This window comes from Arachis stenosperma, chromosome 9, assembly GCF_014773155.1.
Source record: "Arachis stenosperma cultivar V10309 chromosome 9, arast.V10309.gnm1.PFL2, whole genome shotgun sequence".
Classification (NCBI taxonomy): domain Eukaryota; kingdom Viridiplantae; phylum Streptophyta; class Magnoliopsida; order Fabales; family Fabaceae; genus Arachis; species Arachis stenosperma.
Window position 1 is genome coordinate 152492658 of NC_080385.1, and position 280914 is coordinate 152773571.

The 280914-nt window shown below is 35.3% G+C and overlaps 36 protein-coding genes and 1 non-coding gene across 54 annotated transcripts; 18 read left to right on the forward strand and 19 right to left on the reverse strand.

Moving 5' to 3' along the window:
- Window positions 1–5973: 5973 nt before the first annotated feature.
- Window positions 5974–7704, reverse strand: LOC130947323 (cytokinin hydroxylase-like). The gene is made up of 3 exons (XM_057875992.1): window positions 7428–7704; window positions 6478–7313; window positions 5974–6399 (listed from the first exon to the last, which is right to left on the reverse strand). Exons 1-3 carry the CDS (start codon window positions 7702–7704, stop codon window positions 5974–5976), a joined length of 1539 nt encoding a protein of 512 aa, XP_057731975.1.
- Window positions 7705–16775: 9071 nt separating this feature from the next.
- On the reverse strand, window positions 16776–19518 carry LOC130948126 (cytokinin hydroxylase-like). Its single transcript, XM_057876839.1, has 4 exons — window positions 19215–19518; window positions 18902–19131; window positions 17872–18465; window positions 16776–17541 (listed from the first exon to the last, which is right to left on the reverse strand). Exons 1-4 carry the CDS (start codon window positions 19486–19488, stop codon window positions 17116–17118), a joined length of 1524 nt encoding a protein of 507 aa, XP_057732822.1. The 5' UTR covers window positions 19489–19518; the 3' UTR covers window positions 16776–17115.
- Window positions 19519–28970: 9452 nt separating this feature from the next.
- LOC130951856 (uncharacterized) lies at window positions 28971–32682 on the reverse strand. Of its 2 annotated transcripts, XM_057880598.1 has the most exons (11): window positions 32565–32682; window positions 32383–32446; window positions 31937–32089; window positions 31116–31272; window positions 30913–30986; window positions 30611–30722; window positions 30161–30298; window positions 29972–30009; window positions 29791–29883; window positions 29373–29456; window positions 28971–29266 (listed from the first exon to the last, which is right to left on the reverse strand). In XM_057880598.1, the coding sequence occupies exons 3-11, from the start codon at window positions 31976–31978 to the stop codon at window positions 29087–29089; spliced, it is 918 nt and encodes a 305-aa protein (XP_057736581.1). In that variant the 5' UTR covers window positions 31979–32089; window positions 32383–32446; window positions 32565–32682; the 3' UTR covers window positions 28971–29086. The 2 variants fall into 2 exon arrangements, 1 of the variants encoding a protein (XP_057736581.1); XR_009074128.1 differs by lacking the exons at window positions 31937–32089; window positions 32383–32446; window positions 32565–32682 and adding an exon at window positions 31607–31762 and having other exon boundaries at window positions 29114–29266; window positions 29373–30298.
- Window positions 32683–59487: 26805 nt separating this feature from the next.
- On the reverse strand, window positions 59488–61642 carry LOC130948646 (tubulin beta-1 chain). The gene is made up of 3 exons (XM_057877476.1): window positions 61177–61642; window positions 60513–60782; window positions 59488–60410 (listed from the first exon to the last, which is right to left on the reverse strand). Exons 1-3 carry the CDS (start codon window positions 61568–61570, stop codon window positions 59731–59733), a joined length of 1344 nt encoding a protein of 447 aa, XP_057733459.1. The 5' UTR covers window positions 61571–61642; the 3' UTR covers window positions 59488–59730.
- A 3024-nt stretch (window positions 61643–64666) lies between these two features.
- On the forward strand, window positions 64667–66358 carry LOC130950125 (serine/threonine-protein phosphatase 7 long form homolog). The gene is made up of 4 exons (XM_057878670.1): window positions 64667–64675; window positions 65345–66060; window positions 66154–66244; window positions 66350–66358. Exons 1-4 carry the CDS (start codon window positions 64667–64669, stop codon window positions 66356–66358), a joined length of 825 nt encoding a protein of 274 aa, XP_057734653.1.
- Window positions 66359–66568: 210 nt separating this feature from the next.
- LOC130950126 (uncharacterized) lies at window positions 66569–69231 on the reverse strand. Its single transcript, XM_057878671.1, has 3 exons — window positions 68643–69231; window positions 67476–68468; window positions 66569–67389 (listed from the first exon to the last, which is right to left on the reverse strand). Exons 1-3 carry the CDS (start codon window positions 69229–69231, stop codon window positions 66569–66571), a joined length of 2403 nt encoding a protein of 800 aa, XP_057734654.1.
- A 1431-nt stretch (window positions 69232–70662) lies between these two features.
- LOC130947735 (actin-depolymerizing factor 7) lies at window positions 70663–77954 on the forward strand. 3 transcript variants are annotated; one of them, XM_057876439.1, is made up of 7 exons: window positions 70663–71095; window positions 71231–71372; window positions 71687–71778; window positions 71885–71968; window positions 74145–74165; window positions 77277–77536; window positions 77724–77954. In XM_057876439.1, exons 1-7 carry the CDS (start codon window positions 70766–70768, stop codon window positions 77872–77874), a joined length of 1080 nt encoding a protein of 359 aa, XP_057732422.1. In that variant the 5' UTR covers window positions 70663–70765; the 3' UTR covers window positions 77875–77954. The 3 variants fall into 3 exon arrangements, with proteins under 3 accessions (XP_057732422.1, XP_057732420.1, XP_057732421.1); XM_057876437.1 differs by lacking the exons at window positions 74145–74165; window positions 77277–77536; window positions 77724–77954 and adding an exon at window positions 72624–73278 and having other exon boundaries at window positions 71885–71987; XM_057876438.1 differs by lacking the exons at window positions 70663–71095; window positions 71231–71372; window positions 71687–71778; window positions 71885–71968; window positions 74145–74165 and adding an exon at window positions 76530–76983.
- Window positions 77955–78849: 895 nt separating this feature from the next.
- Window positions 78850–79841, forward strand: LOC130947736 (heavy metal-associated isoprenylated plant protein 39). 2 transcript variants are annotated; one of them, XM_057876440.1, is made up of 3 exons: window positions 78850–79048; window positions 79187–79265; window positions 79360–79841. In XM_057876440.1, the coding sequence occupies exons 1-3, from the start codon at window positions 79040–79042 to the stop codon at window positions 79566–79568; spliced, it is 297 nt and encodes a 98-aa protein (XP_057732423.1). In that variant the 5' UTR covers window positions 78850–79039; the 3' UTR covers window positions 79569–79841. The 2 variants fall into 2 exon arrangements, with proteins under 2 accessions (XP_057732423.1, XP_057732424.1); XM_057876441.1 differs by having other exon boundaries at window positions 78947–79048; window positions 79190–79265.
- LOC130947733 (pentatricopeptide repeat-containing protein At1g55630-like) lies at window positions 79841–83186 on the reverse strand. The gene is made up of 2 exons (XM_057876436.1): window positions 81232–83186; window positions 79841–80635 (listed from the first exon to the last, which is right to left on the reverse strand). The coding sequence occupies exon 1, from the start codon at window positions 82807–82809 to the stop codon at window positions 81370–81372; it is 1440 nt and encodes a 479-aa protein (XP_057732419.1). The 5' UTR covers window positions 82810–83186; the 3' UTR covers window positions 79841–80635; window positions 81232–81369.
- Window positions 83187–84017: 831 nt separating this feature from the next.
- On the reverse strand, window positions 84018–87070 carry LOC130950718 (low-temperature-induced 65 kDa protein-like). The gene is made up of 6 exons (XM_057879278.1): window positions 86889–87070; window positions 86594–86797; window positions 86152–86448; window positions 85650–86024; window positions 84392–85399; window positions 84018–84318 (listed from the first exon to the last, which is right to left on the reverse strand). Exons 1-6 carry the CDS (start codon window positions 86974–86976, stop codon window positions 84245–84247), a joined length of 2046 nt encoding a protein of 681 aa, XP_057735261.1. The 5' UTR covers window positions 86977–87070; the 3' UTR covers window positions 84018–84244.
- Window positions 87071–87978: 908 nt separating this feature from the next.
- Window positions 87979–92581, reverse strand: LOC130951466 (uncharacterized). Of its 4 annotated transcripts, none has more exons than XM_057880116.1 (8): window positions 92500–92581; window positions 92043–92403; window positions 91608–91808; window positions 91397–91519; window positions 91171–91208; window positions 90947–91046; window positions 88844–90757; window positions 87979–88560 (listed from the first exon to the last, which is right to left on the reverse strand). In XM_057880116.1, the coding sequence occupies exons 2-8, from the start codon at window positions 92109–92111 to the stop codon at window positions 88330–88332; spliced, it is 2676 nt and encodes an 891-aa protein (XP_057736099.1). In that variant the 5' UTR covers window positions 92112–92403; window positions 92500–92581; the 3' UTR covers window positions 87979–88329. The 4 variants fall into 4 exon arrangements, with proteins under 4 accessions (XP_057736099.1, XP_057736101.1, XP_057736102.1 ...); XM_057880118.1 differs by having other exon boundaries at window positions 92043–92381; window positions 92456–92543; XM_057880119.1 differs by having other exon boundaries at window positions 92043–92373; window positions 92456–92528.
- Window positions 92582–96122: 3541 nt separating this feature from the next.
- Window positions 96123–98841, forward strand: LOC130951825 (transmembrane ascorbate ferrireductase 1). The gene is made up of 4 exons (XM_057880561.1): window positions 96123–96363; window positions 97702–97750; window positions 97870–98069; window positions 98266–98841. The coding sequence occupies exons 1-4, from the start codon at window positions 96220–96222 to the stop codon at window positions 98560–98562; spliced, it is 690 nt and encodes a 229-aa protein (XP_057736544.1). The 5' UTR covers window positions 96123–96219; the 3' UTR covers window positions 98563–98841.
- Window positions 98842–99623: 782 nt separating this feature from the next.
- Window positions 99624–100896, reverse strand: LOC130950127 (uncharacterized mitochondrial protein AtMg00810-like). Its single transcript, XM_057878672.1, has 3 exons — window positions 100033–100896; window positions 99761–99949; window positions 99624–99647 (listed from the first exon to the last, which is right to left on the reverse strand). The coding sequence occupies exons 1-3, from the start codon at window positions 100894–100896 to the stop codon at window positions 99624–99626; spliced, it is 1077 nt and encodes a 358-aa protein (XP_057734655.1).
- A 3245-nt stretch (window positions 100897–104141) lies between these two features.
- Window positions 104142–105492, forward strand: LOC130950776 (remorin-like). The gene is made up of 5 exons (XM_057879357.1): window positions 104142–104544; window positions 104626–104676; window positions 104744–104831; window positions 104911–104992; window positions 105140–105492. Exons 1-5 carry the CDS (start codon window positions 104430–104432, stop codon window positions 105332–105334), a joined length of 531 nt encoding a protein of 176 aa, XP_057735340.1. The 5' UTR covers window positions 104142–104429; the 3' UTR covers window positions 105335–105492.
- A 549-nt stretch (window positions 105493–106041) lies between these two features.
- On the reverse strand, window positions 106042–107465 carry LOC130950128 (transcription factor MYB17-like). Its single transcript, XM_057878673.1, has 3 exons — window positions 107333–107465; window positions 106820–106949; window positions 106042–106684 (listed from the first exon to the last, which is right to left on the reverse strand). The coding sequence occupies exons 1-3, from the start codon at window positions 107463–107465 to the stop codon at window positions 106042–106044; spliced, it is 906 nt and encodes a 301-aa protein (XP_057734656.1).
- Window positions 107466–108696: 1231 nt separating this feature from the next.
- LOC130950129 (25.3 kDa vesicle transport protein SEC22-1) lies at window positions 108697–110566 on the forward strand. The gene is made up of 5 exons (XM_057878674.1): window positions 108697–108964; window positions 109321–109481; window positions 109728–109871; window positions 110119–110186; window positions 110443–110566. Exons 1-5 carry the CDS (start codon window positions 108774–108776, stop codon window positions 110548–110550), a joined length of 672 nt encoding a protein of 223 aa, XP_057734657.1. The 5' UTR covers window positions 108697–108773; the 3' UTR covers window positions 110551–110566.
- A 708-nt stretch (window positions 110567–111274) lies between these two features.
- LOC130951394 (transcription factor LAF1-like) lies at window positions 111275–113009 on the reverse strand. The gene is made up of 3 exons (XM_057880041.1): window positions 112821–113009; window positions 112450–112579; window positions 111275–112042 (listed from the first exon to the last, which is right to left on the reverse strand). The coding sequence occupies exons 1-3, from the start codon at window positions 112954–112956 to the stop codon at window positions 111409–111411; spliced, it is 900 nt and encodes a 299-aa protein (XP_057736024.1). The 5' UTR covers window positions 112957–113009; the 3' UTR covers window positions 111275–111408.
- Window positions 113010–117739: 4730 nt separating this feature from the next.
- LOC130948839 (pre-mRNA cleavage factor Im 25 kDa subunit 2) lies at window positions 117740–119963 on the reverse strand. Its single transcript, XM_057877714.1, has 7 exons — window positions 119728–119963; window positions 119600–119645; window positions 119320–119413; window positions 119171–119244; window positions 119005–119091; window positions 118799–118909; window positions 117740–118134 (listed from the first exon to the last, which is right to left on the reverse strand). The coding sequence occupies exons 1-7, from the start codon at window positions 119856–119858 to the stop codon at window positions 118063–118065; spliced, it is 615 nt and encodes a 204-aa protein (XP_057733697.1). The 5' UTR covers window positions 119859–119963; the 3' UTR covers window positions 117740–118062.
- A 129-nt stretch (window positions 119964–120092) lies between these two features.
- LOC130948837 (DNA mismatch repair protein MSH3) lies at window positions 120093–126664 on the forward strand. 2 transcript variants are annotated; one of them, XM_057877713.1, is made up of 13 exons: window positions 120093–121160; window positions 121600–121785; window positions 122095–122259; window positions 122699–122797; window positions 122903–123145; window positions 123433–123669; window positions 123763–123894; window positions 124148–124408; window positions 124490–124561; window positions 124846–124995; window positions 125308–125778; window positions 125952–126217; window positions 126386–126664. In XM_057877713.1, the coding sequence occupies exons 1-13, from the start codon at window positions 120192–120194 to the stop codon at window positions 126390–126392; spliced, it is 3258 nt and encodes a 1085-aa protein (XP_057733696.1). In that variant the 5' UTR covers window positions 120093–120191; the 3' UTR covers window positions 126393–126664. The 2 variants fall into 2 exon arrangements, with proteins under 2 accessions (XP_057733696.1, XP_057733695.1); XM_057877712.1 differs by having other exon boundaries at window positions 126382–126663.
- An 11701-nt stretch (window positions 126665–138365) lies between these two features.
- LOC130947345 (uncharacterized) lies at window positions 138366–141764 on the forward strand. The gene is made up of 2 exons (XM_057876022.1): window positions 138366–138498; window positions 138929–141764. Exon 2 carries the CDS (start codon window positions 139003–139005, stop codon window positions 141298–141300), a length of 2298 nt encoding a protein of 765 aa, XP_057732005.1. The 5' UTR covers window positions 138366–138498; window positions 138929–139002; the 3' UTR covers window positions 141301–141764.
- A 2842-nt stretch (window positions 141765–144606) lies between these two features.
- LOC130947677 (F-box/LRR-repeat protein At3g48880) lies at window positions 144607–147634 on the forward strand. Its single transcript, XM_057876379.1, has 3 exons — window positions 144607–144789; window positions 146045–146439; window positions 146853–147634. Exons 2-3 carry the CDS (start codon window positions 146081–146083, stop codon window positions 147409–147411), a joined length of 918 nt encoding a protein of 305 aa, XP_057732362.1. The 5' UTR covers window positions 144607–144789; window positions 146045–146080; the 3' UTR covers window positions 147412–147634.
- A 4046-nt stretch (window positions 147635–151680) lies between these two features.
- Window positions 151681–152783, forward strand: LOC130951145 (membrane steroid-binding protein 2-like). Its single transcript, XM_057879773.1, has 2 exons — window positions 151681–152078; window positions 152201–152783. Exons 1-2 carry the CDS (start codon window positions 151756–151758, stop codon window positions 152484–152486), a joined length of 609 nt encoding a protein of 202 aa, XP_057735756.1. The 5' UTR covers window positions 151681–151755; the 3' UTR covers window positions 152487–152783.
- A 2732-nt stretch (window positions 152784–155515) lies between these two features.
- LOC130950130 (ethylene-responsive transcription factor ABR1-like) lies at window positions 155516–158623 on the reverse strand. Its single transcript, XM_057878676.1, has 3 exons — window positions 158450–158623; window positions 155653–155835; window positions 155516–155533 (listed from the first exon to the last, which is right to left on the reverse strand). Exons 1-3 carry the CDS (start codon window positions 158621–158623, stop codon window positions 155516–155518), a joined length of 375 nt encoding a protein of 124 aa, XP_057734659.1.
- On the reverse strand, window positions 158366–160371 carry LOC130948724 (E3 ubiquitin-protein ligase ATL6-like). The gene is made up of 2 exons (XM_057877578.1): window positions 159224–160371; window positions 158366–158665 (listed from the first exon to the last, which is right to left on the reverse strand). Exon 1 carries the CDS (start codon window positions 160309–160311, stop codon window positions 159277–159279), a length of 1035 nt encoding a protein of 344 aa, XP_057733561.1. The 5' UTR covers window positions 160312–160371; the 3' UTR covers window positions 158366–158665; window positions 159224–159276.
- A 402-nt stretch (window positions 160372–160773) lies between these two features.
- LOC130948727 (protein phosphatase inhibitor 2-like) lies at window positions 160774–164207 on the forward strand. Of its 3 annotated transcripts, none has more exons than XM_057877582.1 (5): window positions 160774–160888; window positions 162361–162424; window positions 162603–162715; window positions 163049–163225; window positions 163745–164207. In XM_057877582.1, the coding sequence occupies exons 2-5, from the start codon at window positions 162420–162422 to the stop codon at window positions 163915–163917; spliced, it is 468 nt and encodes a 155-aa protein (XP_057733565.1). In that variant the 5' UTR covers window positions 160774–160888; window positions 162361–162419; the 3' UTR covers window positions 163918–164207. The 3 variants fall into 3 exon arrangements, with proteins under 3 accessions (XP_057733565.1, XP_057733563.1, XP_057733564.1); XM_057877580.1 differs by having other exon boundaries at window positions 160876–161064; XM_057877581.1 differs by having other exon boundaries at window positions 160876–161059.
- A 194-nt stretch (window positions 164208–164401) lies between these two features.
- On the forward strand, window positions 164402–165446 carry LOC130948725 (uncharacterized). Its single transcript, XM_057877579.1, has one exon. It carries the CDS (start codon window positions 164678–164680, stop codon window positions 165284–165286), a length of 609 nt encoding a protein of 202 aa, XP_057733562.1. The 5' UTR covers window positions 164402–164677; the 3' UTR covers window positions 165287–165446.
- Window positions 165447–167415: 1969 nt separating this feature from the next.
- Window positions 167416–168919, forward strand: LOC130950961 (uncharacterized). 2 transcript variants are annotated; one of them, XM_057879568.1, is made up of 3 exons: window positions 167416–167838; window positions 168111–168196; window positions 168616–168919. In XM_057879568.1, exons 1-3 carry the CDS (start codon window positions 167583–167585, stop codon window positions 168682–168684), a joined length of 411 nt encoding a protein of 136 aa, XP_057735551.1. In that variant the 5' UTR covers window positions 167416–167582; the 3' UTR covers window positions 168685–168919. The 2 variants fall into 2 exon arrangements, with proteins under 2 accessions (XP_057735551.1, XP_057735550.1); XM_057879567.1 differs by having other exon boundaries at window positions 167427–167838; window positions 168096–168196.
- A 2473-nt stretch (window positions 168920–171392) lies between these two features.
- Window positions 171393–173918, forward strand: LOC130948102 (uncharacterized). 2 transcript variants are annotated; one of them, XM_057876814.1, is made up of 2 exons: window positions 171393–172650; window positions 173369–173918. In XM_057876814.1, exons 1-2 carry the CDS (start codon window positions 171397–171399, stop codon window positions 173375–173377), a joined length of 1263 nt encoding a protein of 420 aa, XP_057732797.1. In that variant the 5' UTR covers window positions 171393–171396; the 3' UTR covers window positions 173378–173918. The 2 variants fall into 2 exon arrangements, with proteins under 2 accessions (XP_057732797.1, XP_057732796.1); XM_057876813.1 differs by lacking the exon at window positions 173369–173918 and having other exon boundaries at window positions 171397–173348.
- A 3184-nt stretch (window positions 173919–177102) lies between these two features.
- LOC130950132 (leucine-rich repeat receptor protein kinase EMS1) lies at window positions 177103–181070 on the reverse strand. Its single transcript, XM_057878677.1, has one exon. The coding sequence runs from the start codon at window positions 181068–181070 to the stop codon at window positions 177252–177254; it is 3819 nt and encodes a 1272-aa protein (XP_057734660.1). The 3' UTR covers window positions 177103–177251.
- Window positions 181071–201015: 19945 nt separating this feature from the next.
- LOC130950910 (E3 ubiquitin-protein ligase XBAT33-like) lies at window positions 201016–205463 on the reverse strand. The gene is made up of 9 exons (XM_057879508.1): window positions 205192–205463; window positions 205046–205105; window positions 204574–204645; window positions 204174–204358; window positions 203588–203748; window positions 203451–203509; window positions 203179–203369; window positions 202415–202506; window positions 201016–202108 (listed from the first exon to the last, which is right to left on the reverse strand). Exons 1-9 carry the CDS (start codon window positions 205366–205368, stop codon window positions 201567–201569), a joined length of 1539 nt encoding a protein of 512 aa, XP_057735491.1. The 5' UTR covers window positions 205369–205463; the 3' UTR covers window positions 201016–201566.
- A 25915-nt stretch (window positions 205464–231378) lies between these two features.
- Window positions 231379–237340, reverse strand: LOC130951112 (homeobox-leucine zipper protein ANTHOCYANINLESS 2-like). Of its 6 annotated transcripts, XM_057879728.1 has the most exons (10): window positions 237063–237340; window positions 236860–236910; window positions 235358–235572; window positions 235143–235260; window positions 234354–235043; window positions 233940–234041; window positions 233638–233850; window positions 232646–232820; window positions 232200–232567; window positions 231379–232123 (listed from the first exon to the last, which is right to left on the reverse strand). In XM_057879728.1, the coding sequence occupies exons 3-10, from the start codon at window positions 235564–235566 to the stop codon at window positions 231743–231745; spliced, it is 2256 nt and encodes a 751-aa protein (XP_057735711.1). In that variant the 5' UTR covers window positions 235567–235572; window positions 236860–236910; window positions 237063–237340; the 3' UTR covers window positions 231379–231742. The 6 variants fall into 6 exon arrangements, with proteins under 6 accessions (XP_057735711.1, XP_057735710.1, XP_057735713.1 ...); XM_057879727.1 differs by lacking the exon at window positions 236860–236910 and having other exon boundaries at window positions 235358–235575; XM_057879730.1 differs by lacking the exons at window positions 236860–236910; window positions 237063–237340 and adding an exon at window positions 236637–236755.
- Window positions 237341–242804: 5464 nt separating this feature from the next.
- Window positions 242805–243239, forward strand: LOC130950133 (uncharacterized). Its single transcript, XM_057878678.1, has one exon. The coding sequence runs from the start codon at window positions 242805–242807 to the stop codon at window positions 243237–243239; it is 435 nt and encodes a 144-aa protein (XP_057734661.1).
- Window positions 243240–248019: 4780 nt separating this feature from the next.
- LOC130951888 (RHOMBOID-like protein 3) lies at window positions 248020–250142 on the forward strand. Its single transcript, XM_057880637.1, has 5 exons — window positions 248020–248397; window positions 248987–249150; window positions 249231–249394; window positions 249485–249735; window positions 249818–250142. The coding sequence occupies exons 1-5, from the start codon at window positions 248090–248092 to the stop codon at window positions 249930–249932; spliced, it is 1002 nt and encodes a 333-aa protein (XP_057736620.1). The 5' UTR covers window positions 248020–248089; the 3' UTR covers window positions 249933–250142.
- Window positions 250143–250478: 336 nt separating this feature from the next.
- On the reverse strand, window positions 250479–250552 carry TRNAV-AAC (transfer RNA valine (anticodon AAC)). The gene has a single exon. It is a non-coding gene; the product is annotated as a tRNA-Val (tRNA).
- Window positions 250553–250803: 251 nt separating this feature from the next.
- On the forward strand, window positions 250804–251160 carry LOC130950134 (putative non-specific lipid-transfer protein 14). The gene has a single exon (XM_057878679.1). It carries the CDS (start codon window positions 250804–250806, stop codon window positions 251158–251160), a length of 357 nt encoding a protein of 118 aa, XP_057734662.1.
- A 1532-nt stretch (window positions 251161–252692) lies between these two features.
- Window positions 252693–255525, reverse strand: LOC130948010 (protein IQ-DOMAIN 23-like). The gene is made up of 4 exons (XM_057876723.1): window positions 255043–255525; window positions 253649–253855; window positions 253503–253550; window positions 252693–253416 (listed from the first exon to the last, which is right to left on the reverse strand). The coding sequence occupies exons 1-4, from the start codon at window positions 255403–255405 to the stop codon at window positions 252919–252921; spliced, it is 1116 nt and encodes a 371-aa protein (XP_057732706.1). The 5' UTR covers window positions 255406–255525; the 3' UTR covers window positions 252693–252918.
- A 4605-nt stretch (window positions 255526–260130) lies between these two features.
- On the forward strand, window positions 260131–263348 carry LOC130947840 (F-box protein PP2-A13-like). Its single transcript, XM_057876560.1, has 3 exons — window positions 260131–260700; window positions 260800–260918; window positions 262747–263348. Exons 1-3 carry the CDS (start codon window positions 260161–260163, stop codon window positions 263165–263167), a joined length of 1080 nt encoding a protein of 359 aa, XP_057732543.1. The 5' UTR covers window positions 260131–260160; the 3' UTR covers window positions 263168–263348.
- Window positions 263349–280914: the final 17566 nt, after the last annotated feature.

Consider the following 280914-nt stretch of genomic DNA (forward strand, 5'->3'; position numbering starts at 1 on the left):
CATTCAACAACATCAACAATTCAATGCCTAACTTAGGGCCTCTAGCCTAAGTATTTCCTACCACATTACATATTAGATACGGGAAACCGAAACCATACCTTAGCCGAATTTCCCAAGCTCCACCGGAGCACTTCCAAATCACTTATCCACAAGCTCTCAAGGCCTCAACACCTCCAAGAACAGATTTTTCACCACCAAACCTTTTCCAAGCTTTTCAAAGTCGCCAATCAAGCTCCAATATCCACACATACACAACCTAAGCCACAACCATCATACCCATACACAACATCTCAAAACCCAAACATCATAAAATCACAAATTACACTAGGGTTGAGAGTCTTACCACACCCAAGGTCCAAGGAGACAAGATTAACCTTCTCCTTCAAGAGAGTTGGGTCCTATAACATCAAAGAACCCAAAATCTCAACATTTTACCCATGAAACTCGAAATTAAGGGCTGGAATTTCGAACAGAAACACGTGGCTTACCTCAAGATTAATTGTATGGGTTTTGTAGAGCTCTTCGCGGTGAACGCGTGGCCGCAAACGGAGCGGCAATCGGAGCTCTAGATCAAAAGTTATGGTGGTTTGAAGATCAAGTGAGAGAAAGAAGTTGAGAGAGAGTTCTTCCTCCCCTCTCTTCAATTTCAGCGTGTGTGTGTGTAACAAATGAGGAGAGAGAGTGCTGAAAACTAGGGTTTTGGTTTAGTTATGTTGGGCCAAGGGCCCACTTTGGGTCCGGTTGGCCCAGTTTGGCCCGTTCGGTCCAATCTTGGTCCGAATTCTATAAAATTGGTACCGAAATTCTCGTCTCAGTCTCCTCTATCACATTTAGCCATAAAAATCACATTTTAGGCTTTCTAGAATAAATTCTCATTTATGGGTTAATTAGCCATTAATTAACTGGGTTTTACAAGAAGAGCAGCAGTGGCGGCGGCAAAAACGGCGGCGGCGACGGCGAGTACCCTTCCCCCTCTTCTTTCCAAACCCTCTCCCCCCTTCTCCCTTCGCATAACCCCTTTCTCCTTTTTCCTTTACTTTACGCATAAAACCCCTCCCCTCTTCTTCCTCAACACCCCTCCCTCCCCCTTCTTCCCTTTCCTCCCCCCTTCTCCCGTTTCTCTTCGCATAACCCCCTTCTTTCTCTCTCCCGATCCAACAATATTCCAAATTCAAGCCAAATTCAGTAACAACAATATTTCACAAAAAAAAATAGAAATTCTACAAAAAAATCTAATTCACAGAAGAAGAAGAAGAAGAAGAAGAAGCAGCGGGTGGTGAGGGCGAGGAGAAAGAGCAGTGGCGAAGAAGAAGAAGCGGCCGGTGAGGGTGAGGAGGAGGAGCAGTGGCGGATCACATGCGGCAGGACGGCGGTGTGGTGATTCGGGGTATGGCAGTGTGGCGGTGCGGCTTTCCTTCCCTCCCCCCTCCCCCTCCCCTTTCTCGAGCCCCAACTCCCCCTTTCTTTCTCTGTATCTCTTTCTTTGCTTTTCTTTTTTATTTTTTTATATTTATTTTATTTTATAATTTTTTAATGAGGGGTAGTTTAGTAATAAAAGAAATAAAATTGGTAAAAAGGACAATTTTAAAATAAACTGAAACTTTAGGGACCATTTTGTAGCAAAAAAAAAGTTAGGGACGATTCCAATTTTCAACCCCTACGTTGGGGACCAAAATCGAACTTAACCCTAAAAGTAATTAATTATGACATTGGTTAAGATAATTAAAGTCACTATTTCATTAAATTTTTAATTTAAAGAAAAATCCTAGTTAATTTTGATATAGAAATTTCGAATTTGAAAACATTGATAAAAATTATGTTGAATTTTGATTTATTTGATTTTCATTTAAATTAATCACTGCATAAGTTAAAGTTCTATTTTGAAGTTATATTCGAGCTTTAATCTGATTTTTAACTTAAGGTATTCGTGACTCATATTAAGGTTTTAAGTGTTTAGTTGAAAAAAATAAGGTAAAAAAAATTAATTGTCACATCAAACAGTCGCTAGAATGTATAATGTAATAGTCGTTAGTCCATCTCAGCATGTCGTTAACGATTTTGTGAGACAGTGACAAAAATAAGATTAGGAACCAATGTGAGCCATAACTATTAAGTTGGGAGACTAAATTGAGTAAATCGAAATTTTTGAAATTAGATTGAAACATAGTTGTTAGAATCGAACCAGTGATCGAACAAGTCAAACTACTGGTTCACTGGTTTATTGGTTCAACCGATAAATCACTGGTTGAACTGATAAAACCGATCTCACGTAAATATAAAATATAAAGTAGTTAAAAACTTAAAATTAAAATTTGAAATACATATCTTCACTAACATTTTATGAAGAATCAAGTTTCAACTTCTAAAAATAACTGATAAAAAAATCATAAACTTTTAATACTATAATAGTATTTTATTTTGACACAATAAAAAAATAATTAATTTACAAAGCCTATCATCTAACTAAAATATCAGTAGATTTTAACACTAACATCAAAATAAATTAAATAACCTTAATCACAATACTAGCAATAAAATACATCAAGTAAATTAATAAATTTTTAGTAAAATTTATATTTATATTAATAATGGTATATAATTAAAATATAATTAATTTTAAAAATAGAAAAAATAAAAATTAAATTAAATTAGATATTTAGTATACTATATAATTAGTATTTGTCAAATATAATACTTAGAAGTGCAATGGCTAAGTGAAAAGTAGAGGTTATTTTGTTCGAAGGTTCTTAGTTCGAGACCTTGTAGAGACATTTTAAAAATTTTTTCAAACAGACCAGTTCGGTTAGACCGGTTCTTACCGGTTCACACCGTTTTTATTCCTTAAACGGTCTAAGAAGTAAACCGAACCGAACCCTCCGATTCACTAGTTTTTCGGTCGAATCAGCCGATCCAGTTCGATTTTTACAATTATGGATTCAAATACGAACATAATTTCAGAGACCAATAAGTATTATCTCTTTGTTGACAATTAAGTTGTTTTAATGGTAATTAAGATCTAATAATGGTTTATAATAAAATAAGCATTCTTTTGCAACAATGAACCTATAGTAGTAGTTAGGGGTGTTCATAGATTAGATCATATCCATATAAATTCACAGTATTTATCCGTATCTGATATGTAATTTGAGGATATGATCTGATCTGTAAGATCATTGGATTGGATCGAATCGGATCCACACTCTAATAAGATAGAAGTAAATATATATGTTTACAAAAGTAAACAAAAAAATTATTGACTTTTTTTGTAAAATAAAATTTTTTATTATTTTTTATTTTATGGATATATTTGATATCTGATCCAAATATAAAAAGTGCGAATATCGAATTTGATCTAATGAGTTTAGTGCGAATTGGATCAAAATTTCAACCATATCCCATTTGTAAACACCCCTAGCAATAATAACTAAAAAATTATAATGATTATATTTTTAACTAAGAGAAAGTGCAAAAAAAGTACTAAATACAAGAATATTTAATCAAATATTAAAAGAAAATTTTACTTTAAAACAGTTGGACTTTTTTGCTCATATATATATATATATATATATATATATATATATATAATAATAATAATAATAATAATAATAATATATAATATGATAATTGTTTTATATATCACACAAATATAAACGTTTTTTTATGATCCTAAGAAAGGTTTTGTAAGTTTCTAACCTTGTTATCGATTTTTGTAGTGTTAGCCCTCATATTATCAATTTGATTCATATATAATTCGGATGATAAATTATTTGGTGACATGCTTCCTTTTTTACTGTGATATACTTGTTTTATTATTATTATTATTATTATTATTATTATTATTATTATTATTATTATTGTTATTATTATTATTATTATTATTATGTACATTAAAAAATAACAGGCCAAATTATTACCATAATATAATAGAAGTATGGAAGTTTATCATTCTTCTCTAATGGAGGAAACAAAATTCTTTTCAATAGTTTATTTAACGTTTAGTAGAATAAAAATAAATTTTATTAGAATAAATTTTAGTACGAGTTTAATATTTTTATTCATCATAAAATATTTATAGAATTACTCGTAGATAAATTTTGGAAAAAAGAAAAAAAACATAATTTTTAATTTTATTTTTAAATAAACTTTATTTTTAATTTTAAAATAAATTTTATTTTTATTTTTTAATAATATTAATTTTTTACCGTATATAATTATTCAATTATTTTTAATCATATATAAATAAATTACTCTTAATAAGACTTTTTTGTGTTATTCAATTATCTTTTTTTAAAAAATAATTAATTATTAAAATAATTAAACTTTTTACAACAAAAATAATAAAAAAAATTATGAACGAAAAAAATTAACTATCCTGATAATTTTTTGTATTTTTATTCATATTTTAATTATAAACATAAATATAATTTAATTATATTATTTATGAAATGTGACTATAGATGTGGATAAAATTTAGTTATATTACTTACATATAGTTTTATTGTATTGTATTACTTATAACGTTAGATTATAATTATGATAATAGAATTGTTCTTGTATTTTTATATGTGTGACTAATTGGTGGTGTTAAAATATTACTCTTAATTATAAATAAGATTTATAATTTAAAAAATTAAAGACTCAATTAAAAAGATACGAAAAAATGATGTTAAAATATTCTAACTCTTTAAAATAAAAATATTCAAAATTTAATTAAAAATTATTTAAAATTTAAACTCAATAAAAATTTATATTCAATGTATTTTATATTAAATATATTTAATAACCTATTATATCATATTGGTTGAAATTAGTTTTTATAATATTAATTTTTTAATAACACTTTATTAAAAAAAATAATTTTTTTAGAATTTTTTAAAAACTAATTAATATTATATATATTTTGTTACACTACATTTAGTTATAAAAATTTTATTTATTTCTAATGCTTATATTAAAAATAAAAAAAATTAAATTAATGAATCTTAATATATAATATAATAATAATATAGTAATTATTTTATATATTGTACGAATATAAATTAATTATTTTTTATTTATAAAAATTTTAAGAGAACTTGTTTTATATATATATATATATATTTTGATGAATGTAATATTTTTTTATGTAAATAATATTTTAGAAAAATCTAATAGTTAATTTATTATTTTTTTATTTTAATTCAGATTAAATATTTTTTATTGTTTTTGAAAATTTTTTTTTGAATAATTTAATAATATATGATGAAAAATACCGAATAAATTATACAAAAATCAATTAAAACACAATATAAAAATATCTTTAAAAAATATTTTAAATATTTTTATCCGAATGGTCTCTTTTGACTAAAAGAGGGGTTTGGTCCGTACGTATTATTGGTATGATTAGGTGTATGATGATGATATTGGAGAAGAGTGTCAGAATGTCGGAATGATAATTGCATTGAAAAATGAAAACGAAGAGATCTAAATCTACATACGGCGCATATGTATTGCCTGTCAACGTCGTCAGTGCATCATTCTCTCAGTCTTAGGTTATATATGCATGCAATGGATATTATTGTTTATATTTATATAAACAAAACAATTTTTATTAGTTACTTTTAATACTAAAAATAAAATGTATAAAAAAGTTATGTAAAAAGCACATTTAGAAATAAGAGGAGTACTATAGATTAGTATATTTTGTAATTTATAACTATTAAATAATTATTATTAATAATTTTAATGATATAAAATTACAGTATAAAATTATTTTTTTTTTATTAGTTAAATCTAAGTGTTGACTCCTTAAATTTTTTTTTAAAATAAACGCTTAACTAATAGTGCAGCATGTAGAATATACCATACACACTAATGCATAATTTGATTCCATTATTCATTAAGAAGAAAAATTTACTAGGGGGCCGGGTGCAATGTTCCAATTATTGTAGAAGCACACAGATATGGCAGGGTACTTAGTAGAAGTAATAAAACCTAAAGGGATTGAACTATGAGTGGGAGTCCATGGGTGGGCCTTAGAGAGAGCATGATAGATGGTGAGTGATGGTAAGTTGGAGAAATGTTGAAAGAGAAGTTAGAGAGAAGTAGGGTTAACACAATCTTGTACTCCATGAATGTCAAGTTCCTACCAACACACATTCTCCCTCCAAATCCAAATGGCAAGTAACCCATCTTGTGTTTGCACCCACCATTCACATCCTCCATGAACCTCTCTGGCTTGAACTCATTAGCATCGTGTCCCCATAGCTCCGGGTCATGGTGCATGGCCACCACATCGATCCACATGTTGGTTCCTTTAGGCACTGTTAAACCATCCATTTGAATGTCGTCTCTTGCTTGCCTTTGCACATTTGGTGATGGAGGGTACAGCCTTAGAGCTTCATTCATCACCCACTTCATCTGATGCATAATCTTTAATTTATTAATTAAGCTATAATTTAATTAAAGAAAGAAAATGATGTGTATAAATATACGTACCTTGGTTAAACCAGAAAGCATGGCGAGATCAATAACGTGGTTGTGGCGAGCAAGAAGGTGTTGAATCTCATCTCTCAGTTGGTTCTGCCAATCCTGATGCATAGCCAGAAGCAGCAATGTCCAGGTGATAGAAAGCGCCGTGGTTTCATGTCCGCCAAAGAAGAATGTCTTGCATTCGTCAACAAGCTCCCTCATTGTTAGCGAATCACCGTTTTCTTGAAGCAGCAAACCCAACAAGTCGCTCTTAGATTTGGATGATCTGTGACGACTCATGCGAGCTTGAATGATAGACAACAAGAGCTCATCAATTTCTTTGCCTAACTTGTAGGCCTCTAGGGTTTTCTTAACGTTGAAGTACTTGCCGAATGGAACCCCAACATAGCGGTTGGTGTTGAAGAGAGTCATTTGAAGAGTTCGCAACTTTCGGAAGACCTGTGTGGCGTTGTGGTCATCATCATCCAAGCCGAGAATGGTTCTTGCTATGATGTCTCCGGCGGTGGCTACAATGTCCCTCTCAACGACGATTGTGGCGGAAGCGGAGTTTAGTTGAGAGAGCCATGCTTGTACCATTTTGTTTGTTGATGCAAGCATGATGGTGAGCATGGCCTTGAGATGAATGGGATTGAATGCGGGTGCAACAATGTGGCGATGGCGAACCCAATCATTGCCTTCAACCATGACCAACCCACTCCCAAACATGGCCTCTCTGTCATCTCTAAACACACTTGGCTTTCCCCATCTCTTAGCTTCTACCTCCTTCGACATCTTCTTCAAGAATTCTGCGTCCGCAATGTACAAGAATGGCTCTGTGCCCAGCCAATACACGAACACTTTCCCTACATACATTATTAGTCATAATCAAATTATTCAAATTATTTAAATTATTTAACGACTTTCAACTATCAATTTCACGTTAAGTTGACTGGACGTTAATAAGAAAACTTAATTACCAAAAGATTTCTGCCAAGAGGAAAAGTAGGGGAAAACGTGAGAGTGTATATCATGGGTGAGAGTGATGAGATCATTATTATTGTTAATAATATTTTTCATGTGTTGGATGTTTCCAAGTGGGAAGCATGGGGTTGGGCCTCCAAAGCCACATCTCTTAAGCTTATTATGTGTTTGGATTGGGGAAATCCACCATGCATATGTTACTATCAAGACCAATAACATGAAAAATGATGCCAACGCAGCAACAACAATACCACATAGCCCTGAAACCTCCATGATGGTGAACTACTCTCTTATCTAATAACTACGATTTAATTTGCTTGTGTTGCCGAAAACCAAGTGTTATGGATTGCTATTTATAATAAGAAGCTGAGGTGGTGTATGTTCAAACGATAGAATACATACATTTCATGTCAACCTTGTATATATTGCATTTCATCTCATTATTATTATATCGTTAAAGTACTTTTTCGGTTTTTCACCCTTGCATTCACTTTCAACACCTTTTTATACCATAAAAAATAATACATTTAACATTATTTTCTTATACAAATATTCATTATCAAAAGTGCTCTTATAAAATAACTATTCTTTTACACTAATTACTGTGGCTTTTCTTGAGGGCAAAATTTCTATATCCTTAAACACTTTTTATTAAAGAATATGTTTGTTAATTAAACAAGTTTTAGTTCTATATTTATTATAGAAAAGTATTAAAAGAATATCAAAATTTATTATTTTTATTTATCAATTTTAGCTATTAATTTAATTTTTTTAGTTTAATAATCTAACAACATACTTTAATTCATATTTTTTAATTGACGCAATGTTTCTCTTGAAACTTGATAGTAGTGTCATTTTCATAATTTTCACTTAAATACACCTCTTTTTCTCCAATTTTAAAACTATAATTCTTCTCAAATCCAATCACCATTTTCAATCAATTAGGTTAGGATTTTGAACTTGTTCATATGCTTTCAATCTCCCATTTCAACAAGTACATCTATTAATTTTTCAACTCTCTCCTTCCTAAGATTTTCTTCTTAGTCTTTTTTTTTTAAATTCAGTAGGATCAACAATAATACTCTTCTTCAGATAACCAACCCTCACAACTTTGTATAACTATATAACAAACACAAATCAAAATATTAGTTAGTCATAAAAACAATGAGTCAATAATTACCATTTTAGGATTTTTATTATTTGAATAATGATTGAAAAATAATTTAAGAGCAATTAAAGAGAAAAAATAAAAAATAAAATACTTTGATGTCTTCTTTCACGCACCAATTACCATCATTTTTAATTAATATATCACAAATTTCTATCAGTTTTTTAGCTCTCTCGTTTTTAGAATTTTCTGGCGATCGTATTAGAAATAACAATTAGATTTGACGATCTTATTCGAACTTTGGAACTTTGGTTGAAAGATAATTTATCAATAATCACTGTATATGCTACAAGGGATAATTTATCCTTTATTTTAGAGAGGACATAGTAGAGTTCACCAATTAAAAATTATAAATTCATCAAGTTTTATATATATATATATATATATATGATTAAATGGATCCTTGGCACAGACACTTTATCAATAAATAAATAGCCTTTGACTGGGTAAAAGGTAGAGAGAATAAAATTTGTTAAAAAGCTGAAAGTTATAAGTGTCTCTTAACATGCTTTATAAAATTTCACACAATAACGCATGTCTAATTAAAATAATGAATGTGTGGGTGTGTTTGGAAGATGGCAAATTGCGGCGGAGGATGAAGGGAGAAAAAGAGGTACGAAATGAAAATGAAAGGTATACTCTATCCTAAGCTAAGAGAGAAGGTGGTTGACCACTACATGACGTCGTCAACGCAATATCATTTGACAGAGAAAGATCAAACTCCACTTTGTTTTGCTCAAACAGAAAATAAAAAAAAAGAACAAAATTGTGTACTTCGTGCAATCTCAAAACGCGGAGTGTATACGGGATCATCTCGCTTTACAAATCTTACAAACAGATACATCACATTAATTACAAAATAAATACAAAACAAACACAACATTATTATATATGAATAGGCCATGTGTAGCGAGAGCTTTCTTTAAGTTCTATTACGATGTGGTAAATTTGTGGCTTATAAATTCAGTTATTTTGTATTTCTCTTATTAATTAGATAGTTTTAGTTTGATAATGGAAATACTAATCTTGTTGTAGCTTAAAATCTCTCTAATATATTTCAATCATATGAATGTCGTGTTATGCGTGTAGGAACCTTTTTCGTCTAATAACCATAATTGGCGAAGTGAACTCATGATATATATAAGGCTGATAATATTGTTGCCACTGTCATATTTCCCGAAAACTTATAAAAATAATAAAAAAAATTAAATAAAATCATTACCAGCTAATAGGGCAATATCTAGTCCCATGTAAACAAATAATTTGGTCGGCCAGTAACCTATTACCTACTTTAATTTATTTCCGGAATAGCAAAGAAACGTTTTCGGTAATGGGACTTATCTTTGTTGAGTGCCTATATAGCTACACATATATGACAGTATTACAAAACATTACAAACGTGCCTCTTCTGCTTCTTCACAAGTAAATGTTGGCCGAAAAATAATCATATGATGCTCTTCTAGTTTTCTGAAGTGGTGCTCCTCATGAGTAGATCATAATGTTTAATTTGGCTCTTAGCTTTATCACAAGTAGTAAATCAAATACAAAATATTTGAAATGGCTAAGAATATAGATACGTTAAAAAACAGAATTTGATATTTTATAAATCAAATTACAGTATATTAACAAAGATATCTAACTTATAATCAAATAGTACACTCTAAAAAATTATGGGTGTGTGAACATATCAAACTCTTGAAGATGAAGAACAAGAATGAAAGAAGAGCGAAAAAGAGATCAAGAGAGAGAAAAAGAGAGAGAAGGGGGAGAATTTTCTAAAAAATGAATTGTATTAACTGAACTGGCTAGTTTATTACAGTGCATTGGTACTTATAGTGAGTGAGTTCTAACTACTTCTAATTAGATGTAATTGACTCAGTTTTTTTTCAACTGATTTCTCTAACAAACTCTAATATGTTGCACGTGTCTTGTCATATAGCATCTCAATACTCTTAACATCAATCCTGCTATTTGAGTTTTTAATACCTGTGCTTTGTTCCTTTTTGTCTATTGTACTTTCTGAATTGTTAACATCAACTTTGTTGTCTAGGCTTTCAATTATCCTGCTGCCATTACATCTTCTGTCAGCAATTCTCAATCTCAATTTGAACTTTTGAAAGGTAGGACTTGACAGAAGTTTTGTTAAGCAATCTGCTATCTGCTCTTAGGTTGGAATATGGATCACATGTAGTCTCTTCTCGGTCACATAGTCTCTAACGAAGTGGAGATTGAGTTCAAAGTGCTTGCTCTTATTGTGTAGGATTGGATTGGCTGAAAGTAGTAGAACACTCTTACTATCACAGTATAGATTTGGTTTGGTGGTGCAAGATATCCTCATTTCATTCAACAAGCTCTACAACCAAATGACTTCAGCAAGTCCAGCAACTGTCCCTCTATATTCAGCTTCGGTGGAACTTCTTGATACAACATGTTGCTTTCGACTGGACCAAGAGACAAGATTTGTCCATAAAAGACACAAAATTCACTTGTTGACTTTCTGTCATCTACATCACTTCCCCAATCTAAGTCCGTGAATGCATAAATTCTACTCTCATCAAACTTTTGAAACTTTAATCCATGCTGAAATGTCCCTGCTAAATACCTGAGAATTTACTTTACCGCTTTCCAGTGGCTGTCTAATGGTTGGTGCATGAATTGCAATACTTTGTTTACTGCATAAGAGATTTTTGGCCTTGTGATTGTTGCATATTGGAGTCCTCCAACAACTGATCTATATTGTGCTGGGTTTTGAAACAATTCTCCAACTTGCGCTGAGACTTTCAGACTAGATGCCATTGGAGTAGGTATTGCTTTGGCTTCTTGCATCCTTGCTTTAACTAAGAGTTCTTTGATATACTTTGTTTGGCATAGGGTCATTACCTGGTCGCTATTCTTTACTGCCTCAATTCCCAAAAAGTAGTTCATTTTTCCCAAGTCATTTAGTGAAAATACTGCATATAACTGGTTGATTAAGACTGTGATTTTTGCTTGAGAGTTTCCTGTGTCTAGAATGTCATCTACGTATACGAGAACATAAGTCGCTGATGCAGGTGTGAATTTGGTAAAGAGTGACGTGTTTGATCTGGTGTTGTCGAAGTCAAACTTGTTGAGAGTGAGTTTTAGCTTGGTGAACCAGGCTTTAGGGGCCTGTTTCAGCCCATATAATGATCTTTGGAGCTTGCAAACATGGTGAGGAGTGTGGGTGGAGATGAAGCCTCTTTGAGCACTGCTACATAATTTTTCGACTTGAAGATGCCTGACTTGCTCCTTGTTTACATGGGATGGTGATTTATAGAAGCTGCTGATAGTGCAGGGAGAACTATCTTAGTTGGGTCCTGCTCGGGCACATCTGCAGCTAAGGGAGTTTCAAGGAAAAAAAATTAGCAGCAGTGACATCAGAATCATGATTAATAGACAAAAAAAAAGATGAAGTAGATAATGGTTCAGATATATAATTGAGCATATTGGAAGTGTCATTCAATATATGCAATGTATGATGGTGTGGTTGAGGAGAAGATGTGGGGTAAAGGGTTAGTGTCACTTGGAGTGCTACTGCAGTAGGAGTGGAGGTGTTGCCTCGAATTGAAGATTCTGATGTTGAATGGGTGGTTGAGACATTGTAATGACTAGAAGTGCTTGCTGCTGAGGTGAGAAATTATGCTGGAAGACTTGCTGATGACCTTGATGAGAAAAATGGGGTGGGCTGGTTGGGCAAGATGGTGGCTAAAGGTGGGAGAATATTGGGTTTAAGAGTGGAATTGAAGTTAGTTTCAGGTAGAAGATTTGGCAAGGAAGGTGTGAAGGTGGAAGGTGAGGTGTGAGGGAGGGATTGGATTGGTTAATTCCTAAAGAATTGGTTATAAGAAAATTCATACTCATTGAAGAGGAAATTTCTTGAAATGATTTCTTTTTCACTTAGCAGGAGGCATTTGAAACCTCTGTGGTTGGGGGCATAACCTATGAAAATGAATTTTTGGGATCTATGATCAAACTTGTGTGCATTGTAAGGTTTGAAAAGCGGATAACATGTGCATCCAAAAGGGTTGTAGGATATTGTAATTTAGTTGTGTTGGTGAGGACTTCAAAAGGTGTTTTGTTGTTAAGAGTTTGTGTGGGTAATCTATTAATGAGGTAAGTGGCAGTGAGGGTTGATTCATCCCAAAAGTTTAAAGGAAGGTTAGTTTAGGCTAGCAATGTGAGTGAGATTTCTATGATATGCTTGTGTTTTCTTTCCACTAAGCCATTTTGCTGATGGGTATAGAGACATGTAAGTTTGTGTTGGATGCCATTTGTTACCAAAAACTGCTTGAATGGTGTGGACAAATACTCTTCACCATTTTCTGTTTGTAAGGCTTTTATTTTTAGTCCAGTATTGAGTTCAATTGTTGACTTGTATTGCTGAAATGCTTCAAATGCTTGGCTTTTGGTCTTGAGTAGGTATGTGTAAGTATACTTTGTGTTTGCATCAATAAAATAGATATAGTACCTACAACCTGATCTACTGTATATGGGTGCTGGCCCCCAAGTGTCAGAAAATATAAGGTCTAAAGGTGCATAGTTAGAATGAGATTCAAGATGAGGTAGTTGATGAATTTTACTAATATATCAAGCATTGCATAATGAGGGATCATAACTAATTTTATTCATTGAATTATCAGAACTTGAAGCATTACATTGATTCATCACTAAAGTTACCACCTTATCAGATGGATGTCCTAATTTTCTATGCCATAATTAGATTGTATCACCAACCCTTTTACAAGTGACATGGGCTTCTGCATTTGAAACAGGACTTACTAAGGTATTTATAGACAATTGAGAGGCAGAATTACAAATTGAAATTGGACTTGTAACAAATTTATTTGCCGTTGAATTAAAATTCAGTTTGGCTAGGTGAGAAGGTGCATAAGCTCTCTCTTTATTATTCAATGCTAAACTTGCATTGGCAGTGGCTTGCATATACTCATTTTCAGATTCAACATATGTGTTTTTGGAGTTTTCAACAATATTTGCAGTGAAACAAGTAGGATTAACAGGTACAGACTTTGTTCTTGGGCCAATTTCGATCCCTTCAAACTTGTAAAGCCCTTCTTTAAGCAATCCTTAAAGGAGGATCTTCTTGGAGATCTGACATTTAACATTACAAAGATAAGGCCAAAACTAAAAAAACACACTATTGTCTAAGGTAAATTTGGCTACACTCACTAAATTTTTGGATTATTAGGTACATGTAATAGGTTTTGCAATTTAAAAGGTCTGTTAGATAAAGATGCATGCATGAATGAACTTCCAATGTGTTTAATATCCATACCTTGGCCATTACCTCCAAACACTTGTTCAGTGCCATCATAATCAGATCCTGTGATGAGGTTCATTTTGTCAAACGCGATGTGATGAGATGCACCCGAATCAGGGTACCAAGCTGTGTCTGAGAGAGCTGAAGGCAGTGTAAGGAATGTTTGAGGATTGAGTGGTGCGGGAGGCTAGATCTTCACTTCTTGAAATCTTTGTTGAGAGTTTTGAGAACTTGTACCATTGTGGAATGCTACTGAAGGTGGATGTGCTGCATTGAGGGGCTGCATTTGTGGATTCATGAAGTCTTGGTTAAACCTATGAAAATAATGCACTACTGTATGGTCAAGTTTCCCACAAAATTGGCATTGCAGTCTACTGCCTTGCCACCATGATGACCTTCTTGTGCCTCTGAAATAGCTTTTGCCTCTTGAGCCTCGAAAACCTCTTCTATAGTTGTTGAACTCTTTTTCTTGAAATCTTTCTGGAGTATCTTCTCTTTGATCAATGTTTGCCTGAATTGGTCTTAGCTCCGTCCTTCTAAATCTGTCAACTAATTCTTCTTAAGCGAGCAATTGAGATTCAAACTCGCTTTCTGACGTCTCTTCAATCCTTGTTGTTGCCACGGTGATGAAAACATTGTATTCTTCGCCAAGCCCTCCCAGTGCAACTTCAATATACTCGTCCTTGGTTAGTGGAGCTCCAAGTGCATTAAGTACATTACCAACTTGATTGATCTTCACCATGTATTCGGTTATTGGAGAACCGTGCTTTTTGAGTATCTTTAACTGAGTCTTGAGCTGTTTAATCCTCGATTTGACTCTAGACTCAAAATATTGAAGAACCGTACTTTTTGAGTATCTTTAATTGAGTCTTGAGCTGCTTAATCCTCGATTTGACTCTAGACTCAAAATATTCACCCAATACATTCCAGATCTAGTATGCATAATCGTACTCAATTACACGGTTGACAAAGTTAGACTCTATTGTTGCTGTTAACCAAGCCACAAGGCACTGATCTTGCACTTCCCAGTCTGTGTAGCTTTGAGCTTCGATTCCTTCATGTCTGTCTGATTCTGAGCTAAACCTAGTAGGTACCATCCTTGGATCAAGATAACTTTAAAGCTTGTTCACCTTTATGCATACTAGTACTTGCTTTTTTCATGCTTTGTAGTTGTTCTCGTTGAGTTTAATGGCTGAAAACACAGTGAACGTGTTCTAATTGAGGAAGCTCATTGGAGCTTTTGGTGTTGGCGCAGTGTTCTTCATGGATCATTGAGCTCTGATACCATGTAAAAGTATCAGACTTTTGAAGATGAAGAATAAGAATGAAAGAAGAGAGAGAAAGAGAAAGAGAGAGAGAAAGAGAGAGAAGGAGGAAAATTTTCTAGAAAATGAATTGTATTAGCTGAATTGACTAGTTTATTACAGTGCATTGGTACTTACAGTGAATGAGCTCTAACTACTTTTTATTAAATGTAACCGACTCGGCTTTTTTTAAATTGATTTCTCTAACAAACTCTAATATGTTATACGTGTCTTATTATGTGGCATCTCAATATATGGCATCTCAATATTCTTAACAGTGTGTATGTTCTAGAAGAACTTAATTTCTATTTTGATATCTTTTGAAACATGTCATGTTGAATAGTGAATTTCACTCTTATCGCAGACAAATAGACAATTGAATATATAGAATTATGTTATGTGTACACTAAAATCAGCTATCAAAGTTAGTTAGTATAAAATATATATTAAAATACAAATAAACATTAAAAATAAATTAAATCACATATGTATTTATACACAAATATATTAATGGTTGATTTTAGTAGCTGATTTTAGTATATAAATAATATTTTTAGAATATATAATGTAATTAGTTGTTGTATGTATGTAATAATATAATATCTTATGGCGTCATCTATGTGTTTAGACATTGTTAATTGATTTGCATTTACTATCTAATAAGCTCCCAACATACATATAGTTACCTACCTTAATCTATGTAAGACTAAATGAGGTTACACCAATGACTAACTATAAATTAATTTGTCGTTTCTGCCAGACATGCCAACACACTTTATTCTATAAGCTAATGCGTGATTTCCATAATAAACATGCCAATTTTTCATGAAACCAAAGAGGTTTAAATTTGATGAGTTCTCATCATATATATGCACAAATAATTTTTTATTTCGTTATAACAATTTTGATAATTTATTAAAAATAACGGTAATAGCTACATATCCCAATAATTTTTAGGTGAAATAGTCATTTTACTATTTAAATCAATCTATCTAGTCAGCAGGTAATTCTTTTTTAAACCTAACGAATTTCCATACAAATACCAAAATAACTACTATTCGAGTCCATTAATTAAAGAGAGACATAAAGTAGTGTTTGATTGATGGCTTAACAAATATATATATATATATATTTTATTCAAATCGGACGGTCCGATTTGTTTGAAGAGAAAAATAAATTACAAATCGGAGGGTCCGATTTGTTTGGAGAAAAAAATAAACTACAAATCGAAGGGTCCGTTTTGTATTTTTTATTTTTTTTTATTTTTTAAAATAAAAATCGGACGGTCCGATTTCAACATTAAAAATTTTTTTTTTCGAATTCACAAATCGGACCGTCCGATTTGTGATTGTTTGTTTGAAAAAAAAAAATAAAACAAACAAATTGGTGCATCCGATTTATACATCCCATACCAATGTGAAACACACTTCTGTTCACAGCTTCTTGTTATACACTTCTCTCTCCCACATAAAAAATATCAAGCGAATACATTAAGGATGCTTCTATTGATGAGGAGCCTAATACTTGTTTTTTGATCAAGCGATATGTCACTAGAGAAGTATATGAAAGAGAAATATAAAGAATGATATTAAATTTTGATCAATACATACATGATACACAGAGCAGGCTCATTCAACATACAAATACATACCGGATGCATAATTAAATCCCAAACAAACAAATGTATCCCCCAAAAACTTGGCTACTCTAGTTAGCTAACAATTAATCCAGAACTAACAGTGGGGAAAATACATACTAATTAGTCCTGTATAAACTACATATACTTGTATATAATTGAGTTCATTCTGAAGACATCAGGGGACCATGCCAACTAAAACTGTATTAGAAATAATTAATTAAAAGCATCTGCTCTATATATATATACTTTTTAAAAATGAGTGGTCTAAATGAATGGTCTAAAGGGGCTGAACTATGAGTGGGACTCCATGGGTAGGCCTTAGAGAGAGCATGATAGTTGGTGAGTGACGGTAAGTTGGAGAAATGTTGAAACTAAACTTGGAGAGAAGTAGAGTTAACACAATCTTGTACTCCATGAATGCCAAGTTCCTACCAACACACATTCTCCCTCCAAATCCAAATGGCAAGTAACCCATCTTGTGTTTGCACCCACCATTCACATCCTCCATGAACCTCTCTGGCTTGAACTCATTAGCATCGTGTCCCCATAGCTCCGGGTCATGGTGCATGGCCACCACATCGATCCACATGTTGGTTCCTTTAGGCACTGTTAAACCATCCATTTGAATGTCGTCTCTTGCTTGCCTTTGCACATTTGGTGATGGAGGGTACAGCCTTAGAGCTTCATTCATCACCCACTTCATCTGCATATGTATCAAAGTATAAATTAATAATGTGATCTTTTTCAAGTTATTTAGTAATTCTAATGATCGAATAATGTTAATAAGTTGCTTTTTAGTTATAAGATGCAGCATGATGTCAGGTAAGCAATTGATAGAGTAAATTAAAAAGTAGAAAGAAAGTGACACTTAATTTTATAATATTTTTATAAAGTATGCTAGTAAAGTAGTGCTTAGTGGGACACATTCTCTCAATTTAGATGACAAAGTGGGTCAGTATGTTCCCCAATAATTCAGCAATTAAATCACATGCTTCAATTGCACACGCGCTTGAAGTAATTAGTAATTAATTACCTTGGTTAAGCTAGAGAGCATGGCGAGATCAATAACGTGATTGTGTTGAGCAAGAAGTTGTTGAATCTCATGTCTCAATTGGTTCTGCCAATCTTGATGCATAGCGAGCAGCAGCAAAGTCCAGGTGAGAGAAAGCGCAGTGGTTTCATGGCCGCCGAAAAAGAACGTCTTGCATTCATCAACAAGCTCCCTCGTCGTGAGCTTATTTTCTTGGAGCAGCAAACACAGCAAATCGTTCTGAGAACCCTTGGGCTTGGGCGAGGCCTTGCGAGCTTCAATGATAGACAACAAGAGCTGGTCGATTTCTTCGCCTAATTTCTTGGCCTTTAGGGTTTTCTTGACCTTGAAGTACTTGCCGAATGGAACCCCGACGTAGCGATTGGTGTTGAAGAGAGTCATTTGAAGGGCGCTGAGCCTGTTGAAAATGCCTCTAGCGCTCTCGTCTTTCAAGCCGAAGATAGTTCGGGCGATGATCTCTCCGGCGAGGGTTATGACCTCACTCTCCACGTTGATTTCGTGTTTTCCAATCTTAATTTGGCTGCTCCATCGAGATATCATTTCATTTGTCGACTCACTCATCACGCTTGCCATCGCCTATTCAATTAAAACAAAATGTTTAGTTTCTTCGTAACTTCCTAATTAGGAAATTCTATCCTTGATTTGTTCAATTCAATTTGCTAGTTAAAATATACCAACTATGTGTGTGGCAAACCAATAGAAAAAGAGTCGCAGCTACTTTGTAAAAGTGCATGCGTACTTTTCAAGATGGACGTGCACGCACACGCGCACTATGTGTGTAGATAAATAATAAAAAAATGCTATTTGTACATTAAAATCAACTACTAAAATTAGCCACAAATATATTTGTGTATAAATACATATGTAATTTAATTTATTTTCAATATGTATTTATATTTCAATATATATTTTATACTAATAATTGACTTTGATAACTAATTTTAATGTACACGTAGTATAACCCTAAATAATATAATAAAGTGCAACTTGCAGAGAGGAAAAAGTATGATACCTTGAGATTAATGGGATTGAATGCGGGTGCAACAATGTGGCGATGACGAACCCAATCGTTGCCTTCAACCATGACCAAGCCACTCCCAAACATGGGGTCTCTGTCATTTCTAAACACACTTGGCTTCCCCCATCTCTTGGCCATGACCTCCGTGGAAATTCTCTTCAACAACTCTGGCTCAGCAATGTACAAGAATGGCTCCGTCCCTAGCCAATAAACAAATACCTTACCTACATATACATAAACATCATTATATATATAGGTGGTCCATCATACATTATTTATTATTTAATTATTTATTATTTTTGCTTACCATAAGATTTCTGCCAGCAAGAGAAGTAGGGAAAAACTTGTGAGTGTATATCATGGGTTGATGATGAGGAAGATTTAATATTCTTATTGTTTTTCATCTCTTTGATGTTTCCAAGTGGGAAACTTGGGTTTGGCCCTCCAAATCCACATCTTTTAAGCTTGTTATATGTTAGAAATGGGGAAACCCACCATGCATATGTTAGTGTCAAGATCAACAGGAAGCAAAATGATGCCAATAGGGCAACAAGAATCGCAGTTAACCCTAAAAATTCCATGTATGTATGTAATCTAATTAATGGAGTTGGTTGTTGTATGTGATGTGTTGTGGAGAGGAAGTAAGGTGGTATTTATAGGACGAGGAACGCGTTGCTTTTGACTACAAAAGGTGACACCGTACCTGATTTTGAATATATATTTCAGTGTCGATAATCTCATGTTGAACCTTTTGACCCTCGTGATTTTTACTTATTAGCCCTTTGAATCTTTTTCCTTCTGGGTCCAACCCTATGTTTTTTCTTCTTTCAAATGCTCGCTTTCCTTTTTCAAATATTTTTTTTATTTTTTATTACAATAAAATCGTGTGGTTGGGAGGTTTTATCTTTAAAGCACGTCAAAAAAAAAAGATATCATTCATATACTTTTAAGTGATATGAGAATTTTAATAAAATATAAAGAAATTTTTTACATACAAGCGTTTTTCTATACAAGTTATACAAGTTATTTTTTTTTCTTTTTTTATGTCTCCTCTTTTTTTCTCTTTTTTCTTCTGTGTCTCTTCGTTTTTTAAGTGTTTCATCTTCATCGTCGTGTTTCTCCTTATTTTTCTTTTGATTTTGCAACATTATGTATTTTTTTTCTTTGTTTGATTTTTTCCTCCCAAAAGAAATTATGAGAATATGAAGTAAGAAAATGAAGAAAAAGAAGAAGAAGCAACAGAAGATGAGGAGGAGAAAGAAGAAGAGTTCTGAATTATGCATAAGGTGCACTTCAACGAATTTTGTGTGTATTTTTTAAATCCTTTGGGTGTATTTTTGTAATTCTTTGGGTGTATTTCTGTAACCGTTTGGGTATATTTCTGTAATCGTTTGGGTGTATTTCTAAAGTTTCATTATCTTTAAAACGATTTCAAAACTTGATTTCAAAAACCATAAAAATCGAAAAAAACGAAGCAAGAATACCAATGATAAACACAGATAAAACAACGAATTAATGAAAAGGCAAAAAGAGAACGCACTAAGGATATCGAACAAATTTGGCAAGAAACTCGTTTTCATGGAGGAAGAAAAAGAAGAGTCGTAGGAGAAGAAGAAGGAGAAGAAGAAGGAAGAGGAGGAGGAGAAGGAGGAACGCGAAGCACGCCATGGAAATCGTATATGGGCCAGCGTGTTTTTTGTTAAGTTTCTTCCAACTTGTATGGCTTGTAAACCAAATAACTTGTATATGTAGCACTCCTCTAAAATATATAGATAATTAGTTTTTAATTAATTAATATTACTTATTTTTTTAGAATTCATAAATTAAGTTAAATAAATAATCTTAAAAAATTAACTACTATTAATTAAAAAAAATAATTTTCTAATATTGTTCAAAAATATATATTGTTTCACTTAAATAATTTGAAATAAAAAACATAAAATTAATTATTAAAATCATTATTGAATATCTATTATTGGCTGGTGATGATTATTTAATTAAATAATAATGCGAAATAAATTTTAATATATTGTACTAAAATTTAGTGATCCAATTTCAAAAGTTAACTACAAGAGAAAGGAATTTCTGACAATTATAAAGTCTTACCATTTGGTATTTTGTTGTCAAGAACATAAAAATTATCATACGGCCTTTATTTTCATAAAAATACTGTGTATTTTAAATTAGTCATTAAAATTAACTATTATATATTTGCATATAATTATTTGTATTATTTAATTCATATTTAATTTTTTATAATTATATATCTTTTATCATTTTATTTTTTTAAAATTTTGTATAAAAAAATAAAATAAAATTTTTTATTATTTATTTTATCTTATATTAAATTTTTTATCAAACAAAATATAAAAATAATTTTTTATATTTTTATTTTTAATTTTAATATCTTATTCTCAAAATCAAACATAATGTTATACATGGTTAAAGTAGTAGATATAAAATAAAAATATTATTTATATTTTATACGTTAAAATTAACCATTAAAATCAACTACTAATGTATTTATTTATAAATACATGTATAGTTTAATTTATTTTTAATATATATTTTATTTCAGCATATATTTTATATTAATAACTGATTTTAGTGGCTAATTTTAGTGTACACGTAGTATATAACTCGATACAAAATATATACATTATATTATTATAATTAAGTTATTAAATTTTAATTGATAACTTCGAAATAGGATATGTGTAATAATTATAGAGTATATATCGTAATTATTGGTTCCATGCAAAGTGATGAGTACTTCATTATTTAGAAGTGGCCGGCTAGCTTATTGCATGCGGCTAAACTAGAAATAAATAAATAAATAAATCTGGTTGTTGACCGTTTTGTTGATATCATTGACCTTAGCTTGTTTGCCTCAAATTAAATTGAAAGAAAAATTAATGGAATAAAAGTGTACGTATTACTTGCTGCATGCTGATATGAACACGCGGATTACACACAGATACGAAAAGCGGCACCACACAACTCTGATCTTTGTTAGATCGTGCGGTTTATTTGATATATCAAATTATTTAATATAATATATGTATATATTTTAATTATATTTTTATATAAAAACATAAAAATATTTTATATATATATAAATAACTACATATATTCAAATTAAAAAATTTAGTTAATAACCAATAAGTTATAGCTCAAATGATATAATTGTCACATATTTATTTAAAAGATTGTAATTTTGAATCTCTTTATTTTCGATAAAAAAAATTAGTTAATATATATTTTAAGAATATGAAAAATTGTTTAGTGTCATAAAATTCAAGTCGAATTTGTCCAAATATAACCCACTTATATATGATATCGAAAATATATATTGAATGACCAACTTTTTATATTTAACTTCGGCACTTGGGTTGTTGATAACAAATGCCTAACAATTTTAAGGGGTACATGGATAGGGTGAAATCGAGTTTGTCTTAATTTAGATTTAATTTTAAATAAATATTGAGTCTATTTTTTAGATTTTAATTTGATTTTAGATTTGATGAAACATAAATATTTTCGGATCATAATTATACCGAGTTTAAATTGAGTGAAAATCGGACCTTTAAAATTTTAACAATAATTTATAAAAAAATTATTTATGATGCACTTATTTATAAAGAAGAAACTTGTTATTGAGAAATTGATATTTATATTTGAATTTGAATTTATTCATAAATTTTAATTTGATACTTTTTTATTTATTTTCTAATTTAACAAGTGTGATTGAAAATAAAACAATAAATTTGTAATTAATATACTATAATATTAAAATTAATTTGAAATATATATATCTTTTTTAGTTTCCTTTAGGATGCACATGGACCGGGTAAAACCAGGTTCGTCTTGATCCGAATCCGACCCTAAATAATGATCGCGTCTATTTTTAAAACTTTTACTTAATCCTAAACCCGATAAAATCACACTAAATTAGTCCTTAAAATATTCGAATTCGAGTCGGATATTCGGATCAGGCTGGACATATATACCTACCTCTGGTGACAATGTATGTTAAAGTTAATTTATTATTAGTAATAAATTTTAAATTTTTTACTTTAGTAAATACTGAATAAATATATTAAAAATTTGAATTTATATTTTTTAATTATTTTTTTAATTAATAATGTTAAACATGTATCTTTAATTAAGACACATATTACCTACATCTAATTAAATACTCGAGGGTTTTGCTTAAGAATAAAAAACTATAATAGACTATAATAGTTTTATTGAAAAAGGAAAAAAGTTTAAAATTTTCAATAATATAATATATATTTAAGGCATGTAAATTTATTTTATTTTTCTTTATAAAAATTCTTCCACTTTCATATTTATAACATGAATTTAATTTAATACACTAATAGTATAAAACATTTTGTACAATCGTATAATTATAATTATTATTTTAAATGATTATTCACAGTCAATATATATAAAAGATCATTATTTTTATTAATATAAAATTATATAATTAAAAACACGTATATATTAATAGTATATTAAAGTTAAATTATTATAATATTTATTTTTCATTTCTTAAATTAGATACACATGGAACATAAATTCTGTATGATCATTGAATATCTGCCCTACTTAGAAATGGGCTATTGTTTTAGTGCGCCAGATACACTAATACATACACAAGTTTCATGTGGGTATTTCTCGCCCCCACAGGTCACACGCTCCCCTTGGATCTGTCTCTGCATATATATACTATCAAGAAAGTCTCGTAACTCTTGTAAATATGAGGTAATTCTTATTTTTTAACAGGCATGTTATACATATAAATCTTTTTAGTTTATAAATTTTATAAGTTAGACCAAACTCAATAAAAGTTACACTCATCCATAAAAATATGCTAACATATGTATTACGTTTTCAAAACATTTCTTTAATATTAAGAATAACTCTTTTTTTTTTTCAATAAAAATTATAACCGTCACTTTTTCTTCGCACTTCTTCTGCTCTTCCTCTTTTTTCTTTTTTTTCTTCTTTTTTTTTGTGTTTCTCTTTCTTTTTTTTGCGTGTTTCATCTTTATCATCGTGTTTTTCCTCTTTTTTTTTTAATTTTACAACATTATGTATTTTTTTCTTTGTTTAATTTTTTTTCCAAAAAGAATTATGAAAATATGAAATAAGAAGATGAAGAAGAACAACAGAAGATGAAGAGTTCTAAATTATGCAGAATTTATCAGAATAAAAATACGTTTTACGCTCAAATTTGCTGCAAATACAGAAATGAGTTATGCTACGTGTACACTAAAATTAGCCACCAAGTCAGTCACCAGTATAAAATACATACTGGAATATAAATATACATTGAAAATAAATTAAATCACACATGTATTTATACACAAATACATTGGTGGTTGATTTTAGTAGCTGATTTTAGTGTACAAATAGCATTTTTGTACAAAAAAATATTTCCTCTAATGTTACATTTTTTTCTTCTGAATTGAACCACACCTCAGCCACTTGATTGGATTCAAAACAATAAAAGGAGAAGAAGACTTGTACGAAAAAAACGCTTGTATGTAGAGAACAAACTGCTCATCAATGCCATAGAGGGGCTGCAAAATACACAAAAAATACACCATATTAAAACAAGCATAAACTATAAAATGCAAATAGAATTATAAAACTATCATAAAAAATAACAAAAATCAGATTCATGAATCATCATTAAACAGAAACTAAAATAATTCAACTAAAAGAATAAGACAATTCACTCTAAGTGAGATGAAAAGTCATAAACTATAAATACACCTAAACTTTTCTAAAATACACCCAAGTATTCCTGATTTACACCCGAACGTCTGATATAAAATGCAGAAAATTCATCAGAACTAGTACATTAGATTCAATTCAAATAAGGAATAATGAACAACAAATTTCATAGACAAGGTTCACGCATTATTCAACTACACAATTATAAAATACTAACTGGATTCAAATCCAAATTCAATTATTAACTGGAATTAAACCACACCTTGGAAACTTAATTGGATTCAAATTCAAAATCCACTTCGCTCTGGTTCAGCTGATAATCTGAAGTTGAATCATCCATTATTTTCAAAACGATTTCAGAGTTTAATTTCAAAAACAATGGAAAACGAGAAAAACGAAGAAAAAGAACAGAGAGAAACTTACGAAAACGGCGAAGGAGAAGAGAGAGAGAAATGCACGAAAGAGATCGAAGAGAGAAGACAAGAAAATGCAGAAGAAATTCAAAAAAAAAATGAAATCCTTTCGAAAAAAGAAGTCATATATTTACGTGTTGATTGATTGAAAAATCTGTTAAGGATGCGCGTGAAACATACATGCCATAAGAGGCGCGTTTTAGAAATTAAGGATTTTTAGGACTTGTATAACTTTATAGTGAAAAGGCTTGTATATGGAGATTAATCCATTTTTTAAACTAATTTTTTTATTTAAGTTAGGTTTATTTAACTTTTGATATGATATTAGAATTAGATTAAAAATTATTATTGGATTATTTTCACATTATACAAAAATTAAAGTCCTCTTCAAATTTTATATTCTAAATTTTAATTTTGTTCGATCTTAAATATAAAGAAATATGTATTAAAATTTACATTATCTAAAATTAAAATTTAATAGTGTTTATAAATAATAAGTGTAAGATAATTCTTATTTTTTGAACTAACTTTAAAGTAAGTTAAGCCACTTAATTTCTCATGAATATATTAATATATAGTGTTTATAATATAAAAGATGATTCTCTCATGGTAAATATGCTTGATACTTTTTTCTATAAAGGCACAATTTTATCATTTTAAATTTATATAGTTTTATAATAAAAGTGGACCCTATGTTATTATTACTAATTTCATTCCATATGTATGTGTTAGCTTTCTACCTATTTCAAAATGAACAAATGATAAAAATGAAAATGAATCCTTCAGCTTCACGAGCGAGATTATTAATTTATTATCTGCGCAAACATAATAGAAAGAAAATGTCTCAATTACCTTTTTTTATGAGCGATGTTAGAAATCTATTTTTTTTCGTTAATATCAATTAATTATTTTAAGATTATTTTATTTATTTTAAATTTCGGATCCTAAATTATAATTTTTTAACTCTAAATTCTAAATTATAAACTTTTAAATTTTAAATACTTTACAAAATGAAAAATTTTAGAAAAAAAATTAACTAATATTAACTTATTAAAAATAAGTTTTTATATTTTTTATATTATTATGAAAATAATATAACAAAAAAGTGTGCAAATAATACTAATGACAAAAGAAATTCGAGCAGCACAACATATAAGAATTTGTTGTAGCTAACTTTGAACACGCAAACGGCTTGACCGTAATGATACCGTATATTAAGTTATTAACCAACGAACTTGGTTTCATGGAATTCAAAGGACACTACTACTTTTGAGAATAAGCAAGAAAAAACGAAAGGAAAAGAGTGCTATTATATATTGTATGCGACTGAATCAATAAAAGATTTGTCATTTTTATTGTTTTTTTTTTTATTTTACCAAAGTAAGATCACTCGAAATCGCAACCTCTAAATAAGTATGGGAGACTATACTGTTTAAGTTATAATTCGTTGGCTGTTTATTTTTATTGTTAATAAATATTATTTATGTAATATCACAAGATTAACAGTGTGAAAAAATATTTTACTAATATAATAAATCAGCTACTAAATCAATAATTATAGATTCATGTAAATCTGTATTTCACATTTTTTTAATCAAACTAAAATAATCAACTACTAAAATAGTTAATTTATTCACACAAAAAAATGAATGTTTTCATAATATGGGTTTAATTTTAATTTGATCCACTGATAGTGTAATACAATTATAATTATTTATACAATTAATGTAAATAATAGTTATTTTTATTAATATAACATTACTTAATTAAACATACTTATAAAGTTATTTTATAATAACAATGCATCAAAATTAAATAATCAAACTTTTTAAAAACACAAAAAATTAGTCACATAATAAGCTCCGGGTCATGGTGCATGGCATGGCCACCACGTCGATCCACATATTGGTTCCTTTTAGGCACCGTTAGTTAAACCGTTGACTTGAATGTCTTCCCTTGCTTGCCTTTTGCTGAATATAGTCTTAGGGCTTCATTCATTACCCATTTCATCTGCACTATTTAAATTTTTATACACAGATTAGATAAAATAAAGTTATATGTCTATATATTTGAATGATTTCTTCTAGCTATCTCGCACAATATTATACATAATTAACAATAAACATTTTTTCAGGCAATATAAAAGAGAGGGAAGAAGATTAATTAAAAAAACAAGAAAAAAATGATGATGACAGAATATATAGTTGATCAATTATTAGAATTTAGGATTTGAAATTTTTTAATTTTTTAATTTTTTAATTTTTTAATTTTTTTTTCATATACAAAATGCTATACAAGTGATAAATACTCTGAATCAATTATATAGGAGTACAATTTTAATTTTAGATGTTGAATCAACAATAATAACTATAATATCAAATGGAAACTATACAGGGAAAAAAAAAAAAAAGAAAATTGGCACTTTTGTAAACCAATTCAAACTTTTTTTGTCTAAATTGCGCGCCATATTATACCTAGTCAAATTCCAATAGTTTTACCCTTCCAGACAATTTTATATTTAATTAGGCTGCCAAAAGCACAGTAATTGACATAGTATAGATAGCCATTAACTTGTTTTTTCTTAGGTCAAGATAAAGAAAAACAAATATAAACATGAAAGTCAACCCGCTAACTAAAATCCAAGAGTTTAAAATTTTAATATAGTGATTCTTAGATTCCCACTTGTACTTGTTTTAAGGTACAAGTACAGGTGTAACTTGCTGCTTCCTTTTCCCCGCGCGGCATACATGGTAATTAATTAATAACATGTATTGCCGCTTTCACACCATCATTTTTATATATCTTTATTTAAAAGTCAAGAGGAAGAAAGTAATTAGGCTGGAGAATGTTTCTTAAATTCTTCAATCAAGTTGCTTTCAATTTAAAAAAATCGTAAAATTTTTCACTTATATTTATACATAATTTTGACCCCATTATTATTGGAGTATGACTTGGTTTAGCAATATGCCTGAGAGGAAAAGAGGTATTTGGCATATACCCCTGAAAACAACAAAACATTTGAAAGTAGGTCCATTCTAGTAGTTGATTTTATATGCACATGCACAGTAAGTATAACAGTTCCTAAACTGTTATTGTTATTCTATTTGCTGTTTCTTCTGTCAACTATTGAATTTTATAATCATATTATTACATGTATAACAAGATCATAAATGATTAAAAATATTGCTTAACCTAGCAGAGATCGGAATTAATGGTTATCTTGTGTTACATTATTACATAGGAACATTTTATGTACAAACATTGGTCGGTTATTATTTGATTTGATTTGTTGGGTTCACTTTGATAATGTTGAAGAACGAATGAATGCTTTTACACTATTATGCGAGTGGTTGAGTCATTTATTGCATTTAACACCATGAAAGTGATATTGACACTTTTTAATTTATATATGGAAACAAAAGTGGTGTTGGACTCAAACATGGGAAATACAGGTGTTTCACAGCCATGTGGTGTTAGTGGAATAGAACTCGGACCATGCGAGTTCTTCATCAGTAAAAAAATTGAAAACAACAAACAAGTCGGAGGGTCCGTTTTCTAGCTTCCGAAATTCATATTTGCCCAACCACAAGTCGGACCATGCGATTTCTTAAGCAAAATTTTAAAATCAAACAACTCGCATGGTCCGATTTGTGAACTCTGAGTATTTTAATTTTTTTTAACACAAATCGGACCTTCCGATTTGTGTACTCTGAATTTTTTCAACTTTTTAAACACAAATCGGAGGGTCCGATTTGTATATTCCCACAATTTTAAAAAACACCAAAAATTACCATATTAAAGCATATCACTCATTTTATTTCCATATCAAAATTTTTTAGCCGTGATATTGATGCACATTTCTGGACTGCTCTTAGTTGGTAGAAGCACCACTCTCTGTTCCCTTTTTAGCTTTTATCACTATAAAATTTTGGTATATCTTTATAGCAATGTATTTGTTACTAAATTTCACAATGATGGATTAAAAAAAATGGGTATAACTCAATTGACTGGTAAATTTTTAAACAAACTTGTAGAGTGAGTAACTCACATCTTCATCCTTTTCCTGCTTAAAAGCCAATCTTAAGCTCAAATTTAAGGCAGCATGGTACATCTCGTCCAGCACAATTTCCCAAAGCAGAGGCTTATTAACTTTCCACAACATAAATCTCGATTGCTTAGCTGCAGTTACAACTAATTTCTGGAAGCAAGATTAGATTGCAGGAACATTAGATATTTTATTAAGTTCCTAACCACAAAATAGACTGTTTCACAAAGTGCGTGTGTAAATATTATCAGATTGTCACCTCCATATGCAAGTAGTTATCCTTCCATAACTTGTATAGTAATCTAGGAGCTTCCTTTTTATCAACAAGAGCAGACTCTGCTATCTGCAAAGAAAAGAGATTAGGTATAAGGTTATAAGAGGATTACAGTAAAGGACAATTCATCAATCTCTTTAATTGGGCTTTGGCACATCATACCTTGTTATGCTTCCATAAAAACCATCTTTTGAAAGCTAAAATGGGATTATAAAATACTTCAATGCATTTCAATAAACCATAAAGAACTAAAGATTCCTTTCATACAACCTCATTTATTTTCATAAATAGTACCATATCATAGATATACAGGGCTTTGAATTTTCTTTTCGCATAGAAATAAAAATTCGGACAATATTTTTCATTTTCTAAATTTTTGCTTTTACCAATAAGAGTTAATAACCTTATCTGTCTCAAGAAAACAGTTAGACTTTGACAGGAGCCTAAATATTCTGTACGCATCACTTCCAAATCTTTTCAACACAATTGACTCAACCTGCAACATAACGCAAGAAACAAGAGTTCTACATGTAGAAACATAAATACTCATATATAATTGACTTGGAAAGGACAGATATAAAAACCTCCTCATTTCTAGCCATTTCAACAACGGTTCTCAAATCTGTAAAGGAACTTCAAACTATAAAAAAGAGTTAACAAACGAGAATTCCATTGGCATAAACAAATGGAGAAAAAATAAATAAATAAAACAAAAGGAGAATGTTTATATTGCACAAAATAGCCTAACATGAGGAAAAGATATGTCACAGTACCAATACTATATGAATCATCAAAGTTCCTCTGTGGACAACCCAACTGTATTAGAGAAGCTCTAACACAATCTATGGTCATAGTACGACCGTGTTCAGTTTTCGTCGCTTCAGTAAAAATGGACTCCAGTGATAGGGGAACTGAAACGTATATAGGATAACATTCTGTTAGCCAACCAAGTGCAAAAGATAACAGTTGTGCAGTTTTTTCTTCTTATTTTTCGTAAAAGGAAAAATCGATTCGACAAAGACAAAGACAAAGACAGGCAAAGAGAAGAGGAGGACTAGGAACCCTTGTTAATGAAAAGAACCAATACAAAAGAGAAAACCACTGGAGCAAACATCCAATATTAGGTTTCCAAATTCTGAGTGGTGCTATGGGCAAATGGCAATAGTTAAATCAAAGCCACAACAGTAATATCATAGGTCTATGAAGTAAGGAATCTGGTTAACCTGATTTCTCTATTTTTACTTTTTCCTCAACAGTTTTAGTCACATCCAATATGGCACTTAAGGTAGTTGCAGCTCCATCATCCAGTCGCTTTCTTTCATTCTCGACCAATAACTGTAATTTGCATGGAATATTTCAAGTGTATTCATCCAATAATAATAGACAGAATGCTAAGGGAAGATGGAGAAGAAGAAGTCACCAAATACATATAAACAGCACCTTATGGCATGAGATCCATAAATATATCAACCAGATCATTAGAAAGAAAAAACAAAAAAAGCAGGAAACTTATAAAAAAACCAACCTTATGCCTAAGATGCCGTATAAATTCCTCAAAATTTGCACGCCAAAGTATTGACACTTCTTTTGCAATACCACCTTGAATCCAAGTAAAAAAGTAAGGAAAAGAAGTATCATACTACTGATATGACTTATGAGTGCAGTAAATTTTGGTAACCGACTAACCTTAAATAATTAGTGATTCACATAAGATGACAATAAACTTACCACTATTATCTCCAACATTTACGATGGAGGAATCATCTGATTTTGCTTCTCTATCAGCATTACCCAGTGTATATGCTGTAACAGCAAATCTGATTGCCTCCCCAGGCACAGCAGCTTCTAGAATGCGTTGCTCTATGGTCTCTGGTGCTTCAAATTTCTGCAAACATGGATTATCAAAACTCTTCTTTTCCATCTTAATAAAGTTCTTTGTTTATCAATAAAAAGAAAAAACATTGAGGTAATACATATTTAGGTTACAATAGTGAACACTATGCTGCTGCAACTTCAATCAAAATGATGATATTGAATGGTGATCAAATATCCAATTTTTTTTCAGCACTCATGTATTTTCCATATATATCATATTATCATTGCTGAATTAGAACTTTTAAAGTATTAAGCAAACAAATCAGAAAGTACTAAATAGAGGGTCATTAGTGCAATACAAAAGCCAAACATTAACGACTAAATTGAACTCAATGTTGCATTACCTTAATATTACTTTCTAATCAATGCTGCCATACATCAGAAGTCTAAACCAAACAGGTTGCAGCTCAAATTTGTTTGCATGAATCTCCATAATTTCAGTGATTGACATCTTTACCAATCTCAACAGATGGGTTGTGCTAGTTCCAATTATTCAATTTCCTACCCAACACATACCCAGACATCTAAATCTGATTGTAAGACAAATCATTACTTTCATAACACTACAAACTGACAGAGAAATGGGGACTGCTACACAAAAAAGCTGGCTATAAATCCGGGTCCTGTATAAAAATTAACCCAGCTGTCTGTAGAAATTGAAAAGAACCAATTACCTTGGCCATCTTAACCCCGCTTTCTAGGAGCAGATTCTGCATTAATGAGTGTAGAAACAACTGGCTCCAATGCAGGGCAGCGTTGAATATAGTGTGCCTTCAAAAGTTTATGAAAGCTCTCTCGAACAACAGCTTCTATAGCACCAGGATTTTCTGAAAGAGAAAAGAAGATGTCTAATTTTAGAGGATTCAGTGTTACTATTTAGCAGCGTATAAGAGAGCTGAACCACAATTTGGAATTTAAACTTGCAACGATTTATAGAGAGCCACACTTTTAACTATATTTGAGTAGAAAGGTACTAATATACCTCTCTTAGAAAACCAACTAAGCCGTCTAAACATGTATCGAAATTTGAGCCAGATGAAGCAACTAATCAGTTTAAATAGTAACAAAAGAACATATTTTTCTTTCACAATTAATAGAAGCAAAGCAAAATAATACCTGCCTTTTCCTTGGACGGCGAGGATAAGGCTACCATCGCGAAGCAAACCGTCAAGAACCTTCTCACACTGCAATACAACAGAGGACCACAAAAATATACATAAATTAAAACAACCTTTGCAGCATTCAATTGGGAAACCTCAAACATTAAGTAAACTGGAATACTGGATTCAAATTGGAAACCACCTCCATCATCACCACTGCTAAACTCACAAGGTCGGGAATAGTGGTACCACCTCCATCATCATCATTGCACCATTCTAATTAACAAGTCACAAGATGCTTAGTTTTTATTACAATATGGATGTCCATTTAGTGTCTATTCAGCATTGTCTATTCTTCTTTTCAAGTACTAGTGGGAAGTACAAACATTAAAAAATAAACGGTGCATGTTTTCTAACATTTGAAAAAGTGGAGCCTTGCACGTATATAAATAGGAGCATTGGGTGAGGCTTTTGATACAACAATAATAACAACTTTCTCTCTCTTTTATATTCTCTCTCTTTTTTGATTGAGTAAAGTATCGTTTTTGTCTCTAACGTTTTGGGTAAGTCTTATTTGTGTCCCTAACGTTTAAATCGTCATATTTATATCCCTAACGTTTATAAAAGTGATTGAATGTTATCCTACTATCAATTATACTAACAAATCAGATTATATTTTTCAATTATTCTCACTTTGATGTATTCATTCTCAATTAGGTCTCACTTGGATGTGTTCGATTTTAATATTATACCCACTATTTGTGTTTAAATTCAATTATGTTCCTAGAAAAGTGAATTATGTAAATGTTGTAGAAATTAGTTTCAACTTTTGATGAGCTATTTTTCGGAGTGGATCATCGATTCTATCCCTGACATTTGTATTCTAACTTCAAGAAGAGATTTTTAAAACTCAAACTAAAGCGTTCATGATGTGTAATTAACGGCAGGATAACATTGAATAATTTTTACAAACGTTAGGGATACAAATAGGACGATTTAAACGTTAGGGACACAAATAGGATTTACCCCAAACCTTGGGGGCAAAAACGATACTTTACTCTTTTTTATTTTACAAGTATTTTAAATACTCCTCTCTCTTATTCTTTATATATAATATTAGTAAATATATTAATAATCTCTATTATATTGAGATAGTAATTGTGGTTAATATTCTCATCTAATTATATTTCCTTATTTTATATTACCTCTTCCTTATTTATTTATTTATTTTACAACACGTTATCAGCACGAAGCTCTAACGATATTTTAGGAAGACTTCAGATAACAAATTTTTATTATGTCGAATCTCTTTCATCTTAAATATAATGCTTTTGATATATCTGAAAATAATTATTTATCATGTGTTCGGTTAGTCGGGTACCGAACGGTTCACGGGAGATCCTTCTGCTGGTAATGTGAGGTTTTTGCCTAATCCAGGGTCGCGGGGGTGAAGGTGGAGCTGAGGCTGCCGTCTTCCCGAGTTCCTTGCGCGTGAAGGAGGGGTGTCACCTGCAAAGACACTCCAATGCCAAAGTCAGGGTGGTGTACAGATGATAGGGGAGAAAAGTTGTGACGTACCTTGCGGGAGGGGTAGGTCCCTCCCCATTTATACCTTGTCAGGAGCGGGTCCCGCAAGGACAGACCCACCTTCCTTGAAGTTTCCCAATACAGCTGTAGTGATGAGCTGTAAGGGGACGCATGTTTGGGCCGATTTCTGGGCGCCTCACGCCCGTTTATTGGACCATCCGGGTCAGGTGGTCCGTGAACCGGATCGGCCCGCGTGTCGTTTGTGCTGGGCCGTAATATCATGGATACTAGATGTTAAAATCCATCTTAATTCAATGGATCTTGGAGATACCATTAAGGGTGAAAATAATACATCCAAGAAGGATTTAGCCAAAGCCATAATTTTCCTTCGTTGTCATATTGACGTATGATTGAAAAATGAATATCACATTAAAAGATCCTGCAGATCTGTGGAAAGACCTTGAAGAAAGGTACAATCATCAAAAGACGGTGATACTTCCTCAAGCCCGATATGTTAGAGAAAACTTTCTCGACCTTCCATGCTTCGAATATGCTCCTGCAGCAGCAGTATCGAGAAAAAAGAATTTAAAAATATTCTGAGTTAATTTATTGCTTTCTTGTTGCTGAACGCAACAATGAGTTACTTTTGAGAAATCATGAAACACGCCCAGCTGGTGCCGCCTCATTTCCTGAAGTAAATGCGGTAAATCATTACCCCAGAAGAGGTAAATGACAAAGTTTTAGTAACGAGAAAAATTATGAAAGGAAAAGGAATTATGTTCACAAAGGATCTCACCAGAAGTGGGATAAAGAAAGAAACAATGGGCAAAGTAAATCAATTGAGGATAAATGCTTCCGTTTTGGTGAAAGGGCCATTGGTCACGTACCTGTTGTACCCCAAGGCACCTAGTTGATCTTTATCAAGTATCCTTGAAAAAGGATGACAAAGCAAAGGAAACAAATTTTGTTTCTAATGATGAAAATTCCACCTCTCATTATGATGTATCTAGTTTCTTTAAGGATTTTGAAGGAAATATTGGCTATTTGATCAATGTTGGAATAGTTTGATATATGTATGTGTTTGTTAAGTATTCATGTGAATAATTTTACTGTGCATGTACTTCTACTCATTTTATTATTATTATCATTTATTTTTGAAGAAAAATGGCAAGGACATATTCTGAAGATATTTGCCTTGCGGATAGTGTAAGTTCGCACACTATTCTTAAAAGTACTATATATTTTACCCATCTTATGCCAAAAGAAGAATATGTTAATACTATTATTGGCTCAGGCAATGTGATAGAAGGCTCTGGAAGAGTTATAATTTTATTTTCTGGAGGAACAAAATTTATAATAAATAATGCACTATTATCTACCAAGTCTTTGAGGAACTTGTTGAGTTTTAAAGATATTTGCCGAAATGGATATTGTTCCAAGGATTACCTGAAACTGTAGGTCGATCTCGGATGAGATCATCTGTGCTGGTTGGAACGGTTGTATCCGATTTGTTGGACTTGATGGTAGTGCTGATTCCTTCGTCCCCGGAGGGTGGGGGGTACCTGCAAGGGACTCCGATGCTTAAGTTAGCAAGGGTATTAAGCAGGTATTGAGTAGAATCAGAGTATGAATTATACCTGGGTGCTCCAGTGTATTTATAATGGTGTAGAGAGACCTTCCTTAGATAAGATAAGTTAGTTATCTTATCTTATCTTTATCTTCGAGTGAGGCCATCTTATCTTTAAGGGAACCGCCTTTATCTCTGTAGGCTTGGGCTGCCTCTGGATTTGGGTCGTGTTTCTCTGTTTGGGCCCTTTATTGGGCTTTCTTGTGATTTGTCCGAGCTCTTTGAGAAGAGGTCGGGTCATCCTGACCTGAAGAGGTCAGTCGCTTTGTCTGTAGAACATCCCGGGTCGGACAGCTCGACCCTATGGTATGAATAGTGCCCCTGCTCGAGCTCGGTATTCTTTTTGAGGTTGAGTCTTTAGTTCAAAAGACTTTTGATCCTTCTCGGGTGAAGCCGAACTCGAGCATTTTGTCGCTTTTGTCTTTGTAGGGTTCCCTTTTTGAATGCAGAATGTTTCGCTTCCTTTGAAAACGCGCGCTTTTGGATTAGCGTTCTTGCCTTGGGAATGTGCAAGGGTTTTTAATGCCCCATTAATTGGTTTTTGATACTCCGTTTCTCTTGGCTTTTATTTTGAAATTTACTTTTCAAAAAACGTTTTTCTCCTCTTTTGCTTTTGCTGTGACTTCCCTTTTTCTCCTCTCCTTCTGTTTTCTTTTGAAAACTTTACATTTCTTGGTGTTTCTTCTTGCAACGTTTGTTCGACGATCGTGAGTGCTTTCGACGGCGATTTCTAGCCTCCTTGTCCTCAACCTTCTTGCGTATTCTTCTCCTTTCTCAGGTTGGTTTTGCTTTCCATTCACCGTTTATTTCTGCTGTGTTGTGTTTGACTTTGAAGCTTTGATTTTGACTGAGTGCATTTTGGAAAGCTTGAATTTTTACTGTGCCTGGTTTGTTACTGTGATGCATCCTTTTTTTGTCCTTTCGTATGCTTCTGAGTGTATCTCCCTGGTTTGGCTCTTTAGGGCTTTGTCTGCTACTTTGCTGATTTCTTGAATTGTTATAGCCTTTTTTCTTTTGGCGGCTCGTATGATCTTCTTTGCGTTTAGTTTTCCTTGGAAAGGGTTTTTGTTGAGATATTAGTCTTGTAGATTTTCCTGGAAGTTTCATTCCTTGATTGCCTCCAAAGGATGCCCCTGACCTTGGGTTGTGTCTAGGGGTTTTCCTTTTTATCTGTTATACTAGCACTGGATTGTGCTGTCCGAGTGGTTTTGATTTGATCTGGGATGTTTTTACCTTTTTCAGTAATCCAATCTTTTTCTTGTTTGTAGGACTAGTTGGCCATGTCTTCCCGAAAAAATATTGTCGAGGCATCTCCTATGGTTCCTGAAGGGATGTCCGATTGGCTGGACTCTCTTGTCTTGCTGTGTGTTTTTTTAGCCGATTCTGAATTTTGTGTGACGCTTAGAAGGCATCATCGTGTCTGTAGCAGTGAGGATCAGGAGAGCAATTACGAGTTAGTAGCACCTGATTCTGGTGATAGAGTTTGCTTTCCGGTCCTGACCCAGGGGGAGCGTCCCTTCTTCTATGCTTATGATTTCTTTTTTGGCCAAATGAACATCACCTTTCCTTTTACCTCTTTTGAAACTGACCTACTATGGTCTTGTAATGTAGCCCCTTCGCAGCTCCATCCGAATTCGTGGGGTTTCATCAAGATTTTTCAGCTTGTTTGTCAAGAATTTGGCGTTACACCTTCTCAAACTCTTTTTTCTGTATCTTTTTGTGTTGACCAAGCCTGGGACTACCAAGAAGAAGGCTTCTTGGATTTCTTTTAGGTCTGCCCAGGGGCACAAGGTTTTTTCCATGTATGACGAATCTTTCCAGGATTTTAAGAATTACTTCTTTAAGGTCCAGGCTGTTGAAGAAGCTCGACCTTTCTTTCTGGATGAGAATAACGAGCCCTGCTTTCCCTTAGAGTGGCAGAGGAACGTAGTGGTATCCCGATATACTTGGGAGATGTTGAGCGAGGTCGAGCAGGCCTTTGTGAATGTTTTGGAGGATATTTGGGGGGAACCTCCTCATTTGGATACTAAAAAATCTTTGGGAGACCCGTCCCTTATTCGAACTGCTTTGGGTACTGCCTTGATATATTTTGTTTGTTGTTTTCTTCCTACTTTTCTCCCAGTTTGATAAATTGTTGTTTTTCATTTTTCAGAGATGGCCAAGAATAATGATGCAATGAAGGCTTTCAAGAAGGCGAAGAAAGCTACTGCAGCTCAAAACATCTCGGCCCGGGTTGATGGAGAAGGAACTTCCCAAGCTCCTTTGAAGCCATCCGTGCCGAGCTCTCCTGGCCCGAGGAGAATGATCCCTACACCTCGGGTCCGTTTAGTGGATCCCACTCAATCTTCTACTGCTGCTGTGGTTTCTTCTTCGGCCGCCCCTCCTCCAAAAAGACCTCGAACTGTTGAACCTTTCAATCTAGATGCCTCAGATTTTGACCCTATTGGTTTTGTGGACTAGCAGATCGCACCTTATGATGCTCTTTCCATGGATGATGTATCTCTCATTCATCACTTAGATTTTATAACTCGGAGTAGTGTTAAGATGGCTCGTATGGAGCTGCTTTGTATCGAACTGCCCAAAATCTGCCTCTGCATGCTACCAACGCCTTTATGGAGGAAGCTAAGTAAGAGTTTGATCGGATGAAGGGTCTAAAGGAGGAGTTTGAAGCGGAGGTGGCTAAACTGAAGAACGAGCTGGAGGGAGAGAAGGCCAGCTCTCTTGTCCTGGCGGCCTCTGTGCGATTGGCTGAGGATGCGGCTTTGAAGCATAAAGAAAGCTATGTCACGTCCTATCGAGAAGTGATGCGTCTTCAGGAGGAGCTTGAGTCAGCCCGGGTTGATTATTCCGAGCTCCAGGGTCATCTTGTGGGCAGCGTAACTGCTGCTTATGAGAACCTGAAGGAGCAGGTTCAGGTTATCACTTCGGGAGCTGATCTTGCTTTATTTAGTTTGGATAATGTTGTGAAGGATGGCAAGATTGTTCCCGAGGACCCTGATGATGATGATGTTGAACCTCCCTCTGAGCCTATTGCTAAAGCTACTGTCGTGTCAGCTCCTTCAACTCCTGCTTGTTCTGTGGCCGATCCTGATTGCCAGATATTAAATCGGGATGACGGGATAGTGGATGCAGTGCCTCTCCAGACTCACCCTCCTTCACCCCGAGTTGATGCTGCTGAGAAGTCTTCTAATGTTGACTGAGTTTTCTTCCTGTTTAATGTGGATAGCCCGGTTTGTGGGCTTTTGAACTCTTTATCTTTGTAAATGGTGTTTTGCTGACTGTTGATACTTTTTTTGGTTGCTTGTTTAGCAACTTTATTTTGCAAAAAACAAAGTAGTTTTCGAGCTTCTGGGGCTGATTTTGGTGGCCTCTGAAGCTTGCTATTATCATATCTTTAGTAGTTTTTGTATCATGTCTGCTTGCGCTCATCTTGGTACCTTTGTAGGCTGGGACTTTGTTTGTAATCCTCCTTTTGGACCTTATTTAGGTCTCTTTTGGGGGTTACCTTTTGTAGCTTTACATCTTTCTGGGCCGACTTCGTCATGTCGGGCCTTGTCAAGTTACTTGGTAATCCTCTTTTCTTGGACCATGTTCAGGTCTCTTTCGAGGATTACTTTTTGTAGCTTTACCTCTTTCAGGGCCGACTTCATCATGTCAGGCCCTGTCGAGTTACTTGATAATCCTCTTTCTTGGACCTTGTTCAGGTCTCTTTCAGGAATTTATCTTTTTGTAGCTTTACCTCTTTCTGGGCCGACTTCGTCATGTCGGGCCCTATCGAGTTACTTGATAATCCTCTTTCTTGGACCTTGTTCAGGTCTCTTTCAGGGATTTATCTTTTGTAACTTATCTTTTTGGGCCGACTTCATCATGTCGGGCCCTGTCGAGTTACTTGATGATCCTCTTTCTTGGACCTTGTTCAGGTCTCTTTCAGGGATTATCTTTGTAACTTTTGTAGGAGTCAACTTCATCATGTCGGGCTCTTCGAAGTTATAGTAATCCTCTTTTATAGGGTTGGCCAGACCTCTTTCCAGGGCTTTACTTATAACTTGAGTTGTTGTGGCTGGTCTGACTTTTTGTGCCGGCCAGTCTTTTTAAGTTATTTTATAACAATCCATTTTATTAGGACCTCGTCAGGTCTTTTCTATGGATCATTTTCTATAACTTCTTGCATTATTCTGTTTTCATCTTTGCCGATTTTGTAGAATTTTCGGTTTTAAGCCTCGTTTTTATCGTGATCGCACAGTGAATTTTGGTTTTCACTCTCTGTCGATCTGTAGCTTTATAATCAGGCGATGAATGTTTTAGAATAATACGACTTGAGCGTTTGTAGAGAATCTGAACAAATTTTATTAAAAAAGAATACAAATATACATGGGGGGTTAATTTCCTAAGTCGGGTGATTTGTAGGTCTTGGCTGGGCGCCTCGTTAAAAAACCTTTTTTAGGAAAAAGAGTGCGCTTTGTCCAAGATCTTTTATCATCCCTAGCTATAGTACCTTCTTAGGTTGCAGGCGTGCCATGATCTAGGAAGCTCTCACCCGTCGAGTTCGGAAAGCCTGTAGTAGCCCTTTCCAGTACTTCTATGACTCGGAAGGGTCCTTTCCAGTTTGCTGCCAGCTTTCCTTCTCCAGGTCGAGTTGTTCCTATGTCGTTTCGAATTAGGATGAGGTCATTTTCAGCAAAGGCCCGCTGTATTACTTTTCGGTTGTATCTGGAGGCCATTCGTCGTTTTAACGCCTCTTCCCTTATCCGAGCTCTTTCTCGGATTTCTGGAAGTAGGTCGAGCTCTTCCCTTTGAAGTTGGAAATTGGCTTTTTTGCTAAAATGGATTACTCTGGGTGATCCTTCTTCGACCTCCACTGGGATCATCGCCTCCATTTCGTAAGCTAATCGGAAGGGTGACTCCTTTGTTGTGGAATGTGAAGTCGTTCGATATGCCCATAGGACTTGCGGGAGCTCCTCAGCCCAGGCTCCCTTTGCATCCTGTAATCTTTGTTTTAACCCTGCTAATATAACTTTGTTAGCAGCTTCAGCTTGCCCATTGGCTTGGGGGTGCTCAACAGAGGTGAAGTCGGCCGCTAATTTTCTGAAGCCTGCGTCTGTGAACTGGGTACCATTGTCAGTAATGATGGAGTATAGAACTCTGAACTTTGTGACGATGTTTCTATATAGAAATTTCCGACTTTTTTGAGCTGTGGCGTTGGCTAGGGGTTCTGCCTCGATCCATTTTGTGAAGTAGTCTATTCCTACTATGAGGAATTTGACTTGTCCCGATCCTTGAGGGAAAAGTCCGAGGAGATCGAATCCCCATTTTGCGAATGGCCAAGGTGAGGTTACACTGATGAGTTCCTCTGGCGGGGCGGTGTGAAAGTTGGCATGTTTCGGCATGGTGAACATATCCTTACAAATTCTGTGGCTTCTTTTTGTAGAGTTGGTAAATAGAATCCTGCCCGAAGTACTTTTTTGGCGAGCGCCTGCGCTCCTAGGTGATTGCCACAAATGCCATTGTGTACTTCTTCTAGGACATCTTTTGTGTTGGAAGTTGGCACGCATTTTAGCAATGGTATTGAAATCCCTCTTTTGTATAGAGTATTATTTATGATGGTATAGTATTGTGCTTCCCGTTTTAACCTCTTTGCCTCTTTCTCATCTGTAGGGAGGGCTTCTGTTCTGAGGTAATTAATTATGGGAGTCATCCATCCCTGATCGCGACCAGTTATGGCTAGGACTTTTTCTTCTTCTGAGATTGATGGATTCTGTAGAATTTCTTGGATAAGACTTCTATTGTTGCCTCCTGGTTTGGTGCTGGCTAGTTTTGAGAGTGCATCGGCCCGGGCATTCTGTTCTCGGTGTATGTGACGAATCTCATACTCTCCGAGTTGTTCAAGCTGTTCCCTGCTTTTGTCTAAGAAATTTTTCACAGTAGGATCTTTGGCTTGGTAGCTTCCTGTTATTTGTGACGTAACTACCTGTGAGTCGCTGAAGATGATAAATTTTTTAGCTCCAACCTCCCTAGCCAGCTTCAAACCAGCTAGTAGTGCCTCATATTCCGCTTGATTGTTTGAGGCAGGGAACCCGAATTTGAGGGAGAGTTCGATTTGGGTTCCCTGGTCGCTTTCAATTATTATGCCCACGTCACTTCCTGTTTTGTTTGAGGAACCAGCCACATATAAATTCCATTCTGTGGGAATTTTCGATGTGTCCGTGAATTCCGCAATGAAGTCGGCCAGATGTTGAGATTTGATGGCTGTCTGAGCTTTGTATTGAAGGTCGAATTCGGACAACTTGACTGCCCATTGCAAGATTTTGCCTGCCAAGTCTGTTTTCTGTAGGATCCCTTTTATAGGCTGGTTGGTCCGAACTTTAATGGTGTGAGACTGGAAGTATGGGCGAAGTCGTCGTGATGTTAGTATGAGAGCGTAAGCGAACTTTTCTATTTTCTGGTAGTTCAGCTCGGATCCTTGCAATGCTTTGCTGATAAAGTATATGAGTTGTTGCCCACTGTTGTCTTCTCGAATTAGTGCTGAGGCTATTGCCCGATTTCCCACTGCGAGGTACAATATGAGTGGTTCTCCTTTCCGTGGCCGACTTAGTATAGGTAGTCGTCCTAGGAATCTTTTGAAGTCTTGGAAGGCTTGCTCGCATTCTGCTATTCATTCAAACTCCTTTCCCTTCCTTAGAGTGGCATAGAAAGGGAGAGATCTTATTGCTGATCCGGCCAGGAATCTCGACAAGGCTACCAACCTCTTTGACACAAGTCGGGCTTTTCATGTCAGGTATGGCCCTGCATTTGTCCGGGTTTACCTCGATTCCTCTCTGTGTGATCATAAAACCCAAGAATTTACCAGCTTCTACTGTGAAGGTGCATTTTACGGGATTGAGTCGCATGCCGTGTCGTCTTATGGTGTTGAATACTTGTGTCAGATCGGATAATAACATCTCTTCATTTTGCGTCTTTACTAGCATGTCGTCCACGTAGACTTTCATGAGCTTTCCGATGTGATCCGAAAAAACCTTGTTCATTAATCTTTGGTAAGTGGCTCCTGCGTTTTTAAGACCGAAGGGCATAACAATGTAGCAGTAATTTGACTTTGGGGTTAAGAATGAGGTTTTTTCTTGGTCGGGTGGGTACATTGGGATTTGGTTATATCCCGAGTATGCATCCATGAAGGAGAGGTATTTAGTCGCTGCACATTCTCCACTTCCCATTTGACTTTTTTACCAATATGACATTAGCAAGCTATAGCGGGTATTTGACTTCTCTTATGAAACCTGCCTCCAGTAGAGCTCGTACCTGTTCTTCCACAGCTTGAGAGCGTTCTGGTCCTAGCTTTCTACGCCTTTGTTGTACCGGCCGAGATCCCGGGTAGACTGCTAGCTTGTGGCACATTAGCGTGGGATCTATGCTTGGCATGTCTGCGGCCTTCCATGCAAAGAGGTCGACGTTGTCACGTAGAAACTGTATGAGTGATTCTTTGATGTCTCTTTTTAGGAGTGTGTTGATATTGGTTGTTTGGTCCGGGGTATCCCCGATATGGATTTTCTCTATTTATTCTTCAGGTTGTGGGCGAAGCTCTTTCCACCTCTAGACTCCACCGAGCTCAATTGTGTGGAATTCTTCTCCTCTGCCTCTGAGGTTTAGACTTTCGTTGTAACAGCGGCGCGCCATCCTCTGATCTGCTTTTATCATAGCTATTCCTCCTACAGTTGGGAACTTCATGCATAGATGCGGAGTTGAGACTATTGCGCCAAGCTGATTTAACGTTGTCCGACCTATTAGGGCGTTGTAGGCTGAACTTACGTCGACTACGATGTAATCTATTTTGAGTGTTCTTAACTGACTTCCTTTTCCGAAAGTCGTGTGGAGTGAGATGTATCCCATCGGTTGAACTGGGGTATCGCCTAGCCCGAACAGGCTGTCTGGATACGCTCTGAGTTCTTTTTCTTCTAGGCCGAGTTTGTCAAAAGCTGTTTTGAATAATATATCGGCAGAACTCCCCTGGTCTATCAGTGTATGGTGAAGATTCGCATTTGCTAGTATAATGGTGATGACCATGGGATCGTCATGCCCTGATGCGACGCCAGATACGTCTTCCTTTATAAAAGTGATTGCCGGGATGTCAGGTGCTTCCTCATTTCCTGCGACGTGATATACGTCTTTGAGATGTCTTTTGCGAGATGATTTGGAGTTTTCTCCTCTGGCAAATCCACCTTGTATCATGTGGACATGTCTTTCTGGTGTTCGAGATGATCGCGTAGTTGGTCCGACATCTTCTGCTCTTCTTCTTTCTCTTTGTTCATCATCATGGGTGGCCAGATATCGATCTAGCTTTCCTTCTCATACGAGCTTTTCTATGACATTTTTTAAATCGAAACACTCATTAGTGGAGTGCCCGCGGATCCGATGGTATTCACAATATTCAGCCCGGTTTCCTCCTCCTTTTTTGCCTTTGAGTGGCCGAGCTGGTGGTATTTTTTTCGTGTTGCAAACTTTTCTGTATATGTCCACAAGAGACACCCGTAGAGGGGTGTAATTGTGGTATTTTTAATTTTCTCTCCATGTCGGTCTTCCTTCTTTCTGGAATCTTTATCCTTATCCCGTGGGGTGAACCCGGCCTTCGAGGTCTCTCCTAGTTGGGAGTTTTTCTCCATGTTGATGTACTTTTCTGCTCGTTCCTACACTTCATTCAAAGATGTGGGATACTTTTTTTATATAGATTGACTAAAGGGCCCTTCTCGTAAGCCATTAATGAGTCCCATAATAGCAGCTTCTGTTGGCAGGTTCTTTATATCCATGCATGTCCTGTTGAATCTTTCCATGTAATTATGCAGGGTTTCCCGTTCTCCTTGCCTGATTTCCAGTAAGCTCGGAGCATGTTTAGCTTTGTCCCTTTGGATGGAGAATCTGGCCAGGAATTTCTTAGCCATGTCGTCGAAACTTGAGATGGACCTAGGAGGGAGGTTGTCGAACCATCTAATTGCTGTTTTTGTTAAAGTATTTGGAAAGGCTTTGCAACGAACTGCATCTGAGGCGTCGGTGAGATACATTCTGCTTCTGAAGTTGTTGAGATGATGGCCGGGATCTGTAGTGCTGTCATATAAGGTCATGTCTGGGAGTTTAAAGTCCTTTGGGATTTTCGTCTTCATGATTTCCTTGGTGAACGGGTCTTGCTCCTTGTGGTTGCTATCTTCAAGAGTGGATCGGCTGGCTTTCGTCTTGACATCGGCTTCAAGTTTTAGGAGTTTGTTCTCCAATTCCCGGCGTCGTCTTATTTCTCTTTGTAGGTCCTTCTCGGCATCTCGTTGGCGTAGGGCTTCTTCCTCAAGTTGTTTTAACTGGTCTTGAAATGCATCCATGGCTCTCTCGTTTGGGGAGTTCTTCTTGTTGTTAATTTGGGAAGTATCTTTTGAGGTGGTGTCCGCGTTTTTATGTGGCGTTCTTTCCTCTAGATCTGAGGTGTGGTCGTTGTCTTGGTCGTTCGCATGGTGATGGGATGACTTCCAGGCTCCCCGGCAACGGTGCCAATGTTCCGAGGGTTACCTGAAACTGTAGGTCGATCTCGGATGAGATCTTCTGTGTTGGTCAGAACGGTTGTATCCGATTTGTTGGACTTGATGGTGGTGCTGATTCCTTCGTCCCCAGAGGGTGGGGGGTACCTGCAAGGGAATCCGATGCTTAAGTTAGCAAGGGTATTAAGCAGGTATTGAGTAGAATCAGAGTATGAGTTATACCTGGGTGCTCCAGTGTATTTATAATGGTGTAGAAAGACCTTCCTTAGATAAGATAAGTTAGTTATCTTATCTTATCTTTATCTTCAAGTGAGGCCATCTTATCTTTAAGGGAACTGCCTTTATCTCTGTAGGCTTGGGCTGCCTCTGGATTTGGGTCGTGTTTCACTGTTTGGGCCCATTATTGGGCTTTCTTGTGATTTGGCCGAGCTCTTTGAGAAGAGGTCGGGTCATCCTGACTTGAAGAGGTCGGTCACTTTGTCTGTAGAACATCCCGGGTCGGACAACTTGACCCTAGGGTATGAACAGATATCATATTGAAACAATGAATGAGGGAAATCATGAGTATTTATGTATCACAACTCATGATTTAAATAAAAAGGTTATATTAGAAAAGTTACCCTCACTTTCATCTAGGTTGTATTATACCAAGATTAGTGCAATTGAATCACATGCAATTGTAAACCAGAAGTTTACTAACCCAAATGAATTCATAACTTGACATGATAGATTGGGTCATCCGGTAACAACCATGATGAGAAGAATTATTGAAAACTCTCATGGACATTCTCTAAAGAACCAAAAGATTCTTAAATCTAGTGAATTTTTTTGTGCTGCATGTTCTCAAAGGAAGTTAATTTTAAGGCCATCACCAGTAAAGATTGGATTTGAGTCCCCTGAATTCCTAGAAAATATTCAAGGTGATATATGTGGACCTATTCATCCACCATGTGGATCTTTTAGATATTTTATGGTCCTAATAGACGCATCTTCGAGATGGTCACATGTGTGCTTATTATCTTCTCGCAACCTGGCGTTTGCGAAATTACCGGCTCAAATGATTCGATTAAAAGCACAATTTCTGAAAAATCCAATCAAAGCAATTCGTCTTGATAATGCTGGAGAATTTACTTCCCAAGCTTTTGAATCTTATTGTATGGCTAATGGAATAAGTGTTGAACATCTAGTAGCTCATGTTCACACACAAAATGGGTTAGCAGAATCACTTATTAAACGCCTCCAATGAATTGCTAGACCCTTGCTTATGAGAACGAATCTTCCAACCTCGGTTTGGGGGCATGATATTTTACATGCCGCAACACTTATTCGTTTGAGGCCAACGAGTTACCATCAGTTCTCTCCTATGCAATTAGCTTTTGGCCAGCAGCCAAATGTTTTCCATTTAAGAATATTTGGGTGTGCGATATATGTTCCCATTGCACTACCTAATCGCACCAAAATGGGACCCCAAAGAAAATTGAGGATATATGTTGGATATGATTCTCCCTTTATAGTGAGGTATCTTGAAATACAAACTGGAGATGTATTTAAATCCCGATTTATGGATTGTCATTTTGATGAATAAAAATTTCTAACATTAGGGGGAGAGAATAAGCTTCCTGAAAAGGAACTTAATTGGAATGCATCATCGTTGATGCATTTAAATCCTGGATCAGGACAATGTGAACTAGAAGTTCAAAAGATTATACATTTGCAAAGAATAGCAAATGAATTGCCTGATGCATTTTTCGATACAAAGAGGATAACTAAATCTTATATACCAGCAGAAAATGCCCCAATTCGAATTGATGTCCCAGTAGGACAAGTAGCCACTGAAGTAAATTCACGCCAGAAGCATGGCAGGCCTGTTGGTTCCAAAGACAAAAATCATCGAAAGCAAAAAGAGGTAAATACTATTCTTGTCGGAAAAGACATAGTAGAGACTCCTGCAGTTGTCCAAAATTCTGATATAGTTTTAATGCCAGAAGACGTTCAGGTACCTGAATGTTGTGAAAATGACGAGATCTCGATAAATTATGTCTTTATAGAAAAAAAATGGGACCGAAATAAGACAATTGTCAATGAAATATTTGTATATAATGTGGCATTGAATATCATGCATGAAAGTAAGGATCTTGAGCCAAGATTAGTAAAAAAATGTCGACAAAGGAATGATTGGCCAAAATGGGAAGAAGCCATGAAGGCTGAATTAGACTCACTTGCAAAACGTGAAGTCTTTGGACCTATAGTCCGTACACCTGAAGATGTAAAACCTGTTGGATACTGATGGGTATTTGTGAGAAAACGAAATGAGAAAAATGAAGTTGTGCGCTATAAAGCCCGACTTGTGGCACAAGGTTTTTCACAAAGCCCTGGTATAGATTATGAAGAAACGTATTTCCTTGTAGTGGATGCGATAACATTGCGTTATTTGGTCAGTTTATCTGCATATCATAAACTGCATATGCATTTGATGGATGTGGTAACAGCCTACTTATACGGCTCATTAGATCGGAATATCTATATGAAAGTCCCTAAAGGACTAAAGATATCTAAACCATCCAATGAATATTCGCAGGGATTATACTCAGTCAAATTGCAAAGATCTTTATATTATCTGAAGCAATCTGGACGAATATGGTATAATCGTCTCACTGAGTATCTGGCCAGAAACGGATTCAAGAATGATGATATCTGCCCATGCGTTCTGCATCTGGATTCATTATAATTGCTGTGTACGTTGATGATTTAAATATCATTGGGACTCTTGAAGAGATTCCAACAATTATAAAAACTCTAAAAGAAGAGTTTGAGATGAAAGATCTTGGAAGGACTAAATTTTGTCTCGGCCTGCAGATCAAGCATATAAAAAATGGGATCTTTATTCATCAAACAACATACACAGAAAAGATCTTGAAAAGATTTTATATGGATAAGTCACATCCCTTGAGTACCCCAATGATCGTAAGATCTTTGGATGTGGAGAATGATCAATTCATTCCTAAATAAGAGAATGAAGTTATCCTTGGTCCTGAAGTACCATATCTTAGTACCATTGGAGTGTTAATATATCTTGCTAATAATACGCAACCTGACATATCATTCGCGGTGAATTTACTATCAAGGTATAGTTCCTCTCCAACCAGAAGACATTGGAATAGAATCAAACAAATCTTTCGATATCTTCATGGAACAATTGATATGGGATTATTTTATCCCTATGGATCCAAGTAACAATTAGTTGGCTATGTAGATGCTGGATATTTGTCTGATCCACATAAAGGGAGATCTCAAACAGGATACCTATTCACATATGGTGGTACAACTATATCATGGAGGTCTACGAAACAGACGATTGTAGCAACATCCTCTAATCATGCTGAAATACTAGCGATACATGAAGCTAGTCACGAGTGTTTTTGGCTGAGAGTGTGATCCAATATATTTTGTCATCATGTGGACTGATTGATCAGAAGATAGCTCCAGCTGTCCTATTTGAAGATAATACAACATATATTGCTCAACTTAAAGGCGGATATATCAAAGGTGATAAGAGCAAAGCATATTTCTCCAAATTCTTCTTCACTCATGATCTTCAAAATCAAGGAACAATTGATGTCTAACAGATCCGCTCAAGTGATAATCTGGTAGATTTATTTACAAAGTCACTCCCAAAATCTTCTTTTGAAAGATTGGTACATCAGATTGGGATGCGCCGATTTCGAGGTATTAAATGATATCGACAAGAGGGGGAGACTGTACTCTTTTTTCCTTGGTCAGGTTTTTTTCCATTGGATTTTTCTTGACAAGGTTTTTAATGAGGCAGTCCCCATCACTAAAGGATATTGTACTGTTTTTCCTTCACTAAGGTTTTTTTCCACTGGATTTTTCTTTAGTAAGATTTTAACGAGGCAATAATTTTAAATGGACATCCAAGGGGAGTGTTACAATATGGATGTCCATTCAGTGTCTACTCAGCATTATTTATTCTTTTTTTCAAGTAATATTGGGAAGTACAAACATTAAAGAATAAACGGTGCATGTTTTCCAACATTTGAAAAAGTGAAACCTTGCACATGTATAAATAGAAGCATTGGCTGAGGCTTTTAATACAACAATAATAACAACGTTCTCTCTCTTTTATATTCTCTCTCTTTCTTTATTTTACAAGTATTTTAAATACTCCTCTCTCTTATTCTTTATATATAATATTAGTAAATATATTAATCATCTCTATTATATTGAGATAGCAATTGTAGTGAATATTGTTATCTAATTATATTTTCTTATTTTATATTACCTCTTCCTTATTTATTTATTTATTTTACAACGGTTTTTAATGAGATTATATGATATAATAAGATACTTATGTATAGGGGTGTTCGCAGTGCGGTTTGAATTGATTTTGAGTCAAAAATTCATCCGATTCGAACACTAATTTTACTCGCGGTACAGTTTGGATTGGACGATGTTTTTAAAAAATTCGATCTGATCCCATCCAATTTTAAGCGGTTTGGATTGGATTGGATTTGCGGTTTTGTAAACTAAAAAAATTAAATACATATAATTAGTCTCAACATCAAATTTTCAATAATAAAAAATGAGATAACAAGTCTTCTTAATATCTTAAAAAGTCAACGATAACATAACAATAGAAATAAAATTATAGGTTAATTAAAATAAATAAATAAATAATATTTTAAACATAAAATATTAATTAAATATTAATAATACATGAATAATATAAAAATATATAACAAATTGAACATATTATAAGTATAATTGTAAATATAATAATAAAATAATATTATAGCACATTGTGCAGTTTGGATTGAATTGGATCGATTATAAAAAGTAAATTCAAAATTCGTTTTGATCTGCAAAAAATAAAATCCAATTAAATTCGAATTAGTACGGTTTGAATCAGTTTTTAATTTAAATTGAATTAAATAAGCGGTTTAATTTCCATCGATTTGGATTTGAATACATGTATATATACTAGTGCAATAAGATTGCAGCTGTTCACCATATTAAATAGCTAGATTTAAGATTCCTCCCTATAATATATCGTATTCTATATTTCCGAATAAATTTAGTATCTAGAATAGAATACCTCTCCCCAAGTTTTCGATCACCAAGGTATATTCGTACTCTTCCTCTCAGTTGGATTTGGGCTTAAGCAAAATTTGAGCTGGCCCAGTCCATATTCTATAGTAATAGACAGCACAAAAATGGATGGGACAAATAAAAAAACGATGTGTTACAGATATCTTTAAGCTTTTTTTTTTTTCTTTTCGTTCACATGAGACCTTTAAGCTTTATTCCCTTAAACAAACCGTGAATTTGTTGGACGTCTTGGGATAAATGCATAAAGGTTTTTTTCTGAACTTTCTTTTTTTTTGACAAAAAGAATGTTAGCACGGAGTGGCAAGGACCTTTGGAACATTTGTGCAAAATATAAAGGGAAAAAGACAGATAGATCTTGATTTTTCAAACTTTTGACAAATACATCTCTGACAAAATTTAAATATAAAAAAGTTTCTAGCTTTAACAAACGGAGGACAATTTAGTCCTTCCGTCTATTTGTCTCTCATACACTTAACGGAATTGGCTGACGTGGCTGAAACGGTGTACAGGTGTCTGTTACGGTGCCACGTTAGAAGGGAAAAAAGTTCGAAGGACAAATAAGTCATTGACGTCATTTTACAAATAAAGTTCGAAGGACAAATAGGTCCTTGAGAATTTTTTTTTTCATTATACTTCTATTATGCTTCTATTATGAGAATTTAGTTTATAAAATTAGGCTAATTTTTTTTTGTATGGAAAAAATATTGGTGTTTTTGTTGAAAATGGGAGAATGTGGTGTAATTATAGATAAGTGGATTTTTTTGTGGAAAGTCAACACGTGGGGGGCGTGGTGCAACACGTGGGGGGCGTGGTGAACACGTGGCATCATTCTGGCCAACACGTGGGGGGCGTGTTGAACACGTGGCAACATCTTAGCCAACACGTGGGGGCGTGTTGAATAATTTTCACAATACTGTAATACACTTCAAATGTCAATATTCAACCAAAACACCAATTTTCTTTCCATATTAAAAATAATTTCTGATAAAATTATGCTTGTATTTTGAAATCTAGTTAACTTGTTTTATTCTACAATTTAAATTATTTGTATTAAAATTGTAGAAATTGGGCTTGTTATGTTTCTACTCTTTTTCTTAAATTGTATTAGTTTAGTTTTAGTGCATTTGTGTATTATATTAGAATTTGTTAAATTGTATTAGTTCAGTTTTCATCATACCAGTGGCATTAGTTAGCATCAGTTCATTTATGCATCAAGTTAGCATTAGTTCATTTGTGCATCATTCATGTATTAAGTTAGCATTAGTGCATTTGTGTATTATATTAGAACTAGTATTTTTATGCATAATAACATTACGAGAATATATTTTTTTTTAAATTATAGTTCACTTTGTTCTAACAGTATAAATTATGCATGACACAAAAGATTTATAAAATCAAACTACTTTTACAAAAAAGTCGTAAATTGACAAAAGTTTTTGACTAAGAAGACCAAGATATCTGTAGATAAAAAATTAAATAATAAGATTTTTAGTTATTATTTTTATATGAAAAATTCTAATTTTTTATTAGTAATTAATTTTAACATTCGTTATCTAAAATTTAAAATAATTTAATGTGTATAATTTTACATTTAAAATATTTTAATTGTAAAAAAATATCGAATGACATATTTTGGTTTGTCAAATTACTAATATAAAATATAATTATATATAGAGTAAAAATAGTAGAGAGAAATATAAAAATGGAGAGAGGTAGATGAGAGAATTTAGGAAATGAGTTTATTAATTTTGAAAAAAAAATTCTCAAGGACCTATTTGTCATTCGAACTTTTTTCCCCTTCCAATGTGGCACCGTAACAGACACCTGGACACCGTTTCAGCCACGTCAGCCAGTTCCGTTAGGTGTATGAGAGGCAAATAGACGGAAGGACTAAATTGTCTTCCGTTTGTTAAAGTCAGGGACTTTTTTGTATTTAAATTTTGTCAGAGATGTATTTGTCAAAAGTTTGAAAAGTCAGGGACCTATTTGTCTTTTTTCCAAATATAAAAGGAGAAAACTAAGTTGGGTTGGTCTAGTGGTTAGCTCACTAGTCTGCTTAAGCAAGTGTCGGGGGTTTGAATCTCGCCTTGTACATACAGCAATCCATTGGCCAGCGGCAAACCCTTAAATGGAGCTCAATACCGCGGCGGATTAGTCCTTGACCTGCCGGGTTGGGGGATATCGTGGGAAACCAAAAAAAATAAAATAAAAGGAGAATAATTTTGTATAAAATAAGAAAGATTAAACTTATATGTATGATGTATTTGAATATTTGATGTTATTGAAAACGTAAAAAGTGTTGTAAAATAAATAATTAAGGAAGATATAATAAATATAAAATAAGAAAGTGTAAATATAAAACTCTAGTATTACTATTCACTACAATTACTATCACAATATATTTACTAATATTGTAATAAAGTATATAAGAGAGAGAATAGTACGAAAGAGACAGAGTGAAGAATGTTTTGATATTCTTATTGTTGTGTGCATATAAGACTTCAGATCATGTCCTATTTATACATGTATGAAGGGTTTATTTTTCAACTTTCATTTAATGAGATTCTCTTGGTAACATGATCTTTTTATCATGGAAAAGGTTGAAGCGTTCAATGGACATCCACTTTTGTTCTTATCACAACACTCCCATTTGGATGTCTATTTAGAATTATTGTCTCGTTAAAACCTTACTAAAGAAAAACTCAGTGGGGAAAAAACCTTAGTGAAGGAAAAAGAGTACAATATCCTTTAGTGATAGGGACTGCCTCATTAAAAACCTTGTTAAGAAAAATCCAATGGAAAAAAAACCTGACCAAGGAAAAAAGAGTACAGTCTCCTCCTCTTGTCGACATCAGTTGATGTCTCGAAATCGGCGCATCCCAATCTCATGTACCAATCTTTCAAAGGAGGATTTTGGAAGTGACTTTGTGAATAAATCTGCCAGATTATCACTTGAGCGGATCTGTTGGATATCAATTGTCCCTTGATTTTGAAGATCATGGAACACATGATTAGTCAGTCCACAATCCACATGATAGCAGAATATATTGAATCAGGCTCCTCAGCCAAAAACACTCGCGACTAGCTTCATGAATTGCTAGTATTTCAGCATGATTAGAGGAGGTTGCTGCTATCGTGTGTTTCATGAACCTCCATGATATAGCTGTAATTATACCTTGCTAGTAAATTCACCGCGAATGATATGTCAGGTCACGTATTATTAGCAAGATACATTAGCGCTCCAATGGCACTAAGATATGGTACTTCATGACCAAGGATATCTTCATTCTCTTATTTATGACGGAATTGATCCTTCTCCACATCCAAAGATCTTACGATCATTGGGGTACTCAAGGGATGTGACTTATCCATATAAAATCTTTTCAAGTTCTTTTCTGTTTATATTGTTTGATGAATAAAGATATCATTTTTTAGATGCTTGATCTACAGGCCGAGACAAAATTTAGTCTTTTCAAGATCTTTCATCTCAAACTCTTTTTTAAGAGTTTTTATAATTATTAGAATCTCTTCAAGAGTTCCAATGATATTTAAATCATCAACGTACACAGCAATTATAATGAATCCAGATGTAGTTTTCTTTACCAAAACACATGGACAGGTATCGTCATTCTTAAATCCATTTTTGGCCAGATACTCAGTAAGACGATTATACCACATTCGTTCAGATTGCTTCAGACCATATAAAGATCTTTGCAATTTGATCGAGTATAACCCTTGCGAATATTCATTGGATGGTTTAGATATCTTTAATCCTTCAGGGACTTTCATATAGATATCACGATCTAACGAGCCATACAAATAGGCTGTTACCACATCCATTAAATGCATATGCAGTTTATGATATGCAGATAAACTGACCAAATAACGCAATGTTATCGCATCCACTATAGGGGAATACGTTTCTTCATAATCTATACCGGGCCTTTGTAAAAAATCTTGTGCCACAAGTCGGGCTTTGTAGCGCACAACTTTATTTTTCTCATTTCGTTTTCTCACAAATACCCATGGGTATCCAACCGATTTTACATCTTCTGGTGTACGGACTACAAGTCCGAAGACTTCACGTTTTGCAAGTGAGTCTAACTCAGCCTTCATGGCTTTTTTCCATTTTGGCCAAACATTCCTTTGTCGACATTCTTCTACTGATTTTGGCTCAAGATCCTTATTTTCATGCATGATATTTAATGCCACATTATATGTAAATATTTCATTGACAATTGTCTTATTTCAATCCCATTTCTCTCCTATAAAGATATCATTTATCGAGATCTCGTCATTTTCACAATTTTCAGGTACCTGAACGTCTTCTGGCGTTAAAACTATATCAGAATTTTGGACAACTGCAGGTGTCTTTACTATGTCTTTTTCAACAGGAATCGTATTTACCTCTTTTCTTTTTCGAGGATTTTTGTCTTTGGAACCGACAGGCCTGCCACGCTTCTAGCGTGAATTTACTTCAGTGGCTACTTGTCCTACTGGGACATCAATCCGAATTGGGACATTTTTCGCTGGTATATAAGATTTAGTTATCCTCTTTGTATCGAAAAATACATCAGGCAATTCATTTGCTATTCTTTGCAAATGTATAATCTTTTGAACTTCTAGTTCACATTGCCCTGATCGAGGATCTAAATGCATCAACGATGACGCATTCCAATTAAGTTCCTTTTCAGGAAGCTTATTCCCTTCCCCTAATGTTGGAAATGACAATCAACAAATCGGGTTTTAAATACATCTCCCTTTGTATCTCAAGATACCTTACTATAGATGGAGAATCATATCCAATATATATCCCCAATTTTCTTTGGGGTCCCATTTTGGTGCGATTAGGTGGTGCAATAGAAACATATATCGCACACTCAAATATTTTTAAATGAGAAACATTTGGCTGCTGGCCAAAAGCTAATTGCATAGGAGAGAACTGATGGTAACTCATTAGCCTCAAACGAATAAGTGCTGCGGCATGTAAAATAGCATGCCCCCAAATCGAGGTTGGGAGATTTGTTCTCATAAGTAAGGGTCTAGCAATTAATTGGAGGCGTTTAATAAGTGATTCTACTAACCCATTTTGTGTGTGAACATGAGCTACTGGATGTTTAACACTTATTCCATTAGCCATACAATAAGCATCAAAAGCTTCGGAAGTAAATTCACTAGCATTATCAAGACAAATTGCTTTGATTGGATTTTCCGAAAATTGTGCTTTTAATCGAATAATTTAAGCTAGTAATCTCGCAAATACCAGGTTGTGAGAAGATAATAAGCACATATGTGACCATCTCGAAGTTGCGTCTATTAGAACCACAAAATATATAAAAGATCAACATGGTGGATGAATAGGTCCACATATATCACCTTGAATTCTTTAGTGAATGTTCATAGGAATTTTCAATAATTCTCCGCATCATGGTTGTTCCCGGATGACCCAATTGGTCGTGCCAAGTTATAAATTCATTTGGGCTAGTAAACTTCTGGTTTACAGTGGCATATGATTCAATTGTACTAATCTTGGTATAATATAACCCAGATGAAAGTAAAGGTAATATTTCTAATATAACCTTTTTATTTAAATCATGAGTTATGATACATAAATACTCATGATTTCCCTCCTTCATTGTTTCAATATGATATCCATTTCGGCGAATATCTTTGAAACTCAACAAGTTTCTCAGAGACTTGGTAGATAATAGTGCATTATTTATTATGAGTTTTGTCCTCCAGGAAACAAAATCATAGCTCTTTCGGAGCCTTCAATCACATTGCCTGAGCCAATAATAGTATTAACATATTCTTCTTTTAGCACAAGACGGGTAAAATTTATATCACTTTTGAGAACAGTGTGCGAACTTGCACTATTCGCAAGGCAAATATCTTCACTATAAGTCCTTGCCATTCTCTTCAAAGATAAATAATAATAATAAAATGAGTAGTATGCACAAGTAAATTGAATACTTGATCGGAATTATTTTTCTAATAAACACTGTACATAAAAATAATGTCATCTACTGAAAATTTATTTTTAAAACTTGACACATTTAATAATTTTAAAATTCATAAACATTAATATTTCATTGTTTATATACATCATATTTGAAACTTAAATACATAGAAAATAAAACTTAACAATAAGTTCTTTACATTATTTATTTACATGGATACTTAACAATCCCACATATTAAATTATTCCATCATTCATCAAATGACCAATATTTCCTTCAGGATCTTTAAAGAAATCAAATACATCATAATGAGTGGTGGAGTTTTCAGCATCATTTGAAACAAAATTTGTTTCCTTTCCTTTGTCATCATTTTTTAAAGATGCTTGGTAAAGATCGACTAGGTGCCTTGGGGTACGGCAGGTATGTGACCAATGGCCATTTTCATCACAACGGAAACACTTATCCTCTATTGGTTTATTATGCCCAATATTTCTTTCTTTATCCCACTTCTGGTGAGATCCTCTCTTTTGAATATAATTCATTTTCTTCCATAATTTTTCTTGTTATTAAAACCTTGCCATTTACCTCTTCTGTGATAATTTGTCGCATTTACTTCAGGAAATGGGACGGCGCCAGCTGGGCACGCTTAATAATTTTTCAAGAGCAACTTATTGTTGCGTTCAACAACAAGAAAGCAAGAAATTAACTCAAAATATTTTTTAAATTCTTTTTCTCAATACTGCTACTGCAGGAGCACATTCAAGGCATGGAAGGTCGAGAAAGTTCTCTCTAACATATCGGGCTGAGGAAGTATCACCGTCTTTTAATAATTGTACCTTTCTTCAAGGTCTTTCCAAATATCTGCAGGATCTTTTAATACGAGATATTCATTTTTCAATCCCTCGTCAAGATGACGACAAAGAAAAATTATCGCTTTGACTTTATCCTTCTGGGATGCATTATTTTCAGCCTTAATGGTATCTCCAAGATCCATTGAATCAAGATGGATTTTAGCATTTAATATCCATGATAAATAATTATTTTCAGATATATCAAGAGTATTGAATTCAAGATAAGAGAGTTTCAACATAATGAAAATTTGTTGTCTGAGTCTTCTTAAAAATTTGATAAGAGTCTCGTGCTGATAACGTGTTGTAAAATAAATAATTAAGGAAGATATAATAAATATAAAATAAAAAAGTGTAAATATAAAATTATACTATTACTATTCACTACAATTACTATCACAATATATTTACTAATATTGTAATAAAGTATATAAGAGAAAGAATAGTACGAAAAAGAGAGAGTGAAGAATATTTTGCTATTCTTATTGTTGTGTGTATATAAGACTTTAAATCATGTCCTATTTATACATGTATGAAGAATTTATTTTTCAACCTTCATTTAATGAGATTCTCTTTATAACATAATCATTTTATCATGAAAAAAGTTGAACCATTCAATAGACATTCATTTTTGTTCTTATCACAACAAAAGAGTGCCCTTATTATTATTAAGGCATGGACAATTGTTAGCAAAATCTAAAATATATTTAGCGTATAACCAACAATTTTATTTTATTCTTCTTTCCTTTGCAAAAAAAAAAGAAGAAAAATATACTTAATTAATTGAATCCTTTTTATGTTCATTATGCAACTGCTAACCATAAAATATGCCTCCTAATTTTATATGTTACTCAATTTGCTCGGCAATAATATGCTGCTGTTTAAGAATTTTTCTTCCATTTAGTTGGATAAGAGAAAAACGTGTGTTCTGCACATCTAGTTTTTTGATTTCACCTTTTGGATCTTTGATTCGATGTCTGTAGCTAGAGATATTAGTCACGTATAGTAGCTCTGTTTTTGTGGTATTTTCATCTTCTTGTTTTTGTTTTGAAAATTTTGAAATTTGGGTTCTTTGGCTTGTTGTATGCACGTTTTGTGCAATAATTTGTGACTCTCTTGTACCATATTTTTCATCATAGTGAAGCTATATCCTGGTCTTGATGACTTGTGGTTTTTACTTCTTGCATTGAGGAAGTTTTTCACGTTAAAAATTTTGGTGTGTTAGCTTATCTCTAATTTTTTGTTTGTGATTTTTTCGCTGCAATTGGGTATTATTGTGCTGCTGTTAATACTTGTTGTGAGTGGATATTGTTGCCCCTCTAATTCTTGCAAGGAAATTGTGTATTTTATTTCTATCAAGAAAAACGTGCATGATTCTTACTCCAATCACAAGAATATTTTGATAGTTGCTGCTATGAATATCATATTTGAACTTATCGCTTGATAAATGTGTTGTGATGTGTGGATGTGTGTATGTCATAGATCTATGGTTATTAGTTTGTGGCTTTGTGCATCACGATGAAATATTTTCGTGTAAGTCATGAATTTCTTCTATCTAGATTGCTCGAGATACCTCATATTCCCACATTTGATTGCACCTTCGTGCATCTGGTTTATCAATTTTGTTTCATGTCAGTTTCATTGTTATATTATCTTAACTGTCTAATTCTGCCAGCTATCAGAATTCAGAACGGAATAAAACTCAATTTCATAAACTGAAAACATTATTTTTATTCCATATAAGAAAGGGTGAACATATTTTGCAGTTATTGGTTGGTAACCAATTAATTAATGATCTCTCATGGATCGCATGAGTGATGCCTTACCATGAGGTTAATATCTAGCCTGAAATACCGAGTGAACATTTATTAATTTTGAAACAGTTGTTGTGGTCCTCCAAGATCTCTGTCCCAACAGATTACAATTATGTTAGCATATAAGAAAACACTCCATTATAATTGCGCCTGTATGCCAGCAACCTTTTGCAAATGCAATTTCTCTATCCGAAAAAATAAAAAACCATTTCTATACCCTACTTTGTTGTCATTGTATTTGGTAAAATCCGGGAGTGGATCCTTCCATTTTTTTTTCTCTTAATTAACTTTGTTTGTTGGAAGATTTTAATAATAAAATTTCTGCGAAACAAGACTATATGATAGAAGACTTTATAAGAATGTCATTGAAAAATGTCATTGAATCAAATTGGTTAGCTACTGGCAGTTTTTTTTGGTTTGTTTTGGGGCATAATCGCTTAGCTAACATAACAAGCGTACCAATAAAAAGGGTAGGAACAGAACAACTTGCAATGTAGCACGACATAAAAGCATGCAGAGAAGTGCTAGAGGGACAGCAACTTTTGTGATTTATAGCCATCAAATAATTATCAATAATGATTTGTGATGTGAAATTGGTGTGAGATTTCATCTAATAATTCACTTTTCTTTGCTGGCCAAAATTTAACAAAATTGCTAGCCCCTGGACTTTTCCAAGCATGAATATAATTCAACCAATTAAGAGAGGATTCAACTGATCCAAAATGTATAGATAATCAAATATGGCAAGAATCATCAATTAGATTTCAACTACTGGAAACTACCAGGGTCAAGAATTTAACATTGTACACTTGCACAAGAAAAATACTAAAATCAATACCATAGCCACACAACGCCAAAATCAATCCGGAAAAAGGCATACAGTTGAGGCAGAAAAACAAAAACACATCATCAATACGATATTATCACAACAAACACAATAAAAAACACTATAACATTTAAGCATCCTCCTCCTGAACCTCTTCCTCATCTTCATAGTACTCATCATCATCTGCGGTTGCATCTTGGTACTGCTGGTACTCTGATACAAGATCATTCATGTTGCTCTCGGCCTCCGTGAACTCCATCTCATCCATACCCTCTCCAGTGTACCAGTGCAAGAAAGCTTTCCTGCGGAACATAGCAGTGAATTGCTCACTGACCCTGCGGAACATCTCCTGAATGGATGTGGAGTTTCCAATAAAGGTGGATGCCATCTTTAGACCAGTTGGAGGGATATCACAAACAGTGGACTTGACATTGTTGGGAATCCATTCAACAAAGTAGGATGAATTCTTATTTTGGACATTTATCATCTGCTCATCAACCTCCTTTGTGCTCATCTTGCCACGGAACATGGCAGATGCTGTGAGGTAGCGCCCATGGCGAGGATCAGCAGCACACATCATATTCTTGGCATCCCACATCTGCTGGGTCAACTCGGGTACAGTGAGAGCCCTGTACTGCTGTGATCCACGGGATGTGAGGGGGGCAAAACCCACCATGAAGAAATGTAGACGCGGGAAAGGGATGAGGTTCACCGCAAGTTTGCGGAGATCAGAGTTCAATTGACCAGGGAACCGAAGACAACATGTTACACCACTCATTGTGGCTGAGATCAAATGGTTCAAGTCTCCAACTGTGAAAACAAAAGAGGAGCTAAATCTTTGCAGTGAATTACAAAAATAAAAAGTTCATGTCACGCTGAGCATTATTAACAAATTATTGGAAATGAACTCACAGCTAGGGGTGGTGAGTTTAAGGGTGCGGAAGCAGATATCATATAGTGCTTCGTTGTCCAAAACCATGCACTCATCGGCATTCTCAACAAGCTGGTGAACCGAGAGAGTTGCGTTGTAAGGCTCAACAACAGTGTCAGAAACCTTAGGAGATGGGAACACCGAGAAAGTGAGCATCATTCTATCAGGGTATTCTTCTCTGATCTTGGAGATCAGAAGGGTTCCCATTCCGGAACCAGTTCCACCACCAAGGGAGTGGCAAACCTGAAATCCTGAAAAATGAAGACGTTATGTTATCATCCAATTACAAGTAAAAGTAGCATAGAACAGAGGAAAAACTTTTGGACATGTTTTGCAAAATTTGCACAACAAAAGTTTACTTTTCAAAACCAGCGTATTAACAATTTTTCTTCCCATATCCATCTATCTATATATTCTCTAAAATTCAACATCATTTCTTCGAATTTTCAACGCGGCTTTGGAAAAACAGCGACCACGGAAATTCGATTCTTAGAAGAAATGACGAAAACAAACAAACATGCTTGATGCAATTATTTTTGAAAACACAATCTCAGAAATGACGGAAAATTACAAAACAAAACGCCCACAAACTCAGAAGAATTACTTAAACCCTACGTTCGAAACTAGAACAGAACCGAATATTACCTTGAAGGCAGTCACAGTTCTCTGCCTCCTTCCTGACGACGTCGAGAACCGAGTCAATCAACTCAGCCCCCTCTGTGTAGTGTCCCTTGGCCCAGTTGTTACCGGCGCCGGACTGCCCGAAAACGAAGTTATCAGGCCGGAAAATCTGACCGTACGGACCAGATCTGACACTGTCCATGGTGCCGGGCTCCAGATCCATGAGAACAGCCCTGGGAACGAACCTGCCACAACTTGCCTCATTGTAGTACACGTTCACTCGCTCCAATTGCAGGTCGTTGTTCCCACCGTACCTTCCCGTCGAGTCGATCCCGTGCTCCGCGCACACCACCTCCCAGAACTTGGCACCTATCTGGTTGCCGCATTGCCCTCCCTGGATGTGAAGAATCTCACGCATTTTCGAAGACGAGGGAGAAGAAAAAAACGAGTTCTGTAGAGAGTGAGTGAATGTGTGTGAAAAGTGGGAACGCTGTTCTGTGAAATGAGCGACGAAGATAAAGAGGATTTTATAGGTGGGAGTTAACGGAAGCGTGACGGTGTTAAGTGAGGTTCGGCAGTTAGCGGGGGGATTTGACGGTAGCGTTGGGTTTAAGGGGGAATTTCAATTTTGAAATGCTAACGGAAATTTTGAATCTGGTTAGGCATTTATCCCGTGTAATCTGTTTAGTTGTTCTCATCATCTCTGGTCGTTGATTTAAAGAGTTGTGATATGTGTTGACACGTGGAGGCTTAAGATTTTGTGAAGTTTCGGCCGTTAATGCGTTGGAGGAGCGAATCAGGGTACGTCCTCTGACAACACATCGGAACCTGTGTGGCTGGAGAGTAGGAAGGTGACGCTCGGTGTTGGCGAGTGATGGAGACGCGCTTTTTTCATGTGGGGCTTTCTTTGGGCCCTTGGACCATTGCACATGAAAAGGAGGGCATCGGTTGCACGTGATTGCGGGCTGTGTCATGTGAGTTGCACTTCTTGAAAGCTTCCAAGGCAAAGGCATTGCTTGCATAGTTGTATATTCTCCCCATTCACGTTCAGTAGTCGACTGTTTCTTATGTTTTCTTAATTCCGATATTGTTATTGATTAATTTGGAATGGCTAAATATCTCTAATCTCTTCATGGTACAAATCGAAAAGTACTCATCTTTATATGCAGCAAATATCAAAATTATTTAGTTCTGAGTGAACATACGAAGGTCTGGAGAGCTCAAAGTATAATATGCTCGGATTGTTGATTAAAATTGATACATTATATTCAACCAATAATGTACTTATATGTCCGCTAATGTCCCTAAAGTTGTAGGCATCATAGGTTAGCGTTGCAAGTACTAAAATGAACTAATAATTTGGAATTATCTATACAATTCTTTCCCCCTATATCTCATTATGGCTTTGTTCCCAACTACTCTCATCAATTAATATGGCGGGTGGTGTTCTGAGGGATCCACACACAGGTTGTGCAAACTTTTGTTTCACTCTAGGCAAAAATCGATATGGTGGTGGACCCATCACCCATCTAATACTAAAATAGTTCTTCCATGGATAATAAGAGTAGAAGCAAAGGAGTGAAAAGCAACATCAAGTGAGAGCAGAGGTACTGATCACAAAGACCCTTCGTGACAAAGTTATGACTTCTTTGCTTTTTATTGCTTTTTCATGGATCCAATGTATCTCCAGCTATAAATATAATCAATAAATTAATCATGACAAACTGAAGTTGGTACGCTTTTTATCACTCTTTCAAATCAACACAGCTACGAGACATAACTTGCAACTTACCACGCACTATAGGAATCTATCTATATCTCTGCTGAACAAAAACGTATTTTTCGACTAAGCTGGGATAACAAGCAACCTTATGACATTGATTTTCCACTTCCAAAAACCGATTATGGGTCAACCACTATCCAATTCTGCCAAGAGCCAAGTGTAAGTTGTTTCTTAATATATGCAATATATGTATAAATTAGTTACGTAAATAAAAAAGATTATTGATAGTTTGATACGTGATTAAATTAAATAGTTTAGACTACTGTTTATATTCGAAGTATAGGTAGCTAGGCTCAGTACCAAGTCGTCCTCATCTTCCCTAAAACATGCAAAATATTATAATATTATAATAGTAATAATAGGAAAGTAGCAAACGGTGAATTATTGGATAATAAGATTATTTAGCGCCCCAGCCCAGCAAGATGCTCCAGTATTGATTCGTTGACCAAAGGAATTTTGATTCGTTGTCACCCATAAAAGTTTTCTCAAACATGTCCTCTCAACTTTTAACGAGTTTTTTAATTTTGATATGGGGATGGCGTTGGTGATTTGCGACGTTATGGGCGTTTGAGGTGTTTGACGGAGATGTGACGGCGAGGAGAGGAAATCGGTGGCACCGATTGGGGGGAAGGAAAACGGTGGCATCGATTTGTGGGAGAGGGAGGTGCCGAAATCGGTGGCACCGATTGGTGGCCCGTTGCCACATGTCCCGCATGCAGGTGGCTCCCGTGGTGCAGCCCGTGACCCTTATCCCCGTATACCCCTCTCTCTTTCACTCTCCAACACTCTCTCTTTCACTCTCAACTTTCCCTTTCTTCTTCCTCTCAACCCCACACACCCCCCCATTGTTGGACCACCACAGATCAGGGAAAGAAAAAAAAATGCCAAAAAAAAGAAAAACTAAGGAAGTAAATCAACCAGAGCTTCATATTGTTAATTATCTTGGAGATCCAAATCATGTAAGTTTTTTTTTTCATAATTTTATTTAATGATAATGATAGTGATAATTTTAGATTTTATTATAAGTAGAAATTAGAAATTAAACATATATATATGTATTTTATTTTATTATTAGGTGGTTAGAAATAGAAATAAAAATAGGAATAAACCTTGTATGTATGTATGTATGTATGGAGATGAAATGAATATTTGTTTGTTGAGATGAATGTTTGTGGCTGTTTTGTTTGTAATGGTGATGAAGATGAAGTTCTCTATATTTGTTTGTTGAGATGAATGTTTGTGGCTGTTTTGTTTGTAATGGTGATGAAGATGAAGTTCTCTGGATCTCTGGGTAGTGTATTTTAATGTAAGAAAAAGGGAAAAAAATATTTAAAAAAATAGTACATTAAAAAAAAAGAAAAGAAAATCTGTACCTAATAAATTGAAATAGGGAGATATTAATATATTGTTGTTGTTACTGTCAGTATTAGAAATCGAATTTAATTAACTGTAACGATTAATAATGAAAATTTTATTAGTTAATTTATTTATGATCGTTAATTATTATGATTAATAATAAAATTAGTATATATACTGTTAGAATAGTAATAATAATAAAAAATTAGTATGTTGTTTGGTGTATATAAATAATAATAATAATAATAATAATTATAATAATAATAATAGTAATAATAAATAATAATAATAGAAAAATTAGTATGTATGTTATTTGAATAATAATAAAAAAAATAAAAATAATAATAATAATAATAATAATAATAATAATAAAAAATGAGTATGGTACGTTTTATGATAATAATAATAACAATAATAATTATCATAATAATAGAAAAATTAGTATGTATGTATGTATGTATGTACATGTATGTATGCTGTTTGAATATAATAATAATAATAATGATAATAATAATAATAATAATAATTAAAAATTTGGTATGGTCTTTTTTTTATACGAATAATAATAATAACAATAATAATAGAGAAATTAGTATGTATGTATGCTGTTTGAATAATAATAATAATAATAATAATACTAATAATAATAATAACTTAGTATGCTTTTTTTATTATACGAATAATAATATTAATAACAATAATAATAATCATAATAAGCTGTTTGAATAATAATAATAAAAATAATAATAATAATAATAATAATAATAATAATAATAAATTAGTATGCTTTTTTTATAAGAATAATAATAATAATAACAATAATAATAATCATAATAGTAGAGAAAGTGTGTTTGCTGTTTGAATAATAATAATAATAATAATAATAATAATAATAATAATAATAATAATAATCAGAAATTAGTATGCTGTTTTTTTGTTTGAATTGGTTTTATGCTGGAAATTAGTTTTAATGGACATGTTAAGTATACTTGTGTTATTGAATAATATAGTTGTGTTATATTTGTTCTTATACTGGAAAATGTGGTATTGTAGGCTTCAAGGATGTTGGAGTGCGATCATTTACACCCGCCGGATCCATATAACCAAATTGTTGAGGCACAGTTACGCGAGACTGGATTTTATTATGTATCCCAAATTGGAGTTATTAAAGGCCAGTCAGCAATGATTAATGCTCTGATTGAGAGATGGCGGCCCGAGACTCATACATTCCATTTTCCGGTTGGTGAGTGTGCGGTGACCTTGGAGGATGTGGCGGTAATTCTCGGTCTGCCAACAAATGGTCTTCCGGTTACAGGTCCGACCATGAGTAGCTTTGAGGCATTGGAAGCCGAGTGCTTGCACCACTTTGGAGTTGCACCCAGGAAAAATGAATGTAGAGGGAGCTTTATAAAGTTAACGTGGTTTAGGGGTGTGAGAGATCGTATAGTGTTGAATGATGATGTTAGCATGCAGATGTATGTAAAGTGTCACATAATGTTGTTATTTGGGAAAGTTCTATTTGCAGATAAGTCGGGTGCAGGGGTGCATTGGAAATTTTTACCCTTGCTCCGCAACTTCGGCCAGATCATACAGTTTAGTTGGGGTTCGGCATGCCTGGCACACTTGTATAGATCATTGTGCAGGGCAACTCGTGTCGACTGCAAGGAGATGGACGGTCCACTGACACTGTTGGTAAGTTGGGCTTGGATCCGGCTACCATGTCTAGCGCCGATTCCTGGCAATCCCCGAGTGTTTCCAATTGCAAACAGGTAATCTTGATTAAAGTATGCATTGAAGTAATTGATTTAAATTGTATTTTGTTTATGGTAAGTTAAGTTAAGAAATGGATTGTCCGTCTGCAGGTGGCATAACTGGGACCGTCAAAACTATGCCTACCGGTATAAAACGCTTGCCCAATACAGGAGGTTGTTGGATGATCTAGAAGAAGGACAGGTATTGTGTAAAATACAAGTACCTTATGTAAATTCTTAAGTGAAGTAATTGTTGTGTAATCATCTTACTGGGAGAATTGTCTAGTTTCTTTGGAAATGTATGAAGGAGCACTAGCACTACAATACGAAATATATTTTTTCTGAAAAAGAGTTTTTGCATAAAAAATATAAAAAGAATATATATATATATATATATATATATATATATATATTTGTCGCATAATAATAATAATAATAATAATAATAATAATAATAATAATAATAATAATGTTCCATAAAATTGTTAGAAATAATTCTACAAGAAATTCAAGTTATTCTTCTACTACTATTCGGTTGGACCTGCACTCGGTCCACCACTTTGACGACATCTACTGCGACTATGGCCCTCTGCACCGCATTGCTTGCATCGCCTCGGGCGACGCAACATACGAGTGTCCATCTCATTCAAGAAGCGGGTCATCTTCGGCCGGCCCTTGGCAACCCGTCTGAGGAACGAGTTTCCAACGAATCTAGGTCCATGATAAGCAGGCCACGTTGCCGGATTTCCCAGTGGTCGAAACCTAGCCCTGTATACTCTTCGAATTTGGTCCATCTTGTAAACGTCATTAACGAACACTTTCCAATCCAACCTCTGATTTGCACAACACGCAAACACGTGCCTACACGGAATTCGGTCAACCTGGAATTCGCCACAATCACACCGATAGTGGCGCAAGTCAACTGCATACTCAACCCCACTAGGCATCTCGCGTACTTCGAAGACTTCATTTTCTCTATCAAAACAGCTAACCTGTATGTTACCTGATGCTCGTTGATTTGCATTCAGCTTGGTTGTCACCATCTCAGAGAACATAAGTCCAGCACTGATCCGGGCTTCAGCCTCAGCTCTTTTCCTAGTGAACAACTCATTCAGCCTGTAAAATGTCGCCTTAACAAGTGCAGTGACTGGGAGATTGCGTGCACCCTTTAAGACGGAGTTGATACATTCCACAAGATTGGTGGTCATATGACCCCATCGGTAACCACCATCAAATGCCAAAGCATACTGCTCATGAGGGATCCGATCAAGCCAATTGGTGTAAGCCTCACTCCGTTCCTTTAATCGTTCATAGCGCATCTGGTACTCCCTGGTCGTCCTTGAATATCCTATGAAAAACATTCAGTCAACTATGAACACCAGTCTATTTGATCATGCTTACAATAAATTAAAAGTTCATTGTATATAAACTTACCAATGTTGACGATAAGCTTCTGCAGGTAAGGTGCTTTGAACTTCCTCAAGAAGTTGGACTCGATATGCCTGATGCAAAACATATGGAAAGCTCTTGGAGGAGACCACGCCCCATTACTTCGTTCAATAGCTGACCTAATCGAATCGTGTCGATCGGAGATTAGTCCGACACCATCACGGGTCACCACATGTTGACGCAGGTTGCTCAGAAAAAAGTGCCATGCATCAGAAGTCTCTCCCTCCACTATGGCAAATGCAATAGGCACGATGTTGTTATTACCATCTTGTGACACTGCAACCAATAAACAACCCTTGTATTTTCCATACAAATGAGTCCCGTCCACCTGCACCACTGGCTTGCAGTGTCTGAAGGCCCTTATACAGGGGTAATAACTCCAGAAGACTCTATGTAGAACACGTATATCAGGAACCAAATCATCCCCCTGGTAAGCTGGCATTGTTTCAAAGTGAACCACTGCTGATGGCTCTTTGTGGCACATGGCCTCAAACCATATCGGCAAAGCTTCATACGATGCTTCCCAACTTCCAAAAATTGATTCGACCGCCTGCTGCTTTGCTAACCAAGCCTTGCGATAACTGATGGTGTAGTTAAACTTTGACTGGATATCAGCAATTACAGATTTTACCTTTATAGACGGGTCAACCTCTACCAACGGCTTTATTGCTTCTGCAACTGTCTTGGAATCCAGCTTCGAATGGTCTTGAGAAATAGTAGACCTGGTACAAGTATGACTTCCATTGTACCTCCTTATCTCCCAACAGTACTTCTTCTGCATTTTGGTTACCCGGATCAACCAGTCACAACCATTCCCATATTCTATACATTTGGCATAGAATGTCGTCGGTTCCGACTCATATACCCGATAGTCCACACCTCTCCGGATGGTATAATCTTTCATTGCCTTGATCACTGCCTCCCTTGAGCTGAATTCCATCCCCACTGTGAACTCACCATCCGCCACAACAGGAGGGGCTACATACATCAAAAGTAACAAATGCTTCATTATGTACTCAATAAGAAGTCCTTCATTACAACTCAATTAATAAACATACTTTACTAGGTAAGATCGTTATAGTCTTATTTTTCTCTATTCCATCTACGTAAACAACAATTCAGAGATTCACGTAGCTAGCTAGGTTTACGCACCTGTATTCATATATTCCAGAAACTCCGGTGCGTGCATAGCCCCCAAATCCAACGACCGCATGAAAGAAGGCTCTTGAAACGGATGCGGGTTTGCTAGTGCATTTGCAACTTCCGCCACATCTGCGTTCATGTCGCCAACAGCTTCTTCTTCGTCCTCGCCTGGACCGACGATCTCATAGTTACTTTCAAATTCATCTTCGCTTTCACTATTATAATCTTCCAACTCAATGTTACGGTCTGCTTCAGATTGCTCAAACTCAATATATAACTCGATGCACGATATTCGGTGGCGATTTTCCATGTACATTGAAAACATTTCCTGCATACTCGCTTCGTCCATCACATACTTGGTTTGAAATTGAACAAACCCGCCAAACACAGGTAAAGGATACCTGTACAAAATACACGATATTCTCCTACATCTTTGCGTGCCGATCTTCTCTGTAATCACACCTTTCAACTCCTCAAATGACAATGTGAATGGAATAACAACATCTAATGGATTTTCACACACGAATTGAACTCCCTCATATGTTTGTAATAAGATCTGCCCGTAGTAATAAATCTTCAATACAACTCTATCATCCATAACACTATCTATTCCCAGCCTCACAGAAATTTTTTTTACACAAATGAAAGCCAAGAATCAGAGAAGAGAAGAGAAGAGAAGAGAGGAGAAGTGGATGATCATTAGCGAACGAGGAAGAAATGGGGCTTCTGTGATACCAACATCCGTTTTTGTGTTGACTAATGGCAAATCGGAGGGACCGACCGCTGCACACCCAAATCGGTGGGACCGATTTCTGATCCCGGATTATAAAAAAATTATACCACACACAAATCGGTGGCACCGATTTCATACCCAACATCCTCCCCTTCCACAAATCGGTCCCACCGATTTTCCCCTCTCTCACACACAAATCGGTGGTACCGATTTCCCCTACCTCAAATCGGTGCCACCGATTTCTTCCCCCTAAATGCCAAAAACTCACCGCCGCCATAACAGTGTAAATCACCTATAATCATCATATTCCCGCATTACACACACCCTAATATCATATCTAAAAAAAGCCATGTTTATATGTAAAGACTTCTTGATTTCATTGTGCAGTTAGTAAAACAAAGAATCCAGGTTCGGTGTTGAAAACAGTTCACCCAAAGTAAATGGACCACAGTTTAAATTTTATAGTAAAAAGGTCCCAAACAGAAACTTTTTTAGCTTGGAATTTTTCAAGCAAACAAAGTTTACAAGCTCGGGAACCCAGAGTATTAAACCGTATCAATCTCCCTCCCTAAATAAAATTCTTAAAATTGTGAATGAATGGTTGATGTTTTAAGAGTCTGCCAAGAACTTTTAGAGTCTGCCAAGAACTTTTAGCTTGGATATTTTTACATCTTTAAATAAGAATTCTACTTTAGATGATAAAGCAACACGTTTTACCATTAGCTTAATAAAATGGAAATATATGGTTTTTTAAAATTTTATTTTTATTTTATTTTTGGTGAACAAAATTTTAATTTTACTGATCTTACGAAAAAAGTAAAACTTCCATACCTCCGTTTTAAGAAAGTATAGAGAGCCAAGGGCCTAAGATGGAGGTTTGGAAAGTATTAGAGATATGATCATTACTGTTACATTGTCCTGTCAGGTTATGTTTTTGGGATGAGTAGGTTTATGTTATAGATCCAAAAGGACAAGGTTTCAATCCTTGGTGAACTCCAAAATTAACTTAAGTTTGTTTATTTTATTTATGGACCAAGATTTAGTCCATTATACATATTGTATGCTTAGGCTATTGGCTCCCTACCACTACCGGTCTGTTTTTGGTACTTCACACTCTGTAGTCTGTACGTTTTATTATTGGATCACAAAAGACCGTTGCAAGTTGTATCTGTAAGCATTCTGACCCAGAAGAAAATGTTTAAGCCCAACCCGGGGCCCAACCTTTTTTTGGGGGGTGGGGGGGGGGGGGGGGGGAGCCAGAGTTGTGAAAAATAAAGGGAAAAAAATCATGAAAAAAATTGGTTTGGGTGGCAAGTGGCAGTGGCGAGTGTCGTAGCCGCAAGCAGAGGTTGCAAAGTGCAAAACCCTTACTTACTAGTTACTACAGAAGCAGACTACGATGGTGAGTCAGAGGCAGCGACTTGCACGGAAGCGCTTCAAAGAGGAGCACCCTGAGCTTTTTCCCAATCCCGAGCCCACGCCTCCCAAGGACCCTGACAAAAAGAAGAAGAAGAAGAAGAAGAGCAACACATTTAAGAGCAGCTCCATAAAACGCAAAAGCGATGGCTCCGAAGAACTCGGCGTCTCTAAGAAGCCTTTCAAGAGCAATTACCGAAAGCACCCTCTCAGAGTCCCCGGCATGAAGCCCGGTGACACCTGCTTCATCTGCAAGGCCGCCGACCATATTGCCAAGTCTTGTCCTCAAAAAGCTGAATGGGAGAAGAATAAGGTTTGCTCTTCTTTGCATATGAAAATGCTGTGAAGTTGGTAATGATAGGATTAGTTTAATTTAGTTAGGATGAAGTATGAAGTATCAACTGGATTTGGTGCACTGTTGTGATTAAATGTAATGTGGTCTTTACAGATATGCTTGCGGTGTCGACGGCGTGGTCACCGAGCTAAGAATTGCCCTGAAGTTCAAGTTGGTGCCAATTATGACAAGTATTGTTACAATTGTGGAGAAACTGGTCATTCACTTGCAAATTGTCCCCACCCTGTTCAAGAAGGTTTGTTATGTGTCATGCCTTTGTGATATATATTGGAGCTAGAATGGTTTAACTTTAAACAAGATAAGTTGTGAATGATATAACATGAACATTGTTAGTTTCAGGGTTTTCTCTTGAAAATTGGAATTCTCATTAAGCAGTTTACCACAGATTTATAATCATACTCTTGGGCTTTCTAGTTTACTGAACAATGAAACATTGTTACTTAATGTTGTGCCTTTGATAGAATATTAGAATGACTTCTTTTTGGTTAAGCTTTTGGTTGTGTTCCAATTTGTTTTCTTATGAGATGAAGTGTTTCAATGGTGATGCAGGAGGGACAAAGTTTGCAGAGTGCTTTGTCTGTAAACAGCAAGGACACTTGAGTAAAAACTGCCCTCAAAATGCTCATGGCATCTATCCTAAGGTATTATTGTTTCTCTTTCTTGTTTGCCTTGTCAAATATATGATGATGTATTAGCCAAACACTTGAATCAACTGTCTAATCTATATTAAGCGATTGTTTATACTAGGGTGGTTGTTGTAAAATATGTGGTGGCGTGACACATTTGGCAAGGGATTGTCCCGACAAAGGGAAGAAAGCTCCTTTTGCTGCTGTTGGGCCTGCTGATGGATGTAAGCCTATTCCTATATTCCTGGTTTTGATATCTAAAGTTTCATCTTTTGTTTAGTTTGTATGGGGTCCATATCTCCTTTGTTTGCATTTCCAAACATACATCTGATATTATTTATGTTTTGCTGCTATTTAGCTGCATTTAGATCCAGTCTGCAAATAGAATAATGATTGACCATAACCTCGAGTACATGCAAGTGGTGGAGGTGCACTGCTTTTGCTTGTTCATCACCTTATGATAACTAAAAGAACTGCTGCTAAAAAAATTTAGTGCTATTGTTTGCTCTAAATCTAATTTATTCTCTTGTTGGGTGTTCTAAATTGATACTATGGAGCCATAAGATATCATGGCGTGGCTAATCATATTTGATATTGGTGGTTCTAGACTCACAGATTATGCTTTAGTTTCCACTGTGAACTCAAATTGCATATCCCAAACCTTAAATTAGAGGAAATGATTATATGTTTTGGAGTAAAATATGTACTTCAAATGTGATTTCTTGCAACTCTTTCTGTATTGCTCCAGTTTAATTGCATTCATTTGCTGATCTCCTGATAAATTGAATTGCTAAAAGTTTTATATCTTGAAGAATGGTACTTCTATTATACAAAGCTTATAACTCCATTTCTTCCTTCAGCAATGAGACTGAGATATGAACAGAGGCCTTGTGGAACGGTAACCAAATTTGTGAGTGGGGATGACATTGAGGATGACTTCATGACAGATGACATAAATAACAGAGACAAGGACAAGTCCTCAAAGTCCAAAGACGGTCAAGCAAAACCAAAGAAGGGTCCTAAAGTTGTGAACTTCAGCTAATGACCATTATGGTTATGCTTTCATTTGTTATGTGGATATGGGCTTTCTCATACCATTGTTTCTTATTCTATGGCTAACCGCCAGATACAAAGTCCCTCCTACTACTATTCGTTGCAGTCTGCAGACTCACTTCCAGGATGAGCATTAAAAGCTTCTGCAAGTTTGAAGTTGCCTAAAAGTTTGGAGAAGAAGTTACAACATAACTGAAGTACCATTTCATATTTTTGATCGTTAATCTTAGCAGAGTTATGAAAAGGGAAACAAAATGTAACCATAGTTTTTCTTTTTTTGCTACAATCACTAGATTACTGTCGTTATTTGTATTTTGTTTATTTTTTTAAGGGTTGAATTTTGTTGCATCATTTATCGGTGTTCTGCATTTGCACTTGAATTTAGTTCAAGCAAAGCGAACAGTTGATAAGCTTAATTGTCGAACGAATTCCAGCCTAAAAAGATTTCCAAATCTGATATATTTCATCTTGATCCGGACTCGACCTTAAATAATGACCGGATTTATTTTTGAGACCTTTATCTGACCTTAGACCTAGTGAAATTACATTAAATTAGTTCTAAAGTATCCAAATTTGGGCCGAATCTTCAAGTTGGGCCAGGGTCATGTGCATCCCTAACTGAAACCAACTTGATGGGTAAACTATAAATCATGCCATATCTTATAGAATCTAATAAAATATTTAACCAAACCAGCCTTTAATCCATAAATAATTTCACTTTTTTAAGAATTAAATATTAGCTATCTGTTAATCTTATCTTATATATTATAAATAATAAATGAATTAAACTAAATTTATAAACACATTTTACTAAAAGAAAAAACTTACTACATCCAAGTTGCCTAATATTTGAATATAATTGTTAAAAATAAATAATATCTTTTTGAAAAGAGATGATTTAAGAATTAAGATCTAAAAATCAAATTTAGGGAATAATATTGGGCTGTTAGTTTTTGGGTTGAACTTCGATTATTATTTAAGTTTCCCTGGCTCTTGATGCAGTAACCCTATTCCTCTCTGAATAACAATGGATTCTGATACCCCCAACCGCAAGAGGTCCAGAGACGATCACAACAAGCCTAATCCTCTTTCTTCTCCGCAACAAACCACCACCAGCAACAAGAAGAGGAGGAGGAAGCACAATCATGCTCTAACTCCACAACTCCCCACTCGCCGCCACCGCTACAACACACGTCCTAAAGCTAACCCTAACCCTAGCCCTAACCCCGATTCAGGCTCCGCGGTGGTTCAGCAATTGAAGGAAACTGGTGCAGAGAACCCGCAGTTATTCTCTAAACATGAATTGGCAGCTAAATTAGTTGACTTAGCTGGAAAAGAAAACGGGCAAGGTAAATATGAAGGTGCTGCACCCCAACTGGAGCCTGAGGAGAAGTTGTCAAAGAGAGCCAGGAGGAGGATGAAGAACAAAAACAAGAACAATGCAGTCAATAATGAAGTGGCAGAAGCAGAACCCAACAAACACAATCACAAGAACAAAGAGAAGAAGAAAAGTAAGAGATTGCTTCGGAGCAACGTGTCAGAATTCAATAACTACAATTCTGAGTCAACTGATGAAATCCCTTGGGTATGCAATAAGATCCATATATTTATTGTATGAGTTGTATTGAATGTCACTCTGGCCTATTTTAGCATTATCATATATTGGAATTGATACAATAAGAGTTACCCATTGTAGTGCATAAATGGTTAGTTGTTTGTTATTTCCAGAGAACAGACAAGCATCATACCCGGAGTCAGGGAACTAAAGGACTACTCACTGGAGTTGCCTATGACGAGGTATGTTATGGGATCCATATTTCAATAGTTATATTTTATGTGCCTCTATTGTGGAATAATAGTGTAGGTACTGCAAAATAATGATACAATTGGGAGTAGTCTTTTACAGTGCATTCAGGCTAACTTGGTGTTTCCAGGTGTGTCGATCATGCCAAATGCCTGGTCATAAATTCTGGAAGTGTCCGAAGAGGAAAGGTCGACACCTTCACGAGGAAGTTTGCTTCTTTTGTGGGGAATTCGGTCACACGCTTGCGAAATGCTCGGTTTCTACAGCAGGTTTGCTTCAATTTTCCTGCTTTCGGCAACTTCCTTACTTATTTCCAGTGTAATATGAGAATGATACTGCTTTGTTAATTCTGCACTTTAAAGTAACAAAGTTACAAGTTAATATTAATAACTACCAGTCAGTTCTTCCTTTGCTACAATATAATCTTCACACGTGTTATGGTAACACTTTACACTGTTTTTCCTGTGTTGCCATGTGATTGAAATTGTTTCTTTCGTGGGATATAGGGGGAGGACGATTTGCTAGGTGCTTATTGTGTTTTGCTCATGGACACTTCACTAATAAGTGTCCACAAACTTGTCATGGAATCAATATGAAGGTATTTTTATGCTTTTTTTTTACTCCCATAAATTTTACACTTGTTATAGATTAATTTTCTTTTCTGGAATTCTTGTAAAAATAATATAGGTTTGATTTCTATTAAAGAAAAGGGAGTGTTTTGATTCATTGTTCTCACAACATCTTCTCATTAAGTATAACGTTCTTTATGATTCATATTCCTCAGGAGGTTGCTGCTAATGGGCCTATTGACAAAAGTAAGTCTGTTATCTTCTCATTGTTGTTTTTCATATTGTTTGCTCTGAAAATGTTGTACTGCTGTTAATAACTTTGTTGTGGCTGCTGAACTGTTGTTATTTCAAATGGTGTGTTTGGATTAGTTTATTTTTAGTTCAAAACAGCTTATATGAAAAGCTTCCCAAGACAGCTTTTTGACAAAAAATTTAATAAGATAACGTTATTACTTCCTGTAAATACTTTGTTGCCAAACATGTAATTTATCTTGCTAATTCTTGAATAGTAGATGTGTTAATTTGTCTCTGACAACTGTTGGTTATTCCTTGCAGCTGTGGAAGCTTAAGGAGAGCACGCTGCTGTCTGTGTGGTTACAAATAACTAGCAGGGATGATTTCCTGTCAATGAGCAAAATTACATGTATGGTTGTGTCATGTCTTGGAGGCGTGGTATTCCAATTTTGTAGGTTTCTATTCGCCATATATCTTTTTAACAGAAGCATTGGCAATATTTGCATGCCATGTTGATGGAAATTAATCCCTTTTTATATAACATTTATATTTTTCCTCGCTTATGTTTCGAGATTAGTTGGTGGCGTATAGTTCATTGAGTTTTCTTGGGTAACAGATCAGTGGCTTGTAGCCATAAGGAGGACATGTTCCGTAGAGACTAAGATAATGAAGCTCTAGGTTGACATTTGAGACTGGTAATATGGTTTTCATGTTACTTATTTGAGTTTAGGAACAAGGAAGGTTACATACCCTATTTTTGTGTAATTTTCTCTTGTACACTTTTTATATTTTATATTAAAAATAATTGATAAGAAATGACAAAAAAATTTATTTTTTTGTACCATAAAAGAAAGTATAAAAAAAATGTAAAAAAAGAAATTATGTAAATACCATTTCGCATTTAGAAATTTGTTATTTCGTTCATCTACGTATATAGGATACTAATAGTAATTGGTAAAAACAAATAAACAAACAAAAAGTGTTTTAAATGTTTGTCACGCCATATTTTCACCATTTGAATTGAATTTCGATTTCCTTTGAAGCTTCTTATCTAAAAACGAAAACGAATGCCGCATTACTTTTGGCGAAAGAGTATGTTATCTTGGCTTAATTTTAGCTAGAACATTAATATGATATTGTTTAAAAGGAGGTATAAGTCCAATTATAATTTGAAGAAAAATTAATCTTTAGCTTTCAAAATACGTGCAAAACTAAGATATTTAACACAATAATTAATTAATGTGATGACATGGTAAAAGATAATTTGTAATTAAGAAAGCATGCATCATATATTGATGCACATGCCCATGCACATGCAAATGCAATGTAGGTTGGTGTACGCTAAGAGCCATCAAAGTTTAGAAATGATATGAACCTTCTGTTTCCTGCCTCAAAATTCTATTGCTCTCCGTTTTTGTCTCCAGGCTCTTATTTCCCTCTGAATAAGGATCTCTTCCTCTGTTTCTCTCTCATTTTTTTTCTTGTTTCTTTCCCAAATCTCTAACTCATTTTCTTTCTCATTTCTCCTTTGAGGCTTTCTCCATCAACGACGACATCATGGTACGTCCTTTCTCACCTTCTACATCCCTCACTATGTTTTTCAATGCCGAATAGTTATCTGAAATCTGAGAACATGTGTTATATTATAGAGTGCCAGATAGAGATTTTCATATACGAGAATTTTTCTGATTTTGGAACTTCATTTGTATAATGTTGGTAGATCTTACTTTCATAAACTATTGTGCAAATCTAACCTCTTTAGGCAATTAACGAAATGCATAAAACGTAAGAACTTGAACTGTGTTGTATGTTATGTTATTTCCTTTGATTTTACGATGAATTGACTGTGTTAGGCGAACGCGGCATCTGGAATGGCTGTTAATGATGCATGTAAATTGAAGTTTCTGGAGTTAAAGGCAAAGAGGAATTACCGATTCATTGTGTTCAGGATTGAGAACCAAGAAGTGGTGGTGGAGAAACTCGGAAGCCCCGACGAAACCTATGATGACTTCACTGCATCTCTACCTGCTAATGAGTGCCGATATGCTGTCTTTGATTTCGATTTCACTACGGACGAGAACTGTCAGAAAAGCAAAATTTTCTTCATTGCATGGTAATTTGATGAAATTCAGTTTCATTAAAGCATTTTGAAACTCATACTTCTTTCTAGCTATGTGTAGAAATGTTAATACTACTAACATGTTGCAGTAATTTTTCTGATTCTCAAGTTAATTTTAGGGAAGAACAATTGATAATTGAAAGTCATAGTTCCTCTGATGAATTAATTGTTTAACATTTAGGTCACCGGATACATCAAGAGTGAGAGAAAAGATGGTGTATGCGAGCTCCAAGGATAGATTCAAGAGGGAACTCGATGGCATTCAAGTTGAATTGCAAGCAACGGATCCAAGTGAGATGAGCTTTGACATCATAAAAGCCCGGGCAATATAATATATAGTTCTATACATCTATTATTGATATAATAAAAGTAATAACCACCATATTTGATTTCATTCCCCTACCTTTTCCCCTTTCTTTTTTTTTTTTGTTCTTTGTCTTACGATCTACATTCTAAACTGTAGCCTAATATGATAGAAGAACAGATTGTCATGTATTTCAGACTATAGTAGAAGGTTTGCCTTATTGCAACTATATACATTTTGATTCTGTGGCCTTGGGATTTCTTCCCCACTCCCTTTTCTTTCCTGAGTTTGCAGACTGACACCTTCAAGTACATTAAGATTAATAACCCTTGATGTAATTGGTTAAATAATAATTGTAAGATGGGAGACTTGAAAATTAATCCGGAGTTTATACTCGTATATGTTTTGATGATTAGAATATTCAAAGAATTTTCTGACATGTAAAAAGATGTAGTCTATTTAAACAAAAAATGATACTTGTTGAATCAAAGTCAGCTGCTATTTGTAAATATTTCTAATTTACTAATCGTCACTCATAGCAGGTATTATATTTTTAGTGTTTTGACCTAAGCATGTTTCGGATGTATGTTTGATAACTTATAGTGGATTATAGGATTGTATCATTTTTCCATTACAAAAGGTTCTAAGACAAAACAACAGAAGCAATTTATAGAACGGACAATCTTGTATAGTTGTATGAATATTATATTACATGTAAACCATTCAGATGTCTGCTAGGAGTTACAACATACAAGCTTTTCTTCATGTTAACCTTTTGTTCTATAATTTTTTGTACTGTTAAGGAAACACTGGATTGGTGCCTCATGAAACAAAGACTAATGCACTCAGAATATCATTAATTATAACGTCTTCATCTGACTTTTCTTAGTGACAACTAATTAATCAGAATTTTCTTCTACTTTCCATTTCATTAATATCTTACATGTTATTTTTAATATCTATATATATAAAGCAAATATGGTTGATGACAAGAAAGTGAATAGAAAAAAAAAAGAAAAAGAAAAATCTAAAGGCTTGGAACATGCCATCACCATGTCAAAACAATTGCCCTACGTAAGCTATTGAACTGCGCCATGCTGGCCACAAAATAAAAGTACAAATGCCACAAAATTCTCGAGCCTTCATTCTCATTTTACTTGTTCTGTTTTGTCACACGCTTGTGGAGAGTCAGAATGGCTCAGGTACTCAATTGCACATTTTGTTAACATTAATTTCTTCTCCATTGTCTTGTTTCATTATGTATGTTGATGCTTATGCTTGTTTAGTTAGTTAAAAGTAATGGTATTTCTTTGTTCTTATCTATCTCTATCTATTTGCAGAAGATAGAGTTGAAGGTCCTTACTATGACTGATGACAAAACCAAGAAAAAGGCAATTGAAGCAGTTGCAGATATCTTCGGTAGGTTTCTTCCTCCCACAGAAAACTTGAATATATATTCATGGAACGCAACCAAGGATTAGTGTATTTGATGAACTGTTTGTTTGATGAACAGGGATTGATTCGATTGCTGTAGATATAAATGAACAGAAGATAACAGTGATTGGTGAAATGGATGCAGTGGCAGTAGTGAAGAAACTGAAGAAGATAGGAAAGGTTGACATATTATCGGTTGGACCTGCTAAGGAAGAAAAGAAAGAAGAAACGAAACAAGAAGAGAAGAAGGAAGAGAAGAAAGAAGAGGCAAACAAGGAGAATAAATAAATACAATTACAATACAATACATGTCATCTGATTTTTCATATTCTTCCCTCTTTTTTCTTTCTTATAATATAGAAATCATGGATTTAATTCATGTTGGTTTCTTTATAAATCTGAGGTCAGTCATTTTCTAGTGCTTGATTGCTGAAATGGAAACAAGTAACTAGATGAGCATTAAAAATTTGTATGGATTTTAGTTTTCTTTGATATTCACATTATTATGTATGAGTGGAGGTAAGCATTGAAAAGATGTATGATATGATCTGATCTTGTAAATTGCGGCCACGGCTTCTCCTCTGATAGTAGTGATAAGATTGTAGATAAATATGACGTCTTGTTTCAGCAAATGATTATTAAACTAAATTTTCATGGTGATTTTCTATAAATTAAGTGCCAATGAAACCAAGAGCAAAGGACGCTCGTGATTCCATCATTCCACACTACCACTTGAAAGATGAAAGAAGACAACTATGGTTTTCAAAGCATTCATCTCAGTGTGAAAGCTAAGTCATGTATATACACACGTTTGCTTCATGAGCAAAGCATTTTCGGCAATCATTCTGTCGAGTCATCTTTGGCTGTATATATGGTGGGCAACAGCGACAGATTATCTTGGTCATGAGAGAATCTGAAAAAATCTTCACTCTATTATAGCAGTGCGCAATGTAAGCTTATAAGAAGAGACAATTCTTTTGTGGTAGACATTTTATCTTTCTCGGAGCAGAATCACTTCAAATAAGTACAATTTCAACTAGCAGAGGTCATTATAGGACTACAAGAATGCAAGTGACGCCTCAATAAATTGTAACTAAATATAAGTCAGCTGAATTTTTACATACACGTTTACATTCATGTATAGAGACTAATAAAAAAATTCAACAGTACCGGCTTTTTTCATAACATACATTCATACACACCCGCCAACTTCACTGTGCGTGTGTGAATATATATTGTTAGATCTTCATCTATAGCAACAAGAAGTAAAAAAAAATCAATCTCCACTAGCAGCGGGGTCGTCCTGCTTCATACATATCTCAACTGAAAACCCAATCTCAGTTCTTCATTTCAGCCTACATAAAACAATAATCATAACAGGCAAATAATCATGGTGCCACATCAAATGTCAAAAGAAAGGGGCCATGCAACAATTGAAACTTGAGACCCAATGCATCATGTATATATAACCTGATGATAAAAGACTATATAGCAAACATGAAATATTCATGCTATAAGCCATATGTGACCTTTTAATACCAACCAAACATCATTGACTTAGCTAGTCATAATAAGAAATTTTTTTTTCAAACATGCAGGAATTTTTTAGGCAAAAGGGGTACATCTATCATTAATATAAGCTGAAGAATGGACTGGATGTAACACATTCCTCTACATAATAATCAATTTCTTATACAAAAAAAAAAACATCCAGTTAGATTTATAATACTTGAGCAAACAATAAAAGTTATTACGATAAGTGTATAATGTATACACTATTAAAAGGGAAAAAAAAGAAAGATAACTTATGTTCCTTAGTCCTAAGGTATAACCTTTTTGGGAAATGCAGGCATATATAAGTGAAAAGGAAGCATATCTGAAACCAGTAAACAAGTAATTTTTTTATGTATTATGGAAAAAAGAATGGGCGTACAGGTTACATGTCAGTTACCGATTGCTCAAAAAATATATATATCAGAGGAGGAGGGGAACCATTTGAACCCGCAGTGGGACATTGGTCACAGCTAACCAGATAATTTGTAGATACCCATAACGTATCCAAGTTGACAATCTACCCTATAACTATACATTAGTCCTTTTGAAATTTCGAAAGTATGTGACCATACTTCCGCTTCTCCATCATCTGTTTTATCACTTCATGAGCATCGTTGGTTCTTCCGGCATTGCGCAAACTACTCACTAATGTATTATAGACAACAAAATTTGGACTACAACCTTTGGTCTCCATCTCCTTGAGCATTGAGCAGGCTTCCTTGAACTTTCGTGCCTTACATAATCCCCGAATTATGGAATTGTATGTAAACACATTTGGGACCTGTTCTCTAGAAATCATCTCTCGAAACATTTCCAGAGCTTTCTCAAGCTCACCTGCCACTACATATCCTGTTATCATTACAGTGTAAGCCACCACATCAGGCGTGCCCCCATTCTTTATTATTTCATCAAAAAAGTATTTGCATGCATCCACATTCCCAGCTCTGCTGAGTCCATCTATCAATGTGGTGTAATGAAGCACTGTTGGCTCTATACCTGTTTCTCTCATGAGATTTAGAAGATTAAGAGCTGCAAGGGGCTTGTCTCCTTTACCAAGAACATGAAGAAGAATGTTATAGGTGTGAAAATCTGGAGAAAATCCATTCCTACCCATCTCATCAAGCAGTATGTGGAACTGATCCATCTTTCCAAGTTTGTACTTAGAAAACATGACAATATTGTATGTTAAAACATCTGAAGAAAAACCCTCCAGCAACATTTGTTGATGAACCCACTCAATCAACTTGTACTGGCTTAACACAAAAAGACCATGCAGAATCGCATTGTAGGAGTGCTTAAAAGGCCTATAATTAAAATTCATTGATTTAATAAACCTCTCCACCAATTTCTTAGCTAAACCTGCCTCACCACAAGTTCGAATCAAAATGTTGAACGTACGAGCAGTAGCAGGAAACCCTTTCTCAATCATCTCATCAACCAACCTCCACAAAGCCTTAAACTCCAGGCACTCGGCATATATGTTCATCATCAGGTGATATGCATTTGAAGTGGGCCTGTAATCCTCCTGCTGATTGCACCACACTAAAAACTTGTATGCCAACTTGGCACACCTGGTTTTATTATCAAAATTTATGCTCTTCAAGATTCCAGCGAGAACTTCTCTGACAAGAATCCCGGACGGACTTACATTCAATTCATCTAAAACTAACCTAGCATCAAGGCCCGGTCCATCTTGTCGAAGAACCTCAAGGACCTTCTTGGCATCTAGCTTCACGTTCTCTAAGAACCCTCTTCTAAGCGAAAACTGATTATGGTTACAGCTCCAATCCTCATCCACATGGAGCCTTTCACCCTCGTTGGAATCATACTCCGAAACTATCCTTTTTAAAGGTTCCTCGACGCATTCAAACCCATCATCACCATGAAAAATACCATCACATAATTTCCGTGACATAATCAAGCAATGGGGAATTTTGTGAACTATTCTTGGACCTAAAAGGGTTACTGAATTCATGGCTCGATCTCGAACCCATTATTATATCAGCAACTTTGAAATACACAACACAACAGCGGAGTTTCTCTGCACTGGAATCTTCGAGAAGCTCATGGTGCTACCGAGCTGATGGATGATGGCCATCGAATCGAAAAATCCAGCTTGGAGGAACAGATTGAGTATACAAGAACAAGGAGATAAACATGAAGGGGCAAAATATCGTACCGTGTTGAACGATACTTTGGCGTTTTGATCGAGACAGCGTTGCAGGTGCTGGAGAATTGCATCATATGGAGCTGCAATGCATTGTCACTAATCTCACTGAACTCCGCAACTGCAAAACCCTAACACGCTGGACGAAGGAAGAAGAAATCACTTTTTCTCAAGTCTTTCCTTTGCCGTCAAACGCATCGTTTCGTTTTTTTTTTTTTTTTTGGGACACGGCTCTCTCGTTTTGGTGGTGGCGGGAACGTGATCGATGCTCTCCAGTTTGGGTTTCTTGTTTTGGTCAGGCCAGTTTGGGCTTTAGTCTTTGATGTATTTAACGAATTATGGGCCAACTTCTAAGTCAATTGTTCTTAAATCCCAAAAGCATACTCCATAAAGGCAAAAACAGATCCATAAAAGAAAGGAAAAAGTCGGGTTAAATTTTACCCAAATTTCTAGTTTAGGATTTTAGTTTGACAATGCAATTAATATCTTTTTTAAAAAAATTAGCTAAAATAAGAAAATTGATTGAATTAATAATTTCTATTATATATAAGTCTTAGTACTTTAATTTAAAAGTAATTAAACTCTTATTTTGTCATTTCATTAATTTTCTTAGAGAAGTTCATATTTTTCTTTAGAAAAAATCTAAAAATCCTCATTTTTATTAAAATTTGATCAACACTTAATCAACAAAAAAATAATTAATTTCACACAAATTAATAATTACAAATCACAAAACTTGTTGACCTCTAACACTTCTCTTTTCTTCATCCACTTGACCGAAGTAAATGGTTGTTTACTAGTCATTCATTCAGTAAAAGAAGTTAACTTGTGTGAATATCTCGATAGACCTTCAGCAGAACACCACATTATCCTTAAGATTTCTACTACTTTTGAGTTTTGATGTCCATAATCAATTTACAAATAGCATTAACATCTTGAAATCAATGATAAATTGTTTTCTTCTATTTGGAAGAGCATTTATCTCCACTTCTAACAAGCACGCCCAATCAAATCAATGGTTAGAAGCACACTAATGTGTACAAGAAAATATACTATTAAGTATTAAGACACCATTTTCACTTAATAATAACAATACAGTGTGGTTCATACATAATTGATACTGCACATACACATAACAAGGTTCACATAAATCCACTATACACAAATATATGTAACAACTAACAACATGAGACAACCAGAAAGCAAGCACATATCTACATAAATAATAAATTCTTCAATTGCATTACTCCTCCAGTCTTCTTTCACCTTCAGCCTGGATTTCACCACTATTCTTGTTCAATGTTAAATCTTCACCTCCTGCATTCATAACAACATCAGAATCAGAATTTTATACGAATCATACACAAAATCCAGGAAATTTAGAATTTACCCTTTGACGATGATTGATTCTCCTCTGATTTGCCACCAAACCAAGAGCCAACAACACCTTTAATCTTACCAACCACACTTTTTCCTGGACTACTCACATTGCTCTCTTCAGTTTCAGCCACTGTCTCTGACTTCACTTTTTCCTTTGCCTCTTCTCCTTGCTTCTTTATAGCATCCTCACCCTCACAAGCCTTCTTTGGATCTTCTTTACGCTTGTTAAAAGCTTCTGAAATCACCTCAGAAAGTGCCTTGTCTTCTTCACCAGGCTTTAGCTTCTCAGCCAAATAGTCCTTCACATTCACCCTTTTGTCTTCTCCTTTGTCCACATTTTCTGTTTCCACTCCAACACTGTCATCTGATCTGGTTCCGGACACTTTAGACTTCACTGCACTTCCCACACCAGCAACCTTCCCATAAACTGGAGCAAGTTTCTCTGTCACAGAGGTAGCAATGTTCTTTCCTGACTTGTTAGAAGAATCATCACGTTTTCCCTCTTCAAGGGTTGTCACCTTGTCGTCTCCATCACCTTTCTCTCCATGATCACTCTTAGGAACAGCAGTAACATCTTCAGCAGAGATAGCCCTATCAGCAGCAATTGCAGAAGTGGCAGATGATATCTCATCTGAGTAACTCTTTTCCTTTGAAGGATTCTCCATTTCATCTCTGGATATGTTGCTGTTGAAAGTTTGTTCAGTTGCTTCAGGATTTTCCCTGTGGCTGCTGGTACTTGAGGATATAGTATCTGAAGCAAACTGAGTTTCCTTCTCTTGCACAAGCTCTGGCAAGTCTCGTTCATGGTTTTCATGATCAGGAGGGTGCTCGGTTTTAGTTGCACTTGAGAGTTGAGGGTCTGGCTTTTGCACAGATTGATCTTTGTTTCCATCAGAAGAGTTTTGAGTTTCAGCAGAATCTGGCAGGAATTTTGGCACTAGAACAGACTTTGGATCATCTTTGATCTTCTCCTCAAAAGATTTCTCCACTTCTTTAATCTTTATTTCATCATCAGGATCTGCAAGCCCAACATCATTTATTAACATATATTATCATCAGGCAAGTGATAAATTATGTATCACCAATTTTGATCACTTCAATCAGTCTCTAACCACACCATGTTATCAACACTAAAGACAAACACCACCTTGGCAGCAATCTCCTATCAAATTTAACTGTGAAATTTTACAAAGTATAGCAGTAATATTACAAAGCATCAGTACATGATGCATAATCTAAACAGAAAATTGAGTTCTGCTCCTACTTACCTTTCCCTGTTGAATCAGTGTCTTCTGTTTGATAACTGGGAGGAATAGTGTATGCCTCAGGCCTACTTCCCGGCGGGTGCAGTTCTTTACCCAAGCTTGTTGGATTCTCCAAATTTCCCTCAAATTTCTCTTCCTCAGCAAATGCTTTAGCTGGTTCAGTGGTTATGTCTTCATTAGTTTCTGTAGTTGGAGAAGCACCAACAACTCTTGGCTGGTGATGAGATTCTTCTCCCACAAATGGTGTTGTACCTCCAGAACTTGGTACTGACTTGTCCAGATTTTCAACTTGCTCAGGTTCTGGTTTAGCACTTTTAACAAAATCTTCCACTTTCTCATATGTCGGGGGAGAACTTTGAACAGCTTCACTTTCACCAACTGCAGAATATCCAAGAACAAAATCCAACTCAACTAAACTTATTTCTTTTTCTTAAATCATTTTGTTAAATGATAAATATAACAAATGCTGGTTGGTCATCAAACCATTACTAATGCAAATGGTTACCTGTTCCAGTTTGATAATTTTGAGTAGCAGTGTATGCCTCAGATATATTCTCCAAATTGTCCTTAGAATGCCCTTCCTTTACTTCCTCAGTGGCTATGTTTTCATCAGTTGGAGAAACAACACCTACAGTTCCTGCCTTGTCCTGAGGTTCTTCTCCCATATTTGTTGTGCCACCATAATTGGCTTCTGACTTGCCCAAATTTTCTACTTGCTCAGATTCCGTTGCAGCATTTTTAACATAATTTTCGACTTGCTGATACGTTGGTGGAGCATCTTTAACATCTCCACTTTCATCAACTGCACAACATTCAACAACACAATCCAATTCAACCACAGTTTTCTTTTCTATGTATATGATTTAAACATGCATGATTGAAAAAGATGATGTAAAAAAAGAATAGTTTAGTTTCTAATATGGAAGAAAGAGAAAAGAGTAGAGTACCTAATTCTCTATCAACTTGTTGGTTTTCAGGCTCATTGATGTCATGATGAACAGGACTGTTCTGATCTTCACTACTGCTATTGTCATGAACATGATCAAGGACTCGTTGACCATGCTTCTTTACTGTATCCTTAATCTTCTTAGCCCTTGCCTTCACCTTGTTCATAACCGATGACTTCTTCTCAGGATCACTATGTTGTTCTTCTGCATACATATGCACCCGATCAGATGCCTTCAAATTCAAATATATGATCATCAAACTTGCATACATGAAAAAGAAAAAAGAGACTCATACCGAGTTGTGAAGCAGCATCATTGAAGGGTGGTTGTTGTTCATCATTCTCATCTTGTTCTTGATGACTACGAACTACTTCAGACTCCATGAAAGAAACTGCTTAATTGATCGCTGTATACAAAAGAGAGTAAAGGCTATGGAGAGTTTATAGACAAGTCCCATGAAACAGTTTGCAACTTTGCATCTCATAACTGGAGCCACGTGGACATTACCGACATGTAATCATCAACTGACACGTACATAGAGAGCGGTTTTTGTTTTTTTTCAAAAACAAATAACTGTCGTCGTCATTTGAAATGTTGTTTAGAGTTGGAATGCTAGATATAGTAATGTAGGTCACATCGGAAGAATAAGGATTAATGTTCGATTTAAATGTGATTAACTGACACACGGAAACTAATCACTAACCAAGTGACAAGAGTGCATGTATATAAAATAATTCAGATTTTGCCGACGTGAATGTAGGATGAGGTAAGGAGTATAGACAAGTGTCTAGTTTGGTTCTTAAATTATTGTAGTTAGGGAAGTCAAAAAGATATCTTCTTGACTTGTCGGTTATGCTAAATAATGGGTGGATGGGGCTTTCAAGAATAGCAGTTAAGCAAACTGTCACAATTATTTATTTATTTTAGTGTTACTTTCCCTGTAACGTGGCAGTAACATGTACTTTTTAGTTTGATCCATGATCCATGATCCATGATCCATCCAGGTTAGCTTGGAAATTGGATTTTGACAAATTTCAATTAATAGGTTTTCTCTTTATTGTGGTATCAATTGTGTGTCTACGTTCATTGTATTTGAATCATGATACTTTGGCATCACATCTTGAGGAAAACTCACTTCTATATTCCGTTAAATGCAGTAATTTAATCTACCCAGATGTTTTATTATTGCCATATTAGAGTTAAGTCCTTCAATGAGAATACTTAAGCAATTAAAGTAGGCAACCTTTTCTTTTTCTTTTTGGGAAAAGAATTTCTTCTTGGCATCATAGCTATACATCTTGTTTATCTGTCATATTGTATCCAATGTTGCACCACCAAAAATGTTAAAACTTATGACAAACTGAGAAATTCTTGTGTTGCTGTAAAAGAAAATGTTCTCATTCTGTACCTGTAAATGCTCAACATCGCAGTTCTTGTCTTAAAAACATAGTTGAAGTGTGATACAGAAATTACAACAGAACCGTGATGTTGGGAGCGCCAAAGAATCACTGATAAGTTATTGGTTACATGATATATAAATAAAATACAAGGCTCAGCTGAAGAGCAAAAGGACTGGTTAAATTTGTATGAGGTAAAAATGTTAGCTCTCATGTACAGGATTAAAGGTCACAGCCCAAGTTCAAAGCACTTGTCATATTTGGTTTCATGATGTATTCTGTTTCATTCACAAACCATGTGTGATTTGTCTGAGACATCACCACCTCTGAAGATGCATTCTAGTTCTTCTTACCATTCTTGAGATTGCGTACCGCCATAACGAGCTGCTGTCTTTCTCCCTCAACCTCTGCAAATTTCAGACTAATCTCTGAATATCTATCTTCCATTTCTTTCAGCTCGCTTTCCATGTTCTTGTTCTTTTCCTTAAGGGCTGATACTTCATTCAACAGTTCATGCATTCGGACCTCGCTATCTTGGTTCTTAGCTGATTTGCTTCCCGCATCCGTTCCCTTCTCATGTTACAAAATATACCAACAGTTAGTCAAGTCATCAAACAGTGTACACAACTCTTGCCATATATAGTTGCATTGTTTTGTGATCCATGAACAGGAAGTTGTTTAAAAACTGGATCTAAGTATGATTTCATTTCAACTGAAGTTTCAGCATCTCTACACTCTGTTTGAATTATGATGCTATTACTATTCTCTTGGTTTTGTATTGTGCACTAATTAATACAAACAGTAACATTATGCTCTTAGTTTCTTATATGAAGTCTAGAAGCTGAAGAATTACCTTGTCAATTTCTGGTTTTGATTTCTTAATCTGGGCCTTAGCAGAAGAAAGAGGTGCGGCATAATCTCGTCCTTTGTTATTCCTGATCTTCTTCTCCATAGCACTTAACTCCGCTTCCTTCTTCTTCAACTCTCCTTCTAATTGAGATATCTGTTTCTTCATGCTTTCTTTCTCCACTTGTTCTTTGTGCAAACTTTGTTTTGTTTCATTGTGCTGCACCTTAAAGATTTCCACTTCTGACAGTAGGGTGCTGAGCACCATCTCCTCATCATTTGTTGTTTGTGCATCTATCCTTACCATCTCAGCTGTGTTCTTTTTTAGCTTGGATTTAGACAATGTGCACTCCTCTGCCAACGATGTTTTAATCTGAGATCTAAGCAACTGAATTTGCTTTGAAAATGCAGCCTCCTTTTCATCCCTTTGCCTTTTTGCTTCTTCAAGTTGTTTGGATTTAACTTCTAATTCATGTGACATGTGTTCCATTGCTTTTCCTTTTGAATCTATCTGCTTCAATAGCTCTTGCTGTTTCAATTCGTGCTGATCTGAAATTAGCCTGAGCTCTTGGTTGCATTTCTGGAGCATTTCTTCTATAAGTCTGTTCTTCTGCCGCAATTCTTCAGCTTCAGCAGCTGCTTTGTCATTCATCTTTTCATTCTCCTCAACTTTGGCCGCCATTTCAACAGAAAGCAATCTATATTCCTCCTGAAACCGCTCTGAAGCAACAGCATTATTGTGTCTTGTCTTTTTCAAGGCCTCTTCGGCTTGGCTGGCTCGTTCTTCCTGCTCAGCTTTTGCACGTTGGATAGCACGCATATCGTCTTCAAATTTCTCTTCCTGCATTTTCAGTTCTTTCTCCAAAGACTTAACTTCATTTTCAAGTTCCTTGATGTAGACCAATGATGTTGAATGTTCATCTTCCAGCATCTTTATCCTTTCTTCTAGTCTTTCTACTTGTGATTCGAGTTGTTGTATTGTAGCCAAAGAAGCTGAATGTTCATTTTGTAACTTAAGGTGCTGAAATTCATCTTGCTTCAATCTCAAAGTGATATCAACATTTTCCTTCTTAAGAAGGTCATACTCCAAAGTGAGCTCTTTTATATGCTCATTTAGCTCTTCATTTTGCTTGCAGTACATGTTTATTTCGCCATTCTGGTCTGCAATTTTCTGCCTCAAGAAATCTAATTCTCTAGCATGACCACGCTGACTAGTACTATTTTGGGATTTCACATTGGTAGAAAGATCTGACATTTCCTTATTCTTTTGTTCCAGCATTGCTTCAAGGTCTGTCACAGCCAAAAGTAGTTCCGAGTTTGAGCTCTGTGTCTTGTGCAGTTGCAACTGAAGATTGGCACTCGTTTCTTTCTCATAAACAAGCTCTTCCTTAACTGCCTCTAACTGAATCCTAGTATCTTCAATCTCAGACTTCAAGGCTCTTGAGGCTTTGCTCTCATCATTGTAACTCTGCTGGGACTGGAGCTTCTCATACTTAAGTTTGAACACATCTCTCTCCTCTCTCAGACTGATAATTTGTCTCGACAGATTTTGTCCTCGGGTGCTTTCTTTTTCTATCTGCTTTCGAAGCGATTGTAACTCTAAGTCTGATACTTCAGCTTGCCGCTTTAGAGAAGTGATTTCACTTTTGAGCTTTTCAGTGGTGTTATCCGAATGTCCTTGGAATCTTGGAAGACTATCTTCAAGGCTGTTTAAACTTCCATCTGATCCTGAACCAAGAGACCAGTTTGTGTTAGACCTCTTGTGCACTTGGTTCTCGGTGGCCTCACCAGTTCCTTTTGATGATGGCAGTGATGTATTTCTGAAACTATAAGGATCCTCCCATGAAGCTACTCCAGGACTAATGCCGTTAGATGCATTTTGTTCAGAATATCCAGATCTGGTCTTGGCCATGTTCCCATTCTATAAGATAACAACAAAGGTAAAATGACTATAACTGTATAAATTGTATCATTTCATTTCGTTAACTTATCCGCTTAAGAAGTTCATGTTAAATGCATAAAAGAAAAAGAAAAAAATGGATTCACAATAAGGAAAATTTCAAATTAGTGCAAAATTGTCATCCATATAAAGGAATCTTATGGACCTTACTTCTTCAACATTATAACTTTCTTCTGTACTGCCAAAGCTCAGTTGGTGTCTCAAGGTTGTGTCATTATAAAGTTCTTCAGCTCCATTATCTTCTCCAATTCTGGAATTAAGGTATATAAGGCACGTGGTTGTAACTTGTAAGCAATTATGGGAACAGAAAGAAAAGCAAAAAGAAAAATATGGAAATTTACAAAGGTTATATGTAAAAGGATATTCATTTTCACCTTTCAGCAGTATATCCTTCCACATTCTGAATTGTCACCTGTCTCAACAATTCTTATGTGAGTAAATTATAAATGGTGTTTGTAATCTGATGGTAATTAAGTACTTTAAGACATGAAAGGAAACAAAAGCTCCTAGAAAGCTCAGATTCTTATGGCACAAGAACATCAAGAGATGAATAATATGACACAAGAAGCAAGATAGGAAGGGGGACAAGAGGGTACTAACATGTAACACTACACCAGAATTAGCGAATTTTAAGGGTAGAGAGACAGTTATTGGCTCAGCTTCTGCTACAAAATCAGCAAAATCGATTGAGGCTTCCCCAAGAAAGCCAGATTTTGAAGATCCCTGCAACAAGAAGCCATAAAGAATTAAGCAAGAACATTCTAATCAGGTAAAAAGGGAAGTTTTAAATTTTCTTAGGTACAAGCCTTACAGTGGAAACAATGAAATGGTAGATTTTCTCATGGATTTTTCCTGATTTAGCATCCCTAACAAGTTTAACTGATTCAAAAACTGGATTCTCCCATATGCAGGCCCCATCTTGAACTTCAGTTTTCTCCAGTTTAACGGTTGGTTTCCCAACATCATCTGGAACCAAAGATATCATCAGTGCAGACTTCTTCATCTTTGGCACCTAATCAAAAACACAAAAACAGATTCAAATTCTTCACATTTGTTTACAATTACTTACAATACACAACATTCCGTCATTCCCCTCAATACACAGAATCCACTATGTGATACAGTATAAATTTCAAATTTCAAATCTTGTTGGCAATATGATACAGTTATGACAGATAGGCCAAACCCCATTTTCAGATTTAGTACCATGAGAATAAAGTCCTTGTCTTTCTTTTTTCCTTCTTACCTGAGTTGCCTGAAATTCGAGTTTGAACACAGCTTTGATCTTGTTCTTCTTGCTCCATGACTTGAACATCTTGTCAGGCTGATAGTTGTTACGGAGTTGCAGTGATTGTAGATGCAGGACAAGACAAGAATCTTAGAAGCTGCACCTCATTGGTCACTAATATATTTGGTGACAGATCTCTCGAGTTTGATGAGTGGTGGAAATGGAAATGGAAATGGAAATGGAGGGATCAAGTAAGAGAATGTTGAGAATGAGAAAGAGAGAGTAGTGCTTGTTAAGAAGTCCTTTCTTGCTTTCTGAATTCTCACTGTTTCACTTGGTTGGCTGGCCTCTAAGATACTGAACTTGCATGATTAGCAAACTACAAAAAAAAAGCAATCAAGAAAGTAGATTTGGTATTAGAAGCTTCTCACCTTGACTTACATGAAGTGAGCAAATTCAAAATGACAATACTGACCCGGATTCATGCAATTCTGAATTCTCTATTGACTCTTAATCACCCTAAGATTCCAACATGTTATAAAATATTAAAATACAATACAGCAATACTAGATGAAAATAGTTAAAAACTTACTTAAAAAAGCGACCAAGTTGTAACGTTTGGAATGGGGGTAGAAGGATGAAGATTTATGTTGACTAAAGGAGCTTGGAAAGGGTTAAGTAAAGAGGGAGAGGAATGTCAATGTGCATGTCCATGTGCATGTGGTTGTGTGCTGTCTCTGATAAGCATCAATCAACCCACCAGAAACATAAATGAAGTGCCTTTCTTGCTGCAAGGACACTGTGCCAAAAGTTTATTCACAAAATGAGTTGTAAATGCCAAACCTTTCGTCCCCACCAATCTTCACCCTTCTTCAATCTCTAGCAAAATCAATTTTATTACAAGATAACATTTTAAATTTTTTAATCTTATTAAATACAGGTAATTTTATTTATAATTTGTAGCATTTCAAACTAGGCATTTGTGTGCTCAACACAGATTCAGCACATGCCATTGTCGGCGGCCAAACAGGCCTTAAGCATATTTAGCAATATTTAAATGCTCTCTCTTAAGTTTATCTAATTAATAAGCAATTAACACATCAACGTACCATGAGGTGGAAACGCTCCAATAAGAAACTTTCCCAACATTATTTGATATATACATCATTATCATGTGAAATAGAAAAAGAAAAAAAAAACTATTTAATATATTTAATGTATAATTTTTTTTTATAAAACAAGTTTGTGACCGACATTTTTTTGGGTTGCATAAAAACTGACCTTCCCAAATGTGTTGTGTTATGTACGAAATTGTGGTTGTGACTTTGTATCGTGTGAAGTACTAAGCTTAAGCTATATATTATTATTTAGCTATCAAATTCAGCAAATGTTATATATTGGATCACATGCAAAGAACACAAGATTTGAATAAGAAGAAACGTGCATTGTCCAATGTCCACGTAGCTCCATTCAAATTCCATAGCCATGCTTATACGGATCCATACATTAATCATACACTCACAATTTTGGTGTTATATAGTTAGTAGCTGTTGTGTGCTTTCTTTTAATGCTTTACTTAAATTTCCAATACTGCCCCTCCATTTAAGATATCACTGTCAAATTTCGTGTACCCCTTTAAGTCATCCACTAACCAAATTCAAGAGCCACTTTCACTTTATTTTACTAAAAAATAATAAATTATGTACATTTTTCATTCTTCAACCTGTAATTTATATGGTTTATCTGTCCATAGCATTATGTTATTCGAATTCCCTTTCTCCCCACCACACTCACCGCACTGAGGGGTACAAGTCTACAACTTTTTCTTCCTTTGTGCCAGACTAATTAAAAAGTTAATTTACCTTTTCAAAAGCTGATACCAAATCATTCATTACCAATCACGGTGCGGAAAAGTCATCACTTTGTAGTTAACATTACATTAATTTCATGAAATAATGGAGAATATTATGACGTATATCAATTATCAAATATAATTGAACTTTGTGCATGCACTAAGCTAATTCAATATAATGTAGATTTGAAATATTAGAGAATATCATCAGATATATATATATCATTAATGATATATACCAAAATTCAACCAGCTGATATAACAAATTTGTTCCATCAATTTTACATATCAACAGTGAGAGAATCTTAAGAAGACACTAAAGTATTGGTGGATATTTGAATCATCGGAGTTATTATGTGCATTTGATTTAATTATTTTCATCTAATATACCTACGAGACCGGTAGGTATTCTTTTAAGCCACATTTATATCCAGATTGAAATTGCCAAAGGGATAAATAATGCTGCTCTATTTTCAAATTTATACATCTCCAAATTTGAATTCAGTCATTCAATTATCAACAAAAACAAGTTCAAGCCAACCTTCAAGAATGTCAATTCATTGGTCTAGTTGACCATCCAATATATTTGTGCTTATTCAATCAAACTAAAATTGTTATTTAGGTGAGAATTTTTTCATGTGAGGAAAATAATTATTAACTAAGAATTAAGATGTGAATATATGTTTTGTTAAATAATTTTATAAAACATGTTAGACTATCAAATAATGTTCAATTATTATTTTCATGTTGTAGTTGACAAACAAAATTTCAGAGAAAAAGTTGACAAAAAAATGAAAGATTTTGGACTAAGGTTTAGCAGTTCATAACAAATCAGCATTAAACCATTAATGGCTTTATTTTGATCCGTTGTGAATCTAAACTTCATTTAAGGGTCTGCCGTTGATCAATGAGTTGCTATATGCACAAAGCGGGTTCCACTTACTTAAGCGAATGAACGAGCTGATCACTCGACCAACTTAAGTTAGTTATAATATCTCTAGAATATGACATTTATTGTTATGGATTGCGACACTAAATCATTTTTTTTGGATTGCAAAACACATAAATATACAAAACAGAGTCCTCGCATACCCAGCCCAAAATATAAAGCCCAAATTTTGTAGGCTTAGTTGTTTTACGGCAACTTAGGTTCTACTGTTCTAGTTTCTTCTATTGCCCATAAAAAAACCAGAGGTTTTAATTATAATTTCTTGTGTACTAAAAAGCTTTATTTGGGCTATTAATCACAACAGTTGTTAGTGAAAGAAATGAAAGGCATCCAAAAAAATCATGGTGATGCCAATGTTCATAATCTTTTACAAGAATAAATTCAAAACTAAACAAGCCACACATGCATGAGAATCGACATTACTCAGATATGAAAATAATCTTTCCCTCGTGGTAGTAAAATGCTTTCCAGTGAAATTTTAATCATAGATTATTTTGATGAACAAATGTGCTAATCTATTTATTAACGCCTTCAAAAGGGCAAACGTCACTGCTTATTTCAGCGGTACAGGTACAGGTATCCAGCTGCATTTTGTTGCTTTCAGCGTCTAAATTCATCCATCAACCACTCCCAACAAAAAAGATTTTTTTATTAAATACATTGAAAATGGCCCCCCATGTTTATAAATAATATCGGTGAGGGCAAAAAAAAAAAAAAAAGAAACTCTTTTAATCGAACCTATTCTAAATTGGTGATTTTTAATGTTATATTCTTTAAAATGAATCGTGTGCATGTAATTAGATGTTATATCCGTTTTGTATGCAAACAAAAATATATTTCATATGATCATAATTATTTATTATTTTTCTAACACCTACCTGTAATTGTAGCCATTGCGATGATGTGTCGTGGGGAATGGATACTCTCCATAAAAAAAAACTAAATGCTGTCTTTCATTGTTTTCTTTTTTTTTTATTTAATTTTGTTTCTATTTATAGAATTAAAAATAAAAGATCATATTTTTATTCTCTCAAGTATTTTTTTTTACTAGAAAGGATCTATTTCCATGTGTCGTGTAATATAAATAAGGACATAATTGAATTAAAAGTTAAATTTTTTCAATATTATGACTGATAAGCTTATCTATATTGAAATTCCCCGCATCTACATTTTAGTGGATTATGAAAAAACAGAAGAAAAACGAAGTAGATTTATTTCGAATGAGAAAGAGCAACGTGGCGAGCATCTAGCCAGGATATGAATCGGACGGTGGAGAATGGAGTCATAATGAGTTACAAGTTACAAGTACTAGTGAGCTGCTCTTTATTCGTGTTTGTTGGTTTGGGTTTTGACCCGTTGGTTGTTGAGTCGCAGAGAGACAGTTAAGCGTTTCGATGGCTTTGGGCGTAACCGCCGTTCCCTTCACATACGTGGTTCACGTCCTTGGTCTGGTTGCCATCATCTTGGTCCTCGTCTGGAACATTCACTTCAGGGGTGGCTTGGCCTGGGACGCCGATAACAAGAACCTCATCTTCAATGTATCTCTCTCTCTCTCTCTCTCTCTCTCTCTCTCTCTCTCTCTTTGCTACATTTTACAATATTCAGTATCTGTTTGTTCATTTTACCCCAATTCTTGGAGATTCAATTTCATGGTAAGTGAAATGTAAGGTTAGGTTAAGTTGTTTCTACACATTTCTCTATAATCAAAGTTTGGAGTATCAAATATCAAATCATAGAAATGTAAGCACCACTCATCTTATATTATATACCTATAATCACAACATATATCATAATTTTTGCTACTTTCTTACAATTCCAATTGTTGTATCATGTATGTATATATAAAAGTGACTGATTGAATTGAATTTTCTTTTTTTTTTCCTTTTTATATGACACCATGTCCTTGAGTCTCTGTGAAAGTATTAACAATATTGCAACTTTCCTTTATTATTTTTTTCCTTGAACGGGTCGTATGTATCTCCTGTGATATAATATATTAATATTTCACATCTCAAGGAGCCTGTTGCAACTTGTGATTAATTAATTGAGCACTGCTTTTTATATATTTAAAAGTTATTCATACTAGATTAGAATACAATCCCCCTTTTTTGTCTATTAATTTTTAAAGGCAGAAGTTCTGCTTTTCTTTATTGCTATCATGTGCTGGCTAAATTAGCTGTTAAAATATAAAATTTCTTCTGTATATCTAGAAGTATTGGAGAACCAATATGATTGTCATGTTAACTATCCGCAAGATTTCTTCTAATTCTGCTTGTTGGACCATTGACGATTAAACAAGAGGGACTTGGGTAATTGCAATAGTAAATTGGACCCAAGTGTTTTGGCTCTGTTTGGTTGAACAAGTCAGAGGAATTCCCCTTAAAGTCTAAAACTGTGTTTCTGTCTTATAGCATGATGGATGGGTCTCATGTCATCAGATCAATAGATGTTATTATCATTTATTTATTTTTATTATTTAATAATAAGATTATAAGCTCCTTTTTTGTACCTACCCTCTTTGAGCTAGAGAATAGACATGCATGCTTATCTGTTTGGTATTTGAGTGGGGAAAAGAACTTTCACGTGCTTGGTTTCATGTGGTGCAAATTCAACCACACATGGACAAATGGTACTCTCAGGACTTTTGTTCCTGTTCTTAGCTGTTTGTAATTTCTTTCTAGTTGTTATCATTAGCTCTAAAAATGATCATGATTCCTCTGAACATATAGAGTGTGAAAAAGTTGCTTATTTATTGGAAAAATTTATTTATTACAATATATTAGTGACTATCATTGTAAAACTATGTGTAAAGTATATACAGTTGACTTGTGCCATCTATTTTTGTCAAGTCTTACTTATCCTTTTACTTTATACAGCTCCATCCTGTTCTTATGATACTTGGCTTGATATTTCTTGGTGGTGAAGGTAATCAAACTAATTTCACAAGTTACTGGTTTAGGTCAATGTTATTTCCTTTTTATTTTTTTAACCCTATTAAGTGTTTTTTTTTTTCACTAATTTTGCCTAATTTGAACAATTTGCAGCTATCATAAGTTACAAATCTCTTCCTTTGAAGAAGGAAGTGAAGAAAGTGATACACCTTACTCTCCATGCAATTGCATTAGCACTTGGAATATTTGGAATCTGTGCTGCTTTCAAGAATCATAATGAAAGTGGGATTGCTAATCTCTACAGCTTGCATTCATGGCTTGGAATTGCGGTTATTTCCCTCTATGTCATTCAGGTAAACCATTCAATAAGGCTGAAACATCGACATGTACTTGCATGCTTCTGGAACATATTCAATAGTATAATTAGTATTATATTATATAGTATTCTCTGAAAGCTGGAAATGTTTTTGTTTGCGTTTATGGTTCATGTCCCTGTTGGCTCTGCTATTTCAAACAAAGAATTGAATATTTCTATTTTGTGATCTGCAGTGGCTATATGGGTTTGTGATCTTCTTCTTCCCTGGTGGAACTCCGGCCATTAGACGCGAATCACTACCTTGGCATGTTCTATTTGGACTATTCGTGTATGTATTGGCTATTGGCACTGCTTCTCTTGGGTTTTTGGAGAAACTCACTTTCTTGGAGAACTCAGGATTGGCAAAATATGGCTCTGAGGCATTACTTGTCAACTTCACTGCTGTGATCACAATCTTATTTGGTGCTTTTGTTGTATTATCTGCTTTATCTGATGCTCCACCTGCAGAAGATGACTATGCACCCATTTAGATTTGTCTTCCACGTCATATTTTTTTATGTTTGTTATCAGTGTGTGCTGGGATTGGGAAAAAGGAAATAATATCTATTTGTATTATGAACATAGCTTGTAATTAATCCTCAATGTTGTGCTCTATGTCATGAAAAATCAGTCTACCTTGTAATTTTTTTAGTTTATTTTCACTTCTTGCTGATTTGTAAGTGAAAATATCAAATTGTGGACATATATTCGATATATTAGATGTACCAAAAAATATTCAATGTATTAGGAGAATTAGTGTGTTGATAGAAATAGAACTCTGGTTATTGAACCTTTTATTTTCAGAATAAAACCACAAGAAATAGCCTTAATAATGGCAAGCCATAAGATTTTAAAGATTTAAACTGTGCCGATTACTCCTTTCGTTTCGAAACTATAGACAGGAAGGTATATTATTCTTAAATAATTAAACACGTGTAATTAATAGTTATTTAATTATGCGTATAGCTAATAGTTATTTATTAATCATAATTAAATAAAATATTATTTTGATAAAAATAAGAGCAGTCTTTTAGGACTGGGCTATTGTGTTACATAGAAACAAATACCATGAATCAACCCCAATATTATTTGGAAAAAAAACTTTACATAAATGGGTTACATATCAACACGGACCAACTATATCATTTTTCTTTTCTTTTTTTTTTATTCAAACTCTATATTTCGTTGCATGGCCCATTCAATAGAGGCCCTAACTTATGGAAGTAATTCAATATTTCAGTTCCCTGGTCATGATATGAGAAATAAACTATGGCTTTGCCAGTTTGGGAGGTCACAACTTTGCCTTCCTTGTAAGATTTGAGATGTACATCATCCTAAGTCACTACCTCATGCTTTCACGTTCAAGTTCCTATTATGTTGTTTACTTTATAAACAACCATTTGAGTTAATGATAAAGACAAAGATAAAGACAAATGCATTACCATCTTAATGGTGTTAGAAACAAGAGACCAAATTAAAGAAAGTGTTTTGTGTATATTTCGGTCTGATCAAAAGTACAATATACAAGGAGTATTTATAGGTGCTAAATGAATCAACGCAATAAAGGCATAAAATCCTACAATTAATATACAGATATGCTATATAAATATAAACGATACTAATTGATCTAAATTGATTCTAATGATTCTCTAACATCCCCCCTCAAACTCAAGTGGGAGTTAAGGATACCAGCTTGAGTTTGGATAACAAAGTTTGGAATCGAGTCGGGTGATGAGCTTTCGTGAAGATATCAGCAGTCTGATCCAATGTTCCAACAGCAATGAGACGAACAGCATCAATAAGGATACGTCGCCGAACAAAGTGACAATCAATTTCAATGTGTTTGGTGCGTTTATGAAACACATCATTATGTGCAATCTGAATAGCACTGTGGTTATCACAAAAAAAACATCAATAGGAGACGACTGAGGAGCACCTAGATCTTTGAGGAGCCAACGAACCAAGATAATCTCAGTAGTGGTGTCAGCGAGGGCACGGTATTCAGCTTCTGTGCTTGAGCGAGCAGTGAATGTTTGCTTCTTAGCACACCAAGAAATGAGAGCGTCGCCAAGAAACAAATAGTAATCAGTAGTAGAACGACAATTAGTGGGATCACCAGCCCAATCAGCATCCGAGTAAGCATGAAGAGACAAAGAGGAATGGGCAGAAAAATAAAGACCATGAAATAGAGTGCCTTTGATGTAGCGAAGAATGCGAAGAACTGCCGCATAATGAGTAGTACGAGGAGCTGACAAGAACTGGCTAAGTACATGAACTGGATAGGCGATGTCTGGTCGGGTGACAGTCAAGTAAACGAGACTTCCAACTAACTGTCGATAGAGAGTCGGATTATCCAAAACAGTGTCATCCATAAGGGTAAATCGAACATTAGACTCAAGAGGAGTAGACTCAGTGCGACTATCTGTAATCCCAGCGCGAGCAAGAAGATCTGAAGCATACTTAGCCTGAGAGAGATAGATGTCATCATTAGTGGAGATGACCTTGAGACCAAGAAAATAGCTGAGAGAACCAAGATCTTTCATCTCAAAGGTACGGTGAAGTGAGGCCTTGAGATCAGAGATACCATCAACATCATCTCCAGTAATGATCATGTCATCAACATACAAAAGTAGAAGAACAACTCCATGTTCGCTTTTACGAATGAAGAGGACATTCTCATGAGGGCTAGAAGTAAAACCAAGACTGCATATGGTAATGTTGAACTTGTCAAACCATTCACGAGGAGCTTGCTTAAGTCCATAAAGTGTCTTGCGAAGGAGACAAGCGTTACTAGAAGGACAAGGATATCCCGGAGGTGGTTTCATATAGACTTTCTTTTTTAAATTCCCATTAAGAAATGCATTCTTCACATCCATTTGACTGAGAGACCATTTTTAAACGCGACAATCGCAAGAAGAGCTCTAACAGACGTAAAACGAGCGACAGGAGCAAAAGTCTCTTCATAATCAATATCATACTCTTGCGTACAACCTTGAGCAACCAAGCGGGCCTTATAACAGTCAATAGAACCATCAGAGCGAGTCTTGATCTTGTATATCCATCTACTGCCCACAACTTCCTGATCAGAAGGAGGATCAACCAAATCCCAAGTGTGTTTTTTTTCAAGTGCCTGCATTTCTTCTTACATTGCTTGTTGCCAATTTGGGTTTGAGGAGGCTTCTCTGAATGACTTAAGTTCATGTTGATAAAGGATAGTAGAAAAGTAATGGTAATCAAGAAGATGAGGAGGTGGATTCCTTACCCTAGAAGAACGAGCGGGAGGAGGAGGCATGACGGTAGGAGCAGGATCATCGTCCGGTTTGGAATCATCGGGAGATGGAGAATGCGGAAGAACAGGAGGTTGTGGAGGGTCACTCGAGATAGAATCTGTAGAATCATCACTAGAAAAAAGATCAACATTGGGGTTAGTAAACAAAGGTGATTAAGTAGTAGGAATGGACTCAAAGGATGAGAACCGAGAAAATATGTGGTGCTCCCAGAAGACAACATAACGAAATATACGAATACGTTTAGAGAGAGGATCCCAACAACGATAACCCTTGTGTTCAGTGGCATAACCAAGGAAACAACACATACGAGTCCGAGGTTCAAGTTTACTATGTTCATGAGGCTGAAGAAGAACAAAACATACACAACCGAAAACTCGAAGAGAACTATAATCTGGGGAGGTATGATAAAGACGCACAAAGAGAGTAACATTACCAAGAACAGAAGAAAGGAGTCTATTGATAACATAAATAGTAGTAAAAACAGCTTCACCCCAAGTACGCTCAGGAAACGAAGAAGAAAGGAATATTGCACGGACGGAGTCAAGTATGTGATGGTGTTTGTGTTCAACTCTACCATTTTGTTGAGACGTACCAGGATAAGAAAACTCAGAGAAAGTACACTGTTCTACAAGAAAGGTTAAGAGTTTGGAATCACGGTATTCCATAGCATTATCATGTTAGAAAACCTTAATGGCTTTGAAAAACTGAGTTTTAATCATAGTAGCAAAGTTGATATATATCTGAGGTAACTCATAGCGATTAGTTATCAAATAAACCCAAGTAAAACAGGAATAATCATCAATGAAAATGACAAAGTATCGAGCTCCGCCCATAGAGGAAGTGGGAGCGGGGCCCCAAACATCAAAGTGAATAAGATCAAAATGAGAACAAGCAAGAGATGAATTATTGTGAAAAGATAAAACAGGTTGTTTGGCAGTTTGACAAGAAATGCAATCAAAAGATTCATTTGGAACCTGACCTAAAATACCCGAAGACATAAGAGGACGCAGTTTTCCTAAGGAGGTGTGGGCAAGACGTTGATGCCATAAGTGAAGGGTAGAGGGAGAAAAAGCAGCACAGAGATTTGGTACAGGAGGAATATGAAAATTCTCGAGTTCAAACAACCTTCCGACCTTACGTCCAGTCCCGAGGATTTGTCCCGTCTGAGGATCCTATACACGACAACCAGAAACGGAAAAAGTGACTTCAAAACCCAGATCAACAAGTTGACCAACAGAAATAAGATTGAAGTTTATTTGGGAATATAATAAGTATCAGGAAGATTAAGAGTTGACTGGGATATAGAACCATTGTGTGTTGCGTGCAAGAGGGAGCCATTTGCAGTATTGACAGAAGGTCCATTTGTAGTGGTAGACATGGACGAGAAAATATTACGCAACGGAGACATGTGATTAAAGCAACCCGAGTCAAAGTACCATTTAGAATTACCTGGAGGGGTCGAAAAAACAGTAGTGGTATTACCAGAAACGGAGAGAAGACGCTGAAAAAGAGATGCAATATCAGATAGAGAGACAGGAGACGAGTTGAGTGGATCAGGACGTAGTGGGCGAGTAGGACAGGCAGTAATTAAATGTCCCGAGAGCTTGCAGTAACGGCAGAACAGTTGTGAACAATGGTAGCTAATATGACCTTTTTGGTGGCATGTGCGACATTTAACAGAAGGACAATCGGGAAAGAGGTACCTAGAACGGTTACAATTTCGACAGAATTTACCCTTTCTGTCAGTGATAGCAAAAACATCTGGCTTTTCCATGATAGTAGTCACAAAGATCAAAGAAATGAGCAAAAATGGCAATTTCGGAGCAGAAAATGAGAAATCGAAGTGCAAAATCAGGAAGAGCTCACCAAAAAACCTTAAGGAGGGTCCCACTGTCTACCACGTCAGCTGCCACGTCGGAGGACACGTCAGCTGCCACATCAGCAAGAAGGAACACGTGGCGCTACGAGATTGGAGAAGCAGGACACGTCAGGGCTGACGGGGCCGAGTGCCACGCGGGCAGAGGAACGGAGCGGGTCGGGAGCGCGGGTCAATATCGGGTCGGGAGAACAGCGGTGTGACATGTGGCAGAAGCAAGGCCGTGGATCAGCGGAGCTGATCCAACGGCGCTGGAGGCATCTGGAAGGAGAACGGCTGAACGCGGACATGCAACTTTGGGCGGCGCGTGGCGGTGCGTCCGGCGTCTTCCGGCGATGATTCCGGTGGCGTTGGAAAGCTTGCAACAAGGAGAAGGCAAGGGTGGCGGCGGTGATGAAGCAAAACGTCGGAAGAGACTCGAAAGGTGAGGGCAAAGTACTGTCGGAAGAAACAAAAAAAACGAGCTAGAAAGCAATTATTTCTTAAAAAAAAATTTACCCTAAGCTCTTGATACCATGTTAAAAACAAGAGACCAAATAAAGAAAGTGTTTTATGTATATTTCGATTTGATCAAAAGTACAATATACAAGGGGTATTTATAGGTATTAAATGAATCAAAGTAATAAAGGCATAGAATCCTACAATTAATATACAGATATGCTATATAAATATAAACGATACTAATTGATCTAAATTGATTCTAATGATTCCGTAACAAATGGTATCCTTGCCCAGTTGCTCATTATCACTAAACTCCACCTTTTAATACCAACTTTTAAGAGCATAATCACCGAGGCTTTGAAATTCCATAACAAAATATCCAATTTGGAAGACTGGTTTAATGTTGTACTATAAACAGCGTCATTGCTTCTAATAATGGCATTACTTTTCTTGAGCACGAAACCATTACTCATAAAGTGGTTGCAACAAGTATGGCCTTAAATTTAATTAAGGTAATCATCATATAAATTTTGAATTGATATGGTGATATGAATTTAAGCAACAGTGGTATCTCCCTAGTCCCTATCACTCTCCACATACCCACCACACCCACCAAGCTAAGTTAGTTAAAAGTTACCTTCCTCCAACCATAACCAACCTTGTCCCTCAATACTCTTTCTATTATATCTCATATCAAAATCCTGAATCTCTTCTTGTTATAGCTTTCTGCATAATAAGATATAATTAAAAGATGACAGAAGAGGAGCAACCCAATAAGGTGGACGAGGAGAAATCTGTAATTCCACAACTACCTCCTCCAGATAACAAGCATGATGATGAATCCAAAGCTCTTGCCATAGTTGAGAGTATGACACTACTACCTCTTCATCTTGTTTTATAAGTTAAGTTTTAGTAGCAATTTAGCAATTAGCATTCTTTACTGGCAGAAACTGAGGAAGGTGCTGAAGAGAAACCCTCTGAGGGATCTATCAACAGAGGTATGTGGATGAATCTCGAATTCCATTTTTATGTGGATTTCTTTTCATATGCTGAGATTGTATTCAGATGCTGTGCTTGCAAGAGTTGCAACAGAGAGGAGGATGTCATTGATCAAAGCCTGGGAAGAAAGTGAGAAATCAAGAGCAGAGAACAAGTAAGAACTAATGATATGTCATTCTTCATATTAACTAACAAGCTATTTATTGCTGATTTTGGATCAATTTGTTTCGCAGAACTCAGAAGAAGCTTTCATGCATTTCATCATGGGAAAAGAGTAAAATAGCTTCCACGGAGGCTGAACTGAAAAAGATTCATGTAAGCATGTATTTCATTTCATTGGAAACTATAACACTGTATTCTAACTTCTATGAGCATTAGTTGCCACTTCCAAGCCAACATTTGATTTGATTTGATTTGTCATCTCAAAATATTAACGATGACTTTTGGGATGTATTTGAGTAGCAACAACTGGAGAAGAAAAAGGCAGAACATGCAGAGAAATTGAGAAACAAAATAGCAGCAATTCACAGGGAAGCTGAAGAGAAGAGGGCATTCACTGAGGCCAAGAAAGGGGAAGATATCCTCAAGGCAGAGGAGACAGCTGCAAAGTATAGAGCAACTGAAACAGCTCCAAAGAAAATCTTTGGTTGTTTCTAACTCTACAATCTTCCAAGCTTGATTGAAATGTTAGTATGTGTGTGTTCTGGGCTGATTTTTTAGCTCATGTATTTATTGTGATGTGGGCATAGTGATATGTTGACATGTATATAACATTACTTTGTCAATAAAGAAATTGAATAATTTAATTTGGACAAGTTTCTTGTAGCATTAGGTCACACATACCCAATTAACACCTTTGTCTTATTGAACAACTTGGTTCTGGTAGTGCTGCTTTTGACAAATGGATTTAGCAACAACCAGTTGAAAAGTACTTCTAAAATCAAATGTGAAGAGGATTAAAATTAAATTATTTTGTTCTTAGTTTCCTGCATAACTGTCATCATGTCATAGCAAACATAGCAGAGATTGTAACCTTTTTGTTTGATGATATGAAGCTCAAGTTGCAGGTAATTGCTAGTTATTGGCATGTCAAAAAATTCTCAAGGGACCAATCACGAACATGAACAATATAATTAACTATTAAATATGTTAATGTTGTAGTTTAACTAGAACTCTGGCAAGTAGTAACTATTCCTCTATCCACCCCTTTTACCTCACCAAACCATACAGCAATATAATAACTAACAAAAACAAACATGGACCAGTTTCTAACTACTTAAATGGTGGCTGCATTTACAAAAGTACCAAGATATCAATAAGGCAAACAAAAATTTCCTATCATAATATATATAGTTAGAAACATCTTAGTCACATCTATCATCCTCCTCCTCCTCATCATCAGGAGGGTTCAGGAAACTGTCAGTGTGGTCCAAGAATTCTATATCTTCATCAGGCATATCCAGATATTGTTTGAATGCGGAATCAGAAGTATCAAGGTACTCATAGTTGCCGGAATCTGATCCACCTGTGTCATATTCAAGCTTTGGTTTGCAGCTACTTATTTGTTCTTGAACAGTGTTTTTCAAATGCAATGAGGCATCTGAACATGACTCCAATTTTGATGATGATGATGGTGTTGAAGCCTGTGAGACAAGGCTATGACTCTCTCCTACTCTTTCCCTTCCCTTGAGGCCACGAAACGACTCTCCAACCTCGGAATTCCATAATCTAAGAAAGTAATCAGGGCAAGCTTTAGCTGGTGACCATGAATTGTTCAATGAGGATTCCATTGACAACCTTGCCTCAGCCTCAACTCTAGCACTTTCCCATTGTACCATGTGCCGTGTCGAAGGAGATTCCGACTTGACAATCCCTGCATGAGGGCTGAGACAAGGTTGTTTAGTCCCTCCGGAGTGGTGATGAAGATTCTTCTTTAGATGGGTGTTCCAATAGTTCTTGATCTCATTGTCTGTTCTTCCTGGCAGTTGAGAAGCTATAGCAGCCCACCTAATAGAATAGAATACAATACACTTGTTACATACATGTGTAAATTTAATACTTGAAGTACAAACAAAGGCATTAAATACATCATATTTTACTTTAGGAATTGGACAAGAGAGTATGTATAACTAACTAATATACCTGTTGCCAAGCAAGGCATGAAGTTGAATGATATTAGTCTCTTCTTCAGAAGTAAATGGGCCACGCTTAATGCCAGGTCGTAGATAATTAATCCACCTCAGCCTACAACTTTTTCCACATCGCTGTAGTCCTACTTGCAACCAACTTTGATGATAAGAAAAAAATGTACCATAAAATTGACAATGACAGATTAAACAGTAGAGATATACAGATATTTGGATTTCCACATCTTGTTAAGCATACATTAATTAATTAAGTTCATCTCAGTGAGTTATTCCAACATCTTTCTTTCAAAACAAAGTAGTGTGTTGTAAGAGGAAATTGCGGGTAACACATGAAAAAGCAACAATCAGGTTTTGTTTCTTCATTAGGAAAAGAGCACAACATTGTGATTGGAGCTTCTTCAAGAACAATCTGGGAGCATTTGAAAAAGTAGAAACTGCAAGGTCTAGTTATGTAGCTTGAAAAGCTGCTAGAAAGTAAGAAAGAGAAAGAGAAGAGTTGAAGCTGTACCTGCATGTTTGGGGAGAGTGCGCCAACTTCCTTCTCCATGCTTCTTGATATGCTCAACTAAAGCCTCATCTTCTTCAGGTGTCCAAGATCCCCTCTTCACTCCATGTTTGTCACAACAAGGTGCTTTTCCCATCTCCACAAAAAATCATAAACTCAAACTCATGCCCATGCAACAACACCACTTTTCTAGCTCCCTTTTAGTTGTGTTTTTATCAAACAGGAGTGAGTGAGAAGCTTCTCAAATTCTACACATCAAACTAGCTTTTATCTCTCTGTGGGATAAAGAGAAGAGAAGAAGGAGTGTTGCAGTGGGAAACCCAAGTACTATAATAAGAGAGAGAGAGGGTCATAATTCATAAATGCAGGGGATAGCATTTCTTAAAGAGAGGGTCATAATTCATACGTGGAAAGGTTACAACTTTTTTTTTATTTTCTTTATTCAAAACATTCTATTTTTGGATCATTAAAGAGTACTTTTCATGGGCCTTAGGAAAGCTCTAAAATTTTGTATTGAAGAGTTAAAAGTTTTAATTTTCCAAAGTAATAAATGCATGAGTAACTTCATTTTCCTTACGCATCCAGTTACTTAGTTATAAAGATGAATGTTTGAACAGCATCATAGCATCACATTGAATGCATGGCAATGAGGTGTGGTTTTTGAAGGACAGCAATAAAAAGCAAGAAGATACACATCACAAGAATGTGAAATGAAGATTGAAGAGTGATTGATTGATTGATTGGAGTGTTGAGAAATAAATAGCACTCTCCCCAAAGACACAGCCAGCATTAATTGACGGTAAAATAAAAGAGGTCTCAAGACTCAAGACTCAGTGTGTAAAACCAAGTTACTGTAATATGCTTGGTTTGATTTGAACTTGAAGGGTCCCTTCTCTTCCTGCTACACTTGAATGGAGAAGCAAGACTTCTAAGGAGGCACTGACAGCCAGAAAAGACCACACATAGCCAGAAAAGACTTCTAAGGTGTTATTGAGGACCTGCATTTATTACCCCTCCATCTCAGTCAAACTTTCATTCATTTGCTTTTCATCATTACATTACGTAACATGAGATTATTAGTTTGAAAAAACAGTTATATCTACCGCTACAAGTAATGTATTATGTAACATAAGAGATTTACAAGAGTCACAGAAGGAAAATGAATATTCGTCTTTGTGTGTAGAAACTACAAAGGAAGGATTTATCTTATCTTTGATTTTTATAATAATAAATCTCTTACCACCTTCATTGTCTTTCTCTCTATCCATAATGGTTCTTACTTCCTTTAATGGACACACTTGGAATAACTTCTTTTCTAAGTTCCCTAGCTACTTTCATATTTCCTACATCTCACATTATAAATTCTATCTAACTTGTTGAAATTCACTTTATATTAGAAGGAAATTGTAAGAGACAGGTTTCATTTAATTCCAGTTCCTAAGAGATGGTTAAGATAACTATAGTTGGAAGGGCAAGGGATGGGTTACCCCTAGCACAAAGAGTGAGATATATGAATGAAGAGAATTGCTATGTTTCATGTTACAGGCAACAAGCTGAATTCATTCTCCAAGAAATTTCAAGAGGGGCTTTCATGGCTTCCAAGTTCACAATTCCAGTAGATCATTGCTCCTTCAAGTATCCTTCATCCAACATATACATACTTTACTTTTATTTTATTTTCTTTCAAATTCAGTTTTAGTTCTCCTATTGCTGAAGTTGTTCTCATTCTTCCTTCAATTTTTTGTTATGCCAATGCCATGATCATATTCTTTAACTACTTGTCCTTTAGACTTTATAACATAACATATTAAGAGAAATATGAGGGAATTTTGTTAATTTTGTTAAGTCTATTAAAATTTCACAATCACACATAGATCATAGAGTCATAACAAAAACTTGTCCTTTTCTTTCCCATGATTTGTATTTGTAAAAAGTAGTATGTAGTACAAAAAAAAAGTTGACTAGTTATTCTACTGTTTTGGTATATTAAGTTGCTTGGTGGAGAATGGAGTTGTTTTCATTGTGTTATGTGACTCTTCATACCCAAGAAAACTGGCTTTCCATTACCTACAAGATCTACAAAAGGAGTTTGACAAGTTTAATAAAACTCTCATAGACAATATCACAAGGCCATACACCTTTGTCGAATTCGGTAATTTCCCTCAATCATTACATTAGTCTGCTTCAAGGATATAACTGTCAAGCACTTGCAGTTGCTATTTCTTAAGGGAGAAACTGAATAAAATTATTTACTTAAAAGGAGTAGTAAATACATCACAAATTTTAATTTTATAAGAGCTTGTAGTGTTTTTTTTTTCCCTTCCTCTTATTACAACTTAGTTTGAAATTTTTGTCCACCATATTTTCCTTGCCAAACCAATCACAATTCCTTTGGCAGATGGTATAATTGCTAACTTTAGCAGACAATATATTGACACAAGAACTCAGGCCAACCTATCAAAACTTAATGCTAACAGGAAACAAGATTTAGATATTATTACTGAAGACATGTCCAATATCTTAGAAAGGAGGAGAAATTCAGGTGATAAGTGTAACAATTGTTTTTTTTATCTATCCCCAACTGTTAATATTGTTGCTTTTGTATGCTTATTAGCACAAAGAATCAAGAACAAAGTTAGAATCAACTTGAGAAATTATTAATGTACACTTCTTTTATAAAACATGGTAAGGTGAATATAAAGTGTGCACAAAAGAAAGATGTACATGTAACAATGTTCTTATACAATTTTGTTTTGGTAACGTGGCATTAATTTTTATGACACTGACAGAAACATTGGAAAGATCACAAGTCACTCCTCAACCCGCATCTTCAATATGGTGTTCACCATGCTTAGAGGTATAAGTTATAACACACAATAATCTTGCAAGATTGTTAGGTGCTCATGGAAAATAAAATCTTAAAACACTTTTTTATGGTTGAACACATAATACATGTGACATAGGAGTACCTAAGAATTTATCTTAATGTTGTAGCCTTAAAAATAGGCTAAACTTATATACTCTTAGTTTTCTTTATCCCATTTTCAAGGCAAGGAAAAAGAGATACTATAATTAGCAGTTAAATGGTGAATTTTCATTCTTTTGGGACACAGGTAATTGCACTGAAATGGGTACCTATAATGATCACTGTTATCACTTCAATGACCATTCTATGGGCTATTTTAGTCCTCACAGACGACTATATTGTTACAAGTTGGTGACAAGTCTCCTCGGATCAAGTTTAAAGATGGTGGTTTCATGTGATATAAATTCAATATTGGAATTTGCAAGGACTTAAATGTATGTTACAACCTGGATTTTGGAAAGAAATGATACTAGTATGTGGTCCACTACACTACATTTCCTTTCTCAGCAACTAACCAATGAAAATCAGAGAAAGTGAGAGAGGAAGAACAACCCTGATTTGTCATGGAGTTTCTGCATTCTAGTTGAAAGTGATATAATTGATTTTAAATGAAGCACGGGGATGTATAAATAATGTATGTGGTTTTACTTCTAGGAATGTGAAGGCATAGCAAAAGGGTTTGAAAGCTATGCTCCTATCCTATGTATCCCCTATAATGTGCTGAATGAAACTTGTGCTAACATATTCAAATCTGAACTGCCTTCCAATTTATTGAAAGTCAATTGAACAAGTATCTTTTCCAAGGGAAACCTTTTACTGCATTCATGTCCATATCTATCACAATGACCTTGTAGCAAGCTGAAGGTTAATTGCCACTAAATCATTTGACTACTGAGCAGACAATTGATAAAAAGGTTAATTCACCATCTATTACTTCATAACACATTACTATTAGCTCAGAAGCATTACTTTTCTTTCTTCTATCTTGATGAAACCATCATTATTCGAGTCTTGTTACTTATTAGCACTGTTTATTCTATAAGCCAATAAATTTGCATTTAGATTGTAATATTTCACATGTAAAGAGACAGAACTTAAATATCTGAATCAATCAATTCTCTTAATACAATGCAACACCAAACTCCTTTTTATATGGTTGTATTCTGTTTTCTGTCTTCTCTCAGTGTGGAAAAACATGAACTATATATTCCTTTTACATTCCATTTTGAGTTGCCGTGGAAATAATGCTATTATCATAGATATACATCGTATCATTGCTCATGTTGAAATTGGCACTAAAATCAACCCCAGGTATACATTGGATGAATCCATTTTCTACCATTGTTGTTCCAAACTTTAGCTGTGAATTGAACATCTCTTCGGCTGAACTATGAGCTAGACGAGCTAGACTATTATTACGATAATCTCCTCCAAAGGGTCCTTGTGACATAGCATCATGTACTGTAGCAGATTCTTGAAAAGACGAAATTTGACTGTCAAATCCATTCTTCAAAGCCAAAGATTCATCATATGAATTAGCAGAGTTGCCACCACATTGCACATGATCAAGTGTAAGCCACTCAGCAAATAGAAGTTTTGGTATGGGGGAGCTTTGACAAGCCTCATTGGTGAAGCTGTAGGTATTTTGTGTGCCTTGTGTTGCAAGATTCTGGACAGCATGTGAAGAAGAATCCATGGTTTCTGAGCTTGAGGTAGCATACTGAACCTGTTCATGAGATTCCATTTCCTTAGCATTGGACATCACTCTCTTTTTCAAATATGAATGCCAATAGTTCTTTATCTCATTGTCAGTTCTTCCTGGCAAATTTTGTGCTATCTGAGACCACCTGCTCAAATTTAAGTTACTCTTGGTTATGATATGTGTGATAATAATTGGTTGGACTAAAGAGTAAGATAACTATAATTTAATAAATTGGAACTTGGTGTAGAAAAGTATTTTGTTATCCAAGCTTTAAAATGTGGCTGCCATGATCATGGTTTGACAATTGACACATCTATCAGTTTTTCAACTTCATTTTATTCTTTGTTTATATTATAGGGCCAGGGTCTAGTTTATAAAACAGAATTAAATACCTTTCCTTGCACCAATTAAAATACAATAATTAAAATTTACTCCTTTGCTGACACGTCTATATCAATATCTTAAATTGCTTCTTCAAATGTACAGGTAAATTGAAGATTTATTAATGACTTGGAAAACAAAAGATCAGAATATTTTTACTGTTTTACTTACTTGTTGCCTAGCATCTGGTGAAGGGTGAGGATTGTCTCCTCCTCTTGTTTGCTGAACAAGCCCCTCTTCAATCCTGGCCTTAGATAGTTAATCCACCTCAGTCTGCAACTTTTTCCATTCCTTTGTAAACCTGTATGCACATGTAATTGTTTCTTGATTACAAGGGAAGCTACAATTGATTCCAATCAGAAAAAGAAACTTAATTATTTCTAATGTCAAATTTCATGAATGGTGTTAAATGCTAGAGAAGTCCATTGTGAGTTAACAAAAGTTGTTTAGTCATAGTTTCTTCTGAGGAGAAACTTTTCTTCAAGAAAACCAAAGTTGTTCCATACAGATAATAATAATGCAACATGATAATAAAGACCAACCTGCCTTAATAGGAACAGAACTCCAGCAGCCATGACCATGCTTTACAATGTGGTTTTTGAGCTTATTGTCCTCTTCAGGTGACCATAAACCCTTCTTGTATTTTGGTTTTGCTTTTTCCAGTGGCTGCAACCCCATCTTTTGATTTTCCTGATAGGGACTACAAGGAAGAATATTTGCCAATGACAAGGGAATAATGAATGACTAGTCTCATATATATATAACAGAAATTAAACAATTCATTCCTGTGCTTTTTTTCATAACCTATAGATAGAAAAGCTTTGAAATAAGAAAATAGATGTATAACCCAAGAATCTCTGATTAAAAAATAATTTTTGTGCTGCCCCATGAGTTGAAAACGTGCTCTTATACCATACTTGAATTCACCCTTTCAGACTTAAAATGTGCCAACTTGGAAAAGATGGTAGAAAACTAGAAATTTGGATCGTAATTTTAAGGCATTACTACTATACCGTTTCGCTTATATTTCCAACTTCCAAGCATAAAAAATGGTGAAAATTCGGGTGCAATCAATTTTACGTGAAGTTGAAAGATGAAAAACAACTCCATTACGAGAAGTTGAAAGATGAAAAACAACTCCATATGAAGTTAACTGCACCTGAGTTTCTACTATAAAAAATACTATCTGATCATCACATGCACCAAATTCCCAAACGTTACATATAATTTATTTATTTATTTACTTTCCTTATACATATTACCGATACAACATTTTTATATATGCCAAATACTTGCAAAAAGAAATAATATTCATAGACCCTATGATGAAAAACCTAAGTGGTGTCTAATATCAGAGTCTTATTTTATGTAAAAAAGGCTTTGTCTAATATGTATAAATTAATCTAACTTATGCAACTTTCGTTTTATTCTTTAGCCAGAGGTAGACTAAATAAGTGGCAGGTAATAATGATTAATGAGAATGGAACCAAGGAGGAGACTATTTGTTTATTTACAAATCATCATCTATAAAAAGAATATCAAAACTTGAGAATGTATTTCAATATGCACCCCCTATATAATAAAATATATTGTAAAATTGTATTACTTGTGCCAACCCTTATTACCAACCAACGACGTAACCATTCAAGTCAACAACTGTCTCGTGCCGACACATTCTCCATGTAATCGCCTTGTATGGTCCATGAGCTGCATTTCTCAATTTCAAACAGGCAATAAATTTGAAAGAATGTCCTAATAAAAACAATGTTTACAACATATAGAAGGAAAATTCTTTATAGTTTCCTCATTTTATATCACAGGCATGAAATTATTATGAGAAAATTAATGCAACTAAGGAATCAGATTTTGTCCTGTTGAGTGGCTGATGTATGCAGTTGATGATGACATAAATGGGATTAGGAGCCAATGCAGTTGTTGCACAAAGAAACAAATTCTACTATTTATCATAATCAAGATGACTAAACTAATGGTGAAGTGAATGAATCACTAAACTCTAAAGCTGTATTTGCCTCAAACTGCATGTTAAGAGAAAAGGTCAAAACTACTTTAAACTAGCATCTAGTTGGCAAACCAACTTGGCTTGGTCGAGTCGTCAGCTCACTAGTTTACTGAAACAAGTTTTAGGATTGGAGTTTGAATCCTGCCTTGTATATGCAGTAATCATTGACTAGTGGTAGACCTTTAAATAGAGTTCAGATTCGCGACGAATTAGTCCTTAATTTATTAGGCTGGCAGATATTGTGGACAACCAAAAAAATTACTTAATCAAGAGAATTGTGCAAGCTAAGAACGATGATGATGATGATAATATTTGATTTCTTTTTTAAAAAAAATAAAATCCTTAAGTGGAGTCCCATGAATCACCATGTATATCTTGAAGTTGGTAAGTGTCCAAAGCATAACAAGCCATTGACCAAGAAAAATGAATTGAATCCAACTTGGTTCACCAATGATAATATAGAGTGAGACAATTCAAATGCACAGCGTTTTCTGAAGAAATTCCTAAGGGCGTGCAGAGTATGTCTGTATTATATTATTCCAAATTTGATATATTATTTAATCAATAATTAATGAATTATTATTGCTGAGATCAACAAGCAATCACAATTATTGTTGACAATTGGACAATGTGGTTCACTAATATAAACTATAACAATGTTATTATTTTTTATATTTATATTATAGATACATAGAGAGTACAAAGGGATAAAAGATGTCACGCATGGTTGAATGTTGGCCTCCTCTAAGTAGCTATGAATTGATCATTTTGTCAAATGAGTAAGTAATAACATTGATGAGAAGGTAACTATGTAATAATAATTGTAGACTTCTCTAATTGCCCTCTCAATTATACTAATAAGATAATAAACATACATTAAATAGTAATCACAATAATTTGTAAGTCTAAACCTATTGTGATCTATTGAAGACTTGTAACCAAATTACCCAACAGAATTGAAGGCGTGAATAATTCAAAAGACGTTTTTATATTGGAAAACTTGAAGTTTATGGAATTGATATCTTCTTACTTATGCAAGGGTTGAAGAATTATGATCTGCCGATTATGTTTTTTCAAACAAATTAATTAGTATAAAGTTTCTTAATTACTGAATGAATGAGAGTTTATTACTTTTCAAGATTTTTTAGATTTTTAGTTGTATTTGCTTTTTACTTCATTGGGAGAGTATATTTAGAATGGTTAGAAATAATAATCAGATTCGGTATTGCGTATAAGAGTAGACTTGCTACATATTTTTATGCTCCCCTAACCTACTACATGTCTTCCCCATGATAATGTTTATTTGATCCTGTTTTGTGCCATTATTAACTGATATTATTTTATTCAAGCAATACTATATGTTACTCCATTCCATATATAAACCGGCTAGCCAATTGCAGCAGCCTCTCTGTTACAAATGAAACTAACTTATTGATAATTAATTACTAACAGATAATATTGTTCTAAAATTGTGCCCAAAGAAAAAACAAAAGAAAACGAAGTCTTTGTTTACTGGGAATTAAAAAGTCAGTAAAACCAAATATATGATGCGATGCCAGAATATGCTGCATCTACATTTGAATATATAAAATAAGGTAGTTGCTACTCTTTCTTCTAATTGTTATTATTAAACGAACATTAGGACAATTTTTTTAGAGAAAAAAGGCAGTTGCTAATCTATTCTTAATATATAAAAGTAGATAGATAAGTTTATTCACATTATTTTTAAGACATTTTTCTCCTCCTACTAATGTCATATCAGTGATATCGTTTACTTGGCAAAATTTTATAATCAATCACTCAATTTTTGTCAAATCAACTATTATTTCTAAATCAACAAAAAAATAAAATATACAAAAAAACATACAAGTAATAGAAAAATATGTAAATTAGACTGTAAAATTACTAATGACAATAATTAGACATTAATAGTGTCTAACCAAAATTATAAGCTACAAGAATCTATTTCTATATTTATTATATTTTACCGTTATAAACAATATAATAAATTTATAACCCCAATAATTAATTTATTAATTTCTATAAATAACTCATCAAATGTAATAAACATACATATTACAAATGTCATAATAATGTATTAATCATAATAACAAATGTCGTAATAATTTATTAATCATAATAAATTTTACTTTACAAAAATTCAAATTCCATACTATTTGAACTACTTATATAAGTCTCTTATCACTATTGGGTCAATTCTAGAGTTCATTATTCACATTGTCTACAAAAGTCATTGTCTACCTAGCAAAACCCTTCTTCAAATAATATCAAATTTAGCACAAAAAATTTATTTTCGCACTACACAACATCTCAAACTTACTCAACGAAGCATAATTTTTTGGACAATATCACCAAACAAACAGATAATTGGTTTATCAAAGTTCGTCTTTGAAAAACATTAACACCCACAAATGAAGAAGAGTTTCTTTTCTTAGAAATGATTATATTAGAAGAAAAAGTACAAAACAAACATATTTGTTATATTTTTAATTGTATTTTTAAATTGAACATTTTCTAACACTGTTTTGAATTTGCATCAATTGAGACATTATCTGACAGAGTGGGTCAAAAAAAAATATTAATAGGTAATTTCACTTTATACTATTTTAATTATTCTTATTAAAAATAACTTATTTTAAAAAAATCTACACATTTTTGTTCTTTTTATTGTAGATATCATTGAAAAATTGCATCCACATCAAAATATTAAGGAGAAAGAAAATCATACAAATTTAAGACACATCTTCGGAAGAAGAACATACATACAAAAATAAAACAAACAAAACAATAGAAAATGCATACAACTCAACAATTTATAAAGAATATGTCTTTACAAGCTACAGAAAAAAGAAAGCAACAACTTTAACAATAACCAATAAAGAAAAAGGAGGACGAGCACTACATAAGAAGACTAAATCCATCAACCAAAACAAATACAAAAATCAAACCACCAAATAAAAATATCACTTTGTACAACTCCAACATTCAATTCTTTTGTATTATAAATTATTTTAAACAAAACACCTTTTAAATTTAACTTTAGTTTATACATATTTAATTTGATTCTACAAAATATAATCAATTTTAATATTTATTATATACTATCATTAATTTACCACAAAATATAATCAATTTTAATATTTATTATATACTATCATTAATTTGCTATCGTCGTTATCATTAATTTGCTATCCGTCGTCACGCATAGCACGACTTTCATTCTAGTTCAAATTTTATTCGGAGTATGCATCATAGAATATTGAAAACTGATGCTACTTTATTTTGTTTTTTTGTTTAACATCTTGTTGATGTGTTTTACGCTCGTGTAACATTTTGTTTGCTGCGGTGTCTATATATATAATAACCACCTTTGAGAATTTTCAGATATTGAAATTGCTTTGTTCAATACATGACAATATATGTTCATAGTCATTATCATTAATAGATGATATTAAGGAGCATCGTGGTTAGGCCTTGGGGACCTTCCACGCTACACAAGTCAAATCTCATCTAAAGCTTGATAATACACCAATCCATGGACGATAGAACATAATCCACTAAATTTACACATAAAATCCATGTCACAACTCGCAAGTATCTACCATTTTCAGAAAGTGCACTTAACTCAATATTCTACCCAGTCTATGCAGTGATAATAATGCATTAACTTGATCCTAGTTCTAAAAACTAAAGTAAGAAAAATGGAAGAGAATTTTGTAGAAATGGTTGATCATAATTTACGATTAATTAGTGATCATTTTAAACTGGAATCTGGAAAGCTGCTGAGGAATGGTTGATATAACTGGTCCATATCTCTGCAACCAAGTGATCCATAAATGTAGTTAGACATGGCACAAATATATAAGCATATCTTGACGGATAAGTATAATTAGGAAAAATAAGATAAAGAAAATAAAGGTGTGTTTGGTACAAGGGTATAGGGTATTAAAATTTCATGATATACTGTAATGGAACAAGCTCCATGCATATAAATTGTTAAAGGTAAAAATAAGGTTTTTAATTTCGTGGAGCTGTTATACACTAGCACATATGGAGTTCATCCATGAAATGTCCATTTTATTTTTACCCCTGTACCGATAATGAATAATGCTCAGTCATGATATGAAAAAAAGAACAGTTCAGATGATCCCAAAAATCTCTCCCACATAAAACTCCACCATTCTGTTACTTGAAACAGTTTTAGATAATGGGCATGTTTTGCATCACATAGTTCAATTACCAACCAAACATTTTAATTCTCTAATCTCTAAGTAATAAGAAGGGTCATGGAGCTATGTTATTTGCACAGTGCACACCAAAATAGATAGTATATTAGTATCTATTTAGACACCAACTGTATCACCCAGTCATGACTCATTCATCCACCCTCTCCATCATTGGATTTTATGGTCTAAGTTAACATTTTTTTTTTAATTCAATAATCTGGTGATAGAAAAGAATCAAACTAAATTACAATACCTGAACATTATCATAGAGTTCAAACAATGGAACAGCTAGCAGTTTTAGGTTTTTGGGCACTGCAAAGTATTCGCGCTCAGACAAGTGAACAAGGAAAAGCTTCTTGCACTCCTGCATACAAGAGTTCATTGATATTGTAAGCAATGCCTATGATGCAGAAAATGCATGTTATTGCCTGATACAAACTTCACAAAATCACAACTTACCTTGGGTTTTGTTATGTGAGGAGGGCAGTATGGATACATTATGGTCTCAAAATTAGGCCTCCACCAGTTGGCCACGCACTCCCCTATCTGCAAGATTGCAAGGATAAAGTACAGATGAACCACAGCAAATATAATTACAATCACATACTTGGTGAGTAAATAATACCTGCCAGTCAGGCACAAGAGTGGGTGAATTAGCACCGAGTTTGCTAGTCAACTTTCTCTTCAAGCCTTCAACTTCTACACACATCAGAGGGGACACAATCAATTAGGATCATCAAATATCATATTAGGAATGGGGAAGTAGGGTTTTACCATTCTCTCCTGGCTTGAGGCGACCACCTGGGAGTTTGCAGAAGGTATTTCCAATTTGTAGAAGAAGTATGTGCGGATGATTGTGTTCTTGCACCTGAAAAATCAAAGCATGTTACTGCAGAGTGATAAACAAAATCTCCACTACTTGTATTACAGAGACTATGCCCTAGGATTAGGACTGCATACAATTCTGAACTTAATGAATTATTTAAGCCATATCTTCTCCAGATTCATGAGCATAAACGTTAAATCAAATGAAAGATGAGAAGCTGAAAGATACCAATAAAATTCCTTCGACGCTGGTCCTCATTCCTTCCTTCATATAGCTGAAGTTAAGAGCGAACCGAGTTAGAAAACGCTAAAACAGGTGGGTCGGTGTATATGAGAGAGAGAGAGAGAGAGAGATACTTGATTTTCATGCGAGCGAGACGATCAGCGACGGAGGTGTCCTTCTCCATCTTGGGCTCCTTGGTGCCGAAAGTGTAGCTGGAGAGAGGGTAGGTGTTAACCACCGTGTTCTGAGATGAAACCACCACCATCTTTATTCCTTCGCTCAGATCGCCCACGATTTCAAAACTGGAAACCTCAATTTGCTCGAACCACCGCCTACTCCTACCCTCCTACTTTTTATTTTATTGGACTTTCTTAATGGGCTTTTGAGCACTATATATATTTTCATGGGCCACAGCTAAGTGCTAGCCCAAATTCCTCTCTGGCCAAAAAATTTTCACCAAATTCTTGAGCTATATTCATCGCTTCCTTTCAGCACTTCTTCCCAACCATTTCTGCAAGCGCGCCAATTCAACTAAACCGCCACAAGCTACCTACCACTGCTGCCTCGGTGCGGCGGCGCCACAATCACCACCGCCAACATGGGAAAACAAAAGCAGCAAGTCATTTCACGTTTTTTCGCTCCCAAACCTAAAGCCTCTCCATCAACAACTGATCCAACACCTTCTTCACCTCCTCCTTCTCCTCTTCCTTCCTCTTCTCGCCCCAATCCTCCAACCCCCAAAATCTCCGCCACCGTCACTTTCTCACCATCCAAACGGCTTCTTACTTCTCAAATCATTTCCCCCAACAAGCCACCAAAGCTCCCCAAACTCTCCCCTCACACCCATAACCCTCTTCCCCACCCCACCACCCATCAACGCTTCCTCCAGAAACTTCTAGAACCTTCTGAGCCCGAGCCACCTTCCCATTCTTCTGCCAAACCCTTAAAGTACACTCCTTTGGAGCAGCAAGTGGCCGAGCTCAAAGGAAAGTACCCTGATGTTCTTTTGATGATCGAGGTTGGATACAGGTTCCGTTTTTTCGGCCAAGATGCTGAAAATGCTGCCAGGGTATTGGGTATATATGCGCATATGGATCGTAACTTTTTAACTGCTAGCATACCAACTTTTCGATTGAATGTCCATGTGAGGAGGCTTGTGAGTGCTGGCTATAAGGTTGGTGTGGTTAGGCAGACTGAGACAGCGGCTATTAAGGCTCATGGTTCAAACCGGCTAGGCCCATTTTGCAGGGGATTATCAGCATTGTACACGAAGGCCACACTTGAGGCAGCACCGGATTTGGGGGGAGGGGAAGAGGGGTGTGGGGCAGAGAGCAATTACTTGATGTGTGTGGTGGAGAAGAGCATTTTAGGAGAGAGGTCTGCGTGTGGGGTGGAGGGTAATTTTGATGTGAGGATTGGATTTGTTGCAGTGGAGATATCAACAGGGGATATTATTTATGGGGAATTCGATGACAATTTCTTGAGGAGTGCACTTGAGGCTGTGATGTTGAACTTATCTCCCGCTGAGTTGCTTCTTGGGGACCCTCTTTCCAAACAAACGGAGAAGGTAGTTTCTATATCTGTTGGCAAGAGTGTTACTTGACTCAGAAGAAATTGATGTGTGTAAGATGTTATCATTAGATGCTGTTCTCCAAACAATTTTCTGATTCTTGTCACACTCCCTGGTAATCTTAGGAAGTTCCTCTTTTCAAACAAAACAAAAGAAATTTAAGTATTCAACCATTTGAGGATTATTAAAGTGGTCTCCTAGTCAAAAAGCTTATTTCTGAATCCATAAGATAGTTATTGTTCTTTGTATTTTTAAAGCAAAGAGTATACACATTCAATTAACTTAAATCATTTTCTCAATTCAATTATTCTTATAAGAAAAGTCCTCACCATCACTAAGTGATTTACTTTTTAACAATCCACATAGAAAAATTCAAGTCACTATCGATTCTCTACTACCCCTAAGATTCACTTGTGTGTTCTCGTTCTATTATTAGTTATTGCTGGCTTTTGCTGGGCCTGCTTCAAACGTTCGTGTGGAGCGAACCTCTCGAGATTGCTTCGCTGATGGAGGTGCTCTTGCAGAAGTCTTGACCTTGTATGAGAACATGGGTATAGGATGTTCATCAGATTCAATGCAAAACAAAGATTTGACCGAGCACACTAATCAGCCATTAGTTAAGGTACCAAATACTGATGTTTAGGCATTGTTCTCTTGGTCAACTTCTCAGTTGTGATTCTGAAGTTTGAATATGGTAGTGGAATAGAATTTATTATCAAATCTAGTGGGTTGCAGTTTGTTATAAATACAACCAGTTCTGAATTCTCACATGCTTTTTTTTTATAGCCTTTAAAAAAAGGGAGAAAAGAACAGAACTTCCATAAAAATCACATACCTGATTTAATTTGCAGATTGTAGCTGTACACTTAGTGCTGTTGCACTTTGCATTGGTGACTCCTTTTTAATATTTTTTACCCCTTTAATTATATAGGAGGTGATGCACATGCCAGATTTGGCTGTCCAATCTTTGGCCTTAACAATTCACCATTTAAAGGAATTTGGGTTTGAAAGAATTGTATGCTCAGGTTTTTCTTTAAGGCCATTCTCAAGAAATATGGAAATGACCTTTTCAGCCAATGCGCTTCAACAACTGGAGGTAATTATATCTAGAGCATAATTTTTACTGGCATGCTGGATGATTTCTTTTTTCTTTTCCTGTTTGTTTTGAACTGTGATAACAAACTATGTTTATGTGTGGTGCATTGAGAACTTGGCTCTATTAATCAAATTTGATCTAACCAAGATTTGAACTGTCCATATTTTCTTTGATTCAATTTTTAATTATCATAGATTCATATAAAATCATGCAAGAAAATATCCTGGCTTCTTGCTATTCAGTGACCTCCGCATTTATAGCTCTTCTCTTTTACATGGAGGATCCCATAATATTCATTTAGAGACTTTTTATGAACTTCATTTTCTGCTTGTGCTATTGTGTAAGCTAAAACTTATTGTGTGTGCTTTAATTTTCATCATACCATTTTGGACTCTGTTGTGTATACTTGTTGCTAATGGATGTTTCTGTGTGATTTCAGATTTTAAAAAATAATAGTGATGGATCTGAGAATGGGTCCTTGCTGCAAATTATGAATCGCACCCTTACTATATTCGGTTCCAGGCTTCTTAGGCATTGGGTATGAGGTGCTTCTAGTTTTGATATACCACCGTTGAATGTTGAATTCTTGATTGTCTTTCAGCTAAAAAAAACCTTTATCTAATTGTTCTTATTCATGAAACAGGTATCTCACCCATTATGCGATCAGACCATGATTTCTGCTCGTCTTCATGCTGTATCTGAAATTGCAGAGTCCATGAGCTCTTGTAGCATGAAGAGCCTAGAGTATGACGAAGACTCTGATGTAACAATTGTGCATCCCGAGTTAGCTTACATAGTTTCTTTGGTTTTGACGAATCTGAGCCGAGCACCTGATTTACAACGCGGGGTTACAAGAATATTCCATTGCACTGCTAAGCCAGTTGAGGTGATAAATGACTTCTTGATGGACCATTGATTTATTTATCATGTTCTATCATTTAATCATTTGTCTACATCCCCTATATAATTTCTTTGGCATTCTCAGTTTACAATAGAGAGGGAAAAGTAAAAAGAGCTGAGCATATTCTGTAGATCGTGTAATTTAACAATAATCCCTCTAAAAGCTATTTGGATTATCTGTATATCCTATTTTATGGGTATAAATGAACTCAAAAGGTCTTAATCTGCTAGATAGTTGGTATTGATTGCTTGAATCATTTTGTCTTTCCAAAGTTTGTTGCAGTTATTCAAGCTATTTTGTCAGCTGGAAAACAGCTTCAGCAACTTAACATATGCGAGGAGGAAAACAATAATTTGCGGTCTAATCTGTTGAGAAGACTGATTCTGACTGCCTCCTCTGACAGTGTTATTGGCAATGCTACAAAAATGTTGTCTTCTTTAAACAAAGAATCTGCTGATCAAGGCAATCTAACAAATTTGATCATTGCATCTGAGGCACAATTTCCAGAGGTTTGCCTTTTTCCTTTTAATTTACTTCCTTTTGGGATTCGTTTTATACTTTGCACTTCAATACGAAATTGTTGATATTATTACTATGAATAGGTTACTAGAGCTCGGAAAGCTTTTCAAATGGAAGAGGAACAATTAAATTCATTGATCGTCTTGTATCGCAAGCGCCTTGGAATGCGGAAATTGGAATTCATGAGTGTTTCTGGAATTACTCATTTGATAGAGGTTACAGTTTGAAACATTTGAATTCTTTTTTTGTTTGTTGCCTTGTAAGCATCCATGGTTTGCAAATTTGTAATGGTTGCACGTATTGTTTTATCACCAAAAAAAAAAAGAGGAAGAAAATGATATATGTAGTGTTCCGAATCTGTGTCTCAAATTAATGAATTTGGAGTGATTCAAAGAAAGTTTGTTTTGAAAGAATAAATGGTTGGTTAAGAATAAATTTTAATTACCCCTAAATTTGTTTTGGCTACAGTTGGAGACTGATGTTAAGGTTCCTTCAAACTGGGTTAAGGTTAATAATACAAAGAAAACAATTCGGTATCACCCTCCTGAAGTGGTGACAGCTTTGGACAAGGTATCTTTAGCAAAAGAAGAGCTTACTATTGCCTGCCGAACTGCTTGGGATAGCTTTCTGAGGGATTTCAGTAAACATTATGCTGAGTTCCAAGCTGCTGTTCAAGCTCTGGCGGCTTTAGACTGCCTCCATTCCCTTGCCATTCTTTCAAGAAATAAGGTTGGTTCTTCAAGAATTTTAAAGGTGCCTCCAAATATTTATGAAGTGGTATGCACTATAATTCTCTATTTTTTGTTACAGGGGTATGTTCGGCCAGTGTTTGTAGATGATTGTGAGCCTGTTCAGATACAAATTTGTGCTGGTCAGCATCCGGTATGGATTTAATGACTCGCAAATCATACAAATTTGATGCCTGCCATTACATGCCAACATGGGTATTTATATCATGTCAATTGGTTGTCAGCTATGTATATTATATATAAATGCAGATTTAGTTGGAATTACCTACCTCCATGCATTAATCTAGTGTTCATTTAACGCATCATTTTGTTTTACATTTTTAACACTTGATTACCTTAACCTGATATGACCTAGCTCTCATAGATGTGAAGTTCCCATGGTAAATAGAGGCTCATTATTGCTACCATTCTCACCAGGTTTTGCAGACTACCTTACAAGACAACTTTGTCCCAAATGATACAAACTTGCATGCTGACAGAGAGTACTGCCAGATTGTCACTGGACCCAATATGGGGGGGAAAAGTTGCTATATTCGCCAGGTGGCATTGATTGCTATAATGGCTCAGGTAGAACAGAATAAATATCATATACTGCTTATGTTTCATTTATTGTCATTGATGCATCAGTCGAATGCATTATCTTGTTTGATTATATAAGATCTTGGATGTCTTGTTCTCCTAATATTTTGGTTTCTACTTCTCATCTATGGAAATTGTGCAACAGATGATATGCTTTATTATGTTAATGAAAAGGGTAATTCTCGTTTTTGAGGAAAGATGCTATAACAATCTGTTGTGAAACATATAACGCACTGCTTTTCCTTGACAACTAGTCCCTTACGACTGTTGCTTTATTGAAACATGCCCTGATCTCTCTAGGTTGGTTCCTTTGTACCAGCATCATCAGCAAAACTGCATGTCCTGGACAGAATCTACACTAGGATGGGTGCTTCTGACAGTATTCAGCAAGGGAGAAGCACCTTCCTAGAAGAACTGTCTGAGACTTCAAATATTCTTCATAACTGCACAGAAAATTCACTGGTTATCATTGATGAGCTTGGGAGAGGTACAAGTACACATGACGGTATGGCCATTGCTTATGCGACATTGCACTATCTTCTGAAGCAAAAACGAAGCATCGTCCTCTTTGTCACTCATTATCCGAAGATTGCAGACCTCACAACCGAATTCCCTGGCTCTGTGGGAGCATATCACGTGTCACATCTAACCTCACATCATGATACAAGTAAAAACAAAAACTCTTATCTTGATAATATAACTTATCTATACAAGCTCGTACCTGGTGTTTCAGAGAGAAGTTTCGGATTTAAGGTGGCTCAGCTAGCACAGGTAAATTCAAACATATAGTAGTTGGCCATTTCTCTTTCGAGTTAGTTCAGTCATTGCTAATTTGCTGACAACGATTAGGACTAGATGATTACCTTGGCATCTTGGTTTGTCCACTGAGTTTTTATAATGATTAAATTGTTCAATTTGACAATCGTAATCATCATGCTTTTCAGTTACCACCACATTGCATTACTCGTGGCATTTTCATGGCTTCCAAATTGGAAGAGCTAGTGAACAATAGAATACATAGTAGATCGGTGAAGGAGCTGTTGTTGGATGCAATAGTGATTGGTCAAGAACAGGAATCACATCAAGAGTTTGGTAGTGCTTACAAGGAACTCTATTCAAACTTAAAAGCTGCAATTCTAAATGATGACCATGCAAAAAGCTTTCAGCTTCTGGATCATAGCAGAAAAATTGCAAAGAAATTAATTGGCAGGTTAAGTATCCATTTTCCTTTTTCCTTCCCATATTTTATTTAGACAAAAACACATATTGCTAACTAACAATAGGAGGCTTGCATGGCTACAATTTTTTGTTTAGACTTTAGACCTTTGGACTCATGATGTTTTTCCCCCTTCTTTTTCTTGCCTCTCTTGGCAGACAGTAATTAACAGATACATGCAGAAGCAGGATCCGGAAGGCCCCTTCCAATGTTGTATATAACAATTTACACAAAAATTTGTGCACTTTCATTTTAAGTTAGGCATTCCCATTTTTGCTTATTTACCTGCACTGCCTTGTGCATATTTTGCAGTTGTGGTCAGATTTGGTATTGGGGGAACTCATTTTATTTACTGCTACGTACATGGATGTACTCACTACTCATAACTCATTTGGGCAATGAAAGGGAAAGCTTTAGTGATGATTTGGTATTTTCGGTGTTATTATTTATTAGTTTTTTAAATGGTATGATTTTGTGTAGGTTTAAACTCTACAACATGGATAGTAGTCCTTAATCCAAAAAGCGGCTTGATTTTGTAAAAGGTAAAAACTAAGCTACTAACTAAAATAGATATTGTTAACATATGAAAAAAATATGCCATGAAATAAAACATTAAAATTTGTTTCATTAATATTAAGAGATTAATATATAATAGATAATGATATAAATGGGAAAAAGTGTAAAAAATAGTAAAATTTGATGAAAGAAGGAAACTCGAAAGAGTCTATAAAGTTGTATTTTTAATAGAAGAGATTTTTTTTCTAAAAAAAGGTAATCTTCGATATTCAAATTGAAGGGAGTATAATTCAATTTTAACACAAATAACTTTAAAAATAAAAATGAAATCCACATACTTTTATCAGAAATATTTTCGGGAGGTTTAATATTAAGTTTGATCTTCATAGAAGCGACAAATTTTGGATCAACAAAAAAAAAAGGACAAATGACGCATATAAACCAAAACAAAAGAAAAGGACAAATGACGCATATAAACCAAGTAGAGGTGGTTTTACACAATTCCACCAAAGATAAAAACGTTACAAGATTCTATTAGGAGCACTTTTTTATATAGTTCGAATTAAAGTCACTCAAATTACACATACCATAGTAATTCGAATCATACTGATTCGAATTACACCCATACACTAGCACACACTAATTCGAATCACCCTGATTCGAATTACACACACTAATTTGAAACAGTGTCATTTGAACTAGTCCAGAATTTCGTGCCCAAAGTAATTCGAAACAGGCTGTTTCAAATTACCCCCTATTTTCCCTATATAAAGAATTCGAAGTAACATCATTCGATCCACTATTTTAAATTCATTCCCCACTAAATCCCAGAGAAAACGACCTAGTACGACTCCAACAAAGGCTTGAGCAAAATATTTAGCCGATGGGGGATAATCCGGACCAACTTTATCGTTTGGATGGAGTAGCCCATATAGCTGGTGTTATCAATGAAGAGATTAGTGCGAACTTGTTCTTTTAAAATAGAAGTGAATAAGTTATTTTTTTATATATATTTTTACCTTTGGTGTGTTAGAATGGTAGTTATTATGTACCGTTGCTAAGTTAGTAGTGGTTTTGTTAGTAAATGATGTTAGTGGTTTTGTTAGTGATTTTGATAGTGAATGATGTTAGTGGTTTTGTTAGTGGTTTTGTTAGTGAATGATGTTAGTGATTTTTATATTCTGGTACATTCTGTTTGCAGCTCCAGCAATGTATTTTAAACATGCAACGGCAGCAGAGTATGCGTCTGGACCAGAGGTACGTTCTGTACTTGCAGATGGCCGGCTTATACCATCTTGTGAGGCTGAACGAGAGATGGTTCAGACTGGATGAGTCCCTGGTCAATGCGTTTGTTGAGCGCTGGCGTCCGAAGACGCACACGCACTACAACAAATAAGGGTTTTCACAACGGTCAAAAACTGTTGCCTTAGACTGAAAAACCGTTCCTAAAACTTTAGGCAACGCTTTGGCAACGGTTTTTGACCTGTGGTATATGCGGCCGTTGCCAATGATCAAAGGCAACGGTTTTTTACTTAAGGCAACGATAACAAAAAAACCGTTGCCAAAATTATTGTCATAGACAACGGTTTTGAAAGAAAATTTTAAACAACGGTTTCGAACCGTTACTCGATAAGCAACGGTTTTAAACTGTTCTCTTTCATGATCCAACGGTTTAAAACCATAACTGAATAGGCAACGGTTTTAAACTGTTGTAGTTTTATTATTTACAAAGCCAACGGTTTTAAAGCGTTACCGTTGGTGTCATTTTTTGGCAACAGTTTAATACCATTACCATTTTATAGTCTTCTAAGACAACGGTTTTAAAGCGTTATCATTGGTGTCGTTTTTGGCAACGGCTTTAATTTCAATTTTTTTAATTATTTAGTGTCAATAAACTATTTGAATAAAGTCACTAAAGAAAAATAATTAAACATTTCCATCAAATTTGACTTATAAAAATTGTTGTAAGATCCACAATCACATATTATTTGCTAATAAGAATAAAATGTGTACATTTCCTTAAATTTCTAAAGAAACAAGACTAATATTCTCACTTGAACATATTCCCAAATAGCTTCTTTATCTTTAATCCCCTTTCAGTTTGTGAAAATTAATGGACAAACATCTGAATTCCTTGCCACTATGCCCAATTTGCTCAAGTTGTTTACAGCTTCATCAGTAGGACCAATTCCCTCTCCTTCAATATTTAGAGTAATTTCTTCTCTATCTTCCAACTATCTTGCATGAATCTTCAACCATTGTGTAGGTCCTCATGTTTTCTTCACGGTTATCTCTATACAAAGAGACTAATTAAAATTACCATAATATATTCAAAGAGATTAAAACATTAATATTTTTAGCATTATATACCATCCCTCTTATCGATTTATATATATATTTAATTGAAAAAAAAACAGCTTCATCCATTTAGCCAGATGAATAAAATTCTATAATTTCACTATTGCTAATGATTTATTCCAGCTGCGTAGAGAGAGTTATTTATAGAAAAATCACAGCAATTACAACTCAATGACATAGAGAGAGTTATTTATAGCCTAGTGCACCAAGTAAAAGTCACAGACTCTCACAACTGCTATAAGAAAACTAACTACTTAACACTTGAGTCTTGATTTTTTTGTTCGGGTTTTGCTATTTAACTTGAGTCTTGATTTTATTGAAAGCCTAGCTCAAATTAATCAATTCAAGTAAATTAATCATGCTTATTAATGAAAATAACAAAATGCCATGTCCTCACATACAACCATTTTCATCATCATGCTCACCGAACACTCTTTTTCAACCCCCGCCCTGCCGCCCCCACCAATTAATAGATCCAATAAATTATTTATTAAAATATATTCCTATTATACAAAGAAGTCATCATATATAAATCTTTCACAGCAGTAAATTTAAAGAGAAATGATGTCATAAAATGTTTTTAAGGAGACCAAAAATTTACCTTTCATAGTATTGTCTATGACCTCAGCCTCAGTTGAATTAATATAATTCTCTTCTATATTATCTCCTTCATTCTCATCCAATTGTTCTTTACCTGTAGTGTAACTCAATTATAGAAGATTTAAATTTTGGATTCATTATGATTCAATATGATTAAAAAAAAATTTCAAATAGTAAAGACTATGATAGAGAATATAAAAAAATAAATAAATACGTTAAAACTTAAAATATAAATGCTAGAAAAAGCTATGAAAGTACTAGTTTTTGAAGAAGATAAAAAGTATATACCAAGTCAGTTTATGACTATTAAAGCCAAGACTTATTACGTACTCATCTTTTCATATATTCCTGAGTGTGGTATCTATATCCTTCTCACAGTAAATAATCCAAAAGAAAAAAGATACCATTTGATTTCTCTGCAACACTCATCAAGAACTAAGAGTTAGTTATAGCATTTCCCAAGGCATCTCTTGCACACTGCTACCTCTGATATCAAGGTAACGCAAGCTTATCAAATCACATATGAATCTGGTAGTGTCTGCAATGGAGTGTTAGAAAGGTCAAGAAAACACAGATGAATCAGTTTTCCAATACTCTTATCCTATTCTGACCAAAATCAGAATAGCAATATACCAAATCAATATTAAAATCAAAATAGCATTTCCAGAGAACCAATTTCCAAATCAAAATCAAACAGCATTATACTAAATCAATATAACATTAATATTAAAATCAAAACAAAACCAGAACAATATTTTCAGAGACTTAATTACCAAATCAAAATCATAACACTATTATAACATATTAATATTAAAATTAAAACAAAATCAAAGCAGCATTGACAGAGAATCAGTTACATACTAAATCAATATTAAAATCAAAATAAAATCACAATAGCATTTCCAAATAATAATTTAGTGAACAAAAGCAACAGCAAAAGATTAGCAAGTCCCACATTCCCATACTTTATTCCGCTCCCTAATCGCAACACCATAATCAGTTAATCACGTCTCATCTCATAATCCAAACTCTAATCACTATTCAAAGGACTGAAACAAACACAAGCAGAAACTCACACACCGCTTTCCTTTCTTCTTCTTAACTTCAACAAAAATGGCCAACAACCAAACACGTCCTAACTAAACAAAAGAAAATCAGAAAAAGACCACTTACCACAGCTGACAACCCACAATCAGCCAAGGCAGTGAAGCAGAAGCAGTGAGGTAGAAGCAGTGAAGCAGAATTAAATATAATACTAAGTTCTCCTTCACCTTCATAATGATTTTCCAGTGAACAAAAAAGTTAGCAAATTAAATATAATACTAAGCCTAATGCTAATAATGTTTACTAATAGAGAGAGGGGACGAGGAAAACAAAAGATAACTATTAGGATAAAATTTGTGGAAAGAAGACTAAATAAAATATTTAAACAATTCGGCTACCTGGTGTTTCTCAGAGCGGTACCGCACTTGTCTGCAACTACTGCAAAGTTTATCTCCTTTCCATGTTCCACACCAATTGCAAAAAGCAGAAAAAGATTCCCATCTTTTAATAAGATGTGCCTAATCAATAGAAGTACTAATACACCAATCTTAATGTGAAAACAGGTCATATATTAGTCATATACAAAGCAAAAATAATAGTAGAAATAATGCACAGTATAGCAACAATAAAAATATAATGTAAGAGCAGCTTGTTTAGGGTATCAAATTAAGTCTGACATTGAAATATAGCAAAAGCATAGTGCTACAAAATCAAAAAGATGGATTGCATGTACTCATGAACTCTATAACTCATGCATAACTCTAGAATGCTACTCCTCATAAGGAAATAGTCACCAGTTATAATCCATCTCCATGTTTACAGTATCTTTAGGGTGGTGAAGTGTGATAATCCATCTCTATGTTTACAGGGAGTGTCATAAATCTTAATTTACATAAAAGTTGCATCACTCAATCACCTAGAATATTATCACTGAGAGAACCCATCATTTAAACTCAGAGAAGCAGTGACCAAAACAGGCAGCATTATACCAAATCAAAATTCAAATCAAAACAGAAAACAAATCAATTAAACTCCAACAACAGTGACCATGGTTGCAGCAAAATGGAGAATTCAAACACAATGGAATCAAAAACAGAAATGAGTTCAATGGAATTCAAAACAGAGATGGCTTACAATAAAAGAACGAAGCAGCAGCAACAGGAGAGGCAGCCCCCTTCTCTCCGGTCCGTGATTCCGGCGACCAGAGGCACGGCGGTACGGTGTGTTCTCCAGTGACAATCGACGGCGGCAGCGGCTCCTCTTTTGGTGGCGACAAGCATGAACGGCGGCTCCTCTCCACGGCCTCGGCGACGGACCTTCGACGGCAACAGTGGAGATCAGACGCGACGGAGCTGGCAGCACAGGCGGCGTCTTTTTTCTCCCCTACGAGCTTCCTTCCTCACGCATCTCTTCTCCCTCGCACCAGCAATGACATCATGGCAGCGGCGGTGTGACGGGTTCGACGGAGGCACATCGACGGTGACGCGCGGTGCGGCTTCGACGGCGTTCGGCTCCTCGGCAGCTTCAGATCTGACGGTGACGTGACCTCCTTCGGCGGCGTGAAGGCATGGCGGCGCGGAATAGAGCCTCCCTCCTTCCCTAGTTCTCGCGTTCTCTTCTCCCTCACGTCAGACTCTCTCTCTTTCTCGGTCACTCCTCCACCTCCACTCTACGGCGACGGCGACGGCGACGACGGTGGAACCCTTGCTGGCGCCGTCCCTTCCATCTCTTCCCTCTCTTCTTCTCTGTTTCTTCGCCCTTCTGGTTTCCCCCCTTCGAGCTCCCCTTTCTCTTGTTTCTTTTCTTTTTTTTTTTTTAAGTTTATGTATGGTTAATTTGGAAATTAGGTTATAGAGTTAGGGTTAAGAAAAAAAAAATTAAAGATAATATGAAGATTTTAATAAAATTATAAAGTAAAATATTTATTCAATGGATAATAAAATTATTTTAATTTTATTTCTTTATATTATTATTAATATTTGTTATATATTTATAATAAAAATATATAATATTTATTATAAATTTATTTTAACTTTATGTTTTCAAAATATAATTTTTTATATATTTATAATAATAATAATATATAATATTTATTATAAATTTATTTTAATTTTATTTATTTAAAAATAATATTTATTATAGCAATAATTTTTGAGTATTTTATAAATTTAGTATTTATAGAAAAAATAGTTTAAATTTATATGATTATTTAAAATTATTTTTATTGGTATTGTTTAATTTGTATAATTACTTAAATAATATTAAAAAATGGTTGTTTCATAAATAATTGTTGTAATGATTGTAAAACCGTTCTTTAAAATAGTCAAAGAGAATGGTTTTATTTTGTTACTATAGCGTAATGAAAAAATGAATTTCAACAGCAACACTGTAAAAACCGTTGTTTAAGACCATCTAATAGAATGATTTTAAAGTGTAGCATTTCAGCAACGGTTTTAATGTGTTTCTTTTGTACAATTCTTTAAACAACAATAAAAAACCGTTGCTTAAATGCAAATCATGGTAACGGTTATAAAACCGTTCTTTAAAATAGTCAAAGAGAACGGTTTTAATTTGTTGCTGTAAATTGATGAAAAATTGAATTCAACAGTAACACTTTAAAAAACCGTTGTCTAAACTTATCTAAGAGAACGGTTTTAAGGCGTTGCAAAATTTGGCGTTGCTAAAGGCCATATTTGTTGTAGTGACGTTTCATATGCCGTTCAGGGAGTGCACAATTACACTGCAAGACGTGGCGTACCAGTTAGGATTGTCGATCAATGGACATTATGTTAGTGGTTGCCTGACAGATTTTCAGACGTACATCCAGGGTGGTCGGCCAGCTTAGGTGTGGTTCCAGGAGTTGTTGGGTGTGTTACCTCCTGCGAACCAAATCCAGAAGTTTGCAGTGAACTGCAGCTGGTTCCAGAAGACATTTGGAGAGCTTCTAGAGGGAACCGATGAGCCCACAGTTAGGAGGTATGCCCGAGCCTATATCATAATGCTGTTAGGGACTCAGCTATTTGCCGATAAGTCCGGCAACCGCATTCACATTAGGTGGCTCCCATACGTAGCTAGGCTTAAGGATATGGGTGGGTACAGTTGGGGATCAGCTGCTGTCTTGTGGTTATACCGGTGCATGTGCCACGTGGCAAACAGACATGTGGTCAAGTTAGCCGGACCGTTACAGTTACTTCAGTCATGAATCTTCTGACGGTTTTCTAGATCTACACCCGTTGGATATGATACGTTCAGCTGGCCTTTGGCCTTGAGGTACTATTAATTTTTTCTATCGTCTGCTATTATTTTATTATATCTACGTTTATACTGTTATATTACTTGGTGTTATTTTCATTTCGTGATAACATGGTCGTGGGTTGCAGGTGGTCAGGTCACAATCCTATAGCAAGCGAAAAGGGACCTCGAGTTGCGATGTGGAGGTTCAGGATAGACCTCTTACAGGCTGGGGACGTAAATATCTGAATCACTCCTTTTGATTATAATCTCTTTTAGATTAGCAAGTGTGCATGGCTAAACGATGATGATTTGTATTCGCAGTTTATTTGAATGCCGTATAGCTCTCGTGACGTTCTTCAGGTTGGGCATCCGGAGATATTGGAGCCTCGGCATACGGCGTTATAGAGGTGTATGACAGCGCTGATATATTTTGCCGTCATAGAGTGGTACTAGATAGATTGGGTGCTACCGCAGTTTGGTGGAGTACAGCCCCGACCCCAGCCCGCTCTCGACATCGACTTCTTGATGTCGAAGGATGACAAAGTGGTGATTGTTGGTTCTCGTACAGCTTGCAGTTCTGGCACCTTCATTGAGAGAGCCGAGCGGATCATGTGCTTCGGTTTGATGTTGTACTAGACCCGGGTCCTTCACATGATTTTCTGGATTGGTGGGTCCAGCATGGTAATAGATTCCTGTCACCTAAGCTGTATCTCGGTGACCCCAGAGACATACCTATTCCGGTCGAGGCGATACAGCGAGGTGCTGGACGAGTGCCTGACATGGATCGGGTGGATGATGTTCCGGATAGGCGTCGTGTTGAGAGGAGATCTCGTGTTGGGACATGTAGGAGCTAGCGTGAGTGGAGGTGGCTTGATCAGGCCATGGCGGAGGGAGAAGCTAGAGGGAGGGTGGTGATAGACGACGGAGACGTCGTGGACGACGCAGAGTTTGTGCTGGACATGACGACGACGGCTGCCATGACGAGGATGACGACGCTGGAGATCATGATGGGGCTGGTGGTGGAGACAACGGAAGGTATGATGGTGGAGGAGCGGTGGGATGTCGAGTGGACTAGGAGGCGGTACCCCTGGCAGAGGTGGTCGAGGAGCTCATGGTGGAGATTGGTATGGCTTTGGTGCGGGCGACGACTTGGGTGATGGTGGCCGGGGAGATAGAGGAGGGCCTTTTGGCGATTACTTTGTTGGTGTCTCCAGCGACGACCAGACACTTTATGACAGTCAGACATGGGTTAGTCCAGAGCAGCTTATGTCAGACTTGTTGTCCAGTGATTGTCTTGATGCGGACTCTGGAGGATCACACTTTCTGGAGGAGATCAGTGCCATCATGCAGGAGGATGATGCAGCACGTCGGAGGACATATGCCATCGGAACGCAGGCACACCTAGATGTGGACCTGAACGAGAATATTTGATTCCATACATAAAAAAAAAAGCTAACAAAATATTTAATTACGAGACTTTTTCAAAATATTCATGAACTATCAAGAATGGACGGAAGAGTATTGTACGAAATTCAAATTGATAGCTCATAAATATTTTGAAAAAGTCTCGTAATTAAATATTTTGTTAGCTTTATTTTTAATTCATGGAATAAAATATATATTTTTTAATTTTTAAATTATTAATTTTTTTAATAAATTTATTTAAATTATGTCACTCTAATTCAAACTATCCTAACACTATATGCATGTGTAATTCGAATCAATCTGATTCGAACTACCTTAACACTCATGCATGTATAATTCGAATCAAGCTGATTCGAACTACCCTAAGACCACATACATGCATAATTCGAATTACGGTTGATTTTTCTAATTCGAATGGAACTCATTCGAATTATATAAGAAGATGGTTTTAGATGATTTAGGTAACATTTTTTAATTTGATAGAATCATGTAATTTTATCTTTTATTTGGCTTAATTGTGTATTTTACCCCAAAAAACGACAAAAGATTCATCGAGGGCAGATTAGTCATTTCGTGGGGTGCAAAAATTTTCCTTTTTTATCACCTAAAATTTAAACCAATCATGAATTAACTTCAAAGGTTCTCTTTTGAATGAAAACTAGTGTATGTTCCCGTATCTTGTACGGAATAATACATAAAATTATATAAAAATTTTTATTAAAAATTAAATAATATATAGTAATTATTATTATAAATATTTTACAAAGTTATAATTAAAATCAAATTCTCAAAATTTTTAATATTAAAATATTAAAAATAATTAGTATTTGTCTTAATCAATTTGAGTTTATTAAGTGATCATCTCACTCATCCGTTTAAACAACTATTAGGAGTTAGAATCTCGCTTTGTGTATATAGCAATTCATTGGCTAGCGATAAACCCTTAATAAATGGAGTATCAATACGTGGTTAGACTTGGCAGGAGTTTTCGAATATGCGGATACCCGACCCGTCCATACCCGGATGGATATGGCAATAACTTGACCAAAATCGGGGCAGATTTTGCTCAGAATAGGGCATGGTCGGGTTTAGGGTAAACCCACCCAGATATATACATATAAACACTTTTTAGGAATTAGGATTTGCCTCGCATCACAAATTCAGTGATTCATAGCTCCAGTCTATACTCTATAGCCATGCAAGATAAACTCAGTCATCATCACCTAGAATCTTCTTTTTCTCGGCTTCTTCACAAAAAACAGCATAGCTCCCGTCATCGTTGTTGCTGAGCCCATGGCCACCTACCCCTTCACAGCTCCCATCTTCCTTCACAGTCAGGGACGAACCCACGTTTAATATAGATGGGGCATTTGCCCCCACAAAATTTGTTTAAAAAAAATAATACTTATATACATATATACCACTTATTATATTATATTTGTCTCAAAATAAAATATAAATAGTTCTTTTGTATTTTATGTTAAAAAATATTTTGTTAAACTTAACACATAATAATAATTATATTGTTAAATTTGATTTAGTAAGAAAAATAAATAAATAAACTCAAAAAATAGTGATAATTAATTTTATTATATTAGTTAATTAATTAATAATTAAATTAAAATTTAGTTTTCTAATTAAATACAACTTAAATTATTAGTAATTTTTTAATAACTGTTTAAGATAAAAAAATATATTATCTATATATTAATATACAGTAACAATTTTGGTTAAAAAATTTATTTATACTATAAAAATTATAATAAGTAAATTTGACAATTATTATAAGTAAAATTTATCTATAAAATTTTGTACCGAAAAATGAATTTAATTTTAGACTTTAGTATATTAATAATATAAAATATTTTATATAATCATTCAATTCAATTAGATTTATCTATTTAGATCATTATTGAAAAATAAATTTAAGATACCGACATACAATTACTTTAAATTAAGCAACAATTATCAATACTATATAAGGGACACACTATTTCACTAATAAGAGTTATTGCCATAAGAAATAATTTTCTAATTTTCTATATTAATATTGAAAGGTTTATATAATACTATATAATAATGTTATCATTATCAATACTATATGATATAAAAAAATTATCGTGCCAATATAATATTATCAATATTATATAAATCATTTTTGTATTTATTTTTCTGTGCGTATATAATATTTAATTAACACATTAAGACATATATAATATAAAGTGATTTACAAATTATTTTATTGAATATTATAAATTAGAGTGATTTATAAATTATTATTAATTCGTATATAATGTATAATTAAATTTAATGAATTCAATTAGAATAAATAACAAATTATTTATTTTATTTTAGATTTTATAAATGAATAAATTAATTAACTAATATAATAAATTACAACTAATGTAGTAAAATTAATCAAGTAATATATATTATAATAAGTTATATTTATATTTAAATATTTAATCAAATTAATTAGCTGATATAATTAAGTCATGGTAATAAATTGTATTGAATGAGTTAAAATAATTAAATCGGGAAATACTCTCCGGAGTATGCCACGTCAGCTTCACGCAGAAATCCGATTTTTATATAATAGAATAGATAGATAACACTTTTCATTTTGATATGGAAGTAATGGTGTATGGCATAGTTATGGGGATATATGGTATTTTATCAGGCTGTGATGACTGCGACAAATAAATCGGACGGTCCGATAGAGGGAGAGTAATGAGACAGTCCGATTACAGTAATTGGAGAATCCGATTTATATACTCTGAATTTTTTAAATTTTATAATCATAAATCGAAAGGTCTAATTTATATACTCTAAATTTTTTTAATTTTTTAAAAACAAATTGAATATATTTTAAAAAACACCAAAAATTATAATATTAAAATATATCACTCATTTTAGCCTGAAAATAAATAAATAAATTCAACTTTGATTGATAACGAAAGAGGGATTTTTGCTTAGCATAGCTTCATCGAGTCGATCATTTCTGACGGGTTTCACGCATATTACCGCTTTGGAGCAGCTTACTCAGAGATTCAGATGCACATAACATCTCCGCATTCTGAAGAACAAGCACGTGAAAGGTTTGGGGCTTCATATTTATTCATACAAAATTATCCCCATAACAAAACTTACCAATATGTTTTTACCCCTTTTACTGATTCTGGGTTTTGATCAGAATTCATCCTTTACTGCCCTCCATATTCATATTATGAACTGGTTTCTTGGCTTCGGATGCAACTATGGTTACTTGTAAAGAAAAAAAGAGTTTAGTCGTGGCTCTGAATTTTTAACAGAATGCTTTTCATTTGTTAAGTTAGCTTTCCTTTACAACCTTCAATTTGGGACTTGTCTTCAATTGTTAGAAGTGCATTATGATACAAAGCTTTGACCTTTCTCCATTTCTAGAATAGTTCATATAAAGTGGAAATGTAAGGAGTTGTTTTGCTTTATGCTCTAATTGCAATTTCAGATTGTTGGAGTGGTAATGAACTTGCTAAGTTCTTGTTTCAGAGTTTTGGCATTGCATTAAGGACCATTCTGAGGTTTGTTTCTGCCTGTAATATGTGAAGAAGTACCAAAGTATAATGCCAAATAAGTTAAGCAACAGCTTGAATGACATTAATAAAAGAACAAAGAAGGAATCATGCATTGAGAAATTGGAGAAACACATTGTTCAGAATCCTTCGGACAGGGTTGGCAACTCAATGGCTCAATTTGAAGACCTCCCAGAAGAAGATCCGGAAGAGGAGGAATTGTGTGAGGAGCTAGAGGAAGATCCAGAGGAGGAATCGGCTGAGGAAGTAGAGGATGATCCACACAAGGAATCAGCTGAGGAACTGGAGGAAGATCCAGAGGAGGAATTAGTTGAGGAAGATCCAGAAGAGGAATCAACTGAGGAAGTAGAGGAAGATCCAAACGAGGAATCAGCCAAGGAACTGGAGCAAGATCCCCAGCAGGAATCAGCTGAGGAACTGGAGGAAGATCAAGAGGAAGAATCAGCTGAGGAACTGGAGGAAGATGTACAGGAGGAATCAGCCAAGGAACTGGAGGAAGATCCAGAGGAGGAATCAGTTGAAGAAGTAGAGGAAGATGTACAGGAGGAATCAGCCAAGGAACTGGAGGAAGATCCTGAGGAGGAATCAGTTGAAGAAGTAGAGGAAGATGTACAGGAGGAATCAGCCGAGGAACTGGAGGAAGATCCCGAGGAGGAATCAGCTGAGGAACTGGAGAAAGATCCAGAGGAGGAATCAACTGAGGAACTAGAGGAAGATCCTGAAGAGGATCTAGTAGTAAACATCAAGTGGGAGGGTGCATCATGTAATGAAGTTCCATTATTATCCCAGGCATCGTATCAATCACCGAAGAAATGCAAGCAGGAGGGAATGCAAAGCCAAAATTTAGAGCCAGAAGCTTCTCGACTGGAACTCAGTAGTGACAAGTCGATTTCTGTGGCAACTACCGATAAAGTTGGTTCCAAAGAAGAAGTTTCAGGAAGGTCGGCAAAACAAAGGCGTAGTAGATGGGAACCACAACCTCGTGGAGATGGAACGAATGATGATCTGACTTGCAAAAGGAGGAAAACCAGGTGGTCTAGTGAAGAAACTCAAATGAAAATGCTGGGTCCACTTCAGCTGCCTAACTTAAATATCATATCTAAGTTGATGACATTAAACCCGGATTTTAACCCTCCTCCTGAATACAAGCCCCCAAAGCTCTTCAAAAAGCTTTACATACCAGTGAAAGAACATCCAGAGTACAATTTCATTGGACTTATTATTGGTCCTCGTGGAAACACACAGAAGAAGATGGAAAAAGAATCTGGGGCTACGATTCTTCTAAGAGGTAAAGGCTCCTCAAAAGCAACTAGCAAATGTGACTCTGAGGAAGAAGATTTACATGTTTTAATAGAAGCTGACAACCAAAAATCACTGGATGCAGCAGTTGGCATGGTTGAAAAACTGCTAATTCCAGTTGAAGAAGGACAAAATGAGCACAAGCGCGAACAGTTAAAGGAGCTGGCTCAACTGAAAGCAACACGGAGAGATGAAAATGTGTGCAGTGTGTGTGGTGATAAGGGACACAGACATTATGCATGCCCTAACCTTAGTTCAACTTTTAATTTCGATTTATTTGACACTGGTTGTAGCAGCAGCATTTCAATCCCAACTTATCCTGCTACTGCATTGTTTCCACCAAACAGTAACTTTCCATGCGGATCTGGAACAAGTCTTAATTCAGTGCAGAATAGACAAATAAGGCCTGGAAAGGAAATAAACGACAAAAACCTTTATGTTGGTTATTTGCCGCCATCAATTGACAATAATAGATTGACTGAGCTGTTCTCCCCATTTGGTAAGATCACTGAAGCTGATGTTATTAAGGATCGAACCACTGGCATCAGTAAAGGTTATGGCTTTGTCAAATTTGAAGATTCCCAGGATGCAGCTTTAGCTATAATGCATCTAAATGGTTTCAGAATTGATGGAAAGTTTTTGAAAGTGAGGATAGCCGGACTGCAGGCAAATAATGAAACCCCAAGTCTAAACCCTATTCCTCAGATACCATTGCCTGCAACTTTCTCCACAAATGTCATTCACCAAACGAATCTTTCTGATCCATTACATTTCATGCTGCCAGAATACCAATCTTCATTTCATGATAGCAGTAGCACAAATATGTTTTCATGTAATATCAACTCAGAGGATGGTGATCCTCTGAAGGTAAATGCTTTGCCCTTTACTCCTCCAAGAAACACTTTGATCACTCACCATCCAGGTTATTCTGGCAACTTTTCAGATCAAAGTTTGTTCTCATCAAAAGATTCAACCGAACATTTTCCTGGTGATCCAGGCAATCTTGGTAATTTCAGTCCTTTCTTATGATACCAACATTTAAAAGAGCTACAGTTTCCAATACTTATCAACATTAATCTTATTCCTTCATTGCACAACATGGACTCACTTGAAAGGGTGTACAGATATGCATGAGTTTGTTGTTCTCTAGTTACCTTTTGTAATTAGAAATTCTATTTTCTATTCAGCAACCCTTTGAAGTGTTGAATTGATAAGGCTGTTAAATAAAAATGTTAGTAGGTAAAGTGTCTCTTTCCCCAAAGAGTAATTGATTGAAAGGGTTAGCAGTAACTAACGCAACACTGCAAAAGCAAGCTGTATCTGCGAAGTGCAAAGCACCTCATCTATCTCGTGAGGTGACAATGAACAAATCACGCTTAATAAGAAGGTTGATTAATGTTAGTGGTTAATGAACTTTAATTCTTTAGAGTTACAGGGTGAATTTGTATTGAGTACAAAACTCTTCTGATTTCCAGTTTCATTTTGGAAAGTGTTAGTTTAATATATTTGTCATTCTCATATTTTAGTATAATATTTATTGAGCGGTATTTAGTTGTCATTCTCATGTTTTAGTATAATATTTATTGAGCAGATTTTTAGTTTTATTCTCCAGACAATATTAAACATAATTAATAATAAAAAATTGTATTATAAAATGATTATTAAATAAGGGTATTTAATAACAACTTTGTAATCAATTACTGGTTTCATGTTAGGTGGTTAGTGTAAATATTATGAATGCAGTAGCGGAACTTGAAACAAAATTTTGGGGGCCATATAGAAGATAATTGTCAAAATATTTTTGATATGGACCCATTTAAGATAAGTTCATCTAATCTCATCTCTCTGATTTGAGTCATATTGTCAAATTTAAAGCTCTTTTTCAATGTCTTGTTTCAAAAAATTAATGTCAAACTCAATTACTTATCAGATGTAACTTTTTGAACTTTTGAAGGTTGTATCTCACTTTTTTCATGATTCATTAAAGTAGAAGAACTATCTACAGTATTAATATTGTAAAAATTATATGTTCTCTATCTTAAATATTAGCCTTCCTCTTAAAAAATGCATTAATTCTTTAATTTTTTATTATTATTTTATATAAAATTTAAATATATATCTTGTAAAATATGTAAAAAAGAAGTTAGAAGAACAAATATTAAAATTTATAATATTTATTAATTTTTTATCAATTTATACAAATACAATAATATTAATACTTATTGAATATTCTATTTTTTTTATCATATAAAAAATTAAATTACATAAATAGTAAAATATAAAATAATATTAAATTAAATAAATAAAAATATCTAATTTTTTATATTTAAACTTAAAGATAGAGAGAGTATTGCTTATTGAACTTATTGAGTATTTTAAGTTATAGTAATTATTTTTTATCTTTTAAAAAAGTATTACTAATTTTTTTATAAAAAATTTGGGAGGACCATAGCTCCTCTTGTCTGAACTAAACTCCGCCATTATATGAATGTAAAGATAATTAAAATATTATTTTATTATTTTACTACCATCTTCACTTAAAAAAAAATTTTTCAACTATAAAGTAACAGATATTATAAACCCAGAATAATAATATAGTCATACAAATTCTTCATCTTCTTCAGCATTAAGAGAACAAAGTGGAAAAAAATTGGGGATGAATTCGTTTATCTTGATTTATAATGTAATATTTTATTATTTATCTTTATAGAATCATCTTGTTTGGCCCAGTTTAAAAGTGTAAGAGAGTAGAGACGATGTCTATATCTTTACCTCAGAGGGCAATATTTTCTGTGGTTATCATTAATCATTATCTCATTCTAAATTAAGAGTTTGCGAACCATTCTAAAGGAGTTTAGGTATCTTTGTTCCACGTGTTTATTTCTGATATGTTAGTAATACAGTAATACTGTCTGGCCTAAGAAAGGGAGCTGACTTTTGTTTTTGTTTCAAGTTATTTTATATATCTTTATTATTGTTGTTGTTATTATTATATTATCATCTCATGTTTTAAAATTTCTATTTCTTTGTATAACTTATTTATTAGCAATTTAGCATACATGTCAAATATACATATTTAATGATTTTTCCCTCATCATATGGGAAGGGAGAGGGAATTATAGAGTTTTATTTTGTCATAAAAATAAATATTATGATGATTGATGACTCAATTTTTAGAATTGGATTTAGGATAAAGCTCAAAAACATCTCTTGAGACCACCGAACTAAATCAATATTGAATCATTTTTAAATTTGGCACGAAATACACTTTTTTTTTTAATATTTCCTGCCTTACACTATGTGATACTATACTTACCTTAAGTATACATACTACTCCACCACCATTTATTTAGAATTTTAGATCATTGTCAAATTAAAAATTCACCTTTAATCCCTCAAAAGCCAAAATCTAAGTCAACTTAAAATCTAGATTAGCACTTCGTTAACAAATACTAACATTAAAAACTGCTAATGTACTCTTCTATTAACCCATTTTCCTCTCTCAAAATTTTCATTTTCTCAATAAATTTTATTTTTTTCAGAAATAATGAGATAAATTCCTAATGTGAATATTAATAATATGAGTGAATTTCCGCTAATTATTTTTTATATGCTCATTACAGTTGTGTAATACGTATAAATCAAATTTTGGATGTGTAATGCCTAACTATGGGACTCATAATTGGTTTTAAAGAAATCGTTAGTGTCGATTTGTTTAAAATCGTTACCGACGATTTAAGTGAAGAGAAACAATAATTAAAAAGTTTTGAATCAACAATCAATGGTTAGAATCAACTTAAAAAATGAGGGTAACAATTTTATGATTGTAGAAATTCTGAAAAAAAAAATGTCTTACTTGAAATCGTTAATCTCATTTTCACAATTTTTTTTTGTCTCTTTTTAAAATCGTAAGTTACGATTTTTTATGACATTGAAAATTTTCATATCAGTGCATTACATTAAATTAGTGTAATATTAATGTATTACACTCTTTCTATTGTAATATCAAAAAAATTACCGGTGAATTCCAAACCAAATATTTTATAAGCAGCAGAAATATTTACATCAAAAGTGGAAACAAATCAAATCCAATGAATAACATGTTTCAGCCACCTACCTACCTACCTAACTGGCTACGGTCATCACTTCTCAGTTCTCACGTGAGAGAGAGAGCACTGGCAGGCAACACTTGTCACTCGTATTTCCTGTCAGCCCCAAAACTAACCCGACGTTTCCATGTCAGAAACTAAAAAAGCCAAGCCTCTTTCGGTAAATTTCATCCAGCCCTTCCAATCCGGACTTTATTGCCATTTTGCCATTTTCTATTTTGCAACTCTTCCTCACTTACATGTTTGAATAATATAAATTAGCAAATTACAAAAACCCCCCCAAACAAAAAAGAAAAAAAAGACATGGACACCTCAAAACCTTTGCACTTGTTCATCCTCAACACTGCTACTCAACACGGACGACGACGCCAATCTCATCACCATCGCACACTGCTTCTCTTGTCTCATGGTATGTACTCCCTCTCTCTCTTCTCTTTTCTGCCTATCCAACTACTTATGTCGACGGAAAATTCTTTTAAAGAAAACTGGAGGAAATTGGAGATCTCCATCTAGAATGACCCACCCATAATTGTTTGAACTTCCATGTCTCCTTTTGTTTTCATTTCGAATTCTGGATTTCTTAGATTTGGTTAATCAGAGTAGCGGTGGTGTTTGGTTATGGACTTGTTCTGTTTTGGATTTCCAACTTTTGAGATCTGGTGCAGAGAATCTCAATTGAATGTGGCAGTTGGTATTCTCTTCTTCTTTCTTATCAATTCTTCATTTCTCACTCATTTCATTTTCAATGACTGAAGATGAGGTACTTCTTTTTTCCATAACTAGCCGTATACTCATACCCATACCCATACCAGTTACGGCTTCTCGAAACAGAACAGAACAAAACAAAACAACTCCACCCGATTTGCGAGTTGAGATTGGTCGAGTCAAGGATCTATTTTAATCAGGGGCGAATTTCGATACAAGTTGATTGTGTGATTCAGTGATATCTAACCAGTATCACTTATGCTAATTTCTTGAATAATAACAACCAAAGTTGTCTTGTAATTTGAAATTGTAGATAGAGTGGTTCTTAGGACTTGAGAGTATAATAACAATTAACAGAGCACTTTTTGGATTAAATCCTCCTTTGTGTAAATGAAAAGCTAGTGCCTTGATATGATTCTTAGGAAATGGAATCTACCTACATCTTTCTTAGTTATTATGGTTTGTCCCTTTAGATCTTCTTAGTACATTGCATCCTCTGTTATCTATGAACATTTGTGATATTCGAGGTAGATATTAGCTAAGATTGTGATTTTACATTGGATTGAGGGGGACGCAAACACGTAAAATGTGGACACATAACATGGATCATAAGATCCTCCACAATGACATTTTCATAAATATATATGTCATGCTACTTCATATAAATACATAAATAAATCACAGTTAACCTAATTAAACTTAAACTTAAGATGCATAAATAACATCTGAGCTGTGCCCATGAAGAGGCTACTGCTTATGACCTCACAAAAAGGCATAGCCGTGCCTTTTGCCACCTTTAACTACACTGCCGAAGACAATCAAATATTTGACAATGTGTTGATGCTGTTAATTGCTGTCCCACTTTGTTTATTTATAAATATGTATATTTTCGTTTATATGTTCTCCTATATACTTTTTTAATTTAGTAGTTTGAACTAATTGTTGGTATTTTTTTGTAGATTGAAATTCAGTAAGAATCTTAGGAAATTGGCATAATGGAAGATGGTGATTATAGCATAAGGAGATGGGAGGATCTGGACATAGATATTTTGGTGAAAATTTTTCAGCTGCTCGACATCTTTGAGTTAACGGCTGGCATAGCTCATGTTTGTAGTGCGTGGCGTATGGCTTGCTGCGATCCACTTCTTTGGAAGACACTTGATTTGTCAATGTTAAAATCTAATTTCATCAAGATTCCATTGGAGCCATTTGTTTATGTTGATGGACGGTCTGACAGGAAATTAACCCGCTTATTGAAGATTTCCTTGAGTCTTAGCAGGCAGAGTATAATGACTTTGATATTTCACTTCAACTTGTACGTGAGTGATGAACAGTTGACATACACTGCTGAAAGGTAATTTCAACATTTAAAATCAACATCTCTTTATGTAAACATACAGTTAATATAACCATATAAGTCCATATTCTCTATGGTTGTATATATATGATAATGAATTCTTATAACCTAAAGTTTGATATGCTGACATTTTTTATGAATTGATTGTAAAGCCAACGTTGCTTGATGCTAAAACAATAATTTTTCTTTTCATGAGATTTTCTTGTTTATTCTTTGCCTGCTGTGCTGGAAAGTATCTGAAAAGTAATAAAGTGCTAGCAAAACTTACAAAATAGAATAGCTTACTTCCATTCCCTTTTTTTCTTTTTTGGGGGGGTAGTATTTTCAGTTACCAAACAATGACAGTCCTTCAAAATGGAGAATGCATGTGCGGTTCCCTGTTTAGTTAATTGTCTTGATCCTTTTTGCAGGTGCCCAAAACTCCGACGGCTTGTTCTGCCAGCATGGAACAGAATTAAGAAAACAGGAATGTGCAAGGCTATTCGCGGCTGGAAAGATCTCGAGTCTTTGACAATGCCTAGCATAGCGAATCCCCCATATCTTCTGGAAGAAATCTCAAATCACTGCAAGAACTTCAGTGAACTAAAGATCATGGGGCCATGCGACATTTACTTTGCTTCATCTCTTGTTGCGTTTCTTCCGAAATTGAAAGTCTTGAGCCTTCGATGTTCAATGCTGTATAAGGATGTTCTCATTGAGATCCTAGATCGCTTGCAACATTTAGAAGTGCTCAACATATCACATTGCATCTTGATGGAAGCCGTTCCACCTCCTCAGCATAAAAGAGTTGTCAGAGAAATTGATCAGAGTATCCGACAGAAGGCTTCTCGGCTGCGCGAATTCATCACGTGCATGGACGACAACTGCATCATGTGCAATCGCACAAGAACTGATGAAGGGCTGGTTAGGTGGTACAAGTACGAGGAGGGACTGTGGAAAGCAGATGAGGTCAGGTCCCTTGCACTCTAAGCAGAGACAAAAGTGGTATGTTAATATAGTGAGTGATGCGGTTGTTACAGATGTCTGTAACATTTTCTGTTGTTTAGTATTCTGCTCCCTTAGTTGTAGATGAAATAAACAAAAGCTGAATTGTTAAGATGAATGTGTCGATACCCTCTAGAAGGTGTTAACTGAATATTGTAAGTTTGTAACTGTACATAGGAATAATAAATGTTCAATGCTCTAAGTGTAACTCACGTTGTTAACTATGGCTGATTGAAAATATGGAATGCATGATGTGACCAATGAGTAATATTACACTGGACATAATCCGTTTGGCACTCTTGATTAGTATATGTGGAATCAAGAGACGGGAGCTTCTGAGAGTGATATATTAGATGAGATTTTGCAGCGAGTGGATGGTATCTTTCAATCATGTTCATCAAAGAGAAAACAGATGAGAAATGGATTGGAAAGCACGTGCATCATGTTCATGGAGCTTAAGTTAAAACTTATTAGACTGATCATATAAGATAGTGATAGTCTAATATCGCAATTTCAAAATAAAAATTTTCCCTCCAGAAAAAAAAAAAAAATTGATAATCTGATAACTATATCGACTTTTGACCAACTCCCAAAAACGGCAAAGGTAATATAATAAAGTTAGGTATCCAAATTTTTTTAACCCAAGTATTTAGTTAAATCTCAGTGCGCTTTTTCAAGCATACTTATGTACAAATTGTGCTACTGTTTTCTTTTTCTTTTTCCTATTCTTTCTACTCTTTCTCTTTTTTTATTGTTATTGTCATTTTCTTTTGAGTATTTGTCCATTTTAATTCTCGAAAAATTTTGGACATGACATTTTAGTCCTCAATTAAAATTAATTATTCGATTGATTCTTTATAATTAACTCTGTCAGTCACTTAGGTCTTTTGTTTCATCAACTCTAAGAGAAGACAAAATACAACTCTAACAGAGGACAAAATGATACCTAACGCCCAATGTTCGGAAACGATACTATTCTCCTCCAATTTCTATCATATCTCGCATAACTTTAACAGTCTAATATTACAACCTCAAACTATACAATGCACGCTCTGTAACTTCAATATTCATAAAAAAGAAAAATTATCAACTTGTTCTTAACCAATTCATACTCAGGAAACTAATGACTATGTCTCTCAAGTACTTGTCATCTTCGATAGATCCTATGAATTTAGATAGCGAGTTTGAATGTCTGATTTGTTAAGACCAGTCGTCGTCGTCGTCGCCATCTCCCTCCTCCTCTGCCTTAGCTATCATCTTCATGGACACATTGTCCACCGCTCTGATATCTTCATTCAGTTCATTTTCCGAACCAATGTTCAGCAATCACTTCAGTTTCATATGAGTGGCGATGGCGACATTACTGGCTATACTGATAGCTTGGATGCGAGGTCAAAGCTATCTGTCAGCTTGGACTCCGAGAGAGAAGGAATGAAGCATTCGGGGTCTATTCCAAATAAAAATTTGCATATGATGTCGAAGGAGAATCTTCTCATGATGTCCTAATATCCAACAATTTATATTGCTTGCCGGAGAGTGAAGAAAAGTGTATCCTTGGGGTAGTTGTGGAACTTGGTTTTGAGGATGTGGTGGACGTTGTCGGGAATGGAGGGATGCTATTATCGAGGATGTGAAAGTGGATGCTTCGGGTGAGTGAAGTGCGGAGGAGGTAGATGTACCAGTCATAGAGATTTGAGAAGTGTGTCATCCATGACATGTTAAGATAAGTGCGACACACGTGGCAATTACACCATGACTTGATTTTAGAGCTGAAGAGGAGGAAGAAAAAGATGGAGAAGAAGACTGTGAAGGTGAAGAAGGAGAGTATGAATGTTAGGGTTATACGAGATATGATGGAAATTGGGGAAGAACGGTGTTGTTTCTGAACAGAGGGAGTCAGTGACCATTTTGTCTCCCGTTAGAGTTGCCAGGGACCATTTTGTCTTCCATTAGAGTTGATGGAGCAAAGGACCTAAGTGACTGACAGAATTAATTGTTATGGACCAATCGAGTAATTAATTTAATTGAAAACTAAAGTGTTTGGTCTAAAATTTTCTGGAAACCAAAATGGATAAATACTCTTTTTTTTTCTTCTTGGACAACGTCGTCATCATCGGTCGTCATTATCGTCAACGTCTTGTACTTCTTCAACATCATGTTCTTCTTTTTCAACGTCGTTGTCTTCTTATTCTCTTATTTGATTCCTTCTCCTCGTTCTTTTTTCTTCTCATCCTTCTTCATCATCATCTTTTGGCGTGATTTTCTTGACATTTTTCTCTTATATATATTTAGAAAATTAGAGCACAGAAATTTGGATGTACAACAAAATTTTTTTTAAAAGATTACATGTTTAGAATATTAACACTCAACCAACAAAATATGTATATCACATAACTTTTTGTATACAATACATAAAATTTAGTGCATAGTATAAATTTTTTTAAAAAACTCTACATATCCAAAACATTAATACTCAACTAACAATATACATACAACACAAAAATTTTAGTGTATAATAAAAAATTTTTACTTGCATTACAGAAATATTTGCACAATATAAAAATTTATAAAAGATTATATATTCAGAACATTGATTTATTTAACTAAAAAATTTTATTTACAATAAAAATTTGTGTATTGATTATGTAAAAAATTTTATATTATATGAATAAATTTTTTTATATCAATAAATTTTATATTATATAAGTAAAAATTTTATATTATATGAGTAAAATTTTATATCAATAAATTTTTGTATTATTTAACAAAAATAGATGTACTTAAACAATGCAAAAAAGTCAAAAAAAAAATGATCGTATGCACATAATTTTTTGTTAGACTTATGTAAATTTAGTTAGAGTTGATTAAAAAAACGTTAAATAAATTAAATATAATAATTATCGATTTTTGTAATTTGTAGTATTTTTTATGAAAATACGTAATATGGCACATTTCATTTACAGGACAAATAAATTGACTTTAGCCGTATTTCATTTATACAGTAAACGAAATAAATTTGTAAATGGGCGCTCCTATGACGTGTGTACACGTGTTCTACAACGCTTCTATTTTGTTTACTGTGTAAATGAAATACGACTAAAGTCAATTCGTTTATTCTGTAAACGAAATAGGCTCAGTAACGCCTATTTAAGGGGTTTCGTTCACAGCCATTCAAGAAGTCAAAAGTTACTGTTTATCTTACTTTTTTTTATCCATTTTATCCTTATTTGACCAAACCAGAGGCTCAGTTAAACATTATGGCGAACGATGCAGATATTAATAGGCTGAACGCCACGTGACATGTCGTCGGGACAGAGAACTTTGAGGTTGGCGTTGCTGTTTATTTTATTATTTATTTTTATAGTACTTGAAACAAATTACCATGTTAGCCTTATACGTAGTTGATTGTAGAAGTAATGCCTAAATAGATTCTAGTTATAGCAATATGTACTTGTAAGTAGGTCAAACGTGTTTGTAAGATGTTAGAAGAACTTTGAGTTAGGGATTCGATTGGTGTACCGTATACGCTACTATATTGCATGGTATAATGTATGATAAAATCGAAAACCTTTTACCAATGTAATTTATGTCACCGAAATTTAAACTAAGTACACAAACACATTTAATTATATTATGTCCCGTTTAATAAATGTAATTATTTTTTCATTAAATATCATATTATATATACAAAAATATATTAAATTTTTATATATTAAGTTTAAAGTAACATGACCGAAAGGCAACTCACTGTGTATGCAACAGCGTTGGATTCTCACACTCAAACACGATTCCATTATTCCCGTTCTTCATTAGGCAATTGGGATAGACACAACAAAATATACACTATTAGTAGACATTATGAATGGTTTGGAAAAGATTTAGGCGAAAGAGGTGAATTTGTTGTGAAGAATTGCACACCCTTTTATAGTTACTTTAGGTTTGTCCTATTATATTTCGTTTACATAGTAAACAAATTATTGTTCCACGTATTTTATTTACAGAATATGTAAACAAAATACAATTACTGATGTAATACGTGTTTATTTTGTTTACTGTGTAAACGAAATATGCTTAAAATCAATTCATTTATTCTATAAACGAAACGTGATATGGTAGTATTTTAAAACACTACAAATTACGAAAATAAGTAATTATTATATTTAATTTATTTATATAAATAAAAAATCCCATCACCGAAGGTAATAATAATACTAATATTTGATTTTTATTATTTTATTATAAAAAGGCAAAAACAAAAATAATCGTTTTGGTCTGTGGTTGGGTCTGTAGAAGTGAGAAGAGAGAGAAGAAAAAGAAGAAGAAGGAGGCATGGAAGTGCAGCAAATATGGGAGACGGTGAAGGAGGCCATCGTGGCCTACACAGGCCTAGCTCCGGCCACTTTCTTCACGCTGGTGGCGCTCCTCTTTGCCGTTTACTACTTGGTTTCGGTGATGTTCGGGTCGCCAGCATACGAGGACTATCGGCGCCACGGGGAGAGGGATATGGAAGAGGAGCAGATGCCACCTCTGAAGCCGCCAGTGCAGATTGGTGAGGTGACTGAGGAGGAACTCAAGGCCTACGATGGCACCGATCCCGAGAAGCCCCTTCTCATGGCCATCAAAGGTCAGATCTATGATGTCTCCCAAAGCAGGTACCTTTCTTTTTTTCTTCTTCGATGAGGTTTCTACTTTCTACTATCTCAAGTTCTCAACTCTGAAATTGTGAGTTGACCTTTGGTCAAAGTTAGTTTAAGCCCTGTTTTTTGGATTGCAGGATGTTTTACGGACCCGGTGGACCCTATGCTCTTTTTGCAGGCAAGGATGCCAGCAGAGCTCTCGCAAAGATGTCTTTTGAAGACAAAGACCTCACTGGGGATATTTCTGGGCTTGGCCCATTCGAGATTGAAGCCTTACATGACTGGGAATACAAGTTTATGACCAAGTATGTTAAGGTCGGTACCATCAAACAAACTGGACGGGATTTGGATGTTGATGCTAAGCCTACTGAAGCTGCCCACTCTGAAACTCCCTCTCATGTTGATGCTGATAAAGATGAGTAAATGGAAAAAGGGTTGCTGAGAGAAGCCTTAGAAAATATGTGACACTGCTTTACTTTTTGTGCTATGCTAATGCTATTCATGCTTTGTTGGAATATTAAGTCTAAGATCAATAAGTAAGGAATTACTAGTGATAAGTTTGAGTCATATCTTTCTTTTTCCTCCATAATATGTATATTAGTTAACAGCAACAGATCAATAACATTTGGGAGCATATCTTGGGCCAAGTAGTTGTCTTTCTGTATTGATATTTGATACAATGGCAAGAATAAACGAAGGGTTAGAAGTATCCTTGATGAACTTTGCTTTGCTTCATTTCTACTTGAAAACTGCTTAATGGAAGTTCCAAGTAACTGATGTGATTTGATCATTGAGAGGGAGTGGATTAGATGCTCCAATAGTTGGTACCTTTCACATTCCCGTAGGGCGAAGTAGAACTACCACACAGTCTACACTCTACCTGATTCCTTGTTAAATCTTTGCACTGCCTACGGAGTTCTCTTTTGGGAATATCCAGTAATAGACTTGTTTGGTTTCAGTTTTCTGCAATGCTAAAATAGAGGGAGACAGGGACGTTCGGAATTATACTTTTCCTTTTTATTATAACCTTCTCTACCCGTGCTTTTGTCAAGTAAACTATTTTATTAAATTAAGAGTTTGATTCGGTCAATCGAAATTGCGTGTGGATTTGTCCGTGGAATATAATGTATTCAATAAGTGAAAAAAAATTCATCAACTTTTGTTCCCATTCTTGAATCAGCATTTATGTCACTCATTTTATTTTAAGAAGCAGCCTGCACCAAGCAGATTTCTCTTGGTGGTGGTACTGGATTAGATTTATCACTATTTAAAAATCTTAATCATATATCCTATCTCATTTTCTTGTTTAGTACGCATTGAAATTTGGCATGGTAATCCTAATAGCTAGCTAGGCACAGTTGAATATTCAAAGGAAACTTATCATTATGAGATCAATTGATGAAATGGAGTTTTTCAGATATAATAAAAATTTAATTTTGATGCAATATGTAAAACCGTTTTACAATGTGTTACATATCACTATATTAGTAAAAATAACTATCTTTTACATTGACCATATAAATGATTATCTAAAAGAACAGCTGTGATTATACAATTGTGCATAACTGTGTAAGTCAGTGCATCAAAATTAAATTCGTATAATATTTAATGGGTTGGCATAATTTCTTATTGATTGCATATTGCTTAGTTTGAAAACAAACTTGTGAGGTCAATTGACGCCTTATTTTCAAATAAAATTCTCTCTCACAGAAAATTATTGACAAATTATACTTATATCCCTAACAATAATGGTGAGAAGCATATGAAATATTCTTTATTTACCAACATGCACAGAAAATCCATCTAAGTGTTTCATAATTAAGAAACTAATAATAATTTATTCTATCACTTAATTACGTAGCCACTTGTCTGGTTTGAGCAAAGTCAACCTTTGGCATTTGGCATACGTGCGTGAGTCGCATAATGTGCTTAGCAACAAATCATCTTTCTCAACGATTGAAAACTATTTTATTCATGAATTCACACCTTGTAATTAATATGTCTATATTGCTTATTATTATAGACTCGCCAGCTTGCCTTAGGCTTCATTCAAGTATTCTTAGAAGCAATAATAATAAATTTCTTCATTCTATAGTCTCCTTCAGGCCAGGGTTATGATGGGAGTTCCAAGACGTTCAACCCTTTTTCTGCTTCTCATCATTTTTGTGCTGTCTATATTGTTGCAAGGATCAACCTCTCGTTTAATCAATGATCATCATGTTGATTGGAATAGGAGAGCAGAAGAGAGAAAGCATTCCTCCATGTTTATGCAAAGTTATTCTGCTATTCTTTCCTCTTTGAATTCCAAGTCCAACAACAACAAGCAAATTCATGCAGTTTCACACCGGCTGGTTCCTTCAGGACCAAACCGTCTTCATAATTGATCCTCCTGGATCCCTTATACATACTTAAATAAAGAGTTAGTCATATTTATTATTTCATTCCTAGATTTTGTGGTACATATATATATATATATATATATATATATATATATATATATATATATATATATATATATATATATATATATATATATATATATGTGTGTGTGTGTAGTGTTATTTAATATAATTACTTTTTTTGTCAATTTTTATGGCATATATATGTAGGGTAAGGTAGGTGAAGCTGGTTATGAATCATACAGATAATAGATAACTAGAAAAAAGGGAATAAAGCTTGCAAGTACTCCTTTAATTTTTATGTGTGTTTCTATCATGTGATCATATGATATTTCATATTTTTTTTTCCCCTAGCAAGAATGTGTATGATACAGTGTTTATATTCTTATATGATACTCTATTCAATTCACCCTAGTCGTTTGATCATCAGTGACCACAGAATCTTACACCCTAAAATCTCATCAGTTCTATAGAGATTTAGTTTCATGGTCAAGTAAGAGGAGAGAAGAGAGAGCGCAAATTATGTTGTATGATTTGACCGATCCCCTAGGAATCATAAAGGAAGATAGCTAATTAGCATGGGAATTAGTACTAGTGCTATTATTATTATATCTTGAACTCATCAGAATGTTGCATTTTGATCGTTGACCAGACACAAGTACAGCTTTCAGGGAATTGAATGAATCTATAGAAATCAAAGTGCAACCGGATGGGATCGCATGTAATTTTGGTCATGATAGTTTATTGACCACAATATTGACTTTTTAAGCACTATTAAAGTGGTCCTTGGAACTACATAATAGTAATAGCAACTTCTTGAGCATTTTTTTGGATTGAGCTTCCTAAGTTTTTTATTTTTTTGTCCTTTTAGACAGACCTTGTGTGTGTCTTATATGTTTATTAACTACAGGCTCTGTTAGAAAGTCCTTTTGGCAAGCGGAATATTCTTCTTCATTGGATAATGGTGGGACTTTTTGAAGTAAAAACCCTAACTACATCCTGTAGGGTTAATAAAAACAAAAGGTTCTTTTTTTTGCACTTGGAAAACAAAGGTTAAGACCCACACCAATCCTGACAAAAAAAAGAAGCCCACAGGAAAAGCAATAAAACCCATACTAATCTTGCCCTTATACATGCAGTAATTTATTGTTCAACGATGAATTTTTAAATAAAGTCTTAATCCAGAAAACCCCCCGCCGAAGGGCTGGCTGAAGCTTAACGTCGATGGAGCGTCGATAGAGATTGCGGACAAGGCGGGTTGCGGCGGCCTCCTGCGGGATGAGAACGGAAAGTGGGTTGCGGGCTTCACTCACACGATTGGAAATTGCTCTGCCTTCATCGCCGAACTGTGGGGTGTTGTGCAAGGGCTGAACCTGGCAAGGAGATTGAGAATGAAGAAGATATTGGTAGAATGTGATTGAGAGAGAGTGGTGAAGTTATTGAATGGGAAAAAAAAGTTAGAAAGACACCTTAATTCTCTGATTAGAAAGATTAGTGAGCTGAAAAAGCTTGATTGGAGAATTTTTTTATACATAATTATAGGGAAGGCAACAAGTGTGCAGATTGCCGAGCCAGGAAGAGTATTGATCTTGATTTTGGGTTTTTGTTATGGGATTATCCATTTCCAGAGTTAGTTAGCATTCTCCATAAAAATGAGAGAGGGACTACCTTACCCCCATTCTATCTATATTTAGTTGCTCGTATTTTTTTTTAACGTTTTAGTTTGGTTTAAATACTAAAAAAAAGTCTTAATTCATAATAAATTAGTCATTAATTTATTAGACTAAAAAATACAATGAACAACTAATAAAAAAACTAACAGCACAAATAGGCCTTTAGCCCCCTTAGTTTATCCAAAAACAAAAAAGAAAGAGAAAAAACATCATTTAATTCAAGGATTCGCCTTAGTTTTAACGAGAACTCTTATGGTATTCTTTAACTAATTCTATATGTAATAAACAATTAAATAAAACTAGGAGGTTCTACTTCTACCTAGACCTTTCATCTTTGTAATGCTATGAAGTAAATTTTGGTAATAGTTTTTGAGATAATTCACATCATTATCTAATTTAGTTTTTTAAATTTTAATTTTATTATAGTAATCTTTTAGATCGAGTTTCGAATACCATAGTAGTCCATGGTCTTTTTTTTGTGCTGACTCAATTCTTATGATGTGGCTCTTCTGTACCATATTAGACTGTGCAATGAATAATTAATATAGCTAGACTACAATTGGACCCAATTTGATCTCTTTTTCATTATATAATCCTAATTCTTCTTCTTCTCTTCAATTTGGTGCTAGAATTACTCTATTTATTATTAAGTTATTTTTATCTGATTAAACTAAATTAAATATTTAAGACAAATAGATTCAACAACCATATTTACTTGAAAAATATAATCTCAAAACTGAAACTATTAAAATCCAAACAAAATACAAATCGTGAATAAACTCACAACACAAAAAAATCCCAAAAGTAATAGAAAAAAATTTTCAAAGAAAACTAAAATGAAACGACACTGTTTTTTGAAATGCTTAGAATCTGGACTTGGTAAAAAACCAAAGATTTTTGCCAGTCTTGAACCTCTTCTTGGTCTCCTTTAGCACCGCAACCTTCTTGTCCTTCAAATCCATGTAAAGCATCACATCTTGGAAGTTAACCATCTTAACCAAACACCTTCACGTATCGGCCTTGCAGCCCGATAACCACTTTGTTTGGTTTGAAGAACTTGACCATGACCATGCAATTATTATGTGATTCAGTGAGTAGCGATGAGTTACGCCATGAAATGGTTTTTAATTTGTTAGTGTTTCTATTCTTCAAATGAAGCAACATGGCATGCATTGCTCCCCGTCATTCTCAATGAGATAAGCACGTGGTCAATTCACCTTATCCACATGTTTGATGTCAACATTGCCAAATTGCAACCACGTATATATGTGGGACACTCATTTTCTGTTTCTTAATCACCACAATCTGCAAGAAGATACATGCTCCCTTCATTATCACATATAATACTCACTTGATTGCAACTTTGAAGATCACTCGAACGTTCTGGATCTGCTAGTCTCCCGCGATAAGTAAAATACACCAAACATTTTTGTGTCAAAATAATTTTCATAATAATGCTAGTTGTCATTTTATTTTCAGCTTTTAATTAACCTTTTTAAAGATTTATTTGCTTTTTATTTTTTTCTCTTCTAAAAACTGAATACAAGATAATATTTAAAAAGACCTAATTGCACTTCTAATTTACCATATAAAAAGATTTTATACTTAAAGTACGTCAACATTATTGAATAAAAATGTAATTAAATCTGTTATTATTTAATTATTTTTTTTATCAAAAATAAAGAAACTTCAATTCACAATCTTTAAGTAAATTTTGGGAGATTATACTATTTAAACTATATATAACTCGTTGGTATTATTTAACTATTTTTAAGTATCTAATTTTATAACTTTACATTTTAATTGTATGTTTAGATAATTTTTCAGCGTTAAACATTCTTATTAGGCCGCAACTATGGTACCTACGTTAACCGTGGCTTTAGGTGACTAGTAATTGACCATCTAATAAAAATGTGACATTTGTCATGGTCCAAATTAACATAAGCATGCTTATAGCTAATCTAAGATAGATAAACACAAATATTTTAGTGATGGTGAGGTCGAGATCCAAGAGCCCCTTGTATGACATGACTTCGTAGTCCATTACAGAAGAAAAATCGAAGTCGTTGCATTGCCTATGAGACACATCTAGCTGGCGGCTCATTCTCGATCCGTCGCACAATGTAACATTTTAAAAAACATGATAGGACGCGCAGCTGAGAGAACGCCATGACTGCAGAAGTAAAGGCGGAAAAAACGGTTTCAACGTGCGCTGCGACTAGGACTGCACTGATGGTGGCGGTGGCGGCAGCCGCGAAGATGAATCAAGCGTGCTACTCTAGCTCGGGCTACATGTGTTGTTGTTAATGTGAACGAAATTGTTGCTGTTGTTCAGAAGCTCCTCCGCCATCGGAACATTGATCTTCGCCTTGGCGCCGTGAATGTCTCTTGCCGCTGTGTCGTACGCACGCACTGCCCCCTCTGCAGTTTCGAAAGTTCCGAGCCAGACGTGCGTCTTGTCGGGGTCATGGATCTGGACGGCGTCCATGGCCGTTTCCTAACACCTCTGTAACAGATCTCTTTGACGTGACTGTTTAACAAATTTATCGCGATTAAAGTAGTCATAATCCAAGTCAAAACCATCTCCCTTCCAACTGTCAAACTCTCATAGGTTCTATTATATCTAGCCACCATAGCCACGAAACAAACAAATCACCATAGATGGCACCTACTGACTAATGTAAATAATTTTTCTTTATTCTTTTCTATTCCAAAATCCAAACTAAACCACCCATCAAATTTTATCCAAAAAATGTTATTATAGCAACTCAAATCTTACATTAACCGCACCTTAATCAAGTTAAATTAAGGGATTAGCGAAGATTTTTGTAGGCCAATAATGTCCACAAATTAAATCCAGAAAATAGTGCACCGTAAAATTTCCACAAATGGAACAAAAAGATATATACTGCTCTCCTCTTATCCTTGGCATTCATGTTCATATTTTTACATGTTTGCTAATTGCTACCGTTCAATATCAGTAAGCTATTAAAAGCGAATATATCCAAAAACAAAAAACTAATGATTCGACTAAAAAAATTAAAATTAAAATAATAAAAAAAACCTAGCTGATTCATAATGTGGCTACCATGGGGTGTTCACAGAGAGAGCAGCATGAGCAGAAATTGATACTCTCACTACTCACTGACCTCCATTATTCTTCCATACTCTTCCCTTCCCTCTAACAGAGCTCTGACACTTCTTACCTCTGCTGCTACCTCCTTCCGTGTCACTCCAACACAATCCTTTCTTCGAACTCTCCGCTGCGTTGTAGCTCGCCGAACGCTGCGTCATCATCACCCCATGGTTCACCATAATGTACCTCCTCACATCCTCCGGCAACCTCAGCGTATACCTCTCCATACACTCTCCTGCCTCCACCACCGAGTGCCCCGTCGTATTCGACCTCTTCAGAACCCTCCCCTTCCCACCAAGCTTCCCTTTTGCCGCTCTTTCCGGCATCCCTTTATCTTCTTCGTTGTTCCGCTGTCCCTCACTCGCGTCACGCGCCAACGGGCTCCCCTCAATTATGCTCTCGCCACCCACGCTCTGTTCTGCTCTGTTTCCAGAACCGTCTTCTTCGTGTTCTTCTTCTCCGTCGCCGCTCAATTGTGTTATCACCGAAATGGCGACTTGGGAGGGATGTTGGTTGAGATTGGCGCGGCAAACGGGGCAGGTGACGTGGGAAGAGAGCCAGGCGTCGATGCAGGGAGGGTGGAACACGTGGTTGCAGTGTGGAAGCAGCCGAAGAGTGTCGTTGCCGGCGAACTCGGTGAGGCAGACGGCACACTCTAGCGGAGCTTCTTTGCGGATTCTGAGGTCCTTGATGCTGGAATAGAACACGATGGGGAAGGTTTCGAGGATGTCGGGGCTGATGCCGCCGTTGCAGCAGGAACAGCGCAAGTGTGTGATATTGCTCTGTTGTTGAGTAAAGTACGGCTCTGTGCAGCGGCGGAGGAAGGCTACGAACGCGGCGACGAATATGAAGGTTCCGAGGATGGTGGCGATGAAGAGGACGGTTGAAGGGTCCCGGGGGTTGTGGTTGGAGGAAAGCGGTTTCACCGGCTGGAGCGGGGACTGTGCCTCTGTGCCATTGCCATGCTGATGGAGAATGAGAATGAGCATGAGCATGAAGTGCAAGTGTAACGGTTTAGGTTTGAATTTGGATTCAAGCATAGCTCCTTTTTTTTTTTATTCAAGTTTGTTGTGTTTGGGTTTTTGACCAATTTCAGAGGATCAAGGAAGTACGAAGGAAGGAAGGAAGGAAGGAAGTAGTTGTCATATTTATATCAGAATGCATCCTGAACTGAACGCCGCACTTTCCTTTTCATGGAATACAAAACAAAACCAATTTAATTTAGTTAACATGGCTGTCATTTCTTTCTCATCAAGCAAATTTTATTTTTGAGAACTGCTATGTTTTTAATAAAAAAAACTGTAAATATAAGACTATTAGATGAAAAAAATACAATAAATATTATTTGATATTCTCAGGCGTTTATACTTCATACATTTTGTTTATAATTATTAGTGGATTGAATACATTATTGATTCGCTTTTTTATTTCTTATCATTTTTAAAAATTTAACAATTAATAATTCTCTTTTTATATAGATCTATATAGTGATTCCAAAAAAAAAAAAAAATAGCCTTATGTTATTATTTTTGTGACTAATATGACAACTGTTTTATACTTTTATTGGCATGTGCAAAGGAAGTGGTTCCACCTAATCCCCGCAATTTCAATTTTCAGGTAAAAACTAAAAAACTAAAAACTTTTCTCTCTCTCTCTCTCTCTCCAGCAGTTTGTTTCCCGAGAAAATGCGAGAAAAAATGCTACTTCATGTTTTGCCTTTATCATTTTAGCCGCTGTCTGGGGATGCTCTCTACTTGATCCTTAGATTTTATTCAACCAAACTTCTAAGTGAGGTTTTATCTCCGCCCGATCTACAATTGATTTTCCCCTCTTTCTGTTGCTTTGTCTTTTCCTACCTTTTCTGTAAGCTAGATCGTGATTAGGGTAATCATTCAAATGTGTTAAATCGGTGCCTAACACCGTACTTGTTTCGACAATGAAGCAATTGACATTTGCTTATTATGTTAAGTGGACTCATGATTATGGAATTTTACCATTGTGCGGCGTCCTGCAAATTGAAATGGAGTTGGAAATGGAAATGGCTTGTTTGAATATGCTTGCATGCTTTTGCTTGTTCATTCTTGCCACAATTTCATGTTTCATTGGGATATTCTGCATTTCTGTGTTATTCAATTGCTTTGTGATTTATGTGATAATATTTTTTTTTCTCGCTCTTTAATTTTGTGAAATGCAAGCATCTTATCAATGAACTGTGCACTACCCCAAAGGTTTGCCCTTTAGGGTTTGACTGTATATTACCCTCATGAAATGTAATCCTTTTTGCCAGCATGGGATATGATGTCTAGTGTTTTGCCTTGGTAATGTTTTGGTATTGAATTCTGTTAGAATGACTATTAACTGCGTTTCTTATCTGGAAGAGTTTGTTTGAGATATTATGAATGCAAGATATTATAAATTGATGTTAGTGTAGTTTTCCAACTTCTTCTTGGACTAAGATCTTGAGAATAGTAAAGTTTTCATATATAAGAGTGTTGCATTGTCAAAGGCTGTATTTTCTTTTAACCACTATGGCTGCCACAGTAGAGTAGTAGAAACTTGTAAATCATTTATACTTGAATATGGCTGCAGTATTACTTCCATTGTAGTAGCAGCTCTCAATTTATGTCTGGTTTTCTTCACCCTTCGGTTTCTGTTTGCACATCAACTTGTCAATCTAATTTTCTTGTATTCGTTTCACTAATATTCACTGCCAGTTTGTTATGTAACTTTCTTTTTATATATATGATATAATTGATCCAGTTCATATATTTCATCTTTATGTCTATATACATTCACACTGTTGTTCCTCGTAGAAGTAATTATCCAAGTTAGGTGATCAGACTTGGCCTCATAGTTTTTGGTATGGTTGGGTTTCCATGTGTTCACCATTTGCTGCTGCAAGATCAAATTATCAGTGTTTATATGTTTGTAGTGGTTGTGGACATTCTTTAACTTGTCCAGGGTGTTATTTCTTCATTGCTTCTGCATGCTCTCTCTTTATTTTACGTTATTTTATCTCGTCAAAGTTTGTGTTTTTGAATGTCAGGGTATTAACATATAAACTGGTTTTTGTCCTTCCGGTTTATCAGTTCACTTTGGGGAATAACTGCATGCATTTGGCGTTTGAAGAACCCATTCATCTACCAAAATGAAGTACTACTACCAATCTTCCTTTTTCGTTAATTTTCTTATTTAATGTGGGAAATGAAATTTAAGTTGAATTCTTTGGATTACTGTAATTTGTGTATCTGGTGAGCTAAGAATTCTGTTCATGTGGAATGAATGGCTAAGTCTGAATATCTTGAATATTTCATTTGTTATCACATTGCAGATCACGTGTAAGATGGGATGAGGCTAACATTGTAGAAATTGAATCAACCAAACCCGTGAGGCAGAAAATTACTGAGCCGAAGACTCCGTATCACCCTATGATTGATGATGAAGGCATGGAAAGAACACTGTTAAAATTTCGCATTTTCTTTATCACTTTCTTGCATAGCAGAATTGGTTAAACCGTTTGATATTACAACAACAACGTCTTGTCCCACTATGTGGGGTTAGTTACATGAATCGAACTGTTTGATATTAGAGAAGAAATATTCTTCTACTTTAATATTGCATCTGTTATTCTAAAAACATAACTAACTGTTAAGGAAGTTTGAAATGAATCCTAAAATTTTTTTGGTGGTTTTAATGTTATCTCAAGCATGTCTTTCAGTCTAGATTAAAAGTCACTTATGTGCGGCTACATTTGATCTGAACAACCAAATCTTTTAGATTCTCCATCTCCCATAAGAGGAAGCTTTGAGGAATGTGTTGATGGTGAACATTGTGAAACAAATGCCGTATCAGCCTTTGATGATGCGGCTTCTGGTAGCAGAAAAGGCACAAAAGAGTCTGATGGCTGGACGTCGTCAGAGGATGAGGCAGAAGCAATGGAACAAGATGATGATGGTAATATTAAATCTTCATTTGTTGTGACAAAGATATGAACCTTCTATCCATTTTATTGCAACCACCACTTTTTCTATCTGCTTGTGCTTTTTATTAGTGAGATTCCGGTATTGATATTCAATTTCCGATCCAAATAATTCAAATCTTTCTATAGTTTACCCTATCACCTTAATATGTATAATCAATTACGACATGTAATAAATGTGAATGGCACTGCACAAGCATAGCAAGCTGCTAGTTGCTGTATCCAATTTCAAAACTTCGGTAAATCAAGAATTGTATGTTACTGGACATCATATTTATCACCAATTTTTTATTTTAATTTAACTTTGTTGCACAAGACAGCTATAAGAAATGCTTGATTACAAGTTGGTGCATTTGACCCTTACCAAGAGCTTCTTTTGGGCATTTCATTTCTTGATCCCCTCTGGGCTATATGTGTGTGTGTGTTTTAACTGATTGATTACTTTATTTATTGTAACCAGAATTTTTTTTCCCTTGGCTGGGATTCTGAAACAGATAAGAATTTGAGTTTTAAAGAGCAGAGAAAGGCCCACTATGATGAATTCCTCAAAGTTAAAGAGCTGAGGCAGAAGGCTTCTCTTGTAGAGGATGAAAGTGACGAGGATAACAATGCCGAGCTAACCAAGGGGAAGGGGAGCAGTGACAAATCTGCAGTGAGTGCTAGCTGAAGGGACTGTGACATCACCGGGTAAAGGAAAAGATCGACCATTCAATACCTCAAACTAATGTTTCTTACACAGTGATCAACAAATAAAACCCACTCTCTGGTTTCGTTATTCATTTCATTCTGTGGGCAGGACATAACAGAACGATTTCACTGTAATCCTTGTGTCATTTGTGTGTAAATAGTTCATCCTTTTCCACATGCCGATACTGTCTGTTTATCTTTTATTTTTCTTTTTGTGGGATCACTACACACTATATTATTTATCCAAAGACAAAAATTGCATCATCCGTACATACTCCTGTATGACTCACTACTCACTGGGAAGCATTACTGCAACAAGATTTCTTAAGGTATTATTTAGTTGATCCGGACTCCAATTGGCTTCTTTAAGAAGTAAAGATTGAGGTAAGTTGCTTTGATGTATGAATTTGGCATCAGGTTTAGCTTAGCTTGTTCACATGCACGTTTTTGTCTCCAGTCTCCGGATGTAGGAGGTCATCATATTTATCCATCTTGGCATCATTTTAGTGCTATGTTTGGCTTAATAAGACAATCCGGCTCATCAGTCATCTTATGGGGGTGGTACAATGTCATTTTCCCATCCTTGCTTTTTTATGTGGAACAAATTTTTTGCCAATATTATCTATTCAAATATCATATTTAAAAAAACAATATTTTAAGAGTTAAGATTCATTAAGGATAGAAATAGAGAGCAGAAACTCTCGGTTCTAGGCGCAATAGGCCCGCGAAGAAGAATAAGGATGGAATCTACTCAATCTAGGTCCGATGAAGCAGGTTCAATGGCCGCAGAAATCTGCAGCCAAATAGCATCCATATTCTCAAAGCCCACCCACCCGTACCCGCCCCCGCTTGACGTCTTGGTCAACGAGCTCACCGCCGTAGCCTCTCGAAAAGCCCGCGTTTTCCTCTACGGAGTGGGCCGCGAGGGCCTCATGCTGAAGGCCCTCTGCATGCGCCTGGCTCACCTGGGCCTACAGGCCCACCTGGTGTTCGACATGACCACTCCTCCCATCGCTCCCGGCGACCTGTTGGTGGCCTCCGCCGGCCCCGGGGGGTTCTCCACCGTGGAGGCCATATGCAGCGTGGCCCGATCCAACGGCGGGAGGGTCCTCCTGCTGACGGCCCAGCCGGAGAGGGGGTCGTGCGTGAGACACGCGAATGCGGTGGCTTACGTGGCAGCGCAGACGATGGCGGATGATGAAGAGGGTGAGGGGAATGAGTTGCTTCCGATGGGGAGTTTGTACGAAGGGGCTCTTTTTGTGGTGTTCGAGATGGTTGTTTACAAGCTTCGAGAGGCGTTGGATCAGACCCCTGAAGCCGTTCGATCTCGCCACACTAATCTTGAGTGAATTTAAGTGTCAATGTGTCATGTCCATGTCACTATTTGGGTCATATCTTCATCTGCTCACCCCAAATAAATGTACCCACTGTTCTCTAAGGTTCTTGATATCAATTAAGCAGCTAAGTACGCACCATTAGTAAGATATTTTATAAGTTCTTTTACCCAAACTACTCATCAACCATTTTACTGTGAAAATAGTTCTATTTTTTCTCTCAAATGCCATGTAATAGGCAGTACATAGAGGCCATGAATTCTTCGAACGACTTTTGGTTTCTTTTGACAAAATAAATAAACAAATATTTGGTAGGGTGCCAAAAAACGATGGCTCCCATATCACTAAAATTAAATAATCTCCTATCCTTTGCATACATAAATAGTAGGGCTGTCAAACGGGCTAGCCCGGCCCATTTAGGCCCAGCTCATTAAGCCCATGGGTTAAACGGGCTGGCCCATTTAAGCCCGCTTTATTCGCGGGCCAAAATTTTTTAGCCCGGACCATTTATAGTCAGCCCGATGGGTTAAACGGGCCAGCCCGTTTATCATTTTATTTTATTTTTTGAAAAATATTTTGACAAAAAATATCACTTTTAGGTCAAAACCCATTTAAAAAAAATTTTTTTAGTTGATGGGTCGGATTTTCGGGTCGGATCGGGAAAAATATTAGCTAAAAGTGTTACTTTTTTTTAAAAAATGAAAAAAAAATTAAACGGGCCACCCGTTTAGCCCGCGGACTAGCCCGTTTAACCCGTCATTTTTTTCGGGTTAATCGGGCTCAGCCCGTTTAGCCCGAAATTTAAACGGGCTTAATTTTAGGGACAAAGTCCGCCCATTTAAACGGGTAAACGGGCTGGCCCGATGGGTTTAGCCCATTTTGACGGCCCTGATAAATAGCAGCATAGCACAGCTCGGTTATACTTCATATCACATTTTAAAATAATGATTCCTTACACAAATTTATACAGAAAAATAAATAAATAAATAAATTGTCACTTTTAAAATCATAGTCAAGATTCGTAAGTCTCAAGATATTTTGAACGATATTCCCCTCCTATTCGCCCTCCATAGAAATTTCTTTACGTAGACAAAAAGCTTAACTCAAGAATCTCTCCCTTTCCACTGCTTCTCCCTCTTCTCTATATATTAGTAGTAATTCTTCCATCAATAAATCATAAAAATACATTATTGACGGTTCAATTGAAGTATAATGCAATAATATACTAGGATTATAGTGTATGGTTTGTCTTTCGACTTTTCAGATTTCTTTATTAGAAGCAACTAATAACACTAGCTGGTTCAATTAGATATACTCTAATTTGCGTGTAAATAACTAAAATGATAAATACTGTGAATTATAGGAAATAGTATTTAATAGATCATCAAACATTATTGATAATTGTTGAATATGTAAACTAGGTGTTTGTTTTAATTTGCACTTATTTTTGTTAGTCAGTAGAATCAATTTGTTAGGAGAAGTAATTTTTTAACAAAATTTATTAGAAATACTTTTAATAAGCTACTAAATATAAATTATTTTACGTCAATAAAATAAATTCGGATTCAATTAATTTTATAAAAGTGAAAAACTAAACACATGATTTTGATTTTCATCATATGAAAATGTGTTCTATTATTAGTTAAGAGAGATGCTATATTACCTTCTCTTTTATTCAATGTTTGGATAAATCATAATGAATATATTTTCGGTGCATTAATGACAAAATATTTAGAAGTTCATCCATATTTATTGCTTAATATAATCTCTTATATATATTAAAAGTGAAGCAACTATCATGACTACTGGATATTATCATTTGAAGATATATATCCTAGATTATATATCTCCGCCTTGTCATTATCATATGTGCTACTGTTGATAGTAGCTGGCTTACTTTATCTTAAACAGACGATTTTACGTACTAATCGAAGTTTAATTTAAAAAATCCAAAAGAATTACCAACCCCTTCCATAAACTTATTAATTAAGCTTACATTATATCCTCTCTCACTCTCTCTTTCCTGACAGGTAATCAAAGTTGTCGTTTGCACGAAATGGTATTTAAGAGCATAGATCATTATTTGAGCAATAATATAGATTAAATAAACACAAAGTATCATGATATTTTTTTGTACATCTTTTGGTTATAAAGAATAAAGAACCTTTTATACATTATACATATATTGTGCCTCCTCACCTCTTCTTTCTAAGTTTTTACCACACTTTCCTCATCTCCTCTCTCTCTCTCTCTCTTTAACGCTTCTTCTCCCTTCTCTCTAACAAAGCCCAATTAGCACCGTCGATCGAGAATGGAATCAATGGTGCAGGTGGCCAAGGGTGAAACGGCGCCGTTTTGGACGGAGGAGAGGCACGTGCACTTCCTCAACACCATGGAAGCCTCCTTCGTCCGCACAATGCTCCACCGCAACGGAGGGGACTACTACTCCGGCAGATGGCAGCTACTCCGGCTGGACCGCCACCTCCCGGACTCGTCGGAATCCACCTTGGACTCGGAAGAAAGCCGCAACAGCAAGATGAAGAAGAAGCATGAAGGCTCACCGTCAGGTAGGGTTCTAGAAGGGTATTATTGGACTCACCTTGACTTGACCTAAATCAAAGAGCACGTAAAATCACACTCTAATCCATCCATCTATCATGGAAAATATCGAATATACCACTCAGATATTTTCTTTGCCTTTTTCATTTTCCTTTAATATTATATTATATGAAAGAAATATCTCATCTGTATATGTACTTTACTTTGAATTTTGATTCAATATATATCCTTATCTTATTTTATTTCCTTTCCTTTCACGTGACAGATTCGTTATTGATAGGTCCCCGATCCAGAACGGAGAAAAGAAGATCCATGAGAAGGAGAAGGAGATCATCGCAACTACACATTTCATCAATGGAGGAACAGGTATGTCTTTAATTAATTAATTTCTTAATTACACCCTATATATATGCACGCATATCATATGGTTACAAAATTAATTGCTTGTGCACCAACAACCACTGCACCTACTCAAAATCCAAATACATACACTTTATATTAAGAGATAAAACGTATCTGTATGTGATAACATTAACATACATTCGATATGAATGTCAACATATAAAATGTGTATACAAATCAATCTAAAAAATTTAAAACGGTAATAACAAATAAAAATAGTCAGAACAATACGGTTATAATTAATGAATGCTACATAAAATAAAATTTTTTTATCTAATATTTTTTATTTAAAATATAAATAGATGCGGGGAAGGTGACTATGATAATCGATGACATTGTGGGGTTTGATTATGGTGAAATAATTTGGAATTATGTCCCCACAGGTGGTCCCAGAAATAGAAAATGGAGGAGCAGAAGATACTGCTTTTGTTGGTGAGCATCATAAACATTGAGTTAAGTAATCTTCATTGTTTAGTACCATCTTCCATCGCTCCTGTTCCTGCTCCCGCCGGCAAAGAAACACAGATGAAGCCTTTTTTTCCCCTTTGCATTATTATTGGTGGGCTATACTAGCTGTTAACAATTCTTTCTATCTTCTATTGTAACTTATTTTCCATGCTTATCTTGTTCCGAAGAGATAATATTTATTTATATTTGAACTCCTTTGTTCTTTTTTGGGTGATTTAAGGGTTGTCTTTTTCTTATTGTTATAGGTAAAAAGCAATTTATGACTCTATATTGATGAGAAGATGGTAAAGTAATATAATATAATGTGATTTTCCAATAATAAATTAATTTCACTATGTTGATGAAAATAAGTTTGTATTTTTTTTTGGTGGCTAAAATAAGTTTGTATTAACTATTAAAGTGACTTTTCTGTTCAGTTTTTATTTGAAAAATCATTTAAATTTTGAAATTTATCCGAGTAATAGCAATGCAGACCAATCTTATATGCAATTAGTGTATATATTTTAATTAAATTCCTGAATAATTATATTTAGGAAAAGTATAGGTAGACAATGAAAATATTAAATAATGTGAATAATGGATATATCGGATGTTCATTTTATTAGGTGTGTAGATGATTATTCTAATATTAAAATTTATGTATTTTAGAAATGTAGTGTGTTTTAATTTAATTGGTAATTGTTCATGTTGTTCAAAATAATTATTAATTACTTAGTATTATCCTTATATTTAAATTTGTTGTTTTATTTTGGGTCCATCTATCTCTATCTAGAAAAAGAAACAATGAAATAAGAATCGTAAAATAGTGGTGATAGAAAAAGAAAATACATTAATAACGAAAGAAAAATATAATTTTAGGAAAAATGTTTTTTCTTCAGTTGTGATTAAAACTTAAAAAGGCGTCACACTTTTGGTTGTCCAAATTAGATATAGATATATTTTTGGCATTACATAGTCAATGCTACATTCATTTCTTGTCTTAAAAATGGCTTTTGAAACAAAAAGAGCAAGGGCTAGGGATAATATATGGAAGATATTTTACTATAGTTGGGGTGGGTAAGATTTTTACGATAAGATTCTGTGGTAGTGAGATGGATCGATGAAACATAGATAGAGTAATAACTTATTGAGGAATTCAGATATTTTCATGAGGTTGCATATATCATACATGTGATATGATCGATATTGTTTCAGGACTAAATTGCATATTTCACACTAGCGATTTTTCAAAAATATTATGTCAATATAATTACTAAATTAATTATTATATATTTATTTGTATTATTTTACTGATGATCAATTTATAACTAATTTTTGTTATAAAAATTTTAGGAGACTAATATATTTTTTTTACTTTATTTTAAACTAACACTAGTTAATTGTATACATATTTCCGAGTTGATAATATTTTTTTAACGTACAAGTCATAGAGTACATAACCAGAGTGAAATGAAGACTTCGAGTTATAACACACAAGAATTCTTTGTCAAAAAAACTTCAATGGTTACGGTCAGAATCAAATGGAGAATAATGGGAGATGTACATATAAAAGATACTTTGACATTTAAGTCAGTAAATATTAAAATATATACGTAAAATTAAAAATATTTTAACACTCAAATTAAAATATTTAAGAGATAGAATAATCCTATAAAAATAAAATGTTAGAAGTGAAAATAGAAATAGAATGTCTTCTGAGCCGAGAAATTATTAGGTCTTCGATAAGGTTTAAATCATATAATTTGTACAACTTATGAATCTGCTTTTGTTGAGAAGTATAAAATAATTTATATAAATAGTAAGTTGATAAATATTATTACTGTTATGACTATTTGATAATTAAATCGCTAATAATGATTATAAAGTCGTTGATTATATCAATTAACTAAATTTTAAAGTGGTCTTTTAGATTTATGATTTTTTTATTTTAGTATGAAAAAGTATAGGTAAAAAATGAAAATATTAAATAATGTGAATAATAGATTTATCAGATGTTCAATTTACTAGGTGTACGAATGATTATCTTAATATTAAGATTTAGGTAGATAATTTGATAGCATAATATGTTTTTATTTTATTGAGCCAATTTTAGAGTCTATTATTTACATTATTCACAAAAAAGTATAGTCTAATAACAAAATTCAGTATGAAATTTCAAATTTAAAATTTATTATCCGGATTTTCGAGATCTAATTAGGGGTATCATATTAGTCCATAAATTCCTTTTAGCACTGAATTAGTGAATAAAATGCCGAACTAACTCTGATTTACCATGTTGAATAAATAATTAAACGATGTCATTTTATTTTAGCGCTTAAATAAAATAAAAACAAAAAAATAAAAAAAATTTAAATGTGCAAACTATTTTATGATTTTATTTTCTTTTGATTATGCCATCTAAACAAAACAATAATGTCATTTAGTTTTTTATCTAGCATGACATTCTCTTAATTTACTCCATGTTAAAAAATCTAAAAATGAATATAGTGCCTAAAATTTGATTTCAAAGATCACTATAATAAATTTTAAATCTAAAACCAGGAATTTAGTATATTTCAATCGCATCATAAACAATTGCAGGTTTTATTGAGCAACGGATGAAAATATAAGGGGTTTGAAGATTCTTGGGTGAGTGTTGTTTCTACTTTTTTTTTATAATTTTGAAGTAAAAAATAAAATATTTTCCACATAAAAAAATGTTAAAGCTTTTAAGACAAAGACTCTCTCTCAGAAACACACACAGAGACACAGAAACAGAGAGGAGTCAGGTGAGGATGATGGTGCAGTTGGTGTTATTGTACAAAGCCCCACTCCTGCACGCTTCGCTGTCCCTCTTCCTCGCCTTCTTCATCGCATTCTTCAGGCTCCCAATTCTCTTCCTTTACGCTCTCCAAACCTACATCCACCCCGATGCCCAACCCTCCACCTCCAACGGCCTTCGTGCTGCCATTCGCCGCCCTAGCGCCCCCGAAGGCCCTGCTCCCGACCTCAGAAAGCGGTCCAAGAATAAGGACAAGCTCGATTTCGACGAGAAGAATGCCCAGATCTTCAGGCTCAGGCTCGACCATGCTCACCTTCAATCCCGCCTCTACATCGATCAATACTGCGTTGCGTTCACCGTCTCCTTCGTTACCCTCTCTTCCCTCTTCCTTCACTCTTACTTGGGTTCCGATACCAATTCTGGCTTCTTCGTCAGTGGTGCTTTCGTTCCGATTCTGTTGTCAAGTTTGAGCCTTTACATGTGGGTCATGATGCTTGCGAGGCTCACTTTCGAGAGATCCGCGTCCAGGAGATCCGAGAAGCAGCTCAGTGTTCTTTTTGGTATTTTCGGGATTTTTTTGGGGATTTTGGGTTTGGATCACACCTCTTCGTTGCTTTTAGACCTCCATTTTGCTGGTCTTGATGGGTTCTGGAAGGTTCTCCTTGCTGCATTCATGGGATTCCTTTCATTGGTGTTGTTCATTCCTGCTGCTAGAATTGCACGTTCCTTTTGGCTTGGAACTGATCAGATTCATTGCAATTTGTCCATGATCACTTGTGGATGGTTTGGTCGCACCATCCTTTACGCAAACCAACTGTTTGTTATATTTACTGCTTTGATTTGGATTAAGCCTTTAGCTGAGATTTTCGTGAACAACTCAAACTTCAACAATAACAATAGTAAGGGTGGCAGTGAAGTTGGCAATGCAGAGAAATTGTTGGGAAACATGGGGTTTTCACCTTCTGATTTCGGGAACTTTAGGTGGTGGTGCTTGTTTGGGTCTAGTTTGTTGCAGATTGTGGCATTAAGGCCAAGCCTTCAGATGTATCTGAATGAAGCTCTTTTATCTTGGTACCAAAGGCTCCATGCTAGTAAGGTTCCTGACTTGGATTATAGCAGGGCAAAGATGTTTCTGCATAATCACTACTTGTGCCTTGTGGTTTTGCAGTTCCTTGGCCCACCTGTGCTGGTACTTCTCTTTCTTGGGTTATCTCAGATTGATGTTCCTTCTATTGCAAACCTCCCATTATTGAGTGATTTACTTCCTAGCTCTACATTAGTCAAGGAAGTTGCTTTGTTTTTGTCGTGGTGGATAACCTTCCTTTATGCAATATTCTCTTCAGTGATGCTTCTGCTTCATCGCCATTGTGTGTTATACATTTCTTGAGCCCTTTTGTTTTGTTGAGGGCGTTTTCCCTTGGGCCTTTCGGTGAGCCTTTTATTGTAAGTTGAATACACTTTCATAGAGTTTTTCAGCGGAGTGTTGAAGTTGAATTTATAGCTGAAGTTTTGTAGCTTAGTTAACTGATTATGATTGATTCTTTAGGTAACTGCAAAATTTCAAATATAACTGAGTTGTTTGTAGCTGTTGAAAGTCATTATTGGGCACGAGATTATATCCAATAAACTAACTATAGAAAGGCCAAAGCTATATAGTTATTCCATATTGCTTTCAAACCTATCCTGCAAACTTGCATATGTTGTAGTATCTAGAATTATCTACCATACTGCATAAGCCATTTATGTACTTATTCTTTAGGTATACTTTGTCATGTTTGAACACCTACTACTTTTGGGGTTTGTGTATTATATTCTTTCTTGAAGCATTCATGAAGGTTGTTCTTGTATAGCTTGAGTCGTCCTCTATGTATCGCTTGTCCACCTTGAGATGATCTCGGATTCTTCAGGTTGGATGAATTATACCTCGGTTGGGGAAGAACACGGAGTGTGGGCACCTGCAAAAGGCACTTCAACGCCCAAGTCAAGTCAGTGTTTTGTGTAATCTTGTATGAATTAAGATTGAGTTAAAAAACCTAACTCTTCTTTCCATATTGCCTTTCATAGGATTTGTAGAAATATAGCTGTTAATCAATTACAAATAAGGTATAAAGAATGAAAATCATAACCGAACTATAACGCTGATTATGTATTGATGACCAAATTATAGATAAATCATAACTGAGTTATAGCGGGCAGATCAAAGGTATTGTGCTGTTTTTCCTCCAATAGTAGCATTTTTATGCATGTTAAGTATGTAACTCAGACATATCACAGGGGATTAGGGGAAAGCCAGAAAGATCTGTTTGCATTCTGGATCATAGGTGTCTTGTTTCTTTCCCTCCATAACAATTGAGCGTAATAATGAAGTAAAGTACTACCCTGAAAACCACCCCCTATGTGTGTTTTGAGATAAATGGTTGGGGTTGGTTTTTACTTCTAAGTTATTGTGTGCATAATAAGATCATTGCGTTTATTATGGTACATTTAAGAATAGTTAAGGACATCTAGATTGTATGTAACATGTAAATCGGTTTTAGAATTGTTTAGAAATAGATTACATTTATGCATTGTTTGTCAGTTTAATTTATTGATCCATGATTATCTGTTTTGAGAAGTTTCAGTACTGCAGTGTATAGATGGAGACTAGAAATTTAATTACTCAGGGCTAGGGGAATAGGGGTGGTTTATGTAGATAATTGTTTTGTGCTTTGACTAGACATGAAACTTGCCTGAAATAACACCTGCATCACAAGTGAGCTATGAGCATCAAATTCTGGTGATAAGATCTTAAAACTCATGTTGTAGTGGGTTACAAGGTCGGGAATGACTTAAATGCACCAAGAAGCAAGAATATAATAGTGTAGATCTTATAGAAGTTATGTCAGGAATTATACCATTTGATTATCTTAATGGATGATGTGCCAAAGTTTATCTTTGTTCATCATACCATTGTCCTACAAGATCTGAATATGGTATTAGTTGATTCTTATGCGTATGCCTACCAAATTAGTTAGTTAATCATACGTTCGTGCTCTTGGTATGATGTACTTATGGGTATGTTGAGCTTAAATAACTTGGATGGAGTTCAAAATCAGAGGAGATTCAAATTGACAGATCAAGTGAGAAACCGAAAACAGGCTAGACAGCATTAAATCCAAAATCTTAAGGCATTCTAAAATATACACTTGATGAAATCTAAATTTAACTGATGTAGGACTCAACTCATACTTGAACCACAACAGTGTAGTATTAGCCTGTTGTATCCACTATTTACAAATGTCAATGATGCATGGCTGTTGTCATTCGTATTGAGTACAATCGAAAGGCTAGGTTAACTATTTGCTTAGACTTATGGTTTACCAGTAGTTTTTACTTGAGTTCGAGTTCTGATTGTATTATTGGCTCTACAACATGCATACTTTCATCGAAAGTTCAGGGTAGGGATGGCAAAACTTTCCGAGATGTGGAGATCCATGTGAAGACTGTTCTGAATGGGGATCCAAAAGTGGAGAATTTTTTTTGCGTAGATGGGGATGGGGGACAACATTTCTCCGAGGCAGGCGCGGGACCCGCGCGGGAATTCCCGCGGAGAATGGAGCCCTGTGAGAAACTATCAGATAGATGGGGAATGGGGTCTTCGCGGGAAATGGGACCCTGTGAGAAATAGAAATGGGGAGTAATATTCTCCCACGGCGGAAAACAGAGATGAGGACGGAGAGCAAATCTAGGGGCGGGGATGGGGAGAAGGGAGGCATTCCCTGCTCCCGCCCGTTGACATCCCTAAGCTCGGGACATTAGAGTAATATCTTTTCATAAGAAAACTGATATCACGCAAACAAATGAAAAATGTCGCACTTATGTTTTGTATTGTACCATTTGAAAATTAAATAAACAAATATATATACACGCTAATACATAGTGATTGATTTTTTTGCTAAACTAAAGTCGTCCAATTTCTTCTTTTGAAAAAAAAAAGGAAATTGTAGCACTAATAATTATCTAAATGAAACAAAATTAAGGGGAGATTTTCGGTACCTCTAATTTTTTTTATAAGGATATTTGTCAGTTACAGTTCAAGAGTCAAGAACTGAGGCGTAGGATAATTGATGGGTTGTCTATGGAGGTTGGAGATGGAAGAGAAACTCGATTTTGGGAGGATGCCTGGATGCTTGGAGGGTTGCTGAAAGATCGATTCCCTAGACTCTACTCTGTTTCAAACCAAATAGGATCAGTGATAGGGGATTGTGGGTTTTGGGATGGGTTAGAGTGGATATGGAACTTCCAATGGCGCCGACAATTGTTCCAATGGGAGTTGGAGCTTGTGAACCAGCTACTTGATGAGTTAAGGCTGGTTAGACTTGCATCTGACAGGCAGGACAAAATTGTGTGGAAATATGATAAACAAGGTGTTTTTACAACTAAATCCCTTGTGCAGGTAATGCAGGCGGACATGGTCCCGGAGGAGATCTCAAGCTATAGCTTTACAAGTTCTATTTGGAAAGGACTCGTGCCACCAAGAGTGGAGGTGTTTGTGTGGTTTGCATTGACTGATAGAATCAGTACGAAGGAGAGACTGAGTCGACTTGGAGTTATTAACCAACAAGATACCTTATGTGTATTATGCAATAATTGTGTTGAGTCTAGTCACCACTTGCTTGTAGGATGTAGCTTTTCTTGGCAGATTTGGTGCGCATGGCTATCTTATACTGGTAGATTATGGTCTTGTCCGGGCTCGTTGAAGGAACATTTCCTAAGTTGGACAGAGGTCACAGCTAGAAAGGCGGATCGCAAGGCATGGATGGTTAGCTTCTGCGCGATTATCTGGAATTTGTGGTTGGAAAGAAATAGAAGACTATTCCAGAACAGGAGTAAAGGAGTGGAGGAGATCGTTGACATGTGCTCTATGAACTACAAGGAGTGGATAGGTGCAAATCCCTTTGGTTGTTGATGGCAATGCCGGAGATAACATGGGGATATAAGTTTCTATTGTGTTGATGATTGTTTGTTTTTATGTTTACTAGACGTTTGTCTTGCTCCACTTCAAGTGTTGAGCTCCACTTTCAAAAAAAAAAAAGCCGTATATGTTGTTTTTTTTAAATGTAATAAAATGATTTTTTAAAAGAAAATTAAAGTGAACCCATGATTAAATAATAATCATATCTGTCACCCAAAAAATAATAATAATAATAATAATAATAATAATAATAATATAGAGTGTAATGGATATTAATATCTTTAAAAAAAGAATCTTAACATGATATTTGAAAGGTCATAATGCGTTTATGATAATGTGTATGAGTAGGACTGACGATAATCGTTGGAGCTGGAGATAAAGGAAATCCAATTAGCCCAATGAATTAAGAAGGGGGGATTAATAATAATTACACAAATTTTATTGATGAAAGAATATATTCCACATTGACAACCTGAGCAGCAGGCTTTTCAGCAAACAAGTTGTTGGCATCGGTAGCACTGCAGTGGCTGTTCCTGTGAGTCTTTCTGAACGGGGCTGCATAGGGATTTGTTCAACATCACTCATACCCTATTCTACTTCATCTTCATTTCTTATTATAATAATATTATCTACATATTTAAGGCTGATTTTTTGTACATTTCTTAAACATGGGTTATGAACAAGATAATAAACGCACGAGTTCAATAAACAACTCTGTGAGTACTAATTATTATTTTGCAAAGGAGAGCTTTTACATATATATAATGAAGCTCGTGTTAGATGAGTCTGCAGTTAAATAGAAACTGAAAATACTATATATAATATGAAGCATTGAATCAACTACTATCCCCTAATCCCTTGAGGAACTTGTGCACTTGAAGCATTGTAGGGCGGTTCACAGGGTTATCTGAGAGGCATACACAAGCAATCTGCAGCATCTGAAGCATCGTTGCCTTTGAATCAGCATCAAGAACTGTTGGATCAAGAACATCAGAAGCCTCACCTTTCTTGATCTTCTGACTAACCCATCCAACCAAATTCCCACCTTCAATCTCTTTGAAATCAGGTCCGGTTGGCTCTTTTCCGGTCACCAATTCGAGCAAAATGACACCAAAACTGTACACATCTCCTCTTGTTGTGGATCTCCCACTCTGTCCATACTCAGGAGGGATGTAACCAAATGTTCCGGCTATGTCAGTGGTGATGTGAGTCTCACAAGCACTGATCAATCTTGCAAGTCCAAAGTCTGCCACTTTTGGCTCAAATTCCTCATTCAGAAGAATGTTGCTTGCTTTAACATCCCTGTGGATGATGTGGGGTATGAAACCATGATGAAGGAAAGCTAGCCCTCGAGCTGCGCCGGTTGCAATCTTGTAACGTTTCTTCCAATCCAGGATTTCAAGGGCTCCGGTCCTGTTTCTTAGCCACAAATCTAAGCTCCCATTTACCATGTACTCGTAAACAAGGACTTTCTCCTCCTCCATTGAGCAATATCCCAGCAATGCAACAAGGTTTTGATGCTTCACCTTGCCCAAGGTTTCCATCTCGGCAATGAACTCGCGATGACCCTGCGTTTTAGCTTTGCTGAGCTTCTTCACAGCAACTGTGTTTCCATTAGGCAAAGTGGCCTTGTACACAGTTCCAAAACCTCCATCTCCAATTATGTTTGCCTTGCTGAAGTTGTCAGTAGCATCGAGGATATCAGCCAAGGTTAATTTCAGAAGAGGTTGCTCAAACATTGCCACATTGATACTCAGAGGTTCTTTTGATCTGCTACTGCTCAGGAAATATAGATTTTGATCCACATAGCTGTTTAGTTTGCGCTCCTCAAGTTCCTCAGGATCACTTTGCCTCCTGCTAAACCATTTGTATAGAACAAAACCAATGCTCAGAGTTATCAGTATGACTGTAATGGCAATTGCAGCTAGCCTCCATGCGTCGCAAAAAGCCGACCTGCAAATGCTTTTGATCTGACAATTAATACCAAGCATTTTCCCACAAAGATCTTTGTTCCCCACAAATCTAGCTCTTGATAAGTTTTGGCAAATGCCACTTCTTGGTATTGGCCCTTCCAATCTGTTTTGAGACAAATCTAGGAAATTCAGATTAGCTAGGCTGCATAGCTTCTCTGGAATCCTTCCTGATAGTTTATTACTTGAAACATCAAAGTACTCTAATTGCATCAGATTTCCGAGGTCCGGAGGAATCTCTCCAGTCAACATATTTCTGTGAAGATCCAAATTTGTCATGTACGAAAGATTTCCCAAAGATCGTGGCAAGTTCCCATCGAACCAGTTCTCACTCAAATTCATAATCTCAATCCTCCAAGTCATTGAGTTTGAGAAGAGCTCCCCTACTTGGCCAGAAAGCTGATTCCTCTGGACATAAACCCCAACAAGGCTTTGCACTGCTGACAGTGAGGACGGAAGCTCGCCGCTGAGCTCATTGGAGCTCAAGTCCAAGTGTGTCAACTCTTTCATGTTTCGAAAACTAATTTGAATTGTACCAGACAGCTTATTCGCTGTCAAATTCAGCTTCACCAAACTACTCAATTTCCCAAAACTTGCAGGGATTGCACCTGAGAGTTGATTGAATCCCAGATATAAACCCTGCAGCTTAAGGGAATCTCCAAGCTCTGGTGGAATGGAACCGGACAATAAGTTGCCAGACAAATCCAAAGTTGTAAGATTAGTCAAGCGCGAGAGTGATCTTGGAATACTCCCAGATAGCAGGTTGTTACTGATCAATAGATCCACAACCACCATACAGCCCCCCAGCTCATCAGGTATGGTGCCAGACAATCTATTATGGGACAAATCAAACACACCAAGGTGCTGAACAAAGCTCAAGTCCGGTATGGTAAGTTGTCGAAAGTAGGAAGAGTTCTTATGGGGAATAGGCCCGGACAGATCATTGTGAGAAAGAACCAAACACTGCAGTTGACTCAGCTGCACCAGTTTCTCAGGAATGGAGCCATTGAGTCTATTGTTTCCAAGATCCAATGTGGTAAGAGAAATGCAATCACCGAGCTCAATTGGAATACTCCCTTCAAGCATGTTACCATTCAGATTAAGAACAGAAAGGCCAGTGAGCCTTCCAATTTCCTTTGGTATAGTACCGGAAATTTGATTATTGCTAAGAACAAGCCTTTCTAGTATAACAGCATTGCCAATCTCAACAGGAAGAGAACCCTCCAAACGGTTATTCGCGGCTGAGAATTCCATCAGAGTGGACGAATTCCAGAGACTGGAAGGAATGTTGCCAGTGAAATTGTTGGAGTCAAGGTCCAGCACCATCAAGGGAATCTCGGAAAAGTAATCAGGTATTGAACCAACAATCTGATTGTTCATGAGGACCAACTGAGTGAGGTTCTTGCACTTGACAAACACTTTCTCAATGGAGCCAGAGAGGAAATTGTCATCAAGATCAATCTCCAAAAGTGATGCAGCATTGCATAGCTCCTCAGGTATTTCTCCACTCAACAAATTGCTGCTCAAACTGAGATGCTCCATCATACTGCAGTTCCCGAGCTCCGGCGGAATCACACCGGAGAAATGATTAGCAGAGAGCAACAGAGAGTTAACACTGGTCCAGTTTCCAAGCCAGGAAGGCAATGGCCCATGAAGCTGATTCTTCTCAGCAGAAAAAGTCACAATTGGAAGCTCAGAGAGCTCCATAGGCAATGAACCAGAGAGTGAGTTAAAAGAAAGCATAACAGACCTCAGGCTTCTACATCTTCCAAGCTGAGGTGGCACTGAGCCATTGAGCTGAGCAAAAACAAGGTCAAGAATCTTGAGGTTCTCAAGTTCCCCAATAAACTCAGGAATTGAACACCTCAAGGGGTTGTAGGAAAGGTCAAGTTTTGTTAAAGACTTGAGCTTTGCCATTTCCTTGGGTAATGGACCTTCAATGGAACAGGAAGGTGAATAGAAAATCTCAAGCCTTGAAAGCTCACCAACTTCCTTAGGTAACCTCCCAGATAATCTGTTGTTCCCCACATAGAGTGCGGTGATGTTCCTCCAGTTCCCGATCTCCGGCGGAACCTCGCCGGAAAAAGAGTTGTTGGAGATGTCAAGGGAAATCAGAGATACGGGTCCTGTGAACAGAGACAAAGGTAGTGAACCTGAGAATAGATTATTGCTGAGGTCGAGGAACTCGAGTTGGGTCAGGTTTCCGATAGTCTCCGGAAGTTCTCCGGCTAGGGCATTGCCGGAGAAGTCTAGGGTGCGAAGCTCTGTGAGGAGTCCCAGCTCAGGAGGTAATTTTCCGGCAAACGAGTTGGAGCCGAGTCGGAGGGTCTCCAGCTGAGTCAAGCGGCCAAGTTCCCCGGGAAGTTCACCGGAGAGGTTGTTGTCGCCAAGGTCGAGGGTGGCGAGGGAGGTGAGAGAGAAAAGGGAGGAAGAGAGGGTGCCCCTAAGATTGCGAGAAGGGAGGGAGAGCGAGTTGACTCGGCCGAGTTGGCAAGTGACGCCGACCCAGTCGCAGTGCGGAGTTGCAGGGTGCCACGAAGGGAGGAGTTGTGGGTTGTGGAGGCTATTTTTGAAGGAAAGTAGTGAAATTTTTTCTGGGTTTTGGTTGTTTTGTTCAGCAATGGCACCGCAGAACAAGTGGAACAGGAGGAGGTAGCAGAGTCCGAGGTTGTAGTATCTCGCCATGGATGGGTGAGAGAGAGAGGGAGAGAGAGATGTTTTAATGATGGTATGGTGTTTCTTGAAGAATATGGTGTAGGCAGTTGTTGTGGTGATTGTGCATGCAAATGAAAATGCCATTGGAGGAAGCAGATGATGTTGAAGAAGAAGAAGGAGGCAATGCCATGAAGCATGTGTGAGAGAGAGTGAGAGAGAGAAGCAAAAGAAGTTATGTGTCAGAGGGGCAGCATGCATCGCACGTGACTTTCAAGCCTTCATAACGGCATACACAGTATTAGTATTACTATTACACATTTGCACTCCTCGTCCTTCCTTCATTTTAAAGATGAATAAATCACTATTCACTACTTCTGGCCGTAATTTTATCACTATCCAAATCTTTTGGTGACTTACTCTCTTAAAGATTAATGATGCACTTTCTAATTACATTAATACACAGGAATAGGACTACGACTACTACTAATTCATTTTAATCTTTTATACTAAAATATTGACGACTATTTTCCAAAATTTATATCAATAAGCTATACGTTCCTTTTTTTTGGTTGGTGTCTTCATAAGTTACATTCTATTTACAGAGGTAGAGATTTTCTTGTCTGATTTAGCACATTCAAATTTTTTTCACCCAAAAATTATTTACAGTCATGCATGTTTATATACTTAAAAATATGAATTCAATCCTATAACGTATGCACAAAAAATTAATTATTAAATTAATTATTCGTATAAAATATATATTAAAAATAATTAAATAATATATATTTATACTTAAATACATAATAATAATTATTTTTTTTTGTACATAATATGTTTGTTATGAATTAAATTATAATTTCTACTTTTTTATTTTTTTATCTTTTTCATCTATATTAATTAATTTTAAAATCCGTGCTATAATACACACCACTTTTTTGTAAAAATACAATTCTTGAAGTTTCTCTCGTTAACATTCATCTCTAAGTAATAGTTATTTCACTGTTCTCATCTAATTATCTAAGCATTATTGTTCAAACAGGAGTATTATTATGATATTATATATGCACCTATGACGTAATACGTATTAGTGTGTCGGAATTATGTTACAAGTTTCAAGTGTACGTATCTTATGGTGCCCCCATACGTGTTAATTGATCAATTATGATACAATTATTAGTTTTTTATTTGGATAAATAATATGATTATAAAACCTTGCAAAGCTATTGGCCGTGCTCCTTCAGAAAACCCGGCTTTTGTCTATCTCCTTTTTCATTGAAATCGGGGCCTGTGTCCTATCACTCTTCTTAATTTCTTTGGTTTTGTTTATGATCATCTTTTTTTTCTTTTTCTTTTCTTAATGATTGATTATTTAGATTTTAGAATAGTAGCAGTAGGATTCGCTAGGGGCTTGTGGGATTTGCACATTGCACGGCTATAGTTATCGTTTTTTTGGGTGGACTATAGTTATCTTTTGCGTTAAAGAAAGTTTACATACATATATAATTAGGATATTACTTTAATAAAGATAGTAAAATATTTTTTTAAAACATTTATATGTATTATGTTATTATTTGATTTTTTTATTGAATTGGTTAATAATTTATTTTTTAATAAATTAGAATAACATTGATTTATTATAGTAATAATAATAAACCTAATTGTTTGTATTATAATTATAAAACTCGATTTTATATGATCGAATTACACAATCTAAATCAAATATCTTTAAATTTTTTGATAAAAAGATAAATATATCTTTGATTTTTTATTTGTGGACATTTAAATCCCTAAAAATTTAAAAATACAATTAAATCTCTAAAAAAATAGGTTTATTGTTATTGTTATAAAAAAATCGGTTTTATTTTAATTTGTTAAAAAATTTAAAATAATCAATTCATTAATACGTTCAATAATAATGCGAAATATAAGCGTCTTTACAAAAAGACGTTTTAAGCTGGATCGAATTCTTGACCTTTCGGATCTAGAGCTCTAATACCATTTCATGATACCACTCATTCCAAAAACTGATGGAAAAATATAACACTAATGATTATATCCCTAAACCTCCATTGTACACATTATACAAATATAATATTTCATTAGTCCCTATACTTCCTTTTTTTTGTTTCTTTCCACATTTGCATGGCTTGGCCATCAATTCCAATTCTCTCTATTATGTGTTTCTTTTTCATGAAATATGTTACTTTACTTAGTACGTACTAATACTATTACACATTTTTATGTAGTTTAGTGGTGTTAGATTTTCTTGTCGTTATTGATGAACCATGAAGTATAATAAAAAAAAAATCAGCAGATATTTAATAGAAAATTTGGGGTGGGGAGATATATTTGTACGGATTTGGCTGTTGAGAGTGTTGGGCTTGAGATGGTGCATAAACAGAACACGACAAGGAAATAATATAAAGGTAAAAAGCAAACTTTCTACTTTCAATAATGTTAAAATTTTCAGTCATCTAATTATATAATTAATCATACTAATAAGGTGTAACCGGAAAAAAAATATTGTACTACCGAGTACGGATAGATTGAAAATATAACAAAAATACCTTACAGTGTATGTACTGCATTTTATTTCAACGAAATATAATATAAAATATATACATTAGCATGTGATACAATAATGGGTTTATCTATGCAGCATACATGAATTCCATTGTTCCATAGGGTGATCATCTCTTGCTAATATGATGATTATATTTATTATTATTTAATTAAATGCAATAGCGGCGATAGGTGATAGCATATGAACACATAATTAGTTGGCTACTAATAATGCAATGCAAATAATAGCTTAGCTCGGCTCTAGGTTCAGCGTGCTACCCTAATTTGAGTAATTTCCCATATTCAACTTTGTGCGTCTTTTTCTTTTTTAATTCTTAAATTTGCATCAATCGTATTCAAAACTTGAACAAGTTGGTTGCATGTTTAATGGTATATGAAGTTTAATCAATGTGATGAACCATGGCATGCCTTATAATTAAGGTAGCGTTTGTTTCCAGGTACTGAGACAGAGACTGAGAGACTGAGACTCAGTATTGTGTTTGTTAGTCCAGAGACTGGTACTAAAATTTCTGTCTCTATCTCTAAAATTTCAGTATTTCAGTACCTCCAAAAAGTAGGGACGCAGGGGACTGAAATTTTTAGAGATGGAGACTGAAACTTTAATAACATTTTATACCTAAAATACTTTCATTTCAATTAATTAATTTTAATTTTACCCTTTGTACAAATTAAATTAGAGTTTCATTCTTGTTTCAATTCCTGTCTCTCATTTTGCACCAAATAGAATACTGAGATTTGTTTCAATCCCTGTCTCTTAGTCTCTATCTCTCAGTCTCAATCTTTCTATCTCTGTCTCTTCACTAAACGCTACCTAAGTGTTCAAAATACTACTACTATAGTACTGTTGTTTGAATATGCATTGAAAAATGTTTGGGTCCGTCATTATAAGGGCAATTGACCTTATTTGTGTAGGGCAAGTGATTTGAAGGGACGTGGGGTGATGAGTGAATGACCCACCAGATGAGAGTGATTAGGGCATCAAACCCAAATTGTTCTTTTGTCTCAGGCTGAGCTGTCGCTTCCCCAGAAAGCATGCTATTCCTGGGAATCTTTTTCAATCCCTGCATCCTCCATTCCTACCATTTCCTTATTCCCCTTTTACCCTCTCCCTTTTTCTTGGGCCCCATGAATATTAGAACACATTCACTCATTCTAGCTCTAGAGTTTAGTGATTCATATCATTTACCTATAATTCATCTTACTTTATTTTAGCCACCCTAAAATAAATAAAACTAGAAAGCACTTTTGAAAAAGACTTTTTAGTGTCAATATTTTTTACTAAGAATATTAATCCTGTTCTTGATATCATGCGAGCTTCAACAAGTAACATAATTACGAGTGAAATGAAATGATGAATCATCAATGTAATATAACTATCTCATTAAATTTTGACTTGACTGTCCAGTTTGCAATTTGTATCTCCAATAAGTACTCTTCCTTAATTTGAGTCAAAGTTTGCATTTTAGTTTAGTTGGTTCCAACTTCCAAGTCATTGTTATTGCATCATCACTACTCAAGTCCATGTTGGTAAATGTGGTTTATGAAAACAGCCACCTAATTTACCAACTATAGTCAATTCAAAAAAGTCTAAGTTGTTATTCAATGTGAATAATTGAACCTGCGGGCATTATAATTTTGGAAGAAATGTTTGTTGGGTATAGGAAGGCATAGAGTTTCTCTCTTGCTCCAGCTATTACATTATGAAAAGGACAGATATAATTGAGTTTAAAGTTTAAACAAAAAAGCCTTGCTTATTTATACAAATGAGGCCCAAATCTGAAATCTAGACTTGACTCATTGCTAATACCGTACCATGTCCAGTGGTCCCTAACTAGACTCACCCTTTGCTCGTGACTTTTGTGACTTGTGACTCAACACAATACACATACATACTATGACATATCTACTTATCTATATATTAACACATTAATTTGAAATAATGAAATTACCGACATATATAGGTGGTCCTTATTGAGTTAGAGAGGACAAGCAGGAAAACATTTACGGCCAATAACTATCGCTATCAATCTAATTTATGTTATAAGCATAATCCAGATATGAACCCAAGTAGTTTCTTTCTTGTACTGAATCAAACAAATAAAGTTCATAACATTCCCATCACCAATGCATCCTGCAATCTTGACCCATCACCATCCCATACTCACTTTTTATCCCTGTCCTTCTACTCTCACCTCTCAGCTTTCATTGTCTCACCTAGACTTTAATTTTTCACCCTTCTATATATAATACAACACTCAGGCTCACCACTTATGTTGTTGTAAACAAATTTAGTGTAATAACTAATAACACACATACATTATGTGTTAGGTGAAGTGACTGGTTTCCACTAATTACTCTCATTAATATATTATCTCCTTACAAGTTTTTTTCTTGACCATGTTTTTCACTTGTCCTTTCCCATTATAGAGAGCCGGTTTTTTGGTTAACTATAACTACAAACTATTGAGTTATTTATCATAAGCACTATAGTATATTGTTGATCTCTTAATTACTTGTAAGCCATAATTAAGGATAGATAGAGATAAGACTTGACTGTTTTTCTGGACCCCAATTTGAATTTACAGCTGCATGTGAATCTGCTAGCTATATCTGGCCTTCTTCTTGTTGCCAACTACATACACCATCTCATTTTTATAAAAGTGGAAGTTGTCACCTTTGTTATTATTATCATGTACTTTTACTTTGGATGTAAAGAAATGGAAGGACATTTAGGAACACATACTATCATCTTTCTTCCAGTTCTATCTTATTACAAATAAATATTGCTAACTTATTTGTTGATCATTAAAAGTTTTCAAATGAAATGTCATGGCTCGAGTTTTGATAACTAATTAATAACTAGGCATCCAAGAGAGGAATATGGAAGCAATGGAATTGGAACAAGTTGATAAGAATTGATAAATGCATTATGCAAGCAAGCTCAGCTCCTTACACTCAAAATTAGCAAACAAGGTACCCTGAATTTGTATGAGCAACTTATGTAGTTGCTATATAGAATAAGAATAGTAGAATACTGAATACCCCCTCTTCCCTTCTTATTAATTACCATTACTGCATTGACAGGAGAAAAAAGGATCAGATCAGAGTTCCTATTAGTGGCACATTTTCTAGGGAAAACAAAAGAAGGCATCTACAAACCACATGCAACTTACACTTCTCTCTACTGCACACACACAGTAGCCATGTATCATGCTTTGCATTCGTCACTTACAACATGTGTTAGCTAAAGTGGCAAAAGAAACCAAATTAATAATGTCTTTGGTGATGTAATGTATGAATAATATTATTACTTATTAGGATCATATGGGTCCCGATTTGGGTTGAGGCCTTAAATTCATTGGAAGCGTGCACGCTTAATAGAAAACATGTTTCCTCAGTTGGATCATTGAGGATTTTGAAAATGCAAGTATTCTTGGACTAAAATTGGAATATTATTGAGAAAGATTGTGATATGACTCTGCTGTGATGGTGTGACCAATGGCTTATTATTATTGGCAAGAGAGACAGAGAAATCAAAAAGGAGATTCCCATCCTATTTTTTCACTTGATAATTGATGTATTCAGATTTTCATTTAATTTCTTGCTAAACTTATTTGTAGTTTTGTAATTTTCTATATACAATATATGTATGATATCTTTTAGACTTTAGAGCAAGTGCTGGGACTTCAACTTCATCATTCATCGTCCTTCATGAATCATAACAATAACAATGGATAAGATATGGATGGATCTATACTCAAGTGGAGAATTTGTTGAAGGGATTATTAGTTTGGAGTTCACTTCTCTAAAACCATGCCACTTTTTTTCTCAGAAAAAATCAGTTGGCAGTGTGATATTCTGACAGCTTATTCAGAGAACATAACAAATGAGTACTATCACTTCACTCACAGTTGCTATCTCTATTTTTCAAGAAAAACAATAATTAATGACTAAGCTTGATTATACTCCAAACACAATGAGCCGCGTTACTATTAAGAATTTATACATGAACTAGAATGAGACATGCTTACGACGATAAATTAATGATAGTATATAATAAATATTAAAAATTATGTTTCGTAAAATTAAATTAAATATGTGTAAATTAAAGTTAAATTTAAAATATATTTTGTTTAAAATAATTTATAATACAAAAAATTTAGATGTTAGATGTTCACAACGTGATTTTTATTATTAACATGATGTTCTTAAAATTCTTAATATTTTATTAATAACTATATATGTAAATAAAAAAATGAATTGTTTGTATATTTTTTTACTCTTTAAATATCAATTCTATTTTTTTTTATTTTTGTGGGTTTTCTTTTAACATCTTCTTGTTCTTCTTCTCCTAATGCATTCAGTTTTTCAATGACATCTACAATAAAAAGAATAAAAATATGTAGAATTTTTTTTAATAAGTTATTTTTAATAAGAATATTTAAAATAGTATAAACTGAAATTACATGTTAATATTTTTCTTTGACCTGCTCTGTCTGTCAGATAATGTCTCAAGTGATGCAAATTCAAAATAGTATTGGAGAATGTTTAAAATTGGATCTTTAATTTCTTTCACAACAGTTGTGAGTAAAAAGTTTACTTTTATTGTACCTTTAATTGGTCTATACAAATTATTTGCATATTCTATTTTCAAATTTTTTAATAGTATAAACTTTTTCTTCTTGTAACAAATGTTTAAATTTGTTCATCATATTTTTTTTCACAATTACATGAAGAGGTGTTTCCTGCAGTGTTAGTAAATCATAGTTAATAATTAGTTAAAAAAAATTGATGACATTTTTTTAAGTTATTAGAAAAGGAACAATGAATAACATATTAAAAGAAGTATAATTTTAACTATATTAAAATACAATTATATATAAAGTTTTAGAAAATAATATAAAAAAGTATAAAAAGCAAAAATAATTAAAGTATTTTTTAATAAATTCAATTTAAAAATATAATAAATATGTTTGTTTTGTACATTTTCATCTAATATAATCATTTCTAAGTAAAGAAACTCCTCTTCATTTGTGAGTGTTAATGTTTTCCATAGACAAACCTGTTTGTTTGGTGATATTGTCCAAACAATAATACTCTATTGAGGAATTTGGCTCCTCTAAAGTTGTTCATTTACTTTAGAGAGAAAAGTAACGCAATATAAGCCATTGATAATATAAATGGTTCTGATCATCTTAAATAAATAAATGCATTAAAAGAAGTTAAAAATAGATTTCTTCCTTTTATTTCATCTTCTTTCTATTTTATTTAGTTTTTTCTTTTTTTTTTCTTCAACAAAAAATTTATTTTCAATTCTATTTTTTTATAATATTTAATTCTCTTTTTATGTTTTATTATCATATTCTTCTATGATATTGTTATTGTTTTGGTTATCTTCTTCTTTTCTATTTTTGTCTTCGGTAATTTATATTTAAAGTTTTGTCATGAAAGAGATTAATGATGATCACTAATAATTTTTTATCTTTTATGAATCTTGAATAATTTTTTAAAAAATCTGATAAAAAAATAAAATTAATTAATTTAAATTAGATCAAGAAATATTTTTTTATTTATTTTTTATTTTAATATTAAAAAAGAAACTCATGTAAATGTATTCAATCTTTTTTAGATAAATGTACTCATTTTTTTTTGTTTATATTTGAAATGAGAATCTAATTGAGAACAAACTAAAGAGTGTTTAAAATAACTAATGATGTGATGTTTATTTAATAGATCTCTAACAAATTTATATTGATATACATTAAATTAATTTATTTATATGTTTATATGTTTTTATGTGTTTATGATACTTATTTTATGTCTAATATTATAGTTTAAATTTAAATGTATGACTGATCAAAGAAAATATATTATCATCAGAATAGGGTACATTTATCTAAAAAAATTGAGCACATTTACATGAGCTTTTTTTATATTAAAATAAAAAATAAATAAATAAACATTTCTTGACCTAATTTAAATTAATTTATTTTATTTGTTTATCAGATTTTTTAAAAAATTATTCAAAATTCATAAAAGATGAAAAATTATTAGTGATCATCATTAAATGTAAGTTACAGAAGACAAAAAAAATAACCAAAACAATAACAATATCATAGAAGAACATAATAATAAAACATAAAAAGAGAATTAAATATTGTGAAAAAATAGAACCGAAAATAATTTTTTTTTGTTGAAGAAAAAGAAAGAAAAAGCTAAATAAAATAGAAAGAAGATGAAATAAAAGGAAGAAATCACGCAGTCTTGGAAGCTACAGCAGTTGTCGCACAATTTTTAAGAAATTTTATTAAAAAATCTATTTTTAAATTCTTTTAATACATTTATTTATTTAAGATGATCAGAACCATTTATATTATCAATGGCTTAGATTGTGTTATTTTTCTCTCTAAGGTAAATGAACAACTTCAGAGGAGCCAAATCCTCTATTGAGTAAGTTTAAGATATTGTGTAGTTCAAAAATAAAATTTTTGTGCTAAATTTAATGTTATTTGAAGGAATAGTGATTGTTACGGTGGGTAACCGGAGATTAATAGAATGGATGACGTTGGTTGGCCCAATCGTCTGCGGAGGGTGGCTTCCGAGTAGGTTCGCGCGTTGGAACCTCCTTCCGACTTGTGTACGTGAGTGAATGGGGGGTGGTACCTGCAAAGACACTCCGATGCCTAAGTTAGCAAGGGTGTAAGCAAGTTTTGAATGTATTGGGCTTAGAGATACCTGAGGGGTGTCAGGGTATTTGTTGTGTGAGCCAATAACCACCGTTGGAGTAGTGCCATATTTTTAGGGTGTTAACCGCCCCATTATCTTAGGGGGGTTAAGATATGGTTAGAGGAAGTGGTTAGAGAGATTTCAGGGGCAGTTACTCATTTGAATGAGTGTTTATCTGCTAGCTATGCTCCGTCCCGACTTCTTTAGAGCAAGTCGTAGTCAAGACCGACTTCTTAGTATGAAGGTCGGTGTTGATCAAGGCTTAATCCTCTGGACTAGGCCTTTCGTTTGGACCTGGGCCTTTAGTATTGGGCCAGGGTATGAACAGTGCCCCTACTTGAGCCCAAGATCTTTTTAAGACTTGGGTTCAAGTATTTTACTCGGGTTCGTAGTCGACTTTCTTGGAGGAGACGTGGGTTTTAAACCGACGTGATTTTCGCGACTTTTTGTTTCTGACAGTTACGTCTATTCAAGCGTCGTGTCCGTTAGGGATGCATTTAGGGATTGATGGCTTTGGTAACGGTGCACTCTCATTAATGACTGCCCCGTTTTTACCATTATGCCCTTAGAGTATTTATAAATACTTTTCCCTCTCTTTCATTATCTTCTTTCTGCGATTTTTCTAAAAAAAATTTTCCTCGTTCGTTCTTCATTTGCTCGTGCTGCATTCTTGTGCTTCGGAGATTTCTGCTTTTTCCAACCTTCATTTTCAAAAAGAGGTTAGTTTCTTTTTATCTTTCATAACTTTCGTATGCCTTTACTTTGTAGATAAGTAGGTTTGTAGACTTTTGCTTGGTTCCTTTTTCTCCCCTCTAGAGACCTTTATTTTGATTTTTTCTTTTTCTTTTTTTCCTTTGTAGGTTTCCTCATCTCCTTTAGGAAAAAATGGCCTCCGTAGATTGGGTTGATGTTACTGTCCTAGGGGAGGAGCCGTTGGTTGATGCTGAGTTTATTACTCATTTTCGTACTCACCACCGGCTCTGTACCTCAGATGAGGACGAGCCTAAGTATGAATTGCTTATCCCAAGTTCAGAAGACCGAGTTTGCCATGGGAGGGCCAACGGAACGGCCCCTCATTTCTTCTTTATGTATGAGTGCATGATCACCCGTCTGGGCGTTTTTCTACCTTTTTCAGATTTTGAGATGTCTGTTTTGCAGCACTGTCGGGTTGCCCCTACCCAGCTTCACCCCAATTCTTGGGATTTTTTGAAAATTTATCAATTTATTAGCCATGCTCTGGAGTTCCCGACCTCTCTGAAAATCTTTTTCCATCTTTTTCATATGACCAAGCCCTTCAGTGGGCTAAACAATAAACAACAATGGGTTTCCTTCCGAGCCATACAAGGTCGGAAAATCTTCACTCTTTTTGACGAATCCTTCCACGACTTTAAGAATTATTTTTTTAAAGTGCAAGCTGTAGAGGGTCACCACCCCTTTTTCCTGGATGATAATTCCTCTCCTCGCTTTCCTTTATACTGGCTGGAGGCTTCTCCTTGTGAGAAATATGGTCTGGATGACCTGGATGAAGTAGAGGCTGCCATTGTGAGGTTCCTCCGAGAAGTGTGGGGAAGGGCCCCATATTTGGATACTAAAAAGTTTCTCCAAGGGTCTCCGACCTTTATCCAAGCACAGCTAGGTAGCTTTCTCTTGTTTGTTAGATTCTCGACTTGTTAACTGATCTTTCCGACTTGTTTAATTCCTTAGATATCGTTTTCTTTTTCAGAAATGGCGAAGACGAATGCTCAGGAATCTTACCAGAAAGTCCAAGAGGCCAAAGCCAAGTCTCGCGCCCGGACTGGTGGTGCTAGGGTTATCTCTCCTCCTCCTCCTCCTCGGAACGTTGGGACTCTTTCCAAGCCCATTGTGATTTCTTCTTCAGCTCCCTCTCAGCCGCCCCCCGTCGTCCGACCCTCCCCTGATCCAAAGAAGCGCAAGACCTTAGAGTCTGGCTCTTCTGGTGAGGTTAAGGCGGATGCTCTTGCGTTCGTCCGAAAGAATATCTATCCTCATGCTCGTATAAGCATGGATGATATGTCCGTTCGGAGCCACCTTACCACTATGATTGAGGAGAGTCTCAAGGCGGCGGGGGTCTGCGGCAAACTCTTGGATATTTTTGAGAAGGCTCCTCTCAGCTCTTTAGGGATGACCTCGAGGGTCGAGGAGCTGGAAGGAAGGCTTCGTTCATACCAAGAGCATGAGGGAGAGTTGAAGAAGGAAATCGCCAAGCTGAAGGAGGAGAGAGATGCCCTCCGGGAGAAAGGGAAGGTTTTGCAGGCCCAATGCAACATGGAGATGGATTTGAGGAAAACAGCACAGGCCAGCTATCAAAGTTTATTCAATGATCTTGTGTCTGTGAAGAATGATCTGTTGAATTCTCGGAAGGCATACGATGAGTTGGAGGACTCTATTGCTGATGGCGCCGAGGAGCCGAGGAGTCTTGGAGGATCTTCCTGGAGCAAGTCAGAGTTATTGCTCCCAACTTGGATCTTTCTCCTTTACATCCTGACAAAGTTGTCATTGATGGGGCTATAGTTGATCCTCCTGTCCCTGTGATCATTTCTGAATCAGAGTTAAAGACTCGAGGGCAGAGGATCATTGAGTCTCCTCCTCATGGAAAGGATGCTCCGAGTTCTTCAGTAGTTCCTCCTATTTCCTCTTCATCTCCCATGGATGTCTCTGGTGGCGCTCCTCCTGACTCCGGTGGTGGTGATCCGTCTACTCTTCTTCCTAAAAAATGATTTGTGGCTATTTGGGGGCCCGGCCTGTGGGCTCCCCATTTTTAAACTCTTTTATTTATTTTTTGGTTGGTGGTGTGGGTTGAACAATTTCCTTTGGCCTTTTAAGGCCGTAAACAAAATATTTAAAAAATACCCTTTTTAATAAGGGTTTTTAGATTAAAATAAATACCCTTTTTTGGATAAGGGTTTAAGTTACCTTATGCGTATATGCTTTTTTGATTTTCCGAAGTCCCCTTGATCTTTTCCTGAAAACCTTTCCCTTTGGCTTGTTTGTTTTTCTGAGCCTTTTGTTTAAGGACTTTTAGGACAGCCTTTAAACTTTTTCCTAGGTTTTTCAATCTCTTTTTATTATCCCTTATACTCAACTTTGTTTTAGTGAGTTCTTGTGACTTAGGTTATTTTTGCAATGCGTTTTTCTTCCACTCGGTCCTTCACTCCGATTTATGGGTCGAAGTATTTCCGAGTTTTTCTACTCGGGTTCTCATTTCGACTTATGAGTCGGATTGTTCCCGAGTTTTTTACGATCAACTCATATAACCTCTTTACACCGACTTGTACCTCGTCGTTTTATCCTGACGACCATATAGATCGGTTCATGGGATTTTCACGTTTTGTTGAGCTTAAGTCGGCGCGTTTCGTAGAAAGACTTAAAAAAATAGAAAAGAGTTTATAAGAGATAAATGAAAAAAGATCTTTTATTGATTGGGGAGGTACCTTTTTGCTACTAAGGGTTTTTAATAGCCTATTTTCCCTTAGCCTCTACTATGATGCCTCGTTAAAAACCCTTCTCCAGAAAAAACCCTTTGATTTTGGGAAAAAATCATGAAGTTGGGAAAAGAGTACATCAGGGAGTAGAGTTCGCTTTTAACTGTAGTACCTTTTCATATTACAAGCATGCCACGACCTTGGGAACTCGGTACCGTTCAGGTCAGTTACTTTATAATAACATTTTCTTAAAACTTTATTGACTTTGTATGGTTCCTTCCAATTAGCGGCAAGTTTTCCTTCTCCCGATTTGTTGACTCCAATGTCGTTTCTAATTAGTACCAAGTCATCCGGGGCAAATGTTCTTCGAATGACTTTTTTGTTGTACCTTGTAGTCATCCTTTGCTTCAACGCTGCTTCTCTTATCTGGGCATCTTCTCGGACTTCGGGGAGCAAGTCGAGCTCCTCTTTGTGCCCCTGTATGTTTCCTATCTCGTCATGGAGAATTACCCTTGGGCTTTGCTCATTGATTTCTATTGGTATCATTGCTTCTACGCCATAGACTAGTCGGAAAGGCGTCTCTCCAGTGGCGGATTGGGGCGTTGTCCTGTAAGCCCATAGTACTTGGGGGAGCTCTTCAGCCCAAGCTCCTTTTGCTTCTTGCAATCTTTTCTTTAGCCCTGCCAGTATGACCTTGTTGGCTGCCTCGGCTTGCCCATTGGCTTGTGGGTGCTCCACCGAGGTGAACTGATGTTTGATTTTCATACTGGCTACTAAGCTTCTGAAGGTAGTATCGGTGAATTGGGTTCCGTTATCTGTAGTGATGGAATAAGGTATCCCATATCTTGTGATGATATTTTTGTAGAGGAACCTCCGACTTCTTTGAGCGGTGATGGTGGCCAGTGGTTCTGCTTCTATCCACTTTGTGAAGTAATCTATTCCCACGATCAGGTATTTGACTTGTCCTGGCGCTTGGGGAAAAGGACCTAACAAATCCATTCCCCATTTTGCAAAGGGCCATGGAGAAGTGATACTGATGAGCTCTTCTGGTGGAGCTACGTGGAAATTTGCATGCATTTAACATGGTTGACACTTTTTCACAAATTCTGTGGCATCTTTCTGCAAGGTCGGCCAGTAGAATCCGGCTCGGATTATTTTCCTGGCTAGTGACCTTGCTCCGAGATGGTTTCCGCAGATCCCACTATGTACTTCCTCCAATACCTCGGCAGTTCTTGAGGTCGGTACACATTTTAACAATGGTGTCGATATCCCCCTTCTGTAGAGGGTATTTCTCACCAAGGTGTAGTGTTGTGCTTCCCTTCGGATCTTTTTTGCCTCCCTTTCCTCTTTAGAAAGGATGTCGAATTTCATGTATTCGACCAAGGGGCTCATCCATCCGAGGTTTAAACCGACCACCTCAAGTACTTCTTGTTTGTCTTTCTGTTTTTACTATTGAGGGTTCTTGGAGGGTTTCTTGGATCAGGCTCCTGTTGTTTCCTCCTGGTTTGGTACTTGCTAACTTGGATAGGGCGTCCGCTCTGCTGTTTAGATCCCGAGTTATGTGTTTAACCTCGGTTTCTGCAAAGCGCCCAAGGTGCTCCAGAGTTTTCTCCAAGTACCTCTTCATATTTGGGTCCTTTGCCTGATACTCTCCACTTATCTGGGAGGTCACCACTTGTGAGTCGCTGTATATCATCACCTTTGTTGCACCGACTTCTTCTGCCAGCTTTAATCCAGCAATCAAGGTTTCATACTCTGCCTGATTATTTGAAGCTGGAAATTCAAATTTTAGGGAAACCTCTATCTGGGTTCCTCTTTCATCTACCAATATTATGCCTGCACCGCTTCCTGTTTTGTCGGAGGATCCATCTACATAGAGTTCCCATGTAGTTGGTTTTTCCTCCTGATCCCCTGCGTATTCTGCAACGAAGTCGGCGAGGCATTGAGCTTTGATCGCCGTCCGAGTTTCATATCTTAAGTCGAACTCGGAGAGCTCTATTGCCCATTGAACCATTCTCCCTGCAACATCCGTCTTTTGGAGGATTTGCTTCATGGGTTGGTTCGTACGGACTTTTATTGTGTGAGCCTGAAAGTAAGGTCGTAGCCTTCGTGAGGCTATTACTAAGGAGTAAGCAAACTTCTCTAGTTTGTGGTATCTTAGCTCAGGGCCTTGTAGAACTTTACTGATGAAATAGACTGGATGTTGTCCGACCTCATCTTCTCTTATCAGGGCTGATGAGACAGCCTTGTCTGCTACGGATAAGTACAGGATGAGGTCTTTTCCAGATACTGGTCGGGTCAGAATAGGAGGTTGGCTTAAAAATTTTTTGAACTCCTGGAACGCCTCCTCGCATTCAGGAGTCCATTCGAACTGGCATCCCTTTCTTAATAAGGAGAATAGTGGAAGGGATTTCAGTGCCGACCCTGCCAAAAATTTGGAGAGGGCTGCAAGTCAGCCATTCAGCTGCTGTACTTCTCTCAAACAAGTCGGACTTTTCATTTCTAGGATGGCTCTACACTTGTCGGGATTGGCTTCGATCCCTCTTTGTGTTAGCATAAACCCTAGAAATTTCCCTGCCTCCACCGCGAAGGCGCACTTTGCGGGATTTAGTCTCATCCCGTGCAGCCTTATGGTGTCAAAGACTTGAGAGAGGTCTGACAAGAGGTCGACTTCCTTCTTGGTCTTTACCAGCATATCGTCGACGTATACTTCCATTAGACTCCCCAGATGAGGGGAAAACACTTTATTCATCAACCTTTGATATGTGGCTCCTACATTCTTTAATCCAAATGGCATGACCACGTAGCAGAAGTTAGCTCTGGGTGTGATGAATGATGTTTTCTCTTGGTCTGGCTCATACATTAGGATTTGATTATATCCCGAGTAGGCGTCCATAAATGATAAGTACTGATACCCCGAGCTGGAGTCCACTAAGGTGTCAATACTTGGCAGTGGATAAGGGTCCTTGGGACATGCCTTATTTAAGTCGGTGTAGTCGACACACATTCTCCATTTGCCATTCTGTTTTTTGACTAGCACTACATTGGCTAGCCATGTTGGGTACTTGACTTCTCTGATGAAGCCAGCTTCCAAGAGCGCCTGCACTTGTTCTTCTACTATTAGGGCTCGTTCTGGGCCGAGCTTGCGTCTTCTTTGTTGTATTGGTCGGGATCCCGGATAAACCGAGAGCTTGTGGGACATGAGCTCGGGGTCTATCCCAGGCATGTCAGAGGCTTTCCAGGCGAAGAGGTCGGAGTTATCTCTTAGGAGCTTAGTCAATTCTTGTTTTAGGGTCTCCCCTAGATTGGCTCCTATGTGAGTATTCTTCCCTTCCTCTTTGCCGACTTGTATCTCCTCGGTTTTTTCTCCCGGTTGTGGTCGCAGCTCTTCTCTGGCTCTTGCCCCGCCGAGCTCTATTGTGTGAACTTCTCTGCCCTTTCCTCTCAGATTTAGGCTTTCATTGTAGCATTTCCTCACCAATTTTTGGTCTCCCCTTACCGTTGCTATTCCCGCTGAGGTCGGGAATTTCATGTAAAGGTGGGGAGTGGATACCACTGCTCTGAGTCGATTTAGGGTAGCTCTGCCGATTAAAGCATTATATGCTGACCCGACATCAATGACTATGAAGTCTATACTCAGAGTCTTAGATTTTTTCCCCTTTCCAAAAGTGGTGTGGAGGGGCAAAAATCCCAGTGGTTTTATTGGCGTGTCCCCTAATCCGTATAGGGTGTCGGGGTAGGCTCTTAATTCTTTCTCGTCCAACCCTAGCTTGTCAAAAGCGGGCTTAAAAAGGATGTCCGCTGAGCTTCCTTGGTCTACTAGGGTTCTATGGAGATGGGCATTGGCTAGGATCATAGTTATTACTACTGGATCGTCATGTCCAGGGATTATTCCTTGCCCATCTTCTTTAGTGAATGAGATGGTGGGGAGATCGGATGACTCTCCTCCGACTTGATAGACTCTCTTGAGGTGCCTTTTGCGAGAGGATTTTGTGAGTCCCCCTCCCGCGAACCCTCCTGAGATCATATGGATATGTCTCTCAGGAGTCGACGGTGGTGGGTCTCTTCTGTCGATATCATCTCGCTTCCTCTTCCCATGACCGTCCGACCTTTCTATGAGATATCTGTCAAGTCGACCTTCTCTAGCCAACTTTTCTATCACATTTTTGAGGTCGTAACAATCGTTCGTGGAGTGACCATATATTTTATGGTACTCACAGTAGTCGCTGCGGCTTCCCCCCTTTTTATTTTTGATGGGTCTGGGGGGTGGCAGTCTTGTTGCAAATTTCTCTGTACACATCCACTATTGAAACTTTTAGAGGAGTATAAGAGTGGTACTTCCTTGGTCTGTCGAGACCGAGTTCTTCCTTTTTCTTGGTTTTCCTTTCCCTTTCTTTTGTTGAGGGAGGGGGACCAGGTCGCCAACTCAGGTCTCTCAATTTGGCGTTTTTCTCCATGTTGATGTACTTTTCAGCTCTTTCCTGTACATTATTCAAGGAGATGGGGTGTCTTTTGGATATGGACTGCGAGAAGGGACCTTCTCTAAGTCCATTGACTAACCCCATTATTACTGCCTCGGTGGGCAGATCTTGAATCTCCAAACATGCTTTGTTGAACCTTTCCATGTAGGCTCGTAAAGATTCTCCGACCTCCTGTTTTATTCCCAGGAGGCTCGGTGCATGTTTCACTTTGTCTTTCTAGATTGAGAACCTCATAAAAAACTTCCGTGAGAGGTCTTCGAAACTAGTAACCGACCTCGGGGGGAGGCTATCGAACCACTTCATCGCCGCTTTTGATAGAGTGGTCGGGAAGGCCTTGCATCGCGTAGCGTCGGAAGCATCAGCTAGGTACATCCGACTTTTGAAGTTGCTCAGGTGATGCTTTGGATCCGTGGTTCCGTCATAGAGGTCCATATCAGGGCTTTTGAAGTTCTTCGGAACTTTAGCCCTCATTATGTCCTCGCTGAAAGGATCCTCCCCACCTAAGGGTGGCTCTTCTTGTTCGTCACGGGAGTTGCGACCTTTGAGGGAGGATTCTAACTTTAAGAGCTTTCTTTCTAACTCTTTTCGTCGTTCCATCTCCTCTTTTAGGTTCTTTTCAGTTTCCTTTTGGCGCTCCCGTTCTTGTTCTAACTGTTCCAGGCGGCTGTGGACTAATCCCATGAGTTCAGTCACATGGGATGGTCCTTCTTTTTCTGATTCGCGCCCTTCTGAAGAGTTTACCTTTGGGTTTTTTACTCCGGAGGTGCCTTCTCTGTGCTGATTATCAATTTCCTGGTGGAGGGTAAAGTCCGCATCGTTATTGCATGTGTCCAGATTCTCTTGCTCAGAATCTGTCTCCACATGACCTTCTTCGTGGGATCTGTCCGCCATCGATGGATGATTTCTCGGGTCCCCGGCAACGGCGCCAATGTTACGGTGGGTAACCGGAGATTAATAGAATGGATGGCGTTGGTTGGCCCAATCGTCTGTGGAGGGTGGCTTCCGAGTAGGTTCGCGCGTTGGAACCTCCTTCCGACTTGTGTACGTGAGTGAATGGGGGGTGGTACCTGCAAAGACACTCCGATGCCTAAGTTAGCAAGGGTGTAAGCAAGTTTTGAATGTATTAGGCTTAGAGATACCTGAGGGGTGTCAGGGTATTTGTAGTGTGAGCCAATAACCACCGTTGGAGTAGTGCCATATTTTTAGGGTGTTAACCGCCCCATTATCTTAGGGGGGTTAAGATATGGTTAGAGGAAGTGGTTAGAGAGATTTCAGGGGCAGTTACTCATTTGAATGAGTGTTTATCTGCCAGCTATGCTCCGTCCCGACTTCTTTAGAGCAAGTCGTAGTCAAGACCGACTTCTTAGTACGAAGGTCGGTGTTGATCAAGGCTTAATCCTCTAAACTAGGCCTTTCGTTTGGACCTGGGCCTTTAGTATTGGGTCAGGGTATGAACAGTGATAAAAGGCTTATATAAGTAGTTCAAATAATATGGAATTTGAATATTTGTAAGGTAAAATTTATTATGATTAATAATATTATTATTATGACATTTGTAACATATATATTTATTACATTTAATGAGTTATTTATAGAAATTAATAAATTAATTATTGGGGTTATAAATTTATTGTAGTATTTATAATGGTAAAATATAATAAATATAGGGATATGGATTCAATGTCTAGATTACAAATTTGGTTAGATACTATTAATTTCTAATTATTGTCATTGGTAATTTTGCACCTTAATTTATATATATTTCTATTATTTGTATGTATATATTTTGCTGATTTAAAAATAATAGTTGATTTGACGAAAATTGAGTTTTTGATTCTAGAATTTTATCAAGTAAGTGATATTATTGATATGACATTAGTAAGAGGAAAAAGATATTTTAAAAATAATATGAGTAAATTTAATCATTTATTTTTATATATTAAGAATAGATCGAAGAACGTTAACTAACATATAAAAGAAATTAATATATAGTTAGTGTAATTTAGATGGAAAAAAGGTTCAAATAGGATAATTCTTTTAACTCTAGAAAACGATTACTCTTTAGCAAACGACAAACTAGAGTTATTTGTATAACGAAGAGCAAAATAGTATCCCTATTCCCTAGTAGTACCATTTTGACTGTGCCATTCCAACCAAAAGTACCTCTGCACCATTGTCGATAATTTAATGATACACCACACCTTGCATTGCATCTGTTATGTATATGCATGTGCCTATACTTTTTCACATTATTCAATGGTAGCGGTATCATATTATGAAATTGGCTGTGATTGTAGTACTATAGCTTTTATAATGCTACCGATAATATATATGTCAATATGTCCACATTCATCATTAAACTTCACTGCAATCATCGTCTCATCATTTATTCATCCATTAGGACAAGCCTTTATTGTTATTTATTGTCGCTTTATGCAAAATTTATTGGGCTTTTGAAATGCATCACATTCTTTCATTTTGAAAGTTATTGTTGTCGATTGTGATTACTTTTGATAATTGATTACATCATTTCCTTCAAATATGTCATATTATGCATGACATCTCTTGGTTTATGAAAACAGTAACTTTTCTTGGCATTTCCCTATGTTTATAAAATGTGACATTAACACACCCCGTAACAATTTAACTCTTTCTAGGAAGATTAGTCTACATACGTGAAAAAAACACACACACACACACACACACACACACAAATTTGATACTTCTAAGTAGGCAAAAACAAGCATGAACTAACACTAACATTTCAGCAGCAAATCTTAATGTTAAGAGAGGGAAATCCCACAAAAGGTATCAATTTGCATGATTGCATCAGCAAGTAGCTTCACTCCCCAAATTTGATCTCTGTAAACCTATAAAATTCATGTCTAACATAATATACAGATGCCCCTAATCTAACACACATGCTAAAAGAGCATAAGATCTTCTTTTTCCTCTTAAAAAGACCATTTGCTTTCATATGATTGCAATAAATCAGAATAACAATCTCATGAAACTCAAACTAACTTCACACACCTACATTTAACAGGACGACGTCCAGAAGGTCAATAAGGATGCCAAAATGCCAGGTTTGTATGTCTCATCTCATCCAGCATAACATCCTGTGCAGCAAAAGATATCTGCATGGTCAGCTTTTCTCTTGCTGAAATATATCCACTGATTTACAAACACTATCTGAAGCAGGCTGGTTAATAAGAAAGCTGTGGACTCTTCATTTGATCCAAAACTTATCTGGTATCCAGGACAGAAGAATGATCAAATAAGCACCATATGAGTCAAGCATTTATTTCTGAATTGCACTGGTGCTCCCGGCTGCAACTTCTCCTGCCCCAAAACATGCTCGAACACGTTGTTTTATCAAGTCTAGGCCCTTCCATTTTATCCTGGTCTGTCGTAGAAGCATGTGAGTGACGGGGTGATCCATCCTGTGTTTCTGCTTCTCGGGGTTCAAATGTTGGACATGGACCATCATTGCAGGTACATAGAGGAATTGTCATGGATGGAAATGGACCACAAGTGACAGGGCATAGTATCTCTGAAGGAACAGAAGCTACACAGTTTCTTCGAATCTCTGGAGTATCTGAAAGAGATGGTTGATCCAGGTCACGTGGATGTAGCATGCATGGGGTACACAAGCCAAGAGACACGTGTAGTTTATTCTCTTTTGCTACGGAACCTGGTAACTTAACAAAAGAGACAACTCCATGTCTACAGAGTGGGCAAGGGATAGAGCCCGGAGGGCCGAGCGATTCAGAAGAAACATTCATTGTTGAGCAGAGATAGAGTGCACATCTTACACATAGCTCATGCCCACATCCTGCAAGTAAAATTCTCCAGGTTTGAATTTAATTCTGACATAAAGCTCAATGAATTTTACAGAACATAAACTCATAATCCTCAAAATGTGAGTAAGAACATGGGGCATAAAGTATAGTGACAGAGGAAGAGAAGATAACTAATATGCCCTCCCCACCAGTCTTCCCCTCCCCCTTTACAAAAAATTACCCGGTGAATGCTTAAACTTCAATAAAATGAAAGTAGTCCCAGCACAACTACAAGACTTTAGGATATGGATCGCCATTGTAAGTGCTACAGTATATTGAATGATAAAATAATCCATTACCTTCTGCAGCAACTGAACATGGCCTTTCTAGGCAGACGGCACAGAAGTCAATCTCATCTGAGGTGGTTGTAGATGATTGCAACCCATACTCTCTGTAGTTATTTGAAATCAACTTTAGTCCCATGTTAAGGTTAGGCCTAACAGCAACTTAGATTTAGCTATAGCTGGTTTTATAATTAGAAGCATGTTGTGTGTAAGTTTACAAAATAAAAAAGGCGAGGCTTATGTAGTAAACATATATATGCAGGCCTGGAGAAATTAATTTCCTCTTAATATGCCTACTTTCATAGCTTCCTCAGATTCACTTTCAGATTTTGAACAGGATATGCTAATGACAGGTATCAGGGTGAGAGTTGGGCAATGTGAAGGGCTAAAAGAAAATTACTGAAATTTTATGGAAGGGGGAATACGGAGAACACCCAGAGGAACTTAGTTAAAGGAGAAAAGAAAGCATATTGGTAGAAGGGGACAACATCTAGCATGTAAGTGGGAGGGGGTATGTCAGGAAATATGAGGTGGAATGGGAGAGAAAAAAAAGCCTCGGACATCATTTTAGATAGCGGAGTGGCCTTAACCATTGGAAGCACATTTTCTTTTGTTAATGTTCTAATCTTCATACACCGTTCCATAAATCTGGTTGGCTAGAGGAGTTGCTCTTGAGTATTCTCAAATTAAGTTCAATATACAAGAACCTATCATGTTTCTCTTGCTGTTTTGTTTTTTAAATCATCTAAATACGTTTTGCCTAGTCAAGTGGAAAATACCTGGCTATGTTAAGCACACTCATAAGAGGCAAGGACAAGTAATTTGAATGACGAAATGTAGGTATTGTGGCATCAGAACTGGGTGACAACAAAGGCTCAAGCCAATGACGTCCCCACATCCTAGCAACATCAAGAGGAAGCCATCCATTGCAATTCAAAGCCATCCGGCTAGCACCTCTTGCAAGGAGGATCTAGGGGGGAAAAACGAACATTATTGCCAGATATTAAGGAAAGGATCAGAAGCGATATTAAACATAAAAACAAAATGCAACCTGACAGCATTTTAAATTGCCCCCACAAGCAGCATAATGCAATGGTGTGCTTCCAGCCCCTATATCAAATCCAATTAGTTATTTTTGAAAGAGGAAACCACCTTAGAAATATTCAGAGTATTAAACGATAGACATACCTATTAAATCCATTGATGTTCCATAATGAAATGTCACAGCAGATACATTTGCGTTAAGATCAAGTAGCAGTTGTACACAATCAAAATATCCATTCAATGCAGCCATATGAAGGGCAGTAGTACCACCATCAGCTGTCTTATTCACAAACTTGGACAGGGCACTGCACTGGAATGAAGTAAATAAATTGCAAGAATATAACCCACAAATAAATACTCTCTAGAAAAGCCAAGCCTTTGACATTCTTTGCAGCAAAAAACACAAAATGAAAACTCAATGTCGTCATTTAATATCCTGAATAAAACTATGCATGGCTTTTCAATTAATAATTTTCCCTGAACTCAATCATGTAATAATTAACTGGGCATTAGTTCTGTATGCAAGACAATTGAGAAAAATTTAAAACATTACACAAAGTACCAAGTACAAATACTATACAGTGTATGGAAGAACAATATAGAGTAAGCATACAACAGAAGAAAAATATTAACCAGTTAATCAATCCCACTGGCTAACCATAATATATAACATATTAAGTAACTTCAAAGAAATGTTTTGAATATCACATAAAGGAAGGGAAAGGGGTACCTTTGCTCATGTTTGCCTTTCACATTTGATGCATCGCCCTTGTCGACCTGTGTGTGAGCCTGTACAGCCTCATATGGAGCACTTGGAACAAAGTCGGCCACAACAAGTCTAATACATCTTACATGCCCATTCACAGCTGCAAAGTGAAGAGCAGTTCTCCCACTGAGATAATCTGCTCTCATAACCTGGAATTGGATGGGCTATAGTTTTCATACAGTCGAAAATGAACTTATACCATGTAAAGAGCAAAATAAACTTGAAATCAAGTAATTAAAACAAACTAGCAAGTAGTTTCTCAAACCAGCAGCTGAATGACCTACAGTTCCCATGGGATAGTAAATATAGAATTACGACTAAACTGAAAAACAGTTCGAATAAAGAGAAAGTAAACAAGTCTTACATTGCATCTGAAGAGCAGAAGCGTCTGTACAACTTCCCAATGGCCATATCTACAAGCTTGCATCAAAGCCGTCTTCAAATCAAGGGATCAAATGAAACAACGTCCCAAATAAGTACAACAACAGACATGTCTCAAAATGAGAACAGAAACATAAAAAAAACAAAAACTCATAAAGCTTCCATTTATGAAGCTGGAATCTGCTAAATTGGTACCAGATCCGTCGATCGGTTAGCTTAGCAGCAAACAAACAGTATTCATTATTCCGTACAAGCAGCAATTGTTTTGCCGCACGGAATGAATCGTACTCTATAGAGTTGGATAGCTGGACCAATTATCCATATTGGAAAATGGAAATTAGATACATAAATCTCACCCATTTCGTAATTATATGATGCAACTTTCCTTCTTATCAAAACTAACATTAACATAACAAATCGAGAGAGAAAGAGGACCGAGATGATGAAAGTGTTACCTGGCCACAATAATTCCTTGAATTCACATCAGCTCCATTCTCAAGCAACAATGCCACAATCTAACCGAAACCCATCAGAGAAAGACACATAAATATTCAAACTTTGAGTACGAGAGAGAGAGAGAGAGAGAGAGAGAGAGAGAGACCTCGTTGTGGCCCTTGGCAGCAGCAAAATGGAGAGGGGAATTGAGGCCACCAAAAGTGGAGTACTTGGCAAGACAAGGGTTGCAGTTGAGAAGCATCTTGGCCTCAACAAGGTCGCCGTCCCTGGCGGCGGAGACAAGCCTCTCGCCGGAGGCGGAGCAGCCAAAAGAGTTGCCCATGTAATGGTAGGTCAACGTCTCAGAAGAAATCCAACAAACACGGCAAAATCTGTATCTTACAAGCAATGAATGGGTCGGTGATCATCTCATCATAACATCAAAAGGAAAGTGAACACAATCAAGCTCTAAAATGCTGACGTGGACTTCTCAAGAGAACCAAGCTAGCTACCCTCTCTTTACACAAAAAGACAAGCACTAATAATTTACTATATTTAAAACTGCACAACTAAAATTAATTCATTTTTATACATAAAAAACTATTTAATAAAAAAATTTAAAATAAAATTATAAAGATACATATATTCTAGTGTTTAAAAGAATTTATCACTCAATACATATATCTAGTAAATTCAAATATTTTTTTTGAACCAAATGGAGCTCAACACAACAGTCAACAGAGCGGAACAATGAAAAGAGCTACAAATAATAACAGTATTTAATAAAACAATCTCTAGTCATCTTCGGCATGGCCATCAACAACCAAAGGGGTCACCACCAGTCCATTCCTTAGAGTACGTAAACGACCTGTTTATTATGTCCTCCATCCTTGATGTATTATCTCGGAAGAGCCTGCCATTCCTTTCTAGCTAGATTGTCCAGATAACAGCAAAGAACCCAATGAACCACCTCTTTCTGTTAACCTTCCTTACAGATAAGTTCGTCCAGCTTTCAAAATGATCCTTTAGTGTACCTGGAAAGCTCCACCATCGTCCAAAGGCCAGCAGCCAAGCACACTACACCTGCCATGTGATCTCGCAATCAAGAAACAAATGAAAAGCAGTTTCCTCAGCCTTGCAGCATAGCACACACCTATTATCATGCTGATCAATAACCCGCAATCTACATAGTCGATCCTTAGTATTCACCCTTCCGACCAACACAAACCAAATAAAAAGCTTAACCCTCGGAGGGACAAACCATTTCCAAACAACACTAGTAAAGCTATAGCTTGTGATTTCCTCCGATAAGACTTTCGCCTGCAAAACCTGCACAAAGGAAGTGGTTGAATAAACACCTGTTTTATCAAATTTTCATACCACTCCATCTTCTTTCTCAGTTGTGGGCTTGACTGACTGTAATATCTCATGAAGCTGGTTTACTAAATCCAACTCCCATTGGAACAACTCTCTCCTCCACTGAAAGCTCTAAATCTACTCTAACCCATCCCAAAATCCACAATCCCCTATAACAGATCCATGAAGGTTTGAAACCGAGAAGAGCCTAGGAAACATATCTTTCAACACCCCAGTCAGCAGCCAGCTATCCTCCCAGAACCGGATTGTTCTGCCATTCCCGAGTTCCACAAACAACCCGCTGATCATCTTTTCTCTCAGCTGCGGCTCACTAATTTGTAGCTGGCAGATATCCCGCCAAGGGCCCCCTCTTGTGGGAACAGGCTAGCCGCGCAGCATCACAGCAGGGTTCATGTTGTTGCATGAGCAAACAACTTGCTTCCATAAAGGACAGTCTTCTTTTGAGAAATGAGAACTTGCACCACCACTTAAACAGCAATGCTGTATTTCGAATCATCGCATCACCAACTCCCAACCCACCTGCCTTCTTTGGAGCCATGACTACTTCCCACTTCACAAGCGGTAACCCGTGCCTCCCATCCTCTGTACTCCACAAGAACCGTCATTGTATGAAAATCAACTTTTCCGTCACTGTCTTCGGTATCTTATATAAACTGAGGTAGTAAATAGGCAAGCTATTAAGGACCGACTTAATGAGGACCAGCTTGCCCGCTTTGTTAAAAGTCTTTTGCTTTCTACAAACTCAGCTTTTTTTCGATCTTGTCAATCACCGGTTTCCATGTCTTAACCAGCCTTGGATTTGCTCCCAGGGGAATGCCCAAATATCTGACTGGTAATGATGCCTCCTTACAGCCCAACAAAATACACATCCTATGGACCTACATCCTATCACAATTGACAGGAATAAAGTTGGACTTTTCCAAATTAATGTTCAATCCAGACATCAGTTTAAAGCATCGGAGCAGTCACTGATAATTTCTTATGGTCTCCTACTCAGGTGGGCAGAAAAGAATAATATCATCCACAAACTGCAAGTGAGATAACTCAATGTTATCCCTCCCAAGTAGTAGCGGAGATATACGACTATTTCTTACTGTCTCTCCAATCATCCAATAAAGAACATCCACAACTAAAACAAATAGAAATAGGGACAGCGGGTCTCCTTGTCGCAAGCCCTTTCCATTTTGAAAGGCTTCGAGGGAGATCCGTTAACAAGGACCGACATAGATGCAGAGTAGACACACTCCTTAATCCACCCTTGCCATCTCTGACCGAATCCCATCTTCTACAATACAATATCCACAAATCCCCACTTGACTATATCATAAGCCTTTTGGAAATCCAGCTTTATTATCGCGGAGCTCTTTTTCCGTGATTTCAGCCAGTGTACCATTTCGCAGGCGATCAGCGCCCCGTTATGTATTTTCCTGCCCTTTACGAAAGCGCTCTGAGTCTCCCCTACCAAACCCGGCATTATCTTCCTCATCCTCTGAACTAACACCTTAGAAATTACCTTATAGACACAACCTACCATACTAATCGGCTGGAGATCCTTAATTTCTCTGGCTTCAGTAAACTTCGGTGCCAGCGCTACCCAAGTGACATTCGAATCGCTAGGTAGCTTAGATGACTAGAAAGATCCTAACATTGCATCAGTGAACTCCTTTCCTAATTCGTCCCAGCACTTCTTTATGAAATTCATGTTGTACGCATCACTGCCTGGTGCCTTTGTTGACTGACAATCCCAAACAGCCTCCTTTATTTCATTAGTAGTTGGCATCAACTCTAGCTCTCTTACCTCTTCCTCATTGATCTACTTTACAAGCCCTTCCCTGAAGCCAATGATTGGCGACGTCTCTTGGTGGTACAACCCCTTATAGAAGTCTCGTATAGCAATCTTGATCCTTGCTTGGTTCCTGACCAACCTCCCATTAACCATTAAGGCATCAATCCGATTGGACCTTCTTTGCGCTGAGGCTAAATTGTGGAAGTAACGGGTGTTTTTATCCATCTCCTTTGTATGACGAAATCTTGACATCTGCTTCCAATGCAGCTCCTTTCTGATATACCATATCCTACAGAAGCTCACCAGCGCCTTCCTCTTCGCTTCAATAGTCCCATCAGCCACTCCAGTACTTACCATGTCATCTACTTTCTCTATTTCATCCTCAAACTGTGTAATCCTTCGGTCTATGTCCCCAAAATTCTTCCTATGCCATCTGCTCAGTGGAGTCATCAGAGCCTTTAACTTGTCCATGAATTGTTCCTCTCCCAAGCTCCTCCACTCCTCCTTTACCATCCTCAAGAAACCATCATGCGTAAACCATGAGTCCAAGCTCCGAAAAGGTCTTGGCCCCTGATGAATAGATTTTTGTGTGGTCTAGAATTTTACAAATAAAGTCTTGTTGAAAGTCTAGTTTCTAAACCAACAATAACCCTTTCATACAAAAGTTTGGTTGTCACAAGTAACAAACCCCTAAAACTAATAACCGAAGTATTCAAATCTCGGGTCATCTCTCAAGGAATTGCAGGGAAGTGTTCTTAAAATTAGTCATGCAAAGGTATATTTTGGGGTTTTTGAAATAAGGAACAAGAAATATAAATGGTATTGAAAATCAAATGATAAAGAAGTCTTGGCAAGGTTTGGCGATCAATGATCTATATCCTTATCACTAACCACAACATGAGAATTGGCAAGGATCAATCCCATTAATTCATCCTCTACCTAGTAAAGGAAAGTTAAATGAGCTATATCAATCCAAGTCCATAAGTCCTAACTCTCCACTAATTCAATTAGTAAGAACTAGAGTCAATGGCTACCAATCATCAATTACTTGGATATTAGTAACTCAAGAGTTTCTAAGTTACCATCCCAAGCCAAGAACATAAAATCCTACTCTAACATCCTTCCAAGCATTTTATCAAATACTTGGTAGGCACAAAATAAAAGCATAGAAAACTAACAAGAAAAATAAATCTAAACAATCAATTGTAAGCATCAATGATAACAAATGAAGAAAAGCAATCATAAATATGAAATAGCTCAAATTACATTAAATATAAAAATCAATCTAACATGAAGAGTTCATAAACTAAATTGTAAAATAAATAGATCAACAAGAGAAGATAAATAAACTAAATTACTAGAACAAATAAGAGTAGAAGAAAACTAAATTAAAGCATGATAGAAATCTAAAATTGAAAAGGAATAAAACTAAGACCTAAAACCTAGAGAGAGGAGAGAGCCTCTCTCTCTAAAAAACTACATCTAAAACCTAAAATTATGTAAATGAGAAGTGTCTCCTTGATTCTGCTCCACTTCCAGCCTCTAATCTGTGTTTTTCGGGCTTGAAACTGGGCCAAAAACAGCCCAGAAATCACCCCAACGATTTCTAATACGTACAGCGCGTGGCTCATGCGCGCGTACGCGTCATTCACGCGTACACGTCGCTTGTCTGCGCACTATCCATGCGTACGCGTGCTTTGCGCGTGCGTGTCCCTAAACTCCAGATCAACTATGGCAAATTATATATCGTTCCGAAGCACCAGAATGTTATTTTTCTAACGCAACTAAAACCGCCTCATTTGGATCTCTGTAGCTCAAGTTATGATCGATTGAGTGCGAAGAGGTCAGGGCTGACAGCTTTGCAGTTTCTTCAGCTTCTTGTATTCCTTCCACTTTTGCATGATTCCTTTCCGTCATTTAAGCCATTCCTGCTCGTAATCTCTGAAAACACTGAACGCACATATCACGGCATCGAATAGTAATAAGAGAGGATTAAAATTAGCTAAATTAAGGCCAAAGAAGCATGTTTTCAATCATAGCACAAAATCAGGAAGGAAAGTATAAAACATGCGATTTCTATGAATAAGTGTGAGAATAGTAGATAAAATTCACTCAATTAAGCACAAGATGTACCATGAAATAGTGGTGCATCAACCCCCCTCTATACCGTGTGTCCTCCATAATCAATGGACAATGGTCTGATAACCCTCTAGGCCCCCCTCTCAGCCTTGTTTCAGGAAACTCTTCTAACCACTCTAAACTAACCAGACCCCTATCAATGCGGCTACATGATTGTCCTCTGAACCAGGTGAACGAACAATCAGTGATTGCTAAGTCCACTAACTCCATATCCTGGATCCATGATTTAAACTCTGTTGCTGACACCGTCAATGAGGTAGTGCCCTTTCTTCCACATGAGTTATCTCATTGAAATCCCCATGTAACAAAACGGGACTTGACATAATCCAGATAAGAAGCTCAGCTCTTCCCACATGACAAGCTTTTTCGTCCTATCATGCGGACCATAAACTAGGTAGAAAGCACAGGGAAAATAGTTTTTAGTAGCACACCCTCTAAACACAACCAACGAACTCCTTTATAGCAGTTGTTTATCTAAAACAACATTTCATCCCCCACATCAATAGCAGTCCACTTAAAGCACCAACCAATCCAACAAACTCCCATTTAACTGCACCATTACCTCACAGTTGCATTATATCAAACTTAGTCACGACTTCTTTCTTCGTCTCTATCAAGCCTAGTATATGCACTTTAAACTTTTTCCGAAAATTCTTTACCATGCTTAGTTTACCAACTCCCGCCAACCCCCTAATATTCCAGGAACTAAATATCATTGTAAAGCACTTAAACATACCTTTTTCTGATTCTTCGGGCGGCTCCTCCGTGCTTTTTCCTTCTGCTTTGCCTGTTTTTTCTTCTGAGCAATTGCCTTATTTTGTGCCTGAAGTATTGCCATAATGTCATCTTCTTCATTATACTGCATAGCTCCAGATTTTACTGCAAGCTTCCGTGCTTCCCTGTTTTCTTGCATTTCAGCTGCCCATCTGTTCTCAGAAGATTCTGTCTCAGCTCGCTTCCTTCATCACAATGAGCAGCTCGCAAACTCTCTAAACCTCCCCCTGTACCCCCATCTCTAACTCTCCTGCGATATCTATAATCCCCTAAGAGTTACTTACGACATCGCCATCTGCAGAACCCTCACAATAATCCAGCATGTTACATGGCTCTCCTGACCCACCCCCCTTCCACGTCTGTGTCACAATTTGGGCTCCCGCTCTTAATCCATCCCCTTCCAACTGATAGCACGACACACCCTTATGGTTGTCCTCACAATCCACTGCAGACGTAAGAATAAAACTATTAGAGGTAAAACAAATATAATTATAATATTTTAATAATTAAAAATAATATGTATGAATCATGGCATCATACTTTTTAACATTATTATTGTTATTATTAAATAATATTAAAAATATAATATAAAAATGATAAAGACAATATATAATTGATAAACATAATTAGATAAAAAATAACAAAACAAAAATTAAAAATATTGTAAGAATTTCATACATTTTAGTGTTTTAAGAGGTTATTGTTCAACATATAGAGAGTAAATTATTTAGCAAACTAAAATAATAAGCTGTAATTATCAATCAAAGTTTTTAAATAATTGTACAAAACATTAACAATAATAAATGAGAAAAAATAAAAGGCATAAGATTATATAAAAAAAAAAGATAAAAATAAAAGTGTGAATTGAATTTTGATTTATATAATAAATATAATATAAGTGATAATAAAAAAAGAAAATAAATTATATTTTATTAATTAATTTATAACTATTAAATAAAAGTAACATTATTATTAAGACATAGAGTAACGCAACCTACATAAAAATAAAGAGTAAAAAGATATTAAAAAGTAAAGTTAAACACTATCTAAGAAAATTAAAAAGTAATATAATCACAAAAAAATTATAAAATAATAATTTCACTAAAATATTTACATATGACAATATTAAAAATGATCTAATGTGTTAAGAGTTTATTGTATCATTATTTGATTTTTTTTATACATTATAAATATATTGATAAATAAATAAATAAATGAATTTTAATATTTTTTTTCAAATAGAATATACAATATTAAAATTTAGACAATTGCTATGTATTAAATTTTTTTTATAGAATTAAATAATTTAATATGTGAAATTATGAAATTAATGCTAAACTTTTTATATGAATATTATTCTCTATAATAGTATAAAATAAATCTAAGATAGATTTTTTTTTCTATATTGTTGTTATAGATAATATGTTAATTTTATATAAAATATAAAAACTTATATGTCATTCATTCACTATAACATATTAATATATTATAATAGATTAACCGGATTTTGCATTAATACCCGTTAAAATATTTTCTGTAAATTTCACTTAACTTTTAACATTTTTATAACAGTATTATAAAAAAAACTTTACTAATTCAATTCTAAATTCATAATAGTATTTTCTAATATAATATTTAGGACAAATCTCGCATATAAATTAAGTGGAATAAAATTTTATATAATTCTACCAAAAAGAAAAACGTGACAAGGATCTATCAAAAAGATGTTTTTATGTAGTTTGAATTAGTGTCATTCGAATTACACCAATCAATAATAATTCGAATAACCTAAATTCGAATTTCATTTTGACATAGTAATTCGAATTGGTAAAATTCGAATTATGCATGCATCAAATCATCATAATAATTAGAATGACCCTTATTCAAATTACACACAAACACTAACTCACACTAGTTCGAATTAGTGTGATTCGAACTAGCACCCGGCTTTAACATCTATAGTAATTCGAAGACAGATTCGAATTACCCACGATTTAGCTATCCATGGTATTTTGAAATGTCCCAATTTGAATTACAATGGTTTTTTCTATAAATAGAATTCGAAATAACCTCATTCGAACCACTATCCCAAATTTCTGCCCCATCAAAATCCAAAGAAAAGTCTTTCCAAACGACTCCGACAAAGGGTTGAGCAGAATATTCAGCCAATAGGGGATAACCCGAACCGACTTTATCGTTTAGATTGAGTCGCCCATATAACTGGTGTCATCAATGAGGAGGTTAGTGCGAATTTTTTTCTTTAAAATAGGATTTAAAGTGTATTTTTTTTCATATTTTTGTCTTTTATATGTTAGAGTGGTAGTCATTATTTAACGTTGTTAAGTTAGATAGGATTGTTATATAAGTGATTTTTGCTAGTGGCTTATTAGTGGTTACAAATAAATAAGATTGTTATATAAGTGATTTTTTAAAAGTAAGATTTGTTTAACATGAATAGTAATCAGAAATCCAAATTTTTATATCCTAATATTGTTCTTTTTTTTTAAAAAAATATAATTTAAAGATATTTGCTCAGTAGACCCAGTTTGATGGATATATATGTTATTTTTCATGTTAAGGCGTTACATTATTTGGTAGTGTACATTAGTGAATGATGTTGTATGAATATGTTCCGAGCTGAGAGACATTCTAGTACATTTTTTATGCAGTCCCACCGATGTATTATGAGCATGCGACGGCAGCAGGATATGCGTCTGGACGAGAGGTACGTTCCGTACTTGCAGATGGCCAGGTTATACCATCTTGTGGGGCTGAATGAGAGATGGTTTAGGGTGAATGAGCCCCTGGTTAGTGTGTTTTTGGAGCGCTGGCGTCTGGAGACGCACATGTTTCATATGCCGTTTGGGGAGTGTACTATTACACTGCAGGATGTGGCGTACCAGTTAGGACTGTCGATCAATAGACATTATGTTAGTGGTTGACTGATAGATTTTTAGACGTACATCGAGGGTGGTCAGCCAACTTGGGTGTGGTTCGAAGAGCTGCTGGGTGTATTACCTCCTGCAAACTGCATCCAGAAGTTTGCAGTGAACTGCAGCTGGTTTCAGGAGACATTTAGAGAGCTTCCTGAGGGAGCCGATGAGCCCACTGTTATGAGGTATGCCCGGACCTATATCATGATGCTGTTAGGGACTGTTGCCGATAAGTCCGGCAATCACATTCACATTAGGTGGCTCTCATACGTAGCTAGGCTTGAGGACATGGATGGGTACAGTTGGGGATCAGCTGCTCTCTCGTGGTTATACCGGTGCATGTACCGCGTGGCGAACAAACACGTGATAAAGTTAGCTGAACCGTTACAGCTACTTCGGTCATGGATCTTCTGGCAGTTTTTTGGATTCAGACCCGCTGGATATGATATGTTCAGCTGGCCTTTGGTCTCGAGGTACTATTATATTCAAAAAGGCTTTAATTCTTACAGTTATGAGGCATTAGGTTCGTCATGTGCTATTATTTTATTCTATCATATGCCATTATGTTATTCTCTCTACTTTTTCTCTATTATATTACATGGTGTTAGTTTCATTTCGTGATAACCTGGATGTGAGTTGCAAGTGGTCAGGTCACAATCCTACAGCGAGTGAGAAGGGACCTCGGGTTGCGATGTGGAGGCTCAGGATAGATCTCTTACAGGCTAGGGATGTAAGTATTTGAACCATTCTTTTTATTTTAGATCTCTCATAGATGGACAAGGTTGCATAGCTAAATGATGATGTTTCGTAACGTTTTGTATTCGCAATTTATTTGGATGCCGTACAGCTCTCATGACGTTGTTCAGAGCTGGAATCACCGCCTGCCCCAGCTGGATTACTTGCTGCAATGTCATCACCAATATCATTAGCAATGATGTCCGACTCCACATTATCAGCATCATCATCATCCGGCAATGCATCATCTATACCAGCTGGTGTCCCACACTGTAAAGAAATCGACACCCTATCAACGATACCAACCTCTCTGCCACCACTGCGGTTTAGATCAACGGCGAACGATAGAGAGGCCACAAGCTCGTCTTGAGATGCAATCACAAGCACGGATGAAGATGCACCAACAGGTCTCGAATTAGAAACGGCTGCCGTACCTGGATTGGGTATTCTGGTTCGAACTTTCTGAGTTAGAGACCACATCAACCGACTTCGCCAACAGTTTAGGTGACCTAATCTCAGGAAACTGCCGATGACAATGGAACAGGACCTCCAAATCCTCGTCACTCCCTATGAAGAACGAATCGTACTTCACGTCATCTCGCAGCATTGAAATCGGAATGTGATAGAATAACTTCTCAACCCGTTTCATGTAATGACCCAATTTTCAGTATGTATAGATCATACTGAAAACTGAGTGTTACCAACTTGTCTCCCTAATTATTATCTATTATTTATTATATAAGCCTGATTCGCTGTTAAAAACGTAGTTATTTTGCGAGATACCTTTTTTTTAAACATGTAGATTAATAAACAGAATCATTCATAATCAATTCACAACTGATAACAGATGAAACAGTTATAAATAATCACACATAAATACATCTCAAGAAGTTAACAACATTCAGTATTCTAGCCTTTATTAGAGTATAGTCTCTTAGTTAGAACACCCCTAGATACAGCTAGATAATAACTATATACATATATATATATATATATATATATATATACACACAACATCCCAGGCTAGCCTAGACTCTATACTCACCTAGTCCCTCTAAACTACTAAAGTGAGGGAAAAGTATGTTCTAGGTCTACAAAACTCAAGTCAGGTGGAACGTCATCAACGAACTACGGAAGGATACTCATACTTCCATCTGAAGGGAGAAGGGAGAGAGAAGGGGTAAGAACTGGGGAGTTCTTAGTAAGGTCGGGGTTATTAGTTAAGTTTATTAATTCTGTGTTGTTTGGCGGACGAATAATAGATAGAGAAGCAGTAAATAGAAGACAGATAAATAGAGAAAATAGAGAAAACAGAAAACAGAACACAAACAGAAGAATACAAGAAAGTAAAACACAGACGCAGAGAATAGAATACAAACACGGAAAGTATACATTCATACAACAATCATAACAAAGGAAATGCACAACCAAGTATGATGCATGTCTGTCCTATGCAGGCCATGAGCTCACGTGTCGGTTTACACCCTGCAGCCCGACATTACCTAGAAACTAGTCCTAGATATGGCTTATTCTCTGTAGGTGAACTTCGGCCTACAGAAATAGCACTCCTGTAAGTGAACTTCGGCTTACAGGAATAGTCTAACCACAACACAACAACTTTTTGTAAGTGAACTTCGGCCTACAGAAACGGCACCCTTGTAAGTGGCTCAAAAATGTAACTTTTCATGACGTGCTTACTTAGATCAGGAGAGGTGTTTGGTACAGTAAAGCTGCTGATTCAGCGGCTTGATGACACAGCACCTGCGCAGTGGAGGTGCTTAAATGCACTAAAATTCCTAAAAATTCTATAAAAATTCCGTTTGATCTCGAAAAAGCGCCGTTTCTTCGAGGCTAGGCCGTTACATTTCACGCATTGCAGCCCAAGTTTCTTTATTATAGAATTCAGGAAGTCATTGATGCTTGTTGTAGGTCTCATAAAAATATAGAGGGAATCCTTATCAGTGAACTTCACACCAGAGCATATTTTTTTCTTAATAGACCATCTGTAATGCACCAACACTAAAAAAACTCTCCTCACTAGCCATTGTGTTTCACTCTAATAAGAGGAATTCATGTTCACACCATACTTATACACGTTTGGGGCCTCATAATTCGAAACAACCAACTTGAATGATATATATATATATATATATATATATATATATATATATATATATATATATATATATATATCATTCGAATCTGCTAGATTCGAATTACATTTCAAATTTTTTTCTTATAATTCGACTCAGTATAATTCGAACTACCCTAACTCAACTTGCATGCATAATTCGAATGAGTTAGATTCGAACTACCTAAGACTTAATGCATGCATAATTTGAGTTGACCAAATTCAAATTATACTTTCCTATTCATTCGAATTGATATGATTCAAATTACATCTATTTTTCTAGTTCGAAATATTTTGATTCTAAATTACATAGAAACATGCTTTTAGGTGATCTATATTACGTTTTTTGTTTTGATAGAATTCTATAATTTCTCCAACCATTTGGTTTAATATGGTGCTTTGCCGTAATTTTTATTTTTCTAAGCGCGAATTTAAGATCACAAAAAAGAGAGTACTACTTGATCAATTTGGTCTTGTTACACATTTACTTTGAATAACATTATTTTATCAAGGAATTTGCTTTGTGAAATTTTAATTTAATCTGCGTTGTCAGTAACTTCTCATTACACTGTTTATGATTACATTACAATAATTTCACGTTAAGGCTTGTGATATGTTAAGAAGATTTGAGTGATTATAGGTTTTACGTGCATATGAATATTATTATTGGCAGCTGGAATATAGTTCGTGAATCGTTGAAGCTATATATGGCTCTCCTGTGGATAAAAAAATAATTATGATTTGTTTCTTGGATTAAAGTTGGAAGCTAATTATTGAAGATTCTAGAAAAGGGTTACATGTGGCTAATTCAGATTATGAAATAACATGATGATGATGCATCTTCTTCGCTCGCAAGGTTAATTAATTATTACATTGCTTAATTAAATTAATTAATGGCAAGGTGGACACCGGATTATTAGATAACTGAATGCTAAATAATTAATTCCTGAAAATGAGTGGAACCAACCTAACCTCAATGCTTTGAATTCGCGAAACATTAAGCAAGTTTATTTAAAAGCTGTGAATTTTGCCATATCCCGGATTACAGTGTAGAGAGTAGGTATTTGAAATGATTCATAAATAATAGGGGCATTGTGTAGACTAGTGTATGAGGATGTATCGATGTTTTGAGTAAAGATATAATTGAAAATTGAAATGGGTAAAAGCATAGTCCTACACATTCACAGTCACAGACTCCAAATGCAGGAAAAGTGAAAGTGGAAACAAAAAGGAGCAGCTGGTGTTGGTGTTATGCAAGTCAAAGCCGCGTGCTTCTTTTAATTTGTGTGTCAGTCTCAGCATCCAATTTACTTGTAACCCAGTATTTGGTTGAGATGAATAGCTAAAATTATTGAAACACATGAGTATACCTGGTACACGTGAAAACTTTTCTTTTGTTTAATCTTTTCGCTACTTCTAGCAAATTGTACTAGATTTTCATACCTTTAGTTTAAATTTAATTGGTTGCCCTCACTGATCTATTTTTTGTCCAATAAAATTGTTAGATAGCATTTGTTTTTATAAATTGGGATTGAAATTGAAAACTAAACTCAACACTACATTTGATGGTCAGAGATGAAACTAAAATTTTAATTGTATGACATAATTTTAATTCTTTCAGTAATTATAGAAATTGAGGATGGAACTAGAATTTTTAAAAATAAATAATAAAATTTGAATAACATTTTTTTTAAAATATCTTCATTTAATTTTTTAAATTAAACATAATATTAAAATATAACTTAATTAATATATTTAGACCAAATATAATATAGAGCCTTAATTTAATTTCTGTATCAATCTCCTTGTCAAACACAGCTTTAATTCTTACAAGAAAGTATGGTGTTATTTTTTTTTTTTTGAATTAAAGGGAGCTCAACACAATAGAGTGGAGTAAATAGCATAGCTACAACAATAACAAAAAATAAGATAACATACAATTCTTAGGCACTTTGGGTAGCCATCAACAACTAAAGGGCTCACCACCACTCCATTTTTCGTAGTACGTAACCGATCTGTTAATAATGTCCACCACCCGTGAGCTCTGATTTCGGAAGAGCCTGTCATTCCTTTCTAGTCAAATTGTCCAGATAACAGCAAAGAACCCGATGAACCACCTCTTTCTGTCTACCTTCCTTCCTGTAAAGTTCGTCCAGCTTTCAAAGTGTTCCTTTAGTGTACCTAGAAAGCTCCACCTCTGTTCAAAGGCCACTTGCCATGTGATCTCACAACCAAGAAACAAATGATTAGCAGTTTCCACAGGCTTACAACATAGAATACACCTATTGTCATGCTGGTCAATAACCCTTAGTCTGCACAGTCGATCCTTCGTATTCACCCTTCCAACCAACACAAACCAAGAAAGGAGTTCAACTCTCGGGGGGACGAGTCCTTTCCAAACAGCACTAGTGAAGCTATAACTGGTGACCTCTTCCGGTAGGAGTTCCTCCTGCATCACTTGCACAAAGGATTTTGTTGAATAAACACCTGTTTTATCAAATTTCCATACTACTCTATCCTCCCTCTCAGTTGTGAGCTTGAATGATTGTAAGATCTCATGAAGCTGGTTTACTAAGTCCAACTCCCACTGGAATAACTCTTTCCTCCACTAGAAGCTCCAAATCCACTCAAATCCATTCCAAAAGCCACAATCTCCTATAACATATTCATGAAGAGTTGAAACCGAGAAAAGTCGAGGAAACATATCTTTCAACACCCCAACCGGTAGCCAGCTATCCTCCCAGAACCGGATTATTCTGCCATTCCCGAGCTCCATAGACAACCCGCTGAGCATCTTTTCTCTTAGCTTCGGCTCTCTAATTTGTAACTGGTAGATATCCTGTCAAGGACCCCCTCTTGTGGGAATAGGCTGGCCTCGCATCATCACAGCAAGATTCATGTTGTTGTAAGAGCACACCACTTTCTTCCATAAGAGACAGTCTTCTTTTGAGAACCTCCACCACCACTTAAACAGTAATGCTGTATTTCGAATCACTGCATCCCCAACTCCTAACCCACCTGCCTTCTTTGGAGTCATGACTACTACCCACTTCACAAGCGGTAACCCGCACCTCCCATCCTCAGTACTCCACAAGAACCATTGTTGTAGGAAAATCAATTTCTCTGTCACTGTCTTCACCATCTTATATAAGCCGAGGTAGTAAATAGGCAAGCTATTAAGAACCGACTTAATGAGGACCAGCTTGCCTGCTTTGTTAACAGTTTTTGCTTTCTATAAGCTCAGCTTTTCTTCCACCTTGTCAATCACCGATTTCCATGTCTTAACCAGTCTCGGATTCGCTCACAAGGGGATGCTCAGATATCTGACTGGTAATAATGCTTCCTTACAACCCAATAACAGACACATCTTCCGAACCCACATCCTTTCACAACTGACCGAAATAAAATTGGACTTTTCAAAATTAATGCTCAAACCCGACATCAGTTCAAAGCATCTGAGCAGTCGTTGATAATTCCTGATGGTCTCCTCTTCAGGCGGGCAAAAGAGAATGATATCATCCGCAAACTGCAAGTGAGACAACTCAATATTATCCCTACCAAGCAGGAGCGGAGTTATACGGCCGTGCCTAACCGCCTCTCCAATCATCCTATGCAGAACATCCACAACTAAAACAAAAAGAAATGGAGACAGTGGTCTCCTTGCCACAGACTCCTTTCCATTTTGAAAGGCTTCGAAGGTGATCCATTGACAAGCAGTGACATAGATGCAGAGCTGACACACTCCTTTATCCATCCTCTCCATTTATTGCCGAATCCCATCTTCTGCAATACAATATCCACAAAACCCCACTTGACTCTATCATAAGTCTTTTGGAAGTCCAGTTTTATTATCGCAACGCTCTTTTTCCGTGATTTCAACCAGTGCACCGTTTCACAGGCGATTAGAGCCCCCATCATGTATTTTCCTGCTCTTAACGAAAGCGCTCTGAGTCTCTCCTACCAATCGCGGCATTACCTTCCGCATCCTCTTAACCAACACCTTAGAAATGACCTTATAGACACACCCCACCATACTAATCGGTCGGAGGTCCTTTATCTCTCTGGCTCCAGTAAATTTCGGCGCCAGCGCCACCCAAGTGACATTCGAATCGTTTGGTAGTTTAGCTGATTGGAAGAACTCTAATACCGCACCAATGAACTCTCTTCCTAATTCTTTCCAACATTTCTTTATAAAATTTATATTATACCCATCATTATCTGATGCCTTTATTGACTCACAATCCCACACAGTCTCCTTTATTTCTTCAGTAGTTGGCATGATCTCTAGCTCCATTGCCTTTATATTATGCATTGAAAAATAATAAAAGTTTGGGGCAAATCACTATATTAAGCCAAGAAGAGCAAAAACTTACACAAATTCGCCAAACCAAAAATTATTTCATGAATCAACCGATGCATATTTCTATATAGTTCGAATTAGGTTGTTTCGAACTTGATTTGCATGTAATTCGAATCAACCTGATTCGAATTACACACAAACACACACACCCACTAATTCGAATCAACTTGATTCGAATTACACACATACAATAATTCGAATCAGGTTGATTCGAATTACACCCTGATTTATTAAAAAAATTAATAATTTATTAAAAATTATTAAAAAAATAATAATTTAAAATTAAAAAAAATATATTTTATTTCATGCATTAAAAAAAGCTAACAAAATATTTAATTGCGAGATTTCTTTAAAATATTAATGAGCTATCAATTCGAATTCCATACAATACTCTTTTGTCCATTTTTAATAGTTCATGAATATTTTTTAATAAAATTTTTTAAATTATATGGTGAGATATTACATAATTTGAATTACGCATGGAGAAGTTCAATCACTCTGATTCGAATTATATGGTGAGCAATTCGAATTATATACAATATTCTTCTGCTTATTCTTGATAGCTCATGAATATTTTTTAATAAATTTATTTTAATTATGCCACAAAAAAATATTTTATTCTATGCAAAATAATTTAAAAATGGCTTAAAAGATGTTAGGAGTATTATAAACATTTGTAATGACTTAGAACATTAAAGAAATACTCTACATAGTCTATAATAATTTAGAAATTAAAAAAAAAATATATTTTTATCATGTATTTACCTAAATCACTAGAATATTATAAACTTTATAGTACTCATAACATCTTTTAAGCCATTTTTTTAAAATTATTTTGTATAGAATAAAATATATTTTTAATTATTTTGGATGGAATAAAATATTTTTTTAATTTCTAAATTATTATTGACTATGTAGAGTATTTTATTTAAAATTTGTGTACATGCATGTATTTACCTAAGCCATTAGAACATTACAAATTTTATAGTACTTCTAATATTTTTAAAGCCATTTTTTAAATTATTTTACATAGAATAAAATATTTTTTTGTGGTATAATTAAAATAAATTTATTAAAAAATATTCATGAGCTATCAAGAATGGGCAGAAGAGTATTGTATAGAATTTGAATTGCTCGCCATATAATTCGAATCAGAGCGATTCGAACTTCCTCATGTGTAATTTGAATAATGTAATATCTCACCATATAATTTAAAAAAATTTATTAAAAAATATTCATGAATAGTTAAAAATGGACAAAAGAGTATTGTATGGAATTCGAATTGATAGCTCATTAATATTTTAAAAAAATCTCGTAATTAAATATTTTGTTAGCTTTTTTTTAATGTATGAAATAAAATATATTTTTTTAATTTTAAATTATTATTTTTTTAATAAATTATTAATTTTTTTAATAAATCAGAGTGTAATTCAAATCAACCTGATTCGAATTAGTGGGTGTGTGCGTTTGTGTATAATTCGAATCAAGTTGATTCGAATTACATGTAAATCAAGTTCGAAACAACTTAATTCGAACTATATAAAAATGTGTATCGGTTGATTCATGAAATAATTTTTGGTTTGGCGGATTTGTGTAATTTTTTGCTCTCCTTGGCTTAACACAGTGATTTGCCCAAAAGTTTGTTGCCATGCCATCTATCTTTCTCTTTCGGCTTTAGCACAAAAGGAACAATCATGTCAGTCCACACTCTCTAGTAAGCAGGTACATAATCATTGATTTATTTAAATGATACTGAATTGGTAATAATGGTCCTTTTCATGCCTTGCGTAATGAGATAATCAACCGTGTACACCTTTTCTTTCAACTTTGCAGAGTAGTTGTTCAAGCATTATTATATTCTTGGGTTAGTTCAGTAGTGACACAATATAAGGTTTTTATATTATATATGTATTTATAAGAAATAAATCGATATCAATGTCAATATGAGGCTAATTTTTTTTGTATGGAAAAAATATTGGTGTTTTTGTTGAAAATGGGAGTATTTGGTGTAATTACAGATGGGTGGATTTTTTGGGTGGGAAGCCAACACGTGGGGGGCGTGGTGGACACGTGGCAGCATTCTGGCCAACACGTGGGGGGCGTGTTGGACACGTGGCAGCTTCTTAGCCAACACGTGGGGGGCGTGTTACAACACGTGGGGGGCGTGTTGAATGATTTCCATACTACTGTAATACACTTCAAATATCAATATTCAACCAAAACACCATCTTTCTTTCCATATTAAAAATAATTTCTGTCAATATGATGTATTAAGAAGTAATAACTAATAAATGATGAGTGTCCTTGAGCAAACGAAATATTAACAGCGGTTTTGAGTATGGATATTTAGAAGGCAGGGTGCATCTAGCGCAATGTGATATAATTGATGGCAGAATGTGGATGTAGTAGGTAGCTAGCTATAGCTAACTAGATTCACAGAAAACAGTTTGCATATATAGTAGACCCCATGGATATTGAATTCACAAACCACACGGAGGACAGCTGATTCATTAGCTAGCTACTGCGCATTTAATGAGAACCAACCTTACCTCGTTTTATATCTCGCCGCTCAACACTCAAAACTTGGTTCTACAATACACTTTATTATATACGATGCATGCATTCACTTGCAAATTATCATAATTAGCCCCGCCCCACTTATTTTCATATGAAGGGGGTATACTATCATGAATGCCAAGAACCAAGAACCACATTGGGTTGCCTATGTCTTAGTTGAAAGTGTTTGTATATCACATCACAACCACTAACTACTGGGGTTATGGGTGGGAATTAAACAAGGCAGATGGCAAAAGTCAAACTACGTTAAGGCCATCACAACTCCACATTCATTACTATTTTATTTGCAATGTCCTGTTTTATCACACAAAAACCTCATAAATTGCTTCATATATATCACCCAAGAGGGTTTCGGTTTCGTCCACTATTTTTTTTAACAAAAAATATTATTTATATACTAAAATTAACAATTAATATATTTGTATATAAATATATATGTAGTTTAATTCAATATATAATTATATTTTAATATGTATTTTATATTAGTGGTTGATTTTAGTGAGTAATTTTAGTGTACACATAACATAGTTAATATATAAGTACATATCAACCAATTTTATGGTCTCTGCTTGCACAAAAAAGACAGAATAACTTAAGTTTAATTTGAATACATTGCTATTTACTTATCAAAAATTAATTAACAATTTCATTTATTTTTTAACTCTTATTATCATCTCTATTTTAAAATTCATAAAAGTATTGCAACAAATGATTGGATGGTAATGATATAAAACTATACGGTTTGCATTATCCATATCCAATAACTAATAACATCATAATTCTACATGAGTATATGTCGAAAAACGCAGATAAGAAAGGCCGGGGGAGTTGTGGATCTGGAGGCCCATCAATAAATAGTAGCAAAGATTGGTCGCATTGAACTAGGAAGAATCCTGTCCAAAAAAAAAAAGAACCAGGAATAAAAAAAACGTGTCAACTCACTGTTTTGTTACTTCTGGGTACTTATACGATTCCATCACAATTAGGTTATTTGTCGTATTAGCACAAATTCTCTTGTTTTGATATTTGAACGTGACATTTTGAGTTTGCATAAGACTTTTACTTTAATTAAACTCTCACCTAAACTTTGTACTATGCTTTTCCTTTATGATCTGGACCTAGCGTTAGGCAAGAACTAATTAATTACTGGAGCCATCACCTTAGAGAATAATTTGTTTATAATCTAACACACAAAATTAGGTATATGGTTCCTAAGAAAGCAGACAAACTAAAGCTAACTCTTCCATTAACTATCATTATGTTTTTTCGTCACTTTGAAAAATAATAGGGTTCCTCTTTTAGTTTCATTCCAAATTTCCAATTGAATCAACTTTTGACCCACTTGCCACTTTGTTAGTGCCTGGAATAGATATCGGGTTTTGTTTGTGATGAGAAGGAAAGAAAATGGATACAAAAGAAGAAACTGTAAGGAAAGTGACATATTGGAGGATTAAAATAGGCCAAGAGAATTAAATGAAGGAAATTGTTCTGGTATTTTTAGAAATTTAGATTTATTATACACATATTTTTAACACATAAAATCATATTTCTAATCAATTTAATCCATTCTTAAAATTCGTACAAAAATAAGTTTTATAATTTAGAGTATGCATTAGATGTACTCTAAGATAGTGTTGGGTGGAGAGACAGAGACGGAAAGACTAAGACTGAGAGACAGAGACTAAGAGACTAAGAGACAGAGATTAAAAAAAATTTCAATATTTTGTTTGGTGTAAAATGAGAGATAGATATTGAAACAATAATAAATCTCTAATTTAATTTATACAAAAAGTAAAATTGGAATTAATTAATTGAAATGGGGGTATTTTAGGTATAAAATGTTATTAAAGTTTCAGTCTCCATCTCTAAAAATTTTAGTCCCCAGTGTCCCCACTTTTTAGAGGTACTGAAATACTGAAATTTTGGAAACCGAGACAGAAATCTTAGACCATCTCCAGTAGGGAACTCATTCTAGTCCCTATTTATGGCCCACCTGTCATAAAAAGTAACTCCACGTCAGCTTTTGCATCATTACCAGTAAATAGGAACTCAAAAAATCTCTCTCTCCTCCATTAGAAGGAACTAACTTTAGTTCCTATTGTGGTCCCACATAATTAATTAATTAAAGTAATTAAAATTAATATAATTATTATTTTTTATAATAATATTATTTAAATTTATAAATTTAAAATAATTTAATATTATAAAATATTAAAATAAATAACTTAAATTTGGTTAGTATTTTAAATTTTATAAATAAAAATAAATAATCCAACTAAAAATTATTTTATAATATGTAAAAATTAAATTTATTTTTTATGTAAAATAAATTTAATTAATTATAATTTAATATAATAAATTATTATAACTATTAATAAATTAATTATAATTTAATTATTTAATATAAATAATATTTGATATTGATTTAACATAATTATTTATATTAATTATAATTTAATATAACTAATTATTAAATAATTAATATAAATAATTAATTAAATAGATATATAAATATTTAATATAATAAATTATTATAACTATTAATAAATTAATTATAATTTAATTATTCAATATATATTTAATATATTTTTTATTTTTTTTATTAACTTACCACATGGCATGATTTTATTGGTTGTTGCAAGTCCCTGTTTAGAAGAACTCTCAACCTTGATCCACGTGAAGAGTCTTTCTTCCCTTTTCACTCCAATGGTACTTGAGTCCCCATATGTCAGAAGAGGAACTCTATTTCTTAGCATTGGAGTTGCTCTTAGTACTAGTCTTTAAACCAACAAACATGATACTAAATCTCAATCTCTTAATCTCTGTCTCAATACCTCAAAACAAAGGTTACCTAAAGTTACACACAAATATTTATCAAACTCTGTACGTTTGTACAAGTAGAAATATTATGACAAATTAATTGTTTAAAATTTAATTTAAATATAGGATTTTTTATTTAAATAAATAAATTAATTATAATAATTACTGAAATAAATAATTTAAAAAATATTTATCGAAATAAATATTTTTCTCTTATCTCGTTTACACTGTATCTCGTTTACAGTGTAAACCAGATAAGACAGGTGAATGCGAAACATGTATATCTCGTTTACACTTATCGTGTAAACGAGATACATATATTTAAAAAAATTAAATAATTAAAAATATGAATATTATCAATAATCTAAATTTTTAACATGCAATTAGTACTAATTGCATGACAAAAGTTTGAAGTATTAATATTATTAATATTTTTTATTATTTTCAATCTTTTATTTTAAATAAAAAATACATATATCTCGTTTTACCGTGTAAATGAGATATATGTATATCTCGCATACATCTCTCTTATCTCGTTTACATCCATACAAAATTATCTCGTTTACAGTGTAAACAAGATAAAAGATGGGTATTTATTTTGATAAATATTTTTTAAATTATTTATTTTGATAATTATTAAATTTATTTTATTTATTTAAATAAAAAATCCTTCAAATATAATACTCTATATTCAATAGGATTATCTCTACATACAAGTGTTTTGAGCTTATAAGCTTTACAAGTCTCAAGAAAACGAAACCCACTAAACGTGCTGCTTATGTTACGTGTCTCTTTAACATACTTTTAAATCAATTCAAATCAATTAACACGCAAATATATAACTTCCATTTTTTAAAAGATTTTGTTTCTTTTTTCGAATTTCTTGCCAAATTTTTTGGATCTCCTTCTTGTTTTTTTTTTTTCGATTTTCATGGTTTCTAAAATCAACCTTTGAAATTGTTTTGAAGATAATGGAACTTCAGAAATATACCTAAACGATTACAGAAATACACCCAAACAGTTAGGATTACAGAAATACACCCAAACGGTTACAGAAATACACCCAAAGGATTACAGAAATACACCAAAAGGATTTAAGAAATACACCCAAAATATGGGGAAGACAATATATTTCTTCTTGAAATCTTTTAATGTTTTGCTGGTTAAGGATGAAGCACATGGCAGAGAAAAAAATAGTATTTTTGTTTGAGGATGAGACACATGGCAGAGACAATCTAAAAAAACAAAAAAAAAACAGTAAAACAGTACCTTGAATAATGTTTCTTCATTTTTTCAGGTGATTTTTTATGGAGATTTGTATCTTTTCTTCTTGATTTCTTCTACTTTTCGCGAGGAGTTAGAACGTGTCTTTTGTTTCGTATGTCCCTTGAATCTTGACGGTTTGCGTTTTGATTAAGGAAGAAGAGGAAGAGTGCGAATCCTGACGGTTTGCGTTTTGATTGAGGAAAAAAAGGAAGAGTGCGGTATAATGAACGCGTGCGTTAGACGCTCGATTTTAAAGGAGTGGTGCGCGTATTTTTTTTCTTGGACTTGGATCAACTTGTATAACTTGTAAGCCAAAAAGGCTTGTATATGTAGCAGGCCTCTATTCAATATATATATACATAAAGATTTATTTCACGCATTAAATGATTACATGATCATAGTTAGGGCCGTTTGAGGAGCTTCAAAAGTAACTTTTTTGAGCTTTTGACTTAAGAAAAGTAGTACTTTCAAGGGACGCGATTGCATACTCCCTAAAACTTTGGAGTACTAAAACTCCTGTTAAAAAGTTAAAAAAAAGTTAGTATTTATAATTGTTTTATATTTTTATTTAAAATTTGTTTGGGCTAGGATTAAAATTTTACATTGGATCCATTAGACTTAAAAAGCCAGTTTGGGCTTATTACACTTTTTGATTAATATTACCCATATTAGATTATTATAACATTTAAAAAAATTATTATAACATTATAATTAAAAAAAATAAAAAATTTAAAAAATTAAAAAATCAAAACATATTTTTAGTATTAATTTTAAAAGACTAAAAAATACCCTTTAATATTAAAATTATTTAATTTTAATTTTAATTTTATTTAATTAAAAAGACAAAAATATTCTTTTAGTATTAATATTATTTAAATGTATTAAAATAAAAAGACCAAAATATCATTTATTTTGTGGAAGAATATTAAAAGGGAAAAAAAATCTATGCCATTAATTATTTATAAATATTTATGAATTTAACTTTAATTTTAAAAAATTAAATTTATATATATACTATATAACATAAAATAAATACTTCGTATAAAGAGAATGAATTTAATTATTGTTCTTCTTTCTAATTTTAAAAAATTAATTATATTAATCATTTTGTATCTTAATTTTACTGATTTATACTTAATTCATTCTATTATACTCAAAATTTATTTTTATTATACTATACATACTAAAACATATTTATATTGTGATTTTTTTATGTTTTGTATCTTCTTATTTAAACACCAATTCATAAAAATAAACATAAATATATAATAAAAAATTATTTATTTAAGTATTATAAAGAGAATATTATTCACAAAAATAAAAACGATTCTTAAAATTATTATTGAAATTTAAAGAAAAAATAAATATAATTTAAATAATTTATATACATAATTTAATTAAATAGATTTAACTCTCTAATTTAAAGAGGAGAAGATACAAGTTTGAGACAAAAATATTTTTTTAAAAAAAATCTAGAAATCACCACTAATTTTATTGAAAAAATAAAAAATTTTAAATTTCACATAATATTTTTTTAGAGTTTGGGACTCGATTTGAGCTAATTATCTTATATATTAAAAAAATAAAAATATACAATTTATATAACTTTTACTTAACCTTAATCAAACCTTAACCATCATTTACATTTTTTTTATTCTTATTTTTCTTCGTTGCAAAATTTTTTTCCTTTTCTTATTTTTTTAGAAATTTAATTCTAATTCGATATTCAAATCAATGCAAAATGATATGATCGGTCCGGATTTAGTCACAAAAACATATTTACACCCTAACTTCATGAATTAAACATCAGAAGGAACAACTCTAGTTACAAATCTGATGATAATGTAACACTATTCTACTTTTTAATTTGTGATTACTTTTTTAAAATTATTTTTAAATTTAGTTTTAATTATAAAAATTTAAAATTAAATTTAACTAAGCCAGTGAGACGAAGTGGCTCCGAGACGGTGACGCGACAATAGAAATGATGAAGGAGATATAACGTTGAACGAGACACCGGCGACGGTGGTGAACGACCGTGATGAATTTGGTTAGAAGTGAGCTTTGGAAAAGAGAGCTATCAGGTAAAATAAATATAAAGAATTTTTTAATTTAAAGCAGAAGAGGTAAAACAAATATAAAAAAAATAGAAATTTCAGCTACAGAGAACTAATTTAAAAATAAAAATATATGGAGTATTGGTTCATTAAATAATTAAAAATTTTATACATTGTTAATTAACCAAACTATAAAAGAGTATTGTAAACATAATCGTATTAAAAATAATATGAGTATATTAATTTTTTAATTTATAATTAACGATTTTAAATAATTATTTTTTTAAATTGAATAAATATAATTAATCATATAAATATAATAATACGAATACGTTTATTTTTATTAAATTAAATTAAGTTATTAATTAATTATATTTATTTAAACTTTAATTTAAAAATTTTATAATTTTAAATTTTAAATTATGTGAATAAAACTAAATTAAATAAAAAAATATACCAGTACAATTTAGATCGTATTGTAATGAGTTTATAAAATTCTAAAACAAAATAAATCTTAAAAGATAAAAATAAAAAAATTATTATGGAAAATAATAATTTTTTATTTTATTTCAGTAAAAAAAATTAATACTAATAAAACATTAATTAAAAAACGTTGCTTAATAAATAAAGATAGAAGATTAATATTTTATGATTATTTTATAATTTTTATTTAAAAGTATAATTTTAAGTTAGTGTTAATTTTTTAAATATTAACTTTTTTAAAAAATATAATTTGTTGGTATTAATTATTTAACGATGTTATCAATATATAATAAAAGTTTTATTAATAGAATACCTTTTAGAATACTGTGCCAACACACATTACAACATTGATATTGTAAAGGAGTTTTAAAACTCCAAACATTAGGGAAGTATTGTAACATCCACCATATTAATGTCTAGTGCAATTTTCAAAACCAAATTGTAACTTTCTAAAAAGCTATTTAAGTGTTTATAGAGAAATTAAAAAAAATGAATTCTCTCATAATACTACTACTTTTTATCATATTTCTATAAAATAAGTATTTTTGAAGAAAAAATCCAAATACAAAATAATTTATTTATAAATTATTTTTAACATAGTTATTTATTATTTAAGTTATTTTATTAAAAAAAACTTAATTAAACTGTTTACCCAAATTGAACCTTACTACAGGATTATACCCAATAGAGAATATATAAAAACAATGTACCAAATAAACGAATTATTTATAACATTTTCATTTTGAGAAAAATTTTAAACAATCAACAACTTCACATATATTCTATCTTTCCCATAAAAGAGAAGGAATATAATTTATTAATATTTTTTCGTAATTACGTATTTGACTACAAATATAAAACAATGCTTTCGTAAAGACTTCTCTATAAATGGTAGATACATTTAGGTACCTTGAACCCAAAAAAATAGACGATATAAGAGGCAGCATAATATCAAACAAAGCAAAAAATGCATGCGAAAAGACATAGTTGAGCAGTTTGGAAGTTGCGAAGTGTGTGTTAGGATGGAAATAAAACAAAAAGAAAGAAACACATGTTTTGTTTTGTTGGATAAAATAAAATAGAGAGGCGAGACGAAATCGCTGGTGAACGAGTCAATACCCGAACCGGCGACTCCAACTCCAACACCACAAACTTTTTCGCGGTTCGTTCTTGACTCGAAACCTTTCCTTACGCGACCCTTTCTGTCTCAAGTCTCAACCTCTCTCTCTCTATCTCTATACAATAACGTAACAAGCAAAACAAAAAGAATGTTATGTGTTTATGAAAGTGTGAGTGCAGCTTTGATCTTGTGAATGGTGCATGAGATCAAGTTATTCACAGTATCCACCGACTCCACTGTAAGCTTTGCTGTTGGCAGGCTATTCACCAAGATTTGGAACCCAACCGTCAGCAAGCTTCCACCTCCCTCGTCGCCGCTGCTGCCGCCCTTGGCTAAGTTCCCGTTGGAGCCGGACGACGAATGACCATCGGGGAGGATGGCAAAACCCGAAGGCAAGAGTGCAACATATGCAGAATCACCACCGCTCATCACGACGTTCAACGACGGCACATCCACCGGTGCATATACTACCACCGAGCAGGATGCATCTGTCCATGTCTCTTGCAGAATCACCATGCTGCTATCATTCGCATTCACACCCTTCAAATACCATCAAGATTTTTGGTTAGATAGTTTGACATGCTTGATTATCGATTATTCAAAGAATGCAACTTACATTAGCACGTAAGAGAGAAACACAATTTCCATGTCCTTGGCCTTTGGCAATGTGGACCATCTCCTGCATAGGTCCACCGTTCGACAGAATGTCCCACTCGCTTCTAAGCCGTTCGTCGCGCAGAAACTCGAACAGCCTTTGCCGTGACACCGGCACCCAAACAGAAGTGGCGGCACTCAGGACGATGCCTGGAGGCTCCCCAGGGTCATCCACATTCTTCCTCGTCATTACTCTCATGTCATCATCCAAGGTTCCAATGTGAAGGCTGTCCCACTTGCGAGCCGACGAGGCGCAGACGCCAGAACAGAAGTTACTGGTCATGCGCTGTGCCAGCTTCAACATGCTTCTCCTGCCGGCCTGGCTTAATGCTGCAAAAGAAATAGCATGACTTGATATACATTGGAAGAAACACCAACATCAACATGCATGTGTATATATATATATACCTGTGTGATCGTCGCTTGAGATGGATGAGGACATGAGGATTGCCAAGCATTCACATTGCCTCTGGAGGGTGGCTATCCATCTATGAGCACCAAATCCAAAGCCAGAATTGATCAATGGCCGATACAGTTGGTGCACCACACTATCATCGTACTGCCAATGTTCAACCCAAGTAACCTACAACAGTAGTTCATACACTACTCTCAGAAATGGAAAACATCTTTTTTTTGAAAGGGAGTTTGTTGGAATAATATAACACAGTCCTCACTTAACTAACTACATAAGAAATGTTGACATAAGCCCTAGGATAATTATAAATTAATACCCAATTATAGAAGCCGGTGGAGGATCATCCAAGTCAAATGGATAGAGGTGAATCTCAACAGAGTTAGCAGACTATGGAATTTCTTAATATTATCAAAACCTGTCTCCATTATATTATTGAAGAGGACTGGATCCAGGTCATTAAGGTCTCGTTCAAAGTAAAGAAATAGTATTATGTTGGGTTATTTAGCAGAGACTGGAATATAGAAGAAAGCAAATGTATAGTTGATATATATAAACATGGATTGTAGAATCCAAGACCTCTCGAATTTTTAGGCACTTTTTAATATTATTTTTGGAAGTTGCCAGATAGAAATGCAGCTTCAAACTTCTATGGCTAAACCATATAAACCTTGATTAACTAGTCTCTAAGAGTATTGCAAGTACAGACAATAAGCAACCCTTAATTTAAATATTATTATATTTTTAATAGAGAAGCATCTTCCACAGTACGAAAGATATTCCCAATCAAGGTGCAACTCAAAAGAACAGTACAAATTATTGGTAGCACAGAGAAAAGAAGAAATCTAATTCAAGTGCAAGCTCCAGTACTACTATAATAAGAGAAAATAGACAAATTAGAATATAAGTCAAGATATGACATGATAATATCCAACCACAAAAATAAAAGAAAAAGAGAGAACCAAAATGAATTTGTATGAGCACTTACCTTGGAGTAACCATTGGGCATATCGTGCACAACGCAGCCAGAAGGAAGCCTCCGACAGCTCATGAATGGCTGTGCATTCGCAGCATCGCGACCGATCTCAACAGAAACGTCGACTACAGCCCATACACCTTCCGCATGCTGCTTACAGAACCGGAGGAACCTCACTTGACGAATAGGGACTAGTGGTGAAAGTAATTGAATCTCCGAATGCATCTGAAGTGTATAATTGTATTCACTATTCAGTTCCGGCCAACTAGGATGGCATAGTGAATGAAGCAAAACGTAAAGAAAGAGAAACATACCAGTTGCAAAGCACCATTTCTGGTTCCACCCATGCCACTAGATATAACATCAAGGGTGACAGCTCTAGCAATCATTGATGGAAACATCTCTAACCATCGATTCTATTCAAAGAAAGAATCCATTAAGAATAAGATATTATCCAATTGTATAATTTCACACTAATAAATAGGCATGGGCCATAAGGAACCACTGCACAAAATCATTTTTTCCCCTTTCTACTAACAGAATATTGCATTGATCCATATTACCAACTCTATGTAAATCTAAAAGATAAATATCAAATAGCACAAAAGGCTACCACTAACAGTTTTATCACTCAAAATGAATATGGCACATTTTATAAGTTTATCATTAAGTTGTGAATTAATACTGAACTTCACTGAAGCCTAAGAAGTGAAGCATCGTAATCATACCGCATCCATCAAAGTTTCCACAAGGGCCAAACTGTTGATGATTACTATCCCAGTTTCTCTTGTAGCTTCGGTTACATAACCAGCAGGTTTGGGACCAATACAAGGATTGAACATCCTTGCATACTCTTCATGATTCAGTACCTCCCTCTCACCATCAAAGCCCTTAATCCAAAGAGGGCTATCTGCCTGAGCCATCTTAATCAATTCATCCATGGCAGCCAGTGCAACATCTACAAGCATAGATCTCTCAAGCTGAACATCATTTCCCATCAATCCCAATGGTGACTTCATTCCAGATATTGCTGGTTGAGTGCCTAATACTCCATCTCCTAAATCAAGTCCCATCTGCAAGGGAGCTCCAAAGGGGCTCGAAACACCAATACCATTCCTTCCAATACCGAGTTCTAGACCAGAATTTGAGGTTGGGAGAGCCATGGGATTGGTCAGTGATGAGATTGGCTTGCCAAGGAACTTGTTTGCCAAGGCACATATGCGGTTCAATTCATCCCTCAGTCGAGCATTTTCAATTCGAATCTGGTGCTCCTCGAATGAAATTTGGCCAGGAATGGCTGGGCCACCACAGTTGTTACACACTGGGTTTGACATGGCTTCCTTCATCAAACTATTCTCAGCTCTGAGCTTCTCATTCTCCTGTCTAAGCATTATGTTCTCATGCCGTTCCAATTGGGTCTGAATCAGGAAAAGCAGTTCAATAATAATCACAGTATTCAACTTGGATCAACAAAATACACGCGAGTGCAATAATAATTCAACTGTTTTCAAATTCACCTTCATTTGGGTTCTCCTATTCTGAAACCAGAATTTGACTTGCTTATTCTCCAAGCCAAGCCTCTTACTAAGATCCAACCTTTGCTTCTCATCAGGATGAGGACACTCTTTGAAGAAACTGAAAAACCATTAAGACCAAAGAAACATCAACCTCAGTTTCCACATCCCAAATAAACAAATAACAAAACGAACTGAAAATTTTCATAAATCCATACGTCTCAAGCTCTTGAATTTGGTGAGGAGTATGTCTATGGTATCTCTTCTTCCTCCGTGGCTGGTCATCACCGGCATCCTGATCATCACCAGAGGCGCCTTCAAAATTATCGCTTCCCGACCTGCTCTCATACTCATCATCTCTCAACCTCCCAATCAAACTGGTGTCAAAATTTTCCCCTATGAGACCCATATCACCATGACCCTCCATTTTTCTCTGCTGCAGAATAAGAATAGAGTCATCAGCAGCAACAAGAAGAATTCAATAAGGATAAATATGAAGATGCACAAGTCAAGATTCATTATCAATGAACAAGTAAAGGATGATAACATGAAATGCTCAATAACGAAGTCCAAAAGCAAAATGAGACATACAGCTGAGAAAGAGAAGGAGGATGGATTTTGCAATGAACTGGGAATAGGTTGGGAAATATCATTCAAAACAGCTCTGTTACTGTTCCCACTGTTGGTGCTAATCGAACCCTCAAACCCCATAAAAAAAAGTTCCCCAAGAGATGATGAACCTTTTTTCTTTTCTCTCCTATATACCAAAATTCTCTCAGTAACGTGTACTTTCTACCACTATGATGCTTATTCTTATGTTCTCCAGTTTTCTTTTTACTCCTAAAAAACTTGTCTCTATCTCTTTTACCAAGGAACTTTACAGTTTTTGATTCCTTGGGTATTGACTTTTTGAACTTTGAAACAGGATCGAGCTGAATTATTTATAGATGAAAAGTGAAGAGAAGTAAAAAGTTGTTTCCTTGTCAACACCCCCCATAGAAGACTTTGCACCCTCTCTCTCTCTATCAACTGAAAGTCTATTCTAGAAACAGATGGAAAGAGTAAGAGGACAAGAAAGTCCCTTCGTCCCTGATGGAAGGAGGGTCACAGACACATGCTCCTCATGTCTGCAACCCCAATGGCAAGAGAGACCACAGAAACAGTGACAAATAAGGGTGGTGGGGGATGAAGTTGAATCCCTAGTTTTCCTATATTTCACACTTGGACTGCTTACTTTGTCAGTATTGGAGAATTCTGAAAGAGACCCAGAAAAGGAGAATTTTGAAAGAATCCCTATTTCTCCTATACACACACACATACACTGCATAGGAAAAGAGAATGTAAAACAAAGAGATTATCAATTTTATCATTTTCAAGATAAACAAAAAAATACTAGACCTTATCTCACATGTATCTGAAAGTCATAGTCATATTCACACACCATCACTCCTGACTTTTCAAATGCATCATATCAAATCTAAGCCAAAAGATAGTTACCTCATAAAACCATCCCCACCATTCTCTCTCTACCCCCACACACACTGATATAAGTGAGAAAGCTGGGAAATGGGAATGGAGTTAGATGGCATAGAAACCAACCCTGGTACGGAGGAAAATGATACCTTTTATTAACTTGACAGCGTGAAAAGTTAAAAAGGGTCCAAAACTTAAGCCACTGCTGGGTTCCACAGCTAACAAAGTTATGATTTTTTTTTTTTACCTTTTTTATTTTCCTCTTACAGATCCTTCCAACACTTTCTCTCTCTTGGATCTGCGGAAGAGAAAAGGACACAGGACAAAAAACGTATATTTTCCCACTATATAATATTTAAAAAATAATAATATTATATATATTGACATACACATGTGTCCATGCCTAGATTTTGATAGCAATAAAAAACGAAAATGGCGGAGCTGACTTACGGTGACTCTGAGTCTGAAATAATCAGAAAGTCAATGTTGCTTCCTCTACTTGTTTTGTTTTGTTCCTAACTCAAATTATTTTTCTGCTTTGAAAAAAAACCCATTCTGAATCCGAAGCCTCTCCAATGGCTGTTTCTTCATCTCATCTCCCTCATGCACTTTTTCTCATTTTTTTAATAATTTATTTTTCTATCTCTATGTGGTCTACACTTTCGACTAGTATCTAGCTAGGACTCTCTTTCTCTCTCTATATATATTTATAAAAATAATATAATATTATAATATTTATTATTTTTGTTAGAGGGAGTGTGTTTCTCGCTCTACTGAGAGAGAAAAAATAAAGACAGAGTATAGAAGCGGTGTGGGGTCCATGCTAGGACAAGGGTGAGATCGAGATTTCCGCCAACAATCCCAACTTCAACTTGGATCGCGTGTCAACACGCTCCTTCATTTGGTGTTTACTTCTGCAACCACACGCCTTCTCTATTTAAAAGGCGGTGTATTTGGTGTGTGCCGGACCACGTTAACACGGGGGTATTATTGTCATTTCGAGAATGTTAAGGCCGTGTTTGGATGAGAGGTGTATTACGTGGCTTGTTTGCGATGGAGACAGATAAGAGAGACTGAGAAGTGAGTGGCGTCGGCCATTGTATGATTTAATAACTGATTGGATTGGGTCCTGTGTGTGCCAAATCCAACTGTTATTTCTTTTAATTTAATATTCTATTATTTTATTCATTGAACTACAAATCAGTAAAATATTATCATTCACTTGATGATAAATATTTCATTTGTATGCAACATATTTTATGGTATGAATTTTAATCCTTCTTACTGTATTTAACGTTGAGCGTGAAAAGGAAACAAGATCAATAATATCATCTTGCGTTTCCTATTCCGTTTTCAGCTTACTTTGCACATGTTTTAAACCACTGCTTGAAAATCAAGTTTTAACAACAAAAATCAAATTGACTTGCGAAATTATTTAATTACAAAGACAAACACTTCTCTTAACTCATGGATTATTACGTGATATGATCAAATATTACAACTCGGAAGTTGCCATAATTGCACTGTTTTATGATTTGCATCGCGATTAAAAGGCTATCATGTCATAAGATAAGAGAAAAAAAATGACACACGATTATCATACCATTGAAAAATATAAATATCTGTCTATACATAGTATGCTTATTATTGTTTCTTCATTTTAATGAAATTGAATGAATGAACGAATATATTTCCAAAATACAGCTGGTGCTACGATTTTATTGTATGTAGTACACCGAATAGAGAGGAGGGGTGTGCAAAACCTAATCCGAACTTGAAACATATTTTGTCTGGTTAAGATTATTATGTCAGTATTATTTTGTGTTATTTGTATGAAGAATAGAGTTTATCTTATTAGAAGAAGAAGCTGAGTCAGCTTGTAATGCAGTTAGTAGTTTAGAAACTAAGGGAGGTAGTAGTAGTTAGCAACTAACCAACTTATATTTCTGTTAGATGACGTGTCCGTAGACTAAGTTAACTAACACCTACCCGAGTGAGATTATTTAGTTAGCATTACAGAAGGGAAACTCTCCCTCAAACTTTCCAGCAACTTCCAGCTTGGAACATCAAAATGAATGGATGCTCGTTCATAAGGGTATGGGTTTGTCAGCAACCCAATCATAAGCTGATCTTTTTTTGCAATTCTTATTGTATCGTAAACGAGGCCAAGGCCCACACTAATTAACAGAAACTACCGTGGGTTATGTAAAAAAGGCCATCAATAAGATTTAAATAAAAAAAATGAGGCATGAGGGACCATAAGTTGGATCGTAGCCTGCATTGAGTTTGGGCCTTCTTGGGCCAGTTGTCTGAAGTTTCTCACTTTCTCACTTTCTCTCCTTTCCTTTCCCTTGGGAGCACTATATTGGAAAAGGTTGGTCGTTGGAGTAGTTAGCAAATTAAGGGCCTAACCCTATTAAAAGGAATGTACTCTGAGTCTGATGTGTCTCTGTATATAACTATATATGGCAATCAATTGAAATGAGTGGTGTTCCTTTCAGTTTGGACACAGAATATTAATGTCATTATGACTTCATAACAACAGTAATAGTAGTATAATGTGTGTATGTAAGGAAAAACCTTTTATTCTTGGGCAAACCTGAAAGTATGACCACCTTTTCCTTTCGTCTGTGATCCGTTTTGAAACGTTATATATATATATAGTTGCTTGTGGATCTGTGTGCTTATTATTTTCTTTATTGGCGCCGCAATGCAGGGTAGGAGAATTAGCCACCACCTTAGCCTTGCTTATATTATGCTCACCACATCACAAAAGTTAATTCAACAACTTTCCACAAACCCATACTTCTCAAAATTGACTTCTCACCTACAAATTAGAAGGCGGCAGAATTATTGATTCTATTGTATTTGTTAGCATATAATTAGATAATAGTAACACTAGAGATGAGCGAGAGAGAGCGACAGTGAGGGGGGGGGGGGGGGGGGGGCACAGAGAGGGGTTAGTTTCACGACATTGGCAATGATCCTATTGTTTTGATCAGGGAAGAGTATCGACGATCGGAATACGAGTCTTTTTCCATATTTGTGGAGAATCTTTCGGAGAACATTTTCAAAAGAGAATTATTTCAACTGTTCAACTGGACTGGGCGCATCAACGATATTTATCTATTCCGGAATAAAAAAAATGGTAACCTTTATATGTTTGCTTTCATACGGTACACGACGAAAGGAGGAGCATCGAAAGCGATAGCGGAGATGAATTAGCTGAGATTGCGAGGGAAAGTTGTATTTGTGGGAGAGGCAAAGTACAGGAGAACGTCACGTACCACAGATAGACTTGAAGGGTGCCGTGGAGAGGACAAGCGAAACCCAATACCCCAGAAGGTGCCGAGGGAAGTAAGGGACGGTGACGCTGTGATAACTGCACAGGGGTTAAGGACGAAGGAAACCTTACAGCCCATGATTGGGAGCGCAAATATAAAGATGGTGGAAGTTGCAGTAGCAGAGGGAAACTTGAACTGGGTGCGGAGTAGTTTGGTGGGAGCTATGAAGAAGCCAATTGATTTCGCTTCCCTGAAGAAAATGGCGGCGAAGAACTTGCCTTTTGTTATCCAAATTCGGAAAATGGGAGCTTGTAAAGCTCTGTTGACGTTTGATAGTGTTCTCCATGCAGACGAGACGTACACTTTTAGGTTGAATTGTCTGTTACAAACATTTCACCGGGTATGGAAGTGTAAGGAGTCGGAGCGTAGTGGGTCTCGGAGGGTGTGGCTTGAGTGTTTCGGGGTTCCGTTGTGCGCATGGTCTGCTGACACCTTCAGAAAGATAGGGGGTCAGTGGGGAATGTTAGTTGGGTGTGCAACGAAGACAGAATTGGGTAACACGTTCACGGTAGGTCGTGTACAGATCAATACATGTGTCATGGACGTGATACAAGAGAGGATTCATGTCTTTGTTGGGTTTAGGAGTTACGAAGTGTTGGTGAATGAGAGTGGAAATGCAACGTTGAACATGCAGTACACTGGAGATTGTTTGGATAAGGGAACCACTAATTATGGGGCCGTGAATCATGATGTGGCAATCACGAGGACTGGAAGGGATATGCCGGATCCTTCTAAGAAGACCGATCATGACGAAAGATTGCTGATGATGGTGGAAAGGTGGGACGAGAAAGACAAAGGCAGATCAGTAATTTCCGATGATTTTTTGAATGAATTGGTTAATTGCAATGTCCATCACAAGTGCGGGAAATTAGTAACGCATCAATTTGTTGATAGCGTGAATCAGGATGTTTCGGATTTTGGGAGTGTTGACGATGATAGTTATGTTGAAGAATCGGATAGGACGGTTATTTGTGTATGCACTTCAAAGCGGACAGGGCTGGCAAGGGTTGGAAAAAAGAAAAAACAAAAGAAACAAAAAAACAAAGTTTCTCAAATAGTTGGGCCAAGACAAAATGCAGGGGCCTGGTTGAGAGTCCTGATAGGTTGGGCCTACCTCAGTTGGGTCTTGGACATGACCTGGGTTGGGAAGGGAATTGACGCTGGCTTGCAAGTCCCGCCCGGATGCACAACAACATAGCGACCTTGATGGAGGAAGCCTCGTTGGAGGAGATGGTCGCCGCCAAGACATGGACAGGACCGGTGGGATCAGACGGTCAGGCTTTTCGGGGAGCTACTCAGTTCGCAAAGAGTATAATTGTAGCCGGCCAGATCGAGTAGCCGGTGCTGCTGCTGACGGCGGGACTGGATCTGCCGGTGGTGCGCCGCACATGGCAGATTGTGAAGGCGATGAGGACGGGAGTGGCGGGGCGAAACGGAGAGCGGAGGGAACAAGGGCGCCGGTGGGTGGTCCCGGAGCGATCGGAGAGGTCGAGTTTACCGCGGTTGATGGTATGGCTCGGGAGGTTACGGATGCTGTTTGGTGCAGGGAGCCAGGCGTGACCCACCGTCAAGTGGGACCTGGTCTGGGAATCATGTGGGAACAGAGTAGAGGTAGTATGGCTGATGGGCATGCTAGAAAAGATATTGAACATGCTGGGTCTAGGCAGGAAGACTGCGAGAAGGCGGAAGGGGAGGATGACACTCAGGGAATAGAGGAACAAATGTTGGAGAACAAACTGACTTTAGCACTGGCGATGGAATCAGGAGCAGTATTGTATAATGAGGAGGACGACATAATGGCCATCCTTCAAGCACAAAATGAGGAAATTGCACTGAAGTAGAAGTTGGCAAAACAGAAGGAGACCCAAAAATAAAAACTAGGTGTGTCGTAATAGTTCTAAATGAATTTCAGTTCTTGGAATTTTAGGGAGTTACGGGGTGATGGGAAGATGAGAATGGTAAAGGACTTAAAGAATAAACATAACTGAAGCATGATAGGCTTGATTGAGACGAAAAGAAGGGTAGTGACGAGGTTTGACGTGACACAGATTTGGGGGAATGATGGGGCGGGGTGGGAATTTGTAGGCTCCAATGGTGCAGCTGGGGGTCATTTGTTGATCTGGAATGAAATGTTTTTTGACATGAACAACTACTATAAGGGGGATAGATGGTTGCGTGTTGAAGGAGTCTTGTTAAAGAATAGTTTTCACTGTGCGTTTTTTTTTTTTGTCTATGGTGCACATAGTAGAGAGGAGAATAGTCATGTATGGGAGGAATTGAGCTACATAGCTGGATTATGTAAGGTTTCGTCCTATTTTCTAGGAGATTTTAATGAAATTGTGAATGTGGAGGAACGAAAAGATGCTACTAGTCTATCTCTGGCTACGGAAGAATTCAAGCTTTGGAACCAGGATATGCGCCTAGTGGATTTGCCGCGCACTGATCGCAAGTATACTTGGTTTCGTTGCCGGTCGTGCAGTCGTATTGATAGAGCTATGGTTAGTGTGGATTGACTAGAAGAGTTTCCTGAGACTCGGTTACGGGGCGGACGAAAGGGTTTGTCAGATCACTGCCCTATTATAGTGGAAGAGAAAATGATACGTTGAGGTCCTCGGCCTTTTCGTAGTCTTGATTCCTGGTTTACACACACAGGTTTTCTTAGAATGGTTAAGAAGGAATGGAGATGTATAGGGGAGATGCAGTTCACCGATAAATTGAGGGCGTTGACGGGTCCTTTGGGAAGATGGCATAAGGTCAATTTTGGGGAGATGGACAACAAAAACCTGAAGTTGGAGGAAGAAATCAAGAAGGTGGATGAGTTGGTAGTAATGGAGTGTATGATGGAACTATGGAGGCCAGAAGAAGCGCGCTAGTTACATGCTGTGAGAGGTGGTATGTGAGAAAGGAAATTCACTGGAAGCAGATGTCTCGGTCTCAGCATGTGAAGGATATGGACAAGAACACAAGGTATTTCCACAGTATAGTATTGGCAAGAAGAAGAAATAACAGGATTGATTCTTTGGTCGTTAATGGCAGACTGGTAAAGAACCAAGCTAGAATAAAAATAGTTATTATAGAGTTTTACAAAGAACTATATCATCAGGAAGATTCTCCTGTGTTGGGATTCAGAGATGGTCTGGTGGAAAGAATAGAGGAGGTGGACTCTATAGCTTTGGAGACATTGCCTTCGACCGAAGAGATCAAAGAGGCAGTATGGGATTGTGAGTCATCTAAGGAGCCAGGTTCTGATGGATACAACATGAATTTCATCAAGAGATGCTGAGTTGAGATTGGGTCAGACTTCACGGCAGCAGTAATAGAGTTCTTTCAGATGTCAAGATTACCGGCGGAGTCAAATATAACTTGGGTAGCGTTGGCACCTAAGTTTATTGGTGCAAAGGAGATTAAAGACCTGAGACCTATTAGTATAGTTGGGTGTGTGTACAAGGTTATCTCGAAGGTGTTAGTCAGGAGGATGAGATCAGTAATGCTAAAGTTAGTAGGGGAGACTCAGAGTGCTTTTGTAAAGGGCAGAAAAATTCATGATGGAGCTCTGATAGCCTGCGAAACGGTCCACTATCTTAAAAGGAGGAATAAGGAGGCAGCCATAATCAAGCTAGATTTCCAAAAAGCTTACGATCGAGTCAAGTGGAGCTTTGTGGATATTGTGTTGGAAGGGATGGGGTTTGATTGCAGGTGGAGGACATGGGTTATGGAGTGTGTGACTACAGCTTCTATGTCGGTCTTGATAAATGGCTCGCCGTCTAAACCTTTCAAAATGGAAAGGGATTTGAGACAAGGCGACCCTCTCTCTCCCTTCTTGTTTGTACTGGTTGTAGATGTCCTACATAGGATGGTTGGGGAGGCAGTCAGGAACAGTCGTATCTCTCCATTGATGGTTGGTAGTGATAGGGTGGAGCTTTCACATCTTCAGTTTGCTGATGACACTATTCTGTTTTGTCCGCCAGAAGATGAGACTATGAAGAACTACAAGCGGTTGTTACGGTGGTTTGAGTTGATGTCTGGGCTCAGCATAAATTTTGATAAGTCCAGTCTGATTCCAATCAATTGTGAAGAGCACTGGATTCAACGTATGTGTAGCCTGTGGGGTTGTAAGTTAGGTACCCTCATGGTTAGGTACCTTGGGGGTCCCCTTAGGAGCAAACCCAAGGCTGGTAAAGACTTGGAAGCCTATAATTGACAAGGTAGAGGAGAAACTAAGTCTTTAGAAAGCTAAGGTGCTGAACAAAGTTGGGAAGTTGGTGCTTATCAAATTAGTGTTGAATAGTCTGCCGGTGTATTATTTGAGCTTGTATAAGATGTTAAAGGCTATTGCTGAGAAGTTGATTTCCTTGTAGAGAAGATTCCTATGGAGTAAGGAGGATGGGAAGAATGGTATGGCTCTGGTAAGATGGGATATGGTGCAGGCCCCAAAGAAGTTAAGTGGGTTGGGAGTTGGAAATGCTATAGTTCGGAACACCGCCCTTTGTTTAAATGGTGGTGGCGCTTTGCGAAGGAAGAATGCCCATTGTAGAAGAAGGTGGTCTATTCTTGTAATAATCTAAAGTCGAATGAATTACTGTCCACTCAAGTGTTACCTACTAAAGGAGGACCTTGGAAGAATATATGCCAGTTACAGATAAAGGAGCAAAATATAAGAGATAAGATTATTACAGGTCTGTCCATGGAGATTGGTGACGGTCGTCGGACTAGGTTCTGGGAGGATGTTTGGCTACAGTGTGATTCTCTGAAAGATCGGTTCCCCAGACTCTTCTCTATTTCAAGCCAGTGTGGGTTGGTTATTGGGGATTATGAATTTTGGGATGGGTTACAGTGGGTTTAGAACTTTCTATGGAGGCGGGAGCTATTTCAGTGGGAGTTGAATCTGTTGAGTCAGTTACATGAGGCTTTGAGACCAGTGAGGCTAGTATCTAATAGAGAGGATATAGTAGTGTGGAAATATGATAGACCTGGTATTTGTTCGACTAACTCATTTGTGCAGATGATTCAAGAAGGAGTGCTATCAGAGGACATAACCAGTTACAGCTTCACGAGGTCCATTTGGAAAGGTGTAGTTCCGCCAAGAGTGGAGCTGTTCGCTTGGTTTATTTTGACAGGCAAGGTGAATACCAAAGAGAGGCTAAGTTGACTTGGGATAATCAATCAGGATGATAAGAGCTGTGTTCTATGTAACAAGGAGCTTTTGTGTGATCCTTTGGAACATTTGGCTGGAAAGGAATAGGAGGATTTTTCAAAATCAGAGCAGAGATGTTGAGGAAATCATCAATATGTCCATGGTTAACTGAGACGGGTGGAGGAGTGCACTCTCTTCATGTTGTTGATGGCGATGCCGGAGAGAATAAGAGAAGTTTCTTTATTTTGTGTTACTTGCTAGGAGTTGCTTGTCCGGTTGGGATATCTTTTTCTATTTGCTCCACTTTATTGTGTCGAGCTCGTTTCTTTAAAAAAAAAGTATATAATTAGATATTAACCAACAGTAACATTATAAAAATATAAATCTTTTAAAATTATGTCGCTTTTGTGTTAACATTATAAATGATGACATAAAATATTTATATAATTATATTATTTCTACAAAAAAAATTTATAAAAAACAAAAGTTCCATTAACTAAAAAAATCAAGATTTTCATAATTAAAAAAATAAATAATAAATTTTTTAATTATTATTTTTATGTAAAAAATATAATTTTTTATTAATAATTAATTTTAATAATTATTATCTAAAATTTAAAAAAATTTAATGCGTATATTTTTATTTTTGATTAAGTGTTAATTTTAACTTTTTACGTTTGATTATTAAGATGTCTGTGTGTACTACTTTATTATATGTGGATTGTGGAGAGTTGATGTCAACCTCGCTCTATGATAACATCGTATCAACTGTTATGTACAAATAATACTATAATAGTTCATTTACATATAGACATCCATAAGTTATCAATTCATTTTATTATTTATTTTTATTCATTAGGGGGAGCTATCAATTAATTGTTGAGTAAGAATAATGATTCATAAAATTTCCATTTGTTGCACTCAACAAAGGTGGTACTCCTTAGCTTGACTTAGGTCACTTAAATAACATGGTTTTGACGACTATACAAACAATTAATAACTATATATACCAAAAATAAGAAAGCTGTGTCTTTTGAATCTCTCTTATCCTAACATATATTGTAGAGTTGTCATGTTGCTTCTCTCTATCTCTTTCTCTGGAGTGAAGTCAACACAGGTCTACTTTGACGTTTACCAATATATATTCCCATAGTAGAAGTAGGTTAGGAATCACGTCAAGATTCACTAATCCTTAGACCCGAAGTGAAATCTAGAAACGTGTGGAGGGAAAGAATTTTGTAAGGCATAGCTTTGTCATCTTTTGCCTTAAAAATAAATTACAAATAATGTAATTTTGGGGCGAGTGATATATATACATATTGTTGATACAAGCAAAATTTAATCATTTAGATTAGAACTCATATCTTTGATAATTTAAAACACACGAAAATTTTAACGAGTAGAAATGATTCCTAAAATGCTTAATTAGTTTATTAAATAATTACAAAATAAAGAAAAGGAGGAGGGGCAAAATGAGAGTGAGGATTAAGCAATAGGGGCATGCCAACTGAAAGTGAGAACCAACCAAGAGAGTGCGCGATGATAAGACTAGTTCATTTGGCGTATACGCATAGGTTTTAATATATATCCAATAACCATAACCATATATTTAATTTATATGATACAGCTTGCTAGAAAAATGGTCATATGTGTTAGTGTGCATTATCCAGCTGTCGTTGCATCATATCCACCCACCGAATACATACCTTGCTGTTGCTCTCTATTTCAGAATATTACTCCTTCATAGTTTGTATTTAATTAACCTTGATTATATATAATCCATGACATGATCTCTTTCACAATTGCACCTAATAATGAGTTCCGGTTATTCATAAAGAAAAGTCTTGAAAGAATTCAAGTAATTATTAACGTTTTAAAGCTTCTAAATATATGAAGCCCTCTGCCTCTAGTTTGTAATTGGGGTTAACGCGCATACAAAATGTGTGATGTGTGGACGGGTGGAAAGCAGAGTATATTAAGATATTATGAATTATGATTATTGTTTATACAAATGGAATATTCTACCTTTTTGAAAGCAAAATAATATATACCAATAATCAAACTATCAAAGTCATAGTGGTTGGCAAAGTCCTAGCCTCCTAGGAGAATGTAAATATAGCTCCTCTATTAGTCCATTTATTTTTCGTTTAGTTAATTTTTAACTATTTGCGTTTACAACTAGTAATTAATTTCATGAATAATAATAATAATAATAATAATAAAGAAAAATCCTGAATCACATTTCTGATTTCTGTAAGTTCGTTCTCGGACAATGAATTGTTGATATGACATCTACATGCATGTTTCTTAATGAATGTGATGATATATGTTACGTTCTTTTACTTTGTTGGCGAACACATAGCATGCAATTAAAACGGTTACCTAGTTATTAATTTGAAATTGATTTATCTACCTCACTTCAATTGAACAAGCTAAGCTCATATATGTATGCCCTATTCAATTTGGTATGAATTTGATTTTACACTTTTAAGTGCAATACAGTCGTCATATATAATTCGAAGCAAATAATGTAACTTGGTTTAATTTCTTGCAAGAAAGAATAGCAAACAAAATCGTGTGAATGAGTTAATTCGTTGGTGTGTAATTTCAATTATTGACGAAACGTTACACAAAAGGAAAACGTGGAGGAGCATTATAAAGGAAAAATATCCGTTTTCTAATTGTGTCTCCCGAATTTGGGTTAAGATTTTTATTGATAGATAATAGCGAAGAAGCAATTATTTAATAAAAAGGGCGCAAGTGAAAACCGACATACCTATATAGTAAGATCTTATCCTACTAGAAGCAATCAGAATTCGCCACGTGGTGAACCGTTTAGCGTGTGGGAGCATAGTAGTGTTGTTTCTTATTGTTACCGCAGCAGTGAAGTGAATCCAAGTTGTTTAGTTAATTAGTTGTGTAGCACCTTCTTGTGTCTCATGTCTTCCATATAAAAGGGGGTTCACATATTCTTCATTTTTGGTGTTGGATTCGAGAATATGAGTAGTATGGGAGGGAGAGATCTTGAGAGTGGTGGAACCAAGAACACTTCTAGAGCTCCACCACAAGCAGCAGCAGTTTCTTCTTCTTCTTCTTCATATGCTTATGATCCAGAGACTCATTGGACATCATGGCTTGTGCCCATGTTTGTGGTTGCAAATATTGCTGTTTTCATTGTTGCCATGTACATCAACGATTGCCCCAAGAACAACATAGGACTCCAGGGTAATTGTGTCGCCAGGTTCCTTGGCAGGTTCTCTTTTCAGCCTCTTAGGGAGAATCCACTGCTTGGCCCTTCTTCTTCAACGTAACACCTCTCAATTCCCTTCATTCTTTTTTTGCTTTTTATTCAATCACTTCCTCCAATTAGTATCAATTTATATATTTCAAGTCGACTACTTTCTGTTTTTATTCAAATTTCTAATTTCTGAGACTTGGGGGATTTGAATCGATTCTCAAATTTCAGAGTTCAGATATTGGATGACTATTAATTCCTATTGTCTCGTAGTTGTTTTTCTGATGTCACTGCTGGATTGCCCAATTTCATATTTCTGAGATGCAATTTTTTTTTTAATCATAATTGAAATTGGAAGCCAAGTGGTGTTCATAGAAATAAATAATAAATGAAGCAAAGTAAAGAAAGGCAAGTTGTCGCATAAGGGAAGGAAGCCAAATAAGTAAAATAATTATGTCACAGACATAACATGATAAAAATGTGGACTAATATTTTTTTAACTGCAATTTGCATATGCATAATAATTGTATAATCAGGTAACGGTATCTTTCTTATTTAAATGCCAAACAAAGAAAGGTTTTAAGATGCCAATAATCATGACCATTATACGTAGGGATGGTGTTGATCTGATTGAATTTACTTCTTTTTCTGTGGTTTGAAGGTTGAGAAAGATGGGAGGTCTTGAGTGGGATAATGTTGTGAATAAGCATCAGGCATGGAGACTTGTCACTTGCATTTGGTTACATGCTGGAATTATTCATTTGCTAGCAAACATGTTGAGTCTGGTCTTCATTGGTATTCGGCTTGAGCAGCAATTTGGATTTGGTATGTGATTTAGTGAGAATGAGAAACATTTAAACTTGCTATTTTTGCTGCAATCTGATCCATGGAAACCTTTCTGGCAGTGAGAATAGGAATCATATATCTAGTGTCTGGATTTGGGGGGAGTGTGCTGTCTACTCTGTTCATTAGAAACAACATTTCTGTTGGTGCATCTGGTGCTCTCTTTGGACTACTTGGAGCAATGCTTTCGGAACTTTTCACAAACTGGACCATCTATTCAAATAAAGTGAGAGTCTTCATCATGCTAATTTGAGATTTGAGATTTGAGATTCCATTAATTATTGACTCTGACTCCCATATTGTTGCAAATTTGAAGGCAATGGCTCTGATCACACTTTTGGTCATCATTGTCATCAACCTTGCCCTTGGCATTTTGCCCCACGTTGATAATTTCGCTCACATTGGAGGATTCCTTACCGGATTCCTTCTCGGTTTCATTTTGCTGCCCCGTCCTCAGTTTGGTTGGTTAGAGCAGCGTCATCTTCCGGCGGGTGTTCGCCTCAAGTCCAAGTACAAGGCTTACCAGTATGTGCTATGGATACTCTCCCTCCTTCTCTTGATTGCCGGGTAAGTAATTAAGTTCCTTCCTTCATTTTAATTTGTTCTCTTTTTATGATAAAACTAAAATGAATCATTTGCTTGATTTCAGGTTATCAGTTGCATTGGTGATGCTATTTCGGGGTGAAAATGGATATGATCACTGCCATTGGTGCCACTACCTTACATGCGTTCCAACTTCTAAATGGAAATGCAATGACACTTGAACACACTAGTTAATGCTACCAATTTTCTTTTCTCATATGTATAGTCATAGTCCATAGCTCTTAGATACTGCCTTCTCTTCTCTTAATTATTTGTTTTTCGACGTCTAAAATTTGTTGTATTTGTGTGGGTATGTGTCTGCCTTCTTTTTTTTTTTTTTCAATACATATATGTAGTATACATAAAGAGAAATTTATTTTTATTAGAATCCATTTTTCATCTCATCTCAGAACAGCTTTCCTGTGGTCCATTTCTATCCTGACGTGTAAAACAAGTAAACCTTAATTTAATGAATTCAAAATCAATCACTAAATAACATGGCTGAAAATACTAATGTCCTATTTCCATAAGAAAGGTAAGTCATGAACATCCAAAAGAAGATGTTTTAAGAACTAAGCAAATTAGGTAGATAACGCAATTGGGTGAATGTGCCAAGAATGGGACACCTCACCATAATAACTGCTCATTTCTTAAATTCTAAACTTGAAGGTTTCGTGCTACTGTCTGTTTCAAAACCCAAAAGACACAGAAAAATAATAATCAAACATTGGCGTCGCCCGGACTCGAACCGGAGACCTTCAGTGTGTTAGACTGACGTGATAACCAACTACACCACGACACCATGATGCTGTTATCATAGTTTAATTATTTTATTGACAAACATGAAGGTTAAAAGTTATGTTGAAAATTTGAAATAGTTGCATCATGCATACCTCAAAGTTCACTTAAAATTCATGTTAAGACCACGAGCAACACATTGCACACCAACCAAGCATTCCCCCCATGTATATACATGCCTATATAATTTTATGATGTATTGGAAGTATTCCACTGAAGAAGCAGATTGTGATTGAACCTTATAACAATAAACAAATGGAAAGCTACAAAGCAATGATAATACTTTTGGCAGTGATGTTAATGTCATATGTCCCATTTGCACCTGCAGTCATAGATTGCCCAATAGTGAACCAGCTATTCTCAGCATGCTCCATATTCATCACATATGGCTCGCCAGACCCCATGCCAGGAACACCATGTTGTGATGCAATGTCTGGATTGAACATCATTGCTAATGCTAACTCTGGTGACAATAGGCAATCTGTTTGTAGGTGCTTAATGGGCCTCATTGAAACCTACAACCCAAATGCCACGGCTATTGGTACCTTACCGGGCCTCTGCGGTGTCTCTTTGGGCTTCACCATTGATCCTAACACAAACTGCGGTTTCTAGTTAACTCTTGTGGTTGTGGATGCATGCATGTGATGTAGGTGTGAAACTCACAATCTTTTAGCAATATTTTCATGCATAGTCATAATGCACAATGCAATTCTTTCATGATGAATTATGATAATAGTCTTTTCTTTCACTATGCAGGCTCATTTAACACATTTAGGAATAATTGTTGAAGGATATATAACAGATCAAATAAAATAGAAAATGTTCAGACTTGGAGGAGTTTTTAAAGTTTCAGTCATGCAGAATGTAACAATAATAAAGTGTTGGTTTTGGTTTCAGATACTAGATTTTAATTATTGTACATTATATTAGTGTAATGTAATGCAATTAAAGTTTAATTTCATGGAAAATGAAAGACCTGATTGGTTCTAATCTCTACTAACCACTTGAGTGATACTTATCCTACAAAATAGGACAAAGGCTATGGTTCACTGTTTTGTAATTAATTATGTTTGGTGGTTGTTGGATGTGTAGAGCAATGATCTCAACCATCTCCAAATGCATCCATTGTGCCTAGTACCTCACTTAATTAAACTAAGCTATGCAGCAGTGAAAGCTTTCAATGTTTGGTACCCACACCCATGCATATGTCACACCATTTTTTATGGGTAAGGATGTGTCAACTTTAATAATAAAATTGTATGCATTATTATTTATCACCAACTGTACTATTCTATGATACTGCTCTTTCTCACGGTACTACATATGTCTAGGTGAAGGCAATTCAACTCATTCATTATTATTACCAACATACATACCAACAAGTAACACCAGATGTTTCTAAAGAGAATGATTATGCCAAGACGAAAATCCAAATCCAATTCCGTATCAATCTTTTTCGGTTGTTGAACTATTAGTTTATTAGCAGTTCAATTCCATATTGATTCAAACAAATTTAAGCTGTTTTTTTCTTTCTTTTTCCTTTAACTTGTACATCAATGATTAAAGTTAATGATTTTGGCATAATGTGAACCAAGGCACCACACTCTTGCAAAAGAAGTAAAAAGAAAAGTGCATTCTAAGTTGTCATTTAATGAAAAAATCATACACTATAAAAGAGAGGTGGGGTTAGATGAAACATATATAAGAGGGGTACCCCTATCATGAACATAAGATTTGACATGAGCAATTTGGGAGGATCCAAGGCCAGAGTTCCCTCACCTTGTCCCGAGGGAAAAAAAAAAAAAAACCTTGAACACAAAAACCCAGTTTTTTTGGGTTTGGGGGGGTTGAGTACTTATGGTGTCATATGTCACTTCATTTGTGAATTATTTCGTCCTTTTTGTTTTCACACGTCCGTTTCTGAATAATATGGACCACCGAAAGGGCCTAACTAGAATGAAAGCTACTACCATGCTATCTACCTTCCGTGAATTCACAGTGGATAAATAAATATACAAAGGAAAATATCAAAAGAAGCAAGAAAAACATGACACAATTGATTTTAATGGATTTAAATCCTCTAGGTAATGTTATGAACTAACTATTGTAGAAGTTGGAGACAATGTTTGATAACTTTACCCAAAGATAGAAAAGTGAGGATTCAGCCCTCGATATAGGCAAGAATTTATACATGGAATTTGAGAGTAGCTAGCAATGTACCTTTTTGCTAAGAGGAATAGTTCTAGACAAGACAGCTTAGTCCGTTACTATATATAGCTTGATGAGAAGTTACAAAAGCATTGATAATGAATATTATTATTTAGTGTGCATAAGGATATATTCAAAGACATGCATGCAAGCAATGTCACCTTAAATTGGTAACCCCAATTCTATTGAAACGCTACTTGACACTTTACTCCTCAAATGTGAATGATAGTGAAGAAGAGTATTATTGGAACAAGCGTATCCGTATCTATCATAATCAAGTCTCTGTCTTGGTGCACTCTGCGATCTAACCTTAGCTCTAGAAGAGTGCGTGTTGGACATGTAGTTGGGGTGCCCTGCATAGCCATGGAAGGAGCACTCGCTCCTTGTGGGCGTAAAGGGTCCACCCTGCCTCCTAGATGATGACGAAGACAATAATGTTTGCGGGCTGTTATCGGCGGTTCTTGAACATACTTCTTCTTTTCCTTTCATTGACCTTAGTGGCGGTTTCCATGTGTCTACTTCAAGAATCTTGTCACTCATCTTCTCCTCATCCTCATCTCTGTTTTCTCTTTCTTTCATCCATCGCTCTAACCAACTCGAACCAAACCGTGCCCCCCTCTCCCACTCGCTGTTCCTAAAGTTCGCATTGGAACTACATCTCTGCCACCAGTTCAACAAGAAAATTTATGCGTTAATAACTACTAACATTTAGATGATTAATATGAGGAAGAATTAGAATTTCATACCTTCAAAATAGAAGATCCATCAAATTTAGTACTATATTCTTCAGGGACCTTGAATGAAGCCAGATTATATTATTATAAACAAGAATTAGAAAGCATTGATGGCATGGATAATTAAATAGAAAGGTATGTTTGCTTAATTAGCTTACAGGGTAATAATGGGAAAGTGAAGGCTTGAAAGAGTGCATAGTGGTATTAGTATGTGAGAACACGCGAGTGGCACGTGCCTGGGCCTGGAGTCGCACCAATGTTTGCATGCGCCTTAGCATATCTGCGGTTTGCTTTCTCACGATGTGGCCCCTAACCAATGCTTGCAACTTCACCAATGCTTTTAGCGCTCTCAATGCCCTCCTTGCCTTCAATATAATATCATTACATTCCTTCTTATTAGTTGAAAGGTAGTGAAAGGTGAAAAGGATGCAACCCCTCCCCTGCTGTCTCTCTTTCTTTTCCTAATTCTTACATGCTAGTACTATGTATATGTTAGTGACCTTAACCACACTTATTCATTACTTCATTTACGTGAAACTTTTTAACATAAATTAAAGTAAGGTGAAAAGCACCTTTTAATTTTTTCCACAAAAGAATACGGTAATACTGTAATAGTTTCTTCTTCCCCTTATTAATTTGGCCGTCCAATGCAAAGAAAAATGAGTTTGACCAGAAAGCATACCATACAGAGTACAGACCCATTCAAAAAGCCAATTAATTAATAAGTGGTTAACAACTTGTTCATCACTCTCCTTAATGGCAAGGCAATCCTACCAACAAGCACTTACTTAGTAGCTTCGTTGGCGCAGGGCCACTGCTACCACAACCCCCCTTTTTCCTGAGCTTTGAGCTTGCTTTTTGGTGTAGAAATGGCTATTCTTCTTTGCCTTCCACCAAAGGTAACTATCATTTCATAAGTCACCAAAAAATGTGGGCCTTTTTTATATGCTAAATACTAGCATACCCACCCCTCACTTTCCACAATAAAGTTGATTCATGTTACCCACTATCAAATTTTACTTTTTTTAGTTTTACCCTCAAGCCATTCCCATTTCCCAAGATAGCGTTTTGCTGATGAAATATGAATAGTATTACTGCATCAATGTGGAATGAGCAATGAACAATGTAAAGCCAAAGTAGAACATAAGGAGAGAGACAAGACAAGTGACCCATAACAATATTGATACGAAAAAAAGAAGAAAATTTCCTAAAAGGACCAATTTACTGCACAAAATAAAAAGAATCTCTAATATGAAGGAAAATGTATGTTGTCAGCAGAAAACAGTAGTACTGAAAATGCAAAGGCCAGACAAAATACACGCTTTCCAGAATCGAAATTGGTTTAATAATACAATATTATTGGAAGGGAATATGTCCAGGGAACAGGTTGTTTTCACTTTCATGCGCAAATTAAAATATTTTATTATTAAGGAAAGAAAATAGTGCTAGTGAGTAGTGACTATCATCGTTGGAAATTAAGCATTACTTACTAAGTTGCGAAACACTGAACAGAATGATTTATTGTTCTAGTAGTACTACAATTTTCACATACCAAGTAACCACGAAACGCCGATTGTATCTTAACGGCGGCGGAGGAAACGTTCGGCCTGCTGGTAGTGGTGGGAGTAGTTGGGGGAGCTCCGGCACTGGTGAGGCGAACAACCTCGGCGGCGGCGTGGGCGGCTGCGAGAGCGGCCTCTGCAACGGCTGCAGTGGCGGCTGCAACGGCGATGGCATGCTTGTTGGCGTCTAAGGATGAGGAGGACGGGTCATAGTGGTGGTTGAGGGCGGAGGAAGGGGGTTGTGGTTGCGGAGGGTGTTTGGCGAAGCTCCATCTTCTCTTGGGCGGTTTGGAGGCAGGGGTTTGTGTGGTGAGTTTCTTTTTGGCGCCAAAAAGTCGGCGGAAGAAGCCCATGATACGGTGTCAAGTCATGATGGAGAAAAGATTATGTGGTTTATTTGATTTTGGGTTCAAATGAAGTAATCCAACAAGAAGAAGAAGAAGAAATGAGTGAGAGAAATTAAGAGAGATAAAGACACTTATAGAATGAACACCTCAACTCAACTCAACTCAACATTAAATATTAAAAAATGTTATCGATACACTAAAATTAACTGTCAATGAATTTATATCTAAATATAAATATAGTTTAATTTATTTTTAATATATATATTTATATTTAAATATGTATTTTATACTAATAATTAATTTTAATGATTAATTTTAATATACACGTAATAATCAATACATATATATATTAGGTCTCCGTGTATTTACTATTTTGCTCATTTGGATTTCGATTTAGGTAAATACTATATGAAGATTTTATAATTGTTTTCGTATGAAAATATTTCTTTTTAACTTTTTGATGATGAATTATATGGTTAAATTTTGATATTTATAAAAGTATTGTTTTTATTTAAAATATGACTAAATAAATAAGTCACATTTTTAAACCAAACATCTTTATAAAAATATATTTTTGTCATCTTTATTTAAGTAGTTGTCTTCCATTTATATTTCATCTTTAACTTTCTTCTTCTTATTCTCTCATCACCTCCCATGTCCTAAGTTTATTAACTATTTTATCTTTTTTTTTTTAAATATATGTTAGTTAAATTCTAAAACTTATCTCAATATTTGTTTTGTTTAAACAGACTTCAATGATATCTGGTTAAAATTCATTTCCAAAAGGTGAAATCGAAAACGTGTAAATATGGCAATGAAAAATAAATTAAGAAAAAAATAATAATTTAATAATTCGTTTTTTGTTTTTTTATAAGTGAAACAATGTTAGCTAAAAATAAAAAATGTTTTGCAGTTATAAATTCTTTAGTAATTACTTATAACAATAAGTTAACAATAGGTAGCAGAATTTTGATAAATTTCTTCGCAGTCTTTCCTGCATGATTGTGAAAGAAGACAAAAGGGATGAGAGGTGGAATGTGTACATGTTCTAATGTTGTTAATCCTCTCTCCGCTTTCACAATACCTGATGAGTATCTTATCTCTTAGCTTTATTCAAATTATTAATCAAGTTCATTTCTATACTTCAAAAACTCTTTTTTTTTTTTTGACAAAAAGAAGAATTAATTTGTGTACCTTAAACAAAAGAGCCAAGACTCAAGAGACAACATATGATTATGCGGAAATATAGTAATCCACTCATTTTTCTGTGGAAATACGACAAAGTTTTCATTAATTCTTAACAATACTAATGATTAGCGAATAACGATGCTGGCATTTATGGGAAATTGGGAATTGCCTGAAACAGTTTTATTGTGACATACTGACATACAAATATCATATCTTACTTGGGTAACAAAAATGGCCAGGCACCGCAGAAGAACAGTAGTGTACAAAACACGTATGTAAAAGTTAAAAATGCACTATACTAGAAGGTAATAAGGAAAGGGTGTTGGAATCAATACAAGAACACAAGTAAATTAAACTTAGTACAAGGTATAGAATAGCTGCTTCTTCTCCAACGTAACAGAACAAGTTTTTAGTACAAGTTAATAATCCCAGCATGCAGCATATGCAATTTTTTCTCCTATGGTGTACAAATTAAATGACCCATATCATATACCAGCCAAAAATATAATAACGACCCAGTAAACAGTTACCAAAGGCATGTAAGTAACAGTATGATTTAACATTATCCCATGATTTTAGTAGCAGAGAGAAGCCTAGGGCTATATCTACTAGACACAACATACATAAATGGAAGCAGCCACATTTGGACATGGTCCTGTCGTGCTCATGCCATGTGTTGATGTTCAAAGCTAAGGTGAGAGGATCCAGATTGATAGGAATTATATCTAGGCATGTATACCTTAGGCAACTAAAATTTCCAGCATAGGTCCGCCATAAATGGATCTGCGTACAAGGTATCATGTGAGTGTATATATTTGGTCAGACAGAGATCTAGCGCTTTTTTTTTTGTCATAGGTTTGGAGTCTTTAATCAGTTACGGAATCAGGACCAAAGCCCAAATAAATATTACATGAGAAGCCCATAACAAGAACTAAAATGAGAAAAGGAACAAATTTTGGAAGCCCTCTAATTAAAAGGGTTTTGCTATGGAAAACAGTTAGGGCTCTTGGGGCTTAATCCAAACTATGTTTTGCTAGCCCTAAGACGTTGTGCTTTTTGTGTCACTGCTAAGCAACGCATTCAAAAACAAGTGTTGTGCTTAATATGATAATATCATCTTCAAATTACATGAAGACTCCTCCACACTTGTACTAGGAAGCACACACGAAGTTCTTATTTTATACGGAGGCATTCTCTCATCTTTCACAGAATTTACATGTTTTACTCCACACTAACTATTTTGTGGCGATAAATGAATGTAGAGAAAAAAAACTTACTCTTGGTTCATGATATATATAAGAATGTAGTCAACTCCAGCTATCTAGGCGATTAATTTATTAAGATAGCACGTGAAGAACGAGGGGAGGTTGGATCCTCAGAGGTCAATTCTGCTAGCTGGAGGGACACTCTCATGGGCCCTTCCCCTTTCACCCTCTTTAAGTCTTTACCCACACAATAATTACTGTCTCCCAACCCATTTCTGAAAATTCTTCCAACGATCAAACTTATTTTTTAGCTTAGGATGATTGGGGACTGTGGTGGCACTAAGCTACTGCCACTCTTCTTATTGATATTGCGATGGATGGTTGTGGTTGTGCCACAACATCAACGGTTTAATAAGTCAACTAGTCAAGTACACTATGACAACAAGCCATGTTACCACTATTTCTATACATGCATATATTTATTAGATTTCACAATTTGAATGCACTACTTTGATTGTAATTTAATGAATTCATTTGTGTCAATTATTCTATGAATTCTTTGAGATATATATATACATACACACCACACACACATCAAGTTCAGTTGTCTGTCCGGAAAATTCTGCTAGAAACATATTGTTAGAATAAATTCACAAATCAATATAACATAGACTTCAATTAGCTATAGTCAAATTTGTTTAGTTAATATCAATTAAATTTTTTTAAATAAATGTTTTATTTTATATTTTAAATTCTAAAAAATTTAAACCCTAAACTCTACATCATAAATCACAATTTTAAATTTTAAATTCTCTACAACTAATTAAAAGTTAGTTCTTATACTTATTTTTTCCGTTAATTTTCTTATTTGATTTTGATCATCATTAATAATTTTGTTAATCAATTATATATAGCAACACAAAATACATTTATACAAAGAATTTTATATCAATCATGCATGCGGTGCAGATAATTAATTAAATACTGTGTGATGTTGATAAGAAAAACAAAAGATTAGTAAGGGAAAAAGAGAGTAACCATGTGATTCTCGATTTGGCAGCTACTATCAAGAATAATTAATTTCTTTAGATTTCACCTCTAACCTAATTTAATTTTGTCATGTTGGTTAATATAGCTTATGCCTTACATGAATGAGAAGAAACCAAATATTTTATTTGCAAGTTCCAATTAACAATCGTGTTTAAGAAACGGGTAATTAACATACATACACCAAAGTAGGATTCAATATGAATATTTCATTAATAAAGAAGCAGCAGCTAAGGCTGTATGTATGTCTCGATTTCAATGGATTCATTTCCTTTTTATGGTCTTCACATGATGATATATAATTAATTAATTATTAAGGCGTTGAAGAGATCACTTTACATAACATTCAGTGGGTCGATGCTCGATATTTTTGTCACGCATTTTTCCCGTGATAAATTAAAGTTCTAATATCATACATTGAAATCTTGTATTAGGATGTGTGTGGTACGCGAATCAAGGAAGTTGTAAGACAAAAGTCTGTACTAGCTCCCCTTTTTCTGCCTCATAAGAGAATTAAGAGCATAAAGAATAAAGAATAAGTATAAGAAAGAATGGAATATTTATACAATGTGTATAATGAAAGTTTAGAGATGTCCGATTTAATATTAAAGATATAATCATTAGTGTTACTTTTTTCCATCAACTTAAATTTTTGCGATGAGTGATTTTATGATATTGTATCAAAATTCTAGATCCAAAAGATTAAAAATTCAATCTTTGATAAACCCTAAAATTAGCTTAATCTTTTAAAATGAGTGATTTCATGACATGAGATATTTATTATCCATAATATCCAAATGATTATTTTAAATAAATATTCTATTGGTTCCTAACAAGACTCACATATAAATTAGGATACGTTATATAGATAAATTAAGAAAAAAATTATATAAACATTTTAAATTGAATTTCATTACATGTGTGTCTAATTTGATTTAGAGAATCAAATGAGATATGTATATAACAAAATTCAATAAGTCAAACGAAAGATATATATATATATATATATATATATATATATATATATATATAACAAAATTCAATTTAGAATATTTATAAAATATTTTTTTATTGAATTTATGTATGTAAATTATCCTATAAGTATGTTTGTTTGCTAAATATATATAGGAGCGTGAATGCACGCGTGATGTGAATACGTGATGATACAATGAAGAGCTAGTTAGCTACGCCCAACACACATTATTATTCCATGCACACTCATGTACTATACGTCCCCTTCAATTATAAATTCTTTTTCTTCCCTTTTTTTCCTTTGAAGGTTAATTAATGAACATAGGCATATATATAAGAATTTCACTTTATGCCTTTTCCAACACACACTGCTCTCTCTACCTTTCCATTTTCAAATGGTGCCTCTACCACTACTTCTTCTTTCTCCTTAATCCAACACACCAAGGAAGAAAATGGAAAAGCAAGTTCTGTCTCTTTTCATATTCTCCCACCTACTTTATCTCCTCCTCCTTTACCTTTGAACTCAAAAAACCCTTTTAATTTCATCATAAAATATCTATTTATGGGGGCTGGTATTTCTTTGTCAACTTCAAACAAGTATGATGATGATGATGGTGATGGAAGGCCAGGTCTTGGGGACATACCAGAGAGCTGCATATCAAGGTTGCTGATGAATCTGGATCCACCAGAAATATGCCAACTGGCTAGAGTGAACCGCGCTTTTCACAGAGCTTCCTCAGCTGATTTTGTGTGGGAATCAAAGTTGCCACAAACCTACAAGTTCCTTGCCAAAAAAGTCTTTGCTCAACACAATATTATTGCTTCTATGACTAAGAAAGACATTTATACAAAACTATGTTTACCCAATCGCTTCGATGCTGGCACCAAGGTCACTCACTTAGTCATATTGCATTCATTTTAGCTTTCCCTTTTCAACTTTCAACTTCTCTTTTTGCACTTAATTACTAAACCCTTCTTTTTATTTTAGGAAGTTTGGTTGGATAAATGCAGCGGACAAATTTGTTTGTTCATGTCATCCAAGTCCTTCAACATAACAGGAATAGACGATAGAAGATATTGGAATTATATTCCAACTGAAGAATCCAGGTAACTTATTATTATGTCGTTTTTAATGAATAATAATGTAATATTAGATCTCTACAATTCTTCTTTGTGTGTGGTCTTGTTTTCTGGTTGAACTTGCATTGAAGGTATATAAAGGTTCGGAAATTAAATATTTTTGGTCAAAACCTGAGTCCTGAGTCCCAAGTCTTGATCCATTCCAATTATGCCTTCTTTGCTTGTCTTAGATTTACTTGTATATTTTTTGGTTGGATTTTTGTTCTATAAATTTTTCAAAATATAATCTATCTTTCACCATGTTGCGTGCCTCGGTCTTAGATCTACATTGTGCATGAACACATATATTATATTACTCATAAAGTCTTCCAAATTAAACAACTAGTTTAAGAAACTATTTGTCTTTATCTTATAGGAAGAAAAATGAAAGAATTTTGTATTATAACGATAAGTTCATTTCTGTCATGCTTCACAAGTATTATGTCCCATCCATCAGGCAATCTCACTCTAATATAATAATAATAGTTATCAAGTACTAATTAATGACTTTGTCTCGATTTTAGGAGATATTTTTCAGATGATATGTGGTCAATTTTGTATTGTGTTAAAATAAAATATCCCAAGTGCGAAAATGTCCAATAATCAATATATTTATATTATTTTCAAACGTTGAAAATAGCTAGTGATCTCCGAATTTAGAAGAAACCTAATACTTGTAGAAATGAACAATGTTGTATCGTATGGTAATCGTTCTGCCTAAATATATATATATATATATATATATATATACGTTGAAAAACATTCATTATTGGATTTTAGATTCCCAATGGAACATGAAATTTTCCATAGATTACGCTAAAAGCTTTTCACCTAATCATGTAGGAATTTTCTAACGAGCTGTCAACGATCTTGAAAGCTTATGGGCAATGCCATTGGTTTTGACATATTAATTATGGCAACTAATAAATACTTTTAGTTTTATCAATCATTAATATTTTATCTGTAATTAAAGAAAAAGAAAGAAGAGTGCAAGCAATGCAATCTGCAAAAAAAAAAAAAAAAATAGTATATAAACTAAATAGATGAAAAGGACTACTTGTGTTGAAGGGAAAGCAATGATAGGTAATCGCATAGATTTTGCTCATTCTGTATGGAATATGGATAAAGCAAAGAAGAATGCAAGATCATATTCTAATTGCAACAAAAGCGTCTTTGGCCATTAATCCCATTATTTATTCATTTGTTTATTATTAATTACTACCACTATATATTATGTGCCTTCGGTCATAACTTGGGAAGCATGCATGCCTTATCATTTGTTTATAATATGCTTAAGAAGGATTACTATTGGTATCGCTTTTATTAGAATCTATGCAATTTGTTTAATTTCTAGAAAGGTTAGAACTTTTCTGAATAATAATACCCTTCCAATATTAAAGAATAATCCTTTCTGTGTGCTTAGCTTGTTCCCGGTCCCATCGAAAAGGCATCATAAATCCATCATAATAATAATATGCTATTTGTATACTAAAATCAGCTACTAATGTATTTGTGTATAAATATATGTATGATTTAATTTATTTTTAATGTGTATTTATATTCCAACATGTATTTTATGCTAATGACTGATTTTGGTGGCTAATTTTAGTGTACACGTAGCATGATCCATAATAATAATAATAATAATAATAATAATAATAAAAAAATGTTCTCAATCCAATAAACCAAATTGCACTTTTCTTCTGTTGGAAACGGATTCCAACTCTAAGCTGATGGCTTTTCCTAATCAACGTGGTTTATTGTTGCATTTGAATTAGCATTTGGATTTGGATTGATATAAACATGGCAACCGCAGGTTCAAGAGCGTTGCCTATCTTCAACAAATGTGGTGGGTTGAGGTGGTGGGGGAGCTAGAGTTTGAATTCCCTGTGGGCAGTTACACCCTATTTTTCAGACTCCAATTGGGCATGGCCTCTAAAAGAAAGGGCCGCCGTGTGTGCAACGTGGACCAAGTCCATGGCTGGGACATCAAGCCCGTCCGATTTCAACTCTCCACATCACACGGCCATCTTTCTCACTCAGAGTCTTATTTGACTAGCCCAGGGGAGTGGATCCACTACCGTGTTGGAGATTTTATTGTTGATAGGCCCAATGAGCCCACTAAACTGAAGTTCTCTTTGGCCCAAATTGATTGCACTCACACCAAAGGTGGCCTCTGCATAGATGGTGCCATCATCTGCCCAACCCAGTTTAGCCACAAAATTATACTCTTCTAGCTCATTATTATTACGCACAGTTACAGAGCTTATAAACAAGGGTCTTCTTTTTTAATTAGACACTGGCATTTGTAACAAGATCTCATTTCCTCTTGATGTTTGTGTTGTACATATTAATTTGCTGTTTGATACCACAGGTATATTATTAAGCAAAAAAAAAAAAAAATAAATAAATTGGGTTTCTCACCTATAATTTGTTTTATTTAACTTTATTTAATGATATTAGTAGTTCATTCTCTCATCTATATTACACGCCTATAATTGTCTATCATAATGATAATAAATTTGTTTCTTGTAAAATAAATAAAGAATAGGTAATAAAGTATAAATAGAAAATACTACTATAAAGATAACATATTAATATTATATTAGTAGTATGTGAAGAGAGAAAGTAAAAAATGCTCTATATTGCAGGACATATAAGAAAGAGAAAGAAAGTATTTGTTTTTAATATTGCTGTGTATATTCCTTTTGCCTCGTTCATACTTTTATAGGCAAATAAATTCTACTTTTCAAACTTCATTAATTGTTCTTTGTCATGAGAATTGCTCTTTTTAGCATAGAAAAACTGAGCTGCTCATAAATGGGCATCCATCCTTATCCATCCTTGTTGTAACATTTTCCCTTGGATGCTCATTTAGGAATATGTCTCATTAAAATCTTACTATAGAAAAATTCAGTGGGAAAAAACCTTAGTGAAGGAAAAAGAGTACAATATTCTTTGTGACGGGGACTGCCTCATTAAAAACCTTGTCAAGAAAAACCCAATGGGAAAAAAACTGACCAAGGAAGAAAGAGTACAGTCTTCCCCTCTTGTCGACATCATTTAATGTCTTGAAATCGGCGCATCCCAATCTCATGTACCAATCTTTCAAAAGAGGATTTTGGGAGTGACTTTGTAAATAAATCTGCCATATTATCACTTGAGCGGATCTGTTGAACATCAATTGTTCCTTGATTTTGAAGATCGTGAGTGAAGAAGAATTTGGGAAAAATATGCTTTGTTCTATTACCTTTGATGTATCCGCCTTTAAGTTGAGCAATGCATGCTGTATTATCTTCAAACAGGACAGTTGGAGCTATCTTATGATCAATCAGTCCACATGATGACAGAATATATTGGATCAAAACTCCTGAGCCAAAAACACTCGCGACTTGCTTCATGAATCGCTAGTATTTCGGCATGATTAGAGGATGTTGCAGCAATCGTCTGTTTCGTGGACCTCCATGATATAGCTGTTCGACCATATGTAAAAAGGTATCCTATTTGAGATCTCCCTTTATGTGAATCAGACAAGTATCCAGCATCTGCATAGCCAACTAATTGTGACTTGGATCCATATGGATAAAACAATCTCATATCAACCGTTTCATGAAGATATCGAAATATTTGTTTGATTCCACTCCAATGTCTTCTGGTTGGAGAGGAACTATATCTTTCTAGTAAATTCACAGCAAATGATATATTGGGTCGTGTATTATTAACAAGATACATTAGCACTCCAATGGTACTAAGATATGGTACTTCAGGACCAATGATATCTTTATTTTCTTCTTTAGGACGGAATTGATCCTTTTTCACATCCAAAGATCTTACGATCATTGGGGTACTTAATGGATATGACTTATCCATATAAAATCTCTTCAAGATCTTCTCTGTGTATGTTGTTTGATGAATAAAGATCCCATTTTTTATATGCTTGATTTGCAGGCCGAGACAAAATTTAGTCATTCCAAGATTTTTCATCTCAAACTCTTCTTTCAGAGTTTTTATAATTGTTGGAATCTCTTCAGGAGTCCTAATGATATTTAAATCATCAACGTACACAGCAATTATAATGAATCCATATGCATATTTCTTTATGAAAACACATAGACAGATATCATCATTCTTGAATCCATTTTTGGCCAGATACTCAGTAAGGCGATTATACCACATTCGTCCAGCTTGCTTTAGACCGTATAAAGATCTTTGCAATTTGACTTAGTATAACCCTTGCAAATATTCATTGGATGGTTTAGATATCTTTAGTCCTTCAGGGACTTTCATAAAGATATCACGATCTAATGAGTCATACAAGTAGGCTGTTACCACATCCATTAAATGCATATATAGTTTATAATATGCAGATAAACTGACCAAATAGCGCAATGTTATCGCATTCACTACAGGGGAATACATACGTTTCTTCATAATCTATACCGGACCTTTGTGAAAAACCTTGTGCCATAAGTCGGGCTTTGTAGTGCACAACTTCATTTTTCTCATTTCATTTTCTCACAAATACACACCTGTATCTAACAGGTTTTACATCTTCTGGTGTACGGACTACAGGTCCAAAGACTTCACGTTTTGCAAGTGAGTCTAATTCAGCCTTCATGGCTTCTTCCTATTTTGGCCAATCGTTTCTTTGTCAGCATTCTTCGACTGATCTTGGCTCAAGATCCTTACTTTCATGCATGATATTTAATGCCACATTATATGCAAATATTTCATTGACAATTGTCTTATTCTGGTCCCATTTCTCTCCTGTAAAGACATACTTTATCGAGATCTCGTCATTTTCACAATTTTCAAGTACCTGAACGTCTTATGGCGTTAAAATTATATCGAAATTTTGGACAACTGCAGATGTCTTTACTATGTCTTTTTCAACAGGAATAGTAATTACCTCTTTTCGTTTTCGAAGATTTTTGTCTTTAGAACCGACAGGCCTACCACGCTTCTGGCGTGAATTTGCTTCAGTGGCTACTTGTCCTACTGGGACATCAATTCGAATTGGGGCATTTTTCACTGGTATATTAGATTTGGTTATCCTCTTTGTATCGGAAAATGCATCAGGCAATTCATTTGCTATTCTTTGCAAATGTATAATCTTTTGAACTTCTAGTTCACATTGCCCTGATCAAGGATCTAAATGCATCAACAATGATGCATTCCAATTAAGTTCCTTTTCAGGAAGCTTATTCTCTCCCCTAATGTTGGAAATCTTGATTCATCAAAATGACAATCCGCAAACCGGGCTTTAAATACATCTCCAGTTTGTATCTCAAGATACCTCACTATAGAAGGAGAATCATATCCAACATATATCCCCAATTTTCTTTGGGGTCCCATTTTGGTGCGATCATCAGGTGGTGCAATGGGAACATATATTGCACACTCGAATATTCTTAAATGGGAAACATTTGGCTACTGGCCAAAAGCTAATTGCATAGGAGAGAATTGATGGTAACTCGTTGGCCTCAAACGAATAAATGCTGTGGCATGTAAAATAGCATGCCCCCAAACTGAGGTTAGGAGATTTGTTCTCATAAGTAAGGGTCTAGCAATTAATTGGAGGCGTTTAATAAGTGATTCTGCTAACCCATTTTGTGTATGAACATAAGCTACTGGATGTTCAACACTTATTCCATTAGCCACACATTAAGCATCAAAATCATGGGAAGTAAATTCACTAGCATTGTCAAGACGAATTACTTTGATTGGATTTTCTAGAAATTGTACTTTTAATCGAATAATTTGAGCCAGTAATCTCGCAAACGCCAGGTTGCAAGAAGACAATAAGTACACATGTGACCATCTCAAAGATGCATCTATTAGGTCCATAAAATATCTAAAAGATCCACATGGTGGATGAATAGGTCTAAATATATCACCTTGAATCTTTTCTAGGAATTTATGGGACTCAAATCCAATCTTTACTGGTGATGGCCTTAAAATTAACTTCCCTAGAGAACATGCAGCACAACAAAATTCACTAGATTTAAGAATCTTCTGGTTCTTTAGTGAATGTCCATGGGAGTTTTCAATAATTCTCTGCATCATGGTTGTTCCCGGATGACCCAATCGATCGTGCTAAGTTATGAATTCATTTGGGCTAGTAAACTTCTGGTTTACAGTGGCATGTGATTCAATTACACTAATCTTGGTGTAATATAACCCATATGAAAGTGAGGGCAACTTTTCTAATATAACCCTTTTATTTGAATCATGAGTTGTGATACATAAGTACTCATGACTTCCCTCATTCATAGTCTCAATATGATATCCATTTCGGTGAATATCTTTAAAACTCAACAAGTTTCTTAGAGACTTGGTAGACAATAGTGCATTATTTATTATGAATTTTGTTCCTCTGGAAAACAAAATTATAGCTCTTCCGGAGCCTTCAATCACATTGCCTGAGCCAATAATAGTATTAACATATTCTTCTTTTGGCACAAGATGGGTAAAATATATATCACTTTTGAGAATGGTGTGCGAACTTGCCCTATCCGCAAGGCATACATTTTCATTATATATTCTTGCCATTTTCTTCAAAGATAAATAATAATAAAATAAGTAGTAATACATGCACAATCAAATTGAATTCTTGATTAGAATTATTTTTCTAAGAAATACTGCACATAATGTCATATACTAAAATTTTATTTTAAAACTTGACACATTTAATGATTTCAAATTCATAAACATTAATATTTCATTATTTATATACATCATATTTGAAACTTAAATATATAGAAAATAAAACTTAACAATAAGTTCTTTACATTATTTATTTACATGGATAATTAACAGTTTCACATATTAAACTATTCCATCATTAATCAAATGACCAATATTTCCTTCAGGGTCCTCAAAGAAAACAGATACATTATAATGAGTGGTGGAATTTTCAGCATCATTTGAAACAAAATTTGTTTCCTTTCCTTTGTCATCATTTTTTAAAGATGCTTGGTAAAGATTGACTAGGTGCATTAGGGTATGACAGGTACGTGACCAATGGCGCCCTTTCCACCACAACAGAAACACTTATCCTCTGTTGATTTATTTTGCCCAATATTTCTTTTTTTATTCCACTTCTGGTGAGATCCTCTCTTTTGAACATAATTCCTTTTCCTTCCATAATTTTTCTTGTTACTAAAACAATGACATTTACCTCTTCTGGGGTAATGATTTGCCGCATTTACTTCAGAAAATGGGGTGGTGCCAACTGGGCGCACTTCGTGATTCCTTAAGAGCAACTCATTGTTGCGTTCAGCAACAAGAAGGCAAGAAATTAACTCAGAATATTTTTTAAATCCTTTTTCTTGATACTGCTGCTGCAAGAGCACATTCGAGGCATGGAAGATCGAGAAAGTTTTCTCTAACATATCATTAGCAGATATCTTTTTCCCACATAATTTCATTCGCGAGGTGATTCCAAACATTGCTGAATTATATTCATTTATGTATTTAAAATCCTGTAGACGCAAGTGCGTCCATTCATATCGGGCTTGAGGAAGTATCACCGTCTTTTGATGATTATACCTTTTCAAAGATCTGCAGAATCTTTTAATGTGATATATTCTTTTTTCAATCCCTCGACGAAGAAAAATAATGGCTTTGGCTTTATCCTTCTGGGATGCATTATTTTCAGCCTTAATGGTATCTCAAAGATCCATTGAATCAAGATGGATTTCAGCATCTAATATCCATGATAAATAATTGTTTCCAGATATATCAAGAGCATTGAATTCAAGATGAAAGAGTTTCGACATAATGAAAATTTGTTACCTGAGTCTTCCTAAAAATTTGATCAGAGTCTTGTGCTGATAATGTGTTGTAAAATAAATAAAGAAGAGGTAATAAAGTATAAATAGAAAACACTACTATCAGTATTTACCAATACTATTATGCTACTATAAAAATAATATATTAATATTATATTAGTAATATGTGAAGAGAGAAAGTAAAAAGTGCTCTATATTGTAGTGCATATAAGAAAGAGAAAGAGAGAAAGTATTTGCTTTTATTATTGTTGTGTATATTCCTTTTTCCTCGTTCATGCTTTTATAGGCAAACAAATTCTACTTTTCAAACTTCATTAATTGTGCTTTGTCATGAGAATTACTCCTTTTGCATAGGAAAACTGAGCCGCCCATAAATGGACATTCATCCTTATCCATCCTTGTTGTAACAATTCTTTTATACAAATTTAACAAGAGTAATAACGTTTTTAAAAGTGCAGTAATTTATTTTGATTTTTTTAATTAAATATATTAATGATAATATCAGTTATATATTTAAATGGTAATAACCATTATACATTGAGTGTTATGTTAGAAAAAAAAATTGAATTTAGTGGCATTTTTACGCCACAACTATATAAGTGTTTAATCTTGTTAATGGGAATATTGTTAGTCATTATTTGTTGTGAAGCAAAGAAAGATTTTAACAATTGTTGCACTTATCTAGCAAAGATTTTTTTTGAATAAAATGAACTCAACACAACAACGTAGAGCAAAACAGAAAACAAATACAACACAATAACCTAGTCAAGTAAGAGTTATTTCCAATGTTATTTTCGGTATTGTCATCAATAACAGAAAGAATCTATACTATTCCATTCTTTAAACTTGGCTATTGATATGTGAAAAATTTCTTCTACACTTACTTCCTTATTATGAAAGATCCTTTCATTTCTTTTTAGCCAAACACTTCAAATAATTGAAATAAAGCATATAAGTCATTGCTTATGTTCCTCCTTGCTAGCCCAGACACCTGATCAACTCTCAAAATGTCCCTTCAGTGAACCCAGAATAGCCCATAACCTCCCAAAATTAGATAGCCATGCACACCATACCTGCCAAGTAAAATCACAATCAAGAAACAAGTGGTGAATAAATGCAACGTCCTTTTTACATAAAACGCAAATGTTATCACCCTGTTGAGTGATTCCGAGCTTGTATAGTCTTTTTTTAGTATTCACTTTGTCTATCAACACAAACCAAATGAACTACTCCATTCTTGGTAGAACCAAACCTTTCCAAATAGTTCTGGTAAAGTTATAACTCATTACAATCTCTGAGAGAATTTCTGACTGCAACACCTGCACACAAGATTTAGTAGAAAATATTCCTTCTCTATCAAGCTTTCGCACTACTCTATCCTGTCTATTGTTTGCTAGTTTTACAGGTCTTAAGGCATTATGCAACCGATCTACTAGATCCAACTCCCATTGGTATAAGTCTCGCCGCCACTAAAAATTCCAAACACACTCTAACCCATCCCAAAACCCATAATCCCCTATCACAGATCCTCTTTGGTTTGAAATAGAAAAGAGCATCAAAAAACCATCTTTTAATGAACCACTTTGTAGACAAACATCTTCCTAAAAATGGGTCCTTTGTCCATCACCTACCTCCATAGACAATCCAGTGATCACCTTACGTCTCACAGCTTGATCCTTGAATTGTAACTGACAAATATCCTTCCGTGGACCCCCTCTTGTTGGTAATGTCTGATTCGATAACATCACATTGGGATCCAAACTATAGCAAGAGAAAATAATCTTCTTCCATAATGGATGCTATAAGAAAAACACCCATTCAGCCACACTTTTTTAGGCTAATTTGAAAAGCATAGCCTATTCCTAAAATAGGCTATGCTTTTTTCCGTGTTTTCTTTTTGTAGAAGAATAGGAAACACGTTTGTGGCATCACTTGAAAAGTGTCTCCTTAGATATTATAAATATTACTTATAAAGCGTAGCCTTATCTTAAGAGCTATGTGTTCGCTTTTTACACCAAAGAGTGCGCTTTTAAAGGGTAAACTATTTGTCAGGTTTCAGGTGCTCCTTAAAAGTGTTGCCTAATATATCTTAGGTCAAATGTCCAGCACTTAGTAAATTTTTTTCACTTTACAGCAAATGATACAGCACAAACACTTAGCAAAATCGCGAATGAAACGTAACACTCATCACCCTTGTTAGCTTTTCCCTTCTTCTTTGCGCCACTCATCACCCCAAATCAGAGAAAGGGTCCGCCAACACTACACCACTCACGGCGTCACCACTCACCTCCCAGAAGACTCTGCACTCACTCATCTTCACCACTCACCACGACGTCACTCATCTTCACTGCACCGTCGCTTCTCTTTGCTGTGCGCTCACATCAGGAAGACGCTGCGCTCAACTGAAAGCCTCTCTTCATTTGCTCACCATCGTTAAGAAGGTATGCATCCACCTTCATTTGGTTTCTAAAATTTGAGAATGTAGGGTTTCAATTTTAGGGTTTCAATTTGGGGGTTTGGTATGATAATCTGTGAACTCATGAATTGATTTTGTGATTTGTGTTGCAGCGTAGGAGAACTCATTCTTCTAGGTTCGCTCACCACAAGCCCTAGGTTCATTTGTCTATTGTCTTTTCTTGCGATTTTGTGTATCAAGCAGCAGAGGAGATATCTCAAATCCAAACTTCAAGCAGCGACGAGACTGTTGGTATGCTTCTTTCCCCACTCTTCGTTTGTAACTTATTCATCTCCACTCACCGCGATGGAGAACTGAGATGGTAGGGACGATGAACCGAGACAATGGTGTGTATGAATTTTCTGGTTTTGCGGTTTTTTTTAGGGTTTGTTGTTCTGATTTTTGGAGTTCTACAATCTTTTGTAATTTTTCCTTCTTACTATATTAGAGTTTTCTTTTTTATTTTGCATTTTGCTTTATGATTTTGCATCTTGCTTTGTTAGGGTTTGTTGATTTTGCATTTTGTTTTTGAATTTTGGGAATAAAACAAATGAAATCATCATGTTTTGTCTTGTTTTCTTTAAAAGTTGGGTAGGAGATGTGAGATTGTGTTGTGGTTAGGCTTGGTTAAAATTATATGTTGTATATTTGAACCAGAAAGTTAATGTATTTTGTTGAGGTTAATACTTCCATTCCTTACTAGTACTTTATCTGGAATTAGAGATAGTACTTTAGTTCCTTTTTAGGATATTTTTTGCAAAACTTTAGCATGGAATTGAAACAGAGTTTTGGACTAATTTAACATACAATTGATGGGCAAAATTTTGTCTTAGCTTAGTTGTTTCAGCAGCAAATTTCTGTAGTCTTGGCTAAGAAATTTTTAATTGGTGATTGCTATGCATGCTACTTTTATTGTTTCAAATCTAAATTCTAATACAGAGTGAAATAGAGTTTTTTGAAAAATTTAATCATGCAAATTTTGTTGGGGAGATCTTTGGCAAACTTCAATTTATTTGGTTCGTAGATTACATAATTGAATTCTGAATCTAACTTGCATCCATATCTACAATTACCGTTTCATGATCCTCACTGCTGGTTGTAAATGGTGCACAAAGAATGTACATAAAGCTTGTTGCAAAAGCTGAATATGAATTTGCTTTTGGCCATGAAATTTGAAGGTTGTGTTCGATTTTTATCTCACCTCCCCACCACCCGAAAATTAACTGGGTGCAAAATCATTTTCCTTTAAAGAGCCTTCATGAAAACAGATTATCAGGAAATTGTGCATTGCTCTTATGACTATTATTTTTCTTTACTCTGTTATGATTAGGGGTGGAAAAAGGCCAGGCGGCCTGCCAGGGGCCTGCAGCCTGGCCTGTGTTTGGCCTGGCCTGGTCTGGCCTATTATAAAATAGGTACAGGCCTAGGCTCTTTTAAAAGTCTTAATACATTAATAGGCCAGGCCCAAGCTTACTAATTAGTCTTATAGGTCTGTCAGGCCTGTCTAGGCCTGTTAAAATATAATTAAATATATAAATAATTATTTATTATTAATAAAATTATGAGATATTTTAAATTTATTATATTTTATTATAAATATTTTTGTATATTTTAAATATGTTAAAAGTTTAAAATTTTTTATAAATATTAAATATATGACATTATTACATAATACTATTTTTATTAAAAAATAATTTTTTTAAGTAATATTTTTATTTTTGTAAAAAAAAATTATCAGGCCTTTTAATAGGCTTCAGGCCAGGCCTAGTACTTTATAAAGAGCCTATAACAGGCTGCAGGCCAGGCTCAGGCCAATCAACTGTATGACAGGCCAGGCTTGTTAAGAGCAAAGCCTGGCCTGGCCTGGCCTATTTTCACCCCTAGTTATGATCATGATGGCTGGATGCATTGTTTTGTTCCTTTTTTGGAACTGCTCATTTGCATAGTTATTAGTTCTTTTTTTGCTATGGCCTTATGCTTATACAGTCAATATTCCATTACATTAGCTTGTTTATCTAATATCCTTATACCACATTTGTGAATTAGTGATTTATGTTGTGTGGATGCTTAAATAAGCAATAGTTTTAAACTTGGACTACTATTGAGTAATTCAGATGCATCAGCTATAGTTAAAAGTTTGGTGGATTGAGTTTAGAATTTTAATATGCTTAAAATTTTATGGTTGTAGATTGTGGGAAGGTCATGTTAGAATTTGGATTGGATACTAAATGAAATTTGATTTTCAACTTCAGTCTTAAACAACAATCCTGAAGTGTGTGTTGTCTTAGCGCTGATCAGAAAGCAATGTCCTTCCATCTTGATTTCATGAAGTTGAATGAATCCATTTTCTAAATTTATAGCTCTGTGCCTTTCTTCTACTCATAAGCATTAACATATATTTTTTTGTATTCTTTTAGGAATAAGTAAAGCTACAAAATTCTTGAGAGCCAATTGAATTTCTCTTTTCAAAGTATCAGAAGAAACAGTAGAGCTACTTGGAAAATCTGACCTGTATTTCTTTAGTCCCGAGCATCCTCCATTGACCGAACCAGCTCAGAAAGCCCTTGAGATGAGAAATTGAAGTCAGGTATTATGGTTTCTGCCTTTCAGTTTAGTGCACAAAATTGTGATACACAATGGCGCCAACAACTTGGTACGCACAATTGTAATCTCAACTCTTTTTCACAACTTCACACAACTAACCAGCAAGTGCACTGGGTCGTCCAAGTAATAAACCTTACGTGAGTAAGGGTCGATCCCACGAAGATTGTCGGCTTGAAGTAAGCTATGGTCACCTTGTAAATCTCAGTCAGGCGGATTCAAATGGTTATGGAATTTTCATAATTAAAAGATAAATAAACATAAAATAAAGATAGAGATACTTATGTAATTCATTGGTGGAAATTTCAGATAAGCGTATGGAGATGCTTCATCCCTCTTGAATCTCTGCTTTCCTGCTGCCTTCATCCAATCCTTCATACTCCTTTCTATGGCAAGCTGTATGTTGGGTTTCACTGGCGTCAATGGCTACCTCCCGTCCTCTCAGTGAAAATGGTCCATGTGCGCTGTCACCGCACGGCTAATCATCTATCGGTTCTCGATCATGTTGGAATAAAATCCAGTGATCATTTTGCGTCTGTCACTACGCCCAACACTCGCGAGTTTGAAGCTCGTCACAGTCATCCCTTCCCAGATCCTACTCGGAATACCACAGACAAGGTTTAGACTTTTCGGATCTCAAGAATGGCCGCCAATAATTCTAGCTTATACCATGAAGACTCCGATCTTTCATAATGGAGGCTAAGAGATATACGCTCGATCTAAGGTAGAACAGAAGTGGTTGTCAGGCACGCGTTCATAGGTTAAGAATAGTGATGAGTGTCACGGATCATCACATTCATCATGTTGAAGTGCAAGCGAATATCTTAGAATAAGAATAAGCTGAATTGAATAGAAAATAGTAGTAATTGCATTAATACTCGAGGAACAACAGAGCTCCACACCCTTAATCTATGGTGTGTAGAAATTTTACCGTTGAAAATACATAAGTGGTCTGGAGGTCCAGGCATGGCCGAATGGCCAGCCTCCCCAAGTATGAAAATATGATATCCAGAATTGTCTCTATGATCCGAAAATGAAAATACAATAGTAAAAGGTCCTATTTATAATGAAACTAGCTACTAGGGTTTACATAAATAGGTAAATGATGCAGAAATACACTTTCGGGCCCACTTGGTGTTTGCTTGGGCTGAGCATTGAGCTTTACACATGTAGAGGTCTTCCTTGGAGTTAAACACCAGCTTTTCTGCCAGTTTGGGCGTTTAACTCCAACTTTTATGCCAGTTCTGGCGTTTTGACGCCAGAAAAGGGCAGAGAGCTGACGTTTTGACGCCATTTTACATCGTCAAAACTTGCGCAAAGTGTGGACTATTATATATTGCTGGAAATCCCTGGATGTCTACTTTCTAACGCAATTGAGAGCGCACCATTTGGAGTTATGTAGTTCTAGAAATACACTTCGAGTGCAGGGAGGTAAGAATCCAATAGCATCAGCAGTCCTTTGTGAGCCTCTGAATCAGATTTTTGCTCAAGTCCCTCAATTTCAGCCAGAAAATACCAGAAATCATAGAAAAACACACAAACTCATAGTAAAGTCTAGAAATGTGAATTTTGTTTAAAAACTAATAAAAATATACTAAAAACTAACTAAATCATACTAAAAACTATATAAAAATAATGCGAAAAAGCGTATAAATTATCCGCTCATCACAACACCAAACTTAGATTATTGCTTGTCCCCAAGCAACTAAAAACAAAATAGGATAAAAAGAAGAGAATATACAATGAATCCCACAGTATTAATGAAACTTAGTCCTAATTAGATGAGCGGAGCTTGTAGCTTTTTACTTCTGAACAGTTTTGGCATCTCACTTTTTTCTTTGAAATTCAGAATGATTGGCATCTATAGGAACTTAGAATTTTAGACAGTGTTATTGATTCTCCTAGTTCAGTGCGTTGATTCTTGAACACAGCTACTTTATGAGTCTTGGCCGTGACCCTAAGCACTTTGTTTTCCAGTATTACCACCGGATACATAAATGCCACAGACATATAACTGGGTGAACCTTTTCAGATTGTGACTCAGCTTTGCTAAAGTCCTCAGTCAATGGTGTCCAGAGTTCTTAAGCACACTCTTTTGCTTTGGATCACAACTTTAACCACTCAGTCTCAAGCTTTTCACTTGGACCTTCATAACACAAGTACATGGTTAGGGACAGCTTGATTTAGCTGCTTAGGCCTGGATTTTATTCCTTTAGGCCCTCCTATCTACTGATGCTCAAAGCCTTTGATCCTTTTTACCCTTGCCTTTTGGTTTAAAGGGCTATTGGCTTTTTCTGCTTGCTTTTTTTTCTTTTTTTTTCACTGGTTTTTCTTGCTTCAAGAATCAATTTCATGATTTTTCAGATTATCAATAACATTTTTCTTTGTTCATCATTCTTTCAAGAGCCAACAACTTTAACATTCATAAACAACAAGATAAAAAATATGCACTGTTCAAGCATTCATTTAGAGAACAAAAAGTATTGCTACCACATCAAAATAATTAAACTAGTTTCAAGATAAAATTTGAAATCCAAGTACTTCTTATTCTTTTGTGATTAAGCACATTTTTCATTTAAGAGAAGTGAATGATTCATGGAGTTATTCATAGCTTTAAGACATAGACACTAGACACTAATGATCATGTAGTGAAGACACAAACATAGATAGAACATACAGCATAAAGCCAAAAAAACAGAAATTAAATAGACAATGAGATTAAGGAATGAGTCCACCTTAGTGAGGGTGGCGTCTTCCTCCTCTTGAAGAACCAATGGTGCTCTTGAGCTTCTCTATGTCTCTTCCTTGCCTTTGTTGCTCCTCCCTCATAGCTCTTTGGTCTTCTCTAATCTCATGGAGAATGATGGAGTGCTCTTGGTGTTCCACCCTTAATTGGTCCATGTTATAACTCAAGCTTTCCAAAGAAGTGTTGAGTTTCTCCCAATAATTGTGTGGAGGAAATTGCATCCTTTGAGACATCTCAGGGATTTCTTGATGAGGGACTTTCTCATGCTCTTGTTGAGTGCCATGAATGGGCTCTCTAGTTTGCTCCATCTTCTTCTTAGTGATGGGCTTGTCCTCTTCAATGAGAATGTCTTCCTCTATGACAATCCCAACTGAATAGCAAAGGTGACATATGAGGTGAGGAAAGGCTAATCTTGCCAAAGGTGAGGACTTGTCAGCCACCTTGTAGAGTTCTAGAGGTATCATTTCATGAACTTCTACTTCCTCTCCAATCATGATACTATGGATCATGATGGCCTGATCCACAGTTACCTCAGATCAGTTGCTAGTGGGAATGATAGAGCATTGGATGAACTCCAACCACCCTCTAGCCACAGGCTTAAGATCCGGTCTTCTCACTTGAACCGGGTTATCTCTTGAGTATCTTTTCCATTGAGCTCCTTCTACACATATGTCCATGAGGACTTGGTCCAACCTTTGATCAAAGTTGACCCTTCTAGTGTAGGGGTGTGCGTTTTCTTCCATTATTGGCAAGTTGAACGCTAGCCTCACATTTTTCAGACTGAAATCTAAGTATTTTCCCGAACCATTGTAAGCCAATTCTTTGGGTTTGGGTTCATACTTTGATCATGGTTCCTAGTGATCCATGCATTTGCATAGAACTCTTGAACCATTAAGATTCTGACTTGTTGAATAGGGTTGGCAAGAACTTCCGAACCTCTTCTTCGGATCTCTTGTCGGATCTCCGGATATTCGCCCTTTTTGAGCCAAAAAGGGACCTCAAGGATCACCTTCTTCTTGGCCACAACTTCATAGAAGTGGTCTTGATGGACCTTTGAGATGAATCTCTCCATCTCCCATGACTTAGAGGTGGAAGCAATTGCCTTCCCTTTCCCCTTTCTAGAGGTTTTTCTGGCCTTAGGTGCAATAAATGGTTATGAAAAAACAAAAAGCAATGCTTTTACCACACCAAACTTAAAATATTTTCTTGTCTCTGAGTAAAAGAAGAAAGAAAGATGTAGAAGAAGAAGAAAATAGAGGAGATTGAGGGTGTATAGGGTTCGGCCAAGAGGGGAAGAAGGTGTTTGTGATGTGTGAAATTGAAGGGGTGAATGAGGGTATATATAGGGAGAGTGGCCGAATGTTTTGGGTGGGTTTGGGAGGGAAATGGTTTTGAATTTTGAAGGTGAGTGGGGTTTTTGGGGAAGAGTTAAGGAAGTGATTGGTGAAGGGTATTTGGGGAAGAGATATGGAGGTGATTGGTGAAGGGTATTTGGGGAAGAGAGTTGTAGAAAGGTGTGAAGAGGAGAGAGTGAGTTGAGGTTGGTGGGGATCCTGTGGGGTCCACAGATCCTGAAAGGTCAAGGAATTCTTCATCCCTACTCCAATTGGGCGTTCACAACGCCTTAGAGTGCAATTCTGGCGTTTAAACGCCAGTTTGCTGCCCTGTTCTGGCGTTTAAACGCCAGCTTTCCTTCCTGTTCTGGCGTCTAAACGCCAGTTTGTTGCCCTGTTTTGGCGTTTAAACACCAGTCTGGTGCCCTATTCTGGCGTTTAAACGCCCAAAAAGGTACCAGATTGGGCGTTTAAACGCCCAGGGTGTGCTGTTTTTAATGCTGTTTTTGATTTTCTTCTTTATTTTTGTAATTATTTTTGTGACTTCACATGATCATCAACCTAAAAGAAAACAAAATAATATAAATAAAATTAAAATAAAATTGGGTTGCCTCCCAATAAGCGCTTCTTTAATGTCAATAGCTTGACAGTGAGCTCTCATGGAGCCTCACAGATGATCAGAGTATGGTTGAGATCTCTCAACACCAAACTTAGAGTTTGGTTGTGGCCTCCCAACACCAAACTTAGAGTTTGAATGTGGGGGCTCTGTTTGACTTTGTATTGGGAGAAGCTCTTCATGCTTACTCTCCATGGTTACAGATGGAGAACCTTGAGTCTTTACTACAAGGCATTCTTCATTCACATGAAGGATCAACTCTCCTTTGTTAACATCAATCACAGCTCTTGTTGTGGCTAGGAAGGGTCTTCCAAGGATGATAGATTCATTCTCATCCTTCCTAGTGTCTAGGATTATGAAATCAGCAGGGAAGTAAAGGCCTTCCACCTTCACTAGCACGTCCTCTACTAGTCCATAAGCCTTTTTCATAGATTTATCTGCCATCTCTAATGAGAATTTGGCAGCCTGTACCTCATAGATTCCCAGTCTTTCCATTACAGAGAGGGGCATCATGTTTATCCCTGACCCCAGGTCACACAGAGCTTTTTCAAAGGTCATGGTGCCTATGGTACAGGGTATTAAGAATTTACCAGGATCCTATTTCTTTTGAGGTAAATTTTGCTGAACCAATGTATTCAGTTCATTGGTGAGCAAGGGAGGCTCTTCCTCCCAAGTCTCATTACCAAAAAACTTGGCATTCATCTTCATGATTACTCCTAAATATTGGACAACTTGCCCTTCAACAATGTCTTCATCCTCTTCAGAAGATGATTAGTCATTATAGCTCATGAATGGTAAAAGGAGGTTCAAGAGAATCTCTATGGTCTCTGTATGAGCCTCAGATTCCTTTGGTTCCTCATTAGGGTATTCCTTACTGACCATTGGATGTTCCCTGAGGTCTTCCTCATTGGGATTCATGTCCTCCTCCTTCTCTAAGGTTTCGGCCATGTTGATTATATCAATGGCCTTGCACTCTCCTTTGGGATTCTCTTCTGTATTGCTTGGGAGAGTGCTAGGAGGAGTTTCAGTAACCCTTTTACTCAGTTGGCCCACTTGTGCCTCCAAATTTCTTATGGAGGATCTTGTTTCAGTCATGAAACTAAGATTGGCCTTAGATAGATCAGAGACTATGTTTGCTAAGCTAGAAGGATTCTGCTCAGAATACTCTGTCTGTTGCTGAGATGATGATGGGAAAGGTTTGCTATTGCTAAACCTGTTTCTTCCACCATTGTTATTATTGAAGCGTTGCTTCTGTTGATCCTTCCATGAAAAATTTGGATGATTTTTCCATGAAGGATTATAGGTGTTGCCAAAGGCTTCATCCATGTAATTCACCTCTGCCATTGTAGGGTTCTCGGGATCATAAGCTTCTTCTTCAGAAGATGCTTCTTTAGTACTGTTGGATACATTTTGCAATCCATTAAGACTCTGAGAGATCATATTGACTTGTTGGGTCAATATTTTGTTCTGAGCCAGTATGGTATTCAGAGCATCAATTTCAAGAACTCCTCTCTTTTGAGGCGTCCCATTACTCGCAGGATTCCTCTCAGAGGTATACATGAACTGGTTATTTGCAACCATTTCAATAAGTTCCTGAGCTTCTGCAGGCATTTTCTTTAGGTGAATGGATCCACCTGCAGAGTGGTCCAGTGACATCTTGGAAAATTCAGACAGACCATCATAGAATATATCTAATGTGGTCCATTCTGAAAGCATGTCAGAAGGACACTTTTTGGTCAGCTGCTTGTATCTTTCCCAAGCTTCATAGAAAGACTCATCATCTTTTTGTCTGAAGGTTTGAACATCCACTTTAAGCTTGCTCAGCTTTTGAGGAGGAAACAACTTGGCTAAGAAAGCCGTGACCAACTTATCCCAAGAGTTTAGGCTATCTCTGGGTTGTGAGTCCAACCATGTTCTAGCTCTGTCTCTTACAGCAAAAGGGAAAAGCATAAGCTTGTAGACTTCAGGATCAACTCCATTGGTCAGTTAAAAACTGATAAGGATCTTTTGATGGAAGTCCATGAAACTTGCAGTTTTATTGCAGTAGAGAAACTAATTGAGGCTTTAGCTCAAAATTGTTTGCTCATGTGGCAGGGATTGAGATGCTTCTTCCATAAAAGTTGGAAGTTGGTGTAGTAAAATCACCAAGCATCTTCCTTGCATTGTTGTTTGGTTCGGCCATAATTGTTTCTTTTGCTGCTTCCTTTTTGAAAATTTCAGTGAGGTCCTCTTCAGAGTTTTATGCTTTAGCTGCTCTCAGCTTCCTCTTCAGAGTCCTTTCAGGTTCAGGATCAACTTCAACAAGTATGCCTTTATCTTTGTTCCTGCTCATATGAAAGAGAAGAAAACAAAGAAAATATGGAATCCTCTATGCCACAGTATAGAGATTCCTTGAGATGTCAGAGGAAAATAAGAATAGAAGGATGAGGTAAGAATTCG

Excerpts from the sequence above, each read along its gene's own strand:
- LOC130947323 (XM_057875992.1), bottom strand. The coding sequence starts at position 7,704 with ATGGAGGTTTCAGGGCTATGTGGTATTGTTGTTGCTGCGTTGGCATCA. Across the intron at positions 7,314-7,427 it reads CTCTTGGCAGAAATCTTTTG|GGAAAGTGTTCGTGTATTGG; the intron begins GTAATTAAGTTT and ends TAATGTATGTAG. Across the intron at positions 6,400-6,477 it reads TGCTTTCTGGTTTAACCAAG|ATGAAGTGGGTGATGAATGA; the intron begins GTACGTATATTT and ends ATTATGCATCAG.
- LOC130948126 (XM_057876839.1), bottom strand. The coding sequence starts at position 19,488 with ATGGAATTTTTAGGGTTAACTGCGATTCTTGTTGCCCTATTGGCATCA. Across the intron at positions 19,132-19,214 it reads TTGCTGGCAGAAATCTTATG|GTAAGGTATTTGTTTATTGG; the intron begins GTAAGCAAAAAT and ends ATGTATATGTAG. Across the intron at positions 17,542-17,871 it reads TGCTCTCTAGCTTAACCAAG|ATGAAGTGGGTGATGAATGA; the intron begins GTAATTAATTAC and ends ATACATATGCAG.
- LOC130951856 (XM_057880598.1), bottom strand. The coding sequence starts at position 31,978 with ATGCAGAATCTGCTCCTAGAAAGCGGGGTTAAGATGGCCAAG. Across the intron at positions 31,273-31,936 it reads GCGGGGTTAAGATGGCCAAG|AAATTTGAAGCACCAGAGAC; the intron begins GTAATTGGTTCT and ends CCATGTTTGCAG. Across the intron at positions 29,884-29,971 it reads AAATGGCTAGAAATGAGGAG|GTTGAGTCAATTGTGTTGAA; the intron begins GTTTTTATATCT and ends GTTATGTTGCAG.
- LOC130948646 (XM_057877476.1), bottom strand. The coding sequence starts at position 61,570 with ATGCGTGAGATTCTTCACATCCAGGGAGGGCAATGCGGCAACCAGATA. Across the intron at positions 60,783-61,176 it reads GAACTGTGACTGCCTTCAAG|GATTTCAGGTTTGCCACTCC; the intron begins GTAATATTCGGT and ends TTCATTTTTCAG. Across the intron at positions 60,411-60,512 it reads TAAACTCACCACCCCTAGCT|TTGGAGACTTGAACCATTTG; the intron begins GTGAGTTCATTT and ends TTGTTTTCACAG.
- LOC130950125 (XM_057878670.1), top strand. Across the intron at positions 66,061-66,153 it reads GTGTTTCCAATTGCAAACAG|GTGGCATAACTGGGACCGTC; the intron begins GTAATCTTGATT and ends GTCCGTCTGCAG.
- LOC130950126 (XM_057878671.1), bottom strand. The coding sequence starts at position 69,231 with ATGGATGATAGAGTTGTATTGAAGATTTATTACTACGGGCAGATCTTA. Across the intron at positions 68,469-68,642 it reads TCTGGAATATATGAATACAG|CCCCTCCTGTTGTGGCGGAT; the intron begins GTGCGTAAACCT and ends TGATGTATGTAG. Across the intron at positions 67,390-67,475 it reads GAAGCTTATCGTCAACATTG|GATATTCAAGGACGACCAGG; the intron begins GTAAGTTTATAT and ends TGTTTTTCATAG.
- LOC130947735 (XM_057876439.1), top strand. The coding sequence starts at position 70,766 with ATGGTGAGTCAGAGGCAGCGACTTGCACGGAAGCGCTTCAAAGAGGAG. Across the intron at positions 71,096-71,230 it reads CTGAATGGGAGAAGAATAAG|ATATGCTTGCGGTGTCGACG; the intron begins GTTTGCTCTTCT and ends TGGTCTTTACAG. Across the intron at positions 71,373-71,686 it reads TCCCCACCCTGTTCAAGAAG|GAGGGACAAAGTTTGCAGAG; the intron begins GTTTGTTATGTG and ends ATGGTGATGCAG.
- LOC130947736 (XM_057876440.1), top strand. Across the intron at positions 79,266-79,359 it reads AGCAGTTGCAGATATCTTCG|GGATTGATTCGATTGCTGTA; the intron begins GTAGGTTTCTTC and ends TTTGATGAACAG.
- LOC130947733 (XM_057876436.1), bottom strand. The coding sequence starts at position 82,809 with ATGAATTCAGTAACCCTTTTAGGTCCAAGAATAGTTCACAAAATTCCC.
- LOC130950718 (XM_057879278.1), bottom strand. The coding sequence starts at position 86,976 with ATGGAGTCTGAAGTAGTTCGTAGTCATCAAGAACAAGATGAGAATGAT. Across the intron at positions 86,449-86,593 it reads ACAAGTTGATAGAGAATTAG|TTGATGAAAGTGGAGATGTT; the intron begins GTACTCTACTCT and ends AATGTTGTGCAG. Across the intron at positions 86,025-86,151 it reads AAATTATCAAACTGGAACAG|TTGGTGAAAGTGAAGCTGTT; the intron begins GTAACCATTTGC and ends GATATTCTGCAG.
- LOC130951466 (XM_057880116.1), bottom strand. The coding sequence starts at position 92,111 with ATGTTCAAGTCATGGAGCAAGAAGAACAAGATCAAAGCTGTGTTCAAA. Across the intron at positions 91,809-92,042 it reads TCGAATTTCAGGCAACTCAG|GTGCCAAAGATGAAGAAGTC; the intron begins GTAAGAAGGAAA and ends GTTTTTGATTAG. Across the intron at positions 91,209-91,396 it reads ATTCTGGTGTAGTGTTACAT|GTGACAATTCAGAATGTGGA; the intron begins GTTAGTACCCTC and ends TTGTTGAGACAG.
- LOC130951825 (XM_057880561.1), top strand. The coding sequence starts at position 96,220 with ATGGCTTTGGGCGTAACCGCCGTTCCCTTCACATACGTGGTTCACGTC. Across the intron at positions 96,364-97,701 it reads ACAAGAACCTCATCTTCAAT|CTCCATCCTGTTCTTATGAT; the intron begins GTATCTCTCTCT and ends TACTTTATACAG. Across the intron at positions 98,070-98,265 it reads TTTCCCTCTATGTCATTCAG|TGGCTATATGGGTTTGTGAT; the intron begins GTAAACCATTCA and ends TGTGATCTGCAG.
- LOC130950127 (XM_057878672.1), bottom strand. The coding sequence starts at position 100,896 with ATGAAACCACCTCCGGGATATCCTTGTCCTTCTAGTAACGCTTGTCTC. Across the intron at positions 99,950-100,032 it reads CCACTACTGAGATTATCTTG|ATTGCACATAATGATGTGTT; the intron begins GTTCGTTGGCTC and ends AGTGCTATTCAG. Across the intron at positions 99,648-99,760 it reads TGTTATCCAAACTCAAGCTG|GATTTTATGCCTTTATTGCG; the intron begins GTATCCTTAACT and ends TATTAATTGTAG.
- LOC130950776 (XM_057879357.1), top strand. The coding sequence starts at position 104,430 with ATGACAGAAGAGGAGCAACCCAATAAGGTGGACGAGGAGAAATCTGTA. Across the intron at positions 104,832-104,910 it reads AAATCAAGAGCAGAGAACAA|AACTCAGAAGAAGCTTTCAT; the intron begins GTAAGAACTAAT and ends TTTGTTTCGCAG. Across the intron at positions 104,993-105,139 it reads CTGAACTGAAAAAGATTCAT|CAACAACTGGAGAAGAAAAA; the intron begins GTAAGCATGTAT and ends GTATTTGAGTAG.
- LOC130950128 (XM_057878673.1), bottom strand. The coding sequence starts at position 107,465 with ATGGGAAAAGCACCTTGTTGTGACAAACATGGAGTGAAGAGGGGATCT. Across the intron at positions 106,950-107,332 it reads CACTCTCCCCAAACATGCAG|GACTACAGCGATGTGGAAAA; the intron begins GTACAGCTTCAA and ends GGTTGCAAGTAG. Across the intron at positions 106,685-106,819 it reads CATGCCTTGCTTGGCAACAG|GTGGGCTGCTATAGCTTCTC; the intron begins GTATATTAGTTA and ends CTATTCTATTAG.
- LOC130950129 (XM_057878674.1), top strand. The coding sequence starts at position 108,774 with ATGGTTAAGATAACTATAGTTGGAAGGGCAAGGGATGGGTTACCCCTA. Across the intron at positions 108,965-109,320 it reads GTAGATCATTGCTCCTTCAA|TTGCTTGGTGGAGAATGGAG; the intron begins GTATCCTTCATC and ends TGGTATATTAAG. Across the intron at positions 110,187-110,442 it reads GGTGTTCACCATGCTTAGAG|GTAATTGCACTGAAATGGGT; the intron begins GTATAAGTTATA and ends TTTGGGACACAG.
- LOC130951394 (XM_057880041.1), bottom strand. The coding sequence starts at position 112,956 with ATGGGGTTGCAGCCACTGGAAAAAGCAAAACCAAAATACAAGAAGGGT. Across the intron at positions 112,580-112,820 it reads TTCTGTTCCTATTAAGGCAG|GTTTACAAAGGAATGGAAAA; the intron begins GTTGGTCTTTAT and ends ATGTGCATACAG. Across the intron at positions 112,043-112,449 it reads CACCAGATGCTAGGCAACAA|GTGGTCTCAGATAGCACAAA; the intron begins GTAAGTAAAACA and ends AAATTTGAGCAG.
- LOC130948839 (XM_057877714.1), bottom strand. The coding sequence starts at position 119,858 with ATGGTGGTGGTTTCATCTCAGAACACGGTGGTTAACACCTACCCTCTC. Across the intron at positions 119,414-119,599 it reads GCGTCGAAGGAATTTTATTG|GTGCAAGAACACAATCATCC; the intron begins GTATCTTTCAGC and ends TTGATTTTTCAG. Across the intron at positions 119,245-119,319 it reads CCTCAAGCCAGGAGAGAATG|AAGTTGAAGGCTTGAAGAGA; the intron begins GTAAAACCCTAC and ends TGATGTGTGTAG.
- LOC130948837 (XM_057877713.1), top strand. The coding sequence starts at position 120,192 with ATGGGAAAACAAAAGCAGCAAGTCATTTCACGTTTTTTCGCTCCCAAA. Across the intron at positions 121,786-122,094 it reads CTAATCAGCCATTAGTTAAG|GAGGTGATGCACATGCCAGA; the intron begins GTACCAAATACT and ends TTAATTATATAG. Across the intron at positions 122,798-122,902 it reads CCAGGCTTCTTAGGCATTGG|GTATCTCACCCATTATGCGA; the intron begins GTATGAGGTGCT and ends TTCATGAAACAG.
- LOC130947345 (XM_057876022.1), top strand. The coding sequence starts at position 139,003 with ATGCCAAATAAGTTAAGCAACAGCTTGAATGACATTAATAAAAGAACA.
- LOC130947677 (XM_057876379.1), top strand. The coding sequence starts at position 146,081 with ATGGAAGATGGTGATTATAGCATAAGGAGATGGGAGGATCTGGACATA. Across the intron at positions 146,440-146,852 it reads TTGACATACACTGCTGAAAG|GTGCCCAAAACTCCGACGGC; the intron begins GTAATTTCAACA and ends TCCTTTTTGCAG.
- LOC130951145 (XM_057879773.1), top strand. The coding sequence starts at position 151,756 with ATGGAAGTGCAGCAAATATGGGAGACGGTGAAGGAGGCCATCGTGGCC. Across the intron at positions 152,079-152,200 it reads TATGATGTCTCCCAAAGCAG|GATGTTTTACGGACCCGGTG; the intron begins GTACCTTTCTTT and ends TTTGGATTGCAG.
- LOC130950130 (XM_057878676.1), bottom strand. The coding sequence starts at position 158,623 with ATGGACGCCGTCCAGATCCATGACCCCGACAAGACGCACGTCTGGCTC. Across the intron at positions 155,836-158,449 it reads TGAACAACAGCAACAATTTC|GTTCAGCCCTTGCACAACAC; the intron begins GTTCACATTAAC and ends TCTCCTTGCCAG.
- LOC130948724 (XM_057877578.1), bottom strand. The coding sequence starts at position 160,311 with ATGCTTGAATCCAAATTCAAACCTAAACCGTTACACTTGCACTTCATG.
- LOC130948727 (XM_057877582.1), top strand. Across the intron at positions 162,716-163,048 it reads CCCTATGATTGATGATGAAG|ATTCTCCATCTCCCATAAGA; the intron begins GCATGGAAAGAA and ends CAAATCTTTTAG. Across the intron at positions 163,226-163,744 it reads AATGGAACAAGATGATGATG|ATAAGAATTTGAGTTTTAAA; the intron begins GTAATATTAAAT and ends ATTCTGAAACAG.
- LOC130948725 (XM_057877579.1), top strand. The coding sequence starts at position 164,678 with ATGGAATCTACTCAATCTAGGTCCGATGAAGCAGGTTCAATGGCCGCA.
- LOC130950961 (XM_057879567.1), top strand. The coding sequence starts at position 167,583 with ATGGAATCAATGGTGCAGGTGGCCAAGGGTGAAACGGCGCCGTTTTGG. Across the intron at positions 167,839-168,095 it reads GCATGAAGGCTCACCGTCAG|ATTCGTTATTGATAGGTCCC; the intron begins GTAGGGTTCTAG and ends TTCACGTGACAG. Across the intron at positions 168,197-168,615 it reads TTTCATCAATGGAGGAACAG|GTGGTCCCAGAAATAGAAAA; the intron begins GTATGTCTTTAA and ends ATGTCCCCACAG.
- LOC130948102 (XM_057876813.1), top strand. The coding sequence starts at position 171,397 with ATGTTAAAGCTTTTAAGACAAAGACTCTCTCTCAGAAACACACACAGA.
- LOC130950132 (XM_057878677.1), bottom strand. The coding sequence starts at position 181,070 with ATGGCGAGATACTACAACCTCGGACTCTGCTACCTCCTCCTGTTCCAC.
- LOC130950910 (XM_057879508.1), bottom strand. The coding sequence starts at position 205,368 with ATGGGCAACTCTTTTGGCTGCTCCGCCTCCGGCGAGAGGCTTGTCTCC. Across the intron at positions 204,646-205,045 it reads CAAGGAATTATTGTGGCCAG|ACGGCTTTGATGCAAGCTTG; the intron begins GTAACACTTTCA and ends CTTGATTTGAAG. Across the intron at positions 202,507-203,178 it reads AGTGTGCTTAACATAGCCAG|AGAGTATGGGTTGCAATCAT; the intron begins GTATTTTCCACT and ends AAATAACTACAG.
- LOC130951112 (XM_057879725.1), bottom strand. The coding sequence starts at position 235,850 with ATGGGGTTTGAGGGTTCGATTAGCACCAACAGTGGGAACAGTAACAGA. Across the intron at positions 235,261-235,357 it reads CAAATTCAAGAGCTTGAGAC|TTTCTTCAAAGAGTGTCCTC; the intron begins GTATGGATTTAT and ends ATGGTTTTTCAG. Across the intron at positions 232,568-232,645 it reads CTCAAGCGACGATCACACAG|CATTAAGCCAGGCCGGCAGG; the intron begins GTATATATATAT and ends TTTCTTTTGCAG.
- LOC130950133 (XM_057878678.1), top strand. The coding sequence starts at position 242,805 with ATGGAGGCCAGAAGAAGCGCGCTAGTTACATGCTGTGAGAGGTGGTAT.
- LOC130951888 (XM_057880637.1), top strand. The coding sequence starts at position 248,090 with ATGAGTAGTATGGGAGGGAGAGATCTTGAGAGTGGTGGAACCAAGAAC. Across the intron at positions 249,395-249,484 it reads GGACCATCTATTCAAATAAA|GCAATGGCTCTGATCACACT; the intron begins GTGAGAGTCTTC and ends GCAAATTTGAAG. Across the intron at positions 249,736-249,817 it reads CTCCTTCTCTTGATTGCCGG|GTTATCAGTTGCATTGGTGA; the intron begins GTAAGTAATTAA and ends GCTTGATTTCAG.
- LOC130950134 (XM_057878679.1), top strand. The coding sequence starts at position 250,804 with ATGGAAAGCTACAAAGCAATGATAATACTTTTGGCAGTGATGTTAATG.
- LOC130948010 (XM_057876723.1), bottom strand. The coding sequence starts at position 255,405 with ATGGGCTTCTTCCGCCGACTTTTTGGCGCCAAAAAGAAACTCACCACA. Across the intron at positions 253,856-255,042 it reads CGGCGTTTCGTGGTTACTTG|GCAAGGAGGGCATTGAGAGC; the intron begins GTATGTGAAAAT and ends ATTATATTGAAG. Across the intron at positions 253,417-253,502 it reads ATGGATCTTCTATTTTGAAG|AGATGTAGTTCCAATGCGAA; the intron begins GTATGAAATTCT and ends AACTGGTGGCAG.
- LOC130947840 (XM_057876560.1), top strand. The coding sequence starts at position 260,161 with ATGCCTTTTCCAACACACACTGCTCTCTCTACCTTTCCATTTTCAAAT. Across the intron at positions 260,701-260,799 it reads GCTTCGATGCTGGCACCAAG|GAAGTTTGGTTGGATAAATG; the intron begins GTCACTCACTTA and ends TTTTTATTTTAG. Across the intron at positions 260,919-262,746 it reads ATTCCAACTGAAGAATCCAG|GTTCAAGAGCGTTGCCTATC; the intron begins GTAACTTATTAT and ends TGGCAACCGCAG.